This window comes from Arvicanthis niloticus, chromosome 29 (genome assembly GCF_011762505.2).
Source record: "Arvicanthis niloticus isolate mArvNil1 chromosome 29, mArvNil1.pat.X, whole genome shotgun sequence".
Lineage (NCBI taxonomy): Eukaryota > Metazoa > Chordata > Mammalia > Rodentia > Muridae > Arvicanthis > Arvicanthis niloticus.
Window position 1 is genome coordinate 21,217,343 of NC_133437.1, and position 288,358 is coordinate 21,505,700.

General features: G+C 43.2%; 6 protein-coding genes and 2 long non-coding RNA genes across 21 annotated transcripts; 4 read left to right on the plus strand and 4 right to left on the minus strand.

The window, feature by feature from the left end:
• Positions 1-37,583: 37,583 nt before the first annotated feature.
• Fam169a (family with sequence similarity 169 member A) lies at positions 37,584-94,056 on the plus strand. 4 transcript variants are annotated; one of them, XM_076927238.1, is made up of 13 exons: positions 37,584-37,743; positions 58,781-58,915; positions 60,233-60,332; positions 60,938-61,023; positions 63,934-64,105; positions 71,983-72,162; positions 75,098-75,226; positions 76,046-76,152; positions 78,457-78,496; positions 78,909-79,059; positions 82,024-82,180; positions 87,291-87,491; positions 90,977-94,056. In XM_076927238.1, exons 2-13 carry the CDS (start codon positions 58,784-58,786, stop codon positions 91,517-91,519), a joined length of 1,998 nt encoding a protein of 665 aa, XP_076783353.1. In that variant the 5' UTR covers positions 37,584-37,743; positions 58,781-58,783; the 3' UTR covers positions 91,520-94,056. The 4 variants fall into 4 exon arrangements, with proteins under 4 accessions (XP_076783353.1, XP_076783351.1, XP_076783352.1 ...); XM_076927236.1 differs by lacking the exon at positions 37,584-37,743 and adding an exon at positions 53,146-53,217; XM_076927237.1 differs by lacking the exon at positions 37,584-37,743 and adding an exon at positions 53,194-53,213.
• Positions 94,057-95,464: 1,408 nt separating this feature from the next.
• On the minus strand, positions 95,465-102,106 carry Nsa2 (NSA2 ribosome biogenesis factor). Its single transcript, XM_076927241.1, has 6 exons — positions 101,861-102,106; positions 99,910-100,097; positions 99,683-99,833; positions 97,801-97,980; positions 96,104-96,296; positions 95,465-95,702 (listed from the first exon to the last, which is right to left on the minus strand). The coding sequence occupies exons 1-6, from the start codon at positions 101,861-101,863 to the stop codon at positions 95,635-95,637; spliced, it is 783 nt and encodes a 260-aa protein (XP_076783356.1). The 5' UTR covers positions 101,864-102,106; the 3' UTR covers positions 95,465-95,634.
• Positions 102,070-138,634, plus strand: Gfm2 (GTP dependent ribosome recycling factor mitochondrial 2). Of its 9 annotated transcripts, none has more exons than XM_076927234.1 (23): positions 102,091-102,156; positions 105,948-106,033; positions 106,769-106,861; positions 107,374-107,458; positions 109,373-109,430; positions 109,967-110,064; positions 112,749-112,874; positions 113,725-113,813; positions 117,121-117,209; positions 118,571-118,631; positions 118,835-119,014; positions 123,553-123,633; positions 124,693-124,841; positions 126,198-126,338; positions 126,423-126,522; positions 128,294-128,480; positions 130,507-130,583; positions 132,129-132,267; positions 134,085-134,264; positions 134,517-134,632; positions 136,726-136,908; positions 137,701-137,873; positions 138,345-138,634. In XM_076927234.1, the coding sequence occupies exons 4-22, from the start codon at positions 107,377-107,379 to the stop codon at positions 137,836-137,838; spliced, it is 2,274 nt and encodes a 757-aa protein (XP_076783349.1). In that variant the 5' UTR covers positions 102,091-102,156; positions 105,948-106,033; positions 106,769-106,861; positions 107,374-107,376; the 3' UTR covers positions 137,839-137,873; positions 138,345-138,634. The 9 variants fall into 9 exon arrangements, with proteins under 9 accessions (XP_076783342.1, XP_076783343.1, XP_076783344.1 ...); XM_076927232.1 differs by having other exon boundaries at positions 138,340-138,484; XM_076927233.1 differs by having other exon boundaries at positions 102,123-102,139; positions 138,340-138,484.
• Hexb (hexosaminidase subunit beta) lies at positions 138,594-159,849 on the minus strand. The gene is made up of 14 exons (XM_076927240.1): positions 159,500-159,849; positions 155,846-155,991; positions 153,792-153,857; positions 151,940-151,986; positions 151,606-151,716; positions 147,646-147,747; positions 145,735-145,864; positions 144,019-144,199; positions 143,136-143,222; positions 141,525-141,597; positions 140,125-140,299; positions 139,232-139,322; positions 138,994-139,098; positions 138,594-138,775 (listed from the first exon to the last, which is right to left on the minus strand). The coding sequence occupies exons 1-14, from the start codon at positions 159,730-159,732 to the stop codon at positions 138,709-138,711; spliced, it is 1,614 nt and encodes a 537-aa protein (XP_076783355.1). The 5' UTR covers positions 159,733-159,849; the 3' UTR covers positions 138,594-138,708.
• Positions 159,850-165,892: 6,043 nt separating this feature from the next.
• Positions 165,893-168,584, plus strand: LOC143440292 (uncharacterized). The gene is made up of 2 exons (XR_013108070.1): positions 165,893-166,587; positions 167,725-168,584. It is a non-coding gene; the product is annotated as an uncharacterized LOC143440292 (long non-coding RNA).
• A 36,679-nt stretch (positions 168,585-205,263) lies between these two features.
• On the minus strand, positions 205,264-210,510 carry LOC143440429 (uncharacterized). 2 transcript variants are annotated; one of them, XR_013108116.1, is made up of 3 exons: positions 209,709-210,510; positions 207,216-207,787; positions 205,264-207,119 (listed from the first exon to the last, which is right to left on the minus strand). XR_013108116.1 is itself a non-coding variant. In XM_076927244.1 (2 exons), the coding sequence occupies exons 1-2, from the start codon at positions 210,493-210,495 to the stop codon at positions 207,594-207,596; spliced, it is 981 nt and encodes a 326-aa protein (XP_076783359.1). In that variant the 5' UTR covers positions 210,496-210,510; the 3' UTR covers positions 205,266-207,593. The 2 variants fall into 2 exon arrangements, 1 of the variants encoding a protein (XP_076783359.1); XM_076927244.1 differs by having other exon boundaries at positions 205,266-207,787.
• On the plus strand, positions 210,000-221,909 carry Enc1 (ectodermal-neural cortex 1). Of its 2 annotated transcripts, none has more exons than XM_076927242.1 (3): positions 210,000-210,144; positions 213,668-215,481; positions 219,325-221,909. In XM_076927242.1, the coding sequence occupies exon 2, from the start codon at positions 213,681-213,683 to the stop codon at positions 215,448-215,450; it is 1,770 nt and encodes a 589-aa protein (XP_076783357.1). In that variant the 5' UTR covers positions 210,000-210,144; positions 213,668-213,680; the 3' UTR covers positions 215,451-215,481; positions 219,325-221,909. The 2 variants fall into 2 exon arrangements, with proteins under 2 accessions (XP_076783357.1, XP_076783358.1); XM_076927243.1 differs by lacking the exon at positions 210,000-210,144 and adding an exon at positions 210,778-210,913.
• Positions 221,910-278,743: 56,834 nt separating this feature from the next.
• Positions 278,744-284,239, minus strand: LOC143440293 (uncharacterized). The gene is made up of 3 exons (XR_013108071.1): positions 284,071-284,239; positions 281,911-282,102; positions 278,744-279,917 (listed from the first exon to the last, which is right to left on the minus strand). It is a non-coding gene; the product is annotated as an uncharacterized LOC143440293 (long non-coding RNA).
• Positions 284,240-288,358: the final 4,119 nt, after the last annotated feature.

Below are 288,358 nucleotides of genomic sequence, written 5' to 3' on the forward strand. Positions count from 1 at the left end.
CAAACATACATATACACACAGCAAACACAGGCATACACACAGACATACAACAAACATACATATACACACAACACACACAGCAAACACACAACAAACATACATATACACACAACAAACACAGGCATACACACAGACATACAACAAACATACACACAACAAACACATGCATACACACAGACATACAACAAACATACACACAACAAACACATGCATACACACAGACATACAACAAACATACATATACACACAACAAACACAGGCATACACACAGACATACAACAAACATACACACAACAAACACATGCATACACACAGACATACAACAAACATACATATACACACAACAAACACATGCATACACACAGACATACAACAAACATACATATACACACAACAAACACATGCATACACACAGACATACAACAAACATACATATACACACAACAAACACATGCATACACACAGACATACAACAAACATACATATACACACAGCAAACACAGGCAAACACACAACAAACATACATATACACACAACAAACACAGGCATACACACAACAAACACATGCACACACAAACACACACACACACACACACACACACACAATAAACACACAAGCAGGAGGCGTAGCCGGCAGCCCAAATCCTTGGCACATACTCCCGAAGTCTCTGAGTTACTACATTGCTGTTTTCACCTGTTCTTTCACATGGTTTTAAAAAGCTTTTTGTATTTACCATTCAAATATTTATAGAAAGTGCACACATATGTGAAATATATATCCAGTCATCTATTTGCCTTATTAGTAAAAAAATGTAAAATGTTTCTTTTTTTTTTTTTCTCTTTTTGAGATTGAATTTAATTACATATCTCCTTCCCTTTCCTCCCTCCAGACCCTACCATATGTCCTTCCCGGCTCTTCTTCAAAATCATGGTGTCTGTTTTTCTTGTTACTGAACATGTATATGTATATACATACATATTGTTACATATAACCTATTGAGTCTATATAACGTGACTTGTATATATGTTTTTAGGGCTGACCATTTAGCACTGGACGAACAATGTGTGTGCTCCCCTGGGGAGGACCAGATCTCCCACTCTCAGTTGCCTGTAATCCCCAATGTGTTTTCTCTTAATCCAGCTGATCTCCTGATTTGTACAAAACAAACAAACAAACAAAAAACGCATTAGACATATTGTTAAATTTTGTTTGAATCACATGGTCCCGGGATGCATGGACTAACATCACTTGACGTTAGTACATGGGCAAGATACGTTTGAATTTACTGCTTATACATACAAACTCTACTGGACTCTGCTGGTAACTGCTAACATCCTAAAGCAGCTATAGGCTGAAGAGTGGGGTGGGAAGAAGACTATTTCACAATATTTGGGCATTTTACAATGTATACATGAGGGATATCTTAATTTAAATTTTTAAGTACTTTTTAAAAATTCTTTGTCAGTTTTTTTTTTAATTTAAAATTTTTTGGAAGCAGCTGTAACTTCACTCTCTAATGAAACTGCACTATCACTCCCCCATAAGTTACAGCACCCCTGTAGCTCTGCGTAGTCTTCTCTCATAAGGATCTCTTGAACCTACACTCGGTTTCAATGATCACAAGAGTTAGTCCATATAAGGTGCCTGAGGTTCACCGAGGTTGTGGGCAGAGGTGGGGCGAGCATGCAGCCCCCCCGGCTGTTTCCCTCCAGCTCTGACTGGGCAGCATAGCTCATTCTATGATAGGACCATGCCTATGATGGTTAATCTCCATGAACTGGACTTAGAATCACTTAGGAAACACACCTCTGGCCACATCTGTGAACACATCTCAAGAGAGGTTTAACTAAAGAGGGAAGGCCCACCATGAGTGTGGGTGCCACTGTCCCAGGGGTGGGTGGGGGTATCTCAGGCTGAATGGAAACAGAGGTGAAAGAATGAATTCCAGCATTCCTCTCTGCCTCTGCCTCTGCCTCCGCCTCCGCCTCCGCCTCCGCCTCCGCCTCCGCCTCCGCCTCCCCCTCCCCCTCTCCCTCCATCTCCCTCCCCCCTCTCTTTCCCTCTTCCTCCACTTCCCTCTCTCCCCCCTCCTCTCTCTGTGTCTCTCTGTCTCTCTCCCTCCCTTTCCCTCCTTCTCCCTCTTTTTCTTCCTCTCCCTCTTTCTCTGTCTCCTGGCTGCAGATCTAGTTATCACATGCCACTGTGTCTTCCAGCCATGATGGAGTGTTTCCTTCTTAAACTCTGACCCAAAACAAACTCTTCTGTCCTTATGTTGCTGTTGGGGTGGGGTGTAGTTTTGACGGCAATGAGAAAGCATTGGCATTCTCATTAGAGAAGAGCGGCTGGCCTCACCACACTACTCTTTGGTGGAAATACATTTTTTTCCCTGAAACTTACGCTGAACTATCTGATGAGCATCAAGTATTTGAAATGATAAATACTTGCTCTATGTACAAAATAATACTCTAACCCCAAAAGACACAGTGAGAAAAGCTGGGTTTAGAACAATATACAGTATGACTCCAGTTAAAAATAAAACTCTGTTGAGAATATTTATATTTGCTTCATTTTTAATATACTGTTTTTAATATAATATAATTATATTTTTATAATTATATTTATATTATTTAAAATATTAAATTATGTTTATATTTATAATTATATTTTAATATAATATAATATATAATTAATATTTTTAATATTTTAATATACTGCTTACTGTATTAATTTTAGTAAATACATAATACATAATTCCTATTATCATTCTGGTAGATTCTTTCCAGAATTTTTTTCTTTAATCCTTCTTTCCTTCCAGTCTGTCATTTGCAGGCACATGCATGGGCACAAGCATACACACACACACACACACACACACTCACACACACACCTTACACATCTTTAATTACTACAGAAATCTAAAGATATTTAAAATTTATATGTGCATTAACTATTGTCTACTTTTTTTTACATTTGTATCTATTCCCTAAATAAGAATTATTTCACTTCAGTGTCTCCAGTTGTCAGAGTTTCCCCTGAAAGAGGAACCTTCAGTGTCTTCAGTTGTCCCCTGAAAGAGGAACTTCAAGGTGTTGCCACCAAAGGTCCCTACCATGCAAATTATAGCCAACTCTTGAAGCTTTGCTGTAGTTGAATGGTCGGTCACCAGCCAGCACCTCCATGAGTAGACAGTCCGTAATTCTTGTTCTAGGATCCTTGTCCAGTCCTCAGAAGAAGGGGGCAGTGCCTGATATTCTCTACCCTCTCAATCTTCTTTCTCTTCTCTTCCAATTTTGTGCTTCTAGTTTTTGCCTGACCATGTGGACAGTTCTCATTTCTGCCACAACATATGAAGTTGGTTTCACTTTCTATGGTCATCCATGATTATAAAATATTAAGTGGAAAATTCCAGAAATAAAGTGCATACTGTTTTATGTGGTAAAATGAAACCTCTCCCTGCCTTGATCGATCCTCAAGAACTGAATCATACCATTGCCTGGGATATTCATGTAGTATATCCCATTCTGTTGACACTCCCCCAATAGTGACTTAAGTATCATTGGGTTACTGTCAGATCAACTGTCGAGGTATTATAATGTCCTGTGAGGCAACATGTATTGACCTAATAATGACACCAAAGTGAGGTATTATAATGTCCTGTGAGGCGACATGTATTGACTTAATAATGACCCCAAAGTCCAAGAGAAGACCCACAGGCAATTTGAATGCAGTGTATTGTTATAATTATTGTATTTTAGATAATGCTGTTAAATTTCATTGTTCTTAATTTATAAATTAAACTTCATCAGAGGGGTGTGTGGAGGTGTGTGGAAGTGTGTGGAGGTGTTGAGATAGACCCTTGCTATGTATCTCTGGCTAAACTCATATTTGCCTGGGCTGGAATTGAAATTACAGAAATCCTCCTTCCCACCTCCTCAGTGCTGGGATTATAGGCATGCATTGCCATGCTCAGTCCACGGGGGATTTGGTTATATTCCCTGCTGTGCTGTGTTTGAGTTTTTGTTGCATCAAGCCAAACACAAGCCTGGTTTGACTGTTACTATAGAAGTAATGAGAATCCAGACTCATCCTCCGAACAGGAAAATGGCGCTTGGTGAGACAGGACTAATGGGCAAGCTCCTCAAGAATCAGAGTCAGTGGGATTGTAGGTAATTGGATGTGGCCTGCTGGGAATTATCATCAAGAGATGGCTTTTCTCTTCTCAGATCCAAAACCACATCCTACTACCCTCCGGTTTACTTTTTTTCTATCCAATGTCTTTCTCCCAGCATCCCCTTCTCCATGTCCATCAGCTAGCCCAGTGTCTTTGTTCACGGTCATTGCCACAGTTGAAGTTCAAATAAAAATCTCCATCCTATTTGCAAACCCAGTGTGTAGACTTAGATTCTTTTTAAACCTACTTTTGATAAGGGTTCTCAAACACTTCTAGCCCACCATCCAAAGGTAGGAAAGAAAAGACGGTAAACAAGACAAGGGGATACAGACCTATTTAGAAGGAGTTCTTTGGGGCAATTCCAATCTCTGTCAGGATACTAGCAGTCCAGTTCAGTAGTGTCAGGCTAGCAAACACAAATTAACAACAGTGGCTCCATCTAGCAAAAGTCACCAGGCTTCCACCAAATCAGCACAAGTTGAAGTGACCAGGACCAGCTGGACACCAGGAGAAGTTCTCTGCCGCGCCTCTCTCACAAAGCAAAGATCAACAGAGATGAAGACGCAAGACCAACTAAGTATTGCAAAGCTAGCTATGAAAACTCATTACTGTCTGTTGAGTCCTATTTATACTCTCTCCAAACATCATGTGTCCTTCCATGTTGCCTCAGCAAAACAATATATGAATCTGCATCACCATGTGAGTCTGTATCACCTGACATATCCAGAAACTTCAACTTCACCAGTGTGTCATCTGACCATATTCTTTGAATAATATCTTCCAATTTAGAGTATCTGGGAAAGAAAATGGACTCTGCACAACTTCTTTTCACTCTGCAGTCCTCCAGTGAGTGGTTGGCATCTGTCTAGACCACAGAGTTCATCAAACTCTAGCTGTGCTGACAGAGCAGTGTCTATGTGATGGTTTGTATATGCTGAGCCGAGGGAGTGACACTATTCAGAGGTGTGGCCTTGTTGGAACATGTGTGGCCTTGTTAGAGTGGGTGTGTCACTGTGGGCTTGGGCTTTTGTAAGAGAAAAGAGTTTTTTAATTGGACAAAAAGGGGGAAATGTTGTGGATAGCCCTAGCCTCTTGTTGTCATGGTAATTTCACTCCTGGGAGGGGCTGCGAAGGAGGAGTGAATCTTGTGAACCTTCTGTCCAATCAAATTTGTTAAATAAAGGCTAGAGCCAGTGATTGGGCAGTAGAAGAGGAGTGGGAGGAGCCAGAGGCAGGGGAAGAGTGATAAGAGCAAGAAGAGCCGTTGGTAGTGGGCAGTTGGTAGAAGGAGAGAAGATGGAGAAGATCATGACCTAGGAAACTGCAAGTTGTAAGAGCTCTCTTAGCTGGGGAATAGAGTAGTTCAATGGTAAATCTGCCCAATCTAGGCTTGCAGCATACATTTGCAATTAATTGAGTTGTGTCTTCCTTGACTGGACTTCAATGGGCTAGAGATTTACTGCAACAGGCTTTAATACCCTAGTCCTAGCTGCCTGGAAGTCAGTATTCTGCCAGCAGCCTTCAGATGAAGATGTAGAACTCTCAACTTTGCCTGGATGCTGCCACACTCCCACCTTGATAATGGACTGAACCTCTGAATTTGTAAGCCAGCCCCAGTTAAATGTTGTCCATTTTAAGACTTACCTTGGTCATGGTATCTGTTCACAGCAGTAAAACCCTAACTAAGACAGTCTAGAATGCTCTTTTCTCTGACATTCTCTTAGCTGCCTCTCCCTGACCTGCATGTTAACACACACATATATGATGCCATCCATTTAGGAACACCTTCCTCTGTCCCCACCTTTTCCTAAACTTTGTCAAGGGCCCTTGTCCTTTTGCTTTTTTTTAGTGACAGCTTTACTGAGATATGATTTACATAAACTAAAACCCACGCTTTTAAATGATATAGTTCAGTGTTTTTAATATACTGGCAAGACTGTACATTATCACTATCAAATTCCAGAATATTTACCAGAGGCCGAAAGGAAACACTCTAGTTCCTGACAGCTGTCCTCTGGCCCCATGCTATTACTCACTTTTTTTTCTACCTCCATGTACCGGGTCTGGATCTAAGTCACAGGTTTCACGTATAGCACCTGTTCTCATTACATCTTTGTGTGCTTTTGTGACTGTTGTGTCCCTTACTCTCTAACACGATTCCACGGAAGCAGGGCACACTCCTCATTGCTCCTCCAAGGTAGAATACTGTGCCTCCCAGTGTAAACATTTGATAAGTATTTATTGAATACGAAGAGAGGTATTGGGTGGAGGAGAGGAAATCTAGAGACTACAGGTACCTGGTACAAAAAATAAAACAGGTAAATGTAAAATGCGATTCTTCTTAGTTCACATTAATTCTTTCATGGAGTAAAACCTAAAAGATATGATGTTGAGGGTATAACCAATAATCTTACATTGGTATAGATCTTTATATATTGATACATATTAAGGTTATATTTTGCTACATTGTTATAGATCTTTGTATATTGATACATATTAAAGTTATATTGTAGCAGTATAAATCTTTGTATATTGATGCCAAAATTAAGGTTATTTTTGTTACAACTATGTATACATATTTTCAGCTCTTATTTGAGGTAAGCCAAATGATTCTTAGTAATGTAATGTTCTAGTTCTTTTGAAACCTATTGCAAACTGTTAAGGATGAGTAAGAAATACAAGCTAATAGACAATCAAACTCACGGTCATGTTAGATACTAGTCTAGTTAAATACAATAAGATGCTTTATTTATTTATTTATTTTGTTTTGTTTTTTGTTTTTTCGAGACAGGGTTTCTCTGTGTAGCCCTGGCTGTCCTGAACTCGCTCTGTAGACCAGGCTGGCCTCGAAATCAGAAATCCGCCTGCCTCTGCCACCCAAGTGCTGGGATTAAAGGCGTGCCCGGCCAATAAGATGTTTTCAAGGTTAATCAGCTAATAAATAACTAGAAACAATTCAGATATACTACAGATAAGTAGATGGTCTTCAAAAACCTTCAAGATCCATAGAATATGGCATTTAACGATGTTTTATCAATTAAGGCCTCTTTTGTCACTGAGACTGGTCTGCTCCTGCCAGTACTCCCATTCAAGGAAGATGATATCAGAGACTCTCCTTTCGGAGTTTGCTTCAATTGTGGCAAAAACTGTCCCTGCTTCAATTGCAGACAGAATGCTGTCGAAAATGGACAAACACGGACACAGGGAAGCCGACTGCCAAGCTTTACAAGGACAAGGTGAGCTAGCTCTTTGTAATTCCTGCTCCACAGAAAAGTCTGTCAGACATTCTGGGCCAGAGGCTGAAGATGGATGCCCCAATATTACAAAGACAATTTAAGGGGACTGTGGGCAGCCAGCTCCTCTGTCATATCTACAGTTTTGGAAGCTGCTTGCCTGCACTTCCTACATACTCAGGTAATATTTATTCCTTCTCAAGTCTCTGACAGAGTTGAAGACTAGATAATTACAGCCTCACAATTAAGCTTAAGTTATTAGGATTTAAGAAGATGTTTTTAGGTCTAAGAAGATGTGTTTAGGTTAGATATGCAAGTTGTGATAGAAAATGATTTAGGAACAGAACTCAGAACTCATCAAGATAGGATAAATAATAGAGTGCCTTATCTAAAATTGCCAAATACAGATGGACTGGACACTGTCCAGAAACTCCTACTTAGTAGTTTTCATAATTGTTTCATATTTGTCCTTACTCTATATTCTTATTATTGTATGAGAAAGAACATTTTTATTTAGACAAAAAGGGGGGAATGTTGGGGGCTGGTCTAACATTGCTATGTATTCAGACACTAAGTAATGGCCCCAAAGATCTGGTTGCAGTCTAGATGAACACATTCTCATGAAAACTAAAAAAATGTTGTATACACTTTGCCCACAAATCTTCTCTGACTGGTTAAATAAAAGTGGATGACAGGTAATTACTGGGGAGAATAGAGGTAGGTAGAGCTTCAGTTACTGGACTGAGAGTCACAGGGAGGAACCATGAGGCCTAGAGAAAGAACAGGAGAAAGGAGAAAGAACACAGAGAAAACTGGAGGTCTGCATTAGATGGAATGGACCAGGAGCACATGACTGAGAGACATGCATCCTGAGGACAGACTGATGGAGCAGAAATAACCCCGGGGCAAAATTCAAACAGCAAATAACTTGGGCAGCACAACTGGGAAAGAGCCAGTCTAACATAGAAAAGATAGGTTAGGATAATCGCCCAGTAATTGTACTAAAGCTGATTAAATAAATCACTCAGACTATGACTCAATTTGGCCCAGGAGGGGGCTGTCCAAGTGGCAGTAACAACTAATCGAGTTATTAAATACCATACAACAACAATATGAGCTTACAGGAGGGGGAGATTTGACGTGTGTTTCTTCTTCGTGGGTATCTAATGACTCTCACAGGGTCCTCTGGGCATGGATTTTGCCCCCTTCCCTGTTATGTGTATTGAACACTCTGAATCTTGGATGTCTTCCAAAGACCCACCTTTAATGACTGGCACCTCAGTCTAGTGCTAGTGGAAGAGGATGGGGACCTTTAAGAGGAGGAACTGGGAGAGGTCTTAGGGATTTTGGGGTGTGCCCTTTAAGAGAATAATGATTCTAGTCTCTTCCTGCATCTCAGTTTCCCGACTATCATAGGGTAAGCATGCTCCTCTGCCACTGCCTGCCTGCAGTATATCCCTCATCACTGGACCCCAACCAACCATGGATGGAGCTAAAACAAATCTTTCCTCTTTTAGGTTGCTTTATCTTAGGCATAGTTTTATAGTAGCAGAAAGTTGATAACATGGAATAGCCAACTGGAAGGCTGTTGAAGCCTAGGCTGGCCCACTTTGGGCAGCCTAAAATGTTGAGGCCCTCTCCACTCCTCACTTGGCAGGCACTGTATCCCAGTCCAAGCTGCCACTCCGGTCCGAGGGTCGGGGTTCAGCAAGAGAGAGAGTGAGGACGGACTTGAAGAATGGAGACCAGACAGAGTGTGACTCAATCCCGTTTATTCTTCAGTCTCTCTTCTTAGTCCAAGTCCCAAGTCTTGAGTTCCTAGTTCCTAGTTCCTAGTTGTACTCCCTAAAGTGTCTGATTCTCTCTTACTCCAAATTGTTCTCCTTCTCTGTTCCTCCAAATTGTTCTCCTGTACTGTCCTAATTGTTCTGACTAGAGCCAAGTGTCTTCTACCTAATGTCAAGTAATCTGTTCTCTCTCTGTCTGCCTCTGCCTTTTATATGTCTCACTTCTAAGTCACGACTTTTGGTCACACCTTTAATCATGCTCTTAGGTCTTGTCTCTAAATCTGATCTCTACACTTCTAAGTCACACTCTTAAGTCACACACCTTTAATCTCACACACCTTTAATCTCACACACCCAAGGTATCTAAACCAAGATTATCGGAGTGTGCTCAGCTGTTGTAGGCTATTGTAATCCAAGTCTCATGTCAGGGTATATGGCTCAAGATGGCTGCAAAGCTGATAGCCGCTTTCTGCTAAAAAGTTGGCTCCCAACAGAAAGCAAGGGTGACTTTTCATATTTAGGGGTGTAGTAGTTACATCAGTTACTTTTCTGTTGCTGTGATAAAACATCATGACCAGAGCCACTTAGAGGAGAATTTTGGCTTACAATTTCAGAGAGTTAGAGTCCATTATGGGAGGGAAGATAGCAGGAACAGGAAGCTGACTGTTCACTTCCTCCTCCTCCTCCTCCTCCTCCTCCTTCTCCCCCTCCTCTTCCTCCTCCTCCTTCTCCCCCTCCTCTTCCTCCTCCTCTTCCTTCTCCCCCTCCTCTTCCTCCTCCTCCTCCTCTTCCTCCTCCTCCTCCTCTTCCTCCTCCTCCTCCTCTTCCTCCTCCTTCTCCTTGCCCTCCTCCTCTTCCTCCTCCTTCTCCTTGCCCTCCTCCTCCTCCTCCTCCTCCTCCTCCTCCTCCTCCTCCTCCTCTTCTTCTTCTTCTTCTTCTTCTTCTTCGACTTCAGGGCATGGGGAGGGGAGTCAAGAGGGTAGTAGTGGCAGAGAAAGGGAGAGAGAGAGAGTAGAGAAGTTGAGGCTTCATGGAGAGAGAAGGGGGAAGGGAATGGGGAGAAAGGGGGAAAGGGGTGAGAAGACAGAGAGGGAGCAAGAACAAGAGAGTCTCACATTTTCATCTGTGCACAGGAAGCAGGGAGCAAGAACAGGGGCCAAGATTATCTTGACTCCAGCTACACAGGAGGGCACCTGGATGTGTAAGTCAAAGGCAGCCTGGATTAGTGAGACCCTTTAAAGAGCAAGAAGAGGCTGAGGTGTGGATGCTTGTGTTTGCCCAGCAGCATGCTGAGAGTCAGCCTCCAGACCCACGAAACATAAACAGTAAAAACTGCTTGCTTACATTTTAAAAAAGAGCCAGGCATAGTGGCGCACGCCTTTCATCCCTGCACTCAGGAGGCAGAGGCAGGCAGATCTCTGAGTTCAAGGCCAGCCTGGTCTACAGAGTGAGTTCCAGGACAACCAGGGCTACACAGAGAAACCAGGGCTATACAGAGAAACCCTGTCACAAAACAAAACAAACAAAAGAAACCATGATTCTCATTCAGGCAAAACAATGAACGTGTTAAATAGTTTCTTATACTCACTCATCTGGGGTATCAAGATGTTAAAACTTATTCGAGGAAAGGACCAAGGAAAACACATTTATCTAATAGAAAGATTGCAGACTATGCAAATGAGGCAAGACTTAACAGTGTGTGTATGTGTGTGTGTGGGGGGGGGGATGGAGAGTCCATTGTAGGACATTTCTTTCTCTTAGATAAGAAACATTTTGCATCCCTACCTGTCACCTGTTCAGTATGAGATAGCTCCCCTGGAATCAGTCTGTCCACAGAAAAACATGCTATCATTATCTCCGTTTTCCCACATACAAATGTACAACAATATGCTGAGGCCAATCCACTTGGCAGCCCAGTCAGTCAAAATTAGTTCTGGGCTGTCACTCAGAGCTTCCTCTTCACAGAGTCTAATGATGCGTGAAATTGGAGTGTTGCACCTCTTCAGGAACTTAATGTTCACCCCTCAGCTAGCAGCACCACGTAGTAGTCCTCCCACCCCCTGCCCCTCTTTTTTTCTTGTTTGTTTTGTGTTTTTTTTCCAGACAGGGTTTCTCTGTGTAGCCCTGGCTGTCCTAGAACTTGCTCTGTAGACCAGGCTGGCCTTGAACTCACAGAGATACACCTGCCTCTGCCTCCTGAGCACTGGGATTAAAGGCTTGTAGTACCACTGCCCAGCCCAGGGTAGATTTCTTTGTTCCAGTTTTACTTAATGTTTTAAAAACAGCTTTATTGGGTCACAAGTTATACGCCATGAAATGCAGCTGTTGTAAGTGTGGGATTCAGTGATGATCAGGAAATGGGCACCATGCCCATTCAGTCGGTTTTACCCAGACAATCATGAATGGGGTTGCTTTTTCTCTATAGATTTATCTGTTCTAAATATAATTTTTAAGCAAAAGTACATGGTTATTAGAATGACATTTAGAAAATATAGAATTGAAGAAAAATGAAAGCCTTCCATGTTTCTACAATTGCAATTGTAAGTATCTTTTAAAAACACGATTATTTTTAAATTGTATGTGAGTGTGTGTATGTTGTATGTGAGTGTGTGAATGTGTGTATGAGTGTATGTGTGTGTGAGTGTGAGTGTGTGTGTGTGAGCACACAAGTGCAGATGTCTGAAGAGGCCAGAGGTGTTAGATTCCCCTGTAGCTGGAATTACAGGTGGTTGTAAGCCACTTAATGTGGGTGTTGTCCTTGAACTCGGGTCCTCTGGAAGAGCAGTACATGCTCTTAACTGCTGAGCCATCTCTCTGGTCCCCAACTAATAATCTTTTCAGAGTTCCTACAAGTATCCATTCTCTACACCCTGTCTCTGACATTTTTGCCTCATCTTAGAAACCATGTTGCATTTTTTAAAGGTAGATTTTTTTTCTCTCAGATATCAAAGATGAATTAAGTTGCTATATATCATCCCAGTCCTAGTGAAAGAATATCCTAACCAGGGACTGGGAAGATGGCTCAGTGGCTAAGAATGCTTAGTGTTGAGGCACAGGACTCAAGTTTAGTCTCCCAGCACCCAAGCCGGCTAGGTCACAACCATCTGCGACTCCAGTTCCAGGAGATCCAATGCCCTCTTCCAGCTCCTAAGTGTCCTGCACTCACATGCACACATCCACACATAAATACACATATAATTAAAAAACCGTAAAACCTAAAAAAAAAAAAAAAAATCAAACAACAAAAAAGAACACCCTAGCCATTCGATTATGCAATATTACCCAGAATTCCTAAAGGCCTTATCTTAGTTCCTTCTTTGGTTCCATCTAAATCTTACATCTAGAGTGAAAAGTCACCCTGTTCTTCTTCTGTGCTTGGCCACCAACCCCAGTACCAGTGTGTCTGCTGTTTTGGGAAGCTCACCACCTTCTAGACCATCCGTCTTTGGAAAGATGGCACTTGTTAGAGCCAAGCCATGAATACTAACATGAGGAAATCATGCAGTGTGTGTTCTTCCTGTGCATGGCTTCTCTCACTAGGGTCATTTTTAGTTTTAACCAGGTTTTAGCATGTATCTGTGGCTTGATTCTTTATCTTCCTAGGTAAGCATTCCCTTGTAGAAATGTAACACTTTACTTACTTATCAGCTGGTAAATATTTAGGTTGCTTCGACTTTGGAGCTATTGTCTTTAAAATGTTTGTTACTTTATGTTAGAAGGAGAGGGAAGGCATGCTGGACTACATGGAGCTGAATGGAGAAGCACCAGGGTTGATCAGGAGGGGACTGGCTTAGCTGAGGGCAGAGAGCAAGAGTTCTCTTTTGTGTTTTCAAATGAGAAGGTTCAGGTCAGGGAGGATACATAGATTTAGGACTGGCTGACTTATCTGATACTTTCAGCCAAAGCTGAGTGTATAAAGGCTGCCTATAGCTATCTAGTAGTATCCAGCACTGAGGTGGCAGTAAGGAGCCTGTGGTTCCTTGTAATTGCTCTATCACCCAATAAGGGTTAGTAGTTGCATAGTCTTAATAATACAGTAATGACTTATTCTCCCAGAATTTTTTTCAAGATTTGTTTATTTTATGTATATGAGTATACTGTAGCTATCTTCAGACACACCAGAAGAGGGCATTGGATCCCATTACAGATGGTTGTGAGCCACCATGTGGTTGCTGGGAATTGAACTCAGGACCTCTGGAAGAGCAGTTAACCATCTGAGCCATCTCCCCAGCCCCCTGCCTGGTTTTGGCCTGAAACTCACTATGTAGCTGAGGAGGACTGAATTTCTGATCCCCCTTGTTAGCAATCTGACATTTCCACTGATCTGACCTCAGGGATCTCTCTCTCTCTCTCTCTCTCTCTCTCTCTCTCTTTCCCCTCTCTCTTCCTTATTCCCTGTGTTGTTTATTCTCTCTGTCTGTCTTCCTGCTTCTCTGTATCTGTCTTAATTAGGGTTTCATTGCTGTGAAGAGACACCATGATCAAGGCAACTCTTATAAAGAGCATGTAATCAGGGGCTGGCTTACAGTTTTAGAGGTTTAGTCCACGATCATTATGGCAGGAAGCATGGCAGCGTGCAGGCAGGCATGGTGCTGGAGGAGCCAAGTTCTACGTCTTGATCCAAAGGCATCCAGGAGGAGACTGGGATTTCACACTGTGCAGAGCTTAAGCATAGGAGACACCAAAGCCCACCCCCACCTTGGCACACTTCCTCCAATAAGACCACACCTTCTCATGGTGCCACTTCCCACAGGCCAAGCATTCAAACACAGGAGTCTATGGGGACCATTCCTATTCAAACCACGACACTCTCTCTACCTCATGTCCCCTGGCCTAGACAGCCTTTTGCTCTCCCCCTCTCCCAATAAACCTCTTAACCTAGATCTGCTGCATGCCATAATTTCTTAGTGGCACACCTTCGCATGGGCCTGCCACAGGTACCCCCACCTTGCTGCTTTTATATCAATCCTACGTTTGTCTCCTGGGAGGTGCTGGGACTACTGGTGTGCACTACCATGTCCAGTTTCTGTAGTGCTAAGGCTGGGAACCCAGAACTTCGTAAACACTGGACAAGTGCTCCAGGAACTGAGCTGCAGCCGGAGCCCCACAGTTATTGTTCTTGGAGAGGGAGAAGAAGCAGGAGGTGGTAACATAATGGACTGAGCTATCATCTGTTGACTAGGAAGTTTCAGATGGATAATTCGCTAAATAACATGTAAAAGCATTAGTGAAATAATACCAGGTATTTAAAAAAAAAAAAAAAACAAATTTAAATCAGGTCCAAATAGTTACTTTGGCAGAACAGGGGACATATTTTCATTAAGATCTTTCAGTCATATGTTGAGCACCTACTATGTGCTAAGTATACATCCCCAGCCCTCAAACAGAGCTAGCTCTCTCCCAAAGCGATGCATGCAGGTGTGTAAGTTCTCTCTCTTGTATGTAAGGACCTTGCTCCACCCAACACTACTTCTTAAATTTGACCATGAGCCAATTTCCCCCTCTCTGCAGGTATCTTTCCTTTTGCCTGATAACCACGTACAAGGACTCCCAGCTTGGCAAACTGACCAGCCAACGTTGGCTCCTCTCCCTGGGTTCTGAGCTCATTCCTTGGCTCAGAGCATCACTGGGATGCTATCCACTACTAATGAGCCCTCTTTAGGCTTGGTTCCAGGACCTCCCGCATATGGCACTTGTTGGATACCTTTGTATAACACAGCTTGGGCACACAGTGCCAGCTTTGATGCAGAATAGATGTTTAGGGGGGTCAAAAGTACAAATAACTTGAATACAGAGGGGATAGTCAAAAAGGTGACACCAAAGGGTGGCAGGACCATTATTGACACAGGAAAGTAAACGGTGATGTATTTGGTTGGCTTAACACACATGAAATTTATAGAACTAGCAGTAAAGCATAATGGGAAGGTTAATCATTATGGAGAAACATTTCAGTATAAGGAGAAAGGCTTTGGAGTTAATACATACTAGACTAGCCATCCTGGCTCTTTGTCATTAGTTGAAGGGCTTGAGCGAGTGACTTGATCTCAGGTTTCTGAGCCTCTGTTTTGCCATCTGAAAAATGGGGTTACAAGATTTGAGCGATGGCTCGGCAGTTAAGAGCTTAAGAGCACCTGCGGCTCTTCTAGAAGGCCTGGGTTTAATCCTCAACACCCACATGGTGGCTCACAACCATCTGTCATTCCAGTTCTAGGGGAATCCAGTGACATCTTTTGGCCTCCGAAAGCACTAGACATGCATGTGTTGTACAGACATGCGTGCAGACAAAATACCTACACACACATAAATGTGTGTACATGTATGTTTGTATATGTGTATATGTGCATGTGTATGTATATATGCATTCTGTGTACATATATATGAATTCTAGTTTCTTGTTCTTGACCCAGACTGCTCTGGGGTATGTTGCCATGCAAAATTCCTCTGTGAAACTAAGCCTGAATCATTTCCAGGGGCGTTCGTGTGGTTTTGAGTTGCTTTGCTTCTTTTCTCTCTCCTCCCGAGTCATTTTACATGGGTTCTTTCCTCAGGGACTTCCGCTTCCGGGAGCCCCTGGCAAGGCGTTGATTCTGTTTATTAATTTTTTTGTTATGCGCACGTGTAATCTTGTAGTTGGGGCGGGTGTCAGTTTGCAGGATAGCAGAGGTGTTCTCAGGCTTGAGTAAAGCTGGGTTGAGTGTGGGCCAGCAGGCATCAAATCGCCACGATGAAATTCTTCAGAACGCTCATCGCCCTCTTGTGGCAACTGCTCATATTGCAGATGGTTGGGGTTCCATCATCCTGGATTCTAAAATAATTTCTTTGGTGCCCAGCATTAACTTAACGGAGAGAGCAACAGTTTCTATTGTGTTAAGCCCCTTCTAGCTTACCAAAAGTTGTTACTGTCGCATAACTGAACACATCCTGTCAGGCACAGATGGTGACAGAGATACCTAAGATTTCTGACATGGTCTATGGGATGGAATCCTGTTAATATCCTTTGGGGTTGAGAAAAGCAGAGGATTGCTTCTCGGCCTTTTGGCTAAGATCAAGTGTGGAGAAAAGCAGAGGAGAGAGCTGAGTTTTATTTTTTTAGATCAAGAATTAAATGTAGTCTTAGTTTGTATTTGAGATGCTTATGGAAAAGCAAACTGAAATGTTTGCAATGTTTTAAAGACGTTACTTGGCGCTGAATCTTCCAAAGAGTGACCAGAGCTAGAAATAACACTTGAATATAGTTGAAACCAGAGAATAAAGACAGAAAATCGGGACCAAGGGAAAGAGGAATGCCTATGTGCTAATGAAAAAACGTTAACGGACGCAACAATAGAAATGTAACAGAGAGTGAAAGAAGGTTGAATACATTCTGTATTGATTCTAACTCGCAGAAAGAAGTACGTTTTTTCCTTCAAGAAAGAAGCGTTCCCAGTGTCTACACTTCATTCCCAACACAGCAACTTCAGAGTAAAGAATTCACGGCCCTAAGTTTTGGGGATGTGTAAAGAATCTTCATGGGGCATCATTTGTCTGGGATTGATTTCAGATACAAACTGGATGGCTAAAAAAAGCTACTTTCAGTCTCAAGAAATGTTTGCAGAGTGAACACTTCTTTGCAAACAAACCCCAAGAATGTGGTAAAGCAGAAACCAGTCCAAAAGACTATCTACTTAGCATTCCCAGCCCTGACAAAAACCCACCTGACCCCATGGAAAGGGAGTCCCAACCGGCTGGGCCAGGCTGGGCTTTCCCACCAGAAGCGGCTTTGGAACTCTCCCAGCATTCACTTGGGCTGTCCAACCTGTCCAGTGTAGCGCTGTGGCTTCTTGCCCATCTTGATCCCCATGGGTTTGGACAGGGCTGCTCTGTGCTTGGCTGACTACTCGCTTCACCGGGAGCACTGTTCCTTTTGTTTAGCTCTCCCAAGCTGCATTAAAACGTCTTCAACAGAGCAGAAGGGACTGACCACAGAGGAGCCTGGTGGTTAATTTTCCGTCAGTAAGCCTTGACACCGGGACATGGCAACATGACGATAATGCTTAGGTAATGTGGTCTGGATGGTTGTGTTTCATAGAACAGTGAATCAACTCAGCTCACCGAACAGATAGGACATTCTGCAAAACGTTCATTCATTTATTAGGGCCTACTAAATTTTATGAGCGAGAAAGAGGTGTAATTCCGCCAAGTATGTGAAATACAGCATTTGAAAAAACAGGGGGGCCATGGGGGTGGGGTGGGTAATGAGAAAGTCAAATGCTGTTTAATTTCATAGCGCTCCCTGTTTAGTAAGCATTAAGGGGTTTTTGTTGTTTGTTTAATTGGTTTTGTTTTTTGTAGGGGTAGTTAGCGCTCTGTGTGTGTGTGTGTGTGTGTGTGTGTGTGTGTGTGTGTGTGCGCGCGCGCGCACGTGCATATGTTGAGCTATGCACCATCCCTCCACATTAGTTTAAATATATTAAAATATATCACAAGTTAATATATACATTAATGTTCGATAATATTATCTTAATTTTATAGAGAAAAAAACAAGAAGCAGAAAGTAGAAGGGATTATAAAAGAAAGAGGCCAGAGGGTGGTGGTACATGCCTTTCTCTGGAGGCAGAAGTAGGGGGATCTCTTGAGTTCAAGGCCAGTCTAGTTTACAGAGTGAGTTCTAAGAGAATGAATATGTACGTATGTATGTATGTATGTATTATGTATGTATGTATGTTCATTCCTGGATACTGGAAGAACCCAACTGTAAGATTGGCAGGGCCATGGAGATGGCTCCCCGGGTGCACACAGTTATAACCCCAGAACTGGCCGGGCAGAGACGTGTGTGTGTGTGTGTGTGTGTGTGTGCCAGCCAGCCTAGCTTACTTGGCAAGTTCCAGTTCAATGAGAGACACTTCCTGGGGGAAAAATGGTGGGGGCTGAAGTGGGGGAGGGTCTCAGCCGTTATGAACACTGACTGCTCTTTGAGAGGACCTGGGTTCAATTCCCAGCCCCCACAAGGTGACTCACGAATGTCTGTATCCAGTTCCAGAGGCTCTGGTTTCTTCTTCTGTCATTCAAGGGTACCAGGTACACACTGGTAGACAGACAGACAGACAGACACACACACACACATGCACACGCATGCATACACACATGTACGCACAATTTCTTATACTTCTCATTTTTTTTCTTCTTTTTTGTTTTTGTTTCAAATCTTGATTTCTTCTTAAAACCTCCTGATCCCTGACTGCCTTGCTGGAGCTAGCTCCTGATGGTTCCCAAATCACGTTGTTTCTTCAAGAACTGTATTTCTATTCACTATTATGATAACTGATTTTGAGACACTCTGTAGCCCTGGCTGGCCTCAAAGTTGATAGGTAGAGCAGCTTGGCCTCAAACTCACAGAAGTCCACCTGCCTCCGGAGTGCTGAGATTAAAGGAGAGTAACAACCAGCCCAGCCTTTTGTTATAGCTTTTAATCACACTAAAGTAATATTGAGGTTAAGAGGTGTTGCCTAGTCTCACAGTCCTAATGCAGGATTTTGTATATAATTTATAATATAAATATTTATAAGATAAATATGACATGGTTATCATCCTCTGGTATCTCACTAACTGAATGGGTGTGTATACCTGCACAGAAAAAGACATGTATGCATACACTACATTCTCTCTCTCTCTCTTTCTCTTTCTTTTTTTCACGAACCTCTTTAGCCACATAGTGAGTTCCAGGCCGGTGTGAGATATATGAGACCTTGGAGGGTTAAGGGGTGGGAGGAAGTAGAGGGTGGGGAGAGGGGGACACAGATTAAATATGTATTTCTCATGGACTTGGGTGCGGGAAGTCTGTGGTCAGGCTACTAGTACGGGATTTTTGAGGTCTTCTTCTGAAGACCCCCATACTCGGGAGACCCTTCCTCAAGTCTCAGGAAATCATGACCACCCAAAGATCACAAGAAACCATACCTGGATGCAATCAGCAGAGGCTTTATTAGGGAAGTTAGCCGGCGGTCAAATCACAAGCTCTCTAGCTCCAAGAGCAAGGCTTGGCCCCAAATGGTGGGCTAAGGGGTCTTTTATAGCATGGGGTGGGGAAAGGAAGGCATTTTCGCGCAGTTATACGTGATTGGTTGCATTTTCGCGTGGTTACACATGATTGGTTGTTTTACAAATTTTGGAAGACCAAGGGAGGGAGGGGTAACCAAGAACAGTGGAACATTTCAAAGGAATCTAGCCCAAATGATCTAGAGTCATGTGAAAATCACTCTGCACACTCATTCTTCTCAAAAATGTGGTCTTACCAAGTCACTGTCCCCTATACCGTCATTATAAAACATTTCTCACTTCCTCCAGTCACAGCCCCACCTAGATGGCTTGTATTTTTTATGGTCAGGAATGTGTCTTCCTGCCTTGGGCCTCTTCCACCCATAGGTGGGCCTATTGCTTGAGGCTTGAGGAATGTAATTCATCCAGCAAGTGTCCTGGGGTATGAAGGCCTGAAATCTTATTTTCAGTTCCTCGTTCTAGAATCTGCACTTTTCTGCTCAGGTCTAAGGGCAAAGAAATCTACACATATTTCATAAAATGGCCTTTATAATTTTTCACTCTTCACTTGCAGGTCTGTATCGTCTACCTCAGGCACCCTCACATGGCAGAGAGCCAAGAGGCAAAGCGATTTCTCATGTGACTCTTATGTGAGCACTAATTCCATTAATGAGGGTGCACCACAGCCTCATTTGGTTCTTCTTACTTTTACCTCCTAATTCCGTCTAAGAGGGTTGCATGCAAGTGTCTTCATATGTTTCAGGAACATGTGACATTCAATAACCATTGTAGCTGTCCAGGTGCCCGGCATAGGAAAGCTTTAAGGGTCTCTTCATATTAATGACCTCGTACATTTCTTTATAAATGCTTGACTTTTATTAGGATCAATGGGAAAAATCAGCAGTTATGGTGCCTCTCCACTCTTTCACAGACCCATAAACATGGTTTCATTTTCCCACCAAGGATATAGTTCTGATAGCTAGATCTCAGGCACGGGTCTGTAAACCTAACTATTCAGGAATCTAAGGAGGGGCATCTCAAGTTGAAGGGCTGCCTAGACTACAGAGTGAGTTCAAGGCCAGCCTTGGCAACTTAATGAGACCCTGCCTCAAAATAAGAAACAGCAGAAAGAGGGCTGGAGATATATTGTCGTGATTGAACACTTGTTTAGCAGGGCCGAGGCCCTGAGGTCATCCCCAGTGTGCAGCTGTATGGCACCTGTGGGATGTATGTGCAGAGCCAAGGGAAACAAGCCACCACGGCAGGACCACTCTTCTCTATATGGGGCATCCTGATCCCAAGGAAGTAAACACTGGCTAGCTGAGGCTGAACCCTAGTAGGGGAGATGGGCCCTGGTTGGTTTATAATTGATAAGAGGGTTACGTTCTGATATGCTAACACACTGGGTGAGTACGGGTAATAATTACATATTATATATTTTGAAATAGCTAGAACAAAAATTCAAAGGGTGGTGAGATGACTCATCAGGTAAAGACACTCTCTGCCAAGGCTGACGACCAACTTGCAGGACCCAAGTGGAGATAGAGAACTGACTCCTGTAAATTGTCCTCTAACCCCCCCCCCCATCCCTGTTACACATGCAAGGTGGCATACATATGCCCACCTGCATACAAACACACAGAATAAATAGAAATATTTAAGTGTAAAAAAAAATTTCTTTGAGATAGATCACTATGTAGCCCTGGCTGTCCTGGAACTCACTATGTAGACCAGGCTGGCCTTGAACTCACAGAGATCTGCCAACCTTTGTCTTCCAAATGCCGGCATTAAAGATGTATGTCTCCATTGGGTATAAAAATGTAATTAAAAAATTTTTGCCAGGCAGTGGTGGTGCACATATTTAACCCCAGTACTTGGGAGGCAGAGGCAGGCAGATTTCTGAGTTTGAGGCCAGCCTGGTCTACATAGTGTTCCAGGACAGCCAGGGCTGCACAGAGAAACCCTGTCTCGGAAAAAAAAAAAAATTAAAAAAGATATCATATATTCTCACCATAAAGAAATAAAGGCTTCAGTAAATACATATGTTAATTACTTTGATATGATCATTATACTATATATATATACATACATACATATATCAGACATCACATATACTCATAAATATGTATAATTAAACTATGCTATAATTATGTAGCAATTAAAAGTAAAATGGAATTGGGCCAGTGAGATGTCTCAGTGGATAAAAGCACTTGCCTTACAAGTCCAGTCTGTGTTCAAGCCTAGGAATCACAGAGAAAAAAAAGGAAGGAAGGGAGGAAGGAAGGAAGGGAGGAAGGGAGGGAGGGAGGGAGGGAGGAAGGAAGGAAGGAAGGAAGGAAGGGAACAGACACACACACACACACACACCATGGGATGAGTGCCTTCCTCACTGTACAATCGTAATAAATACGTTTAAAATGTAAAAACTTCTTTAAAATGCAGATTCTTCAGTCATACTCGAGACCCTTAGTCTGGGCTCCTTAGGGGAAGGAGACCCAGCTCTGCGTCTTTGATGATTGAGAGACACTACTCAAACACAGCTGAGTAGCTGGCTCCCACACTGAAGGCCCAGGCCACCCCTCCATCCACCCCGCTTTAATCAGTTCCACTGGAGGACTCTTTCAAGCCAAGGCCAGGCTGGAAAAACTGAGAGGCATTGTGTGTTATTGTTTCAGCCTTGGTGTGGGGGAAGAAGACTGCCTGCACTGAAGTTGCTTGGCAGGAAGTGCTCAGCCTGCCTTAAAAGTTCATCCCTGTCCCCTGCACTTATCCCTGTCCCCCATGCTTGTCCTTGCTCCTGCTTGTCCCTGTACCCCCACTTTGCTTGTCCCTGTGCCCCCTGATTGTCCCTGCCCCCTGTTTATCCCTGCCCCCTACTTGTCCCTGTACCCCCACTTTGCTTGTCCCTTTGCCCCCCTGCTTGTCCTTACTCCCCCTTTGCTTGTCCCTGCCACTCCCCCACCTTTGCTCCTTTCCAACATCTGATGCTTGATTTTTCTTCCTCCAGTCATCTTAGTTTTGTTTGCTTGCCTGCTTTTGTTTTTGAAGTGGAAGCAAAGGCATCCTGGCTTGCATTTTCACGATTACCTCAAATGCTTCTGTGTTACTTTTCCGCGACAGCATATTTATTCCCAGCACTGCCTGCAAGACAAAGCTCAGCAGTGAAATCCTCCTCTCCAGTATCAGTACCAGGGCCACCTTCTGTGCTGCCCTATTTTAAATTAGCAAAGGAACTTGATGGGTGGGGGTGGGGGGTGGGATGGCGCAGATGTTTGGGAGGACAGATGGGGATGATGCTTCCAACGGCAGAAGACATTCTAAGTGACACTCATACTACACAAGCCTTGGTCATTACAGAGTTACACGGCATATTCAAAGTGTGCCACCCAAACCCAAAACAATGTGCTAAGTCCATTTCCAACAATAATGAGCTATGCGTTGTTATAACACCCCAAGCAAACAAGGTAATCATATTGTCAAAGACTCCTGCCTCTACAGACAGAGTGACAGTAGCCTGAACGAGCAGTTGGGTCAGAAGCATGCTCCTCCACACATGCAGGGGCTGAGATCACGGAGCCAGTGCAGGCCTCTACTCACTCTTGTGTCCTCTGCTTGTGGCCTTGTGTGAGGCCTTGCCTTTGCAGACAAGGACAGTGTGGCATGTGCTCCCAGACTTGACTTCTCTTCTGAGCTGGCTCAGCTGGGGCATCTGGAGACAATTAAAGTGGACACTACTGAGTGGGAAGAGGGCCTACTCAGCTGTCCTGGGTCTAGGCGTGCGTGCGTGCGTGCATGCGTGTGTGCGTCCGTTCGGTGTGTGTGTGTGTGTGTGTGTGTGTGTGTGTGTGACCTTGAGATTCTTAGCACCAATATCTTCATCCAAATTCCTGTCCTAAGACACTAGACCAAACTATGGCATTCTTTTAGTAGCCTAAGGCAGTGTCCCCAGGATGACCCAGGACACCTTGAGTTCAGGTCCAGAAAAGCTCAAGGCTGGCAAAAGAATGTACCCTGTGTTCCAGCCAATAGCTGGCCATGGGCCCTTAATATCCTTCCTTCTGAGCATTTATTTAAAACATCTCTGGACTATAAACCCTTCCTGGCCCCTCTGAGGAGCATCTGGTGACCTCTCTAAGGACCTGAAAAGCATTCCTTTGACGGTAATCATCACAGGTGCAGGGTTTCTTCCCTTGGTCTCTGTGGGAGGGAAGACACCTGAGTCGATGAATGCCAGGTAGTGGGCGCAGAGGACTCCTCAGGTTGATGTTGGTCCACTCTCTTCACAGTTTGCAGTGGTCACTGCTCTAGCCCAGCTCCCGCCCTCTCCCTTCTTTCTGCACATGCCACATCGCTTTTGCCCAAACTTGGCCTCACTCCGCTCTTTCCTCACCGAGCAGCTACGAGAGCTATCTATCTATCTTCAGCATCCCTCCTGTCTGACTTTATCTTTGACCGTTCTATCAAGTGTTTGTCCTGCACCTTTCCATATAAGGTAGAACTTGCTGTAATTTAGGGGGAGAACACATAAACTTTTTCCTTGTTGCTGTTTCTGTGAGTAGAATATTTAATCACTGCCTACTAGGTGATACGTACCACACGTTTCTTTTCTCTTTATTTTTTTCCTCTTTGGTTTTTCCAGACATGGTTTCTCTGTGTAGCCCTAGCTCTCCTGGAACTTAATCTACAGACCAGGCTGGTCTCAAACTCCCAGAGATCTGACTGTCTCTGCCTCCTGAGTGCTAGGACTAAAGGCATGCACCACCACCTCTCAGCTTGTACCACAAGATTCTTAACTGAAGCACAATGAACAATTCCTTATTATAAAGGGATTATAAGTTCATCACAGAAAAGGATAAAAATAAAATATACACAATACAAACCCCAGAGTGTGGCCTTGGCCTTGAAACGTACACCTGAGATTCCCATCTTTGTTCCACTGTGCTCCCTGCAACAATCCTCTGCATCACCACAGCCCAGGATCTACAGGGCCAAGTGACCGTGGTGGAGATTCTCTAACACTGTGAGCCAACATGCAATTCTCCTCTAAGTTGACTTGCTAAACTATTTCATCACAGCAAGAAAAGGTAACAAACCTTTGTCTTACTGTATTTGCCCTTTGTCTGAGATGTAGGGATCTCATGTAGTCCAGGTTAACTTAAACTAACTGACCTCAAAGCTTCTCTTTGAATTCCTCATTGTCCTGCCTCTCTGCCTCCCTCTCTAGCCCAGAAGAAAGGATAACTCTGAGGGAGTATTTCCTCTTGCTGGGATTACAGCAGACAACAATTACGGTGATTGGCCTGACACATACTATGAAGCATAACTTTGAAATAAAATTATGAAGTCATACTTTTCAACAGATATCTTTTTTTTGTTTTGTTTTGTTTTGTTTGTTTTTTGAGACAGGGTTTCTCTGTGTAGCCCTGGCTGTCCTGGAACTCACTCTGTAGACCAGGCTGGCCTCGAACTCAGAAATCCACCTGCCTCTGCCTCCCAAGTGCTGGAGTTAAAGGCGTGTGCCACCACTGCCCTGCTAACAGATATCTACTCATTTAACATTTTCTTGTGTCATTGTTCAGAAGCGTGATTTAAGCTGCACAACATTCTATTAAGTGGATGTACCAACAATGTCTTAATTAGGCTTTCTCTCCCTTCTCTACCACCAATATTTTCCTATTACAGGAAATTATATTATTATTACAATAATAGTTATTTTCTGTTGCTGTGATAAAATGCCATGACAAAGCACAACTTAAGAAAAAAAAAAAAGTCCTCCTTTTAGCTTTTGGTTCCAGAGGGATAGAGTCCCTGTGGCGGGGAAGGCATACACTGAGAGGGGAGTGAGTGGAGAAATAGACTAGAAATCATTGAAGTCTGGCCCTTAGAGACATGCTCTCTCCAGCAAGGCTCCAGCTCCTACAGGTTCCACACTCTCCCTACTCACGCCACCAACAGGGAACCACGTGTCTGAGTGTGTGACCCTATGGGAGACATTTCTGTTCAAACCACACAGATGCATTCAAAGTCTTAACAGATAAGTCTCTGCCCATCCTTCATTAGTTGCCAGGGATAATTCTGAAGGGAGTATTTTATTCTCTTTAACTCCATCCATCTTCTGGCTTCCATGGCAACATTCTGCAGTCTCTCTGGCCATGCTTCTGCTTCTGTTCATGTCTTCTTTGGTCCCTGCTGACCTTTGTCTTGACCTGTGGTCTTTCTCTCACTCTCTCACTTGATCCTTCATTTCACGGTCTCAGTTACCTAATCCCAATGCCAGTGACAGTCTATGTGCTCTTAAGGTCACATGCCCCCCACTAGCTCCATTCTAAGGCTTCGCCATTCCACATGTCTCCACTTAGACGTGTGGAGGTCTCACAACTACACAAAAAAACTCAACAAAGGCAAAGACAGTTCAGTGAGTAACATCTCCCCCACCTGCCAATCTGCAGGGGTTCCTATTTTCTATTCTGGCTCAAGCCAGAAACCTAATGGACTGCTTATGTTACATTACACATTTTGCCAAGTCCTGCTGGTCCATCTTTGAGCTCCAGAATTCATTTCTTTTCATCCTCACCGTCACTTCCAAACCAGACTGCCCTCATCTGAACACGCACATCTGAAAACGAGCCCCTCCACCACCACCCCCACTCCACAGCCCTCAACCCTGGCTCCACACCCCCACCCACTGTCTTTAGCATTCCTTATGATGGCTAACTAAGACATGCAGCACTGTTTCTTGACACCATATGCTCTAAAGTCATTGGACTACAGGTCAACTTTCTACTGACTCTGTATGTATCATATATCACATAGTCCTGTCACATAGCCTACTTTGCACATTGCCTTATGTAACAGACATTTCAAAAGTTGTGTCTAGCTTAGTGCTATTCTCCACCGTGGCCGGAGAACCTTCTATATGCAGTGGCCAAATATCAGTGTAGAGACTCGTAACTGGTCAAAGAGCTCAGTATAAGTGAGCCTCCAAGGCTCATAGCATTTTTTAAAATGGGGCAGAAAGGATGGAAGAGCTGGGGGTGGGAAGGAACACTGTGGAACCGTCTTCTGGATCTGGCACAGTGGCTATGCTTCATGAGCGAGTGTCAGCCACTACTTGTACGAGCCTGAGCCGATCACTACTCTTTCATGGGTGGTGGGAGTGGGCAGGATCTTAAAGTGACCCGACCTGCAGGGGTCCTAGTTATTCGTGGGTATCAAGGGAATTCTCACCTGAAAAGGAACATGGGCGAGAGAAAGGACGAGACCAAGCAAATGCATACTTGTCAAGGTCTCATTTAATGTGGGAGCAACTCTCAACTTATACAGGGAAATGGGGAGGGAGTTACAATGCGAGGAAGAAGAGCAGTCCATATCGAAGTCAGCCATCTGAGGAGACATCCTGATGGGACATCCTTGTGGTCCTTCTCATATCGAAGTCAGTCACCGGAGGGATGTCCTGTGGTTTTTTCCTGTACTCTGCTGTTCTGATATCAGGAGCAGACAAGCTGCACTTCCTTGTGGAAGCTGCACTTCCTCAAGCTTAGGCAAATCGTGGGAAGAAGATTTCGACTGGTCTCCAGCATTAAAGCCCCACTCTCCCTGAGGAGTTCCAGGTAGTTAATAGTTAGGGCAAAGAGGACCACATTCCTCAGTGCTGAAGCCACTCTCAAAATGCCCTTGCTCAAGTGAGTCAAGACCCTCCACACATACTTATGAGACAACCTTAATTAAATGCAGTGGGGCAATGGCTGGAGAGATGGCTCAGTGGTTAAAAGCACTGTTTGCTGGGATCCGTTCCCAGCAACTACATGGGGGCTCACAATTATCTGTAAGTCCAGTTCTAGGGATCTTCCGATGTCCTCTTCTGACCTAAATGGGCACTAAGCATTCATGTGGCATATATACATTTGTGTAGGCAAAACACACATCCATATACATTGTAAAGAAGAAGGAAGAGGAGGAGGAGGAAGAGGAGGAGAAGGAGGAGGAGGAGGAGGAGGAGAAGGAGAAGAAGAAGAAGAAGAAGAAGAAGAAGAAGAAGAAGAAGAAGAAGGAAGAAGAAGAAGAAGAAGAAGAAGAAGAAGAAGAAGAAGAAGAAGAAGAACAACAACAACAACAACAACAAGAGGAAGAGGAAGAAGGAAGAAACAAAGAAAGAAGGAAGTAAAGAAGGAAAAAAGGAAAGAAGTAAGTGCAATAGGTCCCAGGTAATGTCAGCCCTGAGCAGGTAGTTCTGGATTGTGTAAAAAAAGCGAGCTGAGCTGGGCAGTAGTGGTGCATACCTTTATTTATTTATTTATTTATTTGGTTTTTTCGAGACAGTGTTTCTCTGTATAGCCCTGGCTGTCCTGGAACACTCACTCTGTAGACCAGGCTGGCCTTGAACTCAGAAATCCACCTGCCTCTGCCTCCCAAGTGCTGGGATTAAAGGCATGCGCCACCACTGCCCGGGCATGGTACACACCTTTAATCCCAGCACTTGGGAGGCAGAGGCAGGCAGATTTCTGAGTTCCAAGCCAGCCTGGTCTACAGAGTGAGTTCCAGGACAGCCAGGGCTATACAGAGAAACCCTGTCTCAAAAAGAAAAAAAAAAAAAAAAAAAAAAAAAAAAAAAAAAAAAAAAGCAAGCTGAGCAATCCACAAGGAGCAAGCCAGCAAGCAGCACTCCTCTCCTCCATGGTCTCTGCTCCAGTTCCTGTCTCCAGCTTTGTACCCTGACTCCCCTCAATGAAGGACTGTGACCTGGGAGTCCTAAAATGAAATTAATCAATCCTTTCTTTTCCCAGATTGGTTTTGGTCATGGTTTATCACAGTTGTAGACAACAAACTAGGACAAACAGTGAAAGATAAAGATTTGAACTCTTGGTGGTAGTGGGATGGTAGCCAAGAGCTGATAACGCCTAGGAATGTTACAGCTCTGAGAAGTGTTCCAAGCCTCACAGGTCTCAGGGGCTGGAGTGGTATCTCTCAGATGAGGCGGGTCTTACAGGAAATCAGTCCTAGAGCAGGAACAAATTCTGTCTGTGGCAGTAGCATGGAGTCTTAGAAGCTGAAGCAAGAATGAGTTCTCTGGAAGCAGCTGCAAGTTATGTCTTGGGGGTGGGAGCAGTGCAAACCTGATTGAGTTCCTGCCTGAGGCAAAAGCCTCAGGGACAATGAGTCTTGATCTCTTCTCAGAATATTGACCAGGTGTGTATGCAAATGAGGTGTAAAATAAACACCAGATGACTGTCACCTGATGGCTAATGTCAGTTTGACAGGATTTAGAGCAGTGGTTCTCAGCTTCTTCATGTGGTGGTGACCCCCCAACCATAAAATTATTTCATTGTTACTCCATAACTATAATTTTGCTATTTCTATCAATCGTAATGTAAATACCGGATATGCAGGGTATCTGATATTCAATCCTGGGGGGGGGGTCGAGACCCACAGGTGAAAATCACTAATCTAGAGTCACCTAGGAGGGGCTGGGAAGACGTCGGGGTTAAGAGTGCATACTGCTCTTATAGTGACCTTGAATTCAGTTCTTAGTGCTTGTCAGATTGCTCACCACCTCCTGTAACTCCAGCTCCACGGGATGGGGTGTTCTCTCCTGGCCTTACTTGCACCCTGACACACACACACACACACACACACACACACACAAGTATAATTAAACAAATAAAAAAAAAGTAAAATAGAGTAGAATCACATAGGAGATAAGTCTCTGGACATTTCTGTGCAAAATAATTTCTGGATTGTATTAATTGAAGTGGGAAGACCCACTCTGTGTGTGGCACCATTAGGTGTGGGCCAGTCTTCTAAGAAGGACTGACTGCTATCACAACGCTTTAGCTCCCTCTCCTATTCTCTCTCTGTGTCCTCGTGTTTCCGGCTGGCCTTCCCACTCCCTCTCTTTATCCCTCCCCCCCACTTCTATGTCTTTACCATGGAGACCACCACTCACATATTTAATAGGCAAAAGTGTTTTTAGAGTGCATGCAGGTGCTTACGGAAATGGGGATCCCAGACAAAGGGGAACATGCTTTTATAGGAAACTATGAGAATTTGAGCAAAAGTTCAATCATGTAAAACTTCATTGGTGGGTGCTGGAGAAGTTACATGGGCCGGACTCTGACTGGCTGCCATGTTAGTTTTACTATATTTAATGAGGCCTTGAGGAAACTCCAGGAACCGACTCAGCTCTGAGGTATCTTCCCTTTGTCAGCGCCATCAATGATCAGCATCCATTGTCAGTAGCTCCTTCTGCAGAGCCCAGTCTGTTTCCCTGGGAAACGGAAACTTCTCCATTCCCAATGTTTTTATTTTCTTTAGGGAACTTGCTCCCTGGCTCGCTTCCCCCCCCCACCCCCCAAGTTTTCTTTTGTCCTAAGCCTATCACATGGCTTGATGGTTCAGGGGGACACCTTGGCCTGCCCTCAAGTTGTCCCCACTGCCACATTATGCTGCATTATACTGTGTTATAAAACATGACACCCAGCACCAGATGATTCCGCCGTGGCTTCGTTGTGACCAGCCACCACCACAAGCTCTTGCTGCCATTACTGCCCTGTTACAATGGACCCAGTGAAGATAAACTTTTCCTTCCTTCCTTCCTTCCTTCCTTCCTTCCTTCCTTCCTTCCTTCCTTCCTTCCGTTGCTTTTGTCAAGCATTTAGTTACAGCATCCCGGAAATTAATTTTTATAGTCACAGTTACATTTTGTGTTCTGTCATTTAAGTATCCAGCATGATGACAATTTGTCCTGGTTTGATCCCCAACACCTATAAGACAGAGAAGATGATGGGAAGGGAGCAGGAGAGAGCTTGGTGAGGTCGTATTCAGCTGTATGCAGTTGAGGTACTACATGAGTAATGCATTCTTTCTGTACTCCGGAGCTGGATTGACCATCTTCCTCAGGTACCAGGTAGGTAGGTTCTAGAGCGCAAATTCTGCAAAAGGCAGTTTCCTACTTGTCTCTGTTTACTGTCCTTTTTTTTTTTTCCCGAGACAGGGTTTCTCTGTATAGCCTTGGCTGTCCTGAAACTCACTCTGTAGACCAGGCTGGCCTTGAACTCAGAAATCCACCTGCCTCTGCCTCCCAAGTGCTGGGATTAAAGGCGTGCGCCACCACCGCCCGGCTTCTGTTTACTGTCCTGATGCTGCAATAAAATGCCCTGACAAAAGCAACTTAAGGAGCCGAGGGTTTATTTTGGTTCACAGTTCCAAAGGGATTCAGTCAGCTCTGGTGGGGAAGATATGGCTGCAGGCACGAAACACATGGAGGCCGTGCGCTGGGTGGCCACACTTCATCCACACACAGGAAGCAACGTGTGGGCAGGAAATGGGCTGATAAGGTTTCAAGGCCTGTTCCTGTGGGAGCCCCCACCCTGTACCAACCAAAGGAAAGACAGCAGGAAACTGCCACTCTGGCTGGTCACTGTCCTTGAGTGTCCTTGCAGCTGTTTGGTTTCAGACCCAGGACAAGGGGCTGAGGTGCATGTTACATACCAAAGCCAAAGCAGACCTGGCCTCCAGGTTTTCCCAGAATCCCTCAGTCCCTACCTGGCATACCCTGTGCCCAAACTTGAACTTTCCAGCCCAGTGATTCCTCTCTATATATAATCCAGACATTTTGGTGTTCTCTCTCTCTCTCTCTCTCTCTCTCTCTCTCTCTCTCTCTCTCTCTCTCTCTCTCTCTCTCTTCCCTCCCTTTCACCTCTCTCCTCTCCCTCTCTCTCTCCCTCCTTGCACATACTCTTTCTTCCTTTCTCTCCCCCTCTCTTCTCTCTCTCTTCCCATGACAACTTACTTCCCTGGGACCAGTGAACCCACCCACTTAAGAGCAGCTTCCAAATTAACCTGCATTTAATATGATCTGATCTGGCTTGAATCGGCTCACTTCACTGGTGGAGAACTAGCCGGTCAGCAGTGTCACCACATTTCTCCCACATTTCTCCCGTGAACCTTTCCCCAGTCATTCCAGCTTTGTTAGCCTCACTGCCCAGTAGTTTAAAGCACCTAATCAAAATGCAGATTACCACATAAAGAGCAGTATAAAAAACTCTGCTCCATTACATAAGCGAATATGGTAGGTACAACAGACTACTTCCTGACAAAAGATATCTTAGGGTCCCCCATTTCTTTGTTTCTTTTTTTAATTGTATTTTTTCTTCTTTTTTAAAAAAGATTTATTAATTTACTATGTATATAGTGTTCTTTCTGTATATATGCCTGCAGGCCAGAAGAGGGCACCAGATCTCATTACAGATAGTTGTGAGCTACCATGTGGTTGCTGGGAATTGAACTCAGGACCTCTGGAAGAGCAGCCAGGTCTCTCTTAACCTGTGAGCCATCTCTCCCAGCGTCTCATTTCTTAAACTTGAGAGCCTGTGACACCAAACGTGACCCATCCCCTCCTACCCAAGGTTCTACAGCCTTCCAAAACAGTGCCACCAGATAGAGATCAAATGTTCAAAACACTTCGATTCAAACCACAACACCCAATATAATAGGTAAATCAAAGAACACCATGTATATTTGGTATAGCTACATAGGTATTTTTTCCCTAGATACACGGGATGCATACTTTTGACTTTATTAGCTCTGTTTGCAAGCAACAGAGAAGAGTAGAAGTTGGTGCCTGTAACTGGCACTGCAGTTCCTAAGCATGGTCTTGGTCCCAGGTTTCATCTCTGGCCTCCAGAATAATAAGTAGATAATGGCTGCCACGCGACAAAGGTATGGGTAAGGGAAAGATTTCTATTGTAGATATGAGGGAGGGTACAGCCAGAGGCATCTGGGAGAGTCCCCAGCAAGGAGAGAAAGCAGTAGGTTGAACTTGGCCATGAGAAAAGAGAGGCAGGGAGCAAGAGAAAGACAGTAGGGGCAAAGGAGGCGGAGAAAGAGGGAGGGAGGGAGGGAGAGGGGAGCAGAGTTAAATGGGAATGCGAAGCTGGTGGGGGTGGGGTGGGGTCTGTGAGCTGGAGAAGTTGAGGGTAGAGGCGGGGAGGGAAGAGCTGAGGGGAACCAGGAAGCCAGCGCAGTATTTGCAGCTTTGCGGTGTCCTGAGGGCAGCATGCACTTTGTTATGCTAATAGGCACCTCAGTTAGCCATTAGTCCAGAGGTTTCTTTGGTTTTGTTGTTGTCGTTGTTGTTATTGTTTTTAACCTGAAACCGTACTTCCCGACCGAGGTGCTCCTCCTGAACAGGCAAAATGAAAAAATACAAAAGGCAAAGTAAACGCCGGTTGAGTCTATCCCTTTGTTTGTTGAGACTCTGTAGCCTTAGCCCTCCTGGTGCTTGCTTTCTTTGTAGACCAGGATGGCCTAGAACGCATAGAGATCTACCTGCCTCCGCTTTCAGAGCCCTGGAATTATGGGATTAAAGGTGGGTGTCACCACCTGACATAGTCTGTCCCCTTTTTATTTTAATCAGAAATCAAAACAAAACGAGTCTAGGAAACCATACCTAAAAGTCTATTTGCATCTCATTGACTGTGTAGGTGGTATCCGAGGTGCAAGATGGGCCCCCAGGGAGGAAAATAGTTTTAGGAGGGGGCGTGGCTACCTCCAACCCAGTTGTCTTCTCTAAGTTGAAACATTCCTTTCTAGGAAAGAGAGAGGCTCCTAAAACTCCAGCAGCTAAAGAATTTTACTTTCAAGGTTGAGATTTGCAAAAACCTAAATTTCTCACTAGGGTTTAAGGTAAGTCAGCACTGAGCAGCAGCTGTGGGAGAGGAGCCTGTTGGGTAGAACTGGCGTCAAGCTGGGCATGCTGCTTAGCTATGCAGCGGCCTTTGCAACAGGAGACTCCGAGCTCCTGTTAGTAACCTCAATCAGCTCATTGCTTTATCTTGCAAAGCAGAGCAGGGTGGAATGATCCTTTGGTCTGTTGTTTATGCCATATCTGGGGTGAAGAGATGTTTTAACATTGTCCCTGGAAGTCACACAACCTCACACAGAACAAGCGCCCTCCCCGCCAAAACCCAACAAAACTCTTAATGGATATTGTAGTATCTACTCCAAAGGTAAATCTGTAGTTATTAGCAATATTGACAGTACCAATGATTATGCCTCTTAAATCCAAACTCAGTTTAACAGAGGGCTCTTATCCTTAAACTCTCATTAAACCAAGTCAAATCTGAAGAGAGGAGTGTGTCTGGGTTTCCCAAACTTGTTGTGGCTTCTGCCCTCAGGTTCTTTTATTTATTTATTTATTTATTTATTTATTTATTTTTGTTTGGTTTTTCGAGACAGGGTTTCTCTGTGTAGTCCTGGCTGTCCTAGAACTCACTCTGTAGACCAGGCTGGCCTCAAACTCAGAAATCCGCCTATCTCTGCCTCCCAAGAGCTGGGATTAAAGGCATGCGCCACCACCGCCTGGCTGGTTCTTTTATTTCTTATTTTTCCTCTCAGTGCACAGTTTCGTTTCTTTTCTTTTTTATTTTATTTTATATTTTATTTACATTTCAGATGCCATCCGCACAGTTTCAAAGATAGACTCAGGAATCAAAAACACGCACGTGTTTGTAGTGGTTCACAAAGAAAACCCACTCAGAATGTGGCTTTTAATCTTGAGAGCATTCTGTGATGTGGGAGCATTTAGGAAGGAGAAGCTTGCCTCCCTGGATTCTGAGCTGTCAGCTAGTTAACAGGCTGGCTTGTTTGAAGACTTTGAGGCCCCTTAGCTATTAACTTTCGAATTGTGACTTGACTACATTAAAGCATATTAAATGAATCTGAAATCTGACTTTTAACAGCTTAGCAGACAAAGATGATGATAAATATTCTCAGAAGAAATGTGGGGTTTTTTTCTCCATTCATGAAATGAATACAAATAAGACTTTTAATTGTTAGATCCCTCCTCTCCACTAAAAAAAAACTTCAGAGAGCTATTAACCCTAAAAAGATGTGAAAATAAATACGTGGTTTTCAAACACTAATAGATTCTGCACCAGAGGAAATCTTACGAATCTTCTTTAAAATTAATTTTTATTAAAAAATTTTATGAGTGTTTTGACCATACATCTGTATGTGTGCCACTTGCATGCCTGGTAGCCTATGGAGGTCAGTGTAACTGTAGAGTGAAAAATTATAAAGGCCATCTTATGAAATATGTGTAAATTTTTCGCCTTAGACCTTGGGCAGAAAAGCACCTGCCAGCAGGTTTGGGTCCATCTAATTAGTTACAGAGGAGGGGGGAGTTACAGTACAAAGGCCTGTTAAGAACATCCCAGAAACTGACTGGCCAAGGGAAGAACTACACCCTGCCCCATGGTACGGCCTACTAGTGTTCAAAAGAGGTAAAACAACCAATCCTGTGCACCCGCGCGAAAGTTCGATTTTTCCCTACCCCGCCCATATATAAGCGCTATGCCCCTGAGCCACGAGGTCAGTCCCTCTATCCCCTATGTGAGATATGGGGATATGGGCTGGCCCAGAGCTCTGATTTAATAAACCACCTCATGTATTTTACAGCAAGACGGTCTCTCGTGTGTCCTTTGGGTGCGTGTTATCCTGTGACTTAAGTGGACCCCTTTCTGGGGAGTCCCGGACCTTTCATAACAAGCCCCCAGACCTTAGCACAACTGACTCCATGATGGAAATAATATCTGTCAAAACAAAACCGAAGACCTAATCTATCAAAGACCATAATTCTGGGCAAGTCTCTACGTGTACTAACTATGCTTTTTGGCTTCTGTAGTTCCATTTCCGGCTAACTGTTCTTGTTCACTCAAGTATGTCAACTCAGGATATGGTTTTGTACTTAAAAGCTCACGCTGAGAAAGGCTTGGTGCTACACCGGGATCCTGAACACCAAGTTGGATAATAAAGGCTTTCTATTAGCTTAAGCCTGTGTCTGAGTTATCTTCTCTGGTGGATACCCACAAGTCAGAGAGGGTGCTGGATTCCTGGAACTACATGTGTGATACCATGTGGGTGTTGGGAATTGAATCCAGGTTCCCTAGAAGAACACCAAGTGCTCATAACTGCTGAGCTCCAAGTGCTCATCTCCCCAGGGGAATATTACAAGTTTTCTTTCTTTCTTTCTTTTCTTTTCTTTTTTTTTTTCTTTCTTTTTTTTTTTTTGGTTTTTCGAGACAGGGTTTCTTTGTGTAGCCCTGGCTGTCCTGGAACTCACTCTGTAGACCAGGCTGGCCTCGAACTCAGAAATCCGCCTGCCTCTGCCTCCCAAGTGCTGGGATTAAAGGCGTGTGCCACCACTGCCCGGCCCTATTACAAATTTTCTAACTGTAACAAGGTTTCATTTTCCCTTTGCTCCTAAATGAGAAATTTGTTCAATGAGGAAGATATAAGGAATGTGACAAAATTCAACCAGAGGGAGATAGTATAGAATTTTGCTTAAGGTTGTGTGCTTTTGAACCAAAGGCCAGGTGGTCATTAACTGTAACAAAGGGCAAATTACTCAAATTATCTGCATGCCTGGTTTCCTCTTATGTAAACCAGGAATCATATTAGTATGCACTGGAAAGGTGATTATGATAATAAGTTAGTCTCCACAGAGAACAGCAGAGCATAGGACAGCAGCAGTCAGAAACTCCGGCCATCATTTTACCTGTTAGGAATTCTTCCCCAGTGAACCTGATGGGCTCTATTCTGGAACACGTTAATCAGCAACCATCAAAGGCCAGTGAGTGGAAGGTTTTCTAACTTAAGATAGCTTCGGCCGCCGGGCAGTGGTGGCGCACGCCTTTAATCCCAGCACTTGGGAGGCAGAGGCAGGTGGATTTCTGAGTTCGAGGCCAGCCTGGTCTACAGAGTGAGTTCCATGACAGCCAGGGCTACACAGTGAAACCCTGTCTCGAAAAAACAAACAAACAAAAAAAAGATAGCTTCAGCCATCCAGACCTCTGGAAGATAACACTTTAGGTCTGGGCAGATAGAATGCCAGCCACGTGAAAGTGGGCAGTTTGAAAGTGGGCAGTTTATCTGTGTGCAGGTGGTCACTGGGCCCTTTTATGGGCTGAGAGAGGATCAGATCTTCAGATTTCTATCTCAGTGAGCAGGCTTTTGGGAGCTAGGTGTTCCAGGCACAGGTTCCCACAGATGGATACAATAGTTTAAAAGCCACCCACATTCTGGCTAGGTTTATATTAAGACCCCAGAGTCTTTACTGCAGCACCTGGAGGGAGGGATGCCAGAGCCGGAAAAACAAATAATTTTACAAAGTGGCAACTGGGATTATCCTGGGGATGCCTACCTGCAAACAGATCTAGAAATGATAATCCAGTAGTTACTTAACTTTACTCATTCATGATTAGCTGTGGTTGGAACTATTCAACATTCTTGCTTGGTTATTAATTCATTGTTAAATTCCGCTAAAAATAGTAAATGTATATATAATTCAAGATTTCTAGTAGTAATTTATTGTAAATAAACACAACGGATGTGAGGTTGGCTCTTGTGTGCAGCTGGAGGTAGAAAAAGCCCGTATTAAAAAAAAATACGAGGGAGTTAAATAGATCTGTATGAGAAGCATTCTTGGAAGTTGTCAATTAGTGAATCTTTAAAAGGTCAGTGTCATTAGTAATACTTCCCAAGAATAGAAAGAGTAATTTTAAGTTTTTCTGAATGAGCTGAACCATAATGCCATGGCTATTAGATGACTTCTCAGAATATTAGATGATTTCTCAGAATTTAAGGGGAGAAAAAAACAAGTCTTAAAATCAAATACTATTGCTGTACATCTTTATTAAATACATTTCTACTACAGCATGGTTTTCTTTTGTTGTTTGTTTTTAAATCATACTTTAATGCCCGTGCAAAGGGCCCTGGATCCCATAAGGGACGGGGTGACGGAAGGGGGAGGAGAGGACGGCGCAGGCTCTCTGGGGTCAGGTTAGTCTGTCACGTAGCAAAGGTCGGCGCAGGGCCGCGATGGTTCCTTATCTCAAGGCATAAAGTCTGGGCTGTGGGGCTTCTGCAAATTCCCTTTTCTCTGGCGCGCTCCTGGGTGGCAGTGGGGTCAGCGGGTGTCGGGGCTGGGGAAGGGGGAGGCCGGCGTCCCCAGGTTTGCCGAGCATCTCCTTCCCCTCCGGGAGGCCCGGAGGCCGCGCCCACCCGGGCGAAATTTCCCGAGGCCCACGCCGGGGCCCGAAGCCCGCAGGGCCGCGCACGCGGGATGCCGCGCAGGGCGACCTTAAAGGAGCCGGCTTGCTCAGCGCGAGGCCCCCGCGGCTCACGCGCGTCTATTCCCGGCTAAGCCAAGGTCACTCTTTAAGCCGGTCCGACCGAGCGGGCGGGCGGGCGTGCGTGCTGCGGGCGGCGGCGGGCGGCCAACGCGCACCTGCGGGCGGCCGCGGCCGCGAGGCGGGGCGGCTCCCGGCGAGGAGGAGCCGCTGCGCACGAGGCCGGCCGGCCGGCCGGCGGGGCGGGGGGATTCGCGGTGGGCGCGCCGCGGCGCCAGTGCGTCACGCCGGCGGAGGGACGGTGGGCTGCGGCCGAGCTGCGCGTGCTGGGGTCGGACGGGCGGCGGCGGCGGGGAGCGGCCGCTCAGTCATTCGCGCTCCGCCTTCGGGCCCCCGCGGCGCGACTAAGGTGAGTGCGCGGCGCGTGGCTCGGCGAGGCCGAGTCGCGGGGCGGCCGCCGGCTTCCTCCCGGTGGCGGCGACCCCAGGTACGCCGGCCTCCATTTTGTGTGCGGGAATGCGGCGCTCGCCCTCCCGGGGTCGCGGCCGCGGCTCCCGAGCCGCCCCCTCCCACGTCCCCAACCTGGAGCCCCGGCGTCCTCGGGATAGCGGGACCCGCGCGGCGTGGGGGTGGGGCGCGGGATCGGGATCGGGGGCGCAGCACCTCCCTCTCGGTTTGCTCGCCGCCTCGGACTAGGTATCTGTATGGAGCCTTCGCTCCTCTAGAATTCGGGTCACTGCCGTTTTGTTCCAGGGCTCTCAGCCGTCCATCACGCAGAGCTTGGAGAGAGAGGCCTGTGCCACCGGGGATGGGGAGGATGGAGCGAGTCCCGAGTGGCTTGTGGCTCCGGGGGTCTGGATCGTATTTTACTACGGTTATTGTGCCTGGGGAAGAATGACATTAAAAATAACAGGAGTCCCTTCTGGGAATTTACGCGGGTTATCTTGTCAAAAGTAGATGGCAACATAAACCACCTGATGCAGGTCCCCCCTTTCCCCTTCAGGCAGCCCTTTTGAAACCTAAATTAAAACGCTGCGTGAGGATTTTGTAGGGGATTCGGAGGGAATTGGGAGACACGCAGCCGAAAAGATCACCCAAAGGAAGAGTTTAAATGTAATTCTCTCAGAGCTGTTAATGTCTCATTCCAAGGTTCTTGAGCATATAGTAATTCTTGTTTAAATTTGTTTTGTTTAATGGGCTCCTTGAATGGAGTATAACCCTTGCCTTGGGTATTTTATCGTTGCATCGCAGCAACGGGGATTAACATCTGGATCGCTGGTTGTTGCATAATACATACATGTGAGCCCTGGAGGGAAATCTTCTAATGGACCTGGATTTGTTGTGCTTTAAATTTTATTTATGTATTTTAATAAAAGAATATTGTAGGACGTTTAGGCAATCTGTTCAAACCATGTCCTGTTCTATGAAATAATTACAAGAAGGATTATTAATAATAGCTACTATGAAACAGATTTGGCGCAAGTATTTATTTACTTACTTTTAATCGTGGCTTCTTTAGAATAAGGGACCTGGTGAAAGAAGGGTACCTAGGTGAGTTCACTAGTAATGACACTTCAGTAAAAATGATGGTAAAACGTGGCAGTCATGCATAGAAATCGAGCGGCTGTCGTAGTGGATTCATCTTTACAATTTCTGAGGCGAATCACTTTGGTGAACCTAGATACAAGTTAGGTGAGTCAGTCACCTGCCACACCAATGATCATAAATTAAACCTGTACCTGTGTGTTTTCTTGGTTCCAAGAGATTCCTTCCAAGTTATTTTGATACTTAAGAGTCCAAATAAGCTGTTAAGTTGTTTCCATCCTTTAGTAGACTTGAGTCCAGTGAACGACTTGACTCTGGTTTGGAGGGGGAAAAAAACAACTTAATGACTGAATACTTTTGAAAGTAAAGTTCTTCGCTACCCTTGTGAGTAAAGAAAGCTATTTATTTATTTATTTATTTGGTTTTTCGAGACAGGGTTTCTCTGTATTAGCCCTGGCTGTCCTGGAACTCTCTGTAGACCAGGCTGGCCTGGAACTCAGAAATCTGCCTGCCTCTGCCTCCCAAGTGCTGGGGTTAAAGGCATGCGCCACAGCTGCCCATCGGTAAGCTTTTACACATTAATTGTCTATAAACAAATGGTATCCTTTTCTGTGCCATCCCTGCAGAAATCCATGCTTCCTAGTAATGATGCTTGTTGGACAGTCAGAATCACAGAGGGGAAAGGCCCCTAAGATACTTAAGTCTTAGTCTCTGTTTAGGGGGTTCAAGTAATCAAAGACTGTCAGCCAGGGGACTACAGGTGACCAGTTTGGACCTATTAAAGGAAGATGAGGTCGTCTCTTTTAGCAACTTAAACTTGAAATCAAACAGACGCTTGCTTTTACATCGAGCTTGTTAGTCTGGGGGCCCAGCAGTCCCTAAACCTAGGACAGCTGTGTTTAATTGAGGAGTCTGGAAGTGATGGCCTGTGCTTTTTATCTTGAAGGTTGCTTAAGACTTTCAGTGATATGTTGTCAGTGGCAGAAATCAGAATGGAATGTTGCTCCGAAAGCTTTCAAGCCCGTGTGTGTACTGTCAAGTCAGCTGCCTAAAAATCAGAGTATTTATCTTTAAAAGGGGTTTACAGTGTAACGGAAGCAGGTATTCAGTCAGGTTGAAAAGTCAAAGACAGTTCGGCAAAAAGATTGTTGGGAAGGTAAGCGGTTCAGTGGACATTCCTGTTCCCTCACATTTCTGGGGGCGGGGCGGGGAGTGGGAGGGAGGGAGGAAGGGAGGGAGGGAGATAGATAGATAGATCAGGATTGTGTGATTATTTTGTTCAAGACAATGATCTTGTCACACACCATTAGGCTCTACTACCCTTTTTCTTTAACACTGAAGTTAAGTTCTACATTTGGTGGGCCTAATGTAGAAAGGTATTTTGTTTTTCAAAGACAGCATCATTGGGGTGTAATTAATGAAGAGAAAGGTGTGATAATTTGATGAAGGTCAGGGAAAAGTTGAGAACTTGCTAAAACATCAGAAAATAACCCAGGTTTTTAGCATGTGCCTAACCTGTTTTTTGGGGGTTAGAAAGATTTAGGTTAGAATGCTATTTTGTGCCTGGCAGTGGTGGTGCACGACTTTAATCCCTGCACTTGGGAGGCAGAGGCAGGTGGATTTCTGAGTTCGAGGCCAGCCTGGTCTACAGAGTGAGTTCCAGGACAGCCAGAGAAACCCTGTCTCAGAAAAAAGAAAAAAAAATGCTATTTTGCTTAGTTTTAAACTACAGCAAAGATAGCTTTCGTTTATTAAGCCATATTGGATATCTCTTTTATGTTGTAAGACATAAAGAAACTGGCCATTTCATTGAGAAGTCTGTAGTTTATTTTATTTTTTAAATTATTTATTTAATATATGTGAGTATGCTGTTGCTGTCTTCAGACACACCAGAAGAGGGCCTTGGATCCCATTACAAATGCTTGTGAGCCACCATGTGGTTGCTGGGAACTGAACTCGGGACCTCTGGAAGACCAGGCAGTGCTCTTAACTGCTGAGGCATCTTTTCAGCCCGAGAAGTCTGTAGTTTAATGAAACATTTTGAATTAAAACCTTAAAAGGTCCTTAAAATACAAGTATACATTTTTTGACAATGCAAATTAGGAACAAATCAATTTGGTAAACATTTCCACAGAGTGCCAAGTTGCATGTTATACTTTATTTGTAACTTTGGAAGTATAAAAATAGTTTAATTTGAAAAATTCACCATAGTAAGTATTTAAAATGAGTGAGCCAGATGCTTGTCTGGGGAAAAAATATAAATGTGCTGTAATTCAGAAATTTACTCTATGGATGAGACAGGCAGTTTAGTACTGTCCTTTAAGTAAATAAAACACAGTGAAGTGGGCCATACAGAAGGGGCCGTTAGTTCTGTATGAATGAGACCAGAGTGCTTTACAAAACAGTAGTGCGTCAGCTTGCTCTATGATTGTTCAAGTGTTTTTGGTGATGCAGGGTGTGGGGAGGCATGTTCTCAACTAGCATGTGCAAGGATCCCAGCAGATGGATGGTGCAGAGGTGAGGGTTCAGTTAGTGCCTTTGATCAGACTGACCCCTCTGGGCTCTTTGCATCCCCTCCCTCCATACCCCCTTCTACTACAGCATCTTTCTTTTTTGAGACGGGGGTCTCAAATGGGGGAAAGAATGAAAATTGGGAAAAAGTATTGCTCTGGATACCCAAGAGGAGAAAGATTTTAAGTGGCGGGTGGTCAGTTGGGTCTGGCCCATAACAGCACCAAGAGGAGTAAGAATGAAAACAATGGATTACGTTGGGTTTTGCAATGTTTTTGGTAGCTGGAAGAGTCAAAATATTAATGGATTGATAAAGTCAGAGGGAAAGCCAGTAAGTGACTTTTTGTTGCATGTAAATATATACAAAAGTACATCATTTTATAATGAACTGTACTAATAAGGAATTCTACATACCAGGTAACACACGCACGCACACACACACACACACACACACACACACACATACACATACACATCCACACACACACACACAAAATAGTGTTAAACGTAGTTTGGTTTCAGGATTGCTGATGAGCTTATGCTCACACCACACAGTATGTTTTTCTCAATATGGTTTCACAATGACAGCAGTGAGGCCTAAGTTTGAATTTGTCGCTGGGCGGTGGTGGCGCATGCCTTTAATCCCAGCACTTGGGAGGCAGAGGCAGGCAGATTTCTGAGTTTGAGGCCAGCCTGGTCTACAGAGTGAGTTCCAGGACAGCCAGGGCTATACAGAGAAACCCTGTCTCAAAAAAAAAAAAAAAAAAAAAAAAAAAAGTTTGAACTTGTCTGCTTTCCTAATGTTTGTAAAGTTGCTCATGTCTCCAGGCCTGGGTTTCCTCGGCTGTGAAAGTGTAGTTGGTTAGTCACTTTTTACTGAGATAACTCAAAGGGAAGGATCTGTGTTGGCCTGTCTCACAGGATCCTGCCGGTCATGGTGAGGGCAGCGGTCATGGTGAGGGCAGCATAATGCAGGGGCTGGGGGCTAGAGCTGGTAATTGGTTCTCTTATCTTGGCAGGTCAGGAAGTAGAGCTGTAGACTGGCAGCTGCTCCTCAGCTAGGTCCCACAACCTTGCAAAACAGGGCCACCAGCTGGGGACCGGATGTCAGGCCTGTGAGGGGCATGTCAGGTCCAAGCCATAAAAATAATGACAATGCCCAGCTGAAAAAACCCTGCTGGCAGAATTACATGTGCTGGCATACCTAAAGGAGACTTGCCAGTTATCTGACAGTAGGGTAATCCTGAGGGTCTAGTCCTCCCTGCTGTTATGTCTTCTCCACATGCACCTCCCACAGCACATTTGCTTGAGGAATACTAAAGCAGTAATTTCCTTTTGTTTTCCAAAAATGATTTATTTTTATTTTATGTGCATTGATGCGAATGTCTGTGAGGGTGTCAGATCCCCTTGAACTGGAGTTTCAGAAAGTTGTGAGCTGCCATGTGGTTCTGGAGGAGTAGCCAGCGCTCTTAATCACTGAGCCATGCTTTAGCCTTTTCCTTTCTTATTTTAAAAATTGTGTTTTATCTGTCCTGGGTCATTCAAGCTTTTGGTTTTCCTGAAGTAAAGTATAAACATCATGTGTTAACAGATTTCTGATTTAAAAAAAAAAAAAAAAAAACCTTCTCTTTTCATTAGTATGCCTATTCATGTTGAGGAAATATGAGTTTTGTAAAATTGAAAATAAGTCATAGTAGTCCCGAAGTGTCTGTATTTTTGTTTTAGATTAGCCCTGATTTTGTGTTTTGTATTTTGTTTTTAAATAAAAATGTTGATTAACTGACATACAGGTTTCATTTATGATACTTTCAGACATGTATTCTATGTACTTTGGTCAGACTCATTCTTCCTCGCCTCCTTGCATCCCCCCATCCTGCTGGTCCCCCATGGTTCCCCTCTACTTGTTTGCCTTTCCTTTTTGAGACAGGGTCTCACAATGTAACTAGCTTGGAACACTCCATTTAGACCAGGTTGGCCTCAAACACAAAGATCTAGTTAGTGCCTCTGCCTTCCCAGTGCTGGGATTCAAAGCATGTGCCCCCATGTCCTCATGCCGAGTTTAAATAAAGATTCCATGTGTGGAGGAAGCACCGTGTTTATCTTTTGAGCCTGTCTCTGTTACTGTCATCCCATCCAGTCCCTGCAAATGATGGAAGTTCATTCTTCTTTATGGTGGAATAAGTACCTCATTGTGCATATAGACCACATAGTCTTTACCCATTCATTTGTCAGTAGGTAGCGAGGCTGATTCTGTAAATAGGCTATTTTAAAGGCTATAATACTTATGGGTGTGTAGGTCTCTCTATGGAATGTTGACTTGGATTCCAGTGGGTGTCTACTGGAGTTACTGGTATGGCAGGATGGTGTGAGAGTTTGTTTTAGTTTTTTTTTTTCCCCCCCCTTCAGGAGTTCCCAAGCTGATTTCCAGGATGGTGGCAGCAGTGTGCCCCCTGTACACTCCCACCAGCATTTGTCAGTGACTTTTTGACTAGCATGGACTCCCAGTGTGCCTTTGTTTTGCATTTCCTTTATTGGTTTTGTTTCTACTACTTAGGCTCACAAGTGGAAAACAGCTAAATGCTAGGCTCATACTGTAATTCCAGCTTTTAGGAAGCTGAAGCAGGAGGATGGCTGTGAGATTGAGGCTAGCCTTGACTTCACAGTGAGTTTGGGTTGCAGAGTTGAGATCCTTTCTTGGGGGGAAAAAAAAAAAACAGGAAAGATAGCTAATGTCACCAAACAGCATTGATATTTTAGATGTCCTGATGCTTGGCTTTGTATATGAAGAATATTTGCTGTTGATTTCAAACCATGAAAGTAGAGTTAAAGCCAGTCTGTATATGCTTTGTTTGGACATCTCTATGGTTAGGAGCATGTACTGTTCTTGCGGGTCTCTATTACCACTTCCAATGGCTCATAGCAGCCTGCAACACCAGCACAGGGGGTCCAGTGTGTGCGTGCAGAAACACCCACCTCTTCACCCCAATGCTACACAACTAAAACCAACAAATTTTTAAAAATTTTTATCTGGAAAATACTTTCTCTGTATCTTTATTCTATAAAATTGGCAGGAGGGGTGTATACAAAAGCATAGTGTAGTCAATAAAACAATCATTGATATGGATTTACAGTCTTGTGTTCAATAGTTTATGTTAACTTGACACAAACTAAAGTCATGTGAGAGGAGAGAACCTCAATAAAGAAAAGACCTGGCTGTGGGGAAACCTATAGGGCATTTCCTCAGGGATCAATGGGGAGGAGGCACCGCCTTGTGGGGGTTACCATTCCTGCTCTGGTCCTCTGGGGATCTATATGAAAACAAGTTGAGTAAGCAGAGAGAGCAAGCCAGTAAGTAGCACTCCTTCAGGCTTCTGCATCTGCTCCTGCCTTCAGATCCTCTCTCCCTGAGTTCCTGTCCCCACTTTCTTCAGTAATGAACTATGGATGTGGAAACAAGCCAGATAAACCCAAGTTATCTTCAAGTTGCCTTTTCCTTCCCAGAAAGCACCTCCAGTGGTGCTTCATTACATCGGTAGAAACTAACTAGGACAGAAGTTGGTACCAGGGTAGTGAGGTGTTGCTGTGACAAACCTGACCATGTGTTTTTGGGAGGATTGTGGAAAGACTTTGGAACTTTGGGCCAAAAAAAGCCATTGAGTGTTCAAAACATGGTGAGCTGCTTGCTCTGTGGGAGCTTGGAAGATGCGAGCGAGCGGTGAGAGCAGTGCAGAGAATGGAGGCCTGGCTTGGGAAGTTTCAGAGGGAAACTTTTATGGCATGATTAACAAGAGACCAGAACTGCTCAAGTAAAGCCTTTGCCTTACTTTGGCAGTGAATGCTGGTCAGCTAGGGTTGAAAAATCAGCTGAGATTAAGAGGAAACCAGCATCATTGAGCTGATGTCTTCTGGGAAGTGTTCCCCCCAGGATCATCTGTGCTCCAGGGGAGACTAAGTTGTACCTTGTGCTGGCGGCAGAATTGCTAGTGTAAGAGTCACCCACATACTACTGGTTTTGAAGTCATTAAGGGGTTGTGGAGAACAAACAGCACTGTTGCTCTTACAGAGGACCTGGTTTCAGCTTTTAGCACCCACGTGGCGGCTCACAACCACCTGTGACTTCAATTCCAGGAATGCCAGCTCCTGATTTCTTCAGGCACAAGCATGCATGTGACACACACACACACACATATGCTGGCAACCCCCACCCCTCACACACACAACTATGTGTGGTTCATATTTAATACAGTATTACATAGCTCTCAGAGTTCCATTTTTCTCTTTTCTTTGGCAGTGGGTGACTTAAAGATTATAATGTAATTTTAGCAAATCTGATTTTTCCCCCTTAGCTTTATTTACTAAGGAAGTAATTGGTAAGCATTTTATTTTGTCAGTTTTTAACTTATGCTTTAAAATATATAGCCTTATTATTTTACTTTATTTTAGAGGTGGGGTGGACTTATCTAGCCCAGTGTTACATAGCAGTTTCCTCCAGGATAGAAACAGTCTGTCCTTTAGGGAAGCTCATTCAGATAAGAAGTAAGCAACTCAAAGTAGCCTCAAGAAGGTCCTGAAACCTATGGGATTCACCAGTTCTCACTTTCCACAAATATATATAAACAGAAAAAAGACTGCCGTCCCTTTTAGACAAGCCAAGCTGCAGAGAAAACTGTTGAGACAAACCTCTCTGCTTGTAAGGAGCAGCCCCAAAAGAAGCAGGGACCGGCCAAGCAGCCTGAAAGTCACCCAGACTAGCTACCTGCCTAGAATAAACAGACCATCTGAGATCTTTGGAAGAGGTTTGCACCAATGGAGAAAGGAATTCTCCAACCTGGTGAGCTGCCTGTACTCTGTGCAGTAGGCCCCAGGTTCCTGGCTTTGGTGAGCTGTCTGTCACCATGCTACAGGGCACTTCGGTGATGCAGCTGTCTTTGAGTCATTCATGCTCCTGTAACTAACCCCAGTAAAACTCATGTGTTCACTGAGTTGGACTTTTGCAGTATACATACTCTGATCTGTAGTGGGTTCCCTATCTTGGGTGAGTAGGGGTGTGTGTGTTGTTTTGTTTTGTTATGTTTGTATGTCACACAATACCCAGGTTAGTCTCCAACTTAGCCATGTAACCAGGGATGACTTGGAACATCTGACTCCCCTGTTTGTACTATTCATACATGCTGAGGTTTTAGATGTGCGCCACTGGATGTACTTAAGCAGTGCTAAAGATTTCATCCTAAGCTCTGTATGTGCTGTCAGCTGAGTTAGAACCTCTGGCTAAGGTGTTTCTTCTTTTCTTAATTGTGTTGTAACCATTTAAAAATTCTGAATGCAGTGTACAAAACAGAAAGCCTAGGAAACTACGGTGCAAGGTTTAAAAAAATTAACTTATTAGGAATGCTTAAGCAATGTGGTTATTATGGTCTTTAGTAATTATATCACATATATGTACATTGTGGTCTGTGTTGGCCTTTTGTTTTGACCTAGGAACCTGGTGAGCAAGTTGAAGTCTTCTGTAGACTGCTTGCCTGGCTCCACTAGCTCCAGCTGTGGGAACTTGATGGGTTTGCTTATCCTGCAGGTCTAAGACTCTTTTGGAGCATGTACACTGAAGTGCCTGCCTCTGGGTCATTTGAAAAACACATGTGGTAATATGTTTAGGGTGTTTAGCACAATGCCTGGTACAGTGTAAGTGCCGAGTGCATTTTGAGCTTAAAAATAATTATAAATGAACATTTGAGGACATGATCCAGACTTCTTTTTTCCCAATTCCTATTTCCCAGCAAGCTCTAATGTTTTGAAGGAAAGTAAGGAAGTACAGACAAGTTACTAATTAGAACTGAAATCAGAAATCATTTGATTGGTCCTTAGTTTTTAATGTGTATGAAAAGATGGGTTCTGCTTTTCTGAACTTCGAGCTTGGTAGGATAAATGAATGAGGAAAAATGAATCCTGTTGCTATTTATTTACAAATCATTACAAGAACCCGTATCTGCAAAGTCAACCTGTCTCGGGTCTACAGTTTGAAACTCCTAACTGCTGCTACATTGATCATGCCCAGACCTTTTCTTATTATTCCCTAAGCAATACAGGTTTAACAACCATTTATACAGCACTTACATTTTCAGTGTTATAAGTAACCCAGAGATGACTTAAACTCTACAGGAAGAGATGATAGATAACCTCCAGATGCTGTGGAGGTTTCTCATACACGAAACTTGAATCTCTAGCTCTTTAGGGTGGGAATGAGTCCTGAAAGCAGTCTACCATAGATCCCGAAGGGAACTGTCTATGCACAAGATACTGACAGTATCCTTTCATCTTGTGTCTCTTGAGTTCTTCTAGTGAATCTACCCTGTATACAGTTTCTGGGTAAACTGTCTTAAAATACAGTTTTGAATGCTTTCCCTGCTCAGAGTTGCTTAATGGCTTTCTGCTAATGTGTCAATTAAGGTTAAGGATTCTGTAATATAGTGTGTGGTGGTTTGAATAGGAATGGCCCCAGTAGGCTCCTATGTTTGAATGCTTGGTCATTAGGGAGTGGCACTACTTGAGAGGGATTAGGTGTGGGCTTGTTGGAGGAAGTGTGTAGAGGGTGGTTCTGATGCTCCAGTTGGTAATCTGCCTGTGAATGAATGCTGAAGGTTCTGTTGCCCAATTGGTTTCTTGATCGATTAATAAAGATGCTAGCAGCTAATGGCTGGACAGAAGAGGTGGGACTCCTAGGATCCTGCAGACAGGCTAGCGGATGCAGGAGGAGTAAAGAGGATTTATCATGCTTCAGAGGGGGAGAGAGCCAGCTATGTCTGACCTGTTTACTTTCTGCATTTTTGCGCTCAGTTGTCTTTATGTCCCTTAGCTGCCTTGGTAAATCCAAGTACTCGCCTTTTTCTCTGCTTCCTGGCTTCTGTCTGGGACTCTCCTTGGTGCTCTCATTTAAAGACTTTTTTTTTTCCCTCCAGGGATCATTTCTTAGTCCTTTACATATTTTCATTGCTTAGATATGTTTTGAAGTTACACAGGAAACTGTTTTTGCTTCCTATGAACCTGCTGTAAGGTGAGAAATGAGCGAATATTTTTTTCTTAGGTAAACAAGCCCTTGTGTGTTTGCAAGGGGGCAGTAAGAGCAGATGTGTATGCAGGGCTGTTGTAGCGGTAGTAGGTTATCTGCTCTAAACTCCCAGTGGGTGTGTATGCATGCTTTTTACTACCATCCCAATGTTCTGGATTCCCAAAAGAAAGACATACATACACAGCCTTATATTTTAAATACCTTAAACAGCTCAATGGCTAGGCTACTTTCTAACTCCATGTGGCTAACACACACTCCCCTGTGGCATTCCCGAGTTACTACTTATTAAATCTATATTTTATCTTTGCTGCCCTGGACCCTCCTGGGGCCGCTTTCCCCCTGCACCTACATGTTGGGTGTCTCTCCCTCCTACACCTTTCCAGCTTGGTCCATCTCCTATGCCCTCATCATGGCGGACTCCCCCCTTCTTCCTTCCTTGGTCCCTTCCCAGGATTCCAAAAAGTTCTGCCTCTGTCTCTCTGTCCAGCCATTGGCCACCAGTAACTTTATTGACCAGTCAAAAACCAATTGGGGACAGGCTTCCTTTATTCCTATGTGTGGGCCACTGCAAACAGGTTTTTGGGTAACATAATCAGCATAAGAACATACGCCACTGCATACTGTGACTCCAAAATGAAGACTGCAGAGGTCAGGACCGGGGAGGGATTGATTGCCCAGGCTGTGGTTCAGAGACTGGTGTGTTTCAAGTGTCTGTAGGAGTGGGAGTCCTTGGTTGTGCTCCTTAGATGTTGTATAAACTTTGTATCACGGTGGCAGAATGAGTTAATCAGCTTAAAAGGTTCATAGTTGAAAGGTTTTCAGTTTGTGGTTGTTTAACTGTTGTCTTTGGGCGTGTGGCAAGGCAGTGCATCATTGGTAGAGCAAAGCTGCCTGCCTTTGCCAATTGGGGCAAAGAAAGAAAGGGAGCTGGGCTCCCACTGTTTCATTCCAGGCATCCATGCTTCTAGTGATGTAACTTCCTCCCACTAGGACTACCTCTTAAAGGTTCCACAAGTTCCCAGTGGTGCCGCAGGCTACTTACCAAGCCTTTAACCCCTAAGGCCTTTGGAGAACACTTCCCAGCCTAGCCATTTGGCACAAACATTAGGGAGTAGGATTGGGGGTTGGTGGTGATTGTAGTAGTCCATAAATAGGCCAAAATGAAGCACTGTTTTATTTCTGTTTCTCTTGTGAACTAGCTGAGTTCCTTTACATTTAAATCAATCTTCGTGGTTCCAGATGAGACAAACATCTGTGGTATCTTATGTTAAAGATAGTGGCATCACTAAGAGTATTGTTTGCATTCCTGTATTACAGAACTAGTCTTGGAGGCTGTGCTGAGCCCCTGGCAACTTTAATAAATCCCCCCAAAAGTCATACGTAATTATATGGTAAAGAAACCAGGTATAATAACAAAGTCTGAGATTTAATATTGAAATGGACACTGTCTTATGGGATCCCTTTAAGTACTTTCTCTGTACTTTGTTCATTGCTTCTGTGAGATTGTAAGCAGTGCTTGGTAATCTGGTCATGGAACACTGGAGTTGCCGTTGTCCTAGAGGCAAATACGATAGGCACTTAATGGTACAGCATGTGTTTAAGTGGAAGCTTCTGCAGTTCATTTCTTTCTGTTTTTAAGGTCATTTATTAGGTTATTGTTAATCTTTGAACTGCACCAGCAGTGTAAGAAGCCTTCTTTGTATCTTGTTATAGTGCAGGATGAGTAAGGAGCCATCATCAGCCACTCCTGGGGGCGGTCACTTAGTGCTTGCGTTCTGACTGTTCAGCACCTTTCGGACATCTGTTAGTCTTATTTCAGCAATACCAGCCCTGCTTGCTTCTACCCCCAGGTTCATACTCTGCCTTCTTTAGAGGTAGAATGGAGACAGCCTGTTACCCATACATTCAAGAGAGGCTGAGCCACAGAGAGAGCCTGTCGAGGAAGGAGGCTCTGAACTCAGCCTGTGGTCTTGTGTGTTCTACCTTAGCATCCTTTTCATCAGGATTCAATACTGTTAACAATACAATGTGTATTCTCAGACTTTCCTGTATACATTTATACTGATACTATTGATAATTTTTAAAATACACATGAGGTAGGCTTTTAAAAAGAAATTTGGCCGGGCAGTGGTGGCGCATGCCTTTGATCCCAGCACTTGGGAGGCAGAGGCAGGCGGATTTCTGAGTTCAAGGCTATCCTGGTCTACAGAGTGAGTTCCAGGACAGCCAGGGCTACACAGAGAAACCCTCTCTCTCAAAAAAAAAAAAAAAAACCAAAAAAAACCAAAACAAACAAACAAAAAAAAAAGAAATTTGACAGGTTTTGGTGTTATTTTTTTCTGTATTAAAAATTCTGTTCACGTTCTTTGCCAGTGTCTATGCATTTTAGCTTTAAAAACACTTCGTATTAGTCGATTGGTTCTTGTAGATTATGGGCATATTGATTATAATTTACCTGTGACTTTTCTGTTTTTAGATATAAACTCTGTTTTGAGTTAGAGTGTTAGTGTTGCCCAGGCTGGCCTCAAGGTCTTGAACTCAAGGGACCCTCAAGCTTCACCCTCCCTAGCAGCTGGCCACAGGCAGCCACACCAAGCCCGGGACACTTCTGTCATGCTCAGCAGCTACTCACAGCTTATTTCTGCCCCAGGAGAGCCTTTTCCTCTTCATGCTCCAGAGCTTCAGTATTTGCCTAAGGTCACACAACTGAATTCTGTCAGTTTGGCTCCAGGGCACATGGCGTTAGCCAGTGTAGACCCCATAGCATACAAAATGCCAGTTCTTTCATGTTTAAATGATTTTTTTCTTAAGCTCCAAGAATTTTCCTGGACATGAAGAGAGAATTAAACCTTTAGTTACAACATTTCTAAAAATACTTTTGAGAAATGGTTTGCTGCTGTCATTGGAAGAGCAAAAATTGACTGGAGTCATCACCTGTTGCTCACTAGCTGTCTGCCCTTGAAAAGGAAGCTGTGCTTTTAGTTTATCTGTCAAATGAATGTAAGATCTGTACTGTAGGGTTTGCAGTACAAATATTGGAGGCAGCAGGTATAAATCTTTTTTTTTTTTTTTTTGGTTTTTCAAGACAGGGTTTCTCTGTATAGCCTTTGGCTGTCGTGGAACTAGACCAGGCTGGCCTCGAACTCAGAAATCCGCCTGCCTCTGCCTCCCAAGGGCTGGGATTAAAGGCGTGCGCCACCACCACCCGGCATAAATCTTATTTAAGATCTTAACCATCCACCTACAAACCTAGAGGCCGTCCTTACCAACTGTAAGCAAATCTTTCACAGGGAGTAGAGAGGGCTGCTGTGCATGGCCGAGGACCACAGAGATTTGGGTAGTAGTAGCTTTTTCAGTTATTTCATTATTGGCACACTCAACTTCTTGGTTCTCAGAGGAAAGTGAGTGGATGCATTTAGGGCATCTAGGACTTAGGGCCTGTGGAGGACTTGGGGAGAAGAAAAAGGTAAGGCAAAGAGATGGGTTGAGGTGATGTAGTACAGGGCTTGTGTGGGTTAGGGAAAGAAATTAGGGGAAAAGAGGGAGTAAAGAATTTCATGGTTAGAAACTGTCTTTCTGTGTGAAGTTGAGAGAGCATTACTGATTGGTGACTAGAAACCTAAGGTGTCCTTGAAGAAGAAATCATGTGAGTCAGGACAGTGTCATGACCTGGATGAATTGAGATACTTGTTTCTCTGAGAATTCTTTCACCTCAGATATGTTTGTACTTTGATTTGGGGTCTGCTTCTCAGAAGCCCCCAGTCAGTAGCAGAAGCCCGTGGAAATCATGTAATAATTCTGGAATGAATTTAGAAATATGTTACTCTATTTTTATGGTACAGTTGAATGGCAGTCATCAGTAATAAGTAGAGGGAAGATTACACTGATAGATCTTTTTTTCCTACTCTGCCTTTTCATGTTGCTTAAGAACCTTGATTCTGTCATGTAGCTTTATAAATGTAGGAGAAGGCAGCCATGGTGGCTCACACCTTTAATCCCAGCACTCCAGAGGCAGAGGCAGAGGCAGGTGGATCTCTGAGTTTGAGTAAAGCCTGGACTATAAAATCGAATCCAGACCAACTAGGGCTATACAGAGAAAACCCTGTCTCAGAAAAATGAATGAATGAATGAATGAATGAATGAAAGAAAGAAAGAAAAGAAAGGAAGGAAGGAAGGAAGGAAGGAAGGGAGAGAGAAAGAAAGAGAGAAAGAAAGAATCTAAAGGAGGGGTGAAATTATTGAGAGGTAGAGGCAGAGTGTCTGGGGCTGATCTTGGAATTATTCTGTGAGAGGTTTGCTTATGTTTCTGTACAGCTTGGCCAGGATTCCTGAGCATAGCATTTAATTTATGAATTAATTTGGATAACATTTACACTTCACTGTCCATTCTGCATCTGGATTTTGATGAGCTAGTTGGCTCCCAGCTCCATTGAGCTTTCTCAGTCATGTTGAATCTGTTTAGGCCTTACATGGGCAGAGCCCAAAGTACTTGACAAAATTTGACCTGACAGCTTTACAGTTACATAACAGAACAGAAGCTTAAAAACAGGAGGGATTTATCACAGCCCCCCCCCCCCAACCTCTCATCTTCTCTCACTTTTGTAAAGTGGGGCAGAGCCATTGTAATGCCAGTAGTTTATGTAGTCCTAAGTCATCCACTAAGTTTTTCTAGTTCTAAGAATTTAGAGGTTTAGAATGTCTTTAGGATTAGCCTTTCCAGTCGCATGAATTACTAATGCCATTGCAGAAGCCTAAAGACGGTAGGTAAGTCACTTGTGTATGTAGGGCTGACCCAGGGTCAGAGCTTCTCTGATGCTCTTTCTAATGTAGTGTGTGCATAGAATATTAAAGTATGAAGTGGTTACAACAACTTAACAAAGCATTTAACTGAAAAATACTGATGTATGAATTTGCATATTGGATAATAATTATAATGGAAGGCATATTTTGTTGCCTGCGTCCTTATTTTTTATGCTTCACTAGTGGTGTGGTACTGGTCAAGTTTCTTAAATTGGGACTCTCTTCACTCTTAAAATGATGTGAATCTGTACCTTCGAGATTTAGGAGATACTTTGAAATGATGCTCATGTGAGCATTCAAATCACGACAGCTACAGATGTGTTAGACGTAAGACTGTCTTTAACATGGGAGACAATCTCAGGGTTTCCAAGTTTAGTATTGAGAGTGGCAATAAGAAAAGTAGTGGAGGTGAGGAGAGACGTGGGAACACAGGCGCTGTGAAAGGTGGGCTGTATCTGCATGCTTAGGCGTACAGTTAAAGAGTTCGTGTTTCACATTAAAACCAATGATGGGTTTAATTGTTATTAGGTCTTTGGAAGTAGAGAAGTATTTTAATTTTTTTCGTATTAAGACTTGTGATGGATTTTGTTGTTGTAAAACTGTTCATAAGTTGTTTCTAGTATTTTTTTTTTTTCCTGGTGCTTTTGTGCTTGTGAGTTTGAAAACATCTAAATTGCCAAACTTGAGAAACAGGATTGTTTTCTATGTTAATAAAATTTTGTATACAGGTAAAGGAATAACATTTGACAATAAAATCATATCCTGAAGTTATGTTTCCACTTAAAAGTTTTACCCTGAAAATGTTTAAGAGTGAAGGAGAATGAATTTTCATAGGTTAGTCCAATTCCATCCATCTGCCTCTGACCAAAGGAGAGTCACAGTGCACAACCCATAAAATACAGCACTTGGTTGTCTCCCAGTCCTCCCCGCCCTCCCTTTCACTGCCGCGCTGTCACCTTCCTCCCACATGGCCAGCCCAGGACCTCTCACTTGGTTTTCTCTGCAGTGTAAGGTATTTCTCTAGTTTATTTTTTTACATTTTAAGTTTATGACACACAGAAAGATTGCCTAAGTTGACAATTAAGTTGTATTACTGTAGAGCTAATATTTTATTATGTATATATGATTCCTTCTACCCAAGATTCTGGTTGATAGCTCTGAAAATCATAGGATTTATTTTCTCTTCAAAATTGTCTAGGAATCCCGCAATATTACTTTCAAATAGTTTTACAAACTTTTCTTGCTTTCTCTAAAATGGGAATTTTAAACATTTATATTTATTAACTCTAGATTGAATTTAAATGTTCAGTTTATAGATTTTTATTTTTAAAATCAGTTTTATTAAAAATATAAACATATCAACTTAGATTTTCAGTTTAATGTATACATAGTGGTAAAGTCTTTAAGACCAAATTTCAGATAGCAGCAAAATATTGTGCCTCCTTATCATATCTTCAAAATTCAGAATATTGAGCTGCGTATCACTGTTAACTGGATATCTCTCCAAGCTGTGTATGTATATAGTTGGGTGAAATGAGGGTCATTACAGGAGGCACCCCAGCTGCTCCTTCAGTCCTGGTGATCTCTTCACCACCCTGTACTCCCTTTACCCTTTGGTTTTGGTGGTGATGGGAATAGAAAGCTCTGGCTTTTTTTTTTTTTAAATCCTTTTATGGTTTTCTTTTAAATTGAATTTGAAGAGCTGGCAGGATGTTCCAGTAGGTAAGAAGCAGTTGCTGTGAATCCTGACCACGTGAAGGGTGCGGCCGACTTGGTGAAGGAGAAAACAGTCTTGCAAGTTGTTTCCTGACCTTCACAGACACCCCAGGCACACATGCTGCACCCTACAACCCCCAACAAAGCAAACCAGTCAATCCATAAGTCAGGATCGAAGAGGCCGTTGATAAACGTTACAATTGGCTTTCTAGTTTTGATTTGGGCTTAGTAAAATTGGGATTGGGTGGGACCCAGGTTGCTCAGTGGATCAAGGAGCCTGATACCATGCTGAATCCCTGAGGTTAGTTCCTAGTACCACACAGTGAAAGGAACAACTGACTCCCTGCAGGCTGTCCTTACCTCTTCTCATAAGCCATGGCATGGATGTTTACACTAAGTACATTAAGAACTAGAAAAGCTTATAACTAGGACAGTAGATCCTAGCTTGGTTCTTACCTCTTTAAGAGCTGGTATCTCAGTAGTCGTAGTTGTTATAGGTCATCATTTTATTATATTCTTTAAACATTTATGTGTATGAGTGCTTTGTCTGTAAAGGTTGGAAGAGGGTGTCAGATCCCCAAGACCTAGTAGTTACAGATGGGCTATGAGCCACCCTGTGAGTGCTGCTAGTTCATTCTGGCTCTTCTGGAAGAACGGCCAGCGGTCCTAAACACAGAGCCAGCTGTTGCTGTAGCCCCGCAATTTTATCTCCTACTGAGCTTTCTATCATGCAACATTTCCAGAGCACACTGCTTAGGATGCACTTCAGAACACACAGGACTGGTATGTCCCTTACGTTTTTGAATTTATATTATTTCCTACTTTTTCCCTTGTAAACTCCAAACAACACATTTTTATTGAGAAAACTCACATTTTGAATTGGCTAACGCTGTATTTTGGTGGGGTTTCCCCTTATATTTTGTTAATGGGTAGAGTTCTTCTTGTATCACATCAGAATGTAAGACCTGCTTGTCTTGGTTTTAGTGAGATTAATTCGCATGCCTGTATAGACCTAACAAAGTCTAACAGAAGAGTCTATAGGCCTTCTCACTGTGGGTTTATTCAGTGTTGCTAAATACTAGAAAAAGCCCAGTTGTCTATCAGCAGTAGAGGGGAGAGATAAATTGTATATGGTATACTACCATGTACCAAAACCAAAACCAAGACCCCAAACATTCACTGGCAGATACAGCAGTGTTTGTATTTCTCACAGAAGGAGTGGTGAGTTAGTAAAGATTTCAGTTGTAAGTTAAAAAGTCAGCAAAATTAATGTTCTGTTTAATCATAAGACTATGAGAGAATCATTTGAACAAATTCTTTGCCCACTGATGGAGATTTGTTATCATTTACTCTGTTTTCAAGGGTTTTAGATGGATTTATGTATTTTGTTCTGTTCATTTATGTGACTGTTTTATGTTGCAATTACTGAAATATTTTCATTTCCGACTTTTAAGGGTTTCCCAGCTATTTTGCTTGTTTGCACTTTCATATTAACTTTAATCAACTTAAGTGACTCCAAGAAAAACAACAAAGGTATTTTCATTAGTTTTGGATTATGCTGAACCATTTTAGGGAGACCCCTTACCATGTCAATAAGTTTAATCTATTTTCACTATTGTAAGAAAGATTGTCTTTTCTAATTTTACTTTCAAAGCAAGTACTATTGTATTTATGGTCTATTTGTGTGTGTGTGTGTGTGTGTGTGTGTGTGTGTGTGTGTGTGTGCGCGCATGCTTAGAACTTGCTACGTAGACCAGGCTTGTCTAGAACTCATGGAAATCTGCCTAAGGGCTTCCTAAGGGTTGAGATTTAAAGGCATGCACCATCATGCCTGTCCCTAAAGTAAAACACTTTTAAGATACCTATTTGGTATCTTAAACAGGCTGGATTTTGTATGTTTTTCATTTCTTTGTACAGACATTTGTACATAAGGTATATCTTCCGTAACCACAACATTCATCCATTGTACATGTATATAACATAGTGACTTTTGTTTTGGGTGTGTGCATGCAGAGGTTTTTTTTGTTTTTTCCCCAGAGCTGAGGACTGAACCCAGGGCCTTGTGCTTGCTAGGCAAGCGCTCTACCACTGAGCTAAATTCCCAACCCCTTTTGTTGTTTTTTTAAACAGGGTTGTAGGTTGTTTATTAGCTGGACCAGATTTATGTTTTTATTTCTTGGGTTTGACTTTTTTATAGTTAACTTGATTTTTAAAATATATATTAAATTGTGGACCTAACACTTAGTTGTGGAACATCTTGTGAATCCAGAAAGTTTCTTTGTTTTTGTTGTTTGTTTTTTGGTTTGTTTTGTTTTTGTTTTTTGAGACTAGGTTTCTCTGTAACATCCTTGACTGAACTGGAACAAGCTCTGTAGACCATGCTGGCCTTGAACTCAGAGATCTGCCTGCCTGCTTCTGCCTCCCAAGCACCGGGATTAAAGGTGTGTGCCGCCACTGCCTGGCCCCATGTATTTTTAAAACTTAAAAAAAAAAAAATAGATTTCTTTATTTCATGTGTGTATGTGTTGTTCTGCATGTGTACTACATGTGTGTTGGAGGTCAGAAGGAGGCTTTGGATCTCCTGGGACCATAGTGATAGATGGTTGTGAGCTGCCATGTGGATGCTTGGAAAACTGAACCCAAGTGCTCTATAAGAACTAAAGGGACTCTGGCCAGTGTAAGCGCGACAAGCATGGCTCTGGAAGGATTTGCCTTTCTTCCCCATCCCTTCCTCCTTGCTAAAACTCCTTAGATTACATTCCTAAGATAGCCCCAAGGTGTATTCTCTTATTTGGCCACTTCCTCTTCCTGAGTCTGATTACTAAGGTATTGTAGTCCAGCAGTCAAAAGCTTTGGCTCATATAAGTAACATGCCCACTTAAAATTAAACACCTCATTCTAACATGGGGTTGCCCCTTGAACTTCTCTAAGCCACCATTTTCCTATGTGCTGTGTCTTCTTCTATCTGGAGGCAGTCCTTCATCCTCTCCAGGACAAATACCCCTCCTCCTCCTCGCTCTATCTCTTGTAGTCTCTTATTCCCTGTCCTCTGACCCTCTGGGGCAAATAAATCTCCTTTGTGCTGGGAACTTGGTCTAGGGGGTCCTGAGGATATTTTCTTTAACAAGAGCAACAAGTATTCCTAACTGCTGAGCCATCTCTAGCCCCACCCCATGTTTTATAGTGACATTTATGTTGGGGGTTTGTAAAGAGTATATTTATACATACACTTTGATGTGTGTGAGCATATGTGTATGTCTTATAACTGTGTAAACGTTTATGAAGTACCCATGAATGCTTGGTTGCCTATTTTTTTGTTTAAGACAATCTTAAACTCTAACCAGTTCTCCTGCCTCAGTCTCAAGTGCTTGGATTACAGGTGTGAGCTACCATATCTGGCTTTATTGTGTGTTTTGTGTATAAATGAATGATACTAGAATGTTTTTGACTTAAGAGCCTATATCAGCAGACTAAAGCTATCTATTTACAAAGTGAAATCTCATACTAGCCGGGCAGTGGTGGTGCACGCCTTTAATCCCAGCACTTGGGAGGCAGAGGCAGAGGCAGGCAGATTTCTGAGTTCTAGGCCAGCCTGGTCTACAGAGTGAGTTCCAGGATAGCCAGGACGCCAGGACTACACAGAGAAACCCTGTCTTGAAAAAACCAAAAAAAAAAAAAAAAGAAAGAAAAAAAGAAAGAAATCATACAGTACGTTCCTTTCTTGTTGTTGTTTGGTTGTTTTTTTTTTTTTTTTTTTTTTTTTTTTTTTAGTAAGAAAAGGCTTCTAAGTGTGTTGTTCCATGTTTGTTAGAGAATGGCATTCCCTGTGGATTTGCTGGATAACTGCACACATGAGGAATTGGAAAATTCTGCTGAGGATTACCTCTCCAACTTAAGGTGTGGGGACCCTGAAAATCCAGAACGTTTTTCTATTCTTGATTTTACGGTAAGGCATTCTGCACTGATTTTTACCAACCTGTCCAGTTATGTGTGAAATCAGTATCTTAAAAATTTTTTTTTGAAATAATGATTAGAAATTTACAAGTAACAGTAAAATATTATCAACACACACACACACACACACACACACACACACACACACACACGCATATGAATGTATACATTGTTGCATGTGCATACAGAGGCCAGAAGAGAACATGAAATGTCTTCTACTGCTTTCTATTTTATTCTCTTGAGAGAAGGTCTTTGACCAGACCTGAAGCTTATCGTTTCAGTTAGGCTTGCTAGATAGCCTTTAGGATCCACCTGTGCCCCAACCCCATGCCGGGATACAGGTCATTTTATCAATTTTACTAAGACAAGGTACATGTTGAAGCTGTGTCGTAATACTTTGAGTCTACATTTTTTGAATTTAGAAGGTAATTTTAATTAAAAAAAATCAGGAAGAGTCCACAAATTACATTTCTGTGGCAATAATCTTTTCTTCCCTTCTTTGAAAATTTTGCAATTTTGAAAACTAAAAATTTTAATTATTAAGCTGTGTTACTTTGAGACTTGGGATCATTTAAATTCCACTATGAACTGAGTGTCAAGACTTCTTAATATCGCTAAGGCCTCACAGCTTCTGGGATGATAGAGAACAGAAACTTTTTATTATCTTTAGTGTGTGTGTTGGGGGGTTGGTGTTTGGAAATCAGAGGACAGCTTTTAGTTAGTTCCCTCCTCCTACTCTGTGGAACTTGAAGATTAAAGTCAGGTTATCAGATTTGGCAGCAGGTTCCTTTACCCCTGAACTATTTTACCCGCCTGATATAATAAGTTTTTAACAATCTTTCCAGCACCAGTGTTTTCTAATTCTCTAAATTGGCTCTTGAGTCAGTGAATGCGGAACAGTGTGAAAAGATTGTGTGTGTCCTGAAGAAGCATCCGTTTATCCTACTGATTTCTTTTACTAGAAAATAAAATGTCCTTTGTGTGAAATCTAATGATAATAAACTATAGTAGGCTTGGCGGTGACATTTGTTTTTACTCAGTAACATGACTAGTGTCTAGGAATATAATAGAAGCAAATTTTCATCTTTTCCACAAGAAAATAAAATTCTTGCAGAAGAGAAGTCTGCTTTCATTGTTGATTTTTGATTTTATTCTTTTTAGGGGAGACTAGGGATATTACCTCCTATGAAATGAAGCCATATATTAAAATAAATGGGAGATTAGCTTAAATCCTGGTAAATTCTTTGGTATTTTTTGTCATGTATTTTCATTAACGTCTCCACTAATCTCGAATCATCTTATGTTTCAGATTCCTATTAGCCTGTCAAATGTGGGTTTTGTACCTCTTTACGGCGGCAATCAGACCCAGAAAATTCTTGCTCTCTTTGCACCTGAGGACTCACTTACAGGTCTCATCTTGGCTTTGTCTTTGTAAATTGAAGGACTTGAATTCAAACTGTGAAGAATTTACTGAGAAACTTACACAAAAGAATTTGTGTAAAAACTTCTTTCAAATTTTAGTTTTAGAAATGTAATTCTCAATTCCATATAATTAAACCTTTAACGAATGAAGTGGGTTTGAAAATAGAGGTGGGAAGTGTGGGCCTAGGGTCTGGGGAGGAGGGGATAGCTGAGGGTAGAGATTTACCTGGATGTGACAGGGATTGGATTTGACTCTTTTTTTTTTTTTTTAAAGATTTATTTATTTTATGTATACGAGTACATTGTAGCTGTCTTCAGACACATCAGAAGAGGGCATCAGATTCCATTACAGATGGTTGTGAGCCACCATGTGGTTGCTGGGAATTGAACTCAGGATCTCTGGAAGAGCAGTCAGTGCCCTTAACCGCTGAGCCATCTCTCCAGCTCCTGGATTTGACTCTAAACATGACTGAACAGAAAAGCAAGCAAGAATGGGTGTATTTTATTGTGTATATATAATCCTTATCAAGAAGCAATATTGCCTCTTTTAACCCTTTAGACTCAAATGTTAATGGCCATTTTTCTATTTTAGCTGTGGCACTTTACCTTGTTGGTCAGTGGTGGGCCATTGATGATATTGTGAGAACATCTGAGCCTTCTAGAGAGGGGCTGAAGCAGGTAAGATCGCATCCTCCTGTGCTCCTGTACATAGTGATAGTTCCCATTTTCATATAACTGAGCTGCACTGATTTCCTGGATTCTTATGGTGGAAGCAGGGCCATTTGAGCTTCCTCTGTTTTTATGGTCCTGCCTTTCCTGAGAATTAGGTGAGAAGGAGCGTGGGCTCTGTGGGCTAGCTCACGGAAGCTGCCTTTCTCTACTTAAGCTTCTGTGGAGAAGAGGCTGGTTTTTTGGCGTGGTTGAGTTAAACCACATGAGTTGGAAAGAACAAGAGATGTGCCAGGTTTTGACATCTCCAATAGGTTGTATTGCCTGTTCTTGTTACTGTTCTTTTGAGTGTGGAACTCTGAGAGACGTCAGACTCAAAGGGAAGGAATTTTAGGGGAGTAACGTATGAGTATTACTTCTTCTGGATATTGTATTTATTCTTGAAAGGAAGAAGTCTTAGAATAATAAACCAAGCATCATTTCTTTCGAATATTGTATTTATTCTTGAATGTGCCTTTAGATTCTACAGTAAGAGGCCCATCTTAGAGAAGCTGGGAGAGTGCACATCTGGATATTTGCCAACCTTTGTAGTGCAGCCTAATCTTAAATCCTTAGACCCTGGGCCTCAGATTTATGCTTAGTTATGTGATGCTGCAGGACTTTCCCCATCAAGTCACACATGTTCCCTGTCTATGTCCCGGTGCTGAATGAGAGAATTAATCTCTGAAAAGCAGAATCCAGAAACAAAGATGGAACCTGTGTATTAGCCATTGTCCTGTGATAAAATACCCAGACTTTACAGACGGAAGAGTTGATTTGGGCTTACAGTTCCAGGAGAAATAAGAGTCCATTGTATGGCGCACGCCTTTAATCCCAGCACTCGGGAGGCAGAGGCAGGTCATTTCTGAGTTTGAGGCCAGCCTGGTCTACAGAGTGAGCTCCAGGACAGCCAGGACTATACAGAGGAACCCTGTCTCAAAAAACCAAAAAAAAAAAAAAAAAACCAAAAAAAAAAAAAAAAAAGAGTCCATTATAACAGGGATGCATGACAGCAGCATACGTGGTATCCGAAGTAGGAAGCTGAGAGGTTACATCCTGAACTACAAGCACTAAGCAGAGACAGCAACTGGGAGTGGGGCAAGGCTATATTTATTACCTAAAGCTTGTCACCAGCGATGTACTTTCCCAGTGAGGCTGCACCAATTAAGCCTTTCGAAATATCGCCACCAACTGGGGTCCAAGTGTTCAAATACCCGAGCCTGTGGGCCACATTTGTCATTCAAACCACCAACGCTTAGGATATATCTGAATTGGTAGAGTGCTTGCCTTGTATGCATGAGGTCCTAGTTTTGATCCCCAGCACCATATGAAGTAGGTGTGGTCCCAGCACCTGGCGGTGGAGACAGGAGGATCAGAAATTCAAGGTCATCTCCAGCAACATAGTAAATTCAGGATTGCTTTTGGCTTCATTACACTGTCTCTAAAAAAATAAATGGGAACAAATAAATTCAAACGGAATAGGTGGAAGCTAATATGTGTATGTTTCAGAAAGATTAGATGTACATGCATACCACTAATCTCAAACCGAAACAACAGCGTAGGTGAGAAAGATTGGGCTTTAGTTAATCAGAAGTAAAAGGAAGCCTTGAATTTATGAAGCACACTCGCATTAGCTCCACACTGTCTCAGTGTTTGGAATAAATGTATGCCAAGCACGCACAGACCGACAGAGCGTCTGAAGCACGCACTCAACAGAGGATGGAGATTCCAGACTTAGTCAGCTGGCCTTATTCTATTCTTCAGTAGTTGATGTTGCATTGGTATAAAATTGAGAAAAACATCATGGCTATCTTCAAGTATTTGTACTCTGTGTGGCCTAATATCAGAGAATAGCCATTGGGAAGTAGATTTCAGCTTAGTGTGAGGGAGTGTTTGTTGGTTAGTGCTATGTAAAGAAATGGCCTTGTCATTTAGTAGAGTAAGGCTGTTTGCCATCTTGTATGGTTGGGCTCAGGAGAGCCCCTGCCACGGGTATTTTTGGAGTAGTGTGTACATGTTGTTAATAGTTTTCTTTTTCTGCAGAACTAAGCCCAACGAAGTTGTTTTTCTTTAAGGGCACTTGGAAGAAAATAGACTTTACAAACAGAAATCTTGTTTCTAGCACTAGAGATGCCTATGGGAAAGCTGCCGAGCAGCAGAAGGCTGGGGTATTCGTGTAGTGCCTGTGATTGTGTGGCTCTAGGAGGACGAGCTGGGCCTGTTTTCATCCGGGGCCCCAAGTGTGTTTAGCCAGACTTTTGCTCATCTGCTTTAGCATTGGGGTGTGTGGGTGGGAGGGCTGGATATACTTAGAGCAAGGACAGGGCTGTTAAAGGAACATTTCACCTGAAAAAAGGAGAGAAAGATGCTTTCCCCAAGGGCGTAGCTATGGCTGCCTTCGGGAACTGAGGTAATTGCTCAGTCTCCTGGAATAGTATTGTGGTTTTGTTTTGTTTTGTTTTTTTTTTTTAATAAATAATTTTTAAATGTAGAGGCAGGAATGGGGTGAAAGGATTGAAGTGGAGTATCCAGTGGGGGGCAGTAGTTAGGGCTAAACACACTCCTTGGATCTGGGCAGCTAGAGTGACAAAGACACTACTGAGTGAGATGGGAGCAGTGTGTGCCTTGGGGCCTGCTTGCCCCTTTTTAGAATTTGCACCAAGGGCATATTCCATGCATAAAATGTGTTTGTGGGAATGGGCTGTTTTTGTTATAAATGATTAGTCTTGATCTATAATAATAGAATGATTTTAAATTGTGTTGACTGTACTTGAAGTGTTCTGAATGACAGTAGGAGCTGTGGGAGCTGGGGACAGGTGATGGTGTTTCCTAATAGCTGCAAATTGTAACTGTTGTGCCCGCTGTTTGACTCTCTTGTAGGTGAGCACTCTTGGAGAAAGAGTGGTTCTGTATGTTCTCAATCGAATTATTTATAGAAAACAGGAAATGGAGAGAAATGAGATCCCATTCCTGTGTCATAGCAGTACTGACTATGCTAAGATTCTGTGGAAGAAAGGAGAGGCCATTGGGTTTTATTCAGTTAAGCCTACAGGTGAGTTTTATAAGTTACTTAAACTGTATTATGGAAATCTCCATTTGGCCCCCCAGCTGTGTCAGTATCTGTTAAATCAAGCCCTAGAGTGCAAATTGAGATGCTTGCACTCTGGGCTCTACTGTCCTGTGAGAGAGGAGTGCTAGAAAAGCCTATTGAAGAGTAAAAAAAACAGACTTTAGGCTCAGAAGGTGGCCTTTCTTTCGATCTGTATGGAGAGAAGACTGTCTTTTCACCTTGGTCCTTGCCTTGCGTCTGCTCTTTTTATGTAAAGGCTGCTATTTTGATTTCTGCTACTGTTGCTGTTTCTTATTAAAACACAGAGGGCCTACATGCATTGCCATTTCTACTTACCATCCTTAAAAATAAGTATTATTATTTTAGCTTTGTTTTCTGGGATAGGGACTTATTCTTACTCTGAAGCTCAGGCTGATTCAGAATATACCATTCTTCATTTGATGTGTCTCTTGGGGCTCCCTTTTCTTCTGGGACCTGGGTTCTGCTCTTGCTGCTCTGGTAGTCAGCTCTACTTCATCTCAGCCAATTTCCACCCCCCAACCCCCAATTCTTTCTAATTGCCATTGTCTTCATTGTATTCTTTTACTTTTAAGCTCTATCTCCCTCTGCTGGGTAGTATTGGAACTAGGTGGTCATGCCAGCCTTTGGGTCAGTAAGGAATGTTACGGAACATAACTGAAATCACTGTGAGAAATTGTCCCAAAGAAAAACGAAAATACCCCTACCTCCTCTCTTGCCTTCTTTCCCTCCCACATACAAAGTAGGGAAAAGATACACCTGCAGCTAGAAGATAAAACCTTCTCAGAAGTTTATAGTAGTGTGTGTGTGTGTGTGTGTGTGTGTGTGTGTGTGTGTGTGTGTGTGTGTGTTGAGTGTGTATGCCACAGTGCATGTGTGGAGGTCAGAGGGCAGTTTGGGGGTGGGGGGGTTGATTCTCTTCTTTGATCTTGTGAGTCCTAGGGATAGAACTCAAGTCGGGCTTGGCAGCAAGTGCCTTTACCTTTTGAGCCCTGACACTGGTCCAGACCCGAAAGCCTTTGTTAAGTAAATTCATGGTCAGATGAAGGTCTTGCAAAGTCATTTGTTGAGTTTTTCTTAGCAAGTATTTGGGGATGTGAGTAGGGACCACACAGCTTTGCGGGAAGGCAAAAGGAGACTCGTTCTGAGGTCAGATTCTTCAGTACAGGGACATCCAGGAAACTAGAAATGATTTTTTTGCTTGAAATAAAGAGATTGCTGAAAAATAGCTTGTTTTTCAGGTTGAGTAGTTTTGTTATAAGGGTGTTTGTGGGGTTCTGTTTTATCTTAATGAAGTGATAACATTAATTCTTTTTTTTTTTTTTTTTTTTTTTTTTGATTAACAAAACCAATGACCTTGAGGAAGCTAGCTATGCTCTACCGCTGACTCACACCCTCAGCTCTTACGGTTTCTTTTTATACTATCTAAACAAAACTGAGAAACATCAAGTATTTTAAATTAGTTTTTTAAATAAATACATTTTAAAAATGGTACTCAATTATTTTTTATTGAAGAACTTTTAGCCTTGCTATTGAAATAGATATATTTGTGATCTGTATTAAAGCTATACTTATATTTTATAATTCTAATTCTTGGAAGCCTTATCTCTCTAGTAAGAAGTTTGTATTCAAGCCTTATATTTATCAGTAGATAATGATAACTATTATATTATTCATCTCAGGGCATGGGCGTCATCAGTATGGTGCATGGTCCAGTGTTGGGGTCTAGCCTTGACACAGGATCAGAGTTCTCAACTGGAAGCAGGGATATCTGGAAGGCGCATAATAAATAAACACAGACTACAAGTTGACAGGCAATTTTTCAAGGCTTAAAGTTACTCTCTCTTCTCTCTGCTCTTTTTCGCTCGCTCACTCACTCGTAGCTTGAGGCTATACACATTCTGCATTCTCCTGCCACTCTGTTTTTCTCCTGTGTGCTTTTCTTTTTTGGAACTCCCACACTCCTACACACGCCTGTGCATTCCTCTCTCACTCTCAACACATGTCATACACACCACATGCACTCTTTCAGTCACACACTCTCCATACACACCTCACATTCTCTTCTTTCACTCTTCACACTGTCTCTGCATGCTCTTCACATGCTCTCCACTTGCTTCCTAGCCTTTCTCTTGTCCCCGTCTTTTATTGATGCTCCAAAAGCAGGTAGAAAAAAAACACATTATACAATCATTGCCAAATCAAATTCAAAAGAATAACCACATACCATGAAGAATCAAGAATTACAGTTGTTCCCCAAAGTTCCAAGCTTCTTCTATTCCCAGGCCTGTAGCCAAAATAATAATAATTGCAAACTTATTATTAATTATTATTTAAACTTTAACTTTTGACTTCATAGCTCCGAGGTCAGCTGCTTACATTTTTCTATGAAGCTCTAATGATAAATGACATGGGCAAAGCTGCCAGGCGGTGGCCAGAAAGAATGAAATTTACCTTCAACTCAGTAGTTCCCCTAGCCTTCTGCTTCTGCACATTGCACATGACTCTCCTAAGAGTCCCAGTGTTTTGACTTAGTTTTACTAATATATAATTTTATGCATTCTATACTTTCTTATCCAGAAACCACTCTTAAATGTTGTGCATAACTTCTCATAACTTCGGTAGTTTTTTCCTTTCTTTCCAAATGTTGGCTCTATTTCATTTTCTAATAATTTCTTCAAACTTTCTTTGCAAGTCAAGCATTAATCTGGAGCTACCATTGTGCAGTTATTACATTGTTTCCAAGACGAGAACACACAGCATGCACCTGGGCCATTACGACTGTGCTGTGCCCCATTCCTCAATTTTTAATTGTTTAAGAATCATTACATCAAGGAACATCTAGTTTCACAGAATTCACCAGAGCAGAAGGAGAAAGAAATAGGAAAGTCAGATATAATAGAATAATTATGCACACTAAGGCCAACTGAAAAGCAGTCACACACAAATGCAATCTATACAGACATTTTCCACGGCTAAGGTTAGGAGATAGACTTGCTCACTGAACCTGGAGCTCACTGAGTTGGCGAGCCTGGCTGCTACCTCCCCAGCAGTTGGATTCGAGGTGCTTGCTCCTGTGCCTGACCTTTTCATGTCGAAGTTAGGGATTAAATTCACAGATGTGCACCGACACGCACCTGGCTTTTTAATTAAAGTACTGGGGATTGAATTTAGGTCCTCATGCTTGTATGACATACATTTTACTGACTGAGCTGTTTCCCCAGCCAGTGGACAATCTTTATAACAATGTTATAATTACTCTGCTGAATATTATACAGTACTTTTACATCAGGTGTGATACTGTTCAGAATGTATTCACTTTTTTTTAGAACACAGAAGAGAACTGGGTCAAATTGGCTGTTATCAGTATAGACACATTGATCTTGTATGCATGAGTATAGATTCCTAATCACTTCTTAAAAGGTCTTACCTGGTCCTAACTCTTGAGACAGGTTCTATGCAGACCAGGCTCTTCTCAGACTCATAGAGATCTCCTGCTTCTTTCTCCTGAGTGGTGGGATTAAAGCGTGTGCTTATAATGGGGAGTATGTTGCAGCATGGATTTTAGAGATAAACCGGTACAAGTCCCATATCATCCTCCTTGTGCAACCTTTCTCAGAGTCTTAGAGAAGGATAGATGTAAGCTTGTGGGACTAAAACAGCTTATTATTGGAAAGAATAAAGTACAGTATAGAGTGTATTGAGTTCATTGTCTGAGATGAGGTCTGAGCCTCAGCTATCTGAAGATGAATAGTAATTACTTTGTTTTAAATTAATGACATTTAGTCTGTGCCTAAAATTTACAGTGTGAGGTAATTTGAGACATCTTCTGGATAGTTGTGAGGGGAATCATTACTCAAGCCCACACTAGACCCTTACCAGGTTTTCCTGAGTTGGTTTCTTTTAGATAGCTACCATTTAAACTGACTTAAAAAACAGGAAGAATGATCACCTAATTTCTTTGGTGCTCACGTCATACTGCTTGGGAAAGATATTTACACAGTGACACTTTCATGAGATGCTAAAGGTGGTTTTGAGGCAGTGAAGGAATAGGTGAAGGAGTACTTTCTTGGTGGACAAAGAAGTAATTCCCTGAGGTTCGGAAGCTGCTCGGTCTGACAGAAGAGGCTTGTGATTTCTGATAATCTTGAATAGTATCACTGAAGTATGTTTATGTCATTTTTAGGTGACAGACAGATGAGGAATAGGGGAGGGAATAGTAGGGAGAAAGAATAAGAGGGACATACTGAGAACAGTAGAAGTTTTGCAAACTCTGTTCTTGAGGAACTTGATTTTAGAGGGAGAGAGGGTAATGAGCAGACAAGTAGGTGCTAGGAAAAATCAAGTCGATTAAAGAGAGGGTGTCAAAAAGCTGTTTTAAACAGAGTGCTTAGGAGATGGTGTTTGAATGAGCTGATGGAGTAACAGGAAGTGTGAGGTGTCAGAAAAGACTCTCAGGAAGTGAAAGTTTGAATACTTCAGAAATTGCAGATGGCTTCCAAGCCTGGTTTATAGAGTGAGTGGTAGAATTTGGAGAAGGTAGAGGTTGTATCTTAAAAGGTTTCTAGGCCAAAGAGAGAGTGAATTCTGCTCTGTGGTGAAGGGAAGAAGTGGTTTCAGGATGGACAGGATGGACATCTTTCTTGCTGCCCCCTGCACCCAAGAAAACAAGGGTTTCTTTGTGTAGTCCCTGCTGTCCAGAGATCCGCCTGCCTCTCCCACCTGAGTGCTAGGAGTAAAGGATGCTCCACCTCTGCCTAACTCCTTCATGGTCTTCTAAAAGGCACTAGGCAGCAGGAGGGATCCAGGTACCGGGTGCCCAGAGTGTGCAGGTGTTTGTTTAGTCCAGAGGATCACTTACAGTAAACTAAGTCATGCTTTGTAGTGGGAAATTTCCCCCAAAGTTGGGAGGAGTAAGGAGAGGAAGAGTTGGGGAGAGACAGAGATGAAGGAGGATGGAGAGCCGGGCAGGTATGGAGAGCAGTCCTGGGTAACAACTTATATCTAGGTTAGTTAATTGGGAAACACCTCTAATTGTATGGACATATTGTTACTGAGCATTACCAAACATATAGAGCCTTTGATGGATCATTAAGCATTAGAGTCTCATTCATACCAGGTACTGTGTGGATGGTGGGATGGTCTGGGCTCAGCACAGCCTTGTGGAGACAGCGTGGGAGATTGGCAGGGCCAGTGTCTCTGGTGCCTGAGCTGGTTGCCTGAGCCAGGGTCTGAGCTGAGCGGCGTGGCCTCAGGCCTTGCCTAGTTGGGAACATGGCGGTTCTGCCTGTTTAAATATCTCCCACAACCAAGTGGTGCCCAACATGAGGGTGAATTCACTAGAAATTTAAGTCTATTTCACCTGAGAGTAAAAGTTGTATTTTTTTTAAAAAACAGAAAGTGAGTAAATGCTGAGATAGGTCACGCAACTCCTAGCACAGGAACACCGAACAACAACAACAAAAACCTGCAGCTGTTTATTTTTTTTATTTTATGTGTATGAGTGTTTTGCCTGCATGTGTATTGTGTATCGTGTAACCACACATGTGGAAATAGTTTACCCCTTTTAGTTTGATTGTATTTACCATATATGTGTATGGTACCCACACAAGTTCGAAGAGGGAGTCAGATCCAATGGAACTAGAGTTAAGGATGGTTATGAGCCACCATATAGGTGCTAAGAACTGAACTCAGGACCTTTGCAAGAACGGGTGTTCTAAACAGTTGATCCATCGCTACTCATAGTATTGGTTTTGAATGAGTGAGTTTCTAAAATACATAGCAAACCACAGTAAGAATAAATATCAAGATAGATAGCAGAACACCTTTAAATAAGGTGCTTAAAATGTCCAGCAGAAATCAGTTGGGAAAGCCCCATTGAGGCAGGTAACTAGAGTTGTTGATAGAAAGTCTCCCTTGTCATTCCACCCCCCTCCTGCCCTCACCAAGGCTTCCAAGTAAAAGAATAAATCACAACCAACAGGTGATGTCATCAAATCCATCAGAAGCCCTGTGGGAAGCATCATTAAGGCTCTCAGCTGGAGTTCCAGGTCAGGAGAGTTCCTGACAGAGCAGAGTCTCCCCTGTAAGGCTCCCAGCAGATAGCAATAACAGCATCACGTCTGCTGCTCACAATAACCAGCTGAAAGGAAATTAGACAGCTGAAGTTTCCTGTTGAGCTTTCTCTCCAGGGTTGAGCTGCCCATGACTGAACTTCCAACTTCTTTGCATTCTTATATCATGGGATAAATGGTAGTAACATTTGTTGGAAATAGTTTACCCCTTTCAGTTTGATTCTATTTACCACATATTATTTAATCTGCAAATAAACCTTGGCTGTATGTAGACCCTTGTTTCATTATTGACTTTTAGTTGTTTTTAAAACATGTTTTGTCCTTGAGCTGTTTTGTTCTCTTCCCTCTCTGTCACAGTGCTGGTTTTGTTTTATTTTGTTTGTCTCTTTGTTTGTTTCATTTTTGTGGTGGGGGCACATGCCTAGACAAGGGGCCTTAGAGGATACTTAAGACAAACATGTTTAGGTTTGAAATGGGGAGGGACCTCCAGAGCCAGCTTCGCAGTGAGCTGAAACTGCTCGTGCCAACTCACCAATACAAAGCATGACAGCAGGGTTGAGAATGTAGAGACAAGGCTGCTTTGGAAAGCCTGTTACCAGTGCTGTGGCCTGGGCAAAGGAAACACAGCCCAAGGCATTGTGCTATTCCTGCTGCAGGATTCCTGCTGGGCTGTTGTAGACTGCAGAAAGAACCAGGCATGAGTGCTGGGCTTTTTGCTCAGAGTAACTGAGAAAGTGGGTAAACTTGAGGGAACATACCTTCACATTTGTCTCTGCAGAATTTGATTATAAATGGTATACATCAAAGGTGTAAATTGCTATTTTATTTATATTTTAAATAAGTTGTATATTCATATACTACAAAATTTACTTATTTCAGATGTATTATATTTCACCAGTTTTAGATCATTTTTATTATTGCAAAACAAGAAAATCTGTATACAGTAGTATACTATATACAATCTGTATACGATAGTCACTCCACTAATTAATCTAGGTCATACGTTATGTGGCTTGTATCTAGCTCTCTCCCCACCCCCCACTCCCCACCCCTTTGGAAAAACAGTCTTTTTCCAAATCTCATATAATATATTGTAGTGTGCATCAGTACTTCACTTCTTTGAAAAAAATTAGGTTTATTATATCTGTATTATTGTTTTGTTTCCTTGTATGTATGTGTACCATGTGCATGTCTTGTACCCTCAGAGATCAGAGGTGGGCTGGAGTTAATGGATGTTTGTTAGCCATGGGTGCTGAGAACCAATCCCAGATTCTGCTGAGCTGTCTCTCCAGTTCCAGCTCTTCATTTCTTCTTATGACCAAATAACGTTTTCTTGTATAGTGTTCTAGTCAGACTTGCTGGTTGCTGTGACCATGTATCTGAGCAAAAGCAATTGAAAGATTTATTTTTAGCTCATGGTTGTAGATGTTTTAGTTTGTGGAGGAGATGAGAAGAAGTTAGGTTATGTATAAAGATAGTAATAGTGTAGTATACATATAGTCACAGTCAAGTATGTCCGTCATGAAATGGGAATAAGCTATTTGTCCTATATTACTTACTGTTGGCAAACATAAAATAACAGCTATTCTTACTATCACACATACACGTTATATAATAAAAGTTGTAATACACTTTATTACAGAATATATACATTTTTGGTGTGCTTCTTGACATGAGGGAAAGCTATTTTCAGAAATGTTAACTTGTATTTACTAAATGTACATGTAACTTAATGTATAAATTCTTTGGTTTCTCTTACTACTGCAGGAAGCTTATGTGCCTCATTTCTTACTCAGAATTACCAACTGCCAGTTCTTGATACAATGTTTATAAGGAAGAAATATAGAGGAAAAGATATGGGCCTTCATATGCTGGAGGATTTTGTTGATTCCTTTACAGAAGATGCACTTGGCTTACGGTATCCCCTGTCTTCTCTCATGTACACAGGTAAGTGGACTGAGCTGAAAAATGTTAAACTTGATGTCACCTAAAATTCCTTTCCCCAGAATTTTGTAAAGGTATATTATCAGTTTAAAATGAGATTGGAAGTTTTCACTTTCTAGGACTTAACTTTACAAGTGTAATTTTATTTTCTGATACCTAGTTGTTATGTAGAGAATAACTTATTTATTTATTTTTATTTATATGAGTACACTGTAGCTGTCTTCAGACACACCAGAAGAGTATATAGGATCCCATTACAGATGGTTGTGAGCCACCATGTGGTTGCTGGGTATTGAACTCATGACCTCCAGAAGAGCAGTCAGTGCTGTTAACTGCTGAGACATCTCTCCAGCTCGAGGACAACGTTTTTATTTTTTAAATGTTTAAAAAATTTTAAATGGAGACAGGCTGGCTTTGAAATAATGATCCTTCTGTCTTAACCTCCAAGTTCTGGGATTACATGCCGAGGAGTTTGTAACAATTTTTGCAAGGTTGCTTTCTTTTTTTCCGCAAAGCTTATTCATTTAGTTTGTCTTCCGGCCTCCATGGGCAGCAGGTACACATGTAGTGCACAGACACACATGCAGGCAAAGCACCCATACGCATTAAAGAAATAGTTTGCAGAGTCTGTATAGTAGCACTAATGGTGGGTTTTTTTTTAATTCTGGTTTTGTTTCCTGCAAGTTTATTCTGTCTTTAAAACATAAAATTGAATAAGACACATGTTACTGAGGAATTAGAATTTCCTTTTACAGATTCTTAGTCCTTTATTAAAAAAATTTAAAAACAGACTCAGAAGGAAGCTTGAGAGTCAAACTTGAGAATTTGAGAGAAAAACCACAAGATTGCCAAGCCCCGAGTCCCAGCAGCTGCCAGGAGGAGAAAGATGGAGAAGAATGAAGAACAGAAGCCATGCCTTTGCCTTCCGGTCAGCAGAGGAGGTGGGCAGACAGCTGACTATAGGTCAAAGGCATGGTTTATATTTAAGGTTGGCAGATATTAAAAATCTGAAATGAAATCCAAAACTTGTGTTTCAAGCATTTGAGATAAGAGCTGCCTACCTGGTGCCTGCAGAGCGATCTTGGTGAACATTTACACACGTTTGTGTGGGAGTTACCTTGGTTAGAAATGTTGTTGCTCCAGGAAGTACTTTTCTTACTACACCCAGGGGCATAGCGTTATAATTTGAGAGGAGAACTGAGCGTTGTCCAGTTCCAGTCAGTCTGGATTTGCACTAGACACTCAAACATGATAGAATAGTATCCTGTGGTCCTTGTATTCAGTATGCAGTTAGACAGCTTTGACAAAAGTTTGTTTTTAATGAGAATTACATCTAGGCTGAGCATGTGCTTCACCAACATGGAAATTGCTCCAGGTCTGAAACTTATTAAGCATACGTCAATCAAAAAGATTCGTGTTTCAGAGCATTTTTAATTTTCAGATTAAGTATGCCCAGTAATAAAGCATGTAAGTATTTTTAACTCTGAAACTGGAAACAGCATTTTTTTTTTTTTGTTTGTTTGTTTGTTTTTTTGAGACGGGGTTTCTCTGTGTAGTCCTGGCTGTCCTGGAACTCACTCTGTAGACCAGGCTGGCCTCGAACTCAGAAATCCGCCTGCCTCTGCCTCCCAAGTGCTGGGATTAAAGGCGTGCACCACCACTACCCAGAGAAACAGCATTTTGATACAAGTGCTTTGTACAGATCATCCTGTATACAGTTCATCTTTCCATCCTTTCCTTTGCCTTTCCTCTAAACAGTTGAACTCCTGAGATCTGTGCATCCTTCTTTCTCAGGATGTCATGTTTGCGTGTCCGTAACTTTTTAAAGCATTATGTGCTTTGTGATCGTTTTTTATTAACCAGTCTTTACAATTCTGGTGATATTTGTCATTTAGTATGTAAGTTCTGTGGAGGTGTGCACAGTGCTGTATATGCACCATTACTGTATCCAGATCTTTGTTTCATGCACAATGTGAGTGCCCTTGTAACCTCACCCTTTGAATGATCTGTTCTGGTTAGATCACCCAGGTGTGATCAGATAAGTAATTGATATTGTTTGATGATGGTCTTAACGAGCTGCAGTAGAGAGAAGCCCAGCAAGGTGCTAAGCCTTCATTTTCTGAAGAAGCAGAGGGGTTCAGCCTTCTTGGAAAAGACTGACACCCAGCCAACTCACTCCAGTTACTTTATTCAAACATTATACAAGGTTAACTGGGGCTGAGAAAGGTTTCAAATACCTTTATTTTGCCCTGGCTGCCCAAGAGAACAGACAACCCACACAAGTCTCAGTTGCTTTTGAGTTTTCTCAGCCTTTACTGATTAACCCAGACATAGCAAAGGCTTTTCTATATATACATTTCACTCAAAGCCAGACACAAAGGCTTTACGATACATGTTACTACAGGTTGGCCTCCTTTTTTGTGGCTTATTTTGACAAACTGTCAGATATTTTCCTCTATCATTTGTGTAGTATTTTAAACTTTGCGTAGTGACTTCTTTTGCACATGTACTGACATTCTTTAGATTTATCACTTAAACTTGTTATATGAAGTGTAAATTTTTTACTTTTAAAAAAAGATACATTTATCATTTTATGTGATTGTTTGGCCTATGTATCTGTACCATGTGAGTGCCAGTGCCTGTGGAGGCCAGAGAGGGCATTGGATCCCCTGGAGTTGGAGTTACAGATGGTTGTGAGCAATCCTATGGGTTCTGGGAACCAAACTCAGATCCTCTGGAAGAGCAGCAAATGCTCTTAGCCACAAAGCCATCCTTGCAGATTTTACCTGTGACGGAGACTACTGTTGACTCTGAGTTACCTCGGTCATGTTTTTTGGCGCAAAGGTTATGCTCCTCACTGACTGACCTAGGAACCTGACTTCCCTCTGTTCTGTTTGCCATTTGAGATTTCTAGGAAATTGTTAAATGTGTTTTGCAGCCTCCAAACAATACTTTGAAAAGTACCCAGGAGACCATGAACTTCTTTGGGAAGTTGAAGGTGTGGGTCACTGGCATCAGCGAATACCAGTCACCAGAGCATTACAGAGAGAAGCTATTAAAGTCACAGGTAAGACTAGTAGAATATGAGACAGTTTAAAAAGCAGCGCCCAATAATAGTGGTGGTGTCTTATACCTCACAGCAGTGTTGTGATCTTTCTGATTGCAGACTGTCTTAGTTAGGGTTTACTGCTGTGAACAGACACCATGACTAAGGCAAGTCTTATAAAGGACAACATTTAATTGGAGCTGACTTACAGGCTCAGAGGTTCAGTCCATTATCATCAAGGCAGGAGCATGGCAGCATCCAGGCAGACATGGTGCAGGAGGAGCCAAGAGTTCTACATCTTCATCTGAAGACTCCTAGCAGAATACTGACTTCTAAGCAGCTAGGATAAGGGTCTTATAGCCTACACCCACAGTGACACACCTACTCCAACAGGGCCACACCTTCTAATAGTGCCACTCCCTGGGCGGAGCATATACAAACCATCACTCAGACTTTCTTTTAAAATTTGAAATTTTTATTGTGCTTTTGCATTTGAGTCACTAATAATAAAAAAGAGGTGTAGAGGGGGCTGGAGAGATGGCTCAACACTTCAGAGCATTTGTGACTCTTGTATAGGACAAAAACAAAACTGACCCAGACTAGCCCAAACAGTGAAGTAATTCAGTAAAAATTGGGAGTAAAAAAGAAGTATATTAATAAAGAAGCATGGATTAGGTTTTGTGGATCATGGATTAGTTACAAAGTGTTGTAAAGGAGACGTATCTAGATTCTTGATTCTTGTTTATATATGCTGCTTTTGGAAATTTGGGAACATCAAATAGTATTAAAATAAAAACAAAACAGGATTGGTTCATAATTTAAATTTTTTTCTTTATATAGATGTTTCTCAGTATGAAGCCAAAAGGCCTGTGTCTGGAGAATATGGTCTTGCTGCTGTACCGGAATATGAACCTGGAATGGAAGAGAGTCAGTCTAGTGAGTTGCAGGTACACCTTTGAGCATCGTAGGAAATTGTAATGTTTTGTGTCATTTGTGTTTGTTGCTTGTTTAGGTGACAGTGAGCACTGAATGTGGGATCTTGTGTATTCTAGGCAAGTGTTTTACCACTAAATTACATCCCCAGTGTAGCCCTTTTTTACTTTTTATTTTGAGGTGGGTCATACCGTGTTGCTCAGATAGGCCTATATTCTAGCCTAGTTTGAACTTGAAAATATCCTGCCTCAGTCTCATAAATAGCTCAGACTGTAAGGGTTTGTATCCAAAGTTTCAAACATTTATTACATAAGCTTAGGTAATTTCAATTGCATTCATTTTCTTGGTGGCTTCTGTCAGTTGGTTATTAAAGATTTAATGCTTTTTGAAAAAGATTCGTAATGATGCTTAGAGTATTATAAGGTAATTAATACTAATCTAAGATATACACATATGTATTGTTTATTATTGAGACAGTGTCTCATTAAGTTGCCCTGGCTGGACTAGAACTCACAAAGTCCCACCTGCCTTTTCCCCTCACGTTCTCAGACTAAATGTGTGCCACTCTGCCGGCAAGCCCCTGTTCTCTTCATGTTACAGTTCATATTTCTCAGATACACATTCACATAGTATTTTCAGTCAGCATAAAATCAAGGAAAACTAGAAATTATGCTCTTCCCACAAGTGTAATAAAGGCTATAGTTTAATATAATATCAAATGATTTTAAATGTCATTTGAATGAGACTATATTGTAGTAACTGTATGTCATAAGGTGAATAGCATAAATTGTATAGTCTGTCATTTTTGAAGTTCATTTTCTTACTACTTTAATGCTTCAGTTAAAAAAATTGTAACCACTTATTAGTATTAAGTACATGGTTTATTCTTTAGGTGATGATTTTTGCTTGCTTTTACTTATTTGTGTACATAAATCATTACATGTGTGAATCTTTGAATCTTTATCTATGTATTTTTTTTATCTATTCATTTTTATCTTTCTAGTTGAATAACAGACTTCTTGAAGGAAAGATTTTTATTGTGCATTTGCCACAGTCTATAATGACACATATTTGAGTGTGTTTATTAAGTACAGTGTGACAGTTATTATGTACATTATTTAATGATTGGATTGGGATAATTTGCACCTCAAAACATTTACTATTTTTTTAAATTGGCATTTTCAAATTCACATAGTTCTACTAGCTATTCTGAAATACAAGATACATTTTTGTCAGCTTTAAATATTTGAATGTCTCTGTGTATACCATGTTGTAGTTCAGTAAGTGTGGAATGGATAAATTGAATGGTTGGAATTTTGTAATGGAATAGGTATCAGTGCAAGAAGTAGACATTCAAAGGTATGATTCTTGTATACATGAAAGAACTAGATAATCCATTGTTAAAGCAGTAAATATTCTACAGGATAATAATTGTCTTATTTATTATAGCGTAGCACAAGGATGACTTGAAGAGGAGATGGAAGGTCTATGAAAAGCTATTAGGGCATTTTAGAAGTTAGAATGTAAACGAAATGTATAAAGAAATTATTGAAGAGTTTTTTTTTTTTTTTTTAGTTTGTATTCTGTACAGTCGTAAGGTGTTGATTTAAGTTTTCAGCAAAAGAGTCAGTCATACAGCTTGTGATTGAGAAACATTCTTTTATTGGGTATAAAGGATTACATAGGATGTAGTTAAAGAGTGGGATACTTGACCTGTGAAGCTGTTTGGGATTGTACAGATTAAGATAATAAAGGCCTGAGATAAAACAGTGGTGATCAGACAGGAGCCTTCATTCAAGACCAGCAAGCTTTGTGATTGGTTGAATGAGATTTAGGATTATCTCATTACTATTACATAGGTTTTTAACTGGAATGACTAATTGTTGCCATCAATGTAGACAAGTTTTGGGAATTTATCTTGAGATGGGTTTAGTGTGAAATCAGATGAACCATGTGTTGGGAGATAGTTGCTTTGGAAATCAAGCCGATGTTGAGACCCTTTAGTTGTAGTTGTAGTTCATCAGCAGTAGACATCCATGTGAAAGTTCTATAAAACAACACAAAACAACAACCTCCGCAGCAACCCTTAACCCAGCAGAGCAGATGGCTGTAGATTTTTCAGATCCTTTGATAAATTCCTAGGCTTATAATGAAGCAAGAGTTGTAACATAATCTTTTAATTTTGAAGGCAGATTTCTTAACAAAAAGTGCTATTTGAATACAATTAAATATTTTTCTTTGAAGCTATGAACAAAAGAGGTCCATAGTGAGAAAGAATAGCTTAAAGCTTTAGATTTTAATCTCTATCTCTATTTTAGATCCATTCCCTAAAAGATGCCTTTGCTGGCACTTCTGAAGGTAAGAGAATCACTGAAATCACTTGTTGTAGTAAGTGTTCTAGCCTGGGCTCTCCTCTACCACCACTGCCTCTGATGTTACTGTGTGAACATTGAGGGAGCACCCCCTTCTCTGCCTGTAGCACGGGGATCATAGTATCCACATCATCCCCCCAAAATTAGTACGAGAGAGCATGGATGAAAGTGCAGACACAGTAATCCTCGTGATGATGTAGGAATATGCAGAGTGAACATTAGCCATTATCTTATAATGAAAACAAGTGCTGACATTGTTCTGAGCTGGATCTGCAGGAAGGAAGACACTGTATAATGGGACAGTGGGTTGTCTTGCTGCAGATCTTGCATTTCTGTGTGTTTTAGTGGGTAGTCCTTTCCTTGCATAGTCAAATGCAGTTTTACTGGTTATCCCTCAGGTCCAGAAAAGACTCCTGTTTCCACTCGTACTCGGAGCAGTCATCTAAAGCGACCAAAGATTGGAAAGCGTTTTCAGGATTCCGAATTTAGTAGTTCTCAAGGGGAAGATGAAACCTCTGCCCAGACCACACCTATGGCTTCCATAAACAAGTGAGGAACACATGGTTTTCACTCAGACTGTTTTGTGTGTTGTTGCTTCCGTACCATGGGTATCTAGTCCTGAAGGTGGAGCTGCTGTATTGCTGTCCAGCAGGTGTCCTCGTAAGGGTTTGCATCTAGCTTCTGCTAAAGATTACTGGTCAGGCTTCCCAGGAGTGTTACTATCTGAGCAGCGTGTGTGCTTTACAAGCTCTCTACTGAACCATCTCCACAGCCCTTGATTGGCATCTGATAGAAACCAAGATGTTATAGTTTATAATAAAATTAGACTGTTTTCCTAGTAACCATTCAATCCAATCATTAGTTAATTTATAGCTTTGTTATCTTAGACGTTACTCAAAAACATCTGTTAATAAATAATTTTAGATTAAGATAATTAGATGGTATTTATTTATTTGTTTATTGGTTTTTTGTTTGTTTGTTTGTTTGGTTGGTTTGGTTTTTCGAGACAGGGTTTCTCTGTGTAGCCCTGGCTGTCCTGGAACTCACTCTGTAGACCAGGCTGGCCTTGAACTCAGAAATCCACCTGTCTCTGCCTCCCAAGTGGTGGGATTAAAGCCATGTGCCACCACTGCCCGTAGATGGTATGTTTTAATAAAATATGTATACTAAAGATAAATATAAATAAAATGTGTGAAATGAATAATATGTTTAGATAACTATGTAGTAGTCTCCCAAGCACTTATTTAAAGTAATGACTTTATATTTGTGATTGGGGGGGTGGATTTTTATGTATGTGTGCTGTGCGTGTTCCTGTGAGCACAGATATACTGTGTGTCCTCTATCACTGTTCACATGTTTCTTTGGTCAGGGCTTCAAACATAAGTACAATTTTGTAAGCAGAGTTAAGAAAGACGTTGTAGCTTCAAGGCCTTCCAGCTCTGCCCTGTAGGCTCAATCTAGTATGATTATTTTTACATGATATGGTAGGTATTGAACCAAGAGCCCCACACATTTAATTTCTTTCTAAGACAGGGTTTCTCTGTGTAGCTTTGGCTGTAAGTCACAGAGAGCCAGTGCCTCTGCCTCCCCAGGACTGGAACTAAAGGCATGCTCCACCCTGCCCCCAGCTCACATGTGTCTTTCAGCTACAAGGACTGTATTTACATCTCTCTACCCTGTCTTCTTCCCTCCGACTCCTCCTGTGTCCTTCTCCAACTCTGTCTCTAATTTGTAACCCATGGGGATTTCATTCAAACCACCAGATTCTACTCCCTGACCACCATTGTCTTATGGCCACATCATAATGCAGAGTGCATTTAATCCAACTTCAGAAGTCACCATAAATTTTTAGTCTCAATACTTAAAAAACCCAACGTTCAAAGACACTCAGAGACTCAAGGCAGTCACTTAATTGTAAGCTCTGTAAAATCAGACTCAAAAAGCAAATTTACATAGTTTAACATACAGACCCAGAATATGTGTTGAGGGAGGACATGGGGCATCGTGAGGAAATGCTGGACTAAAACAAGACAGAAACCGTCAGAGAAAACTCCAAATCCTGTAGCTCTGTGTCTCATGGTGTTCCTTTTCTTTTTAAACTGTATGTTTGTATTTCCTTTTTCCCCACTTGTACTTTTTCATTGTCGACCTGCATGCGAGTGATTGTTAGTACGACATTGCAGAGTTGTTGGTTATTAGTGATTTCAAGACAGATTAGGCTGCCTTGAAATCTCCTCTGAAGAAATTGTTACATTACTTTTCAGTTTCGTGTCAGGCAAGTTGTTAGGACTGGAGCAGGAGGCAGTCACATTCTTTATAACATCACCAGAATGATATCTAGATTGCTACTATTCCCTTCCCCTCAGGTTTCTCGATCTTTGTTTCCACAGTCCACATTGTTTTCTGCATTACTGTCTTCCAAGCTCCGACTGGGATGGCTGGTTAGGCTCTGCTTACAGCATTGAACTGTTTTTCTAGTCCAAAGTCCCAAAGTCTTCCATATTCCTACAAAAACAAAAAAATCAAAAAACCAGATAGTCATGTCTATCACTGCAATAGCTCACCTGGTACCAGCCACATAGTTCCTTTTCTGTTGCTCTGATAAAAGACCATGGCAGGAGGTTGACATTCCAGAGGGATAGAAGTCTATCTCCATAATGATGATGGTAGGAGGCAGGAGAGCATGGCTCTCAGACAGCAGCTGAGAGCTCATCCTGATCCACAAACAGGAAGCAGAGAGCACACTGGGAGTCCTGAAATGTCAACCCCACCCCAGTGACACAGTTGCCTCAACTAGGCACTGAGAATTCAAACTGCGGAGCCCATAAGAGCCTTCTTTAGCTTTCAAACCACCCCAGTATATGTTTTCTGCTTCCATCCATTCACTGAATTTCATTTTTCTGTACAGCTTAATAGAAGTCCATGGTACATATTTACATTTTCACTATCCATTCATCAACTGAAGAACAATTGGGTTGTTTCCATTTCCTAGCTATTGTAAATACAGTGGCAGTGAGCATGGCTGCTGAGCGATTATTGTAAAGTCTTATGTCAAGTCCTTTGGGTATATGTCAATAAGTATCTATGATTATAGATAGTACTTGTGATTTTGTACTAAGTGTTGGAAGTAAAATGTTCATATCAATAGAATAGATGAAAGGTCCGGTTTAAATAGAGAAAGTGGTGATGTTTTTGATTAAGTAGGTAAGAAAAAGAATAAATTCATCAGGATGAAAAGATTAGTTTTGTACATTCAGGATCTAAAGTTGATGGAATCACGTTCACTAATTCTAACGTTAGTTTGTTAAGAAGGGGTTCCAGTATACTGAGACTGGAGGGTTGAGAATCCCAAGAGAGGCTGGGTAATTTAAAGGGCTGGGGTTGTACAGTTCTTGCTTGACTATACCAGAGTTCTTGATTTCATCTCCTGTACTGTCCCAAAAAATGGATCCATGAAATTTTATCTTGATCCATAATGAGAAACAACAAGAATGGTTTTGGTTTGTTTTCTAGAATAGAGTATGCTGCACGAACATCAGAGAGCTCAGAAGAATTCCCTGAAGAAGAACCTGAGCAGAGAGTGGTTGAATCTGGGGATGAGAGCAGCGACAATGATGCACAGTCTGCCCTGGGAACTCAGCCACGCCTGCAGAAGCAGGAGAGGGACAAAGTATGATGTCACTGTTAGATACAGCCCCTGGGAGTCACCTGGAGGGAACCTCCTTAACTACACGGTGCTGGAGAAATAGGACTACAGTTTACACATTGTGGTTGGTGGTTGAGGAAATGTATACATTGGCTGGGATTTATGTAGTTTAAGCAAATTTTACGATCCCTCAGTTCATTTTAAATACACACTGATAGGTGGAATTAAATACACTTAACAAGTACACAAATGTTGAAGCCAATTAGGGTTCAGGCAATCTTTACTTTTGTTAGAAGAATAGAAATTAGTTATTTGAGTTCATTATTTTTTAAACTACAACTGATTTCCTAAATCCCTCAAGAAATAAGTGTAAAATAGTTACAAAACAAAACAACAACCAAAACAAATAGATAAATCTGTAGCTAAGGAAACTAATCAAGCTTCATACTTGACCTCTTTATATGTCTTTTTTTTTAAATTGAATTCATGTTTAATAATTACAGGCACTGTGCCCCCCCTTTCCCCCACCCAGGCTGCAGCAGGGGTGGTGCAGGGGGCTGGGGCATATGACCCCAGCAGCGAGGACGGCAGTCCCAAGAGTGGTTTCAGAAAGTAAAAAAAGAACCCTAGAGGCAGGTGGTAGTGCCCCCCTCCCCGAAAAGACACACCAAATTTCAAGACTTTATCTGTATCTCCGTGCCCTGGGGGGAGGAGAGAGACACTTGGCAGTATCCTGGAGGGGGGGGGGGAAGGCAGCCCCAAAGCCATCCTGCCTCATCAGCCGCTTTTACTAGCCCAAGACACATCGCACCACAGGTACCACTGCCACTGCTGCCGTGCCCCCCTTGGGGTGTCCATGGATCCAAGTCCCCTGCCCCATCCGCTATCAGTTGTGATCAGACTCCTTGTCCTTAGCCTCACGAAGCCAATTGAAGAACGCTGTGACAGATTTAAGGGTCATACCCTTGCCCTGCTGTTCAGCCGGGTCCTTGCTGCTTTCCCAGCTGTAGAAGGCGTCTTCCTTCACCACGTCCATATCCGTTCCCTCTTAGGAGCAGTCTGGGGTAGCTGGTTCATCAGACCTGGGGCAGGAGCCACGCTAGCAGGAAACTGCGACACACCTTGGGCTGGGTAATAGGCTCCAGCATAGGTCCCAAACTCAGTAGGGCTTGCACCTGGATAGAAGCCTGGGGCTCCTGGCTGCACGGGGTACTGCTGTGTTGGGACAACAATGTGGGACGCCCCTGTCAGGGATATAGTAGGCTCCTCGGGATGCTGAGTAGGAGATCCGGGAAGGGATCATCATTACTTGGGATCCAGCAGGGTAGACATCGATCGGGAGCTGGGCCAGGACGGAGGGAGGCTGCACTGCCAGCCGGCTGGGCCCGGCTAGTGGGATAGGGTAGAAGTGCTGGCTGGGCTGAGAAGGCGTGTTCATTTGTGTCGCTTGAGGCGTGCTAAACACCACCCGTACAGCCTGCCCCAGGGGAAACGCCGGCTGTGGGAGTCCAGGGGACCTGGCGGGTGGGGGCCCTGTGGGCTGAGGAGCTTTGTTCATTTCATTTGGTGCCACATCAGGGTCCTCCCCAGCACCCGTCGGTTAAGAATAAGTTCACAGTACGGCCTACAGGTACTGGGCATCCGAAGGCCTTCAGTCTCCTTCAGTCCGCAAGGTCGAGCCCCACAAAGCCGCACAGACGTAGTCCACAACCATTTCCGCTTGGTGGTCACCGCTTCTCCGCAGGCGCAGCCAGTGCCTCTTTATATGTTTATTATCCTATCCTCGTACTCATCTCTACCCATTTGTCTTTCCTTTTTGATTATCTTCAGTCCTTTGCTTATTTATTCCTGGTTACTTGTTTCATATGCAATTGAGTTTCTTGAATAATCTTCTGCCTGTTCTCCTAGTATATACAATATAAGAATAATACTATGTCGGGCGGTGGTGGCGCACCCCTTTAATCCCAGCACTTGGGAGGCAGAGGCAGGCGGATTTCTGAGTTCGAGGCCAGCCTGGTCTACAGAGTGAGTTCCAGGACAGCCAGGGCTACACAGAGAAACCCTGTCTTGAAAAAACAACAACAAAACAAAACAAAAAAACCAAAAAACTATTACCAATTTTATTTTTTTAAATGTGCATGGGTGTGTTGCCTCTGTATGTCTGTGTACCAAAGTACGAGCCTGCTGCCTTTGAAGGTCAAAAGGGCCAGGCATGGTGGGTGCACACCTTTAATTCCAGCACTTTGGAGGCATCTCTGAATTTTGAGGACGCCTTGTCTACATGTGTCGTGTGGTTGCTGCTAATTCAGCCTGGGTCCTCTGGAGCAGCACTTCTCCCAGCTTCCCTGAGTCAGGACAGTTTAGCTTTTGCTCCTCTACCTTGTTAAACTATAGTTTAACATGCAAGTTCTTTTAGAAAGTTGGGAAAATAAAAGTACATACTTTTGAGGGGAGGAAAGTCTAAATGTTTATAGTCCCCCCCCCTTTAAACTATAATGTGTATTGTGAGACACATTACCATTGTGAGAGATGTGTATTGTGTATATAATGTGTATTGTGAGACACATTGTGAGACACATTGTGAGACAGTACATACCGTGTAACCTCTCTCATCAGCAGGACACTGAGCATATGCTATTCCAGCTCCTCAGTGACACCACCTTTGTAATTCTAGTGGCTTCTCTTTTGCGAGGTAGCTGACTGCTTTACCCTACCCTAGGTTTTTCAGTTTTCTGGCTCTGTATATGTGTCCATGTGTCTGTATATATTTGACTCATGGTTTTTCCTTCTTACTGTGTATATACTTTCTGGGGAAGTCAGTATTTTGCCTTTGGTTCACTGTGTCTTTGGTGTGGGTGTAGGGGTGCATATGCTCATATCCATACATGCAGAGGCCAGAGAATGTTAGGTCTCTTCCTCTGTTGCTGTTTGCCTTAGTACTTAAGACAGGGTGTCTTACTGAGCGGAAGCTTGCCCTGCTGGCTAGACCTGCTGGCTAGCCTCATTGACTAGTGACCCTAGAATCCATTTGTCTTTGGCTTCTCCTGCTGGTAGTTACAGGAACAAACAGCTATGTTTACATCTTTTTATGTGGATGTGGGTTTTGAACTCAGGTTGTCATGCTTGCATACCAAGTGTTCTTTATCAACTGAACCATCTCCCCAACCCCAGGTCTAGATCTGTAGTCACTTGCCTACTGCATATTTCTGTCATCTTAATTAAGTTCAATAATACTTTTTTCTCATGGATTTTTAGTTATGCATATGTGGGTATGTCTGTGTGTGAGCATGTGTGGTGCCTACAGAAGCTACAAATGGGTGCTGAATTCTGCAGAGCTGTAGTTACAGATGGTTGAGTCACAACATGGGAGCTAGGACCCAACACAGGTCCTCTGCAAGAGAGTACTCTTAACCTCTGAGCCATTGTAATTCTTCTATGTTGAGTCTGCTTTCCTGTTTGTTCATTCTGTTCTCAAATCTAAATCTTGAAGGGCTAACCTTTTCTTTTTTATTGCTTCTTACTTTGTGACCACAGTTCTATCTTATGTTTTGTCTTTCCCATTTTCTTCCCTTTAACATTTTTCTCAGTCTGGTTGGTGCTTTTATGAGTTTACTGTAATTACTTTCTGTGTGTAACCAACTTTGTATACCACTTGGTGTACAAAGTTAGAGTTTCTGTTACTGCAACAAAAACATCATGACCAAAAGTCAAGTTGAGAAGGAAAGGGTTTGTTTGGCTTATACTTCCAGATCGTAGTTTATCATTGGAGGAAGTCAGAATAGGAACTCAAGCAGGAACCTGGAGGCAGGAGCTGATGCAGAGGCCATGGAGGGGTGCTGCTTACTGGCTTGCTCCCAATGGTTTGCTCATAGAATGTTTTCTTATAGAACCCAGGACCACCATCCCAGGGATGGCTCTACCCACAATGGGCTTGGCCCTCTCCCATTGATCACTAATTAAGAAAATGCCCTTCAGCTGGATCTCATGGAGGCATTTCCTCAAGGGAGGTACCTTTCTGATACTTGTGCCAAGTTGACACAAAACTGGCCAGTACAAGTAAGACATATATAATGATAGAAAACATTCTATCTCCTTGTGTGTAATCAGGCTAGCCTTATAACTAACTGCCTTTGAACTTAGACTGTTCTCAAACTTGGAATCCTACCTTAGTCTTCCAGGTACTAGGATTATAGTCATACCGCCAAGCTCACCCTGCAAAATTTTATTTTAGAAAAGTTTTATTTTGGAAAAGTTCAGTCTACTTTAAACATCTCATTTTGGAAAACGTTGGTTTTTTTATTTGGTTTGTTTGATTGAGACAGTGTCTCCCTACAGAGCCCTGGCTGTCGTAGAACTCACTATGTAGACCAGGCTGGCCTTGAACTCACAGAGATCTGTCTCTGTCTCCCTAATGCTGTTATTAAAGGCATGTGTCATCATGCCCAGCTGGAAAAGTTTTCTATGTTTTCGGGAATCTAGTATTGGATCTAATTTTGAGTAGTCATTATCCATTAATTTTAGTTTTTTAAAATGGTAATAGTATATCTTCTGGTTATTAGACTCGCATTAGGAATTAGAAATATTCAACATTAAATAGATGTAAATTGATAAATATTGGAAGAAAGTCTCAGAAATTGGAAGATTTCTGCCATCTGTTTTTCTTTACTCTAATAATATGAGGCAAAGAACTGATTGTTCGGGTTGACTGACAGAGCCAGTTCAGACCTGCGATTTTGTTTTCTCAGCAAGAAGCAAGTACACCTAGATTTTTACGGGACTGGTTCCACTCTTCTCTCTGGCGTGGCAAGCTATCTAAGCAGAGCCCCCAGCTTCCCAGGTGCTGAGCAGCTGCATTGTTTCATAGAGCTGGTATTAAGTCTCACTGTGCTCTGTTGTCCTTTACTGACTAGTTCATTCTCTGACTGTCCTTTAAGAAGGAGTAGATAGAAGGAGAAGGATCTTTTCACTGACTCTTCGGCCCTGCATTGTGCAACCCCTGGCCATCCTTGTCCTGCCTTGTCACCAGAGAACAGGAGGAGTGTGCGGTTCTTAGATTCTTTATTGTGCTAACTGAGAATGGACCCCTCTTGAATGATCAGTTTGTAATCAAATCCTGTCTTTCCCTCTTCTGCAGGACTCTGCGTTAGAGCCAGTGAATGGTGAGGTAATGGACGCTGCTCTCAAGCCCTCCCTTAGAGCTGAAGAGGAGGACTCCACCAGTGAGGGGCTTGAAGAAGAGGGGAAAGGGCCACCTTTTAATTCCAGTGGAGAGCCTGGGCATTCTGTTCCACTGGTAGCAGAGTCTTCAAAAGCGTCTGAGGCTACACTAGACAAGGTAAGGCAGACATTACCCTACTTTTCATAGTAAAATTCGCCAATGTTGGTGCCATTATGTAGAGGAGGATTCAGAATCGTTTTTTTCCACCTTAGCATGCCTTCCTTTAGGAAAATTTTTATTTGAGATATAAGTTTTTATATTTGCCTTTCAAGATTCCAGTCCACTCCGTATTGTAAATACATTATGGTAACAAAATGAGCTATTACAGACTTAGGGAAATGCTTAGGAAAACAAAAAGAAACAGACCAAAAAACAAAAGCACGGCTTACCAAACATTTGATACCTATTGTGTGCACTGGCTGTGACTACTGTAGTAACTGTGTTTGTTTTCAGTTCAGTAGAAAGGCTAAGGAAAAGCTCAGTAGAATATTTAAATGACTTTGGTTAGTTTGGAATATTTCCGTTTATGGCTAAAGGACGTGTATAGTAATGCTTTCTAAGTGTCTTACTGAAGTTGGTGGATAAATAAATTGCCCATCACCCAGATCTCTATTGTCTAATGAAACCAGTCAGACCTAGCCGTCAGGCTGTGTGAGAACAACAGCAGACAGCTTTAGAACTCAGGAGTGAGGCCCACTGCATAGCACGGGCTAGCATAGTCAGGATGAGTGTGCCTTGGAGAGGCGGGATGGAAGGACTGCATGTCCTGGGACTTCATACTGTTGTGGAGTTGTGCTCTGCTTGTTGCTTCATGGCCACCATCTCCCTCATAATCAGTGAGTTGTACGACACCTCTATGGGGTTTCTGGCCCCTCACTGGACAGTATATTGTGATTGATCTTTTTCAAGCATTGTTGATGGAGCAGATTAATGGTTCAACTACCACTGTTGTTTTCAAAACAAAATCCTCAATGTTCAATTTTACCAGTGAAGACTTAGGAGCCAAAAGCTGTGGCGAAAGCCTGCCAGGTCCTCCCTGCTCACATGCTCACATCAGGAGGAGGCAGAGAAAGCACCCAGCTGATCTTTCTACTCCATCCTATCTTAAAACCCTTCAACTCAAAGACCCTCCTTTCTGTTCACTTACCTTCCTTTCTGTCAGCTGGCTGCTTGCCCTGCCTCTTGGCCTAAGCATGACTTTATTTACCTCTTACTAGTTTAAAGGTGTGTCCTAGTGCTGAGCCACCCAACAAGGTTTTTCCAGTTCACAGTCTTAGGGTTCACAGTGTGATCAAATATCCTGCAACAAAGCAGCCTCAGAAAGAACTTAGAGATGCTGATTGTTAGAAACTTAGGTAATGTTTTTGTTAGTGGCTTTGAGGTAGAAAATCTTGGGGAACAATTTAAAGCTCAGAAAGGCACACTTTTAATAATTGAGGGATTTTTTTTTTTTTTTTTTTTTTTTTTTTTTGTTGAGGTCAGAGAACAAGAACAATGGCAGCCTGATCAGTACTCGGTGAAGGCTTAGATTTTTTCAAAGCTTACTTTTTATAAGGGTTCTTGAACACTTTAACCTCCCTTCTAGCCCACCATCCACCAGAGGTAGTGGAAAAGAAAGGACTTTAAGATATGGAGGACGTTGACCTGTTTATAAATAGCTCTTTGGAGCAAATCCATCAAGATATAGTTCACACAAATCTGAAGCAGCAGCTCCATCCAGTGGCAAACACCATTCACAAATCGGCAAAGGCAGGTTGATCCACAAGAAGCTCTGCTGCACACTGTTTAGAAGTAGTTCCTTGGGGCTGTTTCAGTCTCCAGTTGTCAGGATACCAGCAGTCCAGTTCACAGGTATCAAGAGAGCAAACACAAATCAGCAGTGGTGACACGACCCAGCATGAGTCAGCAGGATCGACCAAAACCAACAGGAACACCAGAAGAAGTTCTCTACCATGCCTCTCTCAATGAAGTGAATGAAGATCAGTGAAGACGAAGACAACTTGAGCCCAGCGGAGCTGTGCAAAGCTTTTTGCATGTGTGCTGTCACTGTCCGTTGAGTCCTACTTTATACTCCCTCCAAACATCACATGTCCTCCCATGGGTCTTGCCTCAACAAAATACCACATGAGTCTGTCTTCTTCATGTCTAGCAAATCTTCATGTGAGTCTGTATCAGCTGATATATCCATAAATGTCCACTTCACTCTGCTGATCAGCCTGATTCCGTGGAAGTGGCAAGAAGCTGCCAGAACACCACCAGAAGTCTTTTGGTACATTTCTTTCTATGAAGTCATCACAAATGATGGACAGTAAGGAATGGCAAGGTGTACCAATACCATCCAGCATCGTCCACTGTCTGCTGGGTTATGTTTATATTCCTTCTTAATATCATGCATCCTTTCATTTGCTTTAGCAAAACATCCTTTCATGTGTGTCTGCTTCAGTGAAACATTCATGTGTCTGATTTAACAAAACATCCTTTCACGTGTGTGCCCCAGAAAAACATCATTTGACAGAACTGACTTTCCCAAGAAACCAGAAATTTTCATTTCAACTAGGTGATGTGCCTTTCTTGCTAAAGCTGGGTTGGCGATTAAGGTGATGATTAATTTCTTGTACGTATTTTTGCCCCCAGCTTCCCGATACACGTTATTAAAAAAATTGTTGAGTTGGGTATTCACAAGTCTAGCTTTGTGATTCTTTTAAAGATTTTTTTTTATATATAAGATTATAAAGATAGTGATCAATCCTCTCTTTGTAACTGTAAATTCTAGCCTGCCAATAAGAGAAACCACCTGGGAAAAGGTATCTTGCTTGCTTGCTTACACTTTGTTAATCTATAACAAGGTACTTAGACATGAATGTTCTTGGGAATAATTTGTTTTTTCACCTGTGGTAAGTCAAATGTTTAATCATGTAAAGAGTACTGGGGAACGTACTGGTTTTACTTGTATTTATTGTAATAGTCATTTAAAGAAAAATAGAATATAACCACACTGTAATTTTTATATTACTTGAAAGATTTTTCTGGGATATATAAGCTGTAGGAGAAAAAATAAAGTTGCTGTAGCCTTGCTTTTTTCACCAAGTAAGTGTGTGTGGTGTGTGTGGTGTGTGTGTGTATGTGTGTGTGTTCATTTTTCAGAGAATTAAGTTTTGTTTCCTCACCACTTTTGACAGCCTATAGTTTTTTTTTTTGTTTTGTTTTGTTTTTTTGTTTTTGCGGGCCCCAGAGAATTAAGTTTCACTCCCTCAAAGAAAAGTCTGCTGAGTGATTAGTCTCCCTCTCCACACCTCTCAGGGTATCTGATCTGTAGAAGCTGGCCTTTGGCATTTAGCGAGAGTAGCACTGTTGTCCCTAGAGACTCTTCCTTCTGTCTCCAGCAACACCAAAACCTAGAGGCAGTTGATGATTTGATACGATGTTGAAACTTAAAGTTTCTTGGATACATTTTTAGACAGATTTAAAATAATGTCCTCATGCTGAACAAAACTGAGGAGTGCTGAGTTCTTCACTTAGTAGTTTAGCAGCACTGAGAATGACTCACTGCAGAACTGACTGTAAAACTGCTTACTGAACTTCTCCTTGTGTGTGTTTCCTAGACCTCACCTGTCACTGAGTCAGAAATGTTGACCGATCAAGGCCCATCTGACGATAAAGGCCATACTCAAGAAAATCTGTCCCCAGTTTCAAGAAAGAAAACACTTCTGGGGAGCTCAGACAATGTTGCCACTGTATCAACTGAAGAAAAGTCCGATGGTGATTTTCCAAATTCTGTGGTAGCAGAATTTCCTGAAGGTCCAGTCTCTGAGAATTTATCACCCAACACTACTTCCTCAGTGGAAGACCAGAGTGAGGAGGGGGTACCTGAGGCCCAGGAACCATCAGCAACTCAGAGTTCTCTGATAGAGGTAGAACTTGAGGACGTGTCATTTCCACAGAATGCAGGACAGAAGAACCAGTCAGAGGAGCAGTCTGAGGCATCTTCTGAGCAACTGGAACAGTTTACACAGTCAGCAGAGAAGGCCGTGGATAGCAGCTCAGAGGAGATCGAGGTGGAAGTTCCTGTAGTAGATAGGCGCAGTCTGAGAAGAAAGGCCAAGGGGCATAAGGGACCTGGCAAAAAGAAAGCCAAGCTGACCTGAATGAAGGAGAATGCCGTTCATAAATTCTCTTTGTTGTTGATTTTAAACCATGGTTAATAAATAAACAGTGTGTGGAGCACAGGACAAAATCTAAAATTTCAATTTGAACTTATTTACAGATGCAGGTTTTCTCTTTTAGAACAAGGATTGGCCATTCTTTTTCATTTTTCATGCTATTTTCTGTAGGTAACTTTCATTTATGAACCATATGTCAATTTTGGAAATCCAAGTCATATTTTTCTTCAGTAGTTCGAACATCTAATCATTAATATTTTAAAAATATAACAAGAAAAAAAATACTAGACTCTTTTATACTAAGGGTTTTAATGGTAAAACTTGGTAAGTGTTCTTAAAGTTTTATCTTAGTATCAAACCCAGTGTCCATCTTTTAAGTGTAGGTGTACCTAAACAAACTGTGTCAGTTAAATATCAAGTAAGAGGACAAAAATAGACGTTTATGAAGATGATTGTTTTTATTTCTTACTGTTAGTTGTAGATGGAGTTCAAGTCTGTGAGTAGTAGTCTAGACTTCATAACATCTGGTGTTAATAGTACTGTTAAAGATTTAACTGTGTTGTGTGGGTACAAAATTTAAAATTCCACATGAAGTATTAGTTTGCTATAATTTTTTTTCTCTGTATTTGCAGATGCTGAAAAATTTGAGTACACCTTTATCTTTTAAACACCTCAAGTAATTGGATTTAGCATATAGTTTAATTTGGACTGTGGTCCTGATCACAGATAATGCAGAAGTATAGGCCCCTTCCCAAGCCTCCTTAATTCTACTGCTGTCTTAACTCGACCCAGCTTGCCAGTTATATCCTTGTATCCATTTTTGGATAGGTCTAGAACTATATCCAACCACCTAAGCCTAGGTGGAAGGAGTAAAGCTGCCCTGTGAGATGCTCAAATGCCTAAATTCTGACTGTGCTGTCCCTTTGGGTCTTAATACTTTAGGTGTATTCAGAGCACTGGCTGCAGGCCCCCTGTACGTACTTTAGGTGTATTCAGAGCACTGGCTGCAGGCCCCCGTATATGTACTTCATCGCTGTGACATGAGCGTTTGATTTTTCTTTTTCCTGTGTAGCTTTGACTGGCCTGCACTTGCTCTGTAAACCAGGCAGACCTCCAGCTCACATCTGTCTCTGCCTACTGAGTGTTGGGATTAAGGGTGTGCAACCTGGATATTTGATATTTTAGAAATATTTTTTTTAATGACAATTGGTTTTAAAATGAACAAAATGGTTATTCTTAGAATTCATAGAGAATTGGCCACTAGTACTTGGGAAATACCATGTACTATGATTTGTGTTTCAGTTAGACACTATTTAGAGACCAGTTAGATTTGTTTTTGAAACAGCTTGAACCTTGTGAGAGAAATGTTGGGAATTTAAATCATCATTTGAAGTGCTTGAGTTTATGTTTGTCCATTCAGTCTTCAGTCAGCTGATACGGTGACTTCATGTCTTACAGTTTATTTAGGGATGCTGGCATTTTAGAAAAGTCTTAGTTCAGATCTTAAAGCAGCAGACCAAATAGCAAACCCTTGTATGAAGTCAGAACACTTGCACTTACCTGTTGTTTTCATTTTGGTTAGATGTTAGTTTCACTTTAAGCAAAATTTATACTTTGACCACTCTTTCTCAGTATATGCTGATGCGCTAAGTTATAAGATAGACATGACTAATGATTTGCCAAATGCTGATGGTGGTGTTTTACACATTTAGAGAAATTTGTTAATATCTCAACTAGGGATAGTAACTGAAGGGTCTGTTAAGATTCACAAACTTAAATCCCGTTTCTCATTCTTAACACACACTTAAAAATTTCTGGGTATGTTGTTTTGCTACTGTTCCCCTTACATTACATTCTTTAAATGAGTGTTTTTAAGAGATTGCACTCACTGGCAGCTCAATGTATGAATGGTCTCTAGAGTTAAAGAAAAATATTCACATGTCACACTGGGTACTAGCAGTATACACTTAGACTTCCTAAAGTTGTTTGATATAAATGGGATTCAAAGCAGTTTCAAAACATTTTGTTTAGCATACAAGAGAACTTGTTACTTCTTGTCTGAGACATAAGTTGAAGTTTGTATAGATCATAGAGAAGTTAGGTCACAGGAAAAATCTTTCATATTCAGTAACATGTTTATATAAAATTTGTAACAACATTTATGTTTAGTAGGGAATCTAAACAGACATAGCTTTTGCAAGGCATGAGGACTGCAGTGATTTCAAGCAGCCATTTGTGGAGAGCTCAGTCCCATTCTACAGTCTCTTGTGAACTGGTACTTTCTGTTTCAGAGTCATGACTGTGGAGAAGGAAGCTCCCTTCTGGTGTATATACATATATATTTCCTTATGTAACATAGCAGATGAATATTACCAGAAGTTTAGTTCTACTTTCAAACTTAAAACTGTTAAACCACACAAAAGTTTATTTAAGAATTTTATTGTAAAGCTCCTTTAAAACTTTTAAAGAGATTCTATTATGATTTTTTTAAATAAAGTCAAATGGCACGACTTAGAATGTCAGTCTTCTCCATGTGTCCATTCTTCCACTGGCGTGTCTACTTTCCTTTTCCCATTGATTTTCAGAGACTAAGGAGGACTTCTAGTCACTAATGGTCTACTTTGATCAGGTGATCACAGTGTTACCTAGTGACCTTCAAGCCCTTCTACCAGCTAAGGTTCTCTCTCCTTTGGAATCACCTAAGCTGTGGTCACACCAGCAATGGAAACAGATTCCGATGTAAATAGTGACTGTGTACTGACCCTGCTCATATGTAACTGTATGTGAGTCGCGTTTGCCCTTTGTGTCCATTAGCAAGCTGGGGTTTGGGGCACAGTTTGTTGTAAACTCAGCCTTGTTTTAACACGTCCTGCCCTGTGTAAGGCAGTCTGCTGGTTTTAATCCTAAAAAAAATAAGCAAACATATTTCAGCAATACCCACTGATTACCTTAAGTCAGACTTCCTTTCACCATAACTTAGGCAAATACACACTGCCCATGTTTACTGGTAGAAAATGTAAAATCTAAGAAGGTATAAGAAAGGTCCTCAGGTGATTCTGTCTTTACTGGTCAGTCATTTCCAAGGAGCTAGCCTGCCTTTTCCTTTATTATCCTTGTATATTCTAAAACTTAAAAAAAAATTGTTCAGAGTAACAAGTCCTATGGAGAACTTATGGTTTGTTTCTTTGCTGCATTATTTTTTCCCTTTTACTGTTTAAAATAGAACTTACACCTATATTTTGTGATTGTTTTTTAGTCTTGTGTTTTAAATTTTCTTTTCTCTGAGTTTCATTCATAAAGATGTGTTTAGATCTTGTTAGACATTGAATGATTCTGTTAAAGACACAACTAATCACGTTGCCTGTGTTATGAAAGTAGATTTATAAAAAAAATAAACAATTTAAAGCAATATGGTGATTACAGATTAATATCATATACACTCTTAAGAACGTGGATTAAGTTACAACCCCAAATCACGACCTTCAATTTAAATTAGCTGCCACATCTCAAGTCACTGGTACATGGTCAAGAATTATCTAAGCCAATCTCAATAAGTGCACTCCCTAGTTTTAGAATATAGCAAATTATAGCAAACGGTGGAAGGACACTTGAGTTCACTGAAAGTGCCACATGAAGCATTAATTACAAGTGACGACCTGAAATTTTTTCATCCAATTTACCTTCTCTCAGACTTCTAATGTAATATTTTATGAATTTAAACACTACCATGTGTTTAAAATGTTCCACGTTTCAGGATTAATGGCATCAAGATAGGAAATACTTGACCTTTACAGGAACTTTCAGCTACACTGATAGCTTTTCAAGTAATGAACCTCTATTGCTGCATATACTAGTATGCTTTTGTATACTTGCTACTCAGTCACTAAATTTTATTAACATGTAAGTCATTAGGCCCCCAGACTGAAGACCAACTGTAAAATAGGGCAGTGTTTTATTTTCCTTTACACCTTAATAAATACTTCTTGATGACTGCACATGGGGTAAGGCTGCATGGTAGTTCAGAAAGGTCACAGTGATGGTGTTTTCCTGACAGTATGTAGTCTTCCATAGTGCGTGGAATGACTTGTATGATGTCACTGTCAAACCAGCAAGACTGCATTTATGCACCCATCGTTTTCAGGATTGTTGGTAACTTGGGCATACTTTCCTAAGGAAAACCAAACCAAAAGAAGGAATGTTAACAAAAATCATTTTAAAGAAAACTTTTGTCTAAAAACATTTCTAAATACCATACATAAGAAGTAAACAGAAGATAAGCTAATTCAAGATTAAGTTGTACTCTTAAGTTTATGTTCACAAATGGCAGCCAGATCCATTTTATTAATAATTATATTAGTGTTTACTTTTCCATGATGACTTTTTTCTAATGAATTTCAAATCAGTGTAACATCTATTTTCAAACATCTAAATTTATAGATACGTTCCCTCCTATCTCTAACCCAACTTCCTAAGTTCTATATTAGAAAATTGTTATATATTTTTAACACTCAGAAAAGTCTTTGCATTAGGACTACAGAAAAGCAACAGCAGATTTAAATTTTTACTTACCCCAAATAACCTTGCCTCCTTGTGTCACAAGGCCCAACTCGCTCACATTCACTTCAATAACTGTACCTTTGGTGATCACACCCAGGGTTGTATATAGTGGGGATGATGGATTCTTTTTCACACCGAGTATAGGCAGGCAAAAAGTCGCTTTCAGCTCAGGGTGTGTGACATGGGCTTTTTTGAAACGTAGACCCTAAAAATCAAACACAAGAATGCATCCAAATGGTGAGTAGGGCCTTTGGAATGCTCATCTTTTCTAATTATCTTTACTAGGGGATGAATAATATCTTAAAGCATCAGAAAAAATACATTTCTACAGATTAAAAATCACATAGTGGATAGGAAGAAGTATACACAATCCAAAATACGTTTTCCCATGTAAGACCATCATGTCAACACTTGCATTTTTCTTTATCTGCTCCTCATACTATTGAAGGATTGGTATTGTAGAGTTGGTATATGCCAGACACTGCCTTAGCTCACTAGTGGCTGAGTTATACATGACAACTGTATAAGGGCCTTCCATTTTCATAGTCAATAATGAAACAAGGATCTACATACAGCCTTGAGTTTTGTTTCCAGATTAAATAATATGTGGTAAATAGAATCAAACCTACAAGTTCCAATTTGAGAATCGAAATACTTCTGCCACCTTGAAAGACGGGGAAGAAAAAGGGATTATAGGCGTTTAGTTTTCTTCATGTAGGTAGTAACAGATTTGAAGACTGGAGAATATTTAGAGAGGACCGTGTTACACAGCTGTCATCCTCACCTGAGTGAGGCTCTATGAATGCAGTATTTTAAATGTCAGAACTCCAGGAAGTCTAGCTTTATTTTTACTTATGCAAGAATGGAGGGAAAATGGTATTAAATTCTTAGTTTTGAAGTATTTGTGAAAACCTTACCTCCCAAAAAAAAAAAAAAAAAAAAAAAAAGATAGCTAAATGTGATTATGGCTGTTAGCAGTGACTACAGCATTTGAATCCATTACAAATTATTCAGATTGTGTTAGAATCAACAGCACCAGTATTCCTGTTCTCTAAGCAGGCTTGACTTGTGGTATAGTAAATCTTTTCGAAAGGATTCTGAGAAAAAGTAATTAAGTTCCATACTTTTCAAAGCAGGAGGAAATTATGGTATGTGGGAGAGCTTAGTTTTTCAAAGATAATCATTACTGCTCTCAACAGAAATCAAGCTACTTTTATAGCCCCTTATAAAGACAAAATAATTACATGTAGGATGTTCTCAAAAGTAGAAAAAAGGCATTTATCTCACTAAATCTCAGCTGAACAGTCCAATGCTTTTTGGTCTTTTGGCTAAGACCAAATGTAAGCAAATGTTCCTTTGTCTAATGGGTTGTCACAAAGGCCTGTATTTGTGGCCTAGCACTTCAGGCATAAGAAAAATATAACTATAAGATAAAGAATCTAATGCATCATGTTTAAATACAAGAATTCACTGGCAATGTGTTATACAAAATCATTTCAAATCTATTATGAATCTGATGTTAAGATCCAGCCTTGATACATGGAAAAATGCTAAGTAATTTCTACTAATTACTTAAATTAACAAAAATAGCACACAATATTGTTCAAGCTGTTTTTCCCACCAATTTTAATACTTCCTGGAAGTTGTAATATACTTTATCCAGCTTTACAAAGAGCTAACATTACGTCATCGCACTCCTAGAGACTTACCATTGGCCTAATGAACCTTTCATATTTAGGTGGTTTTCTTGTAAAACCATCACCAACAAAGCAGACTTTAGTAACCATTCTCTTCCATGCCTTCTTTTTTCTTTTTCCTGTTCGAATAACTTTCAATACTTCTGTTTCTCCTTGGGCACGAACTTTGGGTAGAGGGACCTCCCATTTTCCCTAAAAGTGTAGGTTTATATTGTAAAATAAGGATAGTAAGTTAGTAAGTGAAGTGTTTTTGGTCATACAAAATAAAAGATTCACTTTCCCATAATTATTCAACACACTTGTTCTTCAACTGTTTTGGAGAAGTTTGTGCTGTCTCTTCATTAAGTCATAATTGGCAAAACCAGCTCAATTTGGATATCATGGGCACATGAAATAAATGGTTTGGTCAACCTAAAATCTCTTCATACCTTGTTACAGACCTAAAAGATACACCTATAAGGCAGTGACTTATAAATAATAGTGTATGTGCTTGTTATTACTTACAAGCAGAATATTGGAATACTAATTCTACTGAATTTCTTTGTATTTTTGCCTAAAATAGACTTTAAGCCTGCTAGTAACATCAGGTGCTCTGCAGTACCCACAATACACAGACACATAAACCAAAAACCCAAAGATACAGCAGTGCAAGGCAGTAGAAAGAATTCTGGACTAATGTTACTAAGACGTGGCTTCTAGGATGGACCAACACTTCAAAGTGCATTACTACCAACAATGATTTATAACCCCCTGGACTCTAGTCTCTTTGTCAGCAATCAGGCTATTTCAATAGATTCACTGAGTAGATATCCGCTAGTGTCTTCAGTAGTAGTCACACCATTATAATTTAGGATATTTACAAATTCAAAAGTGATTTTAATATTGTGTATGTTCCTATTGGATTTCTTAAATCTACTCACAGCTGCTTAAAAATATCTATGTTCTTTCTGTATTGGGACAGAATTTTAGCTAGTTTTGACAGTAATTGTAAAAGGGTGAGTAAAATTCTACCGGAACCAATTTTGACACTGCAAGGCAAAAAAAAAAAAAAAAAAAAAAAAAAAAAAAAAAAAAAAAAAAAAAGTTGTGGTTTTCTCTACAATAGCATAACATTAGGGGTTTTCAAATGTAGCAAGTCATTAACTACTGAATTTGTTTTTAATTAATTTTTAAATGAGAGAGGTATGACATTCTGATGGCTTAGAGGGACTCATGGAGACCAAGCTGGCCTCAAACTTGCTATGCAGCCAAGAATGACCTTAGACTTCTGACCCTCCTGCCTCCCCATCCCCCATGTGCTGGGATTACAGACATGCTAAGCAGACACTCATCAACTGAACTATATCCACAGCTATAATTTTATTCAAACTTAAATTCTAAAATTCTTCCACCTGGGATACATCAACCTCGGTGGCAAGACAGCAAGTTTCTATCAAACTAAATTTGCAAAACTGGGCTGGAGATAGTGGTTAAGAACACTTGCTGTTCTTCACAGAACTTGTGTCTGGGCCCCAACACCCACATAGTAGCTCGTAACAGTCACTAACTTCAGTTCCAGGGAAAGCGCCATTCTCCACTAGCCTTCTTCAGCAACATGTGCTGTCATAAATAAATATATATATATATATATATATATATATATATATATATATATACACACACACTAAAATAAACAAGTCTTAAATCCTCAAAAAAATAGAAATTAAAAAAAATTACACAAAAACATTCTAAGACTTCAATATTCCAATAACGGAACTAACAGTTGCCCTTAATGTTTCAAATTAAATTGGAAACAAATCTACGATCTCAAATTTAGATATTCCTCTTGTGCCAAAAAAAAAAAAAAGAAAGAAAGAAAGAAAGAAAGAAAGAAAGAAAGAAATGTATTGCTTACCGCCTTTTCTTTTCTTTTCTGCTTAATCATGTTGGAAAGTACTTTTGCTCTCGACTGCCCCTCTCTGTCCAGCAGATAGGCAGGCACTGCTCCCTGTGGAGTCTTCTCGTCATCCTTCTGCTTGGTGTTTCTCTTTTCATGCATCTTAATACTACAAGAAAGGAGAAAGATTCAGAGTGTGCTTAGTAATTGTTACCTAAGTATGAGAGGCAGATGGGACCACTTACGTCTTTTTCATTTGTATTTTCTCCGCATGGCGCTGTTTATGATAGAGCTTAGCCTTCAGGCCAATCATTTTTTTTGCCTTCTTTGAGCGTTCATGGGCCTCCCGACCTTCTTTCTTTCTCTTTTTCTCATGGTAGTCCAAACGATATCCATATCGTTTGCGGTGCAATTCAATATATTCATTTTGTGGCTGTAATGATTCAAGAAATGTTACCTTAATTTTTGTAAGTACTGATAAGATTATTCTAAGATTTTAATATGATGAAGTTAAATATATTTTTTACCTTGGACAGTGTTCATGACACCAGCATGACTTTCAGGGAGAGCTACTATTTAATGAAGTGATTTATCAAAATCTACTAAAAATATGAGATTACTACAGGATTTAATTCTTTCTTTAGACAACAAGGTAAAGTACTTTCAGGATTGTTTTTACTAAAACATAATTTACATAAAACAAAATCTACCATTTTTAGTTGTGGGTATGTAGTTGTAATTCCTGACCAGTTACACATTTCTGTACCCATCACAGTCAATTACCTTGGGTTTTTTGTTTTTTTTGGTCTTGCTAGGCAAGTGTTCTACCACTGAGCTAAATCCCCAACTCCTCCATCACAGTCAAGACGACATATTTTCCGTCACTCCAAAATGTTCCTTTGTGGTACTCTGAGGTCCATTTTCTTTTCCCATCTTCAATCTTATATTTCTATGGTTTACTCTGCCCAGTGAGTGGAATCTACAGAACATACATCCGTTTGCATCTAGCTTCTTTCAACTAGAAATATACCCATTTCGTTTGTATACCAGTTCTTTTCTTTTCCTTCTTTCTTTCTTTCTTTTTTTGGTTTTTCGAGACAGGGTTTCTCTGTGTACCCTGGCTGTCCTGGAACTCACTCTGTAGACCAGGCTGTCCTCGAACTCAGTTCTTTTCTTTTCTCTTCTCTTTCTTTCTTTCTTTTTTCTTTCTTTCTTTCTTTTTTTGGTTTTTCGAGACAGGGTTTCTCTGTGAAGCCCTGGCTGTCCTGGAACTCACTCTGTAGACCAGGCTGGCCTCGAACTCAGAAATCCACCTGCCTCTGCCTCCCAAGTGCTGGGATTAAAGGCGTGCGCCACCACTGCCCGGACTGTGTATACCAGTTCTTAAATATTTTATAGTACTTGGTCATATCCCAGTGTGTGGATATAAATTCATTTGTTTCTTTATTGACCATATGATGTATATCATTTTTTCCCTCTGATGATTAAGAAAAAAGTTGCAATAAATATAGTTGAATTCAGATCTTTGTATGCAAACTGTCTACTGCCATGTTGTCTTCCAAAGAGGGTGTATTATTTTGCATGTTGTCAGTACTGTATGGGGTCCCTTTTGCGTTTTTAATTGTTTCATTGTTAACAATGAAACTGTAGTCAGCATTTACTTATATTTGACCCCGCAAAAACAAACAAACAAACAAACCCCATGATACAAAGGCCAAGTCAATCTCAGAGACTAAAACTAGGTAACAAAATCATTATGGGCATTATCATCGCAGCAACTATAAAGAAGGTTTAAGGCTTTGAAGAGAAACATCCAGTATAATGAGAACGAAAGGTCTTATTTATAAAGAGAATACTGGGTTCCGCAATTCATTCGCTGTTCGGCTTCTTGCAAAGAATATCGTACACTGAGCTTTAAGAAGGTGTGATGCGATTATACAGTTGTTATCACAAGTCTCAACTGTATTCCACTAGGCTGGCACTGATGTCACGGTAGCAAGATCAGGACTTTTAACGGTGAACTCTGTCTCATTCCAAGACTTGTGATCCGGGTCACGAAGTTAAGAATTCCTTCGCGGAAGCTACATTTCTCTCCACAGCACCTCAGTTCCGCCTACCACGGTCCTGCCGCCACGACAGCCCAACCACGCTAACACCTAGACCCTCCGTCGCCGGCGCCCTTGGAGGCCTCCTTACCATGATGACAGCCGCGGAGCAGCCGTCCGCGACCTCCCGTGTTCCAAAAACCTCTTAACTTCTGGGTGTCACTGGCCCACGAGCCTGGTTCGCTCAAGCCGGAACGGGAAAGGGTAGTCCTTTAAGTCGGCCGAGTGGAGCGCACGCGCCGCACAGCAGTTCCGTGTTGTGGCTCCGTTCCTAGGCAGAAGAGCGGAAGTTGATCGTAGGAGACTTTTAGCTGACGTGCCACCGGAACTGGGGCGGAAGCTGCCTATGAAGCTGCAAGCCGGGCGATCCGTAGGTTCCTTCTGCGGGTATGAGGATGGCTGATGCGGTGGGGTGTTGTAACGTGAGGCTGTTGGCAGTTTGAGAGTGGACGGTTCCTCTCTCACTCCCCGCGGTTCGGCGGAGAGGCTCGTCTTCTAGCATAACCTAGCGCCATGTAGGTGCCGCGGTCTTGCTGGTCTTCTGCTGCTGACCTTGTAGCTGCGACTCACAACGACCTCCTGGACCCTCCTGGCGTGACGTCTGCTGCACTAGGGACGTGTTGCTTCATCCTTTATCGGGGGCGACTGCTTTGTGTGTTTGTTTCTCTCCTGTTGCTCACAGATGCACAATGGATTGAAATTTATTATATAGACAATAAAACTCCTGGGCCAGCTGTCAGGAAAGCAAGAGGTTTTTGTTTTTTTGTTTTTTTTTTTTTTTTTTTTTTTTTTTTTTTTGTGGAAGCCTAGGACTTTCCCCCTAAGCTCTTGGGGGCCGTTCTTTCTTTCTTTCTTTCTTTCTTTCTTTCTTTCTTTCTTTCTTTCTTTCTTTCTTTCTTTTTTTCCTTTCATATCCTGAAACTAGGAATAAACAGACTTGAGTTGTGGGTAGGAATTCCCAAGAAATCCCATCTAATTAAGGGCAGTTTTACCTTTTAGAAAATTGTTTTTTGTTGCCTTATTATCATTATTTTTTTAATGTGTAGTGCGTGTCTGGTGCCCTTCGAGGCCAGAACAGGGTGTAGAATCATAAAAGATGGTTGGGAGTGCTTGTGGGTGCTGGGAATTGAACCTGGACCTCTAGAAAGGCAGACAAACTTAACCGCTGAGCTATCTCTTCAATCCCAAGTTTTACCTTTGTACTGTAATCACAGAAGTCCACTAATTAGCTCCAGTTTGGAACTACCAAAATTAAAATGTGTACATATAAGGAAGCCTTAGCACTTGAATTCAAGCTGCCGATTTTTTAAAATCCCCCTTCCTTTTTTGGTGTTTTCGAGACAGTGTTTCTCTGGGTAGAGCTGGCTGTCCCGGAACTTGCTTGGTAGACCAGGCTGGCCTCCAACTCACAGAGACCTGCCCTCCTCTGCCTCCAGAGTGCTGAGATTAAAGGCGTGTACCACAACCACCGGGCTTCAGACTGTCTTTTAAGCCCCCATAGTATTATGTGATTATTATTTTTTTTTAAGTCCAGAGCTAGTGCTAATTATCATTCGTGTATTTTCAGGTGCAGTAAATTATGTAATTTCTCGAGCTAGAGTATGTTTCCTCTTTCCCCCATTGACTTCCTTGCCTACGTTAGATTTTTTTTTTTTAATTTCACAGTTTTAGTGAAGCCTCCCTTGACATCTCCACCATAACAGCTCCATTTCCCTTGTGGTTTGATTCTTTTCTACAGCATCAGTGACAATAGGATGTTGTATATTTTTGTTTAATTCAACCTCCTGCTCCTCCAGAGGCCGTGTGTGAGCATAGTAATTGTTTTTGTTCGTTGCTTTAACTCAAATACCTAAAAAGCAATTTTAAACACAATTTTTATTAAATGTGTGGGTTTAATTCTCATGCTGTATCTGAGCTGTCATAGACCGAAAGTCCGAAGCTCTGAGATTTCTAGTTCTTTAAGATTTCAGAAGACCTGAGATTCCAGCACTCTTCTAATAGTAAAACAGATGTTTTTTTAAAAGACTCTGTTGAAATGGAACATACAGGCAGGAAATGGATATCAACTTCCAGATTAAGACTCCTTTAACCTGAATCTCGGTTCCTGCTCTTTTCCCAGCTGTCACTGCAGTCACCCTCACACAGATGGCATACATTCATAGGGACACACGTGCATAGAAAAAGGTTTATGTCTTTTAAAATTCCTTGTGCCTGAAATAAGTTTTGTAATCAAAATAAGATTGTAGCTTGAGGTCTATTGAGCATAAGGAGGAAGAGCAGAGCAATGGCGGAGCTGATGTCAGCAACGTTTTACCTAATTCAGACATCGCACAGTGTTAGGTGTGACACAAGTTCCAAATAACGTGGTTACTTAGGAGACATCAGTACATGATAAATATTGTATGTAGACAATACATTTGGTATACAATCTAAAAACATCTCTTAGGGCAGGAAGATACAATTAGTACAACAGTAGGAACTTAATTTAAGGCTGTTTTCACTCAGTGCTGCCAGATCCCCTTTCCTATGGTATGTCTCAGCAACATTGGTTTTGCCTTTTCCATCAAGATAGGGTTTCTCTGTGTAGCCCTGGCTATTCTGGAACTCACTCTGTAGATCAGGCTGGCTTCTAACTCAGAAATCCAACTGCCTCTACCTCCCAACTGTTGGGATTAAAGGAGTGTGTCACCATGTTAGTTTCAGTAACATCTTATATAGGGGTACTTTTTATGATTGTTCTTAAGTGTCACATCTTTTTTTATGTATTAAATTTTATTGACATGATTAAGTGTATCACATTTCCTTGTTTTGTTTGTTCGTTTCACTTGCCAGTGTGAAAGCACATGCATTTGTGCACAGGACAACTTATGACAGTTGGTTTTTTTCCCCACCCTGTGTGTCCCATGGATCAAGTTCAGATCATCAAGCTTGGTGGCAAGTGCCTTTAACTTTTGAGCCATCTTGGCCTCAGTCATGTAGTATGAAAATTCTGCATGACTGATTTAGCATTGCCTCCCATGTCCTAGGCGTCAGATACTTCTGTCCTTTTCTCTCACCTTTGATCTTGTACTTCAAGCCCAGGGAAGCCTTGGTGAATGTGGGTCTGAGGGCCTGTGGTGGTGCTGAGGTCAGACCAGGACCTTGACAGAGCAAGTAGATGCTGTACCTGGGAGCTGCACCTCAGGGTTAGCCAATGTTTGCAGAGTAAATGTGCCCTGCTTCTGTGTTCACAGAGGAAGGCAGCTTGCTTTTCTATAGCTTTTATATATTTTATTTTCATATATTTATTGTTAAAAAATCAGAATAGAAAGGTTTTGTTGTCAGTGAGAAACTACCAAGTTTCTGTGAGATATTTATCACACATAATTCTAAATATTTACCTAAAGTATATTTCTGTTTAGTTTTTAAAAATTTCAATAAATGTACTTTAATTATGTCTTAAAGTTTTGTTTGGTTTGGTTTGGTTTTTCTTTGAACACAGTCTTAGTATGTAGCCCAGGTGACCTAAAATTTGGCAACCCTCCTCTCTCTGCTTCCCGAGTGCTGGAATTATAAGCATCTACCAAATTCTCAGCCCTTCATATCTTTAAGAATTAAGATGTCTTTTTTAAACGGGAGGACAGTTTAAACTTTAGTAAGAACTGTGTGTTTCATTTAATACAAAGTTTTACTTTTTAATGATGCATTGTGGTTTTGGTAGCTAAAATTATTCCAAATTACTTTGTTTGTTTTTTTTTATTGGTTTTGTTATTGTTTTTTGAGACAGGGTTTCTCTATGTAGCCCTGGCTGTCCTGGAACTCACTCTGTAAACCAGGCTGTCCTCGAACTCAGAAATCCGCCTGCCTCTGCCTCCCAAGTGCTGGGATTAAAGGCGTGCGCCACCACTGCCTGGTGAATTGTATGTTTTAGAAAGTAATTTGGAACTGGACAGTGGTGGTGCACACCTTTAATCCCAGTACTTGGGAGGCAGAGAGGCAGGCGGATTTCTGAGTTCGAGGACAGCCTGGTCTACAGAGTTGAGTTCCAGGACAGCTAGGACTACAGAGAAACCCAGTCTCAAAAAACCAAAAAAAAAAACAAAAAAAAAAAACAAAAAACCCATACAATTCTATTTTTCATGTATGCCTTACTGACTCATATATGTTTAGTTTTATAATTTTGTTTGTCTCTTTTTCAGAGAGAACATTTTAGAAGACCACAATGTTTACCAACTGGAGGACTTTTGCAGTGACTCATCAGAAAACGTTCAGTGTGCACATTAATGTAAATGTTTCTTACAAAAATGGTTTTATGTAGCCTAATTATTTTTCCCCAGAGGCTTAGTGTATAGCTCATCATTCCAAATTTGGTTTGGTCAGGCTACCTTAATTTAATTGGTAATGCAGCTTAAAAATTTGCTTAGCAATTAAAAAAAAGCATCCAACAAAATGAAATGCTGTTCTCATGAGATAATAAAAATGTCCAGTGTTTTCACCCTTACACTGCTAACTAAGAGTGTGCTTCTCTTTCTCTGTCTCTCTCTCTCTCTCTCTCTCTCTCTCTCTCTCTCTCTCTCTCTCTCTCTCTCTCTGTGTGTGTGTGTGTGTGTGCATGCACTTGTGTGTGTATCTGTAGGTTGAAATACCTGTGAAGTATTTGTATTAGTTGGTTTTGTGTGTCAACTTGACACAAGCTGGAGTTATAACAGAGGAAGGAGCCTCCCTTGAGGAAATGCCTCCATGAGAACCAGCTGTAAGGCATTTTCTCAATTAGTAATCAAAGGCTCATTGTGGGTGGTGCCATCCCTGGACTGGTAGTCTTGGGTTCTACAAGAAAGCAAGCTGAGCAAGCCAGGAGAAGCAAGCCAGTAAATAACATCCCTCCAAGGCCTCTGCATCAGCTCCTGCTTCCTGACCTGCTTGAGTTCCAGTCCTGACCTTTTTTGGTGATCAACAGAAATGTGGAAAGCTGAATAAACCCTTTTCTAACCCAACTTGCTTCTTGATGATGTTTGTGCAGGAATGGAAATCCTGACTAGGATAGTATTCAACCTGTGAAGTTGAAGTTCTGTGACATTATGTCAAGATATAACGTCATTATTAAATATTTAAGGTACAACTTTCGGTAGAGCTATTGGAAGCTAATTTCTGAGGCAGGTTGACACTTGTCTCATGTTTCATGATAGCATCTTCCCTGTAAGCTTTATTCTAACACTAGATATCTATATATTTTATAAGCTCTTACTTTCATTATGCATTGCAAATATAAATCCTCAAGTGGAACCATGCCTTCTGTCAGTCTCCTCCAGCAGTGACCCAGCAGGAGCTCTGGAGAACCTGTAATCCAGGCAGTGCAAGCCTTGTCAGCAGGCTGTCAGTTCATTCTGTTAGTTCAAAATTACTTGAGTAGCATTCTGAAGAATGAATATTTCACCGAGAAAGCATATAGAGATTCTTGTTCTGTGGTGGCAGCTGGCCTCAAACTTAAGATCTTCCCGCTTCAGCCTCCTAAATAAATACTGGGATTACAGGCCTGAGTCACTGCACCAACAAGAATATGTATCTTTAGGTTTCTATGTTTGATGTGTATTGCTAAAGTAAAATTTTTCTTTTTGTTTCTCCTAGGCCATGTGTTACTGTAAAATAAAAGCAAATTTAAAAAGACCAAAGACTCAGGTGCCTCTTACAAGAAACTACAATTCCCCACCAGGTACAGATGGTAAATTCTTCTAGTTTACCTGAAACCGTGCTCTCTCTCCTTCCTTCTCACATTATCTTTCCTTTTTCTTTTCTTGAAAAATCTTGCTTTTTAGAGGCTTCTAACCTATTTTAACGTGTTGGCTGTTTCCTTGAGATTATTAGGTGAGAGGGTTTTGGTGGATATGAGGTGGATGGGTACCAGTGGAGTTCTCTTCCTGTCCAGGGCTTCTGATGAGCTGAGCAAAGGGAGAGTGGGTGGGGCTCCTAAGTTTAGTGTGTGAATCTACTTATTTTTAGTTCACTGCTGATTTTTATATTAGCATGTTTTCTGTCAATAGAAGTTTACTAGAATAATTTATTTTGAAGAATATTAGAAGTTCAGTTCTATACCTATCTGGGTATTTTAGATTAGAGGCATGACTACTAGAATCTAGCATGCCTGGGACCTAAACACTTCATTCCTCGTGGCCTCCTGTGTTTGAAGTAAACAAATAGTACTAATTAAACTTAGATTAACTCTGTGGCCATTCCTCTGACCAAGTTTATCATGTGCAGATAATGAAGTGAAACATTATTGATTGGCTGTTGATTTACAAGGATTTATGAATTTCATGGGATGCATTGTTTGTATGTAGGCTTTTGTGTTCTGCCCCTGCTAATTTAACTGTGGTGCGTACTTTGTCTTTTTGTCTTTAGACTGCTCAATGAGGTTTTAAAAATGTAAAACTGTTCTTTAAAATACCTAGTTTAAGTAGCATAAAAGTGGAGATTATATTCACCAGTAAAACTGCTGTTGCTTCAGTATAATTATTGAAACTTAGCTAGCATGGAGTGGTCACTGTGGACACTTCCATGTCAGAAATAACCACATGGCTGTGTGTGGCTCCTATTAAAGCTCTAGTAGTATCGAGGCGGAGAAGGGAGGCTTGAGAGTTAGCCCCAGGCAGGCCTCCATAAGAGACTGCCTCAAAACCTCAGATAAAATCTGGGTGCTCTGCTGCAGACCTCTAACCCCAGCATTCCGAGGAAGGAGGAGCTCTGTAAGTTCATGGCCAGCCTGATCTCTGTCACAAATCCCAGGCCAACCAAGGCTTTATAATGAGACACTGCCTCAAAAAAAACCAAGCCAAACCAAACCAACCAAAGAAAACATTAAATAATAAAAACATTTAAAAACAAAAGAAGAAACACTGCTTAGCTATATGGAAGTATTGGGATCTTTCATTTTCTTTCGACTGATTTGCACTCATGATGTCTGTCTGTCTCTAAAGGCATCAGGCTGGCATTGCTGAAGGAAAGGAGGTTCTAACCTGTATGGCAGCTCAGAATTTGTCAAGGCTTAAAATGTAGGTTTACATGTCTACGTGGTTAGGTTTTTACATTTATTTAGGGTCTACTGTTAGCTTCTGTCATATTGTTATGAACACTAATTCTACTGTTCTGTAAATTGAAGTGTAATAAGTAACTGATTGAAATGAATCTGTTTGCTTTTGTTTGGTTGGTTGTTTTTTTGTTTTTCAAGATATGGTTTCTCTGTGTAGCCCTGGGTCTCCTAGAACTCACTCTGTAGACTAGCCTGGCCTCAAACTCATAAAATATCCACCTGCCTCTGCTTCCTGAGTGCTGGGATTCGAAGTGTGAGCCTCCACTGCCTGGAAAATCTGTATTTTTTAAGGATTTAATTTAGAAAATGGTTTGTAGGTGTGAGTTAAAAAAAGAAATTTGTATCTAGAACTTGTACATCAACCACGGCTTTCTTACTTAGTGGTAGAAAATGAATCCTAAATAAGCATGTTACTGAGCTTGACTTTGCTTGATCTAGAATATTGCATATGCTTTAGTTTATTTTGTATGTTTTCATTTGTAAGTTAAAAGAAAATTTTTAAATAATTTAACAGTTTAATTTGAGTTCTCTTTCTATTAGGCATCGTAGGGAATGATGTCAAATCTCTTCATTCCATCATTAACCCTCCTGTGGCCAAGTAAGTTCTGTTGCTAGGTTGGCTTTCCAAAGGCTGTCGAGGAAGTTTGCAAGTCTCTTGACAGGCTTTACTGGTGACTTATGTAATTTCTGTTGTTTCTATATAAATATTAGTATTTAATAAATATTTGTATCTCAAAAGATAAATTTTTTCAGTTAAATATTAATAATTTTTAATGTAACAAAAACAAATATAGATATTTTTAAAGATTGTGATTAGCCCTTTTATTACTTAGCTATTCTGTATGATAATGTGATAGCACACATCAACAGGGGTGGGTGAGAAACAAGAGAGGGTGGCAGGGGTGAATATGAGCAAAGTATATATCATATATATATATGAGAATATCACAGTGCAGCCCCTTATTATGTGTATTTAGTATATGCTGATAATAGATCCAAAAATAGGTTTTGTATTTGTCTTTACATAATTGCATATATTATCGGAATACTAAGCACCTTTAAATTTTGTACATCATAGATATTTTGGTTGAAATATGCACCTCATAATGCATACTTTTTCTCCCCTTCAAACAGAATTCGTAATATTGGAATTATGGCTCATATCGATGCAGGCAAAACTACTACCACAGAAAGAATTTTGTACTATTCTGGATACACAAGATCACTGGGAGGTTAGAATGGATTCCTCCTGTCCCCAGCCCCCACTAGCAAAAGCATCACTGGAAAAGATTTTGGTTAAGAAGTCAACTAGAGTATGGCATGGAGACTCTGATGTCTAAACTACAACATTAAGATAAGGTAGCTGCAATAGCACCAGAAGGTCTTCTGAGACTCAGCTCGGCATTGAGTCCCCTACGGCCATCGTGGGCCTCATTTGACGCTGGTCTACTGGAAGGCCGTAGGACAGAACCAGCTTGGCATTAGATGTTTCTTTCTACAGGGGCCATCCAAGTGAGAAGACTCAGTTCCAGTGTCCAGGCTTCATGTAGGCACATTCTATACCAAGTCAGGGAAGCCCAAGAGCTGTGCCTCTAAGCTGTGATACTCCCAGTTAATAGTTTACAGTAAGGAGGAGGAGGAAGAGAAAGAAGGTGATGAGGAGAGTGTGTGTGTGCTGTGTGTGTATCTATGTGTTTGTGTGCCCTAGCCACATAGTTGACATAGTTCTATTGTCTAATTTCTAGAAGAAGAAAAAAACCTGGAAAGTTAAGGTCAAACTCTTATATAGAAAAGGAGATAATTTTGTTGGTCCTTGGCTAAGCACTTTTTTACTAAAGTCTACAATCTACTGCTCAATGATAGCTTTTGCAAATTGGAGTTACTTCTCTGAAGGTTCACACTTATGGCTCCCCAGAGCAGCCTTTTGGTTTTATTTGCATCAGTTTTTGAGCATTCCTTGTTTGTTTTTAACAACTCCGTATGTGCATATACTATGGTTCATACACGTTACATTCTCTTGTGCACCACACCTTCTGCTCCTGCTCAACCCTTTTTCCCAGCTGGTCAATTTTTTTATTTTCATGTGAGCATGGGAGTGGTGGGACTAGAGCTGTGTGAGTGTGTCTGTGAGTGTGAGAATGTGTGTGTGTGAGTATATGAATGAGTGAGTATGTATGTCAGTGAGTGTGTGTGTGTCACTGAGTTTACCTGAAACTGTTACTTGCGTGCGCAGAGATCAGGGCTCACTGTTTTTAAGTAATGCTGGTGAGTCCCGTGATGGGTTCTAGAGCTGTAGTTATGATGGGCTCCTATTGGGAGCCGTTTTCCGAGACCTTTGGAGATAGAACAGGTTGGATGCATAAGAGAAGGAAAGGCCATCAAGATGGTGGTGAGTTCTTGAGCAGATGGCCACCTGGGTTCCTCATGTCACTCTGTGTTAAAGAGCACATGACTGACAACATGTGGTGAGCATTGCCGCACTGCTGTTGCTTCACACGTCTGGTGATAACCCTTTCCTCACACCCACAATTTGGATACTTGAAGTGAGTGTAAAATTTCTAAGTTTCAATTTTTAAAGTTGTAAAAGGAACCAGTTTTAAGTGTATTTGCAGTCAGTATAGGTTAAATATTCTTTTATCTAATGTGATTAAGATATTGAAAATATTTCAGATGCTAAAATTTTTTGTTTCGAAGTGTTTTCATGAATTCTACTGATTGGACATTCCTATTCTGAAAATCGGAAATTGGAAATACTTAAAAATCTGAAACATTAAGAACTTATTTTAGATTTTTCTGTAGGCCTAGAAGTAAGTTGTTCTTAGTACTAAGTTCTCTAGCTTGGTAACCTAGAGTTTGTTTTGTTGGTTAGAAGAATCATAAGAAATAACACAAGCTGGATGTGGTGGCATACACTTTTAATCCCAGCACTAGGGAGGCAGACTCAAGTGCATCCTCTTTGAGTTCAGGTCCAGCCTGCACTACATAATGAATTTCAGGCCTGTCAGGGCTACACAGCATAGCTAGAGTTGTTGCAAATACATTTCTTTATATTCCGTGGTGGTGGTGGAGGAGGAGGTGGTGCGGCGTGTATGTGTATGAGAGAGAGAAAGAGAGTAATGGGAAGGTAGATGCCATTTGGGAGTTTTCTATTAGTATAATGGTATGATAGCCAATATTCATGAATTTTGAATTGTAAAAATAACTTTCATGTATTTATTGTCTATAAATTTAATCAGAATAAAAGGTGTAATTTAAGAATCATTTGAGCTTTTAGGATTAAGTTTATTTAAGCATGGGTTTATACTGAAGACTTGTCCTCAGGCTTTATTTGCAGACAACTCCCTGCTCTGGAGAACAGCAACAAGAGTCTCTGTAAAGGGTAACTTAACTTGGGAGGAAAGTTTTACCTTCCTCATGCAATGTCGCTGCTGTCTGACTTTATTGGATTGGACTGGCTTTTATATCTTGCCTCATTTTGTCCTTGTGACAGCCTGGCAAGGGTCATTCTGTTGTGTTAAATTTACTGTACAGACCAGGATAACCAAGGTGGCGGAATAAGAATAAAGTTAGGAGGGAGCCTAATGCATGGACTTGAGTGAGCTTCTCTGCTCTGCCTCCTAGCAAGGGATGTGGCACGTAGAGGGAGCAAGAAACATCAAACTAGGACTGAAGTGGAGGATGTGCTGTTTAGTCAAATTAAAGACAAAAGAAACTTCCATGACAGAATTATTAATCTCGATGAAAAAGCTTTCCTCTCACAAGGGTTTTATACTGAGAAACAAAGGGCTTTAAGTATTGAACTAAATATTTTGGGTTGCTTTTTCTCAGAGCAGATTAAGCTATCCTGGGGGATGTACTGAGAACCAGTATGACAGACCTGTTTTGAACTAAACTGTGGCCTGTTTTTCCTGACTAGATGTTGATGATGGAGACACAGTGACGGATTTCATGGCTCAAGAGCGAGAAAGGGGCATTACCATCCAGTCAGCAGCTGTGACTCTTGACTGGAAAGGGTATAGAGTCAATCTGATAGATACGCCAGGTACGATGCATTGCAAAGAACCTACATGGCTTAGGCTGGTTCTGTGGGTTGTTTTTTAAATCGTGGTCAAAACCATTAGATCTCCCCTCTGAATCATTTTAAGGGCACAGCTACATCATATTTACTAAGTTTATGTCACTGTGGAACAGATCTCCAGAGCTTTTCATCTTCTAGAACTGAAACTGTCCTTAGTAAGCAGCAGCTTTCCTCTGGCCTCCCACCATCCTGCTCCTTACGTCTGGCCTCGTGACAGCTCTAGATACCTCCTGCAAGTGGGGTCACCATGTCTACCTTTTTATCATTGGCTTATTTATTTCAGTTAGTGTGAAACCTTCATTTAACAGGAATTTCCTCCTTTTAATGCTACATAATATGTACTTGTCTCTCAGTATACATGAGGAATTGATTTTAGGATCCCGTGTAGATACCAGAATTTGTAGATGTTTAAATCCCTTATAGAATGTTATAATAGTTCCATATAACCTGTATGTGTCCTCTTGTATGCCTACAGTATCTTAATACAAGTGACTACTATGTAAATAGTTGTTATTCTGTATTGTTTAGAGAATAATGACAAGAAAAAATGTCTGTCCATGTTTAGAACAGACAACTTTTTCCCTGAATCTTTTCAGCTCATAAGTGCATCTCCAAACTCAGAACATGTAGGTACAGGAAAGTGACTATATCTCCTACACTTCGTTTGCTGTGAATGTGGGTGTGCAAATAGCTTCTTGAGACACTCCTTTTATTGCTCACTTTCCTTTGTGTACACTCAGGAGTGACATTGCTGGCCTGTGTGACGGTTCTGGTTTGGTTTTGTAGATTTTAAGTGTTTCTTTTCTTTCCTTAGGTCATGTGGACTTCACTCTGGAGGTTGAGCGCTGCCTGAGGGTGTTGGATGGTGCGGTGGCCGTGTTTGATGCCTCTGCTGGCGTAGAGGTAAAGCTGGAGCCAGAGTGAACACAGAACAACAGTACCATTTGTAAAATGTAGCACGTATCAGAATTAGTCAGTTACAATCCTTTATTTGGTGAATCCATATCAGTCAAACTGATGGAAGGAAGCTGGAATAATGAGATGAGACCTCAGTTTTTCCACAGTGGAAGGAAAGTTCGTTTTTCTGTAGAAAATGTATGCACGTTGGTGTGGGGAACCATGAGGAGCCTGGGACTCTGTTGATTTTAAACTAGTGAGTTCCTCTGCATCAGTGTCATGGATTCTGTCAGAAGTCACAGTCACTCGGTGAGGGTCAGGGGACTTTATTAGTCTACATGTGGTGACCACCGGAGTCAGCATCCCTCCAAGTCCTACTCCAGAGAGTAGTGTGAGAGGAGTCAGATGCCAGCTGCTCAGGTGACATGGTAAGAGCAAGGAAACACTTTATCTTGTGCAGTCAGCATTCCTCTGCGTTACTCTGGAGGATTTTCTAGGGCAGTCAGCAAACCTATCTTTCCTCCCAAGGGAGACACTACCTGGGTAGATTGTTTACTGTGGAACTATTCTTAAACAGAGGACAATTGGCACTTGCAGCAACACACGGAAACATGGATAATTACCTCCTTGCAGGTAACATAAAGATTCTTATCCTGGTGGTGGTGGGAGCATACACCTTTAATCCCAGCACTCAGAGGCAGAGACAGGTGGAGTTCAAGGGTAGCCTGGACTACATGCAGAGTGAGTTCCAGAATAGCAGTACACAGCAAAACCCTGTCTTAAAAACAAAACAAAAAACCAACAAGAAAACAGATTCTTAGGAGGAGCTATAGCTCCTTCCTGGAATATATGCCAAGCATGTACGAGTGCCTGGGTTTGGGAAAGGCCTGGGTTTGGGAAAGGCCTGGGGGGAATTCTGAAGATGGAGCTTTCAATAGAGCTTCTTGGTAGTAGAGTGGATTATGCTGGTTTTATTGTTATTTTTGTTTGGTTTAGTTTTTATTGCTTCAAAGAGGCTCTCACTATGTATCATGTATGCAGATGAAGCTGGGCTCAAACTCACAGATTCACTCCCTCTGCTTCCTAAAGACTGGGATTAAAGGTGTGCCACTCTCTGGTCTGTGCTGTGTTTATAGGGGTGAGTTATCCTGTCTTTAGTGAGTGTGCCCTTCAGAATTGCCTTTGTTGAATATATAATTCATATAAGTACTGACCTTAAAATTTAATTAAGTTGTAAAAATCAGTATCTTTTTAAAAATGGGACAAATTAACATAATACAAGATGCTAAGAAAGATAAAACAAATATATATTATACTCCTACTCAAAATGTCTGACACCATGTCTATCGTGAAACAGTGATTGGTGAAATCCAAGTGAGAAGCTGGATCAGGGACAACTACTTACAACTTTTCAGAAATAAAACAAAAACAAAAAACCTTTTTGTTGTTGTTTGTTTGTTTGTTTCAGGACAGGGTTTCTCTGTATAGCCCTGGCTGTCCTGGAACTCACTCTGTAGATCAGGCTGGCCTCAAACTCAGAAATCCACCTGCCTCTGCCTCCCAAGTAATGGGGCTAAAAGGCGTGCGCCACCACCGCCTGGCCAAAAAAATCTTTTTAATGTAAGAATCATAAATGATTAAGGGGAATCCTGAAGAACTAGTCTAGATAAAAGGATTTTAAAAAATCAAGAAGATGAATGTTATTTTTAAATCCTTGGTTAAATCCTAAATATAAAATGAATCAGAAGAGATTTTTGAGGAAAACAGAGAAATTTGAATTATACACTGTGAAAATTTTATTATAAGCTATGTTAATCTTAAAATGTTCTGAGTGTGATCATTATAATTGGTTCTTTAGGAAAAGATTCTTATTTGGAAATATATACAGGCATCACCATATCGCCAATCTACTTTCACGACCCAGCTATATCCATTATGTATTTGGTCCGTATGCAGGGCTTTTGAAAGGGAGCTGTCAACATGAGATAACATTTTATGTGCTGAAGAATGACTGAAATTCAGAAGAGCAATAGCATCTATTGATGACAATGGTTTAGCTGGAGCTCACAGTTGTTGATACAATGACTTTAGAAGACTGTTGGGCAGTTTCATAGAAAGTTATATATACATCTACCCTAAAACCCAATAGTTCTGTATCTTTGTCCAAGAGAATGGAACATTTATTAACCAGGGATTTGTTCAGACTGTTTATAGGGGCTTGCATTACAGCAGCTCCCAGCTAGCAGCTATGTAAGTGTTGGTGGAGAAGCTGGTCTGTCTGAGTAAAGGGATACGAAATCAGAAGCTGTAGTTACATGAGACTCATGAATAGGCAGAATATGAACCTGTGATGACTTTTCAGAACTGGTTTCTTACAGTGGGCTGGAGAGGCAAATCTGGAGGGTTAGAATGTTCTATGTATTAATCTGAAATAAGGTCTATTATTTTAGACATAAGGTCTATTTCAAAATTATCCACATGCTTAGTCTGTGGATTTTGTCATGTATAATTTTACCTGAGCAAATAAAAAGGTGAACAATAGACTTTTTATGGGTTTTTTTAGGCTTAAGGATTCAATGAGGTACAGATGTTTTAATACAACCAGACTATATTTATAAACTTAATATATGCAGGAATAAAATAAATTAGAGAAAAAGCATATGTGAATTACTTATAAATATAGATCTAGTCTTCACCTTTACCTATTGGTTCACATGAATATTCAGATACTTAGAAGTGCTTTTCTTATATTCTCATTTATTCTTCAAGGCAAAAATCCATATTTTACATATAAAGAAACCCTGACATTAGGAGATGTGGTGGCACCTGCCTGTAATCTCAGCACTTGGGAGGAGGATGGAGGAAGATCTGGAGTTTAGAGTCAACCTTGTTGTGTAGCAAGTTCCATGCCAACCTGGGCTTTCTGAGACCTGGTCTAAAAAATAATACTTAAAACAAATTAGCTCATTATTACATATTGGGAAAAATGAAGCAAGATAAAAGTAGGTCTTTTGGTTGTAATGTAAGTTCTTTTCTGAGAGGTCTGGATAGCTCCCAGATTCTAAATCACCTTGTCTGGGAACTTAGTTTACTAAACAGAAGCACTGGTCTCAAGCAGCGTGAAACATCTTCCAGTCACCTCACCACATCCTGTTCTGTTCTCTCGAGAGCAGACAGGGTCCCTGGAAATGAACTGCAGAGGTTCTTGTTCTCTGCCAGCATCAGGCCCAATTCCACCTCACCACAGATTCATGGATCCAGTCACCCTGTGTCTTGCAACAGCCACAGGCATTTTCTCTCATGTTTGCTTTAGGCCCAGACTCTCACTGTATGGAGGCAAGCTGACAAACACAAAATACCGCGGATCTGCTTTCTAAACAAGATGGATAAGACTGGAGCAAGGTATTTCCAGACTGCTTCGTAGGCTGTTACAGTTACAAAGCAAAGACAGGAACTCGTGGTTTAGAGCTTAAGTTTAGAAAAAGCAGTTTTTCCTTATAAAGTATAATTATTCTATGGACTCTTAGCAATTTAAAGTAATTTCAAAGCAGCTCAATTGTAGTTGAGATCAACTGAGATCTGCTAAGTGGTGAGTCATCTGGGTCTAATGTCGCCCATTTTGTACAACCCTGATAGAGTGCTGTCTTGCTGTTCTGTTCATCTCTTTGGAGCTCTACAGCATAGCACCCTTGCTCCTGACGGCTGCTGCGATCTCCTAGTTGCTAGAGTTAGAGAGTAGGGCTGGTTCTTGTAGTCAGCTCAGAGAATGGGTCTTTCTACGTCTTCTGGTTTTCTTTAGATAGTGAGTAGTAGGCCCAACAGAAGGACACTGGAAAGGAGAGTGTCCTGTATGTAATGCAGACAGTGATCAGTCCTGAGCCACAGCGATCACGAACTGAGGCTTATGTGGAGTGGCAACCAAAATGATACATTGTTCTGGCAACATAGCGAGTCAGAAATACATGAAGGGTTTGGTGACATGTGAACAGGAATGAGTCAAGAATGTTAAGGATTGTAAAGGAAATATGGGAAGACATCTTGGTCAGTGATAAGAGTGTAGTAAAAATTTAGCTGTCCTTCCCCAAGACTGTTGTGTGCCCTGCGGTTATGTGGCTTCCTTGGCAACTCAAACTTCCCTTGATTACTAATGGCGCAGCTAGGCTCAAGTTTGAACCTTTCCTACTTGGGATTTCTCGTAGTCAATAGAAGTACTTGTTGACTGACTTCAGTGTCTGTAGTGATGAGGGTGATACCTGGATACTACGCTAGTTCTCAGAGATGTTGGGGCCATGTACATGTATATATAATTCTGCCCATGTGCTAACAATAGCACTTTTACCGTAGGTAGCCAGCCCAAATGTTAGCATAAAAACTAGCACCATAACATAAGACACTAATACCTAAGATTAAAACCGAACATTGACTAGTCAGTCTGGGTCTTGGAAGAGAACCAATAGTGTATGTAGCTGTAGAAGAAAACCCTTAATTCAAATGAAATCTTTCCCATAACTAATGAATTAACTGTGTGCCCTTTATTAGTGTTAGTATCAAATCTTGGTTAAATGAAGTTTGCAGTAATAATTGCTTAGACCTGCATATGCTGAGATAATGGTGAATACTCAATGGCTATTATCAGGTATATTTAAGATACTTCCCTGTGTAGTAAGCAGTGTGGAGAATAAAGGGTTATTTTAGAGAACATTCTTAAACCTGTTTTGAGAGGTTTTTACTGTGTTTCTAACAGGTTGCTCTGCTTTTTACAGTTTTAACTATGCAGTTGAAAGCATCAGGGAGAAGTTAAAGGCAAAGCCCCTGATCTTACAGGTAATTGGTTAATTAATACCACATTCTGATAGTTCCTTATCAGTTTGTTGTAGCATGTACACTTTTGATGACTACTCAAGTGATAAGTAAATACAGCTATAGATTTTGATTGAAATAGTGAGGTAAGAGTCGAGGAAAGTGGTGTACTGGTAAGTGTGGTCACCAGTGTGGTGTAACCACCTAAAGCTCACTCTGACTTACAGCTGCCAATTGGTGAAGGCAGAACTTTCCGAGGAGTGGTGGATGTAGTAAACAAAGAAAAACTTGTTTGGAATTCTAACTCTGATGATGGAAAAGACTTTGAGAAAAAGCCCCTCTCAGAAGCGAGTGATCCGGCATTGCTGAAGGAAGCGATTGAAGCAAGGAACTCCTTAATTGAACAAGTAAATACATTAGTTTAAAATTCTGTGTTCGGTAACTTTTGGACATATGTATTGTGAAATTTTATATAAAATTGCATATGTAATATATAAAATACAGTAAATGAAAATTAATGCTGCTGTGTCTGCCATCCACAAACAAAGGTGAAATAGTAAATGTGTTTCCTATTTATCTGTATATCCTTTTTAGTTGTTTTTTTCCTTTTAAGATTAATTTATTCATTTATTTTTATTTGTATGACTGTCTTTCCTGGGTGTGTTTTGTGTTTACCATATGTATGTCTAGTGCCCCGGGAGACCAGAAAAGGGCGTTAGGATTCTTCGGAACCAGAGTTATCAGATGCTTGAGAGCAAAGGAGCTGTCTCCCTGGCCCTGGTTTGGTTTTGTTGTGTGTGCTCAGAGTTGAACCTAGGACTTGTTACATAGATGGTAAGCATATGCTTTACCACTGAGCTGCACTCCCTGGACCCAACATGTTATTTTAGTGTTAGCATTAGTTTGCCTATTCTGTCCTTCTATATGGAATGATATTGTTTATATTTTCTCATTTTATATTGTGATGGAGCTGGTCACTGTTGGTACATGTAGTGACAGTTTAGTTTTAGTGATGTATGGTGTTCTGATACATGATTACAGTGCAATTTATTGTCTGCTTCCCAGTGGATTGACTTGAAGTTGTTTTTCTTTTTTGCTGTTAGAAATAATGTTGCTGAGTTTGTTGTGGCATACATCTCAAATCCCATTACTTCACAAATTGAAGCAGGAGAATTTAAGTTCAGCCAAGGCTAAATAGTGAGTTCCAGGCCAACCTGGGATTATAGTGACCTTTCTCAAAGAAATCAGGCAAACAGAAATCATGCTCTATCTCCTGTGCAATGTGGAAAATTTTTCCTGAACTTTCAAAAACAGAATCTATATATCAAGGAACCTGCCTATCTTCTACTTTATCAGATGTCAGATTACTTAGGAAAATTAAAGCCATCAATTTATTATAGTTACTAGATAGCTTAGGTCTGTATCAATTCTCAACACTTCTATAGAACATAGCAAGATTTGTAATATCTTGTAATATTTATATTATATCAATATTTGTGGCAATAAATAGTACATGTTAGGCTTCTTGAAAAAAAATATATATATTGAATATATACATTTTTTTTTCACTTTAAAATTGAATTGGTCTAAGTTTTAAAAAAATGTTTTTAAGACATAGTCTTGACTATGTCGCCCAGATTTCTCTGGAGCAACCATCCTACCACCTCATATTCTCCATACATGCTCAGTCAAAACAGATTCCATCAGCATTTTCTAACTTTATCTTGTATAGTAGATATTTTTAGAGAAATTATTTGCCATTTAGAATTTTTAGAATTCATTGACTTTATAATTAACATAATGTTACTGTTAGTGGATAGTGGGTATTGGAGGGTCTGGTGTTTGCTAGGTTTAGGGCTTTACGTGTACTGTTTTATTTCTTACAACCATGTGGTTTCCCATTTTACAGATGAGAAGTTAGAGTGTTTAAGTAAGTTTTGCTGCTAATGAAGGGCTGAGCAGGGATTTGAACTTAGGACAGAGTCCGATCAGAGCTCAGACTGTTCCCACCCTGTCAGACTGCTTCCTCCTCTTCTTCCTTCTCTTCCTCCTCCTCTTCCTCCTCTTCTTTCTTTCTTTTCTTTTCCTTCCTTTCTTTCTTTCTTTCTTTCTTTCTTTCTTTCTTTCTTTCTTTCTTTCTTTCTTTCTTTCTTTCTTTCTTTCTTTCTTTCGACAGGGTTTTCCTATGTAGTCCTGGCTGGCCTGGAACTTGCCTTGTAGAGCAGGCAGCCTTGAATTCACATATCCACCTGCGTCGGCCTCCCAAGTACTGTGTTCAAAGGCTTATGCCTCCCTGCAAGATGACTTCATAAGATTAATAAGGCACAGAAAGAGCAAGAGTAGAATTCACATTGATCATGAATTGGACACATAATTAGTTCCTTTTTGAATGTGGGGTGTGGGTGTGCAATTTTAATATGGAACAATCATAGGCATAAAGAAGGATTTTTATCATCCAGATGGCTAGCCAAAACATGCACATAGCGCTTTTACTACCATGTGACAGTGTATGATGTATATAAAGAACACTTGAGGTATCAGTAACTAATAACAGGTGCTGATTATAATGAATGTGGATAAAATTTAGAAAACAAGACCACCTCAGGTGCATTAGCTACAATAAGAAAATAACTCGCTAGTATGTATTGGTGACTGTAGAACAAATATATCCTTGTGTACTACAGTGGGAATATTATGATTAGTTGCAATAGAAAACCATGTGAGAAGGGCTGGAGAGATGGTACCAGTCAAGAGCAGAGGACCCAGGTTCTGTTCCCAGCACCCACAACTGTCAGTCACTCCTGTTCCAGGGTATCTGACACTTTCTTCTGATCTACATAGGCACCAGGCACACATGTGGTGTGCTTACCTATATGCAGACAAAACACTCATACACATAAAAATAAACAAAAATCGTTTAAAAAGAAAGAAAGGAAAGGAGACCACATGGGATGGAGGCTTCTCCAAACATTCCATTTGGGGTATCTACCCCCAAAGAATTAGAAGCATTATCTTGAAACCACCCCTGTTCCTAATAGTAGTATTCACAGTAGGCAGAAAGCAGAGACAACCCAAGTGGCCATTAGCAGATGAGTGGCCCAACAAAATCTGCACTGTTACTCTGTCGTAAAGGGAAGGGATTCTGACACAGGGTACAACATGAGTAAACCTAAGGCCAGAGCACCAGTGAAGGACAGCAGCTCCAAATGCTGCATGGCCCTGCTTTATGAGGCAATTAGAGGAAGCTCAGAGACAGAAAGTAGAATGTGCTTAGCAGAGGCTTGGGGATGGAAGGTGGGAGTTGTTTGTAAATTTTAAAGTTTAGGAAATTGGCCAACAATACGAATGAGCTTAATACTACTGAGCTATACCTAAAAATGATTATGATGGCAAACTGCTTTCAAGTGGCTATGATGGTAAATTTTAACCACATTTAAATTGATCCTTAAATTGAGACCCTAAGTGTGAACTAGAATTAGCTTTCTGTCTCTTAGGACACCTTTAGCGGTGAAGTGTAATGATGATAGTAATAATTAATACTTATGGGCCACTAACTGCATGTTCTAAAAGAATGATTAGAATTGGCTATTGACCGTCACTGCAGCCCTAAGAAGAAAATGACCAGGACCAGCAGCTTGTTCTTCAGTGACGGGGTATGAGAAACAGAAGATAAAAATTGGTATATGGATCCACTGCACAAATTTTGTCTTATACCAATCAAGTTTATTGAGAAGTACAACATCTTATATAGTATTTTCAGAGTGAAAAATGGTCAGCTGAGAGCTAAGTCAGACAAGTTGGCCAAGAGAACACAGCCGCCTTAGTGCTGATAACCACAGTCCAGGAGAAAGAGTCAGATCCCCAGAAACCACAACCTTGACTCTTCTGAGGCCCGGGCTCCAGCCCTCCACCAGCCTTGCCCAGTCTACGTATGGATGCGGGCACAGAACTAGTTTCCTTTGTCCTTTCTTCGAGGCCTCTGAGGAAGTCTTTGGTTGGTCTGGCCCACCACAGGAAGGCACTGCATGAGTTAGAAAAGCAGGCAATGAAACTTGCCTGAAGTCATCACGGGCCATGAATGGTCAGACATTTCTACTCAGTCCATTTGTGGAAACTGCCTTGAACCTCGCATTTCACTTTATACTTTCTGGGCAGGCTAGACTTGTGTCTGCTGTGTCTTTTGTACTTACACTTTGGTCTTCTCGCCAAGCTTGAATGTTTTGCTCCTTTGCACTGTGACCCACAATTGAAACTTTTAGAATTATGATCATCATTTGTTTTTATTTTTTGTCTGAGAAAGAGTCTTGATTTCTAGCCCAGGCTGCCTAGAAATGTGCAGTCCACCAGTCTCAGCCTCCTAAGTGCTGGGATTGCAGGGGTGTGCTGTTATGCCCGGCCTGTTTTATTACTTTGTTGTTAGCTGAATTATCTGTTTCATTTATGCCGATGGTTATGAGAAGCACATACTAGCTAATTATGGTTGTATTGTTAACGTGATGCCAGCAGTAGCAACTGAAGTGCCTTACTTCCTCAGTAGGTAGGAGAGTAGGGCTTTCAGCTTGGCTGTTGTGGGAAGTGTAGTGGTCATTATGCATTCCTATGCTAGAGGAGTACCTGATGACACGCTGTGAGCTAAAAGCCCCTGCTTTATCCCCAAACCAGCAGTCCTGTGGGTGCCTTAGACATTTTCTCTCTGTGGCACTGAGTAGGTAACAAGGAATTGAGTCCAGGTCTGACTCTGTGACTTCAAGAAATTCACAGCACACCTTTAATTTCCAGTTTTTTTTTCTTTGGGGAAACAAAACAAAACTGTGTTTTCAAAAGGTACAAAGAGTTGTTTGGCCTGTGTGTGGCAGGTTATATAACTGATCTCACTGGTGCATACATGTAAAGTTAGCTAAGGATGAAACTAATACAAGTTATACAAGTTTGTCTTTCTTTACAGGTTGCAGATTTAGATGATGAATTTGCTGACTTGGTTTTAAATGAATTTAGTGAAAATTTTGATTTGGTACCAGCTGAAAAGGTAATGTGTTATTCAATCATCTATATAAAATTTTATTCAAGTTAATATGATTTGGTTTTTCTGTCTTTAGAGAGTGTGTAAGGTGTTTGTGTGTGTGTGTGTTAACATTTTATACTAATAAAAATAGTGGCTTAGAAATGAAAGTCACGGGGGCTGGAGAGATGGCTTAGAGGTTAAGAACACTGACTGGTCTTCCAGAGGTCCTAAGTTCAATTTCCAGCAACTACATGGTGGCTCACAACCATCTGGAATGGGATCCGATGCCCTTTTCTGGTGTGTCTGAAGACAGCGACAGTGTACTCATATACATAAAATAAATAATAAATAAATAAAATAAAAATAAATTTTAAAAAAAAAAAAGAGAGAGAGATGAAAGTCACTGTGTTGTGTAAGTACTTAATGCCAGCAACATGCTATTTCCAGATATGGTTTACAAAGTTAGAAGTTGAATCATGTTTCCTTACAGAGTTAGGCCAGTTCATTTTCTCATAGCACTGGCTCTTTAATGGGGGTCAGCAGGAGGGAATTATCCCCAGTACTGGAAACCAAGCCACTACCTGGGCTGGTGTGGTCATGACTTAGAGGAAAAGAACCTGCTACTGCCACTTTATTGTACCAGCATAATTCCTCAACACATTCTAAAACAGCCTTATGCCAACAGTTACGTGTAGCTCCTGTCATGCATCAAAGCCTCTCTTTGCAACAGACAGACCTCTACAGAGAACCACAGCTGGTCACGATGCAGAGCTCAGCCCTGGTGGATACACTTTTTCAATATTTTTAAGCACTTACTATATCTAAAACTTTTCTACCTTCTGAAGCTTTGCTGTAGTTTCAGAGGCCTCACTGTAATACTTATAAAGACTCTGTTGAACAAGAGACACCAGACATCCAGCATACTGGGAAGTGATTAGCGTTGTAAGAAAAATAAGTCCACGAGGAGTGGTTCAGAGCATTTCACTAGGGTGTCTAGGGGAAGCCTTTATCTGAAAGATTCTGGCAGGGACTAGGGGACTGTGCACAGATCCACGTTCACACTCTCTCTCTCTTTGCTTTTAGCTACAGGCTGCAATACACAGAGTAACGCTGGCTCGGACTGCAGTGCCCGTGCTATGTGGGAGTGCCTTGAGAAACAAGGGCGTGCAGCCCCTGCTGGATGCCGTGACCACTTACCTGCCATCACCTGAGGAGCGCGAGGATGGGTTTCTGTAAGTGTGTGACCACATCCATTAAACTCATACGGCTGGAAAAACTGAGTAAGCCTTGTTTCATGAAAGTACTTCAAAGCGGCCATTTAAAAAAACAGTGAAGAGTATCTCTGTAAATGATATAGGGCCATAGTTAGTAATTCTCACTTGAAAGGACATTTTTGTTCTCTTTTAAACCTGTTGTATTTGTAGGTAGAGTTATGAAGGTGTTTTTCTTCCTGTGTGTGTTGATTCTGCCATCTCAGTTGGCTTTTTATTTTTATTTTTTAAAAATTTGCTACTTATTTAGTAGATATGTTTCTATTCATCTAGAGTCCAGGATTTTCCTGTAGTCAAAGTATTAGAGGAGGAGGTTCTTGTCCTCTGCTGCTGTCTGGCTCTGTAATGGGTCTCTAACGTCTGAAGTAGTAGTGAGCAGAGTAGCAGAGAAGGTAGGGTTTGTGATAAGAAGGGCAGTGATGACGTCTCATGTTTCAGAATCAAAAAGGCATGTGCAGTGAGCATGGACTTCATGCCGAGAGGCCTAATCCAAGTGACTGCCTCACATCAGTGAGAGACAGGCGCTGGGACTCCTGTCTCCTAAGACTGGTACACAAGTCCAGTGACAGGCGCTGGGACTCCTGTCTCCTAAGACTGGTACACAAGTCCAGTGAGTTAATGTGCTGATGAAGTTAATGTGTTGATGTAAGGAGCCGTGCTGGCCTGTAGAAAGCTTCCACATTAGTACCTTTAAGAGGACTGGGAACAGGATGGGGAAAGGCTACAGTTAGAGGTCTGGATAGCTTACTCATTTGACTCAGGGACTTCCTTGAGACTGATTACAGTATCATCCTTCCTCAGAAAAATGCACCTGATGGACAAAATTTGTCAATTTCAGGAAATTTCAAACTTTCCAAGTTTTTTTAATGAATGCCAATTTAAAAACATTTCTTTAAGAATACCATTTCTGTGAAGAAGTTTAAGTTTCTACTGTAGATTGATGGTATTTTTCAGCTAGACACAAAAAAAGGCGAGAGAGGCTGAAGCAACAGTTGGAGAGAATATTTGCTTATCCTCAGGAGATTCCTTGGTTTTATGACCTTGAAGATACACTTTTTAAGGAGAGAGTTTGTACAGTGAAGATGTTTGCAAATATGACAGTACTTGAAAGAGAACCCATTTTTAGTTTTAGTTTCAAAGATTTATTGGTAAGCCCCTATTAAGTATTTTAGTCAGTGATGGAAGAGGGGGTGTAGAAATGTTTCTTCCTGGGCCTGGATAACTCTGGGAAAGAAAAGGTGCATGATCTCTTTGGGAGGATCCTGCCTGATCTGTGCAGGCAGCTGGGCCTTCTCTAATACCTCTTTTAACTTGCAGGCAGTGGTATAAGGGAGACTTGTGTGCACTGGCATTTAAAGTGCTACATGACAAACAGCGAGGAGCCCTGGTTTTCCTGCGCATTTACTCGGGTACACTGACACCCCAGTTGGCTGTCCATAACATTAATAGAAACTGCACGTAAGGAGAAGTTTTGGCTATTTTTTATTTTCTGCACTCATTTATTTAAAAATACTTTACTAATACAGATGATGGGTTTTATAGGGAGAGAATGAGCCGTCTGCTTTTGCCATTTGCTGACCAACATGTAGAAATCCCTTCCCTGGCTGCTGGAAACATTGCTTTGACAGTTGGGCTTAAACAAGTGAGTGACCACATGGGTTCCATAGCATATCATGTAAATGTAATTTTTAAATACTTTATAATAGCAAAAAAATCACAAATCAACTATATGTCTATTATATGAATATGATGGCATATTTATCAGTATAGTTGAATGTCATGAATTTACTAGAAAGAAAAATAGATTCCAGAAGCCCACAGTCAGGATGGATATTGTCAAAGAGCATTCAATTCCAAGTAAAGTCTAAAGTTTATTTACAATCTTTTATTTTATTTTTATTCCCATGGAATCTTTGACTATTTGTGTGTGTGTGTGTTTGTGTGTGTATGTGTGAAATAGAGAGAGAGACAGAGGAGAGGGAGAGGAAGCAAATCCTCTTTGGAAGGGGGTGGGGGTGTCAGGAAGAGAGATGCTCTGATTCTGTTTCTCTGTCACTAAGTTTCCCAGGCTTCTCTTGAGCTTACTGGCTGGGCCTGGCTGGTCAAAGTCCTCTACCATGCTTGCTGAGTGTTCACCTATTTGGATCATGGCAGAAAGTTTGATCCAACTTTACAACTGGTCAGGAAGTGACGAAAGGTTTTTTGCTCAGGAGGGCTCTTTAGGACCAGGGTTTGGGTTTCTTTTGTTCCCAGTTCTGTTCTCAGCCCACAGTTAGTTCATCGGTGCCTGCACAAAAGAGGCATGACATAGACATTTATAGGGTCAGTGGAAGGAAATACTTGGTGCCAAGTTGGGTTTGAGTGAGTTAAAGCTGAGGACTTTTTTAAATTTGGCTTATTCAAATGTTGTTTTCCATTAAACTTTGGCATACCTGATGTTGGGATAAAATTGTTACATTAACATTTTAGCTCTTCATGATTAAGCACAGGTTTCAGAAATGTTTAGGAGAAAACATCCATGGTCTGAATTTTGTACCTGCAGTACTTTTAAGACCAGGTTTCTCTGTGTAGCCCTGGTTGTCCTGGAACTCTGTAGACTAGGCTGGCCTCAAACTCAGAGGCCCACCTGCCTCTGCCTCCTGGGTGCTGGGATTAAAGATGTGCGCCACCATACCTGGCTGTACCTGGCTGTCCTAATCTGTCTCCTCTGTCTTCCTAATGGTAGTCCCTGCTCCTTGTGCATATTTGAAGGAGCACTGCAGTCATCTGGAGAGCTGTCTACAGAGGAAAACCAGCAGAGCCTTGAGCTGAGCAGAGCATAAGTGAATTGCAGTTTCGGAGTTTACAGACAGTCTGTACCGCTTATGGGTGTCTCTCATGTTCATTTAAATATTACTTTGTTTCCATGGAGCCTTTATATAATGTCAGGGTGTGTCTGTGGTTTTCATAAATGGATATTCAAGTTAATAGAGAATTTTCTGTAAAATATTAAATTTTTAACTTGTATTAAATAAAGTGTTTGTGTGTATGCATGTGTGTGTGTGTTTGTGTGTAAGAGTATTTTTCTGTCACTAATATGTTAAAACATTTGTGAGCTTTTACTTTGCTATAATGGGAAATTCAAGAAGATAAATTTTTAGGCAGAGATATATTTTTAGGCAGATATACTTTTGCTAATAAATTTTGTTGTGTATTATATGTTTCATTATTTATTAGAATTTATCATGATGACAGTTTAGATTAGAGTTCTTATACAAGTTAAATGAGCCTTATATAAAGGTGTAAGATTTGTGAATTACTTCTCTTTAGTTTGAGTGAAGAGCATGCTACACTAGTGTTTGTCTTGTGGAAGACAAACACTAGTTTGGGTGGAAGATGAGTGCTAGCCAGGAACCTGGCCTGTTTGCTTTCAGACTGCCACAGGAGACACCATAGTCTCGTCCAAGTCCAGCGCACTAGCTGCAGCTCGCAGAGCCAGACGAGGAGAACGAAAGCACGGAAAGAACAGTGAAGCAGAAAGTCTGCTGTTGGCTGGGGTGGAGATCCCGGAGCCTGTCTTCTTCTGCACCATAGAACCCCCATCAGTGGCTAAGCAGCCAGGTACAAGCAGTGTTGGTTTTTCAGTTCATTGGTGTTTGTAGCCTGTGGGGAGTCGTTTCAGTGAGTCCTCAAAAGACTTCCTGTGTGATGGAATTAAATTTTATTTGTGTTTACTGGTCAGCATTTCTTGTGCTTGGTCTGGGTTTTAATTTAAGTTGCTTTGTCTGTTTTGTTGTTGTTGTTGTTGTTGTTGTTTGGGTTGTGATTTTTCGAGTTAGGGTTTCTCTGTGTAGCCTTGGCTGTCCTGGAGCTCACTTTATAGATCAGGCTGGCCTCGAACTCAGATGCTCCTCTGCATCTCTATGCCTCTTCATCTCAATTCAAAGTATGTCCCACCACTGCCCAGCCTTGTAATGATTTTTATGAAATTCCTGCTCTGCCCTCCTGATGTGTTAGATTAATTAGGACATGATTTGAAACTAGTTCACTTTCTTACATCTACAATATGAACCAGTTCTGATTTCCTGACGATGTTTTACCTGGTTTTCGTTCTGTTTTCTCATCTTTCACCTTGTCTTGCTTACATTACAATGGCTCCCCTGAACTCTAGGTATGAGCTCAAGTATCAGTACTTTATGAGGCTCTCAGTGAGTTCTCTTATGAACACCACCTAAAGACAAACGTTCTAGTGTCCTTTATCCCCTTATAAACAACTTGGATGCAGAAATTATGGGAGATCAAGAGTAACCTTTATTTCCTCTCCATATCTCCTAAGATGTAGTGAGAGAAATATCTGGCCAGGTGGGGTTATAGTTCACCTACCCAGCTAGAGTGCACATGAAAGAAATTGAAGTGCAGATGTAAGACCCCAAGTAATGAAAGAAACTGGGCTTTTTCTTGTCCAGTTGCTGAAGGAATAGCATTTAGTAGAAGGCAAATGTAGCAGGGGCTGGAGCAATGGCTCAGTTACGAGCACTTGTTCTTTTAGTGGCCCTGAGTTTGATTCCCAGCACCACACAGCTGCTTACAATTGCCAGTAGGTCTAGTTCCAAGAGGTCTAATGCTCTCTTCTGGTGCCCTCAGTACCAGCCAGTAATATTGTGCATAATATATATGTATATACATATACACAGCTCTCATATATAATCTTCTTTTTAAATGTAGCAAAATCCCAAACCTGAAAGCATGAAATTTGAACATTTTTCATTTCAAGCATTTCAGATAATGGATGTCATACTATATTGTCATTTAAGCATGAAGTAATATAAAAAGTATTGATGCGATCTAGAGAGGTGACGCAGTAGTTAAGAGCACACTCTGCTCTTGCAGAGGTCTGGGATGAGTTCTCAGCACCTAGTGCTGGATCATGGTGACTAGCAACATCTGTAACTCCATTTCCAGAGAATGTGGATGCCGACATACATACAAGCAGTCAAAGTACTCAGACACATAAATCTTTGTAGAGTACTGTTTTTTTATGAAGTCTTTGAAATCTGGGGTGCATTTTGCAGTTAGGGCACCTGTTAATTCAGACCAGTAACACGTAGAAACGGACATCACAGCTCTAGAAAGCTTGGTTTATATACCCGAGAAACAATTGAATGAATATAGTTGATAAAGATTAACTCATTAATCTGTAGTTCAGCTCTTTTCTTCAACCGCACTTTCATTGTCTTACTCCATGTAGCATATTAAACACAAGTGATTCATCTTTATTTCTCCTATGGTTGAACTGGCCATAGGGTAATCTCCTCATTGTAGCCAGTGTTTCTGACGGCATAATGATTTTTTTGGTCAGCTCCTAGATTTGTCTTTATGCAATAAAACCAGGTGAGGTTACTGTCTCTATAAAGCCCTTCAGTTGCTTCCCAGTGTAAAGCCAAACCTCTCAACATGGCCTGTCAGAGAGTGCATGCTCTCTGGATTGTCTTACCTTGATTTAACCTCTGCAGAGCATTTACTGGCTCTTTGAAATTTTCTTGTTTTTAATCAATGTACCTACTTGTTAATCTATACTGCCGACTTGAAACTTATTGTTGTCACCTAGAAGTGAAATGAGGATAACAGGTATTGTTTAATCACTCAGATTTGGAGCATGCCTTGGAACGCCTTCAGCGGGAGGATCCCAGTTTGAAAGTGAAGCTCGATCCTGACTCTGGACAAGTGCGTATATTATGGCCTAGTCCTGGGAAGGAGAGGAGCCGTCCATACAACATTGATTAGTGTATGCCTTGAAAGAAAAAAGCATTGATTCATAATAGAAGCTTCTTTTCATGTATGTTGTCATTCTAAATAAACATTCTCTTCAGTTCCCTAAAATAATTACATTTCACATCTACTGCTGGCTCCCCATCAGTTTGGACTTTCCACAACACAGGCTTCTGTGAAGTTTGAAATATGGTTCAACTCTTATGTCTCTTATACTGATGCTTACAAAAGCAGCATACTAAAGGAGGTCAGAAACCAGTGTCTGTTGTACACATGTTCAAACTAGCCTAGGGTGTCACTGCCTACAACATTTAGAAAACATCTATGTAGTTGAGAGAGGGTTTAGAGGGAGGTTATTTACCCCATTCTTAAGGCATTATCTTCAGCCATAGTATCAAACAGCTGTCTGCTTCTTCATTCAGAAAAGAGTTTTAGCTGGATGGTGCTGGTGCTTGTCTTTAGTCCCAGCACTTTGGAGGAAAAGCAGGTGGGTCTCTGAGTTCTAGAGCAGCCTGGTCTACAAAATGAGTTCCAGGACAGCCAGAGCTACATAGTGAGACTATGTCTCAAAAATATCACCACCACCACCCCCCCCCAAAAAAAAAAAAAAAAGAAAAGGGGTTTAGCCAGGTTTGGAGTGTCTCGTGCCTGTGATATAATAGTAATGAGTAATATGAGGTAATATGATTGCTACAAGTTTGATGTGAAGTTGGATGGCACACAAGTGAAACCCCATCAAAAATCAAACCAGAGGAGCTGGAGAGATGGCTCAGTGGTTAAGAGCACTGACTGCTCTTCTAGAGGTCCTGAGTTCAATTCCCAGCAACCACATGGTGGCTCACAACCACTTGCAACTCCAGTGCCCTCTTAAGGCTTTTTAGGCACCAGGCATGCCAGTGGGGCACAGACATAGATGCAGACTAAATACCAATACACATAAAATGTTAAAAAAAACCAGTCCCAGTGAGATGCCTCAGTGCATAAAGGCACTGGCTGCACAGGACTAAAACCTGGATTCCATCCTGGAATCTAAATAAGTTGTCCTCTGACCTCTACACATGCCTTTCCCCTACATCATACACAAACATAGCACACATACAATAATAATAAATAATAAGCCAACTGCATACAGAGAAAGGAGAGAAAAGGCGTAATCCAGAAGGTGCAAGCATTGATTGTACTTCTGTTGCTTCGGCCAGATATGGTATGGGGCTAGGAAGTGTATGTGATCCTAACTTAATACCACTTACTCAGCTGCTCATCAGACTGTCATAAACAGAGACAGTGCCCAAAAGTTCACTGCATGTGATTTATTATTCTAGTCAGAAAAGTCAGAAGTAGTATTTTCATGTAGGAGCCTCAGAAAAATTTCAAAAGAAACTCAGTTGTAATTAATAGAAAATTACTTAAATATGTGAACATTCGTTCCTTTTTATCATGCTTTGCATTAATTTATTCCTATATATAGTATTTTGTTTTGTTTTTCCTTTTTACTATCAGACTGTCCTGTGTGGTATGGGGGAGTTACATATTGAGATTATTCATGACCGTATCAAGAGGGAGTATGGCCTAGAGACCTATCTAGGGCCTCTGCAGGTGGCATACCGGGAAACCATCTTAAACTCAGCTCGCGCTACAGGTAAAAAATAAAACATTTTGGATGTTCTGGGTTTGTTTAGTGTTTAGCTGTGTAAACAGAGGTCACAGTTTCTAGTGTCTCCCATGGTTTTACTGTGTGTATTTAAATATATATATATGAGCACAGGAGGCCTGGTACCACTGTTGGTACCATTTGCAACAGACAGATGTGTTTTCTGGTGGCCATGGGACAGTGACATAGATGGTTTGTTCCAGCCTTTACCACTGAAATGGGTAATAAGAATTTGAAGTCAATGAATTATATTTAGTATATGAAGTGTGTGAGCAATTCTGCTATTTAATGCAGTGTTCTTATCCTGATAGCATTCTAGAGGAAGTGCAGTTTTTAATGTTAATGTCCTGAATGTATGTGCTTAGGTTTTCTATATTTGGTTCCCTTAAGCAAAATAACAATGATCACTATTCACCTGAAGGTGAAGAACTATCATGAACAGGTTGTGACGTAATGTAGGTCAGAAATGTTGAGGATATCTAAATTGCCTTTTTGAAAACTTGTTGAGTCTAGTTGACATTTGACTGAAACTTGCAAAGTTAACCAAATATAACTGCAGTGACACAGAAACTGTGCTACTGGTCTATGCACCTGCAACAGTGAACATTGGAGGTGAATGTGAGTAATGCCCTCTTAGTGCTCCAGCTGGTCAGAACAGCTGGGGGGTCTGCTGTCCTCTCTCTCAGTGCTGGAGGCCACTTCATCATGGAAAGAGGTGACCTGGGAGTTTTCTCTGCACAGGCAGGAGGCAGGAAACATGTCTGGGCATGGCATCGAGGGGAACACCAGACTTCATAATTACAAGTTTCTAATGCAGAGCTTTAAGCTGAAATCCACAGAAGCAGTTGGTGTGAGAAACTCTAAAAAGGATTTAATGTTTAATTTAATGTCATAAATCGGTTTTTCTTCTGAAGTTCTGAAAGAAGCAGAGGACTCTAGAGAGATGTATTTCAACTTATGCCTCAAGGGCATCCCACAGTAAGGTACTATACAAATAAATGCTTTTTAAAAGGAAACAAAGGTCCCAAGATTACAGGAACCAGCTTGCCAGCTTGAAAAATATGCTCACTGTCAAATATGGAGTCATTAGACATCCAGAGAGAGGATGAAGTACAGTAAATGCACACTAAGTATGATGTGAAATTATCATTCATATGTGTGGTCTCGCGTATTTATATGAGACCAGGGCTGGGATGGGAGCACAGCCTCAGGGAAAGCAAATGACAAAAGTAAACAGATGTGCAGAGGACACACGCAGTGAGGACACTGAAGACAGCAGATGTGCACACAGTGAGGACACTGAAGACAGCAGATGTGCACACAGTGAGGACACTGAAGACAGCAGATGTGCACGCAGTGAGGACACTGAAGACAGCAGATGCATGCCCTGTGCACATCTGCTGTCTTCAGTGTCCTCAAGGCACGTCCTGTGAAATGCTTTATTAGTTTTTTGGAGAGGAGGGGAAGAAACAGTGAATATTGCTGAAAGAATAAAGGAAATTTAAGTTTGGAAATTGGCAGAGGAACAAGTTTTATAGTTTTTATTATCAGCTTTTTGTGCTCTCTAGATGTTTTACAATTTGAATGTTACCTTTTTTCCAAGGTCTCATCATTTATTCAGTACTCTTAAAGACTTAGTTTTGAGTAGACTCAGATGCAGGCAGTCTCAGTGAGGGCAGTCTACATCCTGAGGCAGTCTGTTCCTGGCATCTTTCTTTGGCTTCCTTCATTTTCTTGGCCAAAAGTTGAGTATTGTGTGCAGACATCTCTTTATTTTTCATGCATTTCAATGTGTTTGTCCTCAGATACCCTCGATAGGGTGCTAGGAGACAAGCGGCATTTTGTGAGAGCGGAGCTAGAAGTCCGGCCAGCGGAAGAGCCATGTGCCATGGCCATGATCGAGTACGCTGACTGTGTGGGTGAAGACCTGCTGCAGGCCTCTCGGGAGGCCATTGAAAGTGCTGTCCACAGCGCATGCCTCCAGGGTGAGGGATGCACAGTTCTGTCTCCCGTTGACTGTTTAATTTCTCCTTTGTCCCCTCATGCTGGAGTTTGAGCCAGGATCTTGGGCATACCATAGTGCAGTCTGCCTTGATGTTACACTCCTCGCCTCCCAGTTAGTCCATGTGTTGCTGACATGTCAGTGTTCTCTGTGTTTGCACTTCAGTTGAGTTCTTGTTGCATTACTCTTTGTTATTGTACTGCATACATTGTTGTGCTTTATTTCCTTCTCTCAGGACCCTTGCTTGGATCCCCAGTCCAGGACGTGGCAATGACGTTACACTCACTTATGATTCACCCTGGCACCTCCACAACGATGGTCACTGCCTGCATCTCACGATGTATACAGAAGGTATGGAACACTCCTCATGCTTTTGTGTTAAGTGTGCACTGAGTCCAGCACCACAAATCCACAGGCAGCTGTGCCACAGAGCTTGACCTTATCGCCATGGGGCCATCCAGATGGCTCAGTGGGTAAAGGTACTTATCACCAAGGATCATTCTGAGTTTAACCCTCAGGAACTGTATCATAAAGAGACCTTCTGACTTCAGAGGTTGTCCTCTGACCTCCACATATATACTGTGGTGCTCATGAGCACACGCCACACACAGATGTCATTTAAAACTTTTAAACTAGCTCTTGGATGGTGAATCTTTGATTTCTTAAACTAAATTTTCATTTGAAAAATTTTAGAAATTGCTGCTCAGACAGATTAAATAAAACATTCTGATTTTAGCAAAAGAAATATGTTTTCCCGTTTCCAAACATATAGCAGCAATTAGCTACAAGCCTGGTTGAGGAGAGGGGAATATCTATATGTATTAGATAATTTATATCTTATGTGCATTGGTGTTTGCCTACATGTATGTTTGTATGAGGGTGTCAGAAGCTCTAGAACTGGAGTTGCATGTATGGAGTTGCATGCATAGCAACATGTGTGAGTTGCTATGTAGGTGCTGGAAATTGTATTCTTCCCAGGTCCTGTGGAAGAATACCCAATGCTCTTAACTGATAAGCCATCTTTCCAGCCCCCATGCCTGGTGGATTTAAATAGATCTGAGGTCAGCTTGACTTTGGGCTTTAATGTAAATGACAGTGGAAATCTAATATTAATTTTCAATTTCTTTTTAAAGATCATTTTATGTATGTGAGTACTCTATGTTTACGTATACCTGCACGCCAGAAGAGGGCATTAGATCCCATTATAGATGGTTGTGATCCACCATGTGGTTGCTGGGAATTGAACTCAAGACCTCTGGAAGAGCAGACAGTGCTCTTAACTGCTGAGCCATCTCTCTTAATTTCAAATTTTTGAATTTATTCGAATAAAATTGCTTTTATTAAAAAAACCAGCTAGGGCTATACAGAGAAACCCTGTCTCGGAAAACCAAAACCAAAACCAATCAGTCCCATTGAACAACAGATTTAGGCCAAGCATCTTCTCTCTCAAAGTATCAAGCATATGATCACTTGAGTTGTCCTTGAGTGTCACGGCCTTCTGCTTCCTGCCTCAGTGACTCACCAGAGCTGATCAACTCCTATGCTTGTTTCCCAGTGTGGGAGTGCCCTAGCCTGGTGCTGGAGAGTAAAGTGATGTCGTCATGGTGAAACTTGCAAGCACTAGTTAAGATTTGAACTGTGTTCTGGGAACAATGAAGAATAAATTTTTGAACAGTGAAGTATAGTCAGAGCACAGAAGCAATTGGCATACAAAAGACATTCTAGGACATACAGGAAATAGATTAGGTCTGAATCAAGATACCAGCAAGCAACAGACATAAAAATACTGCTGTTTGTTGGAAAAAAAGATATTAGAGAAGTATATATGAGAGAACTACTAATGCCATCAGCAAATAAGAAAGGCCAGGGAAGTGCTTGGAAAAGAAAATGCTGAGCTAGGCGTGTGGCACACTGGGGAGCTGCAGAGTATCCGTCCACACGCTGCCCCACAGCAAGTCAGTGGAGGACAGACTGCAGTCCTCAGAGATGGGCTGGAACTGCTGTTGAAGCCACACAGAATCTTGTTTTAAAACTCTGCAGTGAGGTACTGTTCAGAAGACTGTAAAAAGGATGGAGGGCAGTTCTGGAAGTCCAGTCCCTAATGGTAGCATTTTTCTCTTATATTTACCTTTTCCCACATGATTATTTTATCTTGAAAACATTTCGGCTTCCTTATGTGGCCTGTGAGGTCTGAGATTATAAACTGTAATACAAGAAAGGGTTTGCTTATAGACAGTTGTCTTGACTATTGGCTTTGCTGGCTTTTTAAAGTGCTGTCCTATGCTGTTCTTTCTATTACAAGTGTTAACTTCTTGGCTCCTTATACAGTGTTAAAGCCAGTGAGCTTCTTAGAGCCCTCCGCTCAGGAATATAGGATTACTTCAGTCTTTCTATAGCTTCCTGTACCGAAAGAGACATTTGTTCAGCTTACGAAATCTCTTTAGGCCCTGAAGAAAGCTGACAAGCAGGTGCTGGAACCTCTGATGAGTCTTGAGGTCACAGTGAGTAGAGAGTACCTCAGCCCTGTCCTGGCAGATTTGGCACAAAGAAGAGGGAACATTCAGGAAATTCAGACTCGCCAAGACAACAAAGTTGTTCTAGGATTTGTTCCTTTAGCAGAAATTATGGTAAGTTATTTGCGTTTGAAATGTACATATTGTGTACTCTAGGAGATGCAGTGTGAGGGGAACTAGGTGCTCACCAACACCTGTGGGCATCTGCCTTGGGGTTAGAGAATGCACGCCAAGGTGTCAACTACCATGGATGGCAGAACTTTGGCCTTCAGTGGTGGTTGAGAACTAGGGTACACTGCATTTCAGGCAGGTTACTTCCAGCCATAGGACCACAGAGATAAAGGTACACTGTACCAAAATGTGGTCAGTCTGTTAACTGTCTTCCCCATGTCCATCCATTTTTTTCCTTTTCTGCTAAAGTTTGGGGCTAGCATCATTCTCTTCCCCAACCAGGGGCTTGTACACCTAGGATAGGCATGAGGGGTACATACAGTCGAGGAGGAAGGACAGAGTCACCTGCCAGATTCCTGGGCCTCAGAATGCATGCACTGCTCACCTTCCCTGTGTTGTTTTCACCACAGTATTTCCCTTTTCTTTCTTTTTGAAAACCTCTCAGCTGGGCGGTGGTGATGCATGCCTTTAATCCCAGCACTTGGGAGGCAGAGGCAGACGGATTTCTGAGTTCGAGGCCAGCCTGGTCTACAGAGTGAGTTCCAGGACAGCCAGGGCTATACTGAGAAACCCTGTCTTGAAAAACAAAAAACAACAACAACAACAAAAAAAAAAACCTCTCCCTGGAGGCAGTGGTACCACCACCCTCTCTTCTGTGATCTAAAGATAGTCCACAAGATAAGAAATGTAAGGCTTAAATTAAGTGCAGTAACAAACTGAATGTTTTTTCATTAGGGATATTCAACTGTGCTTCGAACCCTGACATCAGGCTCAGCTACTTTTGCCTTAGAACTTTCTACTTATCAAGCCATGAGTCCTCAAGACCAAAGTACTCTACTCACCCAGAGGAGTGGTTTGGCCCATGTGCTGTAGTTCCTTGGAAATGGAGATTGCTGGCTTTATTCTCAGTAAGAGTGCTGTCCTATTAACTGGCTGGTAAACTGCTGCTTTGAGTGTGGGAAGAACTTGACAAAACACGGCAGAATGGCCTGGGAGCTGCTGTTCTAATACTGTTGAATGTACTTTGCTATAATGTACCACAGCTGGGGCCTGGGTGTCTCTTACTTCTCTGATGCTGTGTCAGGGCAGCTTAGAACTGTCACTACAGCAGAGTGTAGACTTGCTGTAGGGCCAGGCGACGAGGGCTCAAGTTCACCTAGTGATGAGCTTCCTCAGGCAAGACTACACTGCCTAAACCTCCACAAACAGCACCACCCCCTGGGAACAAGAGTCCCAAAGCCTGGGCCTATGAGGAACATATCTCACTAAGCCTTTCTCTCTCTCTCTCTCTCTCTCTCTCTCTCTCTCTCTCTCTCTCTCTCTCTCTCTCTACTTTGAATGTCTTGCCTACATGTATGCCTGGTGGGTGTGGAGGTCAGATGTAGATGTCACATCCCCCTGGAACTGGAATTACGGCGTGGCTATGAAGATCCAGGAACTGAACTCGGGTCCTCTGCAAGAGTAGCAAGTGCTCTTAAATACTTCTGTCTAGCCCACATTTCTCACTGAAACCATTGCGATGATGAAGAGGTCCGTGCAGTGCAGTCCTCTGGAGTACTGAGTGGTGTTGCGAAGCTTTTCCTTTTATTTTTTTAAACTGCTCACATAAAAGATGTCAGTATTCAGTGTTTGATTCAATCAATAAAAAGATGGTTTATTTAAAAAAACAGCCTAACAAATGTTAATTTACATGATTTCAGAATCAACATAATTATATTATAGCTGGAATGCTGTAGACTTCTGTCACTTTTCCCTTTCATTCTCATAGCTACAATATCCAGTAAAGAGAGGCTGTGCAGCTATTCCGCGGCTGTAGATAGACAACATAAAGAGATGGTTTAGATGGGTGGCCTCCCATCTCATGGCACCTTAGTAAATCCCCCGACCTTTTGCAATGATTTAATATTCTTATTTAAGCCATTAACTCCTTTACGATGGCAGTTATACTAAAATGTATCTCACAGGGGCTATTTACACTGAATGCTGGACTTTGGTAAGAGACCCTGGATTGGGAAGGCAGTGTCTCACCTGACCATTCTGCAGCGGTGCACTGTCAGTCGGCTGTAGGCATTTCCTAGGTCAGTGATAGTTTTAGGGCTCCAGAGTCTCTCAGCAACAGCGCTTGCCCGAGGCCTGAAATTTAAAATATGTGGCTCCCAAAGCAGTTTATAGTTCGTTTTTCCTTAAGTCACCTACGTGAGGAGATTCTTAACAGCTCTCCTGCTTACATGGAGACGGAAAGCCAAGGTGTCCTTCAACTCCTTACCATAATCTTGGAATAAGGTTAGTTGCATCCACATATTCTCCCCATAAGCAAGCCTCTCCACCAATAACAAGTTGTTTCTGCTTCTCAGAACCTGCATTACAATGGTTAAGGGAGAGAGGTTGAGCTGTACAACACTGGTTTCCCTTCTGGAGTCATCCTACATTGCTGCTCTGTACCCTCCTGCAGGCAGCAGAGCCTTTATGCCCACCCTGGCTCAGTGCTGTTCAACATAATAGAGGATTGTGGGGCGCTTGGGGTAGATGAGAGACTTTCCCTAGGGTCCTACACAAACAAAATGTTTGGACAATACGTTCATCCCTCCCCGCATTTCCTGTTAGTGGTGTGCCAGAAAACACAAGCTGGAACACTAGCTTCATCTTAATGAGTTCACCACAGCACCTGTCTTTCATTTATATTCCTTGGTATTTCATAACAAAACAAAAAAAGAGTATCTAAGAACTAAAACTTAAAATTGTTTTGATCCTCAAAATGCTTTCTAGAGAAAGTCATAGTTTCTAGTGGATCAATATTTTTGAAACTTTTAATTTTCTAAAGACTGAAATACAAAAACTATATAAAAGAGACTTGCTAATAAAGGGACCAAAATCTTACTTAGGTGATACACGCATCATAGGTGTCTTTCAAAGTTAATGCATCCAAACATCTCAGATACAAGAAGCAGCTCCATGAAAACCGAGGCAGAATATAAGGGTCTATTATGTATTTCATTTGGACTACCAAGTCCTTTCAGAACTTAAAATAATACCAAAGTTTTATTTTAAGTAAAATCAAAGATGAGATATGAGTGGCTCGTACAGAAGTATCCAGATTAGACTTAGGAGGAGAGAGTGGGAGTTATGGAAGAAACCAGCAGCCATGTTTGTTTTGCTTACCTTCAAAATTATGGGGCTCAGCTTTGTAGTAGTTTCCCCAGTCTTGCCCATAGCTAATCAGGTCTAAGTACCAAGGAGCGGAAAGGATGGCAGGGAAGCCGGATGCTGTGACTTGTTGGAGCTCACTTAAGTAATGTTCACTCTTCCACACTTCGACCACTGTGCCCGGCTGAAGCTATTGAAGGTACAGATTGCAATCACAGTATGAGGTCCAGGAAATACAATCTTAGAGGTTTGTGGGATCATGACTGGTAAACATAAATGTCTAAGATCTTAGAAAAATTATACATCCTCTTTCTTTTTGCTAATGGTCAGTCAGTGCCATGTGCTTTTGGATATTTACCTTTTGTCTATAGCTAATATTTCAGAGATGAGTAAGATCTGCACCTTAAACCTGTTTCTACCACAGCAATGTTCTGTTAACTTGGAACCATGAGACTGTCACAGCCCCCAGAAAGGTAGTGCTGCAGCTGTGCTTGTAAGAAATAATTCGATCAGAAAAAAATATTTCTTAAAAGTGCACATTAGTTTATGTATTTATTGTGTATAGCGTTCTGCCTGCGTGTATGCCTGAACACCAGGCATCAAATCTCATTACAGATGGCTGTCAGCCACCATGTAGTTGCTGGGAATTGAACTCAGGATCTCTGGAAGAACAGCCAGTGCTTTTAACCTGTGAGCCATCTCTCCAGCCCTGATTTTACATATTTTAAAACCACTTTAACACTGTTTTTTAAAACCTGATTTGTTGTATTTTGCTCTTAAAAACAATAAGGAACTTAATTCAAATTACTTCAACTTGTGAGACAGCACAGCAGGAGTTGGGGAAAGAAGGGAGAAGGAAACAGTGAGTTGTCTACAGTCCTGATGGAGTTTTGTGTGTGCCTATGTGTGCATGGGTAGGGTTGCCATCCTGCTTGGATCACCTGACTCACTTGAGAAAGGCTCTCACTGAACCTGGAGCTATGCTGGAGGCTAGCAAGTCCCAGCACCCTTCTTGTCCTAGTACCTGGCAGTGTTTGGCTTACATACTAGGCCATGCTTGGCTCTTTCTTAAAAGTTTGTTCTTGACAATACATGAGTATGATACGTACTGATTAGTTTCTGCCTTGAATTTCCCTCAGTCCCTTCAGCAGACTGATGGCTATGCGTTTTAGTTCTGTCTGGTCACTGCACTGGAACTGTCGGTTGGAGCCTGGAGGATCATCAGGAGGTGCATGACTAAGTAATGATTCCTCTCCTTGAATCTGTCTGTAGCAGTGAACACTGAGCCCTTCTGCCCCTCCTCCATCCATCTGTCTGTCCTGACTGCTGGGCCCACAGGCAGGTCCTCTGGCTGGCATAGCAGACAGCCCTCCCCAGCCATCGCTGCAGGCTGAGGCGGTCTGCACAGTCCTTACCTCCACGTTATCATCAAACACTTCTTGCCAAACGATGGAGCTCTTCTTTAAGGACGTAATAATATCCAAAATCCTAATGAAAACATGGACACTTCTTTAGGATCACAAAGTTAACACAAAGTTAAACATGTGTGGTTTCTACCAAGAACATGCAGTGTTGCAAGGTAGCATATCTAAGTAGAGAACCAGCCACATTGTGTAGTCGAGGCAGCATAGAAAGGTAGGAAGAGGGGAAGAGGACATGGGAAATGGAAAAAATTCTTCAACCTCAAGACAACTTGAGATTATGTCTTGCTGATTAGACTAAAACTGCACACACAAAGTAAACTCCCTTAAAATACCACAGGCAAAAGTGAGCCGGTTAGTGCTCCGTGCTCAGGATACACGTCTTACCCTCTGACACAGGAAACTTCATTTTAAGTTTTGATCCATTTTTGTCTTCCTCATATGTAAGCTTCCCTTCCATCTTATAGCTCACCTCTTTAAGCAGTGTGGCAGAGTTCTCCAGTCACTGCCACAGCTTGCTGAGACACTCACTCTTCAGATGCAGCTGCCCTTCCTTCTGATTGAACCCAGACTGTCTCAGTGTGATTTGTGAAACCCAGCCACACGTGCATAGAGGTCCCTCAGGAACGCCTCTGGGTGCACAGCCTCAACACTGAGCTTCCTTCCCTGTGTTTGTGACATGTCTTTATAGAGCAGTGGTTCTCAACCTTCCTAATGCTGCAGCCCTTAAATATAATTTCTCACGCTATGCTGGCCTACAACCATAAAATTATTATTGTTGTTACTTCATAACTAATTTTGCTATTCTTATTAGCCATAATATAAGTATATTTCCAATTGTCGTAAAGGGGTCACTACTGACAGGTTGAGAACCACTGGTATAGAAGAACCAGACAACGCCGGGTAGCAACTCACACAGCTCCTGTTTTGGAATTTAGCACAGCAGAGGTAAGTACTGGTCTCTGAACTAGGAAGACGTGCTCTCAAACTCACATAAAACTGTCCCAGCAGAACTCTAGCAATCTCTTAGTTTCCAAAGGTTTCTTGGAAGAAAAGGAAACTGTCACCTAGTCTGTCATGTCACATCAATAACATTCAGCTGTTAGCTGGCACAGATTTGCAGTTAGGCAATAACAAACACTTGAAAGGGAAAGAAACAATAATTCTCAGGAAGTGCTCTGTCTGTATTTTCTAAGAAGGCAGCCACAACTTCAGTACCAATCCCCTGGCTGAGGGATGCTGGGAATGTAGCCGCGGCAGCCTTCAGTTCTGATCAGCTCCGACCGATAGCATGTGCAGCGGTGGTAAGGAGCGAAGAGACGCTGCAGGTCATCGAAGACAAACGGAGCAAGTTCTAGCACCTGGGTGGTGTGGAAGATGAAGGAAGGGCAGCCAGGGTTCGGAGCTGAGTTCTCAAAAGCAGATGGCTTCTCCCTCTATGTCAGTAGTTACTGCACACTGCTCACCATTCTAAGGAGAGCAGGGTACAGCGCTGCCCCCTTTAGTGGGTGTCCGTGGCTCTACTTTTGTAAGGGGCAGAGAAGATGAGAAAGCAAAGCAGAGAACTAAGACACAGAGGTGATTAGGCTTTTTCAGATGACTTACTTTTTAATATAAAAGGATTCTAATCTTCTAAAATCGTTGCCAAATCCCTTTTTCTTCATGAAATTTTGGATGTTTGGATTTGATGCCCTTAAATAAAACAGTGACTGAAATGTTATAAACATTTTGATGTGCCCAGTTGATTATTTGAAGCAGCATGCGTCTCTAACATCAGTCATACAAACTGTAAGATATTCAGAGGGAGTCTGGATCTTCTAATGCAAAGTAATTTTTTTCCAGAAATGATCTTCCATTAAAAAAAAAAAAAAAAAAAAAAAAAAAAAAGCCGGGCGGTGGTGGCGCATGCCTTTAATCCCAGTACTTGGGAGGCAGAGGCAGAGGCAGGCAGATTTCTGAGTTCAAGACCAGCCTGGTCTACAGAGTGAGTTCCAGGACAGCCAGGGCTACACAGAGAAACCCTGTCTCGAAAAACCAAAAAAAAAAAAAGGAAAAACTGTCCCTACTTAGTTGTTCCCCTCCCACCAAAACTCATCTCATCCCTAGTCTCTTAGGTTTTTTGAGACAGTTTAGTTTTTTGCAACTGCACTATAGTCCAGGTTGACCCTGAACTCACAATATCCCACATCCATTCTCATGAGCACAGGGATTAGATTCCTACCACCAAGACTGCTTATAGATTCTTCGGTTTGTTCTTGAGTAAACTCAGGCTTGCCCTTGACCTTGGTTATAGGCATGTACCAACATGCCCAGCTTCCACTTGATTCTTCTTCCTTAAGCCTTGCTATACCTCTCAAATGCACATTTTTTAATAATTAAATCCTTACAAGGGTTTTTTACCCCCAGATTATCACTTTTTAACGTGCATTCTTTATATTGGTACTTTAAGAATAAAAACTGAAAAAACAAAGGTTTGGAGTTACCATACCAACATTCAAATTCCACTTCATCTCCTCCCAAGTGGATGAACTGATCTGGAAACACACTGCCGATTTCTTTGAAAAATGTATCAAAGAATGCATATGTTGTGTTTAGACTCGGGTCTATAGGTCCGAAGCTTTGAGTTTTAGTTTTTTGCCTGAAACATGGAGTTAGAAGGTTTTTCTGTCCTAGAAAAAAATGCAAAGATTTATTTTTATAAGGATATTAATCACAAAGACCTGAATTTGCACATCTTTATGCTATAGATGGCCCTCCCCTTAACAATGGTGTTGAATCCCCCAATACACCCCATAAGTGAGGTGAAAATACCAACAGTCAAAATGCATTTGATACACTAACCCAACAAGTGCAGCTCAGCTACCTAACACACTGTACAATCTGTGTCTGTGTGTCTGCTGGGTCCTGGGGCTCCTTAAGGACGGTGTCTATTCAATATTAACCTGAGAAAGATCAATATCCAATGCATGGTTTTCTATAGAGTATGACCTACTCTCATACCATTATAACAGGAAACACTGTAAACCTTGAGCATCTGGACATTATATTGTTGACACTATAGAAATTGTATAGAGAGAAGACAATCGAATCTAACAATATTCATGTCGTTTTCCCCCAGGAAGACAGGAGCTGCTTCCTCAGTCCCTTTTGCTGCTTTTCGCACACTTTGAGGGTTTATCCCCTTCAGATAACAGTGACTCTCAAATTTTCTTTCTTGAGCTTCAGTGCATAGTTCATATTTTCTGCTCAATACAAATAGAAACCATAGCTGCCTTTCAATATGATCTAACAAAAACCAAACTCTCATTCTCTAGTTTCTGACAGGTCGGCCTGTGGGCCTCACTGAGTTCTGAAGCTCCTGAGTCAGTAGTTACTGGGTTCCCTGAATATGTTTCCAGAAGACCTCTGGTTCTGCTCATTGCTTTTCAAGCCCCTTTCACCCTCCCAGTGTAGGACACTCCCCCCCCCCCCCCGGTGTCTTTCTCTTTTCAATCTGTTGCTTTCACAAAGATTTTCCCCAAGTGGCACCCAAACCATGTTACTTCTCTACTCAGAGTTTGGCACTGGTTTCCAGAGCAGGCTGCCAAAGCCCACTGCTGTCACCAGGGGCTTCAGTGATGCCTTTCCAATTCAGTTCCCATTGTCCATGCCTACCATGATATTACTATATACTCAACAATTATAAATTCTGGGTCCCGTGCTGTATACTCTATTGCTTATCTGATGCTCAGAAATGCTAGCCCTATTTTATAGATGGGGAAACTGGGGGTGAAGTGTAAACTTGCCCAAGGTTCACTCTCCAGATGACAAAAGCAGGATGCATGCTCAAACAGGCTGGCACCAGAGCCCACATTCTTAACCGCCACCTAAGGCAGCTCCTAGAATTTGTTCCACACTCTTCCCACTCATACTCTCTCTGCATGCTTTCCTCATGCTGTCCCCTCTCCCAGAATTACGAGCACATTCTGTGCTCTCCCTAAAGCGTGTCAGTCAATAAAACGGAATTAAATTCATCATGTTCCACTTAAAATCCAGTGTTGTTCTTCACCCAACTTGGATAGTTAGTGACTGTGAAGGCACACAAAATAGTTTATTGCATCTGTAGCATGTGAGCTATCACTGCAGAAACAGCAGTTAAGAACAAAACTACCTAACTGTTAAGAGACAAAGGCCCCCTTTTCAACCTGTAAAACAGACTCCTTACCTTTGCCCCAAGACTGTGTGTGGCCAGGGGTATCAAATTCTGGTATGACTCGAATCCCTCGCAACCGGGCATACTCAAGCACCGTATGGACATCGTTTGGTGTATAGATATGAGACAAAGAATAGCTTCCCTGTAATAGTCAAGTTAAGATGTGCAAGATGCATTTAGTCTGTTGTACTTTGCTGGCCAGTTTTTCATTACCACCAGGTATTAAACAGTCCTACCTAACACTTGGTGATTCGTGGTTTCAGAAGAGAAATCAATAGAAACAGTGTCTGATTTCAGTGCTTCCTGCTTCAAGAATGTGCACTGCTACTTTCAATTTTGTGGGAACAACAAAACAAGCAAAATGTTTGCCTCCAAAATGAAACCTTGGGAAATACTGCCCTTGTCAAGTTTAGAAGCAAAACTCACCCATTATTATAAAACACAGATTTTTTTCTCTTTCAATCTCTTTAATGACAATCACCTAAAAACCCATCTTCCCCCCGCCCCAAACAATAAGTAACTTAATTGAGTTTAAATATTAACTCTGTGCCACTTGAAGAATTAGTACTCCATACTGGTTGTAAAAAATGATAAAGGTCCATTGAAAGATATGGTTTGGCACATCTTCCAATACAGACTCTGGCTGTAGAAATCGTCTTGACCTTTAAACACCATGTCAAAATACAGTTAATTAATACTGTGGAATGGAACCAGCAAAAGCAAGACAGCACAGGGAGACAGGGACACCACATTCTGTTGGTTTCCATTGGTACTTCAATAACAGTAATTTACAAGAAGAAAAGGGAATTAGCAGGCATGTTAGCATCCATAATGCATGGACCTTATATGTTCCAATGCAAATGAGTAAAATGTTTTTTTTTTTCAAGGGAGGAAAAGACACTTGGTTAAATATGAGCATTGATGGCTGTCTAGGTAAAGCCAAGCTTCTGCACACGTGAGATAAGTCTGGGGTTTGATTCAAAATAACAGGTGGTGGGAAGGGTAGAGTCGTCACAGACTGATTGTTGGAGCTGAGTACTGAACAAAGGGAACTATTCTGTCCCTCTGTGTTTGAAAGTGCACATGAAAGTAGAAAGGCAGTCACGCCATCAGTGACCCACCGCCAAGCACTTCAGCCTATAGTAAGCACATCATCAGAGTTGGAACTGTGGCCAGAAGACAGGAGTCCTGACAAGGCATGTCGCTTCTCCGGATGTCAGCTGGCATTCTCTATTACAGGGAGATTAAACTGAGACCCAAGGATGAACTTCCCATTTGAACGCAACAGATACTACCAGCACTAGGGAGGGAGCGAGGGGTCCACTTTCAAGGCCAGCCTCAGCTACATGGCAAGAAAAAGGAGACACTGGCTCTTGTTTTGTTTATTGAGAGGCCTCTCTGTAGTCCTGGCTGTCCTGGAACCCACTATGTAGACCAGGCCTGCTTCGAACTTACTGCCTCTGTCTTCCTAAAGGCATGCACCACCACGATGGGCCTGAGACCCTGTCTTAACATAAAAACATCTCCAAAATATCCTATGTTTTGTGTGCCTTTAGAAAAAGAAGGTCATTAACATGTTTCCAAACCTATTTAAAATAAATATCCTATTAGCAACTGACTGTCTTAACTAATGTTATTCATGAACTGCTCAGGTCTTCCACATGAAGCTTTTAAACTATGTATGCTGCTCCCAGAGGTTATGTTTGTAATAACACTTAATTACTTAGGACTTATAACAATTACAAAAAGATTTATGGAAATAAAATGCTAAGCAGCGAGGTAAAAAAAAAAAAATTTTAAACCACAAATGCCTAACTGTTACGCTTTGGTTCCATTTATAAGAAAACCACTGAAGCTAAGATCTTCTAGTGAAGCTACGCCAAAGGTGTTTGTGTGCAGACAACGATGATCTGAATTACTCACCTTATTGCTTAGCTCAGGAAATGAGGTGCTCTGATAAGGGAAAGACTGGTCGTCCACTATGTGCCAGTGAAGGACATTAAACTTGTTAAAAGCCATGGCAGCCTGCAAGCAGACATGGGGAAAATGATAAGCCACAGAATACAGTAAATACTGCATCTGTCTACGCTGGGATCGCTTCCAGTCCATGCTTTTTTGTTTGTTTGTTTGTTTGTTTGTAGTTTCTTTTAACAAAGAAAGAATGAAGAGAAAGTATAAATGCTTCTTCATATGTGGTCAGCATGATACGTCTCTATTAGAGCCCTCCCATACCAGAGCATATGCGTGGTACACAGGAAGCTGTGACATTGCTGTATAGGAGAGCAAGCTTATGAATTCGTCATTACATCGGGGAGCCAGGAACAGGGGCTGAAGAGGCTGAGATTGTCTTAGGAAGCAGGGTACAGGAAAAACAAAGCATTTAGGTAAACGTAAAGCTTAAAATTCCCATGTATATGTATGAAAGGTGATAGCCCTGGGAGGTGAAATTCATTATAGGCTCAATACAGGCCAAGCAAATGCCTGGGGAAAACCTAGGATGTATGGATGGAAGGTATAACCTAGAATATATGGATGGAAGGTATAACCTAGAATATATGGATGGAAGGTATAACCTAGAATATATGGATGGAAGGTATAACCTAGGATGTATGGATGGAAGGTATAACCTAGGATATATGGATGGAAGGTATACCAGGAAGGAATAAACTACAGTACGTACAGAAAGCAGAATCTAAGAAGATAGAGCATGGGGCAGGTGTGTGCTAGCAGGTGATACAAGTGTAAGGCTTCTTTCCTTATCCTGGGGCTGTAGGGACTTTTGGCGGATGCAGTTGGGGGGACATTAAGATGACAGTGTTTTTATTGTCAGAGAACTTACAAGGAAGTTATAAGTAAGTAGTAGGAATGCGTGGGCTAATTGACCCACATAAACTACCATAAACTCAAAATTTGTAACACACACCTGGAGATAACAAGTATCTCAACTGTCAGGCCAGGTTCCTATTGTAACCACTCTACCCTGTAGGCTGTAAAGCAGGACAGCAGTAGGTAAGAACTGCATGTGGGTAGACTCTGCAGACACAGAGGGCTGTGATGTTGTCATACATGTTGCCGAGGTTTGGGTTCCTAAATCCCTCCCAATGCAGGTTGTAGATATGAGGGCTTCTCGTCCCCAAGGCTGGTCATAGAAACCAATCTTGACTCAGGTTTCTGTCTTGGAGCTGGCCTTTTTTTTTCTGGTTTTTTTTTTTTTTTTTGGGGGGGGGGGTTTCAAGGCAGGGTTTCTCCGTGTAGCCCTGGCTGTCCTGGAACTCACTCTGTAGACCAGGCTGGCCTCAAACTCAGAAATCCGCCTGCCTCTGCCTCCCAAGTGCTGGGATTAAAGGCGTGCGCCACCACCCAGTGAGAGAGGGTGTTGAAGCTGCAGGACTTCTGGGCTTTGCTCAGACCCTTTCTGTCTAGTCACATTTCCTGCTGCACCATGTCTATGTAGTGAAGACTCACATATCCCAAAGGACAGGTTCAGGGCTTCTACAGCCCTGGACACAGGAGGTACTGGAGAGCGGCATGCCCAGAGAGTGCTAAGAGCCCAGGCTCCAAACCCCAACCCTAAGGACTTCCTCACCTGCGGCCCTTACAGTGTCCTTTGTAATAACTGATAGGTGGGTGTCTCTAAGTTCTGGCAGCCACTCAAAGAAATTAACTGGACTTGACTGGGGGTTATGGGAACCCAGATTTGTAGGCATATAGACGTATATCATGGAGCACAGGTAAACCTCTTGGGGTAGCCTTGGGGACCAAGCCTTCAGCTTCTGGGATTTGACAACACTAACTGGTTTGAGGACACCCAGTTGCTGGGGGTGGGGGAGAATGGAGGGTCTTTACGCCCTTTAAAGCCACAGAAAGACGTCTTCCAGATGAACTGTGAAGTGAGAACAAAGGGTCAACACAGTCTCTCCTGGCCCACGACAGCAACTGCATCTGACTCTTGGGTTGTACTAAACCAACACAGATACCGACAGAGACACAGGGAAAGCTGCATACATGTATGTTCACACAAATACACTGAACACATACGTGTGTATGTTTCCTAGTTGTCTGTAAGGTCAGGACATACCTTTGTTGGAATTAACCACTCCCAGCCCTACAGCACAAGTCTGGGTTTTGACATAGTGACCACTGAAAGTGTTCCTTTTTTTTTTTTTTTTTTTTTTTTTTTTTTAAAGCCCGAATCTAGACTGAGATAGGGCAACATAAGCCTGGGATATCATGGTTCCAAAAGTACAGAGCTTGAGGGCGGGGAGGCATCTCAAAAGGATAAATAAATGGGCTTCTGATGGCCATAGTAGGACCAATTTGACAATTATATATGGGGTGTTAACAGCTTACAACCCATCAAGCAAAATGATAATCTAGACTGATAAAATAATATATATATGCAAGTGGGAAAGGGATGCTCTGCCTTCCCATGGGAGATAATTTACCACGACCAAATGCTAAAGGTGACGGGCAGAGCAACAACCCTCTGACTAGGCAAGGATCAGTGGTGGGTGAGCACGGAGTATGAGCTATGGGGATTTTTACATAGTCTCACCATTTCTCCCATAAGGTACTCAGTAAGCACAAAATACCCTAAAATCAACCTGACAGTGGAGAAACAGGGCAGACGACATCTCAGCTAACTCGCGTGTACATTACTCGTAGTGAGACAGTGTGCCAACTGATACTGTCTGAGGACACAGTCGGCTTCTGCTTTACTCTTGCCGGGGAAACAGGATCTCATGTGGGAAACAGATGAGCTAAGGCGTGTTCTAAAAGTAACTAGACTTTTGAAATATCGCAGTTCTTCAAAATGAGGAAAGATAACAGTCTAGCCTGGAAGTCAAGGAGGAAATGGAACAAGGAAGTTCACCACAGGCCCTAGATGGACCCCGCACCACCAGCCATGGAATCCGCACTGCGGGTAGACAGAGGGCACATGGGATTAGCTTCCTGCACCTGATAACTGCATGCAAGCTATTTTAAGATGCATTCTTTTCTTTTAATAGGAGATGCAAACTAAAATTTGAGTAACCCACTCAGGGTTACTCAAAGGTGCCCATCAGACCTTATGCTAGGGAGATCCAGGCAAAACCAAGCTTTAATTAAATTGAGCAAATATTTTAAAAATTTAAATCATAAGCTTCAAATTCATATATCTATAAATTTTATATTCATATACTTATGATATTCCCATATTCATAACTTTTATTCATATAGTCTCGATATGCATTTCACATATGCAGAATACATGAAAGTTCTTTTCGGTCTTCTAAAAAGCTTAAGCCACCTACAGAGTGGGTTGGCCAGTGGTAGTGGGGACAAACCAATGAAAAGCCCCCCCCCCCCAGAGAAAGGCAGTCATCACTAACCTTCCCATCCCTCCATCCCAAGGTTCCAGATACTGTTTGGAACATTTCCAAAGGAAAAAAAGCCACTCCTTGACCCCTTCTAAAAACTATAGCCATTTATTCCAGGTTATGTCTAGAGCTGTGATCTGGGTAACGGGAGCAGGCACATGGGCCAATGGGAATATTAAAACTGCCTTTCTCACTAAACATAGCATATGCTGATAATCCCATGGCTGAGGGGGCTTGAGAGCAGCCTCGGCTACATACCAAGACCCTGGCTTCAAACAAACAAACAAACAAAAATTCTCTTAGCAGTCTCGGCCAAAATTCATGTTGTCTGTGATCCAATGACACCACCAGGGCAATCCACTCGGGTATATCTTCATTTCGTATACGAACACTGTTCTCAGTGACAGAGTCAAGAAGCCCAGAGCTTAGATTTAGGATCAAGAAAAACAAGTCTTTCTAGTCTTCTAAGCACAAGAAACATGAAGGGCAGAGGAACAAGGGATCTGATAAAGCAATTACCTACCAGAGTTTTTAAAATTGTCTTCACGGGCAGGTAGTGTCTGGATGTATCAATTAAAATTCCTCTATGAGGGAATCTTGGAGAATCAGCAATCGTGGATTCATTGATGGTGAACTAGGAGACGAAATAAGATTTTTTTTTTTAATGTTTTTCTCCTCAAGTTCAACAAAGACTACAACCATCTATAAGCACTGCATAAAAATGTAGGACCCCAAAGTGCATGAAGTTTATAAGATAACCGTATTGGGAAAAGAAACTTTCAGGACAGCTCTGCAGGCTACATTCTAACCGCAGTGCCCATCCAACCAGCCTCAGCAAGACACAAAGGAATACTCACAGCCCCGTAATTGTCTTGGTAAACTAACTGGCTAAACGTCTCTAAACCTGGGGGGGAGTAAATGACATTGTGTTATTTACAAGATATAAAAAAAATGGAAATAAAAGTAATGTCCGAACAGATTCATAACCATAGGAGGAATAGTTTAAAAAGCAAGTACTGCACCCACACTTTCTAAAATGTAGCACTCCTGTAATCTCTAATACTCCCCTAATATAAGTAAATCCCACAGCTCCCGTATCCACGGAATAAATACACCTGACCTCATGGTACCAGTCCCCTCTACTTTGCTTATATGCTTAACACAAAAGCCGCTTGATGAAATATTAACTCCCTAATAAATGTAAAGCCGTCAAAGAAAGAATGTTTATGCTGAAGTCCTAGTCACTTCCGGAAGCACCTAAATTTGCTGGTAGAGGCCCTTGCCTTTAAGCCCAACATTTGGGAGGCAGAAGCAGGTGGTAGAACTCTGAGTTTGAGGCCAACCTGGTCTGTAGAGTGAGCTCCAGGTCAGCCAGGGCTACACAGAGAAACTCTGTCTCAAAAAAAACAAAAGGAAAAAAAGATTAACTCTGACCCTGATCCTATGGGTGCCAAGGTTGTGTGGCTCCAGGGCAGAGACAGCGAGTCCTCCCAGTCCTCCCAGTCCTCCCTGGCGAGGCTGCCCTCACTCCATTTGTCCCACTCAGACACAAACATGTGGACCCAGGAGTAGGCAGTCCAAAGAGGTCCCAAGACCCAGCTGTGAGGAGCAACAGGGCTCTAGAATGTGGTTCACTGAAGCCATCTGTCTCTAGGGTGAGCAGGTTTTTTCTTACGCCTCGGTTTCTCAAACTCTCAGGAATCACCCAGGGAACTTGCTCAGCTGCGGACCCTGGTGATTCAGGAAGTCGGGTGGGGAAAGAGGTTGCACCACATTTCCATCTCCTTCTGCTCCTATAAACCTGCTGGTGTTTCTAAATCCACTGGCCTAGAAAACTGGGGGAGACGGATCCTTGCTCCTGAAGGTGCTAAGAAGGAATAGATTGAGTCCAAACCAAAGCTGAACTAACTGGGGCTACTGACAGGTCTGTAACGTTACAGTACAAGATTGGAACACGCTCCAAAAATGGAGTAGTCATGTGTAAGCACATGGAGGAGATGTGTAAGCACTTAGGAAAAAAAGACAAGGGTCTGTGACCCCAGTTTCTTCAAAAACAAGAGAATTTTTCTTGGAACGTGCTTCCGTGCCTCCCGTGTGTGGTGGATAGGAGTGAGGTTAGTTCATTACAGCTGGCCATTGTTATTTATGTCTTATGTAAACATGTTTCTACCACGTGCAGTTGCCTGCCGCTCTACCCCTGTGACTCCTAACCCTCAGTATAAATTGTCTGATGTTCTGAATAAACACCTAACCTCAAGTGTTTGACAAGGTCAGACTAGGAAGGTTTATGAGTAAATAAGAAAGGTGAGTGCCGGGCAGTGGAGGCATGGCCAGGAGGCTGAGGCAGGTGGATTCTCTGAGTTCGAGGCCAGCCTGGTTTACACAGTGACTTCCAGGACAGCCAGACCTACAGAGAGAAACCCTGTCTTGAAAAACCAACCACCAATGTTACCCAAACAAACAAACAAACAAACAAAAAAACCTGAGTACAAAAGGCTCTGTATTTCTGACCTGGCAGATCAGCTCTGAGAGGATGAGGACAGGGCCTGGGATTCACTCAGGTGAGACAAACATCTCTGGGGTTCAACTTGGGACATCTTTTGGCTGAAGGAATCTAGGTGCTCAAGCTAGTTTTTCCCAGTCTTGCCCTGCTTGATTTTTACATGATACCATTCTGCCCTAGAGCAGATGAAACTGCACAGAACTTACCTCGTAATGCTCCCCAGACTCTGTTGGCCTTGAGGAGAGCTACTGGTTCTTTTACAAGCAGAGAATCTGTGGGGCAAGGTGAGTGAACTTTTGTTAATCTCAGAATGACACACAATCTATTTTCTACACATATCGTTGGTCTTTTCACACACCCTTCTCTCTCGCCTCCAGCATGCCTCACGTACATTCCTTCAACTCAAATGCCCCAGTGGGACCCCAGAGACCCTGCCTCACTTCACCCTGGGCACCTTTACCCCTCCTCACCTTCTCAGGTCTGAAGTGCAACGTCTTCAGTACTCAGTCTTTACTGACATTTTCCACTTCCCCCAAGGCTAGCGAGATCACTCCACTCTTCTATTTTGATCCGGCTACTTCCCCTTTCCCTGATGTCGTCTGAAATCTGCTTAAGACTTCCTTTCTAGCTCCCTTCACTGCAACTCAGCTTTGCCTCACTCAAGAAGTCCATATCTATCAAGAATGGGACTCCAAGTAGACACCGTGGGAGGGAAGGAATGAGCCCGTAATCCCAGCATTTAGAAGGTAGAGAGGCATGAGAATCATAGGTTCAAAGCCACCCTGGGCTACACAGGAACACTGTCTCAAAACAAAAATACCCACAAGAGTGTAGTGTTCTAGTTGGCTGGGTTGGGCCAAAAAGGGCTTCAGTCTTTGGAATCATACTCTGCCTAAGTTTGACCCACAGTAAATTTGGTCTTAGTGCATGCAGAAGGTACAGACACTGAGAGCTATGGGTGCCCGAGTGCAGACTTTGCCACAGCTAGAGCCCTGGAGGCTGCAGTTAATGACTTAGTACCATATCATCTGGACTACCTTCAGACTGCCAGAAGGCAGATGGCTGTAGGCAGAGAAAAGATGGATGTCACTCATGTGACATACTCAGCTTGCAGTATTCTACCGGAACAGCCTTTCCAGTCCAAAGACCACAGTGCTGAGTGAGCAAGATGTCAGACTCAAGATATCAGAACTGTTTTGCTACTGTGAGTGCAATTGAAGCAAGCCTCCTCTTTCCCACAACAGATGAGGTCTGTCTGCTAGTGTTAATAAGGACCCTGACTAAACTCATCCCATATATAGTATAAAAAAGTATACAGTAGTAGTGTATAAACAGGACCCTGAACTCATCCAATCATATATAGTAGTTAGAAGGCTTACCTGCTACTCAGACATGTAGCTATAGAATTTTAATTTCAAAGGTAAATTCTTAGGTTTGGTAGTGACTCTGCTTGTGTGTATTGGAGGAGTAGGGAGATGGCTTTAACTTTACAACCATCCCCTTCTGTACGTGTTTGCACTGTGGATACCATTGCTTTAAAGGATATCCATATAGATATCATGGTATCCATATACCAGTATCCATATAGATACCAGTACTTAAAATACTACTCAGGCATTACTTGAGATGCCCACCCAGTTCTATTTATTAGTTCTTTTCCTGGGCATTGACACACATAATTGTGTAATAAAAAAAAATACGATTTTCTCTACCTGTGAGTTGTGGTGTGTTGATGTATAAAATGGAGCCTCTCCCTCCCCTCTATACAACTTCCTTCCTTGGCCCGACTCAGCAGTTTGGCAGTCTGTCTGGCAAACTTCCATCTGTTCAGCCAGTCCTCTACCAATGGATGGCAAGTTCATTTTGTTGAAGTCTTCACTGCAAGTAATTGGTTCACTTCTAGTTCTCAGGGTGCCCTTGTCTTTCTTTTTAATACAGGGGGCTGGGGGGCTGGATTTTACATTTGGGATGCTGGCGAGTTTCCTCAAGAAGCATCCTTGTCAGAGCACTGTTTGCAGTGTGTGTGTATAACATTAATTAATTAAATGTTATTAAACATATATTAACTAAGCATTTATATTAATGTTTGTACTCACACAAAACATTTGCTGCAATAAACAACATGCATACGGACATCTGAAATGGCAGTGGTTAATTCTGAGGGCTGGGGTGAAGGACAGGTTAATTCTCCTTCCTTCCATATTTACCACTGAATTTATGAATGTTCTACAGTGACTGCAATTGTATAATAAGTACTTACAGGATTCATCTGATGACAAACTGGGGAAGGAATCACACTCCGATTGGAGGTTAATGGAGACCAGAAGCTTCTGTAACTGTGGTCTGTCTTGAAATTTAGCAGGGTTATGATGTCTCTTGTAGAAACGAAAAACATAGTTGCCATATCTGTGGAAGAAATCCATTTAAATAATGAACCAAATAGCATGTATGTGCTGGTGGATACAGAAGTCAGATTTCAAATCATCTGCCAGTTCAGTCTAACCATGCTCTTCCTCAAGACACTCTTGAAACTGTCAGGGGATCCTTCTGAAAACCCTGATGGCCACACCTTCAGATCAAACTTCCTGAGGATGAAATTCATACGTGGGGATTTTTAAAGCTCTTCCACAGTCCACAGGCACCGGACACACATGGGGCACAGACATACACATATAACCACATCCATACACATGAAAAGGAATATTTTTTAAAGTTACTATGGCAAATTTTATATACATTTTACCATAATTAAAAACTTTAGCTAGGCCAGGCAGTGGTGGCACACGTCTTTAATCCCAGCACTTGGGAGGCAGAGGCAGGCGGATTTCTGAGTTCGAGGCCAGCCTGGTCCAGCCAGGACTACAGAGAGAAACCCTGTCTCGAAAAAAAAAAAAAAGAAAGAAAGAAAAGAAAAGAAAAAAGAAAAAGAAAAGAAAGCTGGGCAGTGGTAACCAATGCCTTTGATCTAGAGGCAAAAGTGAGTGGATCTCTGAGCTTGAGGCCAGCTTAGTTTACAGAGTGAATTCCAGGACTACACAGAAACCCTGTCTCAAAAATAAATAAATAAATAAATAAATAAACAAACAATAAATAAATAGGAGAAGAAAAAGGAAAAACTTTAAAAATTAGGACTGGAGAGATGGCTCACCTGTTAAGAGCACTGCCTGCTCTTCCAGAGAATCTGGGTTCAATTCCCAGCACCCTCATAGTGATTCACAACCAATTATGATTGGCCTTTGTACACAAATGGAACATAGACACAACCAGTCAAAACACCCATACACATAAAATAATTTTTGTTGTTATTGTTGTCTTTTGTTTTTCAAGACAGGGTTTCCCTGTGTAGCCCTGTCCAGGAACTCATCTGAAGATAAGTCTGGCTTTGGACTGAGAGATCCACCTGCCTCCCAAGTGCTGGGATCAAAGGCATTTGCCACCACTGCCCAACTATAAAAGAGTATTTTTAAAAATTAAAAAAGTTCAAAAGGAGCTCTGGCTTGCATTGTACACGGCCCTCCTAGTACTGGGCAGAGACTGGGTGAGGGAAGTGTCGGGGAGGAACCACTAATTAGCTTTTAAGATCTGAGGTCTGAGTTAGGTGCTATCTAGCTAGCTAGCTAGCTTGCTTGCTTTCTAGGACCCAAAGAAATGAAACTGTCCTTTTAAAACAAGAGTTCCAGGTCAGGTGTGGTGGTCCACACCTATAATCTCACCATTAAGGAGACAGAAGCTTTGGGGCAGTGGTGGCGCACGCCTTTAATCCCAGCACTTGGGAGGCAGAGGCAGGCGGATTTCTGAGTTTGAGGCCAGCCTGGTCTACAGAGTGAGTTCTAGGACAGCCAAGGCTATACAGAGAAACCCTGTCTCAAAAAAAAAATTTTTTTTTTAAATTTAAAAAAAAAAAAAAAAAAAAAAAAAGGAGACAGAAGCTGTTGTGAGTTTGAGGTCACCCTGGTCTATATGATGAGTTTGAGACCAGTCAGGGCTACACAATGACATCTGTCGCAAACAAAAACAAACCACAAACTAGTGTCTACTATTCAGTAGTTTTTTTTTTTTTTTTTTTTTTTTTTTTTTTAAGGCTCAGGAAGCAGCCATACATTCAACAGCCAAAGTATCTCTGCAGAAAGCCTTGTTTGTGGTGAAGCCTGGGCTCTTACGGATAGACGCCGCTGGACTCTGAACAGCTTGTATGAATGTTCACTAGAGACTTCCAACCCTACCATGCTTGCCAGAGTGACGACAAGAAGACTCAGCCAAATGCATTCAAGGGTTAGTCATCCAACCAGCTTCCAAACAATGGCAGGTGCAATTATTAGCTGCTTTGCACACTGGCCACAAAGCAGTTGGACAAATCCTTCAGGTACCAATTACCAGGACTTATTTTGAGATGGCAAGCCTGTTTTCAAACTACCTCCTAGCTGACTCAAGCCTTTGTAACGTTGTATCCATTAACAAGTAACTCATGCTTGCTCAAGTTCACAGCAAGGCAAAGGGAAAAGCGAGCTTTACAGTCAGCTAGAAAGCAAGCAAGCCAGTTTTCAGAAGTTATTCAGTCCAGTAGCTTGGATAGCATCCCAGATATCCCAATACTACCAGTCACTTTAGTTGTTCATTTTCCCTCCACCTGGGCCTCAAAGCATCCCAGCCCATTAGCAATTCAACTCCAAAGGCTTTTTAGAGCAGGCCTCCAAACTAGGATGACAATATTCTTCTGTGGCCGAGAACAGAGAACACCGCTGTTTCTGCTGCACGTGGGACCTCTTCCACAGAGGCTTCGATACCACAGAACCTAAAACACTCACTCACCCTTAACTTCGTTTTGCATTCCCTGGTCAGCTGTTTGGTGTCTGGCAGGCAAAATCAAGTTTTAGCTGTATGCACAGGTCTTGCACTGAGAGAGCTGAGGATGGCCCATTCAAACATCGTCCCAAATACACCCTATCCCACAACCAATAAGGTTAGCACAGCCTGCTGTTCTTGGAAACAGTACCTGCCTGCCTATGGCCCGCACTCTGTGCCCAGACTTGACAGGACTATAAAATGCCAAGTGCCAGATAAGGTAAAGGATTTAGGGAACCTATCTATCAGAAAGGAACAAGACAGAGCAAAACTGCTAGGTGTTGGAAAACATGAAGAAAAGCAGATGTCACCTAAGAGCCACTTGAAGGCCATTTAGAAAGACTAAGATTGGAACACCTAACACGAGGTATGGAACATAGCTTTCAAGGGGGAAGTTTCCCATAAAGCTTCAACTTAAGGTCTCTCCACCACCACCACTACCCCCAGAGCGTTAGAACTCTCACTGCTCTCACAGAGGACCCGGGTTCGGTTCTCAACACCTGCTTTAGGGGCTCACACCAAAATTTCATGCCCTCGGCATCTGCAGGTATCTCCACACATGTGGTACACATAAATTCATGCAGGCTCATATACACTAAAAAATACATATACATACATATAAAATTTTTTATATACATATAAAAAATTAGAAGAGATTAAAGATATCTGAATTGTTGCCACATACGGAACTGAAAGCGACATTCAACACTGGGGGATACCTCAGACCCTTAAAAGATCCTAAGGATCTTTTTAAGGGTCTTTTAAGGCGGTTCACTCTGCAGGCTAGGACCTTGTTCCCTCCCTATCTCTGGAGCCATCTCAACTGCTCTTCTGAAGCCCAACAAACTGACTCCGGCAGAGTCACGGGTTCTGCTGTTACTCTGAACCCATGTAGGCTCCCTGAGTACCTAGGGTGAGACGGAAGCAGCATGAACAGGTCAAGTCTAGGGCTTCGGTCTGCATAGGTTAGACTTAAGTTAGACAGGCTGTCTTCCAGTCCTGTGAGACCCAAGTTGCCTGGTGATTCGTCTCTGTGCCCTAGGTCCCCTCCCCGCTGGGTGGAGCTGCTCACCGCCTAAACGCCTCCTGCAGCAGCGAGCAGGAGGGGCCCGCGGTGGAATTGGGGCCGTGGACGATTTGGAAGTTCTCCGCGGAGATGTACAGCAGCCGCGGGAACATCTGCACCGAACGCGGAAAGGGCCACAGCGCGGGCTGCAGCCAGGCTGAGGTCACTGGGGCCAGCGCCACCAGCGCCACCAGAGCCTGCAGCAGCAGTCCGGGGGCGCGACGCAGGGACCCGGGCATGACTGATCCGCGAGTCGGGCTGGGCAGAGTCTCCGGACCAACCTTCTAGCCTGGGTCGCAGGGAAGAAAGCATCCGTGCCCGGGTCACCGAGTCAGATGACCAAGCTCCCCGCCCGGGCTCCGCCTCCAAGCGGGGATTGGCCTGAAAACTGGGCTGGCTCGGTGCAGAGGCGGTCGCACTCTAGCCGGGATGCAGTGTGTGGCTCACGCCTGTCACGCCTGAGGAACCCCTTTGCAAAACCCATTGACAGGCAGGACTTGTTTCTTCCTCCACTCCTCAGGCAGTTTTTGCCCCGAAGTCTAGATGGCGGTGGTGGTCTCTGATAAAAACCTCCGGGTCAGAATTCCCTGGAGCTGACTTTGGAACTAATGGGAGGTTAACATTTATGCACGGAAAAAATAAAGGAACAGGGGGAGCATTTAAAACTTGAGACAGACGCGATAGACTACGTTAATATCAAAGTGATACAAAGAGAATATTTCTGTAGTGGAGATTAGTGTCGATGTATAATTTTCCAAAGACCTTTAAAACGATTAGATAGACCGAACGTGCAACAAAGATGTCGAATCACAGGAGGACTAGCAACTTAGTAAATAAATAGATACTAGAAGATTGTTCAGTGGGAGCTGGAGAGATGGCTCAGCAGGTAAGAACTCTGTTCTTCCATAAGACCTGGGGTCAATTTCTAGTATGTTTTTGGTGGCTCAACTGCCAGTAACTCCAGTCCTAGGGAATCCTTCACCCTTCTGGCCTCTGAGGGCACCGGGCATGCATGTGGTGTGCAGATGTGCATACAGACAAAACACCCATACACATTGTGGTGGCCATTCCTGGTTGTCAACTTAACTATATCTGGAATGAACTACAATCAAGAATTGAAGGGCAGCCGGGCAGTGGTGGCGCAGGCCTTTAATTCCAGCATTTGGGAGCCAGAGGCAGGTGGATTTCTGAGTTCGAGGCTAGCCTGGTCTAGAGAGTGAGTTCCAGGAGGACTACACACAGAAACCCTGTCTCGAAAAACCAAAAAAAAAAAAAAAAAAAAAAGAAGGGCTCACCTGTGATCCAGATCTTGAGGCTGAAAGACACAAGTTTCTGACCTGAATCTTGGCATGGAGATCTTGAGGCATAGTGGCCATGAAAAGCTTAGGCCCAGGCAAGGTAGTGCACACCTTTAAACCCAGGAGACTGAGGCAAGGAGACATCTGAGTTCAATGTCATCCTGGGACAAAACAAGTCCCAGGCCTGGTGGTACATACCTGAATCTAGGCCACACCTTCTGCTGGAGACCTTCAGAAGGACATTGGAAGAAGGAAGATTCATTCTTCGCCTGCTTGCACTTACTTGCCATCACATCTGTTGGAAACTACTTCTACAGAAGACCAGTTGAAACAACCAGCCTCGTGGGACTGAGCAACTACTAGATTCTTGGGCTTCCCATTCACAGCTGCCCATTGTCCGACTAGTTGGACTCCAGATTGTAAGTCATCACAATAAACTCCCTTAATATATAGAGACATTCCATAAGTTCTGTAACTCTTGACTAATGCACACACAGAAAAAATTAAAAATATTTTTTATAAAGAAGACAGCTAAGTAGTTCAAAATTGGGTTGTATTCTTCAAGAGCACGGCAGTATGAACCGGAATTCCCAGTACAACCACCCCTAGATAAGAAGAACAAAAGAAGGAATAATCCACTTATAATAAGTTCCTGAGATTCACACAGCAATTTGTGGCAGGCCTCTGTATGTAGTATTTGGAGATAAACACATCTAGACACAGGCGATATCACCAGACCTCTATCTCCTCGACTCTCGTAGAACTACCAACCAGGTTTCCTCTTTTAGCTTCATTTTCTACATATTACATCGTTCCAGGAGCCCCAGGGCTCAGGGCCAGCTTCTCAGAAGAAAATGCATGTCTGTCCTAATAAAATCTCAACCCCAGTCAACAAGCTTGATTTCACAACCTCTCCAGGAGAAAGCTAAGTAAAGGCCTGTAAGCCGTACAACTGGAGAGGTGAGCGGGTGTGTGCACACTTATACTTTTGGGTTTTTTTGTTTGTTTCTTTTTCGAGACAGGGTTTCTCTGTATAGCCCTGGCTGTCCTGGAACTCACTCTGTAGACCAGGCTGGCCTCGAACTCAGAAATCTGCCTGCCTCTGCCTCCCAAGTGCTGGGATTAAAGGCGTGTGCCACCGTTATATTTATACCCTTTCCAAACACTGTGTGCTCTCTCAAGCACCTACCCTAGCAAAACATCCAGCAGGTTTTTATTTACACAAGGAAAAAGAGGTGCCAGGCAAACTCAAACACACAGGCACAGCAAGCAGTTCAAAAAGAGAGTTGCAAGGGAAGTCTCATAAAAGCTTATATGGTGTATGCTGAAAGTCAAGTTCTTCCATGAAAGCAAACCTCAGGGTCGTATAACTCTTTCCATTTCCTGCAAGGAGCACACACTCAATGTGCAATGTCTATTCATGGTGTTGAAATTACCACATGCTCGAGGACGTGGTTACCTTGTGTATGAGCTATCTATTGTGTAATTCTTTTTTCTTTTTTCTTTTTTTCTTTTTTTGGTTTTTTGAGACAGGGTTTCTCTGTGTAGCCCTGGCTGTCCTGGAACTCACTCTGTAGACCAGGCTGGCCTCGAACTCAGAAATCCGCCTGCCTCTGCCTCCCAAGTGCTGGGATTAAAGGCCTGCGCCACTATTGTGTAATTCTAAAACAAGGTCATGATGACAGGATACATATCACATGGTCTTTTTTGTTTGTTTGTATTTGTTTTTTGAGACAGGGTTTCTCCGTGTAGCCTTGGCTGTCCTGGAACTCACTCTGTAAACCAGGCTGGCCTGGAACTCAGAAATCCGCCTGCCTCTGCCTCCCAAGTGCTGGGATTAAAGGCGTGAGCCACGACTGCCGGGCTCTATCACACAGTCTTTGTGAGTCAGGAATTTAAAAAAGGCAGCTGAGTGACTCTGCCTTAGAACCTATCATGAGGCACAACTACCTAAACAGCATGTAGACAAAGTTGAGTGTGTTCATGCATGCCTTTAGTCCCAGGACTTGGGAGGCAGAGCTAGGCCTGTCTCTTACTTTAAAACCAGTTTGCTCTACAAAGAGAGTTCTAGACCAGCCAGGGTTTCATAGTAAGATCCTTTGTAAAAAAAAAAAAAAAAAAAAAAAAAAAAAAAAAAAAAAAAAGTTAGCAAATATACAATTGTGTGCATATGTGTGTAAGTGACGTTTCTTTCTCAACTAAAAGTCTATGATGTACAAATCTACAGACAAGTTATTCGGCCTCTCCCCACCCCCAAATAAAATGGTGGACAGGAAGAGAATGACCAATATGGACATTCTACTCAAGAAAGAAACAGGAAAACACCAAGCTGTCTGTAGCAATTCTGAAAGCAAGGCAGAAGTTGGAGGACCCTTGATTAGGATTCAAATTCTGGGCAGTTTTCTGAAGCTCTCGTCCCTGGACAAGTCTGTCTGTCGACTGCTGCATTTTAAATGACAGCTGTGCCTGCTTTAGACTGGGTTCCTCAGTCTCCTTTCTACTGGCTGAACTTTGAGACATCTAAGGACTCATCAGATTGTGTGCCTGTACCTTTCAGTTGAGGCTGTTAGTCTTTAAACACCTTTAAATTGCCTTTAAGAACTTTATGGGAGAATGGAGCTGGATCTGCCCCAAACCTCCTTCCGGAGGAGTGGCTATCGTAGGACTGGAGGGTGCTAGGCAATCTGCCAATCAAGAAAAGCAAAGTCCTACTCATCTGTGAACTACAACAACAACCATCTTGGTGACATATACTCCAACATGCAATAATGACATTAATATCTGAGGGATAACCAACAGTAGTGTAATGGGACGTAAGGCCACGGGTTCTTGTCCACTGACAGCAACGTCCTGTCTCAAATCCACAAACAACGGAACAACGTAGAGACGGTCTGAGAAGTTCTCGACAAGTGTGAGCCCAAGGTGTATTAGCATATCAAGTAGCATGCCGTCACTATTCCAAACAGAAATAGGCACAAATGCAATCACATCAGAGTTGTAGCCGGTTGTGGTTTATTTTTTTCCTTTGTTCTGTTTTCATGTGAATGTTTGTTTTCATGTTTTGTTTTCTTCTGGCTGTGAGGTGGCCCAGGGAAATGATTTGTTCATATTAACGTTTAACTATTTCGTATCTGGTGTGATGCACAAGGGCATGCTCACAGGCCTGCCATCGTTGGAGGTACCAGCTTCCGACTTGCCAGCACCAACAGTCAGGACAGCATGGGTCACCCTAAAAGCATGTGCCTATGATTATGTTTTTAATAAAGTCTCCATCTCGGAACATTACTGATTATCACATAGTATTTGTGAGTCTCAAGTTTCCACAGGGAGGTGTCACCAGGGACACCATGCTTACACCAGAGATCCAGGCATGCTTGAAGGAGGTCATCGAATCTCAGCCTCCTCAAGATTCTCAGTGGTTTTATATGTGTGTGTGTGTGTGTCTCCCACCACATTTCTAGAAGAGATGGCCAGAAGTGATTGGTGAATTGCCAGAATCCATGGATCAGTGATAACAACGTTGAGATGTGTGTGTGTGTGTGTGTGTGTGTGTTTTTTTTCCCTTCTCCATTTGGCTTTGATTTAGCAAAGATTTTTTTTTTTTTACAACATCTGTGATCTGATGATAAACCTGTTGCCAAATTTTGACACCCACGTCTTCCAGTCTATTTCACATGAGTCTTTTTCACGTCCATTAAACATCAGTAGGATCTCCACTGTTTTTGTAGCTGCTGTGAATGAGATGGGTTGGCTTCTTCCCCAGTGTGGTACTTTTTTTGTTGCTACGATACAACATCATGACTGTCCAAGACAACTTTCAGGAGAGTTTAACATGGTTTATGGCTCTGAGGGAGAGTTGGTTGAGCATGGTTGAGGAGTGACGTAGAGCAGGAAGCTGAGAGATCTATTTCCACCGACAAGCATAAAGCACCGGGAATGAAAGGGTTGTGGAAGGAGGCTTTGAACTCCTGAAGCAGCACACCTCTGGTGATGTACTTCCTCCAGCAAGTCTGCACCATCCTGAAACACCACCAACTTGGGATCAAGTATTCAGATAGGCATTCTAATTCGAGCCACCCTATAGTTTCTCCCGAGAACCCACAGCTTAGTGCAGTGGGGTCTTAGGTATTAGCGTGAGTTTTGCTACTTGTCCTACCATGCCAACCTATCCATCCCTGACAGAAATACAGCTGCTAAGGTGGTTTGTGTACAATGTGAACGAGGCCCTTTTAGTTCCATGTTTAACGTGCTTCAGTGGATGTTGCCTCCGTGGACCTAGAACAAAACACAGAATCCTGATCACCCTCCACAGTGTGGCCCATCTTGGTGTTCACTGGTCTCTTTACCACCTCCCTTTTCTCCTTCTCTAGTGCTTTGTTTTTGGTGCCCTGGCCAGTTACCTGCATCCACTGAGCTTTTCCCTCCCGCACAGCCTGACCTATGGCGTTACCAAAACAGGGAAGTCAAGACCTAGAGCCCATTGTTGCTCTGTGCTGAACAGTTGACATGTATGTGCATGTGCAGGGTGTCTGATCATGCTGTGAATCCCCAAGATTGTGTTATTTCCCGGGAAATCCTGTCTTTAGTTGTGTGGCTCAGCCCTCGAACACGCCTTTAATCCAAGAGCTTTCTGATTGTTTTAAACAGGATTAAAGTCAATCATAGGTCAAAAAGCAAAGCCAGTAACTAGTTGACAGGGAATGAACATAGGAAAAAAAAAAAAAAAAACCATAGAGAGTATGAGGAACTCAGGAGGGTGGATAGAAAGGCTCACAGGAAGTGGAAGGGAGGGACATTCTGTTTGAAGGGTTTTTGAGAAGATGTGGAGGAGCCCTTTCTTTGGGGGATGTCAGCTGTGGAGAAAGGTTGGCTGGGTGCTTTCTCTGTCTCTCTCGGTCTCTCTTAGGCTCTCACCCCACCATCTGGGTCCCTAGTCTAGATTGAGATTTTGTTAGAAACAACATGTATTTATGGAAAACCCCTTTCTTAGCCAAAGTTCCATAAGGCTTCAGTGTGTCTTCTGGACTTGACCTCAGCTTTGTTCCCTGTTCTGACTGGATCTGCACAGAAATTCTGTCAGATACCAAGAATTCTGGCAAGTCTGATGAGCAGAGATCCATCGTCCTTGATAGCAGTTCCTTATTCCCCAACTTTGGCTTCTGGTCACTTTGGTCGGCCTTCTGCCAGATTTTTATGAAGTTGGCTTCTAAAGAGTCCCTCAACACTGAGAACTCTGCCATTTTTCATCTCCATCTCCCTTACTGTATCTGGTACCCAAGCTATTTTTGTGGTATTCAAAGTCTAGGCCAGCATTTTTCTTCTATTCAGTAACCTTGACACTTCCTTGAGTAGTCTCAGTAAAGTCTTTCTGTTAGTTTAGCAAATGTCAGAATAATCAGCTTTCTTTCATTCAATTGAGACAAAGTTTGTGATCGGTTGGCCTCAAGGAGGGAAGGGCAGAGTGGAATTTGGGAACTCTGCCAAATGACTAACGCAGATCTATTATAATGTATCAGCATCTTAGTTACAGAAAACAGAATTTACTATAGCTATTTTTGAAACATTCACTGTAGGGAACTGAGTGGCTCATAGAATTCTCGCTAGAGCTGAAGAAAATTGACTCAGATTCTGTCATCCTGGTTCCAATCTGGACCCACAGAAGAGAAACCCTGTATCCTGTCTCTGTCTTCTGAATTCAAGATTCACAGAATCACGGACACCAAAGACTTTAACACCCTAGCAGCAAAGGAGCCTGGGAATTGTAGTTCTACGCTTCCGTGCCGATGGGAAAGCGAGGTGGGTGGTGATTGAGTGAACCAATTAACTGAGATAGCTCAACAGCAGGAGCTAGGCGGGGAGGGTGCTAGGATTCTGCCTGTGAGGAAAAGCTGTGTCAAGGCACAGCCATAGCGATCCGGAAATATTTGTGAATCCTGTCTGCAGTTATGAAACCCAATTAGCTCTTTTTGACATAGGTTTGCTAATCGGAGTCGTCTGCCTCGGGGCAAAGAAAGGGTTTAGAGTTAAAACTACTCTGGCGATTGCCAAGCTTTCCCTCCGTTTTTTAAAAAACTAGCCACAAAAAAAAAAAAAAAAAAAAAAAAAAAAAAAAAAAAAAAAAAAAAAAAAAAAAAATTCCCGCTTCCGTTTCAGCTCAGCAGCGCCCTCTGGTGGAAATCTGCTCTCATGTTCGCCAACACTCCACTTTGAGAGGCAGGTTTATGTAATTTGGATTTGATCAGAGCCTACCTAGTCCGAGATACTGCAAAATGAAATCTCGCTCTCAACACCCAAGTAGGCAAAACAACAACGAAAACGAGCCCCCAGAACACACATTGAACTTTTAAGGCTTCTCAAACCAAAACCTGCGAACTGGGGACAGAGGGGTGACTGATTTTCCCCCATCTCTCCTGGAAATGTTACTCTGCCCCTTTCTCACCCTCACAATCTAAGTATGAGTCTACAGAGGAAGCTGAACTGGGGGATCAGACCCGTAGCTGCAAAAGGACTTAACTGTCGATGTCAACAGGCAAGAGATTGTAATAGAACATCAGGGAAATGGAAATGGAGCCGTAGGGTAGCTGTCACTTCCACACACCTATCTGACCTGTCCTTCTACACAAGAGGTCTAGAAAGAGGTCCAAGTTTGTATTCTTGGGCAGAGCAACAATTCTGTTTCTTGCTGGAGGCATTCAGCAAGATCTATTGAACCATAGGCTGGGTGTCTGCAAGCATGAGGGTGGATCTGGTGCAGAGCCTTAAGGGTCATATCTTGTTAGCCTGGGAAGGCACAGGTTGAAGGTTAAAGTTCAGTGGGCATTGGGGGCAAGAACACACACACACACACACACACACACACACACACACACACACAAAGAAAGCTGGAAACCTCCAGAGAGCTTGGAAAAGAAACAGCTTCTCTTTTGTTGACAGTGTGCTGGTTAGCTAAGGAAGCTGCAGAACTGGTCCAATCTGAGCAAGAAAACTATCCTGGTTAGTTCTTAATGCCGAAGTGTCACAGCCAGAGTCACCTGGGAGGAGGGAACCTCAAACTGAAGAGTTGCCTCAATGAGATTGACCTGTAATTCTGTCTGGAAGAGATTGTCTTGAATTGACTGGTGTGGGAGGTTTAAGACCACTGTGAGTGGTACTGTAGAGTGAAAAATTATAAGACCATTTTATGAAATATATGTAGACTTTTTCTTTGCCCTTAGACCTGAGCAGAAAAAGTGCAGGTTCCAGAACGTGGAACTGAATGTAAGATTTTAGGCCTTCACTGCCCCAGGACACATTCCGGGTGTAGGACGTTATCCCTGAATCAGAGGACACTTGCTGGATTAACATTCCTCAAGCCTCAGGGTGGGGAAAGCCCAAAGCAAGAAGACACATTCCTGACTACAGAGAAAGATGCAAGTCATCTAGGTGGAGCTATAGCCAGAACAAGTGAAAAATAGTTAACCTGAAATAGTTGATAATGACAGGATAGGGCACAGTGAGATGGTAAAAAAAACTACATTTTTGAGAAAAATGAGTGTGCAGAGTGATTTTCACATGACTCTAAATCATTTAGGGTGAGTTCCTCTGAAATGTTCCACTATTTTTATGCTATGTATCCTTGACAACCCCTCACCCCCTTCCCACTCCCCTGGTTTATGGTTTACTCCTTTAAAAAAAAAAAAAAAAAACCCTCCTCAGACTACCTGGCTTTGTCAAACTCTACTCCTGCGCGAGTGTGCAGTTTGGCTGCTGGCTGCCAGCTCTCTTCCCTAATAAACTTCTGCTGATTGCATCCAGGTATGGTGTCTTGGAGTTTGTGGGTGGTCTCGACTTCCCGAGACTTGAGTAAGGGTCTCCCGAGTTTGGGGGTCTTCAGTACCATTCCTAGGTAAGTAGTCCAGAGCTGAATAAAAAAAAGAGACAGCGAGAGAGACAAAGAGACAAACAGACAGAGACACAGAGAGAACCAGAGAGCAGTAAGCAGTATTCCTCTATGGTCTCTGTGGTTTTGATTCTGTTCCTGCCCTGACTTCCCTCAACAAAGAACTGAAACACAAAAGTACAAACTGAAATTAAACCCTTTTCTCCTCAAGTTGGTTTTCATCAGAGTGTCACCTCAGTGACAGAAAACAAACTAAAACAGCCCCTCACCTTGACAGGATCTAAAATTATCTTGTAGGCAAGCCTCCAACTACACTTCTGAAAGATTATATGAGCTGATTGACTGGTTAGGATTTCAGTACTGTGGAGAGACTGGAACATTGGTGGTCCAAAGAGACCTTATCTTGGGCTGGTTCTAACCTTCCAGAACAGACATTTGCTGCTCACCTCTGTGTCAGAACTAACACCATGCAACTAACTGACAAAAACCTTTGGTAATCTATTAATTTAGCAGATTATCTTACACCAACCAAAACCTCAGATGGCATCTTGGGCCTCTAGAAAAGCATCTTTCATCTTGCAGCGCCTGCCTTTCTGATGTACTCACCAATGTGGTTTAAACTTGTCTGGATGTGTGACGTTCTTGTTCTGTCAAACTATCAAATACCACAAACCTGCTTCTGCATTGATACATGGAATTTGGGGTGACCTAATTCTGTGTTCCTGGGGCCATGGTCATTCAAAATGATTCCAGAATAAACTCTTATTCCCTTTAAGATGAGAGCTGTGGGTTTGTGTCCACAGTTATCTTGACTAGGTTAGACCATGCAAGTGGCAGATTATCTTGATTAAGTTCATTGAGGTGGTAAAACCCATTGGAAAGCCTCCCTGGCTTAGGTCCTGGACGGCATGTTCTCTTCTGCTAGACTAACTGTTGCTTCGTGTTCCTGGTACCTTGACTTGGAGTGGAAAATGAGGCCATGACTGCTCCTAGGTATGGTTGAGGAGCTTTTACTGTAGATGGGAGGGAGAAAACAGCCAGGGGCATTTGGAAGACTCCAGAATGAACTGGGCCTGCAGACTGAACTGAGCCGTGAGAGGAAAAGGGAAAGAGATCAAGAGGTGGATATGAGAGTGTTGGACTCTAAGCTCCAAAACCAGGGGATGCACTCCCCCAGAAACACTCATGGACAGGATTCACTGCAATAACATGAGGTTTATTGATGATAAGATGTTAACCAGTATACCCCAGTACACAGACAAGGGGAACCCCGAGCCAAAGTTAGGAGCAGTTTTTATACAGAGTTTATGAGGGCAACCACAAAGGACTACAAAGGCTGACCTTCTTAGGTTAGGTGACTAACATTCTCACATTACTTTTATGACAATGAGTGTCTTCCATTTGCCCAGGTTTATTACATTCCTGGAATGTGTCTCTGTGCTCTGGGCCTTTCCCACCAACAGGTGGGTTCCCTTCCCTGTGGTCTGAGGAATGTTAATCAGCCTCTCCCTTCCTCCTCTGAATGTTAATCCAGCAAGTGTCCTCTGACTAAGGAATGCATCTCCGGGCAGTGAATTCTAAGTTCAAACTGAGACCTGAACATCTCACATTTGGTTCCTACAAGAGAAGGGGTAGGGGGCAGGTGGACTGAGACTCAGGAACAGAGCCAGTCAGGAGCCAAGAGACCAAGAGAACATGTAGGGTCCTAGTCGGCTGCTTTGAGATGCAAGAAATCAACACCAACCTCTATGCAATCAGGTTTGGTTTTGGGGGGACTCAGAAGCAAACATTTTGGGTCCTTCTTCTGCAGTACCTTGTCACACACCACTTGCAGGTACCCACATTGTGTCCTCGACATGCCGAACCAACGTGCATAAATCTGAGTTCTATGCAGCTCCTAAAGGAGCTATGTCATCACAAGGCTCAGCCAAGCCTCTATCAGCCAAATCAAGTCTATTATAATGCACTTGTAGAGGTTTAGATGCCAAGGAGTCAATTTGTTGTTTTATAAAGCCAGTGAGTCTGTTAAAGGCCCAAGGACTAAAAGCCGAAAGGAGAAGGAGACGGACCTCAAGATGGTCCCAGGATGGAAGGGAGAAGGGTGGTAAGCCAAGGAGAGGCAGAGAACCAGTTTTTCTTGTTCTCAATGTTTCTTTCAACATTCTAGTCTCTCTCTGATCTTGGCCACACTATTTCTAACTACTCCAGTGTGGTCAGTATAAAAACAGCATTTCTCCTAGGGGGTGGCACAGAGTCCCCCTTGCTGATGGAAAAACAGATGAGGGATTTTTCCAGATTAGTGATGCCAATCTCTAGCTGTTCAATGTCCTTGTCAATGGCCCATCAAGGTTCTGAGCAGTACAAGTCCCGAGGCCTGCATCAGGATCAGAACCTCCAAAAGCAAACACCACAGGTGGCTCATTTTTATCTGGAAAGGAAAAAAAATTCTCAGGGAGATCTGTCTTCCCTGGATCTCAATTGTTATCCATTTTATCTACAATTGGGTCTGGCTTTGTGGAATTATCTATTTGTTTCACCAATCTTTCTGGCAGCCATCTAGCCTCACCTTCTTTGTTATCAAACAGACATATCAATCCTCAACCCCATATGAGAATTGGGTCAGGATCATTATATTTATGGTAACAGAGTCTTTCCACATAACTGTGGCATAATATTTTTTTGTCTCAGGGTGCCAGAGACGTTAGCAGATTTGCCATGAGTGTCCAACTCCCCCTCTTTTGTTTTTTAAAAGCCAATTTTTTAGAGTTTCTTGCAAAACCAGGACAGAAGCACCAGTAGCTGCTCCTCTCACACTCAGAGAGTGATGAACATATTATTTTAAAGTTCCATAATACCTGTTTGACAATACCTTGTCCTTGAGGATTATAAGGAATCCTAGTAATATGGGTAATATTAAATTGTCAACAAAATGTCTCAAACGTCTGGCTGCAATAACCAGTTCCATATTCTCTCTTAATCTGATATGGAACACCAAGCATAGAAAGATGATGTAGGCAGTAACTAATTACATTTTTAGTTGCTTCTCCTCTTAAAGCAGTTGCAACTAGAAGGCCTGAAAAGGTGTCAAGTCACATGTACATGTTTTAATTTTCCACAACCAGAACTGAATAACTTCCACTTGTCATAATTAATTAGGTATAAGTCCTCAAGGATTAATACTGTTATGAGAAAAATTGAGGATATGAGAATAAGTTTTTGCAATTTGACTTGCATACTCTCTAGAAATACCAGATTATTGTCTCAAGGTATTACTATTTTGATGATATAAAAAATAAGATTGTATGCCAATTATTTCTGTAAGGCTTATAATCTGCCTGGTATACAAAATCTGCTGTGGCATGCCCTGGGGTCCAGGCAATATAGTATGAGCACTTAAATGTCTTATAAAGTTAAGGAAAAGCACATGTTCCTTAAATTAAGCCATATTTGTAAAATTTGAGAATTAGCAATATCTAAAAAAGGAACAATTTCAAGCAATTATAAGACATGACCTGTATACTGGCTATGAGTGTACAAGTTAAAAGCTTGATTTTTTTTTTTTTTCACCATTTCAAACAGTGGCTACAGCACATAATTCAATTATTTGTGCTGAAGCAGGGGGAAACAAGAAAATAAACACGTGATCCAATTATATATACTGCCTTCCCGTTAGGTGAGCTTTCTTGTGGGGCAGTAGGCTGTGAGAAGCAGCTGGGTGCTTGGTCAAGCAAGAGCTTGGAACCTCAGAACCTTACTGGACACTGGATGGCAGGAGTTCAGCTCTGCTCCCAGGCCCTGGTTCTTTTCATTTAGCTTCAGCCCTCCAATAACCACTCCCTCAGAGAGGTCTATGGACAATAGTCATGAGGAACAGGCCTCAGGCCCTAGAGAGATTTACATACTAATGATGTACCTGAAGGCCAGAGGGTGGAGCCAATTAAACATTCTTCCCCAGCCCCTTCCCCCTCTCTCCCTCCCTATTTAACTCAGGTCTGCCCTGGGTTTGGGGGGGGGGGAGGCGTGCATCCAGATCCATCCACCATCCACCATGACATTAAAGCCTGAAAAAACCCATGGACTTTCTCATGTCATTGGGACTGTGCTATGAGGAACTGTGGAGCCACAGCAGCCATTCCTAACTTCCAGCTGGAGGAACCCTCAATGATCTCCAGCCACTTTACCTACACTTTCTGTAAATATTTTCTGCCTTTGAATATTTTCTGGAACAACAAGCACTCCCCAAAAATTTAAAGCTCATTGTATGAGCATGAAGGCTTGCATTAAAACTCCTTCAGAGAGATCAACTAATAAAATACCATACAATGAATAATATACACTAAAAGATTCAAACTCTTAACTTCTTCTATTAAAGCAACAACAATTTTTTTACATAATGTAAGGCTATTAGCCATTCTTTGAGGCAAAACCTTCTAATGATATCACTTCATGGGCTCTCAAAAATTACAAGCAAACTCATTGAATGTAAGTATGAACTTTGTTTTGCATTAATGGAATAACCAGTCCCTTGTAACTTTGTGAGAGTATCAGATAAAGGCCAAGTTGAAGGCCAATCTTGTCTTCTCTTACTCTTTGAGCAATTCTTTTATTAGCAGGCACAGATATGCCATGGAGGGAAGCAGGCATAATTTAAATTTCTCCAACATAATCATTATCTATAACTCCTGGCCCATAAGCTGTCTGTTGTGAATGTTTTTGGGTCTGAGGCTGATCTTTCCTCCCCAAGGAAGAAGCAAGCCAATAAATTAATTCCAGAAAACACCTTTCTAGGGGCTAGTCAGGGTGACCATGACAAAATTAATGTCACACTAGCTTCTGCTGAGCCTACTCAGAGCTTTGTCATAACTCAAATGTAAATGTTCTTAATCTGGGCCTATTTCCTGAGGCCTGGCCCAAGGATTATACTTTCTGCACTAAGGACAGATTCCAGGGGAGTGATTCTGCTGTCTGTCTATGCCTCTATTTTTTGGACAGTCTTTCTGAAAATAACCTATGTCCCCATACCTAGAACATTCCTTATCACCTCAGTGCTGTGAAAGCATGGCTTGGACTATAGTTAGCACTCTCTTAAGCCAATTGTATAACAAAAGAAACTTCTGCCTGAGGGTCTCTAAAAATTCTTTCAGCCCTTTTAGCAGCCTAGCTACAAATTCCAGAAATGGTTCATCAGGGCCTTGTTTGATCGCAGATAAAACTCCCACTGAGATCTCCTTTTCAATCTTGAGGGGCTAAATTTGCCTCTACCACTGTATCTAATAACACTGTAAAAGTGGCAGCAGGGTTGTACTGTGCTATAGCTGTTTTTAACTCTTATTACTCTTGCAATCATCTCCACCTGCTCTATCCTCTTCTCAACCATAAGCATGAGTGAGTCAAAAATTCTTGAGCGCACGATTAAACTGCCAACTGCAGCCAATGGAACATTGGCAGTTTAACTATAATATTAAATTTCTTTTTGTAATATTAGAATGTAACCATAATTTTGGGAAACAAAACTAATTTTTAACAATGCAAATAATCAATTTTCTCTAAAATCAACTCCAAGTACATTACTTTCATTTTACAAAGTTTGGCTGCCAGTTCTTATATATGAATGCATGATAGTGCGCCTTTTAATATCTCATTAAAGAGACATTGTTTTAAATCCTATCTTTTATACATCTGGTTTCTGAATGGCTCCAATCCTGAGTTACCAGTTTTAAACCAACTTTCTGTTACCAAAATTGCAAATTTTTAATCATACCCAATAACTTATAGGCAAATAATCTATAACTAAGACATGCAGAACATATTTATACTTTTAAAACCATCAGAAACAAAAATGAAGTAGATGTACATCTTATATATTTTATCCAATTTAAAAAAAATTTCTAACAGTAATTTCAAGAGAAAATCACCTTGTCTAACCATTTTTTTAAAACATGAAACAGAACAACAATCATTCAAATGATGAAACAAAAACAGACAATTGACACACATGGACAGATTGGTGTGCCAAGGACAGACAATAGACAGAAAAAGCAGAATTAAGGATCTCTTCAGTGGAAGCCAGAGAAAAAAAACAGGATGTCTCCTGATTCTCTTCTGCTCACAGAAGGGCTCTGAAATAGCCTTTTTCTTTCTCTTTTGCTAACATGGCCAGAGAGCAGACAACTGCTTTAGCCCTTTCTCTCTCTTATCTTTAAGGTTTAACTTTTTATCTCATCCTTAGGAGGTGTAGCATTTTTCATCAATAGTCTCCTCTTGGGGAAACATCACTAATGAAATTTTTTAAAGATCATTTTTTTTCTTAACCCTTATTCCTCGTGTCTTGAGGGACTCCTTGAGACCCTTTAAGAACAAATCATATTTGATTAATGATTGTCCCATAATTGTGTTGCTCTTTCTTACCTTAATTGGATCAATCTCACAGGCGGGTGACTCTGTGGCCATCACAATGTGGATCTTCTCTCTTCACTCACCTTTAGTGTGAAGCTTCGATCCTATGCTTGAGGGATGTACATGTGGGAGCAACATTTGCTGATCGGACCCGGACTCAAAGGCCACACATCAGGTGCCAACTGCCCTGGCCCTTGGAGATTAGGCAAAATCTTAGGGAAGGGGACAAAAGAAAGAAGAGTCAAGAGACACAAAGAATGAGAGCTAGTCTGGGCTTCTGATCACACTCTGTAACTTTAATTTCATGGGCAGGTTATAAAGACATAGCAAAACAGGAAATTTAGGCAAGGGTCATTGCTTAGGGCTATCCCACTATTGAATCTTCCTTGTCTAAGACCATCCCACTGTCATATCCTTATTGCCCAAGACCATCTCACTGTCATAACCAGCTCCCAAGAAATACCAGACGTTCTTTGTTCTTTGAGTTCCTGGGACCTGAGATCCGCAAATGTCCTTTCTTAGCGAATGTCTTTTCTTAATCTTGTACTGACTAGGCTTTCCAGAACAGCAGGTAATTTCCTGGTTTGACTCCCATCAGATGGACAGTGACAGAGGCTGAGCTTCGTTTGCTCATAGAGCTAGCTGTGCAACACTTGTTGGTCTCGTGTCTTTCATGATCTTTGCTTTGCTAAGAGGGGCACAGCTAAGACCTTCTAAAATTCCTGCTGGTCCCTCTTGCTACTGGAGCTGAGGCTGAGGCCTGGCTGTCTCTGCCAGGTAGTGTCACCACTGCTGATTTCTGTTTGCTATCCTAACTCTACAGATCCGAACTGCTGGTATATCTGTAAAGTGTTTGTGAGTGGATTGAATTGCTGCTGCTGACTCCTATAAACTGAACTGCTGATTTCCTGACAATGCAGATGGGATTTGCTCCAAAGAACCCTTTCTAAACAGGTCCACTTTTCCTGTATCCTTTCTTTTTCACTACCTCTTGTAGGTGGTGGACTAAAAGGGAGGTTAAAGCATTTAAGAACCATCATTAAAAATAGACTTTAAAAAAGTTAAAGTTGCACCAGTGTTGCTAGTACCCTAGGTGTTCACCAGATGGGGGTGACATCTGGGTAAGAAGACTGAAAAGACACTTCCCACAGACCTGATCACTTTTTGGGTGCTGCTGTTTTGGCAGTGAGGTACCCCATGATAGTACTATTTTACCTAGTTGTCCCTCCATATCTGAAGAGGAAGCAATCCAAGACTGTATTGGGTGCCAGAAACTGCTGATACATAGGGCACCAAACCCTATATGTACTATCTTTTATGTGAATTTTACATATGAATATATACATATGTATAATATACTAATATATCAGAAATTTTGATTTATAGATTAAATATAGTAAAAGTAACAATAACAAGGATGAACTAGAATAATCAGAGCGATACGTCATAATAAAAATTATTTGGACATAAGTTGTTTATTTCTAGAATATTCCATTGAGTATTCTTCAGACACTGATTGTTCATAAGAAACTGAAATCTCTGGAAGGGAAGTTAGGCTAAGTGGGGACCACTCTACAGCCCAGGCCTTGTGACAAGGAGGTATATCTTGCAGCTTCACATTCTTCTGATACTGTATGCCTGGTTTCTTATTAGGCTCCTGACCTGTTATGTTCTGAGTCCTTTTCTGCCGTCTCATTCTTTCCTAGACACTTGGTTCCACATCTCTAGCATCCAGCCAAACTAAAGTGCTCACAATTCATGCTATTAGGAGGCCTTGAAATTCCTATTTGTCCTGATTATACCCAGGTCACACTACTTGCCTGGTCCCCATCTTGTCCCTCAGCCTCCTTGGCAGCTTCACCCCCTGCTCTGCTCCTCAATCTTACAGTCTTCATGGGGCCAACTTGAGAGGAGACAAAGAGATTGACAACACATGACACCCTCAATGCAGACCTGCAGATGTAAGAAGTTAATATATGGCAGAGGAGGCATCACAGATCGGGAAGACGTCAAGGCTTGCCCATAAATGGCACAGGAACAATTGATGAGCTCCTTGGAAAAAAATCAATTTAGATAATTATCTTAGCCTCCTTCAAATTAATTCTAGATTTATTGATGAAGTAAGTCTCTACCACCCCTCAGGGAATGACTAGTGAATATTTATTAAGTCTCTGGGAGAAGGAGAGCTGTCTCTTTAGCTTGGATTTTCATGATCTTCATAATAGGGGGAAAAATCAATAGTTAAAAAAAATCTGGGGCTGGAGAGATGGCTCAGAGGTTAAAGGCTAGGCTCACACACATTAACAAAAAATCTGATCAACTTCTGCATGTTAAAAAAGCAATCCAAATAAAAAATAAACTTTTTGAATTAAAAAAAAAAGGTATTGAATACAGTCAATGAGGCACAATTTGTCTTCTGTGAAGCATTCTTCAGACCAATAGATGTTTCTATAGAAGATTAAAGCAGGACACAGGTCTCTGTAAGGAAATGTAATGGATACCAAGCATATGGGCAACCGTTCAGCCTTGCTTGCTGTACTGAAGTATGCATGTAGACGGGCTGACAGCCGACAGAGCTCAGTAGGAAGAGTGCTGACTCAGCATGCATGAAGGCCAGGGTTCGATTCCCCAGTGCTGCCTAAACCAAGCAGACCACCTGTAATTCTAACACAATGTGGAAGAAGAAGGATCTGAAGTCCATGGGCATACATGGCTAGGTATCAAGTTTGGAACAAGCTTGGGTTTAAATGAGAACATGTTGCAGAAAGAAAAAGAAAGAGAGAGAGAGAGAGAGAGAGAGAGAGAGAGAGAGAAGAAGAAGAAGAAGAAGAAGAAGAAGAAGAAGAAGAAGAAGAAGAAGGAGAGGAGAGAAGTAGAAGAAGGAGAGGAGAGGAGAGGAGAGGAGAGGAGAGGAGAGGAGAGAAGTAGAAGAAGTAGAGGCCAGCTATGAGCACGTGGAGAGAGGGGGAAGTGAAGAGGGAAGAGGTGAGGGGACAAAGGGGGAGCAAGAATGTAAGAGAGCAGGAGATCAAGAGAGAGAGGAGAGGCAAGCAGCCTGTGGGCCAGGCCTACCTGGTAACTGTGGGAGTTGCCAGGTAACTGTGGGAGGAGTTTAGACAGAATGCTAACAGGTGAGTCTGTTCTCATTTGACAATTGGAGAGACTGAAGCACAGAGAACTGTGTCAGACAGCACTGAGAGTCAGCATTTGCTGACCCTAGGCCATCCATCTACCCCTGACCCAGCCAGGCTGCCTCTTGACAAACAGGCAGTTTAGGGCTGAGGAGATAACTTGGTGGGTAAAGCACTTGTGTTGCAACTGTGAGGACTCAAGTGAAGGTCCTGGAACCCACTAACAAAGCTGGCATGACGGCAAGGTCCTGTAAACTCAGTGCTGGCCAGAACAGATGTGGGTCCATGGGAATTGCTGGCCAGCCAGCAGGGTCTGCTTAAGTTTCATGTTGTTAGAGACTGTTCCAAAAAATCAAGGTGATAGCACCAGAGGAACAATGTCTGAGATTCATCTCCAGCCTTCACATGCACATGTGTGCACACAGAGTCAGACAGACACACAGGCACATGCATGCGAGCACACGCGCACACACACATACACACACACAGAGTCAGACAGACAGAGACACAGACACACACAGAGTCATACAGACACACAGGCACACACACACATGTACATGCACACACACACAGAGTTAGACAGACAGAGACACAGGCACACGCACACACATAGACACAGACACAGACACACACACACAGACAAACACAGAAATATAGACACACACAGAAACATGTGAAGACCCCCATACTCGGGAGACCCTTCCTCAAGCCTCCGGAATCGCGACCACCCAAAGATCACAAGAAACCATACCTGGATGCAATCAGCAGAGGTTTATTAGGGAAAGAGCTGGCAGCCAGCGGTCTGACCAGGTACTCGCGCTGGAGTCAAGGTCCGACCCCCTCGGCCAGTCCTTGGAGGGTTTTAAAGGGAAAAACCACAAACCAGGGGAGTGGGATGGGGTTGTTAAAGATACAAAACATGAAAACAGTGGAACAATTCAGAGGTATTCACTCTAAATGATTAGTGTCATGTGGAAATCGCCCTGCATTCTTCTCAAAAATGTGGTTTTTACCATGCCATTGTGCCCTATCGGGCCATTTCAGATTGCTATCTTTACTTTTTCCGGCTATAGGGCTAGGGCCCCACCTAGGTGGTAGCATCTTTATCTGTAATCAGGAATGCCTTCCTGCCTTGGGCGAGGCTTGAGGAATGTAATCCAGCAAGTGTCCTTCACCTGGAATGTGAAGGCCTGAAATCTTATTTTCAGTTCTGTAAGGCAAAAAATCTACACATATTTCATAAAATGGCCTTTATAATTTTTCACTCTACACATGAACAGAGAGATACACAGACAGACATAAAAACACAGCAAACAAGCAAACACCTTGCCCTGAAAATAAGTGTGTGGTTATGGTTTTCCTTAGGAGCTCCCTAGATGACTGTCCCCCACCCCCATCAGGTAATCTGGTCTCCTAATGGACTACTCCCAAGGCATTATGCATCTGAGTATCCAGGAGCCAGGCTTCATCCCTTTGTGGTAGTAGGCTAGGCTGCCTGTCCCCTGGGAATCTTTTGTCCTTTCCCAAGTCTGCCCCTTGTGGTTGGTGTCTGTTGTCTAAGCCCACTGATAATTTATGTTAATATAATCCATTTTAAAGTGTGATGAGGTGGGGGAGACCTTGGTTCAACACCCTAATCAGGAATGATTAGTGAGCCTCTGAAGTGCCCTAATCAAGAACACACACTCCAGAAGTGCAATTTGAATATTGTTTTTGAAATCTAGCAACAGATCCATTAACCACAGGAGGAATGGGTGTGGAAGAGGAGGGGAAATTCGGGATGAAACATGGCTGACTAGAAAGCCTATTTGAGCCTGAGGGGGGCTGTGGGAACCTCTGGGATCCTGTAGGAGCCTCTGAGAGTCTTTGGGGGCCTGAGGGGGCCTGAGGGGGCCTGAGGGGGCCTGAGGGGGCCTGTGGGGGCCTGAGGGGACCTGTGGGGACCTGTGGGAGCCTGTGGGGGGACTGTGGGAGCCTGTGGGGGCAACCAGCCCAGTCTTTGGAAATACATGTGGCTTCTAGATGTCCACTTGACTCTGTCTTTTCCCATTTCCCTGAGCTTTTAGTGTCCTGATCCTGCTTGAAATTGGGTAATCCTGAGCCAGAATATTGTCCCTTTAGGGAGTGCCCCTCAGATTGTTAGAATGCCCAAGAGATGGGTCATACCCCAAATTCACAAAAGTGACTCTATTGTGTTTAAAGCTCCTTGCTAATAAACTGGCACATTTGGCAGAATGTGGCCTTAGACTCCCTTCTGAGACCTGGTAGAAGGCCATGAGTGTGTATGGACTCCACTGACTCTCATGTCAGAGGCCACCAACAGTCACAGCAAAACAAAACAAAACAAAACAAAACAAAAAAAACAAACAAAAAAATTGCATTACTAAGCCCACACTTGCTGGCACGGGGGCAAGGAGCAGCATGGAGCCCCCTCAGCCTAATCACATCTCCATGGGCCCAAAAGCTTCCCCTATACAGGTATGGAAGTAGAGCTGTTAACTCCAGAGACATTAAGGGGGAAAGGTCCCATTCTGCCCTCAAATCTTTCACTCCTGCTGGGAGCAGGCTGATTGACAGGTACAGAGGATTGACCTCAGATTGAGCCTTCTAATTATCGACAATGGCCCTGGCTGCCAGGGCCGGCTCTGCTAATGTCTCTACGTGGCCACTCTGCAGAGCAGCCAGGCCCATTAGGGCTCTGAGTGCTGAGAGTGAAAGCAGGGGTGGAGGATGTGCCACATTGGAGAGGGACGGGAAGAGGCACCTGATTCTGTTGTCTTTATGAGGAAGGGATTCCACTAGTTTGCAGACAATAAGAATCCAGCCTTAGCTGCCATCCAGTCTGTTTTCAATGTCACTGACAACTTGACCTACCATTATGAAAATTACTCCAATTCCTTGTATATACATTTGCATGTGAAATGACTGCTAAGTGCTCCAAGGGGCAATCTCAGCAAATGAAGCTTGGGAGTTCCTAAAGAGGGTGTTTTGTCCTTTGTTGGGATTGTTTGTGGCCTAGGGAGGTGGCAGGCATCCTCAGGCTTTGCCCTGTGGCCTGTTGTGAATTCCTTGTCTCTCAAATGCTTCCTATGGCTCATAGACAAGCCCCCTTCAAGTAAATGGGCTTCAATCACCAGTTTCAAACAATTCTCCTGTCTCTAAGTAATAAAACATCTGGGAAATTGGACTAAATGGATAAAACATCTCTCTGTAATAAGTATCTGGCACCCATACAACTCTGTATAATGCACTTTTTTTTTTTTAATGACCAGATGTGGTATTTCTGTGTTATGAAAAGCAGAGGCCTGTGTAGCCGTGCTTTTTACTACCTTTAAGATGCAAGGTCTATTAATAGCTCTCAGGAGACATGTTCCCCCATTGACTGAGAATTGTTGATGTGTGGGTTTACAAACTTGAAAAGTACATGAACCACTCAGAAAATTGCGGATATAATTTAAACGGTCATTAAACTGGACACTTGAAGGAAACTGGCTTCAGAAAAAGAATTCGGTCCATAAATTTCCGCTCTCTCCTGGTGAGTTTGTCCCACAGTCTTTGATCTCACGGCTGTTTATGTGCTTCTCTGTCTTCTGTGATATTTACAGCTTTATGAAGAAATGATTTCATCAAACTTGTTCACTTCTTCCCAATTTCTCATTAAGAGTTTAGCTGGTACCCCACCTGTGCAGATCCCATTTTTATAGTCTTTTTGGGATTCCAAGATGTTTTAACCGTGTGTGTGTGTGTGTGTGTGTGTGTGTGTGTGTTGGAAGATATCTAGAATGCTTTTCATTGGGTTATATATTTTTACAAATTTCCACATATGAGTATATATACCCATATACAGAGGATATATGTTATATGCAAACATTTATTTAGGAAGTTTGGGAAATATAACAAAGTAAATTTACAAACCCTTCATACGCTGGTATGATGGTGGATGCTGGCCTGGGGTACATATGGAGACCTTATCTCAAAACAATCAAGGGGGATGGAGGGATGGCTCAGTGGTTATGAGCACTTACCTCTCTTGCAGAGGACCTGAGGTGGGTTCCCAGTATCCACGTGTGAGCCAACAACCACACGCATGTGCATGCATACATACACACACACACACACACACACCACACGTGTTCTCCCCTTTATAAAATCTCAGCCTTTCTTTCAGGAACTATAGCCAAGTCACTGGCTCTCACACTCAACCCATGAACATTTTCCCTTTTGTGAAATAGTCCTTTAAGATCTCTGAGTCTGAATGGGTTCATATTTATTGGTCCCCTTTTCAATTGGTGCTGTTTTCAAATTGTGGAAGGTTTCAGCTCTCTGGTCTGTGAGAACAGCTTTTGGTAGCTCTGATTCTTTTCTACAAGTCAGACCACTGGATCAAAGGTGACAGCTCTGACTGTTGGGGCTTCCCATTCAGGCACACCACACCGTGTGGGTGTTCTTCAGAGGGTGTAATGACATATGTCCCACCCTCCCACATCGAGGGATCGAGACGGTGTTCTCCTGCAGGTGCTCCAAGACTTCCTCTTTCTATCAGTGTGGTAGAAAGATACCAAGTCTTTGCTTGATACATCACTTTGTTCTCCTGGTTTGATATTTCCATTTGAACTTGCATGATGGTCTGGAACATCTTATTTCTTTTGCCAAAGTTTCTGTTCTTCCTTTCAACCTCTCTTTCTGCCCATCTCCTTCCACATGTGGGTTCTGGGGATTGAACTCAAGTTACTAGGCTTGGTGGTAGCCCTTTTACCTGCTTAGCCATCGTGCCGGTCCTTTTGCATTTAAGCCTCCCCAGCCTGAGACACATCAATTTTTTCCCCCAGCATTCTTTCTTCTGACTTATTTTTATATTTATCATGCATCTTTGCAGAACTAATTTTGGCCCATCACAGGAGGCAGGAGGAATCTAATTTATGGTTTTCACTAGCCCCACGTTGGGTCGGCCAAAATAATGTTGCAGCCCAGGCAAAATGTTGAGGCCTGGGCCGACCCACGTTTGGGCGGCCACTGTATCCCGGCCCAAGCTGCTGCTCCGGTCTGTGGGTCAAGGTTCCAGCAAGAGCGAGGGTGACAGCAGATTCTACCTAATGTCAGAGATTCATCTCTGATGATCCCTCTATATTCTCTGATCTCTGGTTCTGTCTTCTATCATCTGAAATCTGATCTGTTCTGTCTCTGCCTTTTATATGTCTCACTTCTAAGCCACGCCTCTAAGTTACACCTTTAATCATGCCCTTAGGTCTTGTCTCTAACTCTGATCTCTATACTTCTAAGTCACACGCGTCTTTAATCTCAAGGTGTCTAAACCAAGATTATCGGAGTGTTCTCAGCTGTTGTAGGCTATTGTAATTTAAATCTCATGTCAGGGTATATGGCTCAAGATGGCTGCAAAGCTGATAGCCGCTTTCTGCTAAAAGTCGGCCCCCAACAGTTAATAAATCATCCCAGCACCATCCCTTCAATATTCCATCTCTGCATAACCCATCTTTTTAAAATGCTATTTCTCTATCTAGGTCTGCTTTACATGTGCTTGCTCTCATAGCTCATTTACTGGTGGCATTTCACCATTTCTTAGTCTACTTATGCCTGAAAACTGAATTTTATTGATTTTTTCACTGGCTGCAGACCATAGCTCTGCATATCTTTGAAGCCCTTGGCCCCCTTCACCCTCCATTCTATATAGAAACAAATTCACTAATTCATCTAGCTTTTGCCTGAAACCTACTTCATTATATTTCTGTAGCTGCCTGCAGCTATGGATAATCGCGTTCACCTGAAAGGAAGGCTGGGAATGAAGGGGGAATGGAGGGCGAGAGAAAACATGGGGCCAAGACAAGGTATTCTGATCAAGGCCCGAAGTTTAATATTTTGATTTCACATATAAAGGGGAAGCCCTGCACCCCAGAGTCTCTTCTATTGGCTGGGTGAGGGGATAGCAGCCCGGAGGTGTCAAGGTGTCAAGGCAAGCTCAGCAGGCAGTCCATTCTCCTCAACTCCTGTAGCAGACCACAGGGCTCCAAAGCCAGCAATGCAATGCCTCCTAGGTCCTATTGTTTGTTTGGTCTATCGTAGTAAACAGCTCATTCAGGTCTGTTCAAGGCTGGGGGGAGGGCACATATTTCCTTTTAAAATTAATTTGTTTGTTCGTGTGTATGTGAGTACCACATTACACTTGTGGAATTCAGAAAATAACTTTGGAAATCAGTTTTTTCCTACCAAGAACCAGCCTCAGCTTGGAGAGGGATTCTGAGAAAGGGGTGTCTGGGAAGAACGACTCCAAGTCAAATGATTGGTCCAAGCTGGCTGTCTAGGATCTGCTGAGATGACTTTCTAGACTTCTCTCTCTCTCTCTCTCTCTCTCTCTCTCTCTGTGTGTGTGTGTGTGTGTGTGTGTGTGTGTGTGTGTGGTAAGACTATCGAGCAAATGAGCAAAGCCTTAGTTTACTGGAGACCCCTTGAGTGAACCGAGAGGAGAGATTGCTGCAAAATGCAGGAGCCATTTTTAACGTTCCAGCATGCTGGGGCCATCCTGCATCCCAAAAGGAGAGGCGACACCCCCACCCCCAGCAGCTTGTTCAGCAGACATTTATACAGCCTCTAGGGGAAGCAGCCATTAGGCACAATGCAACTGGCAGAACAGTGACTTTTTAAACTGATTGGTCTTTAGGGAAAGAGGTGGCAAGGACCTCCCTTGTCTGTAGGCACCAAGTCCTGAGGCTGTGTCTATATGCTTTGGGCCTTCCCCACCCGCAGGTGGGGTCCCTTCCATGTGGTCTGAGGAATGTTAATCAGCCTCTCCCTTCCTCCTGACTGTTAATCCAGCAAGTGTCCTCTGACCAAGGAATGTTAATTAGCCTCTCCCAAGGGTGTACAAGTAAGTGTTCTAAAGTTCTTCTGAAGACCCCTAAACTCGGGAGACCCTTACTCAAGTCTCAGGAAGTCTCGACCACCCACAAACTCCAAGACACCATACCTGGATGCAATCAGCAGAGGTTTATTAGGGAAGAGAGCTGGCAGCCAGCAGTCAAACTGCACACTCATGCAGGAGTAGAGTTTGACCAAGCCAGTCAGTCTGAGGAGGGTTTTTAAAGGAGTAAACCACAAACCAGGGGAGTGGGAAGGGGGGGGGGGGTGAGGGGTTGTCAAGGATACATAACATAAAAATAGTGGAACATTTCAGAGGAACTCACCCTAAATGATTTAGAGTCATGTGGAAATCACTCTGCACACTCATTCTTCTCAAAAATGTAGTTTTACCATTCACTGTGCCCTACCCTGTCATTACCAACTATTTCAGGTTAAATATTTCTCACGTTCTCCAGTCACAGCCCCACCTAGATGACTTGTATCTTTCTTGTGGTCAGGAATATGTCTTCCTGCTTTTGGGCTTTTCCCACCCACAGGTGGGTCTACTCCCTGAGGCTTGAGGAATGTAATCCAGCAAGCGTCCTCTGATTCAGGGATAATGTCCTCTACCTGGAATGTGTCCCGGGGTAGTAAAGGCCTGAAATCCTATTTTCAGTTCCGAGTTCTGGAACTTGCGCTCTTTCTGCTCAGGTCTAAGGGCAAAGAAAAAGCCTGCATAGTTTTCACAAAATGGTCTTTATAATTTTTCACTCTACACTTCTTCATTGTATGTGTGTGTGTATTCTCGTCTCCTCTAGACAGCATTTTTTCTTGCTCTTCTAAAAACTCTCTGGTTGAGACAACTCTCTCTGCTACTAAAAATTCTAAAACCTACCTGAATAGTTCATGGTTGGGTTTTTTTTTTTTTGACCAAAATCTGAAAAGCTGCTATAACAAAAAATTATTGGATCTTCTGAGCAATCAGAAATCCTGTTAGAAAAGATTCTTGAAGAGTTGTTTTCGCTCCCCAGAGATCTCCAGATAGCCCAGCTCTCTCCAGAGAAAAATTACAAAGAACCCTGCAAGCTCATCTCTTGCAGACCAAAAGCCCACTGTTTTTATTTACTTATCAATTCAGTTATTTATTTCAGGTTCTTTTTGATTATGAATCAGCATCCTGGGCCTCCAGACCTTTGATTCTTAGGAGACAGCAAGCAGACATTTTTTCTTAACATTGCAAAACAAGTCAGAGCTGTGTCTGCTTTTGTTAAGCACAGACGATAAGGTAGGTGGTTGGGACCCTGCCCTGAAATTACCATTTCCACCATGCCTGGGCCTAACCTTGCTCTGTCCTAGGCTGATCATCCTGAACTCAAGAATCTATCTGCCTTTGTAAATGTTGGACTGTCAAATCCAAAACCAGGGGATGCACTCCCCCAGAAACTCACGCAGACAGGATTTGTTGTAACAACATGAGGTTTAATGATACTGGTGCACCAGGGCTCCCTTGCACTGTAGGCAAGAGAACCTGGAACAAAAACTGGGAGAGCGGTTCTTATACAGAGTACACTAGGGCAACCATAGCTGGGCGGTGGTGGCACACGACTTTAATCCCAGCACTTGGGAGGCAGAGGCAGGTGGATTTCTGAGTTCGAGGCCAGCCTGGTCTACAGAGTGAGTTCCAGGACAGCCAGGACTACACAGAGAAACCCTGTCTAATAAAAAAAAAAAAAAAAAAAAAAAACCAACCAAACAAAAACAAACAAACAAACAAAACCCCAAAACACCAGGGCAACCACAAAGGACCACAAAGGTTGACCTTCTCAGGTCAGGTCTAGAGAAGACTCAGATTCCCACATTACTTTCTTCCTGACCACCTCCTATCCTGGAATGTGTCTCTGTGCTCTGGGCCTTCCCCACCCGAAGGTGGGTTCTCTTCCTTGTGGTCTGAGGAATGTTAATCAGCTTCCCCCTTCCTCTCCTGAATGTTAATCCAGCAAGTGTCCTCTGACTAAGGAATGTGCCCCTCCCAGGATGTGTCCTGGGGCAGTGGGGTTCTTTTAATCTTAAATTTAAACCGAGACCCAAAAGTCCTACATAAACATAAACAAAAACCTCAGTGGTCAGCATCTCCTGTGATGACCACCCCTAAGTCTCTTTATCTCCTTCCTTGGTAATTTTGTAACAACTAAAGCCCCTCATGTAATTCATATTGCATCCTTATTTTTTGCGTAGTTGAAAAATTATATATTTTTAAACTCATGCATTTAGAGCTCTTTCTCATAGCCTTAAGGGCATTCCTGAAGGTCCCAGTGATTATCAATGCTGTTTCTAATTATCATGGAGTCATTGATTAACAGGTCGGACATGACGTACCTCAGAAGGAAAGAGTCCTTCACTGCTAATACATTATATTATTATTATATTATATCACTGCTAATAATGTATTCCAGAAAATACATAGATACATTATTTACAAGAACAAGCCTTATTATGCCCACAGCAACCATCCTTCAGACACTCCTGGAGGTCACACTGAGGCCCTGTTCCAGGGCAGGAATCATGCCACTCTGTCTCCACCAAGGCCGCTCAGGGTTTGGCATTCTCCTTCTATTCTGTAGGCCTGGAAATTGAACTCAGATCATCCAGTTTAGGAGGAAGTGCCTTTATCCATTGAGGCATCCTGCTGGTGCCTACTCTTTAAAATCAACATAAAATCAACATAAAAATCTTCATCAAGTAAGCATCTCAGGTCTTTTTTTTTTTTTTTTTTTTTTAAGATTTATTTATTTCATGTATGTGAGTACACTGTAGCTGTCTTTAGATATACTAGAAGAGGGCATCGGATCCCATTACAGATGGTTGTGAGCTGCCATGTAGTTGCTGGGAATTGAACTCGGGACCTCTGGAAGAGCAGTCATTTAGTCATTTAGACAACTGACTCCAGGCCAAAACTTAATGTATTTTGACTTCTTCTTTTTTTTTTTTTTTTCCTGACAGGATCTCACTGTGTAGCTTAGGCTGACATCAAATGTATGGTCATCCTCCTGCCTCAGTTTCTCAAATGTTGGGGTTACAGGCATGGGCCACCCTGTCTCACTCATCTTGGCCTGGTGGCACAGTTCATGGCTGTGGTCCCAGCTGTCCAGAAAGACTAAGAGAGGTTGTTTGAACCATGAGTTCAAGAATAGCCTGGGACAATGAAGACCCCAATACTTGGGAGACCCTTCCTCAAGTCTCAGGACATTGCGGCCACCCAAAGATCACAAGAAACCATACCTGGATGCAATCAGCAGAGGTTTATTAGGGAAGAAACCTGGCAGCCAGCGGTCTCACCATGCGACCCCAACATCCAGTCCATGGAGGGTTTTAAAGGGAAAAACCACAAACCAGGGGAGTGGGAAGGGGGGTGAGGGATTGTCAAGGATACAAAACATAAAAATAGTGGAACAATTCAGAGGTACTCACCCTAAATGATTAGTGTCATGTGGAAATCACCCTGCATTCTTCTCAAAAATGTGGTTTTTACCATGCTATTGTGTCCTATCCTGCCATTTACCAACTACATCAGATTAACTATCTTCACCTCTTCCGGCTATAGCCCCACCTAGGTGGCTTGCATCTTTTATCTGTGGTCAGGAATGCCTTCCTGTCTTGGGCCTTTTCCATCCATAGGCGGGCCTACTGCCTGAGGCTTGATTCAGGGAATAATGTCTTCTACCCGGAATGTGCTCCGGGGAAGTGAAGGCCTGAAATCTTATTTTCAGTTCCTCGTTCTGGAATCTGCACTTTTCCTGCTCAGGTCTAAGGCAAAAAACCTACACATATTTCATAAAATGGCCTTTATAATTTTTCACTCTACACACATATAGGGAGAACTTATTTAAAAAGAGGGAAAAGAGTACTCATTCGGTTAAATATCGGCAGATCAGTTTGAGGAGCTAAACATATGGGGTGATGGACAGAGCTATTAGGTGAACTACAAAAGCCTGAGTAGCTGCCTTACTTTGCACTTGTGACAACTTGAGGTCTTGGGTCAAGTTCTACACCCCTCTCCTTTCTCCGTAGGAACATGAGATTTGTTTCTCTGTTTTGGACCAAATGCTTCTCCCTACATGAAGGATGCTTGGTTAATAAATTTCTGGAAAGGCATCCCACCTCCATGATAATCAGTTGTGTTAATTAACACAATAATGAATGATCATGACCATGCAATAACAAGAGGTTTATTGATAAGCAGTGCATTGGGGTTCCTTTGGATGCAGGCAAGAGGAACCCCGAGCCAAAGCTAAGAGCAGTTTTTATACCATTTTTACAGAATTCACGAGGGCAGTTATACAATTACCTCTTAAACAATAACCACAAAGGCTGATTTCAAACAGCCTTTCCCAGGCCTGGTTTCTAGGTAACTCAGATTTGCACATTATCTTTATGACAACAAGTGTTAGCTAAGTGGCTTCTGTTTACCCAGGTTTATTACTGTTAAGGGCCCAGCTTCCTGATTACCTCTTATCTTGGGCCCTTCTCCTGGAATGTGTGTCTTTGGAATGTGCTCCTCCAGGGATGTGTCCTGGGGCAGTTAATTTTTAAGTTTAAACTGAAACCTGAGATTCTTTTTAATTTTAAGTTTAAACTGAGACCTGAAATTCTTACACTATCTCCAGCCCATTAGTGCTCAAGAGTCTTGTCCTCACATCTCACTTCCACACACAGAGTAGAAAAGAACGTTAAAGGCTTGCTGACAGCTTCAGAAAGATGAAATCAAATTCCAGGTCTTGATTAAAAAGTTTAAGTTCATTTACTCTCATCAAAACTCAATTTCCTGGGTCAAGGAGGAAATATTTGTGTTTAGTTGACAATAGGGTGAGGTTGGCTTCTGCTGGAGGCTCCTACTGTTAGCTTACTGAAAAAGGAGAAAGAATTTAGCAAAATGTTGGTCTCCTCCCACAGGGGAAGGAGCTGGGGTGATCTCCCAGGTCTGGTACTCACCCCTTTCTCCATAGACATTCTACATTCTCTCCATAGTCTCATCTGTTACCAGTTTCTGGTCCCAAGCTCTTTCCCCCTCTTGGAATCATAAGATCAATACAAGAGACCTATGAGAGGATTAGTCATGACAGAGACTACTGAAGAGTAAGACAGAAACTTGCGGTTCTGATTGTCTGCCCTTGAGGGGGTTGGAGGTTAAAAGAAATGGAGGCCAGAGAGAAGGCTGAGCAGGAAAAGGTGCTTTGGTGCCTGGCAACCTGAGTTCCATCCTTGGGGGAAGAGAGAGCCAAGTCCTGTAACTTGTCCTCCGACCTTGACAATCACACCATGCACAAAAGCCTTCTGCCCCTCAAGTGTGTTACTTACTTTTCTGTTGCTGTGTTAAAATACCATGACCGAGACAACTTTAGAACGAGAGACTTTATTTTGGCTTATGGTTCCAGTTTGATGAGAGTCCATCATGACAGAGCAGAGGCATAGAAGAAGGCAGCAGGCTCGTTGGCAGCAGTAGGAAGCTGAAAGCTCCCAGCTCAGTCATGAACATGAAGCAGTGAGAGAGCGCCCCTAGAGGTAGGTAATGCTACTTACTCTCAGACCCTGCACCCAGTAATGATTCCTTCAGCAAGGCTAAATCTCTGGAAACCCAGCCACCAGCTGAGGACCAAGTACAGAGGAGGCACCTCATTCAAATTAACACACACACACACACACACACAGAATAGATGATAGATAGATAGATAGATAGATAGATAGATAGATAGATAGATAGATAGATAGATAGATAGATAGACAAATGGATGGACAGATATAATTTTTAAAGAAAGAGGGAGGGGAGGGACAATGAAGAAGAGTTAAATAGTTCTGTTTTTTCTGGGACCATGCAGGGCTTTCCTGCAACTTGTGAGATAAATCTTTTCAGTCCTCTTTATGGTTATGTCCAGTAAACACCATAACAACTGTCAACTGTCATGGCCCTGGACAGTGTGTCATTTCACATACAGGAGAGATCTAAATAAAGTTAGAAGTTGTCTGAGGTCACACTGGCAGCCATCTCTGATCCAACCAGTTTTAGCCAGCCTGAAGAGGGTCTTTTGACCTCTACAAATTCTGTCCTCAAAGATAAATAAGACTTTGGTGGGGTAGGCCCCAGCCAGGTCACACAGGCAGTAATCCAGGTGACAGAGCTTAGTGAATTTTAGTACTTTGTACCCAGCCTTTCCTGACCAAGAACCTCACTTCACTTTGTGATCCCTTTGAATTCAGAATTGCCCAGAGATACCCTACAGCCATTTCTGAGATAGTCCTCAGGCAGATATTCCACAGTCACCTCCAAGATGACACGTCCACCCACCCTGCACTGAGATTAGATGTGTCAAGGTTAATGTGTACCCAGATCTGACCATGGTTGGCTGGGCTTCCTACGAAATCCAGCATTGGGCGCTCTGTTCCTAGATTTGATATGAATCTTCTGAGGCCTTAGGCAGGTGACTTGATTTCCTTGAAACATAACATTCTCACTGGGAAATAATCTTAAAGTATATTCAGATTTACTGGTGAAAATGTCACATGAATACCAAAGGCATGTTCTTTCCTGTTCTAAAGGTCTCCTTTCCTGACATAAGGTTTTAAAGGAAATACAAAGAATATTAAAATCAAAGTAAAGTGGGAAAAAAGGAGCTGCCTAATGGTATTAAATGGGAATAACTTCAAGTGAAATAACCCTTCCCTTGATAAGGGGTGTCCTCGGAATTAGCTAAAATTGGAAGGTATGGCACCTGAGATTTCTCTCACTTCTGATGCCAACCCCAAGCTTGGGGTCTACCCTCAACTCATGAATTGGCTGGACCTTCAGGTACCTACCCAAAGCTGTTACACTCATAGCCATAAAGACACAGCCAGAGGAGAGGACTGCTGTGGGCAGAGCCCAGAAGGCTCTGAAATAAACATTTACCATGCTCGGGCCACATCCTTCTGTCACTGATGCACTGTGTGATACCGTGTGATACTGTCAGACAGTACACAGGACTATTATCAAACAGGAAAGTTCACCTAAAACTTGGTGTTCAGAGGTTTTATCAAGTCCCCATTTTATAAGCTTAATTGATTGTGGATCTGGTCCATTTCAGCATCCAGGATGACCCAGATGTAATGCTGAAGCCCCACCTTAAATCACTTTGTCGGTCTCTCTCACTGGGCAGCTTCCACCTTGCACTGTGGTGGGTCTGGGCCTTGCCTCTGAATGAAGACAGAAGCTACTACGGTCAAGGACCAGGCCTCTCTCTGAGCAACATCGACTTCTTAACTGCATAGGCTCCTTTCCTAATTGACATGGATGGTGGTCCTCCAGGAGAGTGCTCACTGAGAAGCATCAGAGACCTCTGGGAGCTGGCAATTTGCCAGAGGGTGCTGGTCTTCAAATTCAGGTATCTTGGGCTTCATTCTCCTTCTTTCCAGACATGTTCCGAGAATGCTTCCAGCTATGTCTGACAAAGTCCCCAGTGCTGTGGCTCTCAGCTCACAGACACCAGAATGTTCCCCAAGCCAAAGGATCCGGAGCCCCTTATTCTGGGGCCTAAAGACAGCTGACGTCTCTCCGGAAGTCAGTTATCTGCTGTGGACCAGATGTGTGAACACCTGCCTTGGAGGTTTGGGGAACACCCATGTATCGGAGTCAGAAACTATGTAGCTTGATTTGAAACTGAACAGGAAAGCCTGGACTTTGTACACACAGAAAAGGGGGAGGCTGAGGACAAAGGACGCCTGAAGGCCTGGAAGGAGCAGTCAGAGGAGTTTATAGAGATGAGGGGTTTACTACAAAGCGAGACTGATGGGAAGATGTGGATGTAGTGGAGTCGTTAGAGGGCTTGCTTAGAGCGCACAAAGCCCTGGGGTTGATACCTAGCACTATGTGAAGCTGAAATGTTGACACATTCTTGTAACTGTAGCACTTGGGAGACGGAGGCTGGAGGACCCGGATTCTACTCACGAGGTGGAGTTCTGGAGAAAAATGAGGCAGAGCGAGGCTGGAGGGACCTGTTAGCTTAGAGCCTAGACTGATCAGAGGACATCAAAGGAGAGACTTGCTGGGTGGGGGTGGGGAGGTGGGAGGCTGGGGGCATGTAGAGAGATTGAGAGAGAGCCTGATCCTGTGGTGATTTAGAAAACACGAACACAGACAGGTCTCCAGAGCATAGTAATGAGAGCCATCAAAGATAACAGTGTGGCCAGAGGTGATGATGAGGCCGTCTACGTAGGCCCTGGTGGGCAGGAGTGACTCATTTTATGAGACTGAGACAGGAACAACAGCAGCACTCACGTACGTACGCATACACCCACTCAGTCCATTTTATTCTCAATCTTGAAAGTCTTTTCTGCCTCCTATCCCTGTGTTGACAGAAGTAACTGCTCCGGAGCCGCTGAAAGACTAAAGCCATTCATAGTGGGAAGGTTATGCAGTGGCCGAGGGAAGCAATGAAGTCGGAAGGCGATAGCGTGGGGGTTGGCCGGTAGCACCGGTGTGGGGGAAGATGGTTGATGTGCTGAGGGCCATGCACACCTCGCCTTGTGTGCCTTCCCCAGGGGGCTGCTTCGGTTAAGCTGTGGGGTTTTATGGAGTTGAGTGTGTGTTTCTTTTGGATCTGCTGAGACCAGACCCAAGGTGGCCCCACTCTCCTCAGGTTTCCTTTCTGCTAAGCGTCCTTGACATGACTGATGAACTAGCTATTGGAGAGCCTTTTCTAGGTAACTCTGAATATTTTCTTTTCCTTGAAGAATTTTTCAAAATGCCCTGGTTTCCTTTTTTACTTAGAATATTTATGTAACAGGTAACTTCAGCCGGAGTCTCGGATTTGCTGCTGACAGCTGGGAGAGCTCAGGCACATCACCAGATCTTAACACTGGTGTTCTTACCCGTAAATGGAGATCATTTTGAGAAAAATTTTGCATTTTTCGAGATTAAATGATATGGTACATGTGAAAAAGAATACAAATGACAGTCATTATTTTAGTGGAGTTAAAACAATTACCCGTTAGGACAGTAACATGCTGACTAAGTATATGTAGAAGAAATTTAGGAAGCTGTATTTTTAATTACACTTATTTATTTTGTGTTCGTGCCACCATGTAAGTCAGAGGCTAACCCTTGGGAGTTGGTAGGGGTCAAACCTGCTCAGGTTTTGTGGCAACAGTCTTTATCAGCTGAGCCACCTCACCAACCTTAGGAAACATTAAAATGAATAATTCAGTACAGTATCACATCAGTTGGGCACAGATGTGAGTAGTAGTTCCTTTTTTAAATTATTTATTTATTTGTGTATGTATGAGAGAAGTGAGACAGAGAGAGACAGAGAGACAGAGATACAGGGAGAGACAGGGTTTGTGTGCCCATCTATGTATAGGGAGGTCAGAGGAGGGTATTAGGTAAGAGTCACAGTTCTTGTTTGTTTGTTTGTATTTTAGAGACAGGGTTTCTCTGTGTATCTCTGGCTGTCCTGGAACTAAGAGTCACAGTTCTTAGTAGGACTCTCAGCTTGTTATGTGGGATCCAAACATTGGTCCTCAAGATGGCTCAGCAAGCACTTTCTTTGGTTTTTAATAATTTCTCTTGCTTATGAGATTATAGTAGAATGACTTACTCTCCCCTTCCCTTTCCTATCCCCAAACCCTCCCATATACTGCTTCTTGCTTCCCTTTCAAATACATGTCCTCCTTATTCACGAAGTGTCAATCTTAACCCCTGAACTCTCAGCCTAGCGGCCCCTTCTAATTAGAAAAGACAACATGGGAACCTTAGAGTTAAGTATATTTGGTCAAATGCTATTTTCCTTTCATATTTCAAATAGGCTTTGAGGAGAAATTTCTCTTATTAATAATCACAGTGATCTTCCTAAATTATAACAATTACAATCACCTAGTGTTTATTAAAGGTATAACTCAAAAATATGCACCAGCAAGGCACACATACCCATAAAAGGCTTCCTATTGTGTAGAGATTTTTTTTAGGTAATAACAATAATCATGGTTGCAGCACTGGCTTTGTTGTGTAAAGGGGAATCAGTTTCTTTAAAATACAGCGTATTGTTTTTTCACTACTTAAAGCCCCTTGCATTTAATAATAGCTCAGTGTCTAAGCTCATTCATTCTAATTGGCTTTGCTTCACAATAATGCTGGCAAAATGTTATAGGCTCCGAGAGATGAATGATGGATAGTTTCTCTTCAAAATGAAAGGGGAAAAACATTTAATGCTTTTTTAAGAGCTATCCTCAAGTTCATCCTGGTACCAGAAAATTCTTAAAAGCTGGATTTTCTTATCTCAGCCCTTACTGGGGGTCTGTCACAATCAACCATGTCTGTCATTTTGCGTCCTTATCTTAATAGACAGCTGAAGGAAAACGGCACTTGGGATCAAAGAGGCATTTATGCTTCCTTCCCAGTGCCTCCCCTTAGTCCCCAGGAGGACTTACAAACCCCATCCCCTACCCACTGCTTCTGAACATGTGGGATCCAGGTTGGAGCTGCAAGCCAGACAGCCGGCTCCAGAGCCCCGGAGTTGACCTGGGCTCACCTAACCCTGTCAGACTCAATGTTGCTGAACTAGTTCTCAGCTGTTCAGCTCACAGCCCACGGCTCCCGCACCTGCAGGTTTGTGAGGTCCCTGGTCCTCAGCCCACTGCCAATTCAGATCGTTCTCATCTCTTCCCTTGGATTCAGAGGCAGCCCCCCCCCCCCCGGGGCCTGACTGTTACCCTCTCTTGCTTACATATTCTTTTATGTCTTTTGTTTAATTTATCTGAGGCTCACATGCTTCATGCTGTGTGTGCACAGTCCTCTTCTGCACAATAAACTCCCGTCTTTCATACCCAGCTCACAAATCAACAACTTCCCTAGGAAGCTCGTCCCAGGGAATCTACCAGTCCTTTACAAAGCATGGACTGTGTCTGTTGAGGTGGGCTTTTCTTGTTTCTAAGGAGGCAGAGTCCCAGGGTTTAAAGGGTTGGGTGATGTCGTAGTCTGGTTCTGTGACACAGCTGGTTTCCGTGATGCTGTATGCTACCATGCCTCCTTGTTCAGGGGTGACGGTCTGAAGACCACTGTCCCTTACAACCACTGGGAGCTTGGTGTAAATGCAAATTGACTTTCCCTACCCCAGACCTCCAGGATCATCATAATCTGAGCTGAGTAAGTTCCCCAGGTGGGACAGTTTGGGAAACTAAGGCATAAGAAGATACCTGCTCACCCTAGAGACAGATGGCTTCAGTGAACCACATTCTAGAGCCCTGTTGCTCCTCGCAGTTCGGTCTTGGGACCTCTTTGGACTGCCTACTCCTGGGTCCACATGTTTGTGTCTGAGTGGGACAAATGGAGTGAGGGCAGCCTCGCCAGGAGGACTGGGAGGACTGGTAGGACTGGAAGGACTCACTGTTTGTGTCTTGGAGTCACACAACCTTGGCACCCATAGGATCAGGGTCGGAGTTAACTTTTTTCTTTTGGTTTTACAAGACAGAGTTTCTCTGTGTAGCCCTGGCTGTCCTGGAATTCACTCTATAGACTAGGCTGGCCCCAAACCCAGAAATCCACCTGCCTCTGCCTCCTAAGTGCTGGGATTCAATTCATGTGCTGCCAACTCCTGGCTCAGAGTTAATTTCTGATGCATAGGAAATTGAGATTTTGGGAACAAGATTGGCTTTATGACTAGTTTGGAATGTGAACAATAATTCCTGGAATAAACAGCTGTGTCTAAGACTGACTGACTAGCACTGCAATGATGTGAAGAGGCTGGAATATTGCAAGTCCGGGGATAATTATCTTATTGTAGGCTCGCTTTAGCCCCTGAATAGCCATCCCTTGCCCCGCTGTGTCACAACTAACAACCTGTGACCAATAGGCAACTCCCTTCCTCCTACCTAAACGCTAAGAATGTCATCAGATAGAATCTGAGACCATCAGATAAGATTTCTTCATCTTTTTGTACCTACCTTTCTGATGTACCCACTGGTGTATTTTAATCTTGCCTTGATTTATGACTTTCTTTCTGTTTTGTAAAACTATAAAATTGAACAAAACTGCCTCCATGTTGGAACATGGAATTTGGAGTGACCTAAATCTGTGTTCTTGAGCCATGGTCAGTCAAAATAAAAAACATCTCTTCAATCCTTTAAGATGAGAGCTGTGTTTTTTCATCAACGAGGTAATGGACCAGAACAGGTCTGCAACTACTTTCCAGATCTGACCTGTGACTGACCTCCCCAACCAGACGCATAGTCATTCAGTGAACGTGTAACAGTCATTGGCTTTCGGCTTTCGAGGTGTTCACTCTCAACATGGTGTATAATTCCACCACGGTAATGGAAGTAATTAAGATGTGATCGGTTTATAATTACCACAGCTTGAAGGAATCACTTTTGGCCAAAATTACCTACAACATTAGCCTCTCAACAGCTACCAAATGTGCACATTCACTCAGAGTCTCCACAGATATTCTCTCATTGATATTTTATTTTACTGTGTGTAGGGGGTATTTTGCCTGCATGGATATCTATGTACCATATGCTTTCTTGGTCCCCTTGAAAGCCAGAAAAGGTCATACAGTTCCTTGGAACTGGAGTTACAGGCAGTTGTGAGCCATCATGTGGGTGCTGGTACTCGATCCTGGGGCCTCCAGAAGAGCAGCCAGTGCTCTTAACCAATGAGCCATGTCTCCAGGCCCTATATTTACTAGTTTAAAATTGTGGTCCTTTGAAGGTAGACCTTTGCAGGCCCTGAGACTTTGGCTCTCTGTTACCTGACTATCCAGCTGTTTTACTAACTCTGTCTTTAATTGTTCTGCACGACAATTCCCCTATTACGTCACCTTGGGTAGGTTGGAAAGCTGTCCCTTTTACTTAAACTATTTTCACACAGTAATTTTGCAGTGTTTTAATCTTTCCTAGATTACTCAGGAGGGTAAACCGAGGGGACATGTTTTTATTTTCTGCTCGTTTGTTTTGGAAGGTACTAATTGTTGGTCATTGTCTCGTGTACCGGTTTCAGCCTGCAGCTACAGATGCAGCCAGACATCTTCAAAACCACTCTGGAACTCAGACCCAATGCAAAATGGTAGGCAGGGTGGGACAAAGGATGGAGTCCCTCAAAGGCTCAAAGTCTCCTTCAAGCTAGTAGATTTGGGGCTTATAACAGGAGTTTTGTCCTGCTGTAGAAAAATAAAGATAAAAAGTTTAAAATTTTTAATACTTTATAGTCCGTGTCTTAAGTGTCACAATGTAACACCACAATGTTACAAATGTAACACCCAACTACCAGGACCTCTCACAATATAAAAGCTTTTGTAGAATGTAAGAAAAAAAAAATCAAACAGCAACCAACCGCCCTCCCCCCCAAAAAAAAAACCAACAGATACTATGTGTGTGTTGACTGAAAATGTTCATGAAAGCGACAGTTCACCATGAACTCAGCAGGAGATAGATGCTTGCTGTGGCACAAGTACACCAGAGGCCCACAGACTAGAACACAGCTTCTAGATCCGGGAGCCTGGTGGCCCACACCTGTAAACCCAGTGTTTGGAAGTCAAGGCCTGCCTGGGATATAGAGGCCCTGTCTCAAAAAATACCCAAGTTGGGAGGTAACTCTACCCAAGTTGGGTAGAGTGCTTTCTGCACAAACAGGGGGATCTGAATTTGGGGGTCTCCAGAATTCGTGTGAAAGCAAGGTGCATCGGAGGAGAATCTGCAACCCCAGCCCCAGGGTTATCAGTTAGGAAACGGCATGGAGATAAACAGATCCCTGGAGCTGGTTACCCAGACAGCATGGCCCAAGTCAGTGAGATCCAGGTTCCGTGAGAGGCCCTGTCTTTTTGTTTGTTTGTTTGTTTGTTTTGTTTTGTTTTTTTGTTCTTCGAGACAGGGTTTCCCTGGAGCTCATTCAGAAATCTGCCTGCCTCTGCCTCCCAAGTGCTGGGATTAAAGGCGTGCGCCACCACCGCCAGGCTAAGGCCCTGTCTTAAAAAGCAAGGTGGAGTGCAATAGAGGTAGATAAGAATGTTGATCTCTGACCTCCACATGCACACAGATGCGCAGCTGTGCGTGGCCAAAGGAATAACAAAGAAAGCCTGCGGTGTGGATTCTGCCTTCTGCTGTTTTGTTGTTGTTGCTGCTGTTACTGTTGTTTTGGTAAGATCAAAGAAACATGCTTACCTCGTCTCTTCATCACCAGGACAGATACAGTGTCTCCCTAAGTAATCTAGGCTGGCCTTCAACTCACAATCCCTGTGTCTTACCCTCTGTTGCTGGATCACAGGCAGGTGCCATTCAGGCTATTTAACTACTGTGAAAACTCTACCCACAGTCAAGAATCAGGGTTAAACTGATTTTTAGTTATATCCTTAATGTGTTTATAAAAAGATAAAGAGAATACGTTCTGTGGATGGGTGGTGAGGGATGGAGGAAGGGGATATCTCAGAGGGCCTATGCCAAGGCATCCTCCCCCGCCACGCCCTCCCCAGGGCCCAGCCACCAGACAGTATAGTATAGAATAGAGTTTACTCAGGGCATGGGGAGGGGAGTTAAGAGGGTAGTAGAGGCAGAGAAAGGCAGAGAGAGGGAAAGAGTAGAGAAGTAGAGGCAGGCCATGAGCATGTGGAGAGAGGGGGAGGGGGAGGGGATGGGAAAGGGAGAGCAAGAGGCAAGAGATTGAGAGAGCGAGGAGGGGGGAAGCAGCCCCTTTTATAGTGAGTCAGGCCTACCTGGCTGTTGCCAGGTAACTGTGGGGTGGAGTTTAGACAGAATGCAAACAATCCTAAGTTTTCTTGGCACAAGGGTAGCTTTATGTAGAGTTCTTAGTAGACTTAGCTCCCGAGTCCCAGGCTGGCAGGCTCCATGCTGGAGTGTTAGATTGATACCCACCACCCCTTTACTATGAACCTCTCCACCTGGGAGATACACTCTGCCTTTCCATTACCTAAGCCTTTATCATTTTCCACACCAAGGGATACAGACCAATTAATCACCAAGGAGCAGAAAGAAATCACCTCAGCCTTTGGGAGACTTCTTGCTTGGAGAGATGTTAGTCTGAGTTTGGCGTGGCTTGTGCTTCAAAGCAGACCTGAGTTATTTACTCGAGGTTGTTCATCAAAAGTCACCAATTGTCCTCCTTTGGAGACTTAAGGGGATTTTCTTTACCTGATTCCGCTGAGTGTGAGTCTAATAGTGAAGCTCTGATTAAGGAGACATATTCCGGGAATGTTTTCCAAACAACACAAGGCAAATTGTTGGTGTTAAGCCCCATACAAAAACTGACTCTCTTGCCTTAGTGAGCAAGGGGCGCTCTTTCCTTCTTTCTTTCTTTCTTTCTTTCTTTCTTTCTTTCTTTTTTTCTTTCTTTCTTTTTTTTTCTTTTTTCTTTTTTTTCTGAGACAGGGTTTCTCTGTGTAGCCCTGGCTGTCCTGGAACTCACTCTGTAGACCAGGCTGGCCTCGAACTCAGAAATCCGCCTGCCTCTGCCTCCCAAGTGCTGGGATTAAAGGCGAGCGCCACCACCGCCTGGCTTGGGGCACAATTTCAATATCTGTCTGCAAGGCCGAAGGAAGGACGGTTCCTCTGCTAAACTCTTCATCCAGAAATCTGCATGTATTCATTGTATCGCTACTACGTGCCGTGCCGGTCTGAGGCCTGAACACAGAAGATACTGAATGGAGATAAAAACAAAGCAGGAAACAGACTGCTTAGGCTGCAACCGGTCCGCTTGGCAAATACGTGGTCCAAGGTAGGACACTGGATTCCTCGAACTTAGTTTCTGGCTGTGAAATGGAACCCAGTCGCGATTATATCTACCTCCCCAGGGATTTGAGGATTACAAAGTATAAAAACATCTAAATTTTCTGTAATAGCTATTTGATGCTGTGCCCGAGAAATACATGCTGCTTTGGGGGAATGAGTTCAGAAGGCCCAAGCATTGAGTCACCTTAAGAAAGGGTGCTGCCCCTATGTGGACTCCATCATGAGGCAGGTCAGATTTTTTGTAACTGACATTTCCATCTTTTTGTCCTGTTTGGTCTGGGTTTTTTGAGACAGGGTTTTTCTGTGTATCCTAGAACTCTGTAGACCAGGCTGGCCTTTGAACTCACAGAGATCTGCCTGCTTCTACCTCCTGAGTGCTTGGTCTAAAGGTATGCACCATCACAGCCAGCTTAACATTTCCATCTTTTATTTTATGTGTATGAATATTTGCCTGCATGTATGGAAGTGCACCTGGTGTTTACATTATCCAAAGAATCCAGAAGAAGGCGCCAGATCACCTTGAACTGGGGTCACAGTTGGCTACAAGTTTCCTTGGTCCTCTGTAAGAGCACCTAGTCACCTCTCCAGCTTTAATATTTACATGTACACATCTGACAGTTCAGAGACACAAGAAGAAAGGCAGCTGTCCCTTGATCCGCTTCTCCCTCTCCAGTGCCATGGCTGACAGACAGGTCCTGTGTTCTATGCCTCAGCTTTTGTATGAGTGTTGCTCCACTCCTCCTAACTCACTCCCCGGCCTGAGAGACTGCTTGTTGATTCCTTGCTTAGGCAGACATCACTGCTTTTTGAAGGAGGCTCCTCGATCCTCTAAAGGTTAGTGTGGGAACAATGTTTTACTAATCCTTCTAGTGGGTTGGCTTCTAGACAATTGGCATTTTCAAGGAACGGAACGCAGATGCTCAGGGGACCTGTGCCTACCCACAGACAAGCCCTTCACATCTGCAAACCATTGTCCAATACAAGGCTTTCAAACTTTTGCATAATATGTATATGTTAGACTTAAAACATAATGTCACAATTGCTGAGTCCAGCCAAAAAGTTAAAATCTTCCTTTGTTTTCTATTGTATTTTCTCTCAAGATTCCTCCAAGAGGACACGTGAGCTCCCCTGGGCCTTTGGGTTGCAGACATCGAAGTGGGAAAATGTTTCTCTTACTACTTGGGGCTTGATCCCAGCAGGGGGAAATGGTGCCTCCGTCCACAGCTGAGAAACTGTCTAAACTAAGTTTGAAAGAGCAATTTTCTTTGCTGGTGAGTAGGTGTACCGACCTCTCCTGGGTACAGCCAGAATGAAAGCATGATCTGATAACCAACTATAGAGAAAGGGTCAAGTGAACTCAAAACCAGTATTTCAGTCAACTGATTCCAGCTTCTCGTCTGTCACACTGTTATCAGATCTGTCAACAGGGAGCAAGGTAAATCAAACAATTCATGTCTTCTCTTCCTATAAATCCAGTGTGTGTGTGTGTGTGTGTGTGTGTGTGTGTGTGTGAGAGAGAGAGAGAGAGAGAGAGAGAGAGAGAGAGACAGAGACAGAGACAGAGACAGAAGACAGAGACAGAAACACAGAGGGAGGAGGGAGGTGGGAAAGAAAGAGATAGAAGATGAGGGGCAAACTGGCACTCCAGGGGGCAGGAAAACGGCAGGAAGATAGAGGAGGCAGTGTACTTCAGTGGTTAAGAACTCTGTTGTGACGAAAACCACATCAGTCTGGATTACCCCAGGAGATCATAGTCCTTTTGGGTCGATGTGTGTATTAAATGAGATAGGTAGATGCAGTGCTTGCAAATGACAAGTATAAAAACAAGAGAGGTTGACCATTGTTATTCATTCCAACTCTACCTCTGTAGACAGTAGGTTCCTTTCCCTATGGCAGGACATTGGCTGGCTGCAACCTGCCTAAATGACTGTTCTCCTGTCTGTAAGCCATCAGATCACCACGTGCCTGGCCATTTTTGCAGACCAGCCAGATCCCTACTTACAACTTCCTTTGCTCATCTAAACACTGAACACCTGGGGTTAGAACCCCTGAGAATTTGTAGAGCTTGCTCGTTCTTACATGTCCGTTCCCCTTCTTTCTGTAGGATGGTTTTGAAGGTTGTCAGACCCTTTGGTGTTTGATCTTCAGTGCAGCCAGCAGAGGGCACTCTTGCTTTATTTAATCCCTCCTTGGCTCCCAGGCAAGCCTACTTTCCTGGCTTTGTTGGGGTGACTGTATCATGTCTTAGTGGGTATGAGGAGAAGGGTTTTTTTTTTGTTGTTGTTGTTGTTAGTAAAATTTACCTAAAACTTTGGGATGTGACAAATTGAATTTTATTGATCGGTGGAAACTGATACATGGAATTTTAAAAAGACAAACTTGTCAAAGAAGATGCATTTAGTTGAAATCTATTAAAGTCTATCTACCTAGAAAAGCACTACCTAAAAATCAGAATGCATGTTGGTGTTTCTTCATCTTTTTCGGCATCTGAGGTGTCCTGGAAAAGATGTAAAACAAATCGATGGTGTCTGGAGGGAAAGCCTGGGCTGTTTTCTCTCTCACAGTGAACACAAGACTTTGTTAAGAAAATTCCTCATACAGTTGTGGCTGTGAAAGGCTAGCATAACTATTTGAAATACCTACTTCTGTAAAGCTAATTTTGTATTGAAAACAATCTCATGATGTTCAGAGATCGAAGCTGCTTATATTACACACATATGCACACATATACATACACACATGAGCTCATGTCTTTGCTTAGGCTGTGCTTTTAACTTCATGAGAACACAGCATACTCAGCAACATCTCTCCCTTTTCTCCCTTTTGGCTTACGGTAACTTCAACCTCCTGTCTGAGGCTAAGCTCTACCATTGAGTAAAGTCTGTGCTCACAGCCTGCTATAATATATATTCATTCAGAGGTGCAAGCTCTTGGACCACAAAGGTCCCTTCTTTTGGTCCCTTCTTCATGCTGAGACCTGCTCAGACACTTGGCATCCCGCCCTGAAAGCACAACATCCAGGCCAAACAAAACCTTCATTTTTCATTGCTTGGAACAACGGTCGATTCTTGAATGTAATTACTTAGAACAAATTAGGAGTTTAGTCCAGGAGCCTTGAGGCACTGAAAAGATTATGGAAAACAGGAGGGAAAATGGCTCAAGATTCCCCTAGGCTGTGTAAGGTCACACCCTATGGACGCCTGGTGTGATTCTGATAGGTTCTGGGGAACTCTAATCACAGACACCCTACAAGAGCCTCAGGGTAGGAGGGAATAGGGGCTCTTGTACCTCATTTTTGCTGTGTTTTGGCTAGGCTGCTTTCTTTTAAATACGGATAGCTGCTTCATTTTGAAGAATGCCTTAAGAATAATCTTTGCATCAGCTTCTTATTTAAAGTAACAGAAAAGAATTATTTCTCCATCATCAGTTATAGGCCAAGTTATAGGCCAGTACAAAACAGGAAGACAGCATCAATAAAAGACAAAAGACTGGAAGACCTGATGGGTTTGAACAAATAGCTGATGCCACTTTTCTTTCCTGACAAGAAAGCCTGAAACCAGTGCTCCAAGAGCTCTGAGAACACAGCTTCGGCTAGAGTGACTTAGCACGCACTGGGTCCTAACTTCAATGTCTAGGACTAAAAGAACAAAAGCAATCCGGTCCCCATGGCATAAGTGAGCACACTCAAGGCTTCACTAGGTGAAGATGAAGAAGGAGAGACTTCCAAAAGGGTTCCAGTCTTCTGCCTTTGACTGAAAAGGGGTTACTTGAGAATATGTTGTAAGATTACAGGAAACCCATTCTCCATAAACAACTGCCTAGCGAATCCACATACAAGCAGCTCACGGGGCGTTTGGTGTTAGCGTGTTGTGGTTCATGGCTTACACATACCAGATTGTTTAATCTGTAAGGCAATCTTTCGGCCAGGTCCTCTCATCAACTTGTGTTATAGCAGAGGAAACAGAACCACTGTGAGTTTACAGTATCCATCCCCGCCGCGCTCCACTCGTGCATGTGAGCACAGAACTGGAGCTCTGTTCTCAGCATCTGCCCTTAACCTCCCAACAATGAAGCAGTAGAATGGAAATTCAGAGTGTCCTTATCTCCGACTGGTGGACAGTTTTCTTTTCCTCTCTGCATATTCCCCACTTTAATCATGCATTGTGCAGACCATTGTCTTGAAGGGCCCCCGGGGCAGGAATAACATAACTGGACTAGATCAGAATTCTATTAAGAAAATAGGACTCACGAGTTGTCCTGAGTCTTTGTGAAATGTCACGGGAGGCTGGGTAAGGTGAGGCAGCCTGAAAGGGAGAATGTTCTTCCCATCAATAATGACCCCAATAGAAGAGGTCAGGATGAACAAAAGCAAATTTCCTCATGAAGTGCTCCACTGAAAACCATTTGAAATAAAAAAACAAAACAAAAACAAAACACCGTGACCAATTTAATTCACAAGATATCAAATTAGTATGCACAATGCACCTTAAGAAGTGAAGTGCTAAAATATGATCAAACCAATGTCAACAGTCCCAATACAGCCTAGATTTTTAGCACAAGTCCTTAACACAAATAATTTTTTTTTAAAAGAGTGTAAGTTCAGATGAAAACACAAAAATAATAACTAAGACAAGACTGCCAACTGAGACCTCTTGTTCTTCTGGGCTAGCTTTGTGATCACTACTGTGTTCTGAGACCTACTCAGTGTTGACGACTCTTTCTTTCCTGTTAATAAATAGCCCCATTAGCCCCTTGTTCTCGTCTTGAACTAAGAGGACTGCTGACAGGTTCTAGGGGCTCTCTTCCTAGGTTGTCTATCTGTAGGTGCGGTGTTGAAGGGGACTGTGCTGGGCCCTTCAGGTTCTCCTTTGGAAACGAATGATCACTACATTTGCTGGGGGCTCTGGTCCTCTTTCAGAGCTTCTGGTAAGAAACTGTCGCTTTGCAAGAGCCATAGCCCTTTTTCTAGGCTGACTACCTTTAATATGGGACTGAAGTACACGTCATAAGCTTAGTCTTCTAACGGAACACGAGCATGCGCATGCGCACCCGCGCACCCGCACGCACATACGCGGAGGGATGCTCAATGAGGGTGAGGTCATCGTCTCCAGCCCCTGAGGTTGGACTATTGCAAATCCCTTTTTTTCCTTTTCCTTCCACATTTGTGTGCCCAGGAGACAGCATCCCCGGCTGGATGTCCACTTCCTAGCACGAGTTCAAGCTGATGAAAAGAAAGGCAGAGATTCTGTGTGTTTCTTTCGTTGGTGGTGTTATCAAGTATTGGAAAAGAAGCAACATTAGGAGAAAAAAAGATTTATTTGGGCTCATAATTTAAAGAAATATAGTCCACTGCGGGGAGGGGTGTTAGGAATATAGGAGTGTGAGATCATCACGCTGCATCTTCAGTGAGCATAGAGAGATGAATGCCTGTGGTCAGCTCATTTTCCACTCCCTGCAAATGTATTCAGCCTGAAACCACAACCCCATAGGATGGCACTGTCTCCATGCAGGGTTGGGGTCTTCTTCCTCAATGGAAACTCTCTGAAAATGCCCTCTCTGACACATGCCTTGAGGTATGTCTCTCTTAGGTGATTCTAAATTCAGTGGGGTTGACAATAAAGATTAGTCATCGCACTTTGGGTGGGCATTTGGCCCTCTGCCATGTTGACTCTACTGGGCCTGGTTCTCAAAGTCCAGGTTGGAGGGCTGCGACATCTTCCTCACACAGACTGAGGAAGTGACTCAAAGAACAAAGGAGGCCCTGCTGGAATCCCAGCAGGGGACATGTCTGAATTTGGGTAAGGCTTTGGGAACCTGCAAGTGGCAGGGTGGCAGCTGCCTGGCCCAGTTTGGTCTAATCCCCCTGAGCTGTCCAGTCCCTGGTACTGCGATTGTATGGTGTTAATTAAATCACTCTCATTAATTCAGCCCGAGAATAATTAGGAATGAATGAAGATAGATTAGGTTTGAAGGCAGCTAATACATTTAACCCCACGCTGCTGATTTTGCAGCCTAGCAAAATAATATTGTTAAGCATGATAACAAGGCCAAAGCCTTGGGCACGGCTTCTTAACTGCATTCAAAACAACCTTGGTTTAGTGTCCCAAGGCCAGGCAAAGACAGTTTCCCAGCGGCCTGCAGGACCAGCCTAACTAACCTCCTGAATCAAGCTCAGGCTGTTGTACAAATCAAAGGAGTGGCCTCTCCCGACATCTTACATCTCCATATCCGGCCCTGTCTGTCGTAGTCCGGGGCAATCACAATCTGTGGAGAGTTTTCTTCCTGTACATGCACACGACTCACCGTTCTTCCTGTGAACAAGGTGATAAAGAATGACTCTTACCATTGGCCGGGAGATGCCATAAAAATGACATAGTTTGAGTTTCTATGATCATAAATCCACTAACTTGCAAATCACTCTCAGCCTTGAGAAAGGCATTAGAAACTGCCCAACAGTCTAAAAGAATTTTCATACTCTGGCTCAAGCCAAGCATTGTAGTCTGAGGGTCATCGGAAACACACACTTTTCTATGATGTAAGTTCAGTTCCTGTGTCTTTCAGCATTTTCTGGTTTGTATAACCTACGTAAACAAATTCCATCACCCTGAGTTTGCTTATCTCCCAGTAGCAGATGAAGGGATGCACAAGGTCACTGAATCCATTTCAGGAGTTTCCAGGCTGCAATTTTGTTTTCTTGACTTGAAGCACAGGAAGTGGTAGCATTAGGTAGAAAGGATACAGCAGCGGGTAACAGCTGGACTTAGCATTCTTTTAGCCCTGCATGCTTAGCCAAGCTCTCTACAAAGAGAAGCAAGCTTCACTGTTTGCTTCATTGTGGACGCTGCAACTTCCAGGTGGTAGATGCAATAGAAACGATTATCTGTCCTTTGCCAGGTGGTGTCTTCTGGCAAAATCCCCAGCCAACCAGCTGACGTCTGTACACATACTGCTTCTAGGCAGCGGCAGCAGTTCAAGGTGGCTTTGGGAGAAAGAAAGACATATTTTGTCAAAAGAGAAGATGTGTGAACTTAATGGAAAGCTGCCGCACTGGAACACATTAACTGTTAGTGCCCGAAAAACCAATGTATTTGTGTTCGACCCAAACCCAGACAGATGAAAACAGAAAAGGGCCAGAAAGTGCACAGTAGTCGGCTCTGGTGCTTCTCATAGCTGGCCACAGGACACAGAAATGTGTTTTTAAAAGACATGCAGCAGAGATGCATTCCCATTTTCCTCTTTTCAGCCCCTATCTCTGGTGCGAACTCCGTTTCCATCCATTTGCTTTTTATTGGTTGTATCTTTCTCTCCTTGGGAACTAAATTCTGCCGGCCTGGCTCCTTGCTGCCCCCTGGGCCCTCCGCACCTGGTTCTTACCTTGAATCCCTCGAGCTTTTCTGGCTTTGTAAAGCAAAATGAAGCCAAGACGCTTTCAAAAACTGAAATCGGAAACAGACTTGAAAAGGCTGTAGTGAGGCTGACGAGTTAATGCTAAGAAAGGACTTAAGAGGGCACTGTCTTTCTTTGCGATGAGCAAAATTTATCAGCCTGAATAATAGCAGAGGAAGCCAGGAGGGGAGCGGGGATAAAGAACCGACCGTACTGGTTTCAGCAGCCTGTGGTCTCAGGAAGCGCCATGTGGAGCCTCCTGAGCCGGTTTAAACCATTGTTACGCCTGGTGTTTTAAGAAACGGAAGACTGGGGCGAAGCGTTGGGGAAACGGACAGAACAGGGTAAAGTCGATCTCCACGGCCACTATTGAGGCAATTCACGTTACCGAAAGACCTCTCTTTCCTCAAGTGTACAATAAGGGTTTGGGCTAATAATCTATATAATTCGTCCCTACATATCTCAAATTCGGAATAAGAGCCAAGTGGCGTTTTAGCTCCCAGCCAAAAACCCTGGCACAAGGAGTAAAAAATGAGAGTCATAAACAATTGTGGCCACCTGAATTTATTTCTTTTTCGGATAGAGTTCCTTCTTTTGCTAGGCTCTCGAGGCTTTAGGTGTGTGTATGGGGGGGGGGGGTAGCAAGGGGGGCTATTTCTCGACTGAACTCCAAACTCCACCAACCAACAAAACCCAGGAAAGGCCAAGACACGAAGGTGACGGAGACATCTTCCCTACCAGGAGGAGGCAGCGTGGCTGCTCCTTGGAGGAGTTTGCTTTGAATCTAGCGGCCCTGGCTATTGGTTGCGAAACACGTGGGCCCGCAGGACCGAGCCGTGGCTGCTGCGGCTCCAGCTCCGAGAGAGGCAGAGTCCTGCTCCGGGTTCCTCATCGCCTTGGGGTGGAGAAGGAAGACACCCGGCAAGAGCCGGGAGCAGGAGTCTGGCCCCTTGCCAGCCATGTCCACTTGCACAACCTGCAGTGTCCCCAAGGTCCAAACCTGGGCTTCTTCCCTTTGCTCCAGTGGGAACTAGGCTCTGCCTGCCGCTGGGGTGTCTAACCCAGTGGCTGTGCATGCCGGTGCGGTGGATCCCCGGCTTGGCCTCGCCTACTCCACTGAGCATTCTCAGGATCCCGGCACCCTTGAGCGCAGGAGAGCGCCCAGGGCTGCTTTCCCCTGCGGTGGGCGCCCCAGCCCCCCGACCCTAGCCTTGAATGGGCTTGACCCGGAGAGGTGAAGACCCTCGGAGTCCCTTAAACTTATTTTCTTCGCGGTCCCCGGGGGCTGCAGCTGCCCGTAGTTGAGCGAGGGCGTCCGCTTTGTCTCCGCTCGCTCCCCGCCCCACTCCCCTGGTTCCTCTCCCGCTAACGTCCCCCGACAGCCCCCACCCACCCACCCACCCCCGCTCCTCCCGCTCCTGCCCGCATCGAGGACGCGCTTCCTCCCTCCCTCCCCCTAGCGAGTCTCTTTGCATACGCGCCCCCTCCCGGGCGCAACTTATAGCCCGGCGCACCGTGGCCCGGCGCAGTCTGCTCCCGCAGCCTCAGAGTCGGCGGCGCGACGGAGGCGCTGCAGAGACCCAGAGCCGACGCCAGGCGGCCGCCAGCGCTCACGCCGCAGCCCGGCTCCCTCCCCCTGCGTGCAGCCCGCCTTCCTCCGCGGCGCGGCCGCCGCAGGCTCACTCTCCCCTGGCTAGGCGCGCGCCGGCAGACGCTTGGCCCGGCCGGGGCGCCAGGTCCGTAGCTGCAGATCCGGAGACCGAGGTCAGCTGCCTGCGGAGCCGGCCAGGGAGCCACCAGCGGGGACGCTATCGTCTCTCTTCCCGGCGCTCTTTTCTCCCCGGCGATCGCCACCGCTTCCTGGAACATAGAACGTCCTTCGTCGGCTCCCTGCGGGTGACCGAGGCAAGATCCCCAGCCGGTTGTGTGCGGAGGCCAGTCGCCACTACTGTAAGTTTGCCCTGCAACCCCAAACCTGTTGCGGGCGCCCGGGTTCCGAGGGCTGGGAGTCTGCCGCGGGGTGTGCTTGGGAGCACCGAGCCGGCGCCGGCCACCCTGGCTGTCTGTGGCTTCAGCCCAGGAGGTGCTCTCGAGGCAGAACAGTCGCTGGAGTGGTACGGCAGTGGGAGAGCGACCTGCCTCCCCTCTGCGGTGTAACGCCCGGGCAAGTCTCGGTGGGTGCGAGGAGCCAGGTTGGGGGATAATACCGTTCTGGCTCCCAGCAGCCTCTCGGCAGCCCAGCGCGTGGGATCGGTTCCCCAGGGTGCCTCGTAGCCGGCTCCAGGGGTCGGTGGGGGCCATGCGCAGACCTCATGCGGGCACTTGACTGCAGCCAAATGAATGAAAACTGGTTCTTGAAAAACGAGTTTCTTCTGCAAGCGTTTGCCTTTTAGAATGACATTATTAATTTCAAAGGCTACGAATTGGTGGGCGGGGTGGAGATGAGACAGTGAACTTGGACATGTAATTTGGTGTCGTCCTCACTGGCATGTCCGTCCAGCGTGTTAAATAGCGTTGCAAGGGTTGGAGGGGCCTGTGTGGCGAAGAGCTGTTTTGGTGTAAACATCTTTATAGTGTGGTCCCATTGTTGTCAGTAACGTGAGTGCTTGAGAACATCTGCCTGGCTTCTTTTCTCATGGGATTGAGATCAGACTTAAAACTAGGAGAGAAATGAAGGTGCTCCCAGTGTTGGAGGCAGACATCCTGCGTGTAAGCAACAGTAAGTGAACCGAAGTTAACTGAACTAGGTGCCCTTTTGATGTTCAGTAATAGCAGTCTTTTCCCTCCGCCTTCTTTGTAGTTGCTAGTTAAGTATATGTGTGAATTGGGGGGGTGGCTTTTGCTTAGCATGCGGATTTATGTCTCTGGGGGCTTTAAAAATGTTGGAAAGAATGATTCATTTTATGTTGAAGATGTGTTTGGTAACTGTCTAAATTCCGTCTGTGGATATTTCGATGTTTGCGTGATTCTAAACCAGAAAGCAAGCTGTCTCCCTTGGGTCTTCGAGTGCCACCTTTTGTTTTCATCCTACAGCGGTTGCAAGATGAGAGATTGTGACCGTGACACACACCTTCCAGTGGGATGGGATCCAAGGTGACAGGGTAGAGTCTACCATCTGGTTTTCTGGGGGAGACTTAGAAAACACAGCAGCATAAACACAGGATGCAGAGTGTTGCACATCCTGTAGGTCTTCTAGACAAACTGTTTTCTTAACTATACACCTGGTTGTGAACATGGCTTTATACCACCCTGACTCCAGCCCTGTAGGATTATAGCTCAGTCTGCTAGCACTTAGATGCTTGTGTTCCTTTCTTGGCTCGTAGCCCCAGAGGAGGCAGCTTCCTCAGACTAGACAATCATTTAGAGGTTTAGGCTTAAAAGTCTTCCTCAAAATAACTCAGACTGCACGCATTCATTTAAATGGCATCTACAGTGGTAAAGCAATCAGGTTTCCAGTACTTGGGAGTCTGAACACTTCCAAGGCTTAGTGTAATTCACAAAGGATGCCTCCATTGGGTCATTCTTCAGAACTTTCCACATTGGGTTAAGCTGGACTAGAAGATAGAGCCTTTGCTTGAGGTAGGGGTGACGCATCTTCCTACCCACTGGAAATTTCTGGGTGCTTTGCACAGGCTTTGTAACACTGGAGCTTTGTAACTTTGATGCTTACTTGGTTCGCTTTGGCCTTGTTTATCCATCATGAAAAGTAACATTCCAAAACCAGAGGAAAACAAGTTACCTCACCCAAAGATACGGGTGCGTGACGGGGGTGTGTGACAGACACCTACCTTTGTTACTTTTTTCTGTGCCAACTTTCACAACTGCTGGGGGTGGTGTGGGGGTGGGGGTTGCAGTTATAGCTCATGAATCTGTTAAGTCATTTATATTTATTAATAATTCCTGGAGTATAAATTAAAAAAAATCTGAATGACTGAAGAAAAAAACAGTGGGTTTCAGCTGTGCTGTTAAGTTCTGGCTGTTTGCATCAGAAAAGATACAGTTGCTAACTACAGAGTCTATCTATCCTCCTGGCATAAACAACCTCCTCTGGAATCCTGAAAAGGGCAGGTTCTTAAGGCTTTATCTTCCTTTTAGAGCCCGGGAAGAGTGTTGTCAGAAGGGGGAGTTAATTCCATTTTTCAAGATGGACAGTGGACATTGTCGGTATTATTGGTCCCTAGTTTTCTTACAGCAGATACCCAAAAAGATAGCATCAGATTCCACTGGTGCTAATTTTGGTACTTAAAAGAGAACTATAGCTAGCCAGTAAATTCTACAGTAGCCCTTCATGAACAATGGCTGTTAAAATACACACATAGGCACATGAATCACACACACATGCACACACACACACACACACACACCCCAGTGTGCTTTTAAATTTACATAAAGCAGTGTTTGCAGTTTGAACTCTCCATATGCAGGTGCGGCATCTGCAGGTACATAACAGTCCCGGTGATGGAGTGTTTAATCAAAGAGGTGGGTGGAAGCATCCTTTGTTCTTGTGATGGTTTTCCAAGAATTGGTATAGAGCAGGAAGAACAGAAACAGCACGAAGCTGCCTGCTCAAAATATTCTTCCTTTTATGTGCCAAAGTCTCGTTTTGGAAGCTGTCCAGGTTCAGAAACATGGGAGGTAATTGTGGCCAGGATCTATCCTGCGCTTTCACTGCAGCCTGCTGATCAATGTGCAGAAATGTTTACATTCTAGTGCATTCAGAGCTCTGTAGTGGGACAGCTGTCTAGTTAGAAACTGTCTCTTTTACCTTGGAGTGAAAAGGGCTTGACCACTTTAGGAGGTGTGTGTGTGTGTGTGTGTGTGTGCGTATGCGTGTGCGTGTGCGTGTGCGTGTGTGTGTGTGAACACACATATACATGCAGAGTTTGGATCTGACCAAAGGAATTCTTAATAGAATTTCTAATTAGTAGGTGTTTGTTTTACACATGGCATTATGTTGCACAGGGCTTTAAAGCCGGTGGCCTCCTGATGGTTCCTGGCATTATGAGAGCCGGGAAGCTTGGCATTTTAAGTGTCCTGTAGTGAATCAGCTGGCTTGGCCCTGGGAACTGAGAGACTGAGACCTGCCTCTCTCAGCTTCTGCTGACTTACTGTCTCAAGAACTTCCTGGTATCCTGAAAGTTGGCAGTCAGGTCTTACAAAATAAACCTGCTTTTAAGCATCACCTCTCCCCTCTCCCCTTCCCCCTCTCTCTTCTCTCCTCTCCAGCCCCTCAACCATCAATGGTTCAGATAGCCCAACAGGATTACAAGGAGGGTCTGTCCTTCCAGGTTGTTTTCTCTGACTTTGTTCTGGAGTGGCCCTACCCTCCTCTTCCTCCTCCTTGGAACAGGAGGCAGCAGGACTAACAACAACAAGGCTCTGTTTTCTTTGTCTAAGTGATTGTTGCTTTTGTGCTACAGCTGGGAACCCCAAGAGCATCGTCTTCAATGGGTTTGTTTTGTTTTTCTTCTAGGAGTTGAAACAAAATGTCAGTCAGCGTGCATGAGAACCGCAAATCCAGGGCCAGCAGTGGCTCCATCAACATCTACCTGTTTCATAAGTCTTCCTATGCGGACAGTGTTCTCACTCACTTGAACCTTTTGCGACAGCAGCGGCTCTTCACAGATGTCCTTCTCCATGCGGGAAACAGGACCTTCCCTTGCCACCGGGCAGTGCTGGCTGCGTGCAGCCGCTACTTCGAAGCCATGTTCAGTGGTGGCCTGAAAGAGAGCCAAGATAGTGAAGTGAACTTCGACAATTCCATCCACCCAGAAGTCTTAGAGCTGCTTCTAGACTACGCATACTCCTCTCGGGTCATCATCAACGAAGAAAATGCTGAGTCACTCCTAGAGGCTGGTGACATGCTGGAGTTTCAGGACATCAGAGATGCGTGTGCAGAATTTCTGGAGAAGAACCTACATCCTACCAACTGCCTGGGTATGCTGCTGCTGTCTGATGCCCACCAGTGCACCAAGCTGTACGAACTCTCCTGGAGAATGTGTCTCAGCAACTTCCAGACCATTCGGAAGAACGAAGACTTCCTCCAGTTGCCCCAGGACATGGTTGTGCAGCTGCTGTCCAGTGAAGAACTGGAGACGGAAGACGAAAGGCTGGTGTATGAGTCTGCGATGAATTGGATTAGCTATGACCTAAAGAAGCGCTACTGTTACCTCCCGGAACTGTTGCAGACAGTGAGGCTGGCCCTCCTTCCTGCCATCTATCTCATGGAGAACGTAGCAATGGAAGAACTGATCACCAAGCAGAGGAAGAGTAAGGAGATCGTGGAAGAGGCCATCCGGTGCAAACTAAAAATCCTGCAGAATGATGGTGTGGTCACCAGCCTCTGTGCCCGTCCTCGGAAAACTGGCCACGCCCTGTTCCTCCTGGGAGGGCAGACTTTCATGTGTGACAAACTGTACTTGGTAGACCAGAAGGCTAAAGAAATCATTCCCAAGGCTGACATTCCCAGCCCGAGGAAAGAGTTCAGCGCATGTGCAATTGGCTGCAAAGTATATATTACTGGGGGCCGGGGATCAGAGAACGGAGTCTCAAAAGATGTCTGGGTTTATGATACCCTGCACGAGGAATGGTCCAAGGCTGCCCCCATGCTGGTGGCCAGGTTTGGCCACGGATCAGCTGAACTGAAGCATTGCCTGTATGTGGTCGGTGGGCACACAGCTGCAACTGGCTGCCTCCCAGCCTCCCCCTCAGTCTCTCTAAAGCAAGTAGAACAGTATGACCCCTCAACTAACAAATGGACCATGGTAGCCCCACTCCGAGAAGGCGTCAGCAATGCTGCCGTAGTGAGTGCCAAACTCAAGCTATTTGCTTTTGGAGGTACCAGTGTAAGCCACGACAAGCTTCCCAAGGTTCAGTGTTACGATCAATGCGAGAACAGATGGTCAGTGCCGGCCACCTGTCCCCAGCCCTGGCGTTACACGGCAGCAGCTGTGCTGGGGAACCAGATTTTTATTATGGGTGGAGATACAGAGTTCTCTGCCTGCTCGGCTTACAAATTCAATAGTGAAACTTACCAGTGGACCAAGGTAGGAGATGTGACGGCCAAGCGCATGAGCTGCCATGCCGTGGCCTCCGGGAACAAGCTTTACGTGGTCGGAGGATACTTCGGCATCCAGCGCTGCAAGACGTTGGACTGTTACGATCCAACTTTAGACGTGTGGAACAGCATAACCACAGTCCCCTACTCTCTGATCCCCACTGCGTTTGTCAGCACCTGGAAACACCTGCCTTCCTAATTCAGAGCATCCTAAAGAAAGCACACATGAGGTAAGAAACCGTAGCTGGAGGAGACGCAGCAGGAAATTTCAGCCTGGTAGCTTGAGTTCAGAGAATGTGGACTGAGATATACTGCTTATTATCTATCTGAAGTCGCACTTGTAGAAAAGAAAGGCCTTGCATTCCTACAGCGTAACTGCTTGGCTTGGCCATCACTATAACCCCTCTTTAACAGAAGCCAGTGGTTCTCAGCTATCACTAAACCTCAGAATATCCCTAAGAGATTTTTCAGAAACTGCCCATTCTAGAGTTGCCCATTTTATTGGGTTTGGGGCGGAACCTACGCTATCCATACTTTAAAGAAAGTTTTCTGGTGATACAAGTACCCAGCCAGGTTGGGAACCCCAGACTTCCATGTGTGATTCCAGCCAGTGGTTGTAAAATGCTCGCTGCGTTCCTAGAACAGGACCACATGCTTTACTCAAGCATCCTTTCGATGCACAGCACAACCCCTGGGATGTTGTTACTCATCTCCCTATGGAGATGGTACCTAAAGAGCCTGACTCCTATATTGCCCAAAGTCATAGACCTCAACAAGGGGTCAAGTGTGTAAGGAATCCACCTGGGGAGCCTGACTCCCCAGATTGAGTATGCAATCGAGCTGCAACCTGATAAACTTGAACTTATCTTGGTATCATCCCAGGGGTACTGGGTTGCTATCCAGATTTCACTTCTTCAGAGTTACAAAAACACTGCTCACGCTTCCTAGTTTACTGACTCCAAAGCTGTATATTCACTTATTTAAAATGTCTCCCCTCAAAATACACCCATCCCTTCAGAGCATGTGTTAATTTTGGAGGTTAATCTAGGTTATTCTCATGAGAGGTGACATCTTGGGTAGACATATTCAGCCCTAACTTCATCCTTTTAAGAATTAATCACTCAACCTGTGACCCTATTGTTGGGACCAACACAAATTGTATACTGTGTCATGTATCTTGAGTACATAATGGTTGTCTCGTGTACATAAGAATATATTATTCTCTTGGATCCAATAATTAATCACCAGCGTGCACAGTTAGGTGTCACATGGTCACATACGGCTGCTTGGCTCCTGTGAAACATCCTCAGGACTGGCCCGGGAATTGCCCCAGCATGTGTGTCTGTTAGGTTCCTGTTGCTGTGGTAAACACCATGACCAAAAGCAGTATGGGGGAGGGACAGGCTCACTTCTTCTGACCTGTTAACAGATCACACCCTGTAACCCCTCTTTAACAGAAACCAGTGAGATGAAGAAGGTCAGAAGACTACTCACTCTTGGCTTGTTCCCTTAGCTGCTTAGACTGCCGTCTTATACCACCTGCCCAGAGGTAGCACCACCTATAGTGGCCTGGGCTCTCCCACATTGATCATTAATCGAGAGGCTGTCCAAAGGCATGTATACAGGCGAAATTGACTGAGGTCCCCTCTGCTCGAATGACTCTAGCCTTTGTCAAGTTGACAAAACAGTAACAAAACCAAACCCGTACTGACTTAACAGAGGGCTGAGGGACTCGCTGATAGCTGACTCACTGCTGACTGTAAGAGAAGAAAATAGTGTCACTGTGGAGGAACCAGAGAGAACTTTGGCTCTGCTCTCCTTAGGGTGGCACACCTTTAAAGGGGCCATTGAAAGGAAAAATGGGGGTACCCCAGAGTGGTCATAGGCTAACCACGGGGGTTTCATCTTTTTTTTTTTTTTAACCTTTCTTTTCCCAAATTCAGTAGTTTGCTTACAAGCACCAAGATTGGTTTCCCTTTCCTATTGTGTCATGACTGTTTTCAACCCTGTGGCTGTCTTCCCCCAGCCTGTCCCAGCCAGCAGGGCCATGTTCCCTGGGCATGAGATTTCCCCCCCAGAGGAGCAGCAACAGTCAGAAACCTCTGAGGAGCAATCTACTGACAGCAGCCCACACCAAACTGGTTTGTGCAGCCTTGCTGGCATCTCAGTAATCCAGAATAAACAAACGTTCCGCAAGTGGCTATTTCATTTGAGATACGGGTGCATGACTCAACTCTCAAGCAGGTCTAAAGAACACCTTAGGTGAAAAGCACTAATTAACAGACTTGAAATTAAGAGCTAGTCCCGAACCGACCGTGTGCAGTGGAGCTGGAAATCTTGCCAGGGACAGTTGGTAGCAGTAGGTCAGAAATGGCTACCGGGAGAGTGTGAAACAAGGACGAAGTCGAGGCAAGCAGAGAGCTTGTGAGTGTTCTCCGGTCCTCATTTCAGATCTTTCTGGACTTAAGACGGCTCTTTTATTGAGTGATTTCAACCACAATGTCCAGAAAACTGTTTCAATTCATACGGGTGGGTGGTGAGAACACCTAGCCCCATCCAGCCCAGAGCCAGCTGTAAATTTATTACATACAGGCTTTTCCTTCAGTGAGACCTTGGTCTGATCTGGCTGGAGTTCACTCTGTGTGTCCTGGGGACATTCCATTCCTTTGATTATCACCTGTTTGTCATTTCCATTCTTCAGTTTTGGTTCCCTTTTCCAGCCCAGAGTGAACGTGTTACCTTAGTATTTGAACCTAATCACTTGCTTCCGGTCCCTGGGAAACAGAGCAAACAATGCTGTGTTACATGTAAAACAGCATTCTTCACCCTTGGTATTCCCGACAGAAGAGTCAAGCACATAAAAACTGATCTTGATAGGGCCAGCTTGCTGCCTTTAAAAGGGTGACATGAGCCCCTGATCAAAGCCAGTTTTTCAGTTTCCGACGGGTAGAACAACGGTTTAAATTTCCAAAGTTTACTATATGCAGGATGCTGTTAAAAACCTCTTAGAGCTGGGTGGAATAGCATTCAGACATGCCCCTTGGGTGTCAGCCTTGCCCTCTAGCCTGAGCCTTCTGATTTCCAAATGCTGGCACTGGCTGAATGCATCCAGGGTTAGCAGACACCTTCCCAGGTCTGAAACCTCACCCATCAGGGTGATCTGAACGGACTCCCTGCTGCTCCATCAGGGCATCGGATGATGGAAGGGAATTACTCTTTTCTAGTAATTTTGTGGTGTTTTATGGCCTCCACCTGACAGGATGTGGACTTCTATTTGCTTTGTGTCTTTAGAAATTTCCCCCCCTCTTTCTTTCTGAGTAGGCCACGTCTTGAGATGTTATGTATTACAAGACACATTCTTTTGGCCTAATGTGGATATACAGGTTACAGGGAGGTGGGGCTAAGGGATGACACCAAAGGCTAAGGAATGTCTTGCAGGCTTGAATCACTGTTAGACAACAGCCAAGAGAAACAACTAGGAATTGACTCACACTTCTGAACCCACACAAGCCAAAGAGAAGAATTTGATGCAATTAGTGAGTGGTCCTGCAAAAACTCCCTTTGTCCCTGCTTGGAGATATCACAGCAGTGAGTGGGGATGCATTTTAAACTACGGCCGCCTTCTATCTCTGAAAAGCCTCAGTTGGATTGTTTATGATCAGTGGGCTTAAAGGGTGTCTCCTTTTCTTGGTCCCCTACCCCAGTGATTATGTCACAGTAGCTCTCTTTCTAAACATTGGAAATAGAAGATGACAGCTTGTAATAGCATCAACATGTATAGGCCTGAATTTGAACATACTCCCGTATAAGAAAGGGCGGGCTTTGGACACCATTGTTTCATGGGCTGACCATCACCATGGTGTCAACCCGCTGTGTGTGCACATTTGGGATTGAACTCGGACTGAACACAATTCTACTGAATTCAGTCCTTCAGGAGTGGTATTGCCCTGAGTCTAAATTTTTCTAAATTGCGTGCTTATTAGCAAACGTCTTAAACCACGATGTATCACAAATTCCTCATACCTTTTTGATTGTTTGTTTTTCTCTCTCTCTTTTTTTTTCTCCTGTTTTAGCTCACTCTGACGCATGGTGAGATGAGATAACGTTTCTGCTCTGGAGAAGGCAAGTTTAATGAAGAGAAAACAACAGAAGCAGTTGCTACAAGACTCCTCAAATGCCATCGGCTGCACCTTGCGAACACTCTTAAGTGGACATGAAGGAAGGGGTGGGGGAGGGGGGCGGGATTTTTTTTTTTTCCCCAATATAAGTAGCACATGGTTTAAATATGAATGACTGAACTTGTGATCTAGTCCTTGTCTGGTAATTGTGGATTAATGTCAGCGTTAATCAGCCCCTCAAAGGGAGAGAAAAGCTGGGCTTTTTCCCTTGCTGTACCTCATTCAGCTTTTGATTTCCATGGCCCCACCGTTTATGTGCAAGATTAGAAATGGTTGTCAGCTTCTTCTGAAGACTGAGCTCGACGCCTCCGTGCCAGCTGCTCTTGGAGATACAAAGCCAAGCAAGGGTCAGGAGGGAAGCTGGCCTGGCTGACTGAAGAATGGAAACCCCAGGACTCTCCGCTCATCTCGAAGGGTTGTGGTCCCCCAGCAACGTCTTGAAACAATGGGGACATTGTTGGTAGCTGTCCGGTAGATGCTCTTTGCTATTTATAAGTGACTTTAAACCTTCTCTTCTTGGCTGTTAAGAAAAATGTGTTCTAGATTTAGCTATTTATTGTTTGCGGCCTGCATGCTGAAGCCATGCTTACGTTGTCTCCACGTGGACGGGCCTGTGTGGATGGTCGTATGGTTTGCACATTTTGTAGCTGTTGATGTGCTTTGCCACACACTCAAAAAAAAAAAAAAAAAAAAAAAGACTTTGGGGCTATAATTTTGGAGGCTAAGTAGAGAGTGGGTGGGGGGAGGGGTGCATTTTTGAAGTGTCAGGACAGAGACCGATTCCAAGACGGAAACTTAAATTACATCCCAGAGGCAGAGAAAACCATGAAGTCACCGTTCCTAGACCACCCTTTACTGAGGTTCCATGGTCACGCTGATGGCAGGACATAACGAGCAGGGTATTGGTCTGCCCTTCTTTCTCCTGTCTGTCTCATTTACCGAACTTTGGTCTCGGCTGCTGACACTTAGAAAGGACCAAATTACTTTATAGTATTTCCCCAATTTGTGTAATATCCTGAAACCTGGGAGAGGTTCCAGAATAGTTCTGTATATAGGGCACAGGTCGAAGACATTGTCCAAAGCTTATTTATTTATCTATTTATTTACCCTGGGGGAGTAACCACACCAGTTGGGGGGGGGGGTTTAAAATGGTTCGAGTGTAAACTCACTGACCGCATTGCTTGGCCTGCATGTGGCTCTAGGCCCTTGATTTAGAAAGGCTCGAAATTCTCGAAGGAGAACATCCATTTTGATACAGTGTAAATGTTAGTGTTCACCTTTAGATACCTGTTGAAAGAGCTCTTTGGTACACGGAAGCGACATCTCTGGTCACACCATGCCAAGGTTGAGAGGTGTCCTGTGGAGGTCTTCCGGTCCTATTGGGGTCATTTGTGAATACATTCTTTGCTCCACAAAGTGCTCGTTTACTAAACATGTGCAGTGGTAGGTATTAGTGCTAGACCACAGTAGGCACTTCCCCAGGGATCTGGGGAAGACCAGAGCTTGCAACTGTGCCTGCTTTGATCTATATTTCTCACAGTGCTGTATTAAAAAAAAAAAAAAATAGAATTTAAGACAGATAATCACCTTTACATTGTGAGTGTGTTTGCCTGGTCTAGTGACAGATAATATTCCTCAACATTTCTCTCCACCTTAGTACTTTAGGCTAATTATACACATCTGTCTGTGTCATGAGTAAGTGGACTGTAGTCGGACCAAAAGAAAAACAATGAGCCGTTGGGACCATTTGGGCAGTCACTTTCGGGTCCTTAGATGTATCCTAAGCAGTGTAAGTGTCTGATTGTACCCTGGTGGCATGATCAATTGTCTTGTAGCTGTCCCTGCTCCATAGTTTACAATGCAAATCTGTCTCAAGATATTCCCGTCACTGCCGCTGAGAGCAGGGAGAATTCTCTGCAGCTGTTTCAAAGTTGTGGCCTGGCCTTGAATCCTCTATTAATTACTGTGCGAGCCAGAGGGAGCTACACCGCAAGGGTGGGCCCTCAGCTGGCAGGGGAACTTTCTAGACTGCCGCTCGGTTCAATTGATCTAGGTTTTTGGGCTTGCTACTTGACCATTCTCGCCCCTGTGAAATGTCCCACACTTTGAAGCAGATACAATTCACAGCACAGTACACACAAAAACCCTGGCATAAGACAGGGGAGGTTCTTCTTATTTTGTGAGCCGGTTGCCCTGGAAACGGCTAACAAAGGACAGCCTTCCACTTCTGGTATAATGGGGGAGCCTCTTTTCTCAGGCTTGACACCTGTCTGAATAAGAGTGATTAGAGCTGCATAATATCCCTCTCTTGGCTATTGAATATGTGATTCACATACCAAACCCTGTAGAAGTTAGAAGATGGTCGAGTCTGTATGTTCTTGTTTGCTTCTGTTACATTTTTTGAGGTTTTGTAAAACTGTTATTTTTTTTTTCACGATGTGAAACTGAAGGTCAATAAATTATTAGAGATTTTCTCTTCATTGGATGTGTGGGTTTTTATTTGACAGCAATGAAATTTTAAGCAGTGGAAATGTGTTTTCTCGTTTCATCAACGTGAAGTTTTTTTCAAGTTTTTTTTTTTCTGAATGTTTCATTTAACCATTTAGCACCTATTTTATGAAAGGAGTTTTGCACATAAAAGCTTTAACTTGGCTGTCTTTCTCCTCTCTCCCTTCCTTTCCCCCACCCCTTTCCTCTCCCCTCCCTCCTCTCACTCTCTAGCCCTAGCTGCCTTTATAAGCTCAAATGTAGTCAAGGCTGACCTTGAACTCTGTTCCTCCTGACTCTGCCCCCGAGTTCTAAAATCTCTTTAAGCAAAGCAGCGTGTGTCATTTCTGTGTCACTTGTAACCTGAAGTGCGCTGTGTATTACTTACATTAATTAGAATCTAGACTTTGCCTCTTGGTGGGTTGTACTTTGCTGGAGAGCTATCAGAGGAAGAGGTGGAGCCTCGTCCTCTCCATCCAATGAGGCAGGAGTTTGAAGCGTGCCAGTCATTTTCTGTAAGGGGACAGAATACACGGTGATCTGCAGGCACACTTGGCTGCTTCCGTGTTGACAGCTGGCAGTGTGTGGAGCCGGATGAAGCCTCCTGCTCTCTCTTCACAGTGGCTTCATGTCACATTGATGTCCCTTTATCACTTGGGCCAGGCCCCTGATTGTTCCCGAGTGCAGAGCAATGTAGACACAGCCTTCCCTGGCCAGAAACTAAATGCTACCTAATAGGGACTCTAGGAATCAGGCTGGTGAGCAGGCAAAGTGCAGTTACAACTGCTGGACCTGGACCAAGGTGCCAGCAGAGGCTTCGAGATGACAGAAGGCTCAGTTGGTTCCATGCTGGGTGAGGCTGGGGTAGAGCCAAGCTTTTGGGAATAAATGTCCAAGCATTCAGATTCTGAAGGCACGGCGTGTATGACCCATGGAAACCCAGTGGTTAACACAAGTATGACAGCAGATGACAGGGAAGAGGAGAAGTTGGCACAAGTTCATAAGTGAAACTTGGAAGAGTGGAGATTGGTTGGTAATGGAGATTGTTATGGACAGAACTAAAACCGTGTGCATGTGTTTGTGTGCACGAGACTGCAACACGCACCTGTGTACGCATGCATTGGGAAGCCAGAGGACAACCTCGGTGGTGTTTATCCACAGGTGGTACCCACCTTGCTTTTTAGATGGTCTCTGGCCTGGGACTGGCTCAGGAGGCTATGCTGGCTGTGCAGTGAGCTCCAGGGATTGCCTGTTGCTGCCTCCCCAGTTTTGGGATTACAACCATGTGTTTACTGTACCTGGCCTTCAAAGTGGATTCTGGGGCTGGAACTCAGGCTCCTAGGCTTGTGTGACTAACACCTTACCAGCAGAGCCATGATATCCCCAGCCCTGGACAGGTGTGTGTGTGTGTGTACCTCAGCTGGGACACATGGACATATGAAGGTGTTTAATCTTATTAATCTCTCACCTTGAGACACTAGAATCAGGTCAAACACAAAAAGTTTCAATGACTTCTGTCTACATAGCAGCAATCTGCCTACAATAGTAAAACCAGTGGTGCCTGGCACATCACCAGGGTATGCTGTCAGGAGTCTGACGAGATTCTCTAGACTTTGTTGTCCTGGGCTTGGACCTTAGTTCTCATGGTCACAGGATAGCAGCTGCACCTCACAGAACCCTATCTGCTTTCTGGGGAGTCAGAGTGGGATTGAAGGTGAAAGGGTGTATGCCTGAGGAAGTGGCCTTTTTTCTTAGGATACTAACAGTTCACCTAATAGGCTCACATGGAACACGTACTTTTAATCTCTTGGTAAGAACGAGCTCAAGTGAACTTATCGAGATGATGACTGGCTAGGGAGAGAAACCCTTCCCCATGAGCCACTTGCACTGACTTCACCAGTAAGGGGAAAAAGAGAACTGACATCTGATGAGCCCAGGTTATCCACTACAGTGGGTGGGGGTGGGTGGGGGTGGGTGGGGGTGGGTGGAGTTGGTTCTCACAGTGAATAAGCAGAACCACTGTAAACCGCAGTTCTGTTGACGTGTGGGTGCCACGGTGAACTGGGGATACCGTTAGTGATGAGCTCGACAGTCACTGATGTACGCTCGCACAGAAACCCCAGCATCCCTCAGCCTTGGCTCCATCCTAACACAGGCACCGCCAACAGGTGCAAACAGCAAGGCTGAAATGAACAATGTAATGACTTTAAAGAAAGCGCCAAGCTCATGCCTGGCACACAGTAAGTTCTCGGTAATGTTCAGGTGTCGCTGTATAACACAAGTGGGAGAAATACATGAGTGTTTGGCCTGGCTGGTGGGTGTGAAGCTCTGTATTCCCACTGCCCTGATTCATTCTCAGGGCTCCCCTTCAGAGCAGCCTGTGGTTGCCCCCAACCTGTAGAACAGGGTGTGTTTAAAGATATTATATAACTTGTCCTAAGGACTAGGGACACTGGATTTCCAGGCAAGCTCCCTGGACTGTCCCATAGGCCCAGGAATATGGAGGGAGATGACTAAGGGGCTGAGATTAATAGTGGGAGCTCAAGGCTGGCTTGACCTGTTCATGTCCAGAAGCCTGGGCTTGGGGAGATGATTGAAGAGGCTAGCAGCTCAAGGGCCTGCCTGACGGGAGGATGAAGAAGCACATGCAAAGTGTCTTTGCCATGTCTCCAAAGACTCCTAACAATGGATGCACAAAGGTTGTGGGGAGTTGGGGAGAGAGAGAGAGAGAGAGAGAGAGAGAGAGAGAGAGAGAGAGAGACCCTCGGAGGTTGATAAGACTCAATCTGAGTTACCAACCAGAAAGCTAGTCTATTTCCAAGTAGTCTTGGAAGAAGTCTAACCACGATGTCTAGCAACTGATCCAGAAAGCCAAATAACACCATAAAAAGTAGCTTAAAACCGTGCTGGAGAGATAGCTTAGTAAAGTGTTGACTGTGCAAATCTGGGGACCCAAGAAGAGGAGTATGGGGAGCTGGAGGCAGGAGGATCCCTGGGGCTTGCTGGTCATCAGCCTAGCAGATCTGGCAAGCACCAGGCTAGTCAGAGATGTATCTTAAAAAGCAAGGATGAGTGCTCATGAGGAATTACATGCATGGTTATTCTCTGGTGAATACACACACACACACACACACACACACACACACACACACACACACACGAGAGCACCTCAGATGACCAGTTCTTGATTAATAACTGACAGGTTCCAAAGTTTTCATCCCTCAAAAACAAACAAACAAACAAACAAACAAAAACAAAACAAAAAAAAAACAAATGTATGTTCCAACCAATCACCACCACAGGATGCTGGCTGGCATCTAGTGGGCCCACCTGCTGTCTCCCAAAGCTGACTGGCTCCATTCAACCCCAGCCTTCCCCCTCCTCCCCTACAATAAAGCCTTCCCACTTGGTTTCCTTTGAGTTTCAGCCAGTGGCCGAGGCCTTTTCCCTCGCTGTGTGTGACAGCTCTGAATGAGCCGGAGTTGCTTGAGGCTGCTTCCCCCTCCCTTCCTTTTTTCTATAGACAAATGTTTGTTCATTAAAATAAGCAAATATCTCAATAGCCGGGTTCCCAGAAAAGAAGTGAGGATCAAATTGTGGATTCTGGACAAGCTAAGGAGTGCAGGCGGTTGCTGTTGTTGTCCTGAATGTCTGAATATATAAAGTGCACACAATTCCTACCACATGAGGAAAATGGATTTTGAGTTAAGGGACTTGGGGGGGGGGGAATATGGCCTGGCACAGGGAGAGCAGTTGCTTTGTTTGCGAGTGTTTTTGAATAAAGTGCAAACACGAATAAGTTTTACAGCCACATTCATGGTGCACATGAACGTATGAATAAATGCAGAAACTTAACAGCTAATTCCTGGTCTTGCCTGTTGCAAATCTTAAGTGCGTTGCCTGTCTGACACGCACTCAGACTTAGCCATCTGTCCCACACTTGAATTTAATCAGAGACAATGAATTTCAAAGCTCTTGCCATTTGCCAGACGTTGGAAAACTCTAGGTTCAGGACCTAACTTTTAGAGGAGGGGAGGATTGCACACTGCGGCGTGACTGAATCAAAAGCAGTTTTGCTGAGTAAATGATAAATCTACCATAAATCTACCATAGCCATGCCCAGCTCCACTTGCAACCGGCTTGCTTTGTGAGTCTTGAGAAACCAAAGGAGACGAAGTTTCTGTCTAGCTCTTTAGTCCGGTTTCCTTGGCAACCATAACCTTTATCTGGGCAAAGATGGGTGGCTGTGGTTCGGGAGAAGCAGTTGGAATTTCAGCAAGTCTTTTACCGATTCTTTGCTGTGTTATCGGATCACTTGTTTTATCCCTAAGTTATTTTACAACTGCTTGTGAGGGAGAGTTGGGAGGTGGACTGGGTAGCTGAGACCTGACCCTCCTCCACCCAGGAGCCAGGCTAATAGTGAGACCTGCAAAGGTGAGCCCAGGCCTTTAATACACATGGCCAAGAAAGTGCCAAAACCAGTATCTGCTCCTTCTGAGATGGCCCAAATGCAAGGCAAGCTTTAAATACCCTGTCCATTAGCCACTCACACTCTAGCGAAAGGAACCATTTTGAGAGAACCTAGGAATTTTTAAATACTTGATATATTTGAAGGGTAGAAAGAGAAAGAGCAGAAGAAAGCTTGGGGGGGGGGGTGTCTGTGGGTGGCAGTCCTCTTGAGAGACTTTACTGGTGTTTCCTGAGAGTCCATCTAATCAAGAGACAGAAGAGAAGTCAACCAGCACCCTTATTCAAAATGGAAATTAGCTATGATGTGGATGAGATCTACTAGCCAATCTATGGACAATATTTTCTCATTATGATATCTCAATAAAAGGTTCGCAGAAATCTATGTCTATGAATGCGAGAAAGACCAAGCTGTATTTGGTATGTCCTGGCTAGGAGAAGGAGGATAGGGTCGCTGGGGAAGTGGAGCTATTCTGAATGATACACACTGGCGGATGGATACATGGTCCAAACTGAAGAACACAGAACACCAAGAGCTAGACTTGGTATGTAGGAGGGAGGGAGAACGGTGGGTGACGTTATGCCTAGGTTGTTACAAATGTAAACTGTAACAAATGTACCACCGTGGGACCAGATGCCCATAGAGAGGGAAGCAAGGTGGAAATTGTCTGTTAGCAACTCTTTACTTTTACTTCAGGTTGCCGCAAATGTAACTATTCTGAAGAGAAATCTGTTAAGCATCATAGATAGATAGATAGATAGATAGATAGATAGATAGACAGACAGACAGATAAATGGCTCAAGCCGAAATATTATGAAAATATGGAAGTAAAAGGAGTCTTGTAGCGATTTGGTTTAAATCATTTAATCCACTAAAGCATGATGTGTCTATAACCTTGTGTGCACTGTTAGTATTTCCTCTAGGCTCCACCCATCAGTTACCTAGCAACAGCCAGGTAGGAGCCTGGCTTGCTATAAAAGGCTTTTTTGGCCTCTCTTTCCCTTTCTTTGGCCTCTCTCTCTTCCTCCCCCTCCTCATTCTCAGCTGGTCTCTTCCTCTCTCTCTCTCTCTCTCTCTCTCTCTCTCTCTCTCTCTCTCTCTTCCTCTCTCTGTCCTTCTCTGTCTCCTTTTTTCCCCACACTCCCGTCTTACCCTGCTTCTCATGCCCCAAAATAAACTTCATTTTATACTAGACCCGTTGTATAGCTGGTACCTAGAGCCAGGGATGCCTCAGCATGAGCGCGCTAAGGCACCCCCTCTGGCTGCATCATTGTGCGGATGGCTAAGGAGGAGTCCAGCCATCATCAGTCAGAACATCACAGAGCACACCACAGCTCAGAGTCAGAACCCACTCACAACTTAGGTTAGCGGCGGTGACATCGCCTGTGTGCGAGCACGCCAGCGTTGCCCTCCTCTCACCATATCTAACGTCCACCATTTAGTTATTACAATACACTTTGGTGTTCATCTCTGTTTCCTTGGGGCGGAAAGCAACCATCGTAAATGCCAGGATTCGTGCAACCGTCCATGTATGCCTAGAGATCCGTTTCTTTGGTTGGTAGGAGAACACAGTCCAAAACAACGAAGGAGTCTGCTGGTGCCAACTGGGAAGAACAGAGGCTCTTTCCAGGAGTTCTGCTCCAGTTGACTAAAGCTGCCGGAGGAAGCAGAGCAGTTAGTTCTCTTGGACGGCGCTGGCTAGGGCGGCGCCAACATTCAGTGAAGAGGCCCTTTTCGGCTTTGGCTCTGTGCTGGTTGTTTGTTTGTTTGTCTGTCAACTTGACATCTCTGGGAAGAGGGAATTACAGTTGAGGAAACTGCTCCATTAGGCTGGTCCATAGGCAAATCTATGAGGCATTTTCTGATGTGGGAGGGCTGAGTCCATTGTGGGTGGACCACTGCTGGGAAGTGGGTCTTCGGTTGTGTAAAACGGAAGGCTGAGCAAGCCTGGAGAGGCAAGCCAGTAAGCAGCAACAGCAGCTCTTTGTGGACCCTGCTCAGAACTTGCCTCCAGGTTCCTGTCTTGAGTTACTGCCAGGAAAGTCTCCTCACAATGGGCTATGACTATATTTTGTAATTAAACCCTTTCCTCCCTAAATTGCTTTGGTTATGGTGTTTCACCACAACAATAGAAAAGTATCTAAAACAGGCTCTCAAAAAACAAAACAAACAAACAAACAAAAAAGCTGGGCAGTGGTGGCGCACGCCTTTAATCCCAGCACTTGGGAAGCAGAGGCAGGTGGATTTCTGAGTTTGAGGCCAGCCTGGTCTACAGAGTGAGTTCCAGGAGAGCCAGGGCTACACAGAGAAACCCTGTCTCGAAAAACCAAACCAAACCAAACCAAACCAAACCAAACCAAACCAAACCAAACCAAACCAAACCAAACCAAACCAAACCAACAATAAAAAAGACAGGCTCTGCGGGGGAGAGAAGGGATGGGGTGGCTTACCAAGGCACTGTGACAGGATGCAGGTACCTGGGCCCTTTGCATCCAGAAAACTGGAAGAGAGAGAGGGACAGAGGGAGGGAGAGAGAGAGAGAGAGAGAGAGAGAGAGAGAGAGAGAGAGAGCGCTGTGGGCAGGTTGGGCTCAAGGTATAAGGGCCTATGCAGTACTTCACAGTCTTCTCTAGTCTTCCCTGAGCCAAGTTCAAAGGCAGAGAAGTTCTAAAGTTCCTGGGTGACCACTGTTAGCTAGGTGCCATTCAGTGAGTGTCTCCAGTCTCAGAGGACCTTCCCCTGCAGAGAGCCAGGGGTCTTCTGAAGATACTTGTAGTTGATAGCTCAGGGTAAGAGCTGAAGGAAGCAGCCTGAAGTTAGGCATGGCGGCTGTAATTGTACCTGGTCCATTGGGACCAGATTTGCCCTCTGTATTACTTTCCCAACACTGTAATGAAATGAACTAAGGGAGGTTTAATTTTTGGCTCACAAACAGATGTGTACAGCTCAATAGAAAACTGCAAACTTACTTAAAACACAAGATTAAAAAAAAATTTTTTTCTTTTTTTTTTGTAACTTGATTGCATGAGTTCTTGTGAATGACATCCTTTTGAAATGTCTGTCTGGAGGATGTCTGTCATGAGCCCATCACAGTGGAGAAGGCATGCAGACTGCCTCACCCCCATTAGCAGAGAACAAGAAAGGAGACAGCAGGTGACACCTTGGAGGATCAGGAGGCAGAGATAGGACTTGAAGGCCGGCCTGGTTATAACCCTCAAGCTCCACCCCTAGTGACCTTTGCCTACCAGCCAGGCCCCACCTTTTGTTCCACAGCCAAACAGTGTCATCAGCTGGGGACCAAATTCTCAAAATGAGCCTGCAGGGGACACAACAGATTCTAACCATAACACCCTCTGTGGTGGACAAAAAGAGGGGGGAATCAGGACAAAAAGGGGAAATCTGACCATCTCCTCCCTTCAGGTTTAGAAAGATTTAGATACTTCTGCTCACAGAGACGCTAGAAATGGTCAGAGTCATTGCTGGGAAGCTCACAGGATGGAGCTTCCAGGACAGAAGAAGCAGAGAAGGAAACACAGCTGCCCCTGCCCAGCAATGCCCCTTTAGGGGAAACACTGGCATTCTCAACACTGTTTTTTGTCTTCAGCCTACTTCACAGAGCTCAGACAAGAGCAGCGTTCCACAAGATCTCCCTGTGTTCCCTGGAACTCTTTCCCTATTCTTCACATGCTATTTGTTTGTTTGTTTTATTTTGATGCCTCCTGGAGCCCCGGCTGGCCTCAATATAGCCAAGGATCTTGTAGCGGTTTGAATTGGTTTGTCCCCCCATAGACTCATGTCTTTGAATGCTTGGCCATAGGGAGTGGCACTATTAGGAGATGTGGCTTTATTGCAGTAAGCGTGGTCTTCTTGGAGGAAATAAACACTGTGTAGCTGGGCACTGCAGTCTCCTATGCTCAAGCTCTGAACAGTGTGGAATCAGAGTCCCTTCCTGGCTGTTTTCATACCAAGATGTAGAACTCTCGGTTTCTCCAGCACCATGTCCGCCTGCACGCTGGTGATGTTTCCCACCATGATGATGGTGGACTAAACTTCTGGAACTGTAAGCCAGCTCCAATCAAATGGTTGCCTTTAGAAGAGTTGCCTTGGTCATGGTGTCTCTTCACAGCAATAAAACCCTAACTAAGACACATCACCTTGAGTTCTGGCTCCTCCTGCCTCTGTCTCCCAAGTGCTGGGTGATATGGGTGCACCCCCATGCCTGCCTGTGTCTTCATTTAAATATCTTCTTATGCCATCTGTATCTTGCCAACTATTTCATGATGGACGGTAACACAGAAGGGCTACAACTGAAGACTAAGGTTGAAATCACAATACCTTATGCCCTCAGTTTGGGGCCTTGAGAGTTCTTATGTGGGGTGTGTGTAGGTTATGTAAGAAAGAGTTGTAGAGGGGATTGGACCCTCCACGACCCATTGTGAGCATTTCTCTTCGTGTGTGTGTGTGTGTGTGTGTGTGTGTGTGTGTGACTAAAGGTTATTTGTTTGTTTATTTGGCGTGTGTGTGTTTGTGTGTCTATGTTTGCATGTGAACGTGCATACACATGTCACTGTGCAGGTAGAGGTCTGAAGCCAACCTCAGGCATCAGTCTTTGCCCTCTACCTCGTTTGAAATACGGTGCTCGTTCCCGATTGTTCTGTATAAGCCACCTGGCCTGATAACCTTGGGCTTCTCCTTTCTCAGCCATCCATCTTGTAGTAGGAGCATGAGGTCTCAGATGGGCACTGCTGCATCTGGCCTTATGTGGGTTCTGGGAATTTGAAACACGTCCTTACACTTGTGCAGTGAGTGCCTTACTCACGGAGCCATCTCTGCGGGCTTGGGGTGACTAAATGTTTAAAAAAAGAAACTTGTAGCATTTGGCACTGTCCGCTTGAGTAGAGTAATCTGATTGCTCTGTTCACAACTAAGCTGCAATCTAAACAGGGTTTTCAGAGCACCGCAGCCTCCAACTGCTCATAAAAACCTGGCAGTAATTTTAGAATGCCTAGCATCTGCTTATTTCATTTTGTTACAAGTCACCTGGGCAAAAGCTCTTCCTAACTCTGTCCCAGAAATGAGCTAATATCCAATTAGGACATGGTGAAAAGCAGTAGCAGTCATTCCGATGACAACCCACGACAAAGCTTAAAAGGCAATGCCACTCCTCGGTGTTAACAGGATCAAACCAATACATACGTGTGTGTGTGTGTGTGTGTGTGTGTGTGTGTGTGTGTGTGGCCAAGCTGGGCTATATGCTAGTAATGTCTTGCTAGCTCTAACAGGGTAATCGCTGAGGAGGAACTGGTCTTTGTTACTTTGAGAGAAAACTCCTTTTGTCTGGGGGTTTTCAATAAAAGGATTTGGTATCATTTACTGTGCCTTTAAACAGACCACGGCTCTTTAACGTATCTAGTGGTGCCTTCCGCCTATTGCATCCGTTTAAGATTTTCCCCTGAAGACATTTAGGAGTTGTTATGAGAAAATACACTGAATTTCTTCCTTTTTTTCTCTTCCCATTTATTTTATTATTATTATTTTTTAAGACAGAGTCTTGCTGTGTGGTTTGAGCTTGTGTGAAACTGCTGATTCCTCTGCCTCAGCACCCTGAGTCTTAGCATTACAGGTGTATCCCACCACACAGCTTCTCTCATCCCATTTAAAACGGCTATTATGTTACCCATGAAAACCATGCGGATTGAAAGGCATTTTGCAAAAATGCATTTGCAGGGCTCTTCCTGCTCTGGAGGCCACAAAAGCTTCTTTTCATTTTCTTATATATGCTAACCCCTCCCAAGAGTCTTCTTCACAGTCAGGTCTTCCTCCCTCCCCCCTTCTGCACGTGTTCATGTGTGTGCGTGTGCCTGTGTGTGTGTGTGTACACCCTCCGATGTTGTTCCTTGTTCTTCAGGGGTTGTCCACTTGAATTTGTGCAATATCTTGGAATATGGAATTGACAGGTAGGCTAGGCTGGCTGGTAGTGAGCCTTGGGGATCTTTAGGCTTGCAAGGCAAGCATTTTACCAATCAAGCCATCTTGCCAGCTTCAGTTTTCTCTTTAGTACATATAGTTTCTAGTTTGGGAGACAGAATGATCAGAAGCTCAAAGCCAGTCTGGGCTATACTAAGCCAAGGCAAACTAAAGCAAACCTGTTCCTAAAGATGCCTCAAGGGCAATATCCAGGAGTCACACTCTGGTTCCATGTGGTAGGACGGGAGGAGTGACCCCTGGCCCCGAAACCTGTGGTGCCTTCTCGTCTAGGGGGCATTGAATGACTGAGACCAGTGTGAACAGGCTCATCCTGGTCTGAGGAGGAATCCTGCCCTAGACTGACTTCTGTTTCAGTTCTCAGAATTGGTTGTTTTCCAAACCTCTGTTTACTGCAACCACAAAGCTCTCTGCATAGGTAAGACTGGCAGGTGTCAGGTTTATATTTGACCTTGAATCTTGACTCTTAATCCTGGTGCTTAATTTTCTGTGATGACAAAGTTCTTTAAAACACCCATATACTATCTGCAGCCTTGAGGTGGTTGTCTCTGTAGTTCACATACAAGGCCTAAGTAAGGAGAAGAAGAAACCACATTAGCCATAGAGTCAGAGTCACAAACCTAATGTAATCTGAGACTTATTAAATGACTTTCACCATGTGCCTGTCCCTCCTATTGAAATGTGAGAAAGAGATGAAGTTAAAAATGACCAATGTGCTGGTCTTCACCCAGATGAGCTATTTCCCAGGAACTACAGAGAACCACAGACAGCCTGTACTTGGTGCAAATTTATTCCCAGAATTTAACTGACAGAGGAGTGACAGTTGACGAAGAGAAAGTTATTTGAACTCAAAAAGAAGTTGACTGGATCCTTTTTCGTGTTTCAGCCCGATAAATATAGTTTCAACTTTCTTCTTCTTCTTTTTTTTTTTTTTTTTAACCAAAATCAAACTTAGAAACTTGGGCTGTTTCCTTTATAATGAGGTGCATAAAACTACATTGATTTAAATAGTAATAGGCGCTCACTCAACTTACCATCACACTTGACAGCTGAAGTTCCAAATGGGAATATTTCCCAAGAAACTTGAGTTTCTCTCTCTCTCTCTCTTTCTCTCTTTCTTTTTTTTTTTTTTTTTTTTTGAGAGATTTTGCCTTTACATACCACCTAGGGCCTGAAGGCTCACAAAAATGAATTAAAAGACCAAATAGAAGGTCATTCTTCCTCTTCTTCTTCCTCTTCTTCTTCCTCCTCTTCCCTCTCCCCCTCCCTGTTTCTCTCCTTCTCTTTTTCTTTCCTTCTTTTTATCTTCTTCTCCCTTTCCTCCTCTATCTTGTCCTCCTCCTCTTCCCCTTCTTCTTCCTCTTCCTCCTCCTTCTTCCTTTTCAAAATATTTATTTTATTCATTTTTTTGTTTGTGCAGTTGTCTGAGTATGTGCACACACGTGTATGCCAGTGTGCACAGCTGTGCATTTGAGGAGGCCAGAAAAGGATATTTCTCTGAGCTGGAGTTGTAGTCATCTGTGGAACGCCAGGCTAGTTAGTGAGCACTGAGTTCTGAACTCTGGTCTTCAGGACTGCAAAGTACTAACTGCAGAGCCATCTCTCAAGTCCATAGCAGGCAAATTTTTCTTAAGCCACTAAAACTTTTAAAAATAAAAATCACCTGTAATCCTTAGATCAAGAGGCTGTGGCAGGAGGATGGTAACTTCCAAGCCGTCATGGGCTACAGATCAAGACTCTGTTTTAAACAAAGGCAAACCTTTTATGCCTAATCACACTTTGCTACTTCAGCTGATTGGAAAGATGGAAAAATTCGTTGCTAAAGAAAATACTGTTCCTCTCACATTGGCAAAGGCCTAGACTAGGTCAACAGAGCTGGACCTATTACCTGTGTTACTGAGAATTCTCAACACAGAGAGTTCTCAGCTTGCACAGTGTCCGCTGGAATCATCTAAGGACTTTGAAAACTGTTGATGCCCACCTTTAGACTCTTGAAGTCTCCTTCAGTCACCATCCAATCCTGACTTCCTTGCAGTGTGTATACACTTTTGAGTTTTGAGGTCAGCAGAAGGGCTTTACTGAGCAGGACAGGCAGGTGTCCCCAATTCCACAAAGAGGAGTAAGGAGATGGAATTTCTCTTTTAGACCTACCCCTGGCAGTGACCGCCACTGTCCTGACTTCATGGTCAGATTGTTCCGATTTGTGCATGTTAATGCGTGTACGGTGAGCAGCATTGAAGGGTGCCTCAATTATTTAGAATTTAGTTTTCTCTCAGACAGCTGGGGTTGGAGGTTTGTTTTTTTATTGTTGCTCTTTGTGGGTTTTGTTTTGTTTTTATCCTTTTTATATACTACTGAGTTTGGTCTGGAGTTTTAGGCTATCTATTTGTGGTTCAAAGACTATGGAGTCCTGACTTAAGTATGTTATTAAAGTATTTTAGTAATGATATTCTATCCTTCTGTTCTCCCTGTTCCAGACCAAGACAGAAGTAGAAGTGGGCTTTTTTTGTTGTTGTTGTTCTAAGTTTTCTTTGTTTTAAGTCTGCCTGCCCGCCTCTTATTTGAGGGGAGGAGACTTCTTTGTTATTACTAACAGCACCATCTAGCACAGGGCCGTGCTGTGTGTTAGTTAGCTTTCTGCTGATGCAACAAATACCCGAGATAGCCAACTTGAAAGGAGTCATTATGGCTCACAGTTCCAGATGTTCAGTCCATGGTTATTTGGCTTTAATGTTGTATGGATATAGACAGGGCTTTACTATACAGCATAGGCTGGCCTCAAATTTGCAGACCCTTTGCCTATATATTCCAAATGCTTAGAGGACTGAGGTGTGCCACTTAACATGGCTTGAGTGCCTTGGGGCCTGATGAGACATAACACATGGAGCACTGTTTGGGGAATTTGTAGATTCTTTAGGGGGTAAAGCCCAGCTGGAAGGTGTGGGTTACTGGGAGGACTATAATAAGTTATAGGTCAACTTTGCTTCCGGCCTGAAATCTCTGCTTGCTGAATTCTGGTGTCAGGTAAACAGGAACCTCAAACTCCCATGACTTCTGCCTCCCAGCTCCCGCCACCATGGTTTCCAACCACCGTCCCTTTCCAGACTGTTTCCTCTCAAGCCATGAGGTAAGAGGAATCCTTCTTTCAGTTCCTCATTTTGGGTATTTTGCCCTATTGAGGAGAAAAGTGGCTGATCCAGCAGCAGGAAAGTAAACAAAGAAGACAATGAATAAGTGAAGCCCCATTGTCTTCTTCAAGGGCAGGCACCCAGTGACCAAAGACAGAATGGGTATTTGGGAGGGGCCATTTATTCAAACTATAGCACACTAGGTCTGTAGTCTTCACATGCTCAAAGTAGCTGTCATAGTTTGTAGGCTTAGATTTTTCAAAACCTACTTTAATTAGGGTTCTTTAACACTTCAACCTCCCTTCTAGCCCACTGACCAAAGGTAGGGGAGAAAAATGGTTAATAGGACAGAGGGAATGTAGACCTGTTTAGAAATAGTTCTTTGGGGGCAATTCCAATCTTTGTTGTCAGGACATCAGCAGTCCAGTTCAATAGTGTCAGGACACCAGAAGATCCGTTTAATAGTGTCACCAAATATGAATCAGCAGCTGCAGCTCGATCCAGAAGAAACCATGAGGCTCCTCTGCTGAAACTGGCAGAATTCCACAGAAGTGGCAAGAAGCAGCTGGAATACCATGAGAAATTCTTTGGGGAGTTGGTCTCTACCAAGTCATGACAAGCGAAGATCACTGAAGACTAGCCAAGTGCCACAAGGCATACCAATGAAAGAGCACCATCAGGGAAGATCAGCGAAGACCAGCGGAAGTGTTTGCAAGGCGAACCAATGCAAGAGCATCCTCTCACTGCCTGTGGGGTTCTATTTATAGTCTTCCTAAACACCACATACTATTTCAAGCATGAGCTCCAGCGAAATATCACATTCCCCTTAACAAGACAGCTTCCAGAAAAACACCGTGTGTTTGTTCTCAGCAAAACATCCTCTCACAGGAGAACTTCCAGAAAAATACATCACATGACACAACTGAGTCTCCAAAGAAACCAGAAATTTCCATTTCAATAGTTAGCTTCAGTTATCAACTTGATATAAACTTTAGAGTTACACATGAAGAGGGAATTGCCTTGATTAAATTCACCTGGGAATATCTGTGAGTCATTTTCTTGGTCCCTAATAGATTTAGGAGTTCGCAGCCTACTGTGAGCTGTGTAAGAAAAGGAGCAGAGCAAGCCAGAGGTAAGCGGCCTTCATCTGTGGTTTCTGCTTCAGTTCCTGCATTGATGACTCTCCCTGCACAGTTTGGGGGTTGACTTAACTATGAGGAGCAGATGGGTCAGGTAATCTCTGTAGAGGAGTAAATGGGTTGAAGCCACCTAAGAGGAGGAAGCTGTGGCTGATAGTTTCTGCACACACTGGCTTTAGCTAAAGCCCAACCATTTAGGGGAAGTGTGGTGGTCTGAATATGCTTGAGCCATGGGAAGTGACACTAGGTGTGGCCTTGTTGGAGGAAGTGAGTCACTGTGGGGGTGGGCTTTGAGGTCCTATGCTTAAGCTCCACCCAGTGTGGAAAACTCAGTCTTCTCCTGGCTGACGTCAGATCAAGATGTAGAACTGTTGGCTTCTTCTTTAGCACCAAGTCTGCCTGGACACTGCTTTGTCTTCTGCCATGATGATAATGGACTGAACCTCTGAAACTGTAAGCCAGCCCCAATTAAATGCTGTCCTTTATAAGAGTTGCCTTGGTCATGTTGTCTTTTCATAGCAAAGGAAACCCTAACTAAGACAGCAAGATTTTGCCATTCCTCTGACTTTGCCATTTTCATGCATCTGAGGTAATGGGGTCCTTGACATGGCCATGCTTGTATCAGTAATGCAATTAACTCATTACTTTATTCACTCCACACTAAGTCGGACTGTAACTTAGAAGCCAAATAAAGCCCTTCTTCCCCATTTTTTTTCCCAGTGGTTTTTTTTTTTTTTTTTTTTTTTTTTTTCACAGCAAAAGAAAAAGAACCAGGACAGAAATTATGAACATGGAGTTGAAGAGATGGCCACTCTTCCAGAGGACCTGGGTTCAATTCTCAGAACCCACATGATGGCTCACAATGACCTGTATTAACACAAATCCCAGGGGCTTTGACTTCCTCTTCTTGATCTGTAGTCACATATGTGGTGTATGGACATACATGTAGGCAAAATAAAAGTCATGCATTTAAAATAAATAAGTACATAAATATGTTTAAAAAAGAAATTATGATCATACTTTTGGTGTCCACTTTTAGGAATAGTGTCTGAGGCTGGGGTGTAGCTCGATAGTAAAGTATTTGCCTAGTGTGCGTGAAGTATTGTGGGAAAATAGGTGTCTGTGTAAAAATGATCTGAAACTCGGGACACCACTTTCCACAGATAAAGGTGTTGAATGGATAAAATTCCTATAACTGCCTCCAAAGTTTTGTGGCTCCAGTAGAACTCATTGATAAAGCCATATTTGCTTTGTTTCCAAGCAGGAGTTTGATTATGGGTGGATCAAGGAGAGTCAGTTATACCATGTGTGTTCACCTGCAGCTTGTCCCCTTTACATGCTAAGATGTTAAATTCTTTCTCTGTGACCACTTTTCACGGTGTTTTCTTTTTCTTCTGAAGGAAGAGTAGATCTGCATTGTAAATATTAAGAAGAAAATACGCACCCCGGCCAACACTTTCTTTTATGCCCCCACCAGATACACACAAGTAGAGGCAGCCTCCCTTCTTTGCTGACAACAAATCTCTTGTCTTCCTCACTCCAAGTTGCCCAGTGCACACTGGATTTACTTCTAACTGGCTTCTTTGGTTTCTTAGTCCAGACCAGGGACTCCACTCATATTTGATTGGAGTTACCAGTTATACTCAGTGGTACAGCTGTGAACAGGCCATTTGGGGGGGGGGGAAGCAGATTTTATAGAAGTAGAGTCTGTTGGCAAATTGCTCAGCCCTCCAAGCCACACTTCTTGATGTCACTGCATCAAGTCAGACACGTGAGTGTTGTTTATACACTTGGTTCTGCTGAATTTCTCATAGCAGTCGGTGCGGTAAGACTGCTGTTGTAATAGGTGTCAGAGCAGGTATGTGACCAGACAGCATGCCAGCTGCACATGGGAGAGAAGGTGACCTACTTTTCTCAGTGAGAAAATAGCAGGCCCAGCACTTCCTCAGGTTAGCTGAGGCACCGCACACAGCCTTCTTGTCTTTAAAAGCAGCATGAAGATTTTCATAAATGCTGTCTTTGAACTACAAAGGACAAGATGAACAAGTAAATGTGCCATTTGTTCTTGAATCTCTTCTTAGCGGTGGACTCAGTGACCGAGGAAGAGATTGCAGATATCGTGTACTGATGGGATCGAGTGTCCCCTTCCCAATCCCAGCCTTGCTTGCTCAGTGTCTAGGACTTCCTCTTAAATCGAGGAGACACTAAGCCGCAAGAACGAGGCAGATGGCATTACCACTGTAGCAGAGACACCTGCCTGTGCTTATTGTCCTGATTTTTAATTCCATGCACCTATGCTGTCGAGAGCAGAGTGTGCTCAATCCCACAGACACTCTATAATGTCTCTGTACTTGAGAAACATTATGGCTTCAGCCCTCACCACACTCCTGGGAGGAACTACAAGTGAGAACTTTGACTATCTTTCCTGTAGAGCAAGAAAGACTCTGTAATACTCGGAGGCACCTGAGCAGCACTAAGGAGCTGGGCTTAAATTCAGACACTCAGCTGTGTTGAATGTCCAGTGGCTAACGTGGTTGGTGACGTAGCACACTCAAGCGCTATACAAACAGGTTGAATGGAGACATAAAGTCAGGTGAGCAAACCTCACCCCGGCTTTATTGAGTATAAAAAAGGCACTTTGATGGTATGAAGGGAGACGGAAGCACCTTCAAAGGCGTTAGAAGCGCTGGATTCGCGCAGCCTGGCCAGAAAGTGGAGCATTACTCATTAGATGCTATGGGTTGAACATAAAATAACTTTTATAGGCTCATGTAGCCGAACACTTGATCCCTAGCTTGTAGGACTGATTGGGAGGGTTGTGGAACATTCGGTAGGTAGAGTCTTACTGGAGAAAGTGAGTCACTGAGGGACTGGTTTTGAGATGTGAAAGCAGTGACAATTTGCTTTAAAAGTTAACTTAATACAACCCGGGATCACCGGGGAAGAGCGTTTGAACTGAGACGTTGTCTAGGTCAGGTTGGCTAGTCCTCATGTCTGTGGGGGGATTGTCTTGACTGTTGATTGATGTAGGAAGACTCAGCCCACTGTGGGTGGAACCATTCCCTAGACTGGGCCCTGAAATGCTGTGGTGGTTTGGATGAGCTTGTCCCCCCTACAAGCTCAAGTATTTGAATGCTTGACACCATTTGGTAGCATTGCTGGGGAGGTCATGAACTGGTTTGATCCTGCTGAAGGAGGTACGTCACTAGGGGCAGGTATGGAGAGCTTTTAGCCTGGCACTATTTCCAGTTCACTCTTGCACCTCTATGTTTGTGGTTGAAGATGTACTGGCTCAGCTTCCTGCCTCTGCCAGCATATCTGCACTTTGCTGTCACATCTCGCCTACCATGATAGACTCTTAGCCCTTTGGAACCACAAACCACACTAAACTCTTCCATAAATCTGCTTCTGCTCACAGTGTTTTATCACAGCAACAGGAAAGTAACTGATATAAGCGTGTGAGAGTGAAGAGAGCTAGCTTAGCGCAACAACAAGCACGCATGCACCACGGGTACATTCCCTTCTCTCTGCTTTTGACCAGTTGCTTGAGTTTCTGCCTCGACTTCCTTGAAACAACAGCAGAACACTATAAGCCATGTGAGCCATCCCCCCCGCCCCCTGTGTTACCTGCGCTATTCTCTTAAACAAGAAAAGTGAACCCAGAACGATAGCCCTTTTCTTCTCATTTTTCCTTCTGATTGCTCAAGGGATGTGTCCCATGCCATTGCTACCATACCTTTCCGCCATGGTGTACCCCTTCTTAAACTGGAAGCCAAAACAAGCCTCCCTGCAACCAGTTCTTGTCAGGTATGGTCTTGCTTTTGGATTCTCTTCTACGGTTCCTTGGCTCAACCAATAAGCTCTCCCACATCGATTTCCCCCCAAGCCCCCACCCCAGCATCCACATATGCAGAAACATACATGCCCATTCAGATGTGTGCTCACACACTCTTCAGCAACACCCTGCTTGATATTATGAATATTATGATATTATGAATAAAACTCTACATCAAATGGCTGTCTTCAATCCAGCTTATTATCTTCTTTGGCATTCAATAAATCTCCGAGAGAGTTAGAGATCCCTGCGGACCTTCTGGTGTGATGCCCGGGTTTTGCAGAGATGCATTACTCTCTGGGCACACGCACTGGCTCCTGCCGGCTGTATCACACTCAGCAATTACCTCCCTTGAGATGCACTGCACATGGGTGGATAATTTGGGGAGAAAACTGCTGTTGTGCTCCGAAGCGGTACAGGACCATTTATTTTATGCAAGTTCTTGCAAAAACAGTTACATAAGGTATTATTTTGAGTCTTGGCTGATGTCAGCATCTAGCAGAAACATGTTCTTACACTAAAGGAGAGGCTCTTAGGGTAAAGAGACCCTAAAGTATTTAGCTCAGAGGTTCTCACTCTTTGGGGTCACATATAGACACCCTGCACATCAGGTATTTACATTGTGATTCATGACAGTAGCAAAATGACAGTTGTGAAGTGGCAACAGAAACAATTGTATGGTTGGGGGTCAACAGAACATGAAGAACTGTATGAAAGGGTCCCAGCACTAGGAAGGTTGAGAAGCACTGGCTTATTTGGTCCCGTGGTTCTTCTTTTTTCTTTCTTTTCTTTTTCTTTCTTCTTCTTCTTCTTCTTCTTCTTCTTCTTCTTCTTCTTCTTCTTCTTCTTCTTCTTCTTCTTCTTCTTCTTCTTTTTTTTTTTTTTTGTTTTTTTTTTTTGTTTTTTGAGACAGGGTTTCTCTGTGTAGTCCTGGCTGTCCTGGGACTTACTTTGTAGACCAGGCTGGCCTTGAACTCAGAAATCCGCCTGCCTCTGCCTCCCAAGTGCTGGGATTAAAGGCGTGCGCCACCACCGCCCGGCTGGTCCCATGGTTCTTGATGCCCCATAAATGCTGGTTCTTTTAATATCGTTGCAAAGCTTTTGTGATTTCTCTCTTTATGACTCTAAGCTAAAATAGTTATATAAATTATTTACAAGTATTAATAAATAAATAAGTAAAATACAAGCATCATAACCATTTTATCTGTGTCACACATTAGGATCTTCAGAGCCAGAAACCTGAGATGGTGTTAGGGGATGTGCTTTCAGAATTAACATGTGCAGAAAGGAAGAGGACACAAGACCTGGCAGGAGAGAGTGGGCTATGCTGCTACGTGATCCTGCAGGTGACTCAGCCGATTCCACTGATTGACCCGGAGGTCTAGAGATGGGTGATCTTGCAGAATCTTGTCTAACAGGAGCTTTATCATCCTCCAGTGAACCGTCAGTGGATGACGACTGTTCCTTGGGCAAAGATGGGGGCAAGACCTTGGGCAAGCATCCCTCTTGAGACAGGAGCCATTTGGGAGGAGAAGGTGGCTCACACTGTGGCTGTCTGAGGTGCATACTCTGAGCAGCTGGGGAAAGTAAAAATCTGTGTAACATATGCACCACTGAGTGAACACTGAAAGAGAAGGACAAAAGGGAAGATTTTCACTAAAAGCACGCGTGTTTTTGACATGACTAAGTTAGCTCTGCGATGTCTAGTGACACAACTGTTTATAATGAATTAGTTTGGGCTTACAAGAAGCAAGACTGAATGCTGCCCAACACTATTTTTGACATTTTGAAGCAAGGGCTAGGTAAATACAATTCTGTCAGTGCATGACAGAGACAGTTCCTTCTATGCAGGCAGATGTGCACTGTTGTCAGAGGTTTCCCCGGGGCCACGGTGGTGATTCTCGACAAAATAACTAACGAAGTGAGGACTGTGGTCCGTTCTTGAGAAAATTCCAGAGCGAAGTATTTACACCCAGCGTTTACAAACAGGTGTCTCGACATCTACAGTCCTGGAAAGGTACTTTGTGCTTGTATGGTAAGCAGGATGAGACATTAAACCCCGACCCATATATCCTCTCTCAAGCTTGCATGTTTGCCTGGGCAGAGTATGAGGAAGTTCTGAGATTGGAATGGATGTTACTGGGTGTTTACTGTTTCTGGCTCCACCCATTAGCTTCTAACAGTGCTTCCCACCTTGAGAGCATTCAAACTAACTCCTACAGAGTATGAGGAAGTTCTGAGATTGGAATGGATGTTACTGGGTGTTTACTGTTTCTGGCTCCACCCATTAGCTTCTAACAGTGCTTCCCACCTTGAGAGCATTCAAACTAACTCCTACAGATCTCTCTCTCTCTCTCTCTCTCTCTCTCTCTCTCTCTCTCTCTCTCTCTCTCTCTCTCTCTCTCCAGGGGCCAATTCCCTTCCCTTTGAGCCCTGAGTTAAACAACCCTCCTTTTCTACTTAAACCATCTTTGAAACAAAATTATTTTCTCAAGATTTTTTGAAGCAATTGGTGTGTGGTAACTTCTAGAAGGTCATGGTTTCTACAGAGTATTGAGATCACTAGGAGCCCATGAGGCAACGTGGTTAGAAATGAAGCACCATCTTGGACCCACAGTCTTGAGTGTAGGCCTGGCTTGCTTTCCCAGAAGGCCTGGGGATATAGCTCTCCAGAGCCTGACCTGGTTTAGTCTACAAAGGGCTCTCCTGATGACAAAGTAGCTTTAGGTTTGGATTGCATACTGCCTGCTCTTTGCTTCTTGCTTCGGCAAAGTTTATTCAGCTTCTATCTCCTGAGCAATTTGCATTCAGAGGAGCTGATTCTTTAAAGGCTGGGCCTGTTTATCTACACACCTGAATAACACACGTCAGGAGAGATGGAAGGCTTCAGAGAGACATGAGCCTATGAGACACGCTTAAACATAAGCAGGGGAAGTGGTGAATTTCTCGTTGGGCCACACAGGGTCTGTGTCTTCCCTCATTTCCCCCAAACACAGGGAAAATAACCACACGCACGGAATGGTGAGGAGCATCAAGTCCAAGGGACTGGAGTTAGAGACCGGGAAAGATGGATTGCGAACCAGGTTTGAAATGTGAGACAGCATCATCAATTTGAAACTTAGCCAAAAACCAAAACAAAATAACACAAACCCTCGTTCTTCTAATACAAATTGACTTCACATAGACTATTTTATGCTAATTCATCACTTACAGTTTGATCTTAGAGCCCTGGTGCAGGCAAATTGTCTGCATAAGGAGTTGTGGGATTCAGGGATGGCTATTCCAGCCCTGGAGTAATTTGCATTCCCAAGAGTCAATACGAAGGAGATGGGAGTGTGTTGTTTGCACACCTGAATCCCAGACAGACCTCTGCTAGGCTCTGTGCAGGCGGAGTTCCATTTCCGCTCATCTCCCAGCGTATGGCCAACATTTCTTTTCATTTTGCTCTGTTCCCTCTTACAGATCGTTATGAACGGCCTGCGTCGCTTTTCATGTTTTTTGCTGACTTTCTTTTTCTAATGCCCAGGGTTCCTTCTGGTGATTAGAGCGAGAGATTATTGATCCTCCGAAGACAATAGCTTGCTGTTCTTGAGATGCCCAAGAGCGTTTTGCAAACGAATAATCAATCCCATTGCTGGGTCGATTTTCGAGGACAAGCATCTTAGGAATTATAAACACATGTATCGACAAGGGTACATTTTCGTCAGAAAGGGACACGCTGTAATAATGTCTTCATTTGTAGTATTACTTTTGCAGAGTTTTTCTATTCAAACCAAGAAGGTGGTGCTCAGAGGTGTGTAAGCATGGACAGAATAAAAACAAAACAACCAATCAAACAAACAATCCCCCTCCACACACACACACACACACACACACACACACACACACACACACACACACACACATGCATAACCACTCATACCGGTTTCAAAACTAAAACCAGTTTAGTTTTCATGCTATTCAATTTTTTTTTCAAGTCTCTGAAAAAATAAAACCAAGTCAAAGTATTTGAGCAAGGACTCAAAGTGGATTTCAGTGACTCATCTTGGGGGACCAGGGCTTTCATTTTGGGGGTGCAGATCATACTTTCAGGGACAGACATAGTCAGGTGAGCCTGGTCTTGTTTGTCCCTTCAGATGCTCTATGAGCTCAGGCCTGCAATCAGCACCTACAGATCCAACCGAGAGTTTAACATAGTTAGGAAAAACGTCTTTGTCTGCACTCTGCATGTGTAGACTTCTTCCTTGCCATTATCTCCTAAAGAAGACATTGCAGCAGCTCCGTAACTCAGCATGTCATAAACTTTCCATTATAACAGCAAAGTCTTGAAAGCATCAAATCAAGGACAGAAAGGGGAGCTGGGTCTGAAGCTCAATGGCAGAGCACTTGCCAGACACATGGGAAGCTTGGGTTTGATCTCCTCACCCCAGGAACCCGAGGAAGAAGTGAAGTTTTCTGCTCACCGTTCATCATGGTGGGAGGGAACCTGTGGCGAAAACCCTCATGGTAGCTGGGAAGCAAAGAGCTAAGAAAAGCTTGGAGGCTCCAATAGCTCCTTCAAAGGAACATCTGCAGTTATATCACACACACACACACACACACACACACACACACACACACACACGCCACGCACACCAGCTCCGCAGGTTGGAGACAAAGACCTTTAACACGTGGAACTCCCAAGCGTATTTGGGGTCCTAAGTAATACACATATATGTTGTACTAAGTATATAGATCTTTGCATTTATTTACTTATTTGTGTGTGTGCGTGGGTATGTGTGTGTGTGTGTGCGCGCGCGCGCGCATGTGTACGTGTACGCTCACATTGGTGTGGAGGTCATAGGATAACTTATAGGATTTGAGTCTCTCAATTCCAGCATGGGAGTTTTGGGGATTGAACTCGGGTTGTCAGGCTTGGTGGTAGGTCCCTTTACCCTGAGCTATCTTGCTAGCCTGTACTAGGTATGTTAAGTGATTCGGAGGTGCTGTCCTATACTGTACGCGGTCTCCAGGCAGCTGCCATGCAGTTTGCACAGGGACTTGAGCATCCAAGGGGTTGTATCCTTGCGGCTTCCAGGAGCCAGTGCTCTGAGGATGTCAGAGGACAGTTGCACTTTTCCCCGAGCGTCCTTGGAACGTACAGCTTTAGATCTGTGCTTAAGGTCTTGAGAACATGGGCAGATGCAGACACATCCCTCACATTGGGGCAATTCTCTGGGAGTGGAAAGAAGGAACATTCACCACTGAAACCCTCCCAGAATCCTTCAAGTCAAAACAGGTGACTAAAAGCACCCTAAACCTGGGTAAGAGAAGTTGGGACAAAAATGAAGATGACTCAGAAAGTAATTCTGAAGGCAGATGAGAACCCAGAGATTCTTTCAGTAAAATCAAAACACAAGTGTTTGAGTAATTTTTAAAAAAACAAGGTAAATATTTGCCTTTTTTTTTTTTTTTAATGTTCTTGGGCCACTTTCCAACCCCTATATGGCAGCTCACAACCATCTGTAACTCCATCTCCAGCAGACCTGACAGCCTCATCGGACCTCTCAGAGCAGCAGACCTGCGTGTGGTGCACATACATACTTGCATGCAGACATGCATATACCGGCATGAAAAGAAATAAATCTTTTTTAAAAAAATAAAACGTTCTCATTACTTATTATACTTATTCTACATTAATTTCTTAATTTTCTATGTTTCTGTGGGCAGCATTTGAACCCTCTATGAGTATTTGAAACCCTCAACTCAACCAAATATTTCTATTGATCTGGTTATTACATAAAAGAAATCATTTTATCTTCTCTCTTTATTTCTGTTTATACATTGTGTTGTGTGTGTGTGTGTGTGTGTGTTCTCATATATAAACATACAGGTGTCCATGTATCTAAGTTTAAAGAGGCAGCTGGGTATGGCTTCAAAGGCCTTTAATACTAACTGTTTGAAAGCAGAAGCAGATGGAGCTCTGAATTCGAGGCCAGTGTATTCTACATAGTGAGTTCTAGGCCAGCCAGTCTAAGTAATAATAATAATAATAATAATAATAATAATAATAATAATAATAATAAATAAATAAATAAAAATAAAATTTGTGCCGGGCAGTGGTGGTGCACACCTTTAATCTTAGCACTTGGGAGGCAGAGGCAGGTAGATTGCTGAGTTTGAGGTCAGCCTGGTCTACAGAGTGAGTTCCAGGACAGCCAGGGCTACACAGAGAAACCCTGTCTCAAAAAACAAAACAAAACAAAACAAAATAATAATAAAATTTATCTTATAGAATCCACCTATAAAGAATATCTAATAGGAATTGAATTATTTTGAGATAAAAATGAATTGTGTTGTATCTCAAGACTATCACAAATGAAAGTTATATAATTAGTGGTACGATCACAGATGAGAATTGATATCGGATGAGTGATTCTGTATGTAAAAACTTAAGATAAAATTTAAAAAAAATTTTTTTTGAGTCAGGGTCTTACTATGCTTACTATAGGGTTGACCTAGAGCTCACTATGTAGACCAGGCTGGCCTTGAACACACAGAGATCTGTTTGCCTCTGCCTCCTGAGTGCTGAGATTACAGCAGAGAATTTTAATCATACAAAAGACGGCTAACTAAGAGTGGAAAAGGACATGCACATCAAAAAGGAAATAAAAATAATGTTTACAGGAGACTCAGCAGCAGCACGGAATGTAAATTAGGACAAGATACCATCTTTCTCTCCCCTTTTTGCCTAACAAATTAGGAAGGGCTGAGAACATGCAATACCATGCCCCGACAAGGGTGTGACTCTACGGGGCTTTTGTACATTGTCAAGGGAGCATGAGTTGATGTCTGTGGTAAAACAGATGGGCCTGTAAGCCTCAGAAATCTCTAAAGGGGTTATAGTTCAACCCAGTGCTGCAGCTTCCAGGATCCCTCCTGTGTAGAGTGAAAAATTATATATACAGGCTTTTCCTTTATCCTATACCTGAACAAGAATGCAAGTTCCAGAACGAGGAACTGAATGTAAGATTTTCACCACCCCAGGACACATTCCAGGTGAATGTGAATCAAGCCTCAAACAATAGGCCCACCTATGGGTGAAAGAGGCCCAAGGCAGGAAGGCAAGATGCTGCCACCTAGGTGGGGCTATAGCGGGAAGATAGTTAATCTGAAATAGTTGGTAAATGGCAGGATAGGACACAATAGCATGGTAAAAACCACATTTTTGAGAAGAATGAGTGTGCAGAGTGATTTTCACATGACTCTAGATCATTTGGGCTAGATTCTCTGAAATGTTCCACTGTTCTTGGTTACCCCCTCCCTTGGTCTTCCCAGTGCTATGTTCAAAATTTGTAAAACAACCAATCATATGTAAGTGCTCGAAAATGCAACCATTCATGTGTATGCCTTCCTTTCCCCACCCCATGCTATAAAAGACCCTTTAACCCACCACTCAGGGCCAAAACCTTGCTCTTGGAGCTAAAGAGCTTGTAATTTTGACCACCGGCTAATTTCCCTAATAAAACCTCTGCTGATTGCATCTAGGTATGGTTTCTTGTGATCTTTGGGTGGTCGCGATTTCCTGAGACTTGGGTCTCCTGAGTATGGGGGTCTTCATCTGCAGAACTCATCTCAGCAGCTGAAGACACTTCTGGATGAAAGAGAGGCTGCTGGGAACCTTCAACGTCCCACTGAACAGTGAGGTGGACAGTGGTTCCTCGGTGGAGCGCCATGCCCTGGTTCACTTATGCCCGTCGCAGGGGAGAGAATGTACGGACAGAGGGTTAAATGGAGGGAAATCAGCATTCAGAATTGTATGTGGAATAAATCACTTACATTAAAAGGATAATAGGCTGGGTGTGGTGGTATACATCTTTGATCCCAACACTTGGGAGGCAGAGGCAGTCCAATGTTTTTGAGTGCAAGGCCAGCCAGGTTATGTAGTGAGACACTGTCAGAAAAAAAGAAAAAAGAAAAAAGGAAAAGAAAGAGGAAAGAAAAGGCAAGATTCTGGTGACTGGAGATAGAGTCTGAAAAGTAATAGAACCAAATGCAAACTATAATTTTATTCTTTTTCTGTTTTTTAAAGAAATTTAAAAAAACAAACAAAAACAAACCAAAACCTACTTTCTTTCTTTCTTTTTTTTTCTTTTTCTTTTTTTCGAGACAGGGTTTCTCTGTGTAGCCCTGGCTGTCCTGGAACTCACTCTGTAGACCAGGTTGGCCTCGAACTCAGAAATCCACCTGCCTCTGCCTCCCAAGTGCTGGGATTAAAGGCGTGTGCCACCACCGCCCGGCCAAAACCTACTTTCAAAATCGTGCTGTAATGTGTATCTTGACTGTCCCCAAAAGGTCCATGTGGGATGACACTGGTCCCCAGGATAACGTACTAAGCCCTGACAGGACTTTTGAGAGGTGGAGACTAAGGAAGGAACTTTCTTTCCCATTGCTGTCATCAGACAAAAGGGACAAGGGGTTCATCTTGACTCCTGTGTTCTGAATTTTGGTGCATCATCATGGCAGGAAGGCGAGACTGAGCTCTCAGGGTAGGACTATGTGACAGGGTCATTTTATTTCATTGTTAGGAAGAAGAAGGCTAGTCTAGTCTCAAAGGTCGCAGAGAGATATCATCTGACTGGGAAAGGGACATTCTGAACCTAAATCATAGGGGTCTTCTCTTGAAGGAGAAGGTGGGACCTCTGCTCCTGTTCTTTCTGATCTTGTTTCTTCCTCCTGAAGTGAATGGTTTTACTCCGTCCTGAGATATTTGAAACCCCTGCCAGACACTGACCACAGGGGCCTGCTTGACTTGGAGCAGAAACTGACATGGTGAGTCAGAACAAGCCCTTTCTCTTTACATGTTACTTACTTTGGACATTAGAGTGATGGAAAGAAGACAGACACAAACTATAAAACTTGAAGCTATCACTAATAACACATCAGGATACAGGCTATAGGATAAACGAGTGAACAACGTGGACCCTGTTCTGGGGAAAGATGAAAAAAAAAATACCATTAAGGGAAATGGGTGAGTTTTCTAGAACTTTTAGATATTGACATTATTTAAGCTAAGTCATTACAGTGAAGTCTGTGGTATATAATTGAGAATTACCCAGTTACATTGGTTACGTAGGATTTTTTTTTTCCCTGTTTTTGCTGTTTTTGTTTTTTTCTGTTTCCTTTTCAATCGCCGGAAGAGCTTCTGGTCATCTGTACCCTGAGCCACTTTTCAGTCCTTTTTGGCCACCCCTGCATCCCTTTAGCTCTACTTGGGAAACCTGATGCTTAGAACCCGCCCAGATTGGAGGCTAGGGACTCCAAATCCTAATTCTTAGGGACCCACGGTTGCCTGGCTACAGAGATCAGTGACATCAGAAGTCGCTACAGCTGGAAAGTTTACAGAGTTAGCTGAAATGAGCAAGTTGGGCGGGTGAGCTTCAAGGTTTGGAGAGAGAAGGGCATTAAAGGGCAACTGAGAAAGATTAGATGGGCCCCTCTGCTCTCTCCTACCCAGCTTCCAGGTCTCAGAGACAGCCCACGGCTGCAGCTTGTAGTGCGTACTTATTCCTACCCACAATCCCATCGCATCCTGTTAGATTCTAAGCCCCACGAGAGCGGAGGCCTTATTCAGTTTACTTCTCACCATTTCGCCAGTAGCAAGACCAGAAAGAGGCCTGGTGTGCTCTGGGTGCCGAATAAATATTTGTTTAATGGAAGAATTTTCTGGTGTGATCTAAAGCAGAGAAAGAACTCTTGGCACAGAGAATAAACTACTAAACATTTAATTATTTTTTTCCTTTAAAATTTTCATTCTAGCCGGACGGTGGTGGCGCACGCCTTTAATCCCAGCACTTGGGAGGTAGAGGCAGGTGGATTTCTGAGTTCGAGGCCAGCCTGGTCTACAGAGTGAGTTCCAGGACAGCCAGGGTTACACAGAGAAACCCTGTCTCGAAAAACAAAACAAAACAAAAAAACCAACCAAACAAAAAAATTTCTTTCTAGTTTCACTCTCATGCACTCACGCACTTACGCACTTACACACGTAAGCACGCAAATCCTGCAGGTACAGGTGCACGTTCTTTGATTTCTTTAGCACTCGCCAAGTTCAGGAAGATTGTACCTGGTCTGAGTGATGAAAACATGCTTTGCTTTAGGCAGATACTTGAAACCCCCAACTAAGCACCTTTTAAAACCTCTTAGAAAACGAAATGTATGTAAATAGCGCTGTCCTGTAAACACAGGTTAGCACAAGCTAAGAAATGCTGCCCTCGGCAAGGCCAATGACATTCTGGAGGAGCGCTCCCCTTCCCCCAAGCTCTGTTTCCGGAGGTTCCCAATCAATGCTCCCACTTAGCATATCAGTCATCTGCCATCCCCACTTCCTTGCCTTTTGTAAACTCAAAATTCTTGGAATTCAATTTAGAGGCACAAAACACCTTGTAATCCTTTGCACTTAACTGCTATTGAGCACGTGGCTACCGAGCTGACCTCAGTGCAAACGCATAGAGATTTTAATCTTTCAAATGAGATTGCACCTGCACTCTGAGGAAGCAAAAGGGAATTTACAGGATCATGGTCTTGTCGGGACTTCTGGTCCTTGTGAGGACGTCCTTGGCCTGGTTAGTCTTAAAGCACTGTCTGTCTGTCTGTCTGTCTATATTTATTGAGAACATTTCATGAAAATGTACACTGTTTGAATGAAGAAATGGGAGGGAATCTTCTCAGAAGCCGAGGCAGTCTTTCTTCTGTACTGAGGCTTGAGTAGCAGAGGGATAAAGCATTGGTCTTCCAAATATAACAGGGGGGACAAAGGAAAATTTAAAAGAGAGATGTAAGATGAAAAGAAGAAGAAGAAGAAGAAGAAGAAGAAGAAGAAGAAGAAGAAGAAGAAGAAGAAGAAGAAGAAGAAGAAGAAGAAGAAGAAAAGAGATAAGGAAAGAAGAAACAACCAAATGTGTGCCTACCCTTTATGGAACTTTGCAGGAAGAGAATTTTGAAGTGCGCTGTCTCCCCAGATTAAGAGCTGATGCCCTGTTTGCGGAGGCCTCATATCAGATCAGCCATGGTGGTTCTTATGGCGTCATGTAAAGCCCCTGGAAGACTCCTTCTGTCCTTCTGCGGGTCACTTCCCTAAACCTATGTTTAGTGGGGAGGTGGGGAGAAAGAAGGTTGAAAAGCGAGAGGAAAGTGATCTGAAGGAGCACCCCTTGACAAATACCCCTGCACCCCCTCAGGCAGGTCCCACCTGCAGTCTGTGGCCCTATGCACAACAAAGTAGTCCCGAGAGAGGCTCTAAATGCAATAAGCTTATTTAAAATATTATGAGATTTTTTTTGTTGATTTTTTTTGTAACTCAGTTGCAAAATTCTCAAGCGTGACCTTTGTAGATAGCTATGTTGTGCTACAATGTTCAAAGGCTGAATGTATCAGCAGGGCTACCTAGTGCTAGACCTAGTGCTAGAGACAGAGAAGATACTAGCAGCAGAGAAACCAGTAGTGAGGTGTGCAGGGGTGGAATACTTCCGTCCTTCCTGGATCAGTTGTCTCTGGTAGACCTGGCTTTTGCAGAGTTTGAGCTACAAAAAAGAGTAAGGGCTGAGTGCAGGATGCAGTCAGGAAAGATGGGTGGCTGGTGTCCTGGGGAGCTGGAGAGCCACAGCACAGAGCTGTGCTAGGAGCTCAGTAAGTGCACAGACACTGATGGGCAAGGGCTTTGAGAAAGTTTGGGGCAAGTTCTTTTCCCAAGATGTAAAAAGAAGCCGTTGAAATTAGTGGTTTTTCACCTTTGTAATCTTACTAAGAGTTCATAAATCGGATAGGAAAAGTGGTTCATAGATAAAAGAGCTTGTGTTTGTGAATGCCAGAGCTCAACATGTCAAAGGTGCGAACTGACTTTCAAAGGTTGTCATGGTGCACGTGTGCTCCATGGCATGCATGAGCCCACACTCACACCACACATGCGCACACACATGTACACACACACACTCATATCACAAACACACACATGCACACACAGTCACCCCCCACTCACACACATGTGCACATGCATCACACACATGTGCGTGAGCACACACACGCTCACATCACACACATACACATGAAAGACCCCCAGAAGGGGACCCTCACCCAAGTCCGGACCTGCACGAACCCAAGGACACACGAGAGACCTTCTTGATGCAATTGCAGAGGAGGTTTAATGACGAGGGCCCTCGGGCTGGAACATATCTCACGCAGGAGATAGAGGTTCCGACCCAGAACCCAGGAAACTTGGGATATTTATGGGTAGGGGTTGGGGAAAGCAGGAAAATTTGGCACGCTTACATATGATTGGCTGCACTTTTGCGAGGCTACACTTGATTGGTTGTTTTATAAATTTTGAACATAGCACTGGGAAGACCAAGGGAGGGAGGGGTAACCAAGAACAGTGGAACATTTCAGAGGAATCTAGCCCAAATGATCTAGAGTCATGTGAAAATCACTCTGCACACTCATTCTTCTCAAAAATGTGGTTTTTACCATGTCATTGTGTCCTATCCTGCCATTTCAGATTAACTATCTTTACCTTTTCCGGCTATAGCTCCACCTAGGTGGCAGCATCTTTATCTGTAATCAGGAATGTGTCTTCCTGCCTTGGGCCTCTCCCACCCATAGATGGGCCTATTGTTTGAGGCTTGATTCAGGGAATAATGTCCTTCCATCCGGAATGTGCTCGGGGAAGTGAAGGCCTGAAATCTTATTTTCAGTTCCTCGTTCTGGAATCTGCACTTTTCTGCCCAGGTCTAAGGGCAAAGAATCTACACATATTTCATAAAATGGCCTTTATAATTTTTCACTCTACAACACACACATCACAGACACAGGCACACACACTCACACAATCACATTCACACTCACACATCACTCTCTCAGTAATTTTTAAACTGATCAAACAAGAAAATGCCTTTAAAAAGTGCTAAACCATCATTTGTTGCCTATGATGAGAGAACCACCAGACTGCTGTCACGCAGGGCTGTTTTCATTCTTCATTCTTTCTTTCGGTGAGACCTATCCTCCAGCTGACACTTGGTACCGCAGAGCTCAGTGCAAGATGACGCTCAGGCTGTGTTACTCTGGGCCTCACCAAGGGCAAAGGCAGCCTGCAGAAACAATGCAAACAGTAATCTCAAGACAGTTTTCTAAAAACAAAACAATCCAGCAGTGGTTTTGTTTTGCTTTGTTGTTTATTTTATGCTTCGGGGTGTTTTGTCTGCATGTGTATATATTTCTGTCATGAGTGTGCCTGTTGCTTTTGGAGGACAGAAGAGGGCATTGGATCCCCTGGGACTGGATTTGCATATGGTTGTGAGCCACTTTGTGGGCGCTCAGAGATGAGCCCAGGTCATCTGGAAGAGCAGCCACTGTGCTTAACCACTGAGTCATCTTTTGGATCCTGGGTGTTTAGAGATGGGAGAGAACACAGTGAAGACGATTCCTAAAGGCTGTGATGTCACCGACCTTCTGCCTTTCCCTGATTGCAGCATGTTTCTTTGCATTCGTGTGTGCCTCATGACTTTGATCGATGATGGGAACAGGGGACAGAAAATGGTGAGGTGGGGCTGGTCTTAGATTGGGAATGAGGGAGGCCACATGGCATCTCCAGAAACAGAACTGTTCCTTTAATTGGGACAACTGAAGGGCTGCAATCTCTGCGTGGGGTGGAGACTGTGCACCCAGGGTACAGGAGGCTTGGAGGGAGCTATAGGATTTTAAAGGAGACCTTATGGATGAAAGATACCATCTGCCTGTCAGTTCCCCTGCGGTATCACTCAAAGACACACACTGATCCTTGTATCGGAACATTCCTGAACTTAACAGTCCACAGGTGTTACCATCAGCCAACCTGATGCTTTTAGGTTATTAATCCTTCAGTGGGGACTGCAAAGCCACAGTTCTGAGAATGACCTTACTGTGGGGGACAGCAACACCAGAATAGAGTCCTAGCTCCTGGCTTCCTGCTATCACTAGTCCTTTCCTGGAAGGCACACATGAGGATGTGACAGACAAGCACCTGGGTACCCCCACGCCTCACCATAGTTTCTTTCCAAGTCCTTTCAAAAGCATCCAGATTATCAGTGCAATGGTATTCTACTTCCTGGGACCCACTTCTGCCCTGTAGAAGCTCTGCTCTTTCTCTCTTGTGAGTGGAATTCTGTCTACCTATCATAAGATTCTGTCTAAAACATACCCTCTGTGGCCTGTGAATTTCATTTTTCAAATTTTCAAGACAAGAAGCTAAAAGTCACTGGTTCCAGAGTGGCTTTGGTTGTAACTGTCAAGTGTTCCAGGATCCTGGCTCACTTGGGGTCAAGAAAGGCTTAGTCAGTCTCAAAGATAACCGAAGTCTCCTATATATCATCAGTAAGATTAAAGCACTCGGTTGGTTTCCTTCCATTCTGTTTGTTTTGTCCAATTCTGATGTATTACATATTTATTATTATTATTAATTATTATTATTTTCCATTAAAAGTCTGTTTGTTTTCTAATGAGAGACAGAAAAGGAGTGGATCTGGATGGAGGGGAGGTAGGAGGAGTAGAGGGGAGTAAACTATAATCAAGATATGGTATGTGAGAAAAAAAAAACCTATTTTCAGTAAAAGGAAATGAAGGAAAAAGAAAAAGAAATCAAGCAAACCAAACATGTAAAGCACTGCTAAGAGGCTGGGTGGTGCATGTTTTTTAATCCTAGCAGGTGGATCTCTGGATTCCAGGCCAGCCTGGAATCTCTACAGAGAGAGTTCTAGGAGAGTTCTAGGACAGCCAGGGTTATACAGAAAATTCCTGTCTTAAAAAAAAAAGGCACTGCTACTGCCAATACAGATCTGCAAGAATAATTTATTTATTAAGGTTATATAGACTTTCATCCTTGGAGCTGTTACCCATGGTGGCAATGCATGTCAATATTTGAAATCCCTGCTTTATACTCACAGAGACAAGTTCAGTCCCTCCAGCATTTTAGCACATCAGTAGCTGAACCAGAGGGAAAAAACCAAAACCCTCATCAAGCACAAGTCTCCACGTGTGGTCCCAGGCACTGAGAAATAACTTGCAGCACATTCGATTTGGTGGCGGCACAGCATGGAGGTTCCCACTGCCCCCTCCCCACCCCCCAGGGGGTGAGAACAAGGATCCAGCTAGAACCGGGCACCCAGGCTTTAATCTGCATGTCTCAGGCCTGATGGAGGTGGTGGTGGTGGGGGGGGGTGTATGTAGAGAAATTGGAAGTGAAGGTAAGGGGAGGTGGAGGAATCTGTGCAGGGTTAGAGCTTAGCAAGGAACTGGAGACGGTTCACAAGACAGCACCAGGCAGCAGCTGAGGAAGAAGCTGTAGTAATTCACTGTAAGTTCAACGGTCAGGAGGGCTTTAGACCCAAGACTTTGGGGACAAAGTATAGAAAAAATTAGCAAAACACAAAACATTTTCCCTCTATCAGAGCAAAAACAGAGAATAAAGGTAGGAAGTATTGGGTGTATGTGTGCATGCATGTGTGTGTGCGTGTGTGTGCACGTGTGTGTGCGTGTGTGTGCATGTGTGTGCGTGTGTGGTATGTACACTCAGTTGTGTTTGCATGTGTGTGGAGGCTAGTGTTTTCTGGGGTGTCTTCCTCTGTTGTTTTTCTGCCTTATTTTTCAAGACGGGATCTCTCACTGAACCTGAAGCTAGCCATTTCCACTAGAGTAACTAGCCAGCAAGCTCCAGGCGTCTGCCTGTATTTGCCTCTCCAGAAATGGGATTATAGGTATAGCACTACCTCAGCTTTTATGTAGGTGTGGGAAGTCTGGACTCAGGTCAGTGTTACACAGTGGGCCATCTCCCAACTTCTACTGTTTGGTTTTAAAAATAGCAAGAAAGAAAAATAGTGGGAAACCATAGCCATCATCATCATCATCATCACCACCACCACCATCATCATCATCATCAGAGAGTTTAGTATGTAGAAAATACAGAAGTTAAATATCGAGGTATAGAAAAGTTACCAATGAGCTGGAAGGAGCTTCTAAACTGAATGGACACTTCAGTCAAGCTATTAGCACAGGGCAGAGAACACGTTTGAGTCTCAGAACTGTCAGCAGCTGTCTATGATGCTGTCATTCAGATCAGTCATGGTTACCAACAGATACTGTTAGCATGTTTCTCTGACTGTCAAGCCGCTGCATCCAAAGGACAAATCCAGATCTTGAATTCGTTCATTCAGCATTTCACTCAGACATGTAGCAAGCCTTTACTGAGGGCCTGCCTCATGTCACTCTTGACGTTGGCCATGGGAAATAAGAAGTTACGACATACATGGTGCATGATGCCCTTAAGAAAGCCCAGGTCAAGAAAAGAGACAGTGGCTTGTGAATTGTGTAACTGCAAACTAATGCCATATGAGCTACAACGAAGGACACTTCTAGACGATAGCATTGCATTTTGCAGAAGGAATTCTAGTTCATTTCTAAATGATGTGTTCATACACCAGGAAAGGACATTTTCCAAATTCTCTACTCTTGGGGCAATGGAAGTCCATGTCAGAATCACTCACCATTTCAGAGAAGAGGCACAGGAGAGACAGGGAGATGGGAAAGGCTGAAGGGCAATTGTGCTGGAGACAGACGCTCATTTCTGTAGCATTCAGTAGCTCTTGATACTAAGTAACAATATTTTTAAGGACCCTGGAGTTCTTCCTGGTCTACAGAAGTTCTTGCCAGATGGTTCTCCTGTTTTGCACAATGACATATCTCATCGTCAGACACAAAGGTATAATACACAGTGGAACAGCAAGAGGTTCGGTCTGTCAATAGGTTATCTTGGTAATCTGGTATCAAATACATTTTAATTTTAGAACTGAAACATCTTTTTTCCCTGCAGAACTGACTAAATTAGAAGCATTTAGGGATACTGTATGCACAACCAAGTATACTTTTAGAATCTTGTTTAGGAAGGGAAAAGGTAGACTACATAGACAGCTTAGTTGGAAAAGGGCTTTCAGGGACCCATGTTTGAGCCTCAGACCCGGTGTTTTAATAAGTCAGGTGTCGTGGCACACACTGAAGTCCTAGTAGGTCCTTGTGGCTCACTAGCCAGCCAGCCTGCATGGTGAGTGAGATCCTAACTCAAAAAATACCATAGATAGAGCCCGAGGAACGACCCTGATTTTCACATGCCTGTGTACCTGCATATACACATACATATGCACACATATACACACACTCACATATACACACTCACAAACACACGCTGGCACATATACACATATACACATTCACACACATACACACTCACATATACATACTCACACACTGAAACACACACACCCATGCATATACACTCACACAGTCACACACATTCACACTCACACACAACAAGGGAAAAGATAACACATGTACGTGTTCTGTATCAATTGGGAAGCTATACCACTGCCTTCCCCTGATGCATAGGACTCCATGGCATGAATTAATGACATACCACAAAGTTCTTTTTTTTTGGTTTTTTGAGACAGGGTTTCTCTGTGTAGCCCTGGCTGTCCTGGAACTCACTCTGGAGACCAGGCTGGCCTCGAACTCAGAAATCCACTTGCCTCTGCCTCCCAAGTGCTGGGATTAAAGGCGTGCGCCACCACCGCCCGGCTTATAAAGTTCTTTATCACAGGCTTTGTCTCAACTTCCAGTTTATGCTTCTAGACAGGTGACTTCTGTCTATATACTTGGTGCCATGAAGACTGCAAGGAGCAGATCTGATGATCTTAGTAGTCTGTGAACAGCAGCTGTGCACACTTATACAAAATGAAGTTGAGAAGAGAAACAAGTTACAAACAATTCTGCAAGAAAGTATCAGATGTATATTGTTTTGTTTTGTTGGTTTTTATTGCTTGTTTTATTTTGTTTTGTTTGAGACAGGTTCTCTCTCCACAGTTCTGGCTGTTCTGGCACACGCTCTGTACACCAGGGTGGCTTTGAACTTACAGAGCTCGAGCATTCCCTGCATGCTGAGTGCCAAGATTAAAGGCATACTCTCCCAATGCCCAGCTACAGATGGATATTCGAAAGAAAATGCAAAGACACTTCATGGGTCTCCTGACATCTTCTTATTCAGCTCTTTCTCTTCTGTATGTATTAGGGTAGTCAGAGTGGATCTGAACTGCCATTCTAGAGCTTTATTTCTCAGAAGACATTTTGGTCAGCAATTGTGTCCAAATTACTGATGAGCCTACATGACCAGGCTAGACCTGAAGCTCATATTCATATGTATTTAGTTTTCACTTCATGGGGATGGTGGTAATAAGACAATTGAGAGGAGGAACAAAACAATTTCAAATTATCCCTCAGTGGTGCCTTCTGTAATCAAAATTTATGAATAGCATGGCCCTTTCTTCCGAGAGTCTCAGTATTTGTTAGCAAATTAAAGGACCGCTTGTTGTTAAACAGCAAGTTCCACTACAGAAGCCATGTCCCTCCCTCTCCATTTTGTTTCACTGACAGACTCCTACAGATGTCCCAGGCAAACTGCATCCTCCTTTAAGAGTCTGATACATCTCAGACTAGCTTTAAACTCGATGTAGCTAAGGGGGACCTTAGACTTAGATTGTCTTCCCATCACGAGTGCGGGATTATAGGCATGTGCTCACATGCTTGGTTTATTCAGAACTGGAGACTTCACTCGGACCTTAGTGCATGTTAGACACAGGTTTAAAGTTTACTTTTTTCTTAGTAGTTAGAAAATATTGCAACTTGACATCATGACCAAACATTATAACTTGAGATAAAATAAGAACTGACTATAACTAAAATACTCTATGAAAATTTTTTTGAGTTAAAAAAAATTTTTTTTTAAAATAGAATTTCAACCTAGAGTGTTAACTATAAAGTGCTGGTGGCTGCCTTTCAAAGCCACTAATTAGTTTTTCCCTCCAGGACTTCCCCCTAGAAAGCAAGGTAATGGGCAGATGGCAAGGGCCGGGCTTAAGGACCGTTGAGAACGTCTGCGGCTTTCCGTTTTAAGGTGTAGTTTTTGTTATCTTGAAGTTCCATGATATATCTAGATTTTTATTTATTTATCATTGTTGTTGTGGGCAGGCATGATGGTAGAGGGTCTGAGTGTCTTATGACCCTTGTGTGAAGGTCAGGAGATGACTTTTCGGAGGAGTTTGTTCTCTCCTTCCATCTTTGCATGAGTTCTAGGGGTTCACTCAGGTCGCCAAGCTTGCCTGGCAAGCGCCTTTATTCACCAAGACATCTTGCTGACCCATGTGGAAATTTTAGAAAAATAGCTGTACGGAAGATGAGGATCTGGCAGTTGATTATCATGAAGAAATGACCAACTTAGTGTGAGTCTTCTCCGGCACAGATGTCCATGCAGAAGCCTTGGGGGAGCTGTTAGCAATTCCTCTAGGCTCCGCCCGTTACCTAGCAACAGCTTGTGTCTCCGCACTCCAGGTATGAGCCCGGAGCCAGGCTTATAAAACCACTGGTTACCTTTCCCTCTTTCTCTTCCCCTCTCTTTTCACACCCTCCTCTCCCTCCCTCCCTTCCCTCTTTCGTTCTTCCTCTTCCCCACGTGTCCCTGGCCAGCCTCTTCCCCTCTTTCGTTCTTTCTCATTCCTCTCTCTCCTCTTCTCTACCCCTTTCCCAGGTCCCCTTCCCATCCCACCAATAGACCTTCATATGATGTCTGTAGCATGGCTGATTCCTCAGGGGGAACACTTGGCAGGGTCTGCTGGGGTGTTCCTTCCTGCCTTACTGTATCACCATGTTTTATCAAACACAACAGGAGTGGCCTTGCGGCTCACTTGGGCTATCTGGTCACAACCCAGCCTTGGCTGACCAGGCCACACTTTCTTCCCTTCCTAGATCTCACTCTTGCCAAGCTCTGGGCTCTGGCTCCTAGACAGACTCATTCCTAAAGGCAGGCATTGATTTTTCCTGCTGTGTGTCTTGTTCACTGTCTGGAATGACTGTTCTCCAGACGTCTGCTTCTCCTCTCCAGCCAAAAGCAGCTGGACTCACTCTCAAGGGGAAGACAGAGTTGGGACGTATGGTGTGTGCGTTCTCTCTCAGTCCCTGTCTTACAATATTATATTGTCCTTGGCTGGTCTGTCCTGTGTTTCTGTGTGTCTTTTGTAAGTGTGTGTGTGTGTGTGTGTGTGTGTGTGTGTGTGTTATTGGGGGGGGGGGTTGTACCACCACTAGCAACATGTGTTTGTCTTAAGTTCCAATCCTGAGCAAGGAGCACTCTGATATATAGTAGTCTCTGGTGTCTCCTTCCAGCACCTAGCACAGGGGTGTTGACCTGGCTCATTATGCTACCTTGAAAAAACAAAATAAATAACAAACAAAACAAAACAAAAACCATTGGATAGGAAAGATACATGCTGAATTTAATGTGTGTGTGAGTGTGTGTGTGTGTTTGTGCACTCGCATGCACGCACGCTCATGTGTCCCATCTGTCTCTCCATCTGTCCATCTGTCTGCCTGCCCAATGAGTTTGACTTTGTCTTCGGTCACAGCTTGGAAAGCCATAGGAACCAGACATCTGTGCCCTTAGCTCCAAGGGTAGTGGTGTGTGGGTGACATGCAAGCTGGCCTGTGCTTGCGGTGCGGCTGTGAGTGTCCAGGACTACCCTTTTGTTCAAAGCAAAGAAAAGAAAAAGTCTACATGCCCAATAAGGTAAAGAGAGACCTTGGTTCCTCTGACAGGAATTTCAGAACTTCTAGTCAGTGGTGTCTTTGTGGCTGGTCCTTAATCTTTTCTTTTTCAAGTTTCTTTCAAAGGATGATTAAGACGTCTTTAATTAACTATTAAAACCCAAGTGTTCTAACATAGAGGACAAGATTTACAAAATCCTTTTAATTACCGGAACCAGATTTTTTTCCCCACTGATCTGTAAATACCAGTTTACTCCTTAACCAAATTTGGCTTTAATTAAACTGGATGTTGGGGGTGTTGAGTGTTAGAAAATACCTCAATGGGCATACCCTGGTTTTAATGAAGCTGGCTTCACAGTGAGGATCAGAGGCTTGGATAATTTATTGTTGAAACTGGAAAATCGGGCAAAATGGGATTTGCTTTCCATATAGGAACTCATGGAGATTACACACACCCTTGCCACTGCTTCTGATTTATTCAATGTGTAGTGGTGGAATTACCAGGAAGTCCTTCAGTGATGTGAGATTAGCTAGCTTGCTCTCTCTCTCTCTCTCTCTCTCTCTCTCTCTCTCTCTCTCTCTCTCTCCATTGATGCATTGAAACTAGCAACTAGGTTTACAGTTCTAATGACAGGAAAGAAATGCCAGAGCCTGCTCTCCTCTGTTCAGCTTCTTGTTTAATATTCAATACGGTGCAGAGTTTGTTGAGAAAATAAGGGCCATGTTTCGCCATCCCCTTACGGATTTCAGTCAACACACGGAGGTGTTTGAAATGATCTGCTAAGCCCGTTTCCTTGCCTCGAACCATCTGGTTCAAATTCTGTCTACCTGCTCGGAGTGAAGCAGTTTTGCCTGCCTGTACATACAAGGAAGTCACGACTCATTAACAGTTTAGGGGAGATCCCTGTGGAAATGTACGACTTTACTATTGTGGTAGGTCGCCCCTCGGGAGCAAATTAGATAGGGCTTTCATGTAAACCAAAGGCACTTTAGGCATATTGGGAGACCTGAGAAAGATCTGGAGGTGGGGATGGGGGGGGGAATCGAACTAATCTAAAAGTTCTTATTTTAAATGGGAAAAAAGTCGTTGTGTGTCAGAAATTGATTAGTCGCCGAGTTCAGCAGTAAGTGGCCAAGTGATGTAATGAGCAGAACTCCAAGTCTGTGATGGGGCTCTCAACCCAGCTTCTGGAAGGTGGCTTATCTCCAAACTGTAATTCTCTAGTCAATCTTTATCTTTGACCAAGCCAATAGATATACGGTATTAGTTACTTTGACCATTGCTTGTGACCAAACATCTGACAGGAAGCAACTTAAGGGAGGAAGGGTTTGTCTGGTCTCTCCGTTTGGGGTGCGGGGGTCCAGCTTATCTTAGGAGGGTAGGCATGTGCTGAAGTGTGAGGTAGCAGGGGTCTGAGATGATTGCTCACAGTGTATCTACTCAAGAGCTAGAGAGAGGCTGATGCTGGTGGATGGGTCTCCAGAGTTTGGGGTACCCACACTGAGATTTTCAGGTTCTTGGGTCTTGGAACAATACATTGAAATAGTAACAGAAACAGAAGCAGACTGTATATTAGTCTCCCACATGGGTCAAAATCCAGATAGAGACCCACCACAGCATCTACTGATTCTTCTTGATGTCTCCATGTCGGAAGCTAGAAAGCTTCTTCTGGGGCTGGAGAGATGGCTCAATGGTTAAGAGCACTGACTGCTCTTCCAGAGGTCCTGAGTTCAATTCCCAGCAACCACATGGTGGCTTACAACCATCTTCAATGTATTCATATAAATGAAATAAATCTTAAAAAAAAAAAAGAGAGAGAAAGAGAAAGCTTCTTCTGTTTTAGTCTCCTGAATACAATCATGCCTGTATTACATGGTTGCAGCCAGAGTGTTAAGTCAAAGCTCAGTAGTGGTTTCTGGAAAATGCTTTTTTTCTGGTAAGTTGAAAGAGGTATTGTCAGACTTACTTCCTTCTTGACTCAAAGAGAAAGATTTTGTGTAGATGAGATGTCCTTTGACTGTCAGGGCAAGGTTATAAAAACTCCAGACACCAGGCCCTGAACTGAAGTCAATGCTGTCTTGCTCTAGATGTCCTCGTTGTTATTTCAACCATGGTCCAAGTTACTGGTGGCCAAAAGTAGTGCTGGCAGTCACCTGCCAGTTCTCAGGTTCTCAATCAACCATGGATCTGAAATAAGCAGCAGAAAATGAGAGACTATGTTCAATATGCACAAGTTTTTTTTCTTGTCACTCTTCCCCAAACAGAATAATACAATAAACACTGACCTAGCACTTAGAGTATATCAGGCATTATGCATCATCTGGAGGTAAAAATACTCCAGATGTAAGTAGGTTATATACAGTGTACGAAGACATATACATAGGTTATATTCAGTGACTATACCATTCTACACAGGGATCTGAACACCTGCAGCTCTTGAACCAGTCCCTCATGGACACCACTGGGATGTTGTACTCATGCAGGCCTTGAGAGGGTCCTGGGGTCTCATAGCTTGTGAACTCCGCTTCTGCAACCATAGCTCCTGGGTTCTCCATGGCTTGTGTTATCCATGAAAGCCTGGAAGATGATGTTGGGTCTTGGCACGTGCTGGTTGGTGTGGTATTCACTGAGTGAACAAACCAAAGACTCAAGGAGAAGGATGAAGGATTCTCTAGTGTTTCCATAAGGGAAGTGGTACATCAGGAATGTTCCATTTCAGCGATTCCTGCTATAAAAGCAAATGAAAGGTCGGCGTTTCCTTTTTAGAGGATGTGACACACCTTTTATGGTCCCATTCTTTTTTTTTTTGTTTTGTTTTGTTTGTTTGTTTGTTTGTTTGTTTTTTGTTTTTCGAGACAGGGTTTCTCTGTGTAGCCCTGGCTGTCCTGGAACTCACTCTGTAGACCAGGCTGGCCTCGAACTCAGAAATCCTCCTGCCTCTGCCTCCCAAGTTCTGGGATTAAAGGCATGTGCCACCACTGCCCGGCTTACAGTCCCATTTTTATACGTTTCTCCCACTACTTCTCTCTTTCTGCTCCTTGAATTTTGGTGAAACAGTTGATATGTTTATTTATGACTACTGTCATGGCTGACCAATGATGCTGATTCGTGCCCCACCAGCCCCTCCCACCTCTCCATTTTTCCTGAGAACTCTGCCTCAGCACCAGAGGTCTCACTTCATGCAGTACTAGCTTAAAGGTCAGATATAAGCTCAAGATGGCAATATGCAAACTTAGAGTGTCCGACATTTCAGCCCTGAAAGAGAATCTCGGGTGACAAGAAAATGAAGAGGGGATCCCCAAGAGCAGATGCTCTATTTCCTGATGCAAAACCAGAGAGAAGAGCACAAAGTAAGATCTGCCATAACATCTTTACTTTTCCTGAACTGGATTTTGTTTGGGGTGGAGGCCAGAGAAGGGGAGAATCATAGAGGGAGTCAGAGAGAGAGAGAGAGAGAGAGAGAGAGAGAGAGAGAGAGAGAGAGAGAGAGAGAGACTTTCTATTGACCTAATACACAGAACAGAATAGAAGATGAGACCATGACAAACTGACCGCTCATTTTGGAGTTTGTCTAGAGGTGTCTTGCTCAAGGACAAAGAATCTCATCTAAGAGGAGTTTCCCCTTTGCCCTGGAAGCGATCCAATCCAAAGGCGGAGCCAAGTCTAGCAGGTCAAAGGCCCTATCTACAAGACTTCCTTGGGGTTTTGGACTCTTGGCAGAAAGCAGCAGATTTCCTCTTTGGTGGGAAGTCCTCCAGTAGTGAGGAGGTTCGGGAGGGAGAGGGCCCTTCCCACCGCTCAAATTCAGCATTTAAACAGGAAAAGACTGTTGTCCCTGGGTTGGGTTCGGGGGAAGGAACAGTGTGCTTGCCTCCCTTTGGCTGACAGGTGTATCCAGTGAGTGCTGGAGGCTACTGGGGAAGAAGGAAAGAGCCCAGAAGTGAAATGGCCAGGAAAGTGTGGGCAAAGGTCATCTTGGTGTTTCCTAAGGCTTTAGACAAGTTCTTTTCCTATAGCGACTCTTGTTTTTATTGTCGTTGGGTTGTTTTTGGTTTTTGGTTTTGTTTTGTTTTGTTTTGTTTTTAAACAGGGTTTCTCTGTGTAGCCTTGGTAGTCTTGGAACTCACTTTGTACTCCAGGCTGGCCTCACAATCTGCCTGCCTCTGCCCCTCAAATGCTGGGATTAAAGGCATTTTGCTTGCTGTAGACACTAGTGCTGCATGGCTCCCAATAGTGATTCTAGAAGAGGAGGATTAGCATCCAGCAATCTCAACTTGCTTGATTTAAAAAAAACAAAACATACTTTTTATTTATTTATTTATTTTTATTGGAGATGAGGCTCAGGAGCCTGTACAGTGGGAGCCCTGTTGCTAAACTGGCCTTCCTTACACCACACAGCTACAGGGATGGGCCACTGAGACCTTCTGTGTCCCTCACAGGGTTCTCCTGTAGAGGCAACCGTTCTCAGCTTCCCCTCAGGAATGGACCCTTCAGATTCTGAACTTGAAGGCTGTGACTTTACCCGGGAAGAACATGGAGGCTGCATACATTGTTCGATGGCCATGTATGGCCAGTGCTCGGTTCCCTTCTAAAGGGTTCATGCTTCAGAGATCATGGTAGTGCATACACGTGCTCGGGAAATGATTGGTAAAGCTGCACCTGCATTTCCCAGGGCCTCACGAGTTACCCACTTCATTCATATAAAAAGCTTCTTATGTCTTCCTTTTTTGTTTGGTCTTGCAACAAGAACTTGGATGATTCCATTGTTGGAAGAGAAATAAGGTTGAAATTGACTGTTCCTTTTTTTTTTTTTTTTTTAAGAAGAAATTACTCCCTCACCCTTTGTCTGCCGGGATAATCCCTGATGAAGACTTCTATTCTTTTTTTTTTTTTTTTCATATTCTTAACACACCCCTTCTGCTGACAGTTTACCAGCTTTCTTTCTGGGCTCCAAGTCAGTGTGTACAGCCACTCCAGGATGCCCCAAGGGACCAGAGACTCGTAAATACTGCTGAGGCTCGGATTACACACCCAAAATTATGGTACCCTGGCACACTGACTGAGGGAAGGGCAAGGGTCTCAAGCAAGATTCCTTAAAAATAACGATAATAATTATTATTATTGATAATAATAAAATAATAATTAAATAATAAAAATTGATAATAATAATCATTATCATCCGACTTCTTTCTCTGCTTTCCTTCCTCCCAAGGAAGGACACAGTGATGTGTTTATAAAAAGATAAAGAAATAAAGAGTATGTTCTGTGGGTGTGTGGTGAGGTATGGGGGAAGGGGATGTCTCAGCGGGCCCATGCCGAGGCATCCCTTTCCCCTGAGGATGGTATAGTATAGAATCAAATTTATTTAGGGCATGGGGAGGGGAGTTAAGAGGGTAGTAGGGGCAGAGAGAGGGAGAGAGAAAGGGAAGAGAAGAGAAGCGAAGCGAAGCAGAGGCCGGCCATGAGCATGTGGAGAGAGGAGGAAGAGAATGGAGAAGGAGTGAGGGAACAGAGCCAGAGCAAGAAGGCAAGAGAGAGGAGATCAAGAGAGAGAGAGAGGAGGGGGCAAGCAGCCCCTTTTATAGTGGGTCAGGCCTACTTGGCTATCACCAGGTAACTGTGGGGAGGAGCATCCCTGACTGTTGCCAGGTAACTGTGGGGGTGGAGTTTAGACAAAATGCTAATACATAGAAACTAAAATTCCCTTCTGCAAGACAAGTCATGGGAATCGGACCCCCTTCCATGTAACAGCCACAGACCCTGGAATAAGTTCTGACCTCCTTCTACCTTCCTGTGACAGCTTCCAGTGAACAAAAGTCTCTGACCTATCTTGTAGGACCTAAGTCTCTCTCTCTCTCTCTCTCTCTCTCTCTCTCTCTCTCTCTCTCTCTCTCTCTCTGTCTCTCTGACTCTCTCTGTCTCTCTCTGTCTCTCTCTCTCTCTTCTGCTACATTCTGAGGAACAGGCCATATGGGGAGGCCAAGAAGAGTCTGGAGGGAGGCTTGTTACCACTAGGGCCTTTTGTTCCACCATGTCTCTATGATGTGAATCTACTCCTTGGAACTACTCACAAAACAGAAACTTCCCGTTAGGTACTTGGGTCTTTGTTTTCAAAAGCCCCCATGTCATTGATTAAATTCCTCATGCCTCTCTTCTGTCAGCCTGTCCTCTGTGACAGGACTGGTGGCTCTGACCCTGAGGAGAGTGTGGTGTCCCAGCTCCCTTTTTGTTGTGTAATTTTGAACCTTCCCCCCCCCCCCCAACCTCTGCAATCCTGATGGCTGCTAACACTGTGGCTGGCTAACTCAGGCCAACCCTGCAAATCAGCTTCCTCTTTTTCACACTCTGACTTTCCCCATCTAATTGTCAGGTCCATTCCAAAAGAGCCTGGGGAAATAGCTCTGTGTTCTCTTTCCTCTTTGCCTGAGCAGCCCTGGCCTTGTGAGGGCTGACTCCCATTAGTGAGCGTCAACTTCCTCACTAATTCCCTTCCTTCTCTGAGTCCTGCGCAGGATCAGCCTCTCCCCGCTAGACACTAGAGCAGCCTTTAAAAACATTAGGTCAGGCGGCTTCCTACCCAAACACGGTCCTGTAAGCTCCCTGCTGCTGCTGGGAGACAACTCACATTCCATAGCTCAGCTTATCAGCTGTCAACGGCTGCCTTTTCCTTCTTGCATCATGTTCTGGCGTCACGTTGGCTTCTGGAAAGTTCATCAGACCGCCATGTTGTTTCACATTGCTCTGCATTCCACTCTTCATTTGTTTTTTCTTCAAACACCTGCTTCCCTTCTTTTGGTAATGAACATGGAGGGGTGAGTCCCTCCCTCTACTCTCTGGAGGTTCACTAAAGCAACTGGACAGTAGCCCAAGTAAAGGAGAGAGGAGATACGAACTCGTGAACGAGCACAGAGGCTCCTCAGAAGGGGACGAAACATTTGGACAAGACCCAGACAGACATGTACATTCCGACGGACAGCAAGAGGAGAAATGAAGTTTATACTAATCAGCTCTTACCTTGACACTCTCTTTTGGATCCGGTGTCTATCACAACATTGGAAATCAAACTAGGCTGGGGGTAAGTTTGGGGAGTAGTGGATGATTTTCAAGTTGAATGTTGAATGAACATAAAGAACAGATAATAATTTGTAAATGATTCAGGAAGCCACTAGCTGTCTTTTCTTTGTCTTTTGAGTTTAATTTTTTCCTGGCGACTGGAGCCTGGGAGGAGACAGAGGCAACCTTGCCCTTTTGCTGGGTCTGGTAAAGTAATTTCAGGGGGAGACCTCTTGCTGAGCTTGGGGATCAGGGAGAGACAAGGGGAGGTTAGCGAGGCCTTCCAGCTGCCTTTAATAAAAGGCTCAGCGTGTCCCAGGGCTGCACTTGGGTGTTTCATTTTCTGAGAACCAACAGACTCCTACCTATCACAAGCCTGAAACTCCTATCATGCACTGTTTGCTTGATTTCCTTCCTCTCTCCCACCCAACCCTGATTCTATCTCTTGAGATAGTATCTATGAAGTCCTGGTTGGCCTTGAGTGCAAGGTTCTCCCTCCTTAGCCTTCTGAGTGCTGGGATTGCAAGAGTGTATCACACTATGCCTGCTTGTCATGTGCTTCCCTTGGGCCCCTCCTCTAAGCTCCTGAAGCACAAATGGCCAGTTTGGAGCACCTCTGTGTGCCTACTGTTCTTGCACCAGAGCCTTCATTTTAAACGAGGACAGTTTATCTTGGTGGAGAAAGCACAGCAAACACATGGCAGTGGGAACATGTACCTGGGGCCCCCATATCTCAGGGGAGCAAGGAGCAGCAAGCCTGTGCCTGTGTAGAGTGGGCATCTAACTCTCAATGTCTGATTTCCTTCTTCTAAAGTTTCTAAAACCTTCAGAAACAGTAGAAACTATGTTCAAACAAGAGGGCCCAAAGGGAGATGTTTTACAGTATATATCATCAATAGTGTGTATCATTGTATGTATTTCCTAAACCCAGGAAGCATGTGTTATGACATTCCCTGGTGGGAAGTGAACCTGGAGGGAGAAGAGTGTGTCAGCATAGGTTCCTCAGCTGTACCAGAGCATACCAGTGAGGTTGCTGATAATGGGAGGGACCGAGCAAGTGAGGACCAGGGCATGTGGAAAACCTCTACTGCCCATTCCATTTGTGATCTTAAAACTGCTCTAAAAATAGTCTATTAAAATGACAATCAAGGCCGGGGAGGTTGGAGAGATGGCTCATTGGAAAAGCACTGGCTGCTTTTCCAAAGGATCCAGGTTCAATTCCCAACACTGACATGGCAGCCCTCTGCTGTCTGTAACTCCAGGTCTAGGGGTTCTGACTCCCTCAAAGAGAAATTCATGCAAGCAAAACACCAATGCACATAAAATAAAAATAGCTATGACAATTAAACATAAATAAAATAATCAGGGTTGCACAGATGGCTCAGTAGAGGACCTAAGTTTGGTGCGTGGCACCCAGGCCGGGATGCTTACAACTGTCTGTAACTCTAGCTTCAAGGGATTTAACAGTTTCTTCTGGCCTCTGAGGGTATCAGCATGCTTTGTCAGACCACACACACATACATACACGACAAACTCTTATTCACACACACACATAGAGACAAACACAAATACGCACACATACACATGCATCCCCCCCCCCCCCAATGAAAATAAATCTTAAAATACAAATCCTTGCACAGGAGACAGGAAGTAGATGGTTGTCTATGTAGAGGACATTTTGTTTCTCTCTATGAAGAAACACCAGATCTCACCTGGAAGGATCTTCCTGCACTCTGTTCTGCCCACTCGATTGTTTCCTTCAATCTGTTCCTTTCCCAGAAACTTCTCTCGGGATTACTTCTGCCAAGGTCAACTCTGACCTTCTAAATTGCCACATCCCCCGTCTCTTCCTTCCTTATCTAATTTGTCTCTTGTCCCTGACAGTACATCTTATTCTTTTTGTTTGTTTTAGAGAAGGGTGTTACAATGTAGCCCTGGCTGGCCTGGAAACTCACTCTGTAGCCAGCCTGACCTTGAAGTCAGAGATCCACCTGCCTCTGCCCTTGGAGTGCTGGGATTAAAGGCATGTGCATCTCTCTTTGAAGCCCCTCTAGACCGGTGGTAACATCTCTCTGTCCTGCTGGTAATGTCTCCTCACAGCTCTTTTCTTTTCTCTACCTAAATATCAACATCAAAATCCAGCGTTTAAAACCCAGCACAGTCTTCTTCTCTCCTTTCACAGAATCAGACACTACTTCTAGATCTCTGATCTTTGACATTGTTGATACTCCACGGGAGAGGGCGCTTCATAGGAGTGAAGATTCTGTGTATGGATTTAGCATGGTGCTTGCCCTTGACTGCACAGGGACCATCATAAAACTGTTTTCCAATGGAATCGCCATCTTCACCGCCTTTCTCATGAATGGACAGATTTCTCCAGACAGAGCAACCCTGAGGAGGTTGGGGAGGATGGTGGTTTAGTCATCCTGTTTTTTTTTTTTTTCTTTTAAAAAAGTATTTTTATTTCATTTATATGAGTGTTTGACAGGCGGTGAGATTGTCCTGGCATGCTTTGTTTCCTAACCACGCCTGGTGCCCACAGGGGACAGAAGATTCAGGTCCTCTAGAACAAGCGTTATAGGTGGGTATGAGCCACCATGTAGGTGCTGGAGATCAAACCCAGGTCCTCTGGAAGAACAGCCAGTACACTTAAATGCGGAGACACCTCTCCAACCCCACCCCAAATTTCATGTCACATTTCCCATGCTTTATATTTTTTCCTCATTCCTAATGAATTCTGTAACATTCAGTATAGCTCACACAATTCAGGGTAGCTACACAAAGCAACACACACACACACACAAATTGTGTGTTGAGTATAAGGCTGGGCTTGGGTGTACATGAAGAAGAACCAACCAGTCATGTCCTTGTAATGGAGTCCTGGGGCTGGAGCTAGCCTGAGTACAGATACCTGCCACACTGATTATAACTTTGACTTGGTAGCCATAATATGGTTGCCTCTCTAGTGTTTGGGTTGGGTTGAGGTAAAGTTCAATGTGCAGCTATCAATGGTCATACAATTTGTCAGTGGGGAGGAGTGTTTGGCAGGCGGTGAGATTGTCCTGGCATGCTTTGTTTCCTAACCACTTCTTAAATCTGTTTCTTCAAGATTGGTTCTTTCAGCCAGATGTCTGAAGCCACCATGAGTAACCTTCTCAGGTGGTACACATGTCCTCAGCTGTCCCGTCCTAGCAATGGAAGGGAGTGTGGACTAGTGGCCTGTACAATCCTTTCTGACCTGGGTACTTTGTGAGGCTGTGGCAGAAGTCTGAATTCCGGTGGCGGCGGCATTGATGCTGGCCTGTTCAGCTGGGCAGAGTTAATCAGTAAACGGTTGCTAAGACAATGTTTGAGAGGTGAGTAAGGTGGAGGTGGAGCAGAAGAAAGTGCTCTTTGAGAACAGCAGTTAGAAGGAGCATAAAGGAAGCCCGATGGTGTTCCACAAAGCCCAGATGGTGCTCTACCTTCCCCTCCGCAGAGCACCTCATGTCCACGTACCAAACTCACCCGGAAAACACGTTCTGGACTTAGACCACAACGGACCTCTGACCACACAGTTTCACTTGTGGTTTTTTAACACAATGTGTGTTTGTTTCATAGCAACCAAGGGGATTTTAATCTACTACTTAGATTAGAGACTTTTGTCTTACACATTCTGAGGAAATGGTTCACAGGGGCGAGTTTCCAGATGAGTATTTGCTTCCTAAGAATGCAATTGATTAGTAGCCTGGGAGTAAAACTTTGAGGTTTTCACTTAGGCCTTCCCTGTGGGCGGAGGGCAGCTGGGGCTCCATATCTCAAGAAAGGACTAGGAGAAAGAGCTAGATTTGATCAGATTTGACTGTGGTGTTTCTTCAAACTCTTGGGCCCCCAAACCCATTGCTGCTTGAACTTAGGTCTTCCATCGTTGGTTTCCAAGAAGATTCAATCAAGTACAGAAAATGGATTGACACACCTTCCTTGGAAAGAGGTGGGCACAGCCTCGAATTTTCCCTCACAGAGTAAGTGCTTTGCTTCCAGCCCCGATTTCTACTCTGATTCAGGTCCCGCAGATATACTGGTATTCCACATAAGGGTAGGCATGGTAGGGACTTAGTTTTCCACAATTTCACTCAAGTTTTTTTTGTTGGATAGGTTTTCCTTTTTTCTTTCTTTCTTTCTTTTAATTATTTTTTTTTGTTTTTTTGTTTTTTTTTTTAGAATGTCCCTGTTGTTTTAAATACCTTCAGGTTAGGCCCCCCATACTAAAATCTATTAGTTTATCCACATTTCTGTCAGAAAGACTTCATTTTTTAAAAAGTATAGAATAGAGTTTATTAAGGGCATGGGGAGAGTAGTAGAGGCCAAAAAATGCAGAGAGAGAGAGAGAGAGAGAGAGAGAGAGAGAGAGAGAGGAAGAAGAAGAAGAAGAAGAAGAAGAAGAAGAAGAAGAAGAAGAAGAAGAAGAAAAGAAGAAGAAGAAGAAGACGAAGAAGAAGAAGAAGAAGAAGAAGAAGAAGAAGAAGAAGACGAGGAGGAGAAGTAGAAGGAGTAGTAGAAGAAGAAGAAGAAGAAGAAGAAGAAGAAGAGAAGAAGAAGAAGAAGAAGAAGAAGAAGAAGAAGAAGAAGAAGAAGAAGAAGAAGAAGAAGAAGAAGAAGAAGAAGAGAGAAGTATAGGAGTAGAGGCCAGACATGAGCATGTGGAGAGAGAAAAGGGAAGGGAATGGGGAGGTAGGGGAGAAGGGAAGCAGAGAAAGAGCAAGAGAAAACAAGAGAGCAAGCTTGACAGAGAGGCTTCATGGGCATCATGTCTACAAGAACATGTAAACAGATCCCAAAAGACAGAGGAGGACAGAGGAGACCATTTGGCTTGGAACTTCATACTCAAGGATGGGGCTCAAAAGTTTGTTTTTTTAGCAGGAAACTTGCTTTATCCATACACTTACATAGTCACACACATAACTAACGCGCGCGCACACACAACACATACACATACACACACACAAACTCACATAAACACCACATACACACACACACCACACACACCATACACACTCTCTCTCTCTCTCTCTCTCTCTCTCTCTCTCTCTCTCTCTCTCTCTCTTTCTCACTCACCATGTAAGGTAAGCTAACATAATTGTAACAGAGAGTAGTTCTTTTGTTCTTAAGAAAATCATTTGCTGTCCTTAGAAGGTCAGATGTTAAAGAATTCTTACACCATATGCTATCAAAGTGTCTAGAATCTCCAAGAAGTTGAAAAGCAGTATCAGAGCTCAGAGTGGGAAATCCTGGGCAAGAATTTCTCCTTTGTAGAATCTGTTTGAATAGATACTCTGGCTTGTTTTATTTCTGTTTCAAGAATTGGGAGATCTGGCAAACATGTAAAATGTTCCTGTAAGAAAAAAAAATCCCGTTTTCCTGTACTTACTATATATGGGTTCATCCACCAGCTGTGGATTAGGAAAGAAAAAGATTTTTAAGAAACAGTTGTCAAGCAGTAGTTTTTGCTTTCATTTATGATGATAGTGGTGGTGATGATGGTGGTGGTGATGATGGTGGTGGTGGTGATGGTGGTGGTGCTGCTGATGGTGATGATCCGAGTGTGTAATGCGTACTAAATAAGCTCTCTATCCCTGAGCTGTGCCCAGCCCAGATTATCGTATTTTATGAATGATAATGGATCATGGTTACTATTTACCTAGGCACCGTTTTAATTACTTCATATACATCTAACCAGTAGCTGTTACAGGTCTGTAATGAACACTATTTTGGAAGATTCTGGAACTTCCAGGAGGTGCAATCTAGGTTAGGGAAGTGAGTCACTGAGAATGATCCCAGAGGTATGCTGTTTCTCTCTGCTTCCGGGTTGGTTATGAAGTAAATTGTCCTCACCCCATGTCTATACAGCAATGATGCAAAGCCTAAGCAAAGAAGAACATCACGAGCCATAATAAATTCCTCTTCTTTAGAAGTTATTTCTGTCAAGTATTTTGTCACAGCAATGAAAGAATTAAGAGTTTAGTAACTCCACAGAAGCACACTATAAAACAGGTGTCATGAGTGACCCGACTTACAGGTGGAGGACTGGGGTGACAAGAAGCTGAGAATTTGCCTAAGGGTGACGACATGGTCATAACCTGCACAGATAACCACAGACAGTCAGTGTCTGCTGATGTAGTCACTTATTTTCCAGGTCAAGATAAGTTTTATGAAATCAGATTCAGGAAGTGAGAATGAGGCCTGGAGTCCTACAAGCGAAGTCCAGGGATGGGAGTAAGATGGTGGTTGACTCCTTTCATCTTATAACTAGATTGTTTTAGGTAATGTGTACGGGAACCCCTGGATTAATTGAAATAGATTATTTGAAATAGTCGACTGGGAGACCCGTCTGTAACTTTAATTTTTTTTCAAAGCATACTTTAAATGATGGTTCTTAAATTCTTTAACCTCTTAGCCCAGCACCCACCAGAGGTAGTGCAAAAGGATACAGGGGAAGTGGACCTGTTTAGAAATGGTTCTTTGGAGCAAATCCCGTGTGTGTTGTCAGGAAATCAGCAGTTCTGTTCATAGGAGTCAGCAGTGGCAGCTCGATCCACTCACAAACACTTCATGGATATACCAACAAACACACATCAGCAGCAGTGACCGTATCCAGCAGAGACAGCCAGGCCTCAGCCTCCGCTCAAGTCAGCAGGAGGAACCAGGAGGAACACCAGGAGAAGTTCTGGGCTGTGCAATCTCTCAGCAAAGCAAAGATCAGAGTCTTAGAATCGAGTTGCACAGCTAGCCCTATAAGCAAGACTAGCTCAGCCTCTGTCACTGTCCGTCCAGTCCTATTTATACCCTGCAGACATCACGTGTCCTCCATGGCCTTGCCTCAGCACGCGTGTCTATCTCAGCTAACATCACTCTGCCAATCAGCCAGAGTCCTCGGAAGCTGCAAGAAACTGCAACGCACCACCAGAGAAGTTTTTTTGGGTGCATTTCTCTCTATGGAGTCCCAACAGATGGAGCTCAACTATGCACAGTAAGGCAGACCAATACATGCGTGTGGTTAGTTAGGGAAGAATCCTCACCACGTGTCCTTTCACATACTTGCTTTAGCAGAGCATCCTTTCCTCTGTATCTGCTTCAGTGAAACATTCCTTTACAAGTCTGCCTTAGTCTTTCACCTGTGTCAACCACAACGAAACACTCCATCACATTGTTTGCCCCAGCAAAACACCATCCAACATAACTGACTTTCCGAACCCTTAAGTTTCCACTTCACTCTCCCACGCCCGTACACTACAACTCTCCTCCAGCCACACAAACTAATGGGCCCCAGACACCAATGCATATAAATCCCAAACAGAAAGCTGGAGTGGTTGACCGGGTGAGTAAACTACTTCCTAATCTATCTAATAAACTTTGAGGCCTGAGCAAATATGGACTCTCCGTGAAGCCTCTCCCCACAACCTAAGTAAACACAGCTTCTGATGTTGATTTTGCCCTACAGGCTGAGGGCTAACCCAAAGCTCGCCAAGTCCTGTGCCTAACGGGGTTGTACTAATGGCATGGAACAGATGTTTTTCTGAGATCCCAAGGCCTAAGGTTGGTTCCAGGCCAGGATATTGTCTTGGGTTGGAAATTCCCTTCCTCTTCTCCCTCACTCTTTGGCTCCCACACCTCTGCGCTAATCCTGCATCATTCTCAGGCTGCTCTGTGACACTGAGAACCCGTGAGAGTCTGGCCCAGCTTTCCCCTGTTGGTCTCCCAGTTTCTGAGGCTAGTCCAGTAGAACATGACATCAAATGATAGCAAAATGACCAAACCAGTTTCTCAAACAGCACAATTTTCCAAAAGACAAAGAGATTGCTTTACTTGAAGCAATTTTCACAAGGCTTTGAGTATGAGAAAATGTTCTTTCCTGGTAGGAGGATCGAACCCTGTACGTGTGGTGGGTTTTCTATCATTAAGTTACAACTCCAATTATAAAGCCCATTTTTGACTCCAGACTTTTAAAACATATTTTATTTGGAGATAGGATTGCCTGATGTTGCCAAAGTGACATCCCATCCTCTTTGCCTTGACTCCCAGGTAGCCTGGATTGTAGGTGAGTGCCACCACAAGTATCTCGTTTAAGCTTTGAATTTGAGATATCTGATTTTCTATCACAAGTCAGGCAGGGAGGGCAGCATTGCCATCTTCATCAAAAGGCACTTAAGAGGCTGTAGTCTTGCTAAGGTCAGAACCAGTTGGGTGGAAATGGAAACTCAAATTCCTATCTTCATCCATGTTAACTACCCCTGCTTCCCAAGGCTCAGGTTAACATTGTGTAGGGTGGGATGCAAGAGCCAGAGGACGGGGGGTGGGGTGGGAGTCGAGGGGAGTCTCATGAGATGCTGTTTTCTGGACCTGACACACCCTTTGCACTCACGAGCTCACATCAGCTGCATTTATCTGCACAAGACCTGCACAAGATCAATCCAACGACGGCAGTTGGCACCCCAACAGTCAGCACTCATTGGACTTGGTAAGAATTCAAAAACAGGGAGGACATGAAGGGTGGAGAGGTGTGTTGGGGTGCCTAGGAGAAGTGTCAGGGTTACGTTGGGATAGATGTGATCAAGATACATTGTTTTTCTGTATGAAATTGTTAAGTAAGAAGCACAAAATAAACGTATTAGAAAATTCCTGTTTCCTGTCACCAGATCCTGTGTGCGTCCCGTAACAGTTTTAAGTACATCATCGTAAAGTTCTCTTTCTTAGCTATTTCTTAAAGTTCTTCAAATTCCATAGATGTTTTATTACAGTTTGCAGTGCTGAAGAGTACTCAGATAGCAGGTGGCAAGACAGCCTTAGGTTGGCTAGACCCATCTGCTATGCTCCCTGTTGATCTTGACCCAGGGAAGCGGAGTCGCAGGACTCATCCCTGACTTACAGTTCTCAAAGAGACTAAAGTCAGAGCCTCAGTGATGGAAATGAATTATGTGATTGCATTACACTAGCCACTCAAAGGCAACTAATTACAGTCATCTCCGTCCTTTGTAATCTTCTTAACCTCCTGGTATTTCCTGACTCTCACATACTTGGCGTGATTATAACTATCAGCTGGGATGGTGACTAATTCCTTCAAGCTACTCCCTGTCTGCATGCTGTTCTTATTTTTGACGGGGAACTATCTCTTTGTAAAGCTTACCCCAAAGACCAATTATTATTATTACTTTTATAGATGTAGCTTAACTCAGTACTAGGACATGGTTAATGCCCTATAAATGGTAGTTATGACAATTAAAAAATCTAGGTCTGCCCAAACACCTGCTGAGCAGGTAATTTTTGAAGCACTGTAGTTACATCATAACTTGGGAAATCTGTGAAAGGTTTTCAAAAGTGGCCACATCTGAAACTCAGAAGGGCATCTAGCAGATGAATTACTTTGCTCTTGGTGACTTTTTCTTTATTATTATTATTGTCATCGTCATCATCATCAAAAAGACAGACTTTTTTTTACATATACTTCATAAGCAGCGATAGCTTGGGGACAGTATTAATGTGCTATACTCAGTGGGTGGAAGAGTTTTTAGTAGGTTTTCAGGCATCATTTTGTACTGATCCAGCCCTTCCTGAAGGACACCCCAAGCTGGCGCCTGTTTATTCCTGCCCTACTTAATTACAGAGATCAAAAAGCTGTCAAAGGAGACCTGACCCACCTCATAGGTCCTGATCTGTCAGGACCAAAGGATTGAAAATTAAATATGGAATTCTTATGAGCAGGTGAGGCAGAGTGAGCGTTGGGTGCCAGAGCTGCAGCCTTCCTGACTCCCACTGTGAACATCCACTCTGATGTCAACTCTGTTTCTGTCATTTTAAAGCTACTTGGAGACGTCTGTTGCTCTGCTCTCTATGTGAGTTGAGCCCAGAAAGGGACTGGGTATCTGTATTTAAACATTCATTGTGAGTGTGTGTACGTTTGTACTTGAATGTGCATGTGATGTGTGAGTGTGGGTGTCCGCATGCCACAGGGGTTTTGAACTCTGGTCTTCATTTTTGTGTGACAGGGACTTTTATCCTGTGAGCCATCTCGCTGGACCTAGATAGCTGGATTTTACGGATAAGGGATGAGTGCAAGGAACTCAAGCTTGATCAGTCTTAGATTATCACCGGATGCTGGGATCATGAACAAAGGCGGAGCTGCAACATCTCCACATATGAACAAACCTTTGCCTAAATCCTAAGCAATTGGTTTCTACCAATTATAACAAGCTTAAGTGTAAACCTCAAGCCAACGTAGTTAAAAACAATTTTGGTCTCTTTCCCAAGTGAGCATTTTTCTTTTTTACTATCCTTTTCATGAATTTAATCCTAATGACTCCTCAGTCAGTTACCTCGACACAGGTAGACTGACTCAGGAGCATGTTTGTAGCTGTCTGCAATCACCCAAACTCATGTAGGACACAAGTTACCGTATTTGCTCTTATAAACCATCGGTTACATCCGATAAGCGGTAAGTTCAAGATAAAAGCCAAAACAACAATTATAAACACGAACAATCATGGTCACTTGGAGTTTTTTTTTTTTTATTTGTGACTAAAAATTCCAATGGTGAGACTGACTCGGAGCTGTGTTTTCATGCCTATAAGAGCCCAACAATACGTAGGTACTTTTTTAGAAGAGAAAAACTAGCAATATGATGTTCCCTTTCAATTTGTAATACATATTTTTACTTTTGCATTATTGCATCATTGAACTTTTCTCCCAGACCTACATATTCTTACTTTACATTCACAGGCAAGATCACACGCTTGCAGTTTAATAAATAAAAAATTTCACCGTCTGTCTCTCTCTCTCTTTTTTTTTTTTGGTCCTCTTAATTAGGTTTATTTCATGATTATTACCCAAAACAATCTTGCCCTGTGGAGAAGACAATGTTAATTTACAATGTTAAGGTGCACACTCTAGATGCAATATTGAGTCTGAGCTTCCCCCAATGCTTGAACACTATGATCTAAACCACAGGCCAAGAGCCTTCTCTAGTATAGGGGAAAGATCTTTTTTCCACAGCTAGGCTCAGAGTCAACGCACTGATGTCAGCTAGCTTTCTGTCACTATAACAAAATGCTCGAGATAACTAGGTTATAAAGATAAAAGGTTAATTTTGGCTCACAGTTTGGAGGCTTCCAGTCCGTGATTGCATCAGTCTCGTGGTAACGTAGTACATCATCTTGGGGAGCATGGAAGGAAGCAAATTTGCTCACCTTGAGGGCATGAAGCAAGTTTAAGAAAAAGGAGGGAAAGGCCCGAGGTGTAAGAGTAAATGCCCAGTGATCTAAAGACTTTTCATAAGGTCCCAGTTCTCAAAAGTTCCACTGCCCACAAAGAGCATTACCTTGGGGACCAAGGTAGAAGCTGTAGCCGTGGGGCTTTGGAAGACATGCTACATCCAAACTAAAACACCTCTGCAGTAGAAGACAGACTAGTAAGAGAAAAACCATACATACACACCCTCATTTTAAGTTGCACAAGAGACTTCAAAGAACAAAGACCAAAGCGACGGGGAAAGCCGCGTCTCCTCATGACGACCGATGGAGAAGTGGACAGCTGAGTAGGAGTGTGATTGGGTGAGAATCGTAGGCTGTCATCTGATTGGATGAGACGCAGTGTAAACGGGGAGTAGAGCGGAGTAGAGCAGCTTTCTTGTCCAGACTCTTCCTTGCATCTTCAGAGACAAAGATGTTCCTTTCTTCTGGAAACAGGACTCGCACCTTCCAAATGAAGTTCTCTGGACCTACTTTGGGGAAGAGGAGGGAGAGAGAAGATGCTCTTCACGTTTCTGCCGTGGTCTCTCATGCTGAGCTGTGTGTCTCAAACCCTATCACTACCATATGTATGTGTTACTTCTCTGATTCTTAGCTTATTTCTCTGCTTTGATACCAGCATGTCTTGTGCCAAAACCTCCAGAGGGGTTGGATTTATGTGTACCCCTAGGCTGGTCTTTAATTCCCGATGTTTCTGCCTCAGTCTGTCCAGTGCTAGAGTTACAGGTGTGTACTACAGGAAGCTAAATGTCCATTTAAAAAGTGTGCTTCCATGTGTTCTCCTGTGTGTGTGTGTGTGTGTGTGTGTGTGTGTGTGTGTTCTCGAATGTGGAGGTCATTCTGAGATGTTTTTGTTAGGAACCAATCACCTTGTTTTTTTGAGGCAGCCTCATTATGCTTATTTATTTATTTGATTACCTATTGCTTTTTTATGTGTATGGTTATTTTGTTTGCATGGAACTGGAATTTCTATACCCTCTGGAACTGGTTGTGAGCCACCATGTCGGTGCTGGTAATTGAATTCACATCTGCAAGAGCAGCCAGTACTGTTAACCACTGAACTGTCTTTCAAGCCCTAACCATGATTTTTTTAAAAATCCCATGATGGTTTTTAATGAGAATGTCTCCCACAGGCTCTGGCATTAGTCTACTTGATCTCCAGTTGGTGGTGCTTTTTGGGGAGGCTTAGGAGGTGTGTCCTTGCTGGAGGAAGTGTGTCACTAGATCCAGCTTCGAGATTTCGAAAGCTTGTGTGATTCCTGGTCTACTCCCTGCTTCTTGCTTGTGTTTTAGATGTGGGCTCTTAGCTGGCCGTAGTCACTGTGCTTGTCTGCTGCCGTATTTCTCTAAGCTGGGGATGGATTCTTAACCCTCTGGAATTCAAAGCTTAAGTAAAATTTTCCTTCCTCCTAAGTAAGTTGCCTTGGTCATGGTGTTTTATCCCAGGAATAGAGAAGTACAGAGAGATCCAGTCTCTCACTGGAACCTGAGGCTTACACTGGTTAGTCTAGGTTGGCTGAAAGCCCAAGGTCCACCTGTCTGTGCCTTCCCAGGGCCTGGATCACAAAGGCAAACCACTAGGCCTGGTTTTTTACATGCCAGGGATCAAACTCAGGTTGTCATGCTGGTAGGGCAAACACTTTACCCACAGAACCATCTCCCCATACTGGACAGGATCAATGACTGTATTTTCTTGTCAGGAGGTATTGGGATGGAACAACCATGGCCCCATCCCATGCATCATTTGGATCCTGAAAGGTTGATTGAGTGCTTTTATCAGTGTAATCATAACTCCAATGCCAGTCTGGTATGCCTTTCTCTCTCATTAAGACTCTGATTAGCCACAACTATAGGATCCTGGGTAAACTTTGAGCACCAGAGGGTTCAAGGATAGCCTAGTTATAACTGGGGCCCCATGTGTCTCAGTCTTGTGGCAGTTTAAAGAAACTTTTAGCCAACAGAAACATGTAACAGATATCAAGTAATGTTTTGGTAGGCAGTGAGTTAATACATAACACAGGCTGGCCTTGAACTCACGAACCTCCCGCCTTAGCCTCCTGAGTGCTGGGATTACAGGTTTGTGCTACCAAAGCTGGCTTCAACGCTTTCGTTTATTTGATATTCATCCTTTAGCCCAGGCTGGCCTGGAACGCACTAGGTAGACTCCCCAGGCTGGTTTCAAACTCTTGGCAATTCTCCTGCCTCAGTCTCCAGAGTGCTGATGACATAGATGTAAGTCACAACATCTGGTGCTCGCTTTTAAACTAACGTCTAGACAAACAACATGAAGAGAGAAGGAAGTGTGCTCTAAATATACGTCTGAAATCCTGTCTTCCTATTTGAGAAGTCCTTAGAGTGCTCGCTGCAGGAAAGGGCTGCCTCCTGTCGATCTTCTCCGCTGCCCTCTCAAATCCTAGCCAATGGACAGTCTCGAGCCCTAACAGGCAAGCGCTGCCTCCTCCATACCAGGTGCTCCAGTTCTCTCCACTCCTTGTTTCCTGTCCCTTCCGGTGCGAATCATACAGGGTCAGAGACCGGAGTTGAATGAGCAGAGAAAGAGATGGGTCTAGTTCCGTTGCCAGACTGGCCTCGAACAGTGACTCTCTTGTTTCACTCTCCCACAAAACTCAGGCTGCAGCTGTGTGTCACCCTGTCGACCTAAAAAAAAAAAAAAAAAAAATGCTTCTTTGTAAGCCTATAGGAGAAAGGGGTGGCATGAACACTTACTGGTGACTTTTGTCTCAACATGAAAAGAAGCAGCTGTGAATATTGGATCTTCCTGACTTGTGGATATTGGACCTTCCTGACTTTTGTATCTTTAAAGCAACCTGTTTTCTCCATCCCCTCCAGTGGTTCTTCCAGTGGTTCTAGTGTACCAGGGAAGAACCTTAAATCTGGACACGGAGAACTGAACAGAAACCATCATAAGGAGTCCCATGATTCAGAGCTACCTGAGCCTGGACTCATTCCCACTTAATGGCATGTACACATCGGTTCTCTGGGCCCAGGTCAGCCACTGGTGGTCACCTGTCCATGACCAATTGCCCCTTTGTTCCGTGGTGAAGGGCTGCAGCTGAGAACATTGTGATTGTGTTCAATGTCCTTTCCGTGCCCAATACGAGCTCAAGTATTGCACTGTGACTGGGGGAAGAAGTTTGGGAGGGGAAAGGACATTTTAAAATGTGTGATTACTCCTGGCCATTGCTTTTTTTTTTTTTTTTTTTTTTTTTTTTGCCAAAGGGGACCAGAAAAAAAAGTTCAACCAGTGTCAAACCCCAAGCGGTATGTGACTCTGTGGTGTTCCTTTGCAGGCTGGGTGTAATGAACTGCCAAGAACAGGCTATATTTGCAGGTGGCAGGCTCTGAGGGAAGTTCTCCTCATTACCCTGAGTCAGCCTCCTAACAAGCCTGAGAAATATGCGACTGCCCTTCCGCCAGGCTAATCTTCCCTGAAGGGTGTCCAGTGTTGAATCTGGAGACAGTTAGGTTAATTTTAGTGACTGTTGGCTTTCTGATCTGTGAACTCCCCGCCCCCCAACGCCACCTCTTTTCTCCAATTTCATGGTCCAGTTTCTACCGCACTTCCTCTTGCCTGTCCATTCTGTCAAACACAGTCTCAGATGACTGGCATTCTGTCTTCATCAAAGCCAAGAGGGTTTTATGTTCACTGTGTTTTCTGGTTAAAAGTCACTGGAGTAAGGTCCCCCCCTCCCCATACCAGTGCTTTCTTACTTGGAGACCAGGAAGGAACCGAACTGTGTGGGGGGCCTCAAAGGTCCCAGAATAGGCATCATTAAAGGTATATAAATTTAGGATATAAAATCCAAGACTAATGGATACAAATTGTATGTTCTTTCTGACAGGGATGCTAGCAACGTGCTTCTATAAAACTCCAATAAAATGCAGAGTAGATTTTCTAGCCATTCCCACTTTCATTTTCTCTGGGATCAGTGACCTGTAAGCTTCCTCATGACCCCTGGGTTGGAGGGACCCAAGGGCTGCAGGGGAGTAGCTCTTCTCCTCCCAAGAAGCTCTCCTGGGCCAATAAGCCTTTATTTCTGACCTTTTTTTCACCGGCTCTAGTGGGCCATGAAAATCTAACTGTGGTGGCTTTCAGACGCCTGGGAAGCTGCAGGCCTCCTGAATCAAACTCTCTAGGGGAGTTTTACTCCCAGATCTTCAGGTCAGTGATCCCGAAATAACAGCCTCGAGTCATCTGTGGGAGTCATTTCTCTTGAGAAGGAGAGGCAGCTGAATGGGATGCAGGGTGATGTCACTAGACAGCTACTGCTTTCTCTGAAGACAGGAAGCTCTCACTTCCAGTGTCTGGGAGACTTGAAAAAGCCTCACCAATAGGCATGCAGATGATTATCTCGGTGGGAAAGTCTGAAAGACTAATCAATCAAGTCAGTTACTAATTACCCAGAGGCTTACTGAAGGCTCTCTGTCTCTCTCTGTGTCTCTCTCTGTGTGTGTATATGCACCTGTGTGCATGTGCGCGTGCACGTGTGCGTACATGTGTGTGTGTATACACACATGAAGGTGTCTTAGGTTTCATTGATGTGAAGAGACACCATGACCAAGGCCACTCTTACAAAGGAAAACATGTAATTGGGGCTGGCTTACAGTTTCAGAGGTTTAGTCCGTTATCATCCTGGTGGAAAGCATGGCAGCATGCAGGCAGACATGGTGCTGGAGGAGCTGAGAGTTCTACTTCTTGATTTGCAGGCAGCAGAAGGGGACTATTTTTAACAGACAGGCAGGAACACTCCCACAGTGACACACTTCCTTCAACAAGGCCACACCTCCTAATAGTGTCATTCCCTGTGGGCCAAGCATTCGAACACATGAGTCTGTGGGGACCCAAACCTGTTCAAACTGTTATAGGAGGTCAGAGGTCAACCCTTTTTTTTTTTTTTTTTTTTTTTTTTTTTTTTTTTTTTTTTTTTTTTTTTTGGAGAAAGAGTCACTCAGTGGCCTGGAGCTCCTCAGGTAGGCCAAGCTGACTCTGTGTCTCCAGTGCTGGGGTCAAAAGCGTGCACTGATACCCCTGGCTTTTTATGTGGCTTCTGAGGTTGGGACTCAGGTCCTCTCACTTGAGTGGCAAGCCTTTTATTGATTGAACACTCCTACTGGGATTTTGGTCCTAGGATCTTATGGTTTTAAAACCAGAGAACAGACAATGCCCGTTCTCTGATGTGCTTCTGACTCCCACATGTTTCCGTTTGACATGATCTGCATGGCAACATGGCATGGCATGGCAGTGGCGTATGTGACAATGGCTTGCCAGAAATGCTGGAATGCAGAGTAAGACTAATGGCAAACCCATGAGCACTCAGCCCACAGAGGGACAATTGGTCTGTCGCCCCTAAGTGACTGTGAAGGCCCACATTAAGCAGGGAGTGGTTTCTATAAGATTTGTCTAAATAAGAAAATTAAGTGGTCTTTTCTGATTAGGAAACTGATATTTTACTTAAGCAATTCCCAGTGCCTAGCTTGGGAGTCAGCCAATACCTGGATTCTAGCCTTGATTCTGACAGTGTTTAGCTATACGGCCTTAAACATGGACTTGGTATCTCCTCATTGGTGTGTTCCTGTGCTGGCTGTCATTGGTAACAACCACATAAGAGCTTTAAATGTTTAGACGCAACAGCAGCCATATGCCTGTTGCATTTCTAGGACTGAGAAATATATTTTAAATGAGGCCTTCCTTTATGGTCAAAGGCTGGCCTCAAACTCAAGCAATCCTCCTGTCTTAACCTTCTGAGTGCAAGGATTGCAGGTGTGCCTCACCATGGTTGGCTCCATTCCAAATTTCTTGTCCGTTGTCCTGCATAGGTATGTTGGGTTCTCAGAGCTCTGCTCTTTGGTGTGGCAGAAAGGGGACAATAAGGTTACAAAGTTTCCATGTGTGTCCATTCAGTGTCAGAAAGAACTTGCTACAGCACACCTTCTTACCATCTCATTTCTCAACTAGAGTTCCCTCCGCCAAGATGTCAGCTCACAGCTTGGATGGCTGAAAAAATAAACGGATTGCTATAATCTTCGTAATCTCACAGTTATCTCTGTGCTTCTTGAAGCGAGGCTCACACTTCCATTGTGCCCTATGACAGGATACTGAATGCCAAGTTATGAGCTTATGAAAATCTTGTGGGAGTCGTTCTATCTGGCTCTCGCTCTCTCACTACCCTGCTGTGGAGGCGACATAAGAGAACTAGAAAATGTTAAAGAGAGGTCTCTTGTTAAAGAGACCTCTGTGTGGGATGGGCAATGATTTGGGTTGATCCACTTTGCCTGCCTGGTAGGTAGGTTCATAGTTAGTAATAGTTTGTGACCGTCAAACAGGTGATGAGTTATCATTAATTTGACCAGACCGTTACACCTGATTTCATTAAAACATGCAGTCCGCCGACTCTCTGAAATTGCTACCTTCTAGGGCTTTCCCCAAGAAGTACAATGGTGTCTTCATTGTTGAAATGGCTGGTAAATGCTAAGAGAATTTTGTTGCTATCAGTGACCCTTACATTACTCTTACCTAATTAGCAAGATACATTTCATGAGACTTCCTAGATTCATTAAAAAAAAAAATAAACCCACATTTAAATAGGCCATAATGCATGCTGCAGTCTCCTTTTAAAAATAGTCAAATAATATAGGAAAAAAAAAAACACTTCTGCAAACACATCTCAGTCCCCTCATTTCCTACTTTTGTCTGTGCTCACATAGGTATTATATGTTGTCTTAGTTATGGTTTTACTGCTGTGAACAGACACCATGACCAAGGCAGCTCTTATAAGAACAACATTTAATTGAGGCTGGCTTACAGGTTGAGAGGTTCAGTCCATGATCATCAAGGTGGGAACATGGCAGCATCCAGGCAGGGATGGTGCAGGAGGAGCCGAGAGTTCTACATCTTCATCTGAAGGCTGCTTAGCAGAATACTGACTTCCAGGAAGCTAGGACAAGGGTATTAAAGCCCACACCCACAGAGACACACCTACTCCAACAAGGCCACACCTTCCAACAGAGCCACTCCCTGGGCCAAGCATATACAAACCATCACATATATGTAAGGAAAAGTATATATTTTTGTCTGGTCTATATGGGTATCTACTTTAACATGAGTGTGGTTATATTTCTTCCCTTTTTTTCTTTTAATTTTGTTCCTCTTGAAGCTATTTTGGGGGTCCTCCCAAGTCGTTCTATAAGAATATACATAGTATTTTAAACTACTAGGTGATATTCTAAAATGTAGGCATATAGTACTTTAACCAGATGGTCACATACATTCTAAATTTGCAGGCAGAAGTTTTGGGCAGAAATGTATGAGGATTTCTATGTCTTAGATGTAAATTTATTGTTTTAACTGATAAACAAGAGCATAAAAATTGTACATTTTATGAGGTGCTATGTGACAGATAATTTTATTTTATGGGGCCACGGGAAAGGTAGTAATAAGTTGCATGTTGGCCAAGGTGTATCTCTTTTGTTTGTGATAAAGACAGATTCTGGTTTCTGTTTCTGTTCTCATAATGGTTTCCTCCTGAGGCTCCTCCAAGGCTGTATTTATAGTCATCGGATGCCGAAGAATATGTCATTACTCAAAATAATCCTGTCCCAGGAGCACGTGGGTGAGAGTGTTGGGCACTAAACAACAAACAGAAAACAGCACACAGATTCCCAGATGAAGTTTCTTTCTGTGACATGATCTTGGGCCCGATGAAAACTTCATTCTCCCTGTTTGGAGTTGGCCTAGGCTGATGACCAGACAATGGATGGAACTTTACCTCACAGAGGACAGTTGTTGGTGACTCTACACCATGGGTTTGATACACAAGTCTCCTGGCACCAGCTTTGGGGGGCAGGATGTCATAGGCCTCTCCTCCAAAAAAAGGGTACAGCCTTTCTCTCCTTTCCATATGATTAAATCATTTTGCCATAGATGAGATTTTTGATCGTGTAGGGAATCAGTGGGATTTACCTTTTCAAATGGAGGAATCATTGCATAAAAGAGAAATCCAAAGCAAGCCAGAAAGTATCTAAGAGGGAAACAGCAAAGCCAAGGCAAGACACAGCAGACACAATAATTGCATTTGCACGGATGCACTGGACACATGCGATAGGTCAGGCTCTGCATAAGGTAAAGCAATTTTTACTCACAGAAGCTATTTAACCAGATCCGGGTCAGAGAGTTGGCACGAAGTGGCCTTCGCCTCTCGATCATACCCATGTTGACATTTCCTACACTTGGCTTTGCTTATTCTGAGAGACAATTTCCCCTACATGGACTCTAGCCCCAAGCACCCATCTCTTCTGATCATGATGATCTTGGTGGATATCTGAAGGTCTCTAGTCCACCTGACATAAAGCCAGCTCTGGTCCACATGTTAGACAAATTTCTTTAGCAGAGAAAGAGGACTTCCTAAGCTGTAATGTCTTGTTTTAAAAAAAAAAAAAAATCCCTGAAGTTATCTGCTCCTGTCTACAACAAAAAGGTTTCTGCTGGGTTCGTTTTCCTGCTGGAGAAAAGAAGGCTCCATCATGTGAACATGAGATGCACCGAATTTGGCCATCACGTCCAACGCTGTAATCATTATGTCCACTGTTGAAACCGGAGCATGGAGAAAAGGAAGAACATTTTCCCCATTGCCTGAGACATAGAACAATGAGTAGCCACAGAACAAATATCTTCTAGGCCTTGAGAAAAGGACTAACTGTGGGCCCAGGGGCTTCTCTGTTTCTGTGGGGACAACCGGCCACTCTTGTTTAGTAGACTAGACTTGGGGAGGGAGGGACTCTGTGCACATGGACCAGGGTGCTCTGGTTTCCAGTATAATCTTTATGTCTCTTTCTTTCTACGTTATATACTATGTCTTTCTATCTCTAATATGTATCTATATTTTACATATTGCTC

Excerpts from the sequence above, each read along its gene's own strand:
- Fam169a (XM_076927238.1), top strand. The coding sequence starts at position 58,784 with ATGGCATTCCCTGTGGATTTGCTGGATAACTGCACACATGAGGAATTG. Across the intron at positions 58,916-60,232 it reads TTTCTATTCTTGATTTTACG|ATTCCTATTAGCCTGTCAAA; the intron begins GTAAGGCATTCT and ends CTTATGTTTCAG. Across the intron at positions 87,492-90,976 it reads CTGAGGCTACACTAGACAAG|ACCTCACCTGTCACTGAGTC; the intron begins GTAAGGCAGACA and ends TGTGTTTCCTAG.
- Nsa2 (XM_076927241.1), bottom strand. Across the intron at positions 99,834-99,909 it reads AAAATACAAATGAAAAAGAC|TATTAAGATGCATGAAAAGA; the intron begins GTAAGTGGTCCC and ends CCTTTCTTGTAG. Across the intron at positions 96,297-97,800 it reads AAAGGTTCATTAGGCCAATG|GGTCTACGTTTCAAAAAAGC; the intron begins GTAAGTCTCTAG and ends TTTGATTTTTAG.
- Gfm2 (XM_076927227.1), top strand. The coding sequence starts at position 105,971 with ATGTTTACCAACTGGAGGACTTTTGCAGTGACTCATCAGAAAACGTTC. Across the intron at positions 113,814-117,120 it reads ATGCCTCTGCTGGCGTAGAG|GCCCAGACTCTCACTGTATG; the intron begins GTAAAGCTGGAG and ends TGTTTGCTTTAG. Across the intron at positions 134,633-136,725 it reads TCTCACGATGTATACAGAAG|GCCCTGAAGAAAGCTGACAA; the intron begins GTATGGAACACT and ends AAATCTCTTTAG.
- Hexb (XM_076927240.1), bottom strand. The coding sequence starts at position 159,732 with ATGCCCGGGTCCCTGCGTCGCGCCCCCGGACTGCTGCTGCAGGCTCTG. Across the intron at positions 155,992-159,499 it reads CTGCAGGAGGCGTTTAGGCG|ATATGGCAACTATGTTTTTC; the intron begins GTGAGCAGCTCC and ends TTTCTTCCACAG. Across the intron at positions 138,776-138,993 it reads CACCGCTGCAGAATGGTCAG|CCGCGGAATAGCTGCACAGC; the intron begins GTGAGACACTGC and ends GTCTATCTACAG.
- LOC143440429 (XM_076927244.1), bottom strand. The coding sequence starts at position 210,495 with ATGGCCCCCACCGACCCCTGGAGCCGGCTACGAGGCACCCTGGGGAAC. Across the intron at positions 207,788-209,708 it reads GCAGACTGCGCCGGGCCACG|CCACCTTGAACTGCTGCCGC; the intron begins GTGCGCCGGGCT and ends TTTCTCCCAAAG.
- Enc1 (XM_076927242.1), top strand. The coding sequence starts at position 213,681 with ATGTCAGTCAGCGTGCATGAGAACCGCAAATCCAGGGCCAGCAGTGGC.